Here is a 288,358-nt window from a genome sequence, read left to right as displayed (position 1 = left end):
AATTTAGTCGTTCTCGATCCCACGATCTCGTAACAGCGCGTAGATTATTATTACACGGTTTATTCTTATGTTTGGTGTGATGTTAATTTTGTCCATACCATGTTTGTTTGTATTGCTACGACTAGCAGCGAGGTTACGAGTCACCTGAAGATCATCCTGGTATCTGGAATCTCAAGTCCCAGGCAAGTTGTGCCCTTGATCACTTCTTTTACCCACTCATGTTCTAATTAATCATAATGATCTGCATAGGTTAATTTGATGGGACCTAATAGGTTACCCTAGTTTGTCTATCTTTATGCCTTGTTTACCACTAAACTTTCTGGGTAGTACTTGCTAGTGCTATATGTGGATTTGGGCATTGAGATACATATTATTCATACTTTTGTTATCAGTTGCTATTTACTGTTCATGATAAGATCATTATGTTAATTGGAACATGGAGAACCACCCGGGAAAACAGTGCTACCACAAGGGTTTAATGGGACGCCCTTGGCCGATTAATTAGGAAAGCTAGTGGAAGACTACCTTACCCGAAAGGGGCAAGGGCAGTAGGGGAGTGGTCAGTGTAGGGAGGCCCTCGGGAGGATTTTGCTGCGATGGCGGTCCTGCAAGGGATTCCTGCATTGGAGCTTCCTATAAACTGTAGCGGGTTTTCTGAAGCTAGTGGAACTTTGTAAAGGCCTCGTAGTGTTACCCTGCCTCGCCTCCTCGGTAGAGGTGTATGGGAAGTCGCGATCCCTTGGCAGATGGGTAACATGACTTGTGGGTAAAGATGCGCAACCTCTGCAGAGTGTAAAACTGGTATACTAGCCGTGCTCACGGTCATGAGCGGCTCGGACACTCACATGATTAATCTATGGAACTTAAATTCAATTTGTCATATGCATTGCATCGCAGGTGATGTTGTTACTTCTGTTCTACTATTTAATTGGGTTGGTATTTACTTATACTTAGTAATGGCTAATAAAATTTTGACCAACTTTAAAAGCAATGCTCAGCTTCAGCCATCCTCTTTGGTAAGCCTGACACTTCACATGAGCTCCCACCTTTGGCGAGTTCATACACATTATTCCCCACAACTTGTTGAGCGATGAACGTATGTGAGCTCACTCTTGCTGTCTCACACCCCCACAGGTCAAGAACAGGTACCGCAGGATGAGGCGCTTGGAGGATGCTGCGATGTGTTCGTGAGAGGTCTAGGCCGTCGTCTCCCAGTCAACTTTGGGTTGCTGGATCGTTTCCTCATATGATGTAATTATTTAATTATTTTGTATAGAACTCCTGTTATATAGTAAAGATGTGACATTCGATCCTGTGCCACTATGCATCATATGTGTGAGACTTGGTCCCAGCACACCTGGTGTTTATGTTCGCGCCCGGGCTTTGGACCCCTAAAACCCGGGTGTGACACCTTCCTTTTCTGGCTTCGGGCCTCCCGAAGAGAGACAGTCTCCTGATTGTGGTCCAGCGGTTGAAGGGCTGCAGTGCCAGTTGCTGAAGCTTTCTTCGGCGCCATAACGAAGGTTTATGATCGCCGAAGGAGTTCAGAAAACTCAGACTGTGGAAGTGAGTTCACCGGAGGTGGGCGCCAATGTTGGGGACTTGTTCTCAAATGCTATGAGTTAAGAACAAGGCAACATAGAAAATGTTAATCGTTAAAGTCCTTCGTCTTTCGAAGCATTATTTCCCTTAGGATATAATGATTTTTGGACGAAGGTTATGAAAGGGCGTACCTTCATAAATTCATTATACAGTGACGAAGGATAAAATGTAGGGAATACAAAAGACAACATAAACAATTATATATTATCATGTATAAACAGAAATATCGTTGAATTATAAATGTACCTTCAACTTGAAAGAGATGATAGTACAAGCGTGACGCAAAAAGTGAATGCCAAATCAGCGTGAACAGTACGGGAGCACTGTTCATCTATTTATAGGCACGGGACACAACCCATACAAAATTACATTCATGCCCTTTACACTTGATAATAATTCTATAGTAATCTATCGGGGTCTAAATAGCCTTTTCATCTTTAAGTCGGTTTCACTTTTTGCTGCCACGCCGAAGCTTTCCTGCTCACACCTTCGGCGCTGTATCAACCTTCGTATTATTCTGGTCTACTGTGATGCCGACTTGAGACCGAAGATACCTGTTCACACATTATACTCCAGAAATACTGTTAAATCCTGTTTTTGAGGACCTTCGGAAGCCGAAGGTCCCCAACAGACCCCCAAAAAAAAAGGGAAAAGGAAAGGACAAAGCACACATACATAAAGACAACGTATACGACCCAAGTGACGACAAAACGACCTTGTAGTCCATCCCTTCCAAACCATCACGTCGATTGCAAGCAAGAAAATGACCTGTAAACTCACATAGGCACAAACTTTCCAATCCTTTCCTATAAAATGGGGGAGGAGCCAATAGCTGTTGGAGACTGCAAGGGTCAGGAATCTCATGTTGTGTAGGGGCATCAGGTATACCTAAACCTAAGCCTTTTTTAATTTGGCTGCGTATATATATGGGGTGTCACTTGCATTGTTGCATGACTAGGACCTCACTAGTCGCTAGACTACACGACGTGCTGTTGATTCCAGGTGCCAGCTCCCATTTGGTGGATGAGCATTCGCATTCCCCAATGGGGGGAGTGGAAGAGACAGGGGATCCGAATCCGATACACTGTTCATTAGCGCGTGCATGATCAAGTTGTTTGGAGCACAGGAGCGACGACAAAATTAGTGTGCTCACCAAACGAGCAGACATTACTGTAGCCACCTCTCTAACCCCCAGCCCAGCAGGCCCGTTACGTTATTAGCCACCGTACCGCTTGGAATTGCAATGGCAGCGGCTTCCCAAAATGCGTTGCCAGACACACAAACTATTCGATAAAAACTGTATTCAATTCAGATCCAATCATGTGCCCTATTTCAGCCAAACACGCACAAAAATAATTCTATGGGGTATTCCATACTGAAAACTCATATCAGGGCTGAAAAACACTGCCCACTCTAACTAGCTCAAAATTCGAATTCACGTCTATAACCAATAGTTAAACTCTTGGGCACTGTCGAAACCTAATCCAACAACAAGATGCGGAAGGGCGAAGCAATAGGAGGCAACGGTTACCAACTAGATTAGCAGCAACCTTTTCCCCAGCCATGAAAGCCTTGGCCGTCGTCTACAGGTAGTCATAGATATACACGTCGTGCATACACCACAAGCAACGGAATCAACCCAGACCGAGCGAGGGGGCAGAAATTTCATAGGAACTATGTCAGCAGCTCTTCAGCTGTGGCGGGAGAAACTTTTGCTGAAGAAGCAGTACAGGAAGCTAAAGCCAAAGAGAAGCGCAAGAGAAGGCCTAGTGTTCGGATTTCTGGTGCTGAGTGGGTCGTGTAATGGGCTGTGGGCCGAATTGGTGTGAGTCGTGTGCCATTTAGACTGCTGTAATAAACAGGAGTATAAACCTGCAGTTTGTTGCTATGCGCCACAGGAGGTGAATAACAAATAATTCCTCCTCACCTGTGCTTCTTCCTTGCGGTGCTGGTTGTCGTCGCCACTGGGAAGGCGAGCGCCTGACATTTGGTATCAGAGACACCGGTTTTGGGCGGACGGCGCCACCGTACTTCACCAGAAGCGCTCGGATGGCGGGTGCTCCAGATCCGGGCATCGCGGCGGCCTTGGAAGCACAATCCAAGTCTCTCGACGCGCAGTCGCGGACCTTGGCGACGCAATCCAAGTTACTCCAACAACTTTGTGACCGGCTTGAGTCCCAGGATCATCGCTGGAGCAACTTGGAGAAGGTGGTCAGTGCAAATGCGGACAACATCGCAGTGTTGCAGGCTAAGTTGGAAGACGGGGAGATTGAAGCCTTCCGCCACGAGGTGGGCGACCAGGTCGTATCGCAAGTCGCGGCTGTGGAGGCGGCGGCTCAGGAGCGTATCGGGGCCATCGCGGCCAATGCGACTACGCGGATGGCGGCGTTGGAAAACGTCAATTCGGTCTACGAATCTTGGCGGCCACGGATCGAAGGATATATTGAGTCGCTCCAAACTTCCGTCGATTCGGTTCGTTCCGACCTCCATCGATTGACGGATGCGCTCGAACATGGCGGCCACGGCGCGCCTCACAACCAGAGGTCGGAGGAGGAGCGACCGCCTACGCCATGGAATTTTCCCAATGGTCCGATCGGACACGGCGCTACACATCGGCCTCGGGAGTATGGTGGTGGAGCTCAGTTCTCCCCAAACCATCTCCCGAACAATGGTATGAATCCACCTCCCACTCCTCATCATGAGCAGTATCCGGATTATCAGTTTTGGGAGCACTATCCTTCTGGGGCTAAGGTACATGGGGGTCGCTTCCAGGATATGATTCACCCGAGAACCTTAGGCAATCTTCCTAAAATCCAGTTTCCATCGTTTGATGGTGAGAATCCCAAATTGTGGCAGAAACGTTGTGAGGACTATTTTCATATGTATTCAGTAGATCCGAGTTTATGGATTCAGGTAGCCTATATGCAGTTCACGGGTCCGGCTGCCCGTTGGGTGCAGTCGGTAGAGTCTCAGTTAGTTTCACTGGCCTGGGATCAGTTCGCTCGCATGGTGCGCGAACGATTTGGCAAGAATCATCATCAGATGTTGCTTAGACAGTTATTCCATATTCGCCAAAATGCATCTGTGGCCTCTTATGTTGAGGAATTTCACCAGTTGGTAGATCAGCTTAATGCTTATCAAACCATGCCGGATCCACTTTATTATACGATGAAATTTGTTGATGGTCTTCGTGATGATATTAAGGCAGTGGTTATGTTGCAACGACCCCCCGACGTGGATACTGTTGCTGTTCTTGCTCAATTGCAGGAGGAAGCTGGAGCTTTGGTGAAGAAGAGGGAATCTCGGTGGCCGGATTCTAAAAATTATACTAAGAATTTTGGGGCTTCAGTTTCGACAGCTAGAGATATCAAGAGCAGTTCTGCAGCAGGGGAGGACAAGGCTGCTACAGGCACATCGTCTGATGATCGGCTCACATCATTATATGCTTATCGCAAGGCGAAGGGTTTATGCTACAAGTGTGGGGCACCATTTGCTCGAGGTCACAAGTGTGCTGACTCGGTTCAGTTGCACTTAGTTGAGGAGATGTGGAAGATGGTGCAGCTGCCAGAGGAAGATTCAGTGGAGGATACAGCTGATGCGGAAACAGAACTTAATGTCTTGCACCTGTCGCAGGCAGCGGTCACTGGTCTGGAGGTTCCCCGTACGATGAAATTTGTGGGACATATATCTGGCTTGGATGTTTTAGTTCTGTTGGACTCAGGGAGCTCACACTCTTTCGTCAGCACTACTGTAGCTCAGTCCTTGCCAAATGTGACCACAATCAGTAAGCCTTTCCAAGTCCAAGTCGCAAATGGATCTCAATTACAGTGTACGCAACAGGTGGTGGGTGCATGCTGGTCTATTAGTGGTGTTTCATTTTCATCCACATTGAAGGTGTTGCCCTTGCCAACTTATGATATCATTATTGGTATGGATTGGCTAGAAGCTCATAGTCCCATGTGGATCCATTGGGCACATAAATGGCTGTGCATTCCTCTTCGAAATTCTACTGTGATGTTGCGAGGAATCCAAGCTTCGGTCATGCAGACTGCCCTAATTCAAGTCTGTAGTATTCAAGACCTGTCGGATAAGGAGCAGTCAATCCTTAAAGGACTTCCTGATGATATTCAGCAGCTTCTGCATCAGTATTCGACAGTGTTTGAGGTGCCTCAGGGAATGCCACCTGTTCGGGATTGTGATCACAAGGTGCCCTTGCTTCCAGGGGCTCGACCTGTCCAGATGCGGCCATACCGATATGCTCCTGCCCTCAAGACTGAGATTGAACAACAAGTCAATGATATGTTGAAGACAGGAATTATTCAGCCAAGTTAGAGTGAATTTGCTTCTTCGGTCATTCTAGTTAAAAAGAAAGACAACACGTATCGATTTTGTGTTGATTATCGCCACTTGAATGCCCTGACAGTCAAAACTAAATTTCCAGTGCCAATCATCGATGAATTTCTGGATGAGTTGTCAGGAGCTGCTTGGTTTACTACTTTGGATCTTAGAGCTGGATTTCATCAGATTCGCATGAATCCACAGGATCAGCACAAGACGGCATTTCAAACTCATCATGGCCACTATGAGTTTCGAGTAATGCCTTTTGGACTTTCTGGGGCCCCAGCGACTTTCCAAAGCGCCATGAATTCTGCGTTGGCCCCACTTTTGAGGAAAGGTGTGCTTGTCTTCTTCGATGATATATTGGTTTACAGCCATACTTGGGCCGAGCACTTGCATAGTTTACAGCAAGTACTTCATATTTTGCATCAGCAACGTTGGTATGTCAAACTCTCTAAATGCACGTTTGCCAAGCAACAAATAGCATATTTGGGGCATGTGATCAGCCAGAAGGGCGTAGCTACAGATCCTACCAAAGTTGAAGCTGTGGCGTCTTGGCCTGTTCCTTTGAATGTCAAGGATCTCAGGGGATTTCTTGGGCTTGCCGGCTATTACCGCAAATTTGTCCGGAATTTTGGAATTATTGCAAAGCCACTTACGGAATTACTGAAGAAAGGAGTGTTGTTTGTATGGACTAGTGTGCATGATGAGGCTTTTTCTGCTCTCAAGCAATCTCTTGTATCAGCCCCGGTGTTAGCTCTTCCTGATTTTTCAAAGCAGTTTGCTATTGAAACAGACGCTTCGAGTTCGGGCATTGGTGCAGTTTTATTACAGAATGGCCATCCTCTTGCATATGTGAGTAAAGCACTTGGGACTCGGAATCGAGGTTTGTCAACTTATGAAAAGGAGTATTTGGCAATATTGATGGCTGTGGATAAGTGGCGTCACTATATACAGCATGCTGAATTTCTTATATATTCGGACCATCGCAGTCTATCTCATTTGACAGAGCAGCGTTTGAGCACGCCTTGGCAACACCGGGTATTCACTAAGCTGCTCGGTTTACAGTATCGTATTGTATATAAAAAAGGGGTAGACAATGGGGCTGCTGATGCTTTGTCACGCCGACCAGCGTATGAAAGTGAATCCTCGCTGTTCAGTATTTCATCAGGAACACCACAATGGTTAACTCAAGTAGTGGAAGGATACTCCAGTGATGTACATGCGCAACAGTTGTTGTCTGAACTGTCAGTAACTGGGCATTCTCAGGGTAATTTTACCTTGTCTCACGACATTTTGAGGTACAAGGGTCGAGTCTGGCTGGGGGCTAATGAGACCATGCAACTCCAGGTGATTAGAGCCTTACATGACAGTCCAATGGGCGGACATTCGGGTTTTCCAGTGACATATCGCCGTATCAAACAGTTGTTTGCCTGGGCTGGAATGAAAACTCAAATCAGGTCTTATGTCCTGAATTGTGCAGTCTGCCAACAAGCTAAGCCGGACAGGAATCGCTACCCTGGGCTTTTGCAGCCTTTGCCGGTACCTGAACATGCTTGGCAGATTGTCAGTATGGATTTTATAGAGGGTCTTCCTCGCTCTGGTAGTGCTAATACTGTGCTGGTGGTGGTTGATTTGTTCTCCAAATATGCCCATTTTATTTCCTTGTCGCATCCATTCACTGCTCTTAAGGTGGCTCAATTATTTGTGGATTCAGTTTATCGGCTCCATGGACTACCACATTCCATTGTTTCGGACAGGGATCGGATTTTTACTAGTAAACTTTGGCAAGAGCTGTTTCGGTTGGCTGGTACTACTCTACGGATGAGTTCATCTTACCACCCTCAAACGGATGGGCACACTGAACGCGTTAATCAATGTTTGGAGACCTTCCTTCGGAGTTTTGTCCATGCTTGCCCGTCAAAATGGATTCAGTGGCTGTCCTTGGCTGAATATTGGTATAACACAGCATTTCATTCTTCCCTGGGCAGATCTCCCTTTGAGGTGCTTTATGGACGTCAACCGCGTCATTTGGGTCTGTCCTTGGCTGATGCTTCAGTTCAAACTGATTTGCAGACATGGCTTTCTCAACGAGAGCTGATGGTTAGTCTTGTCAGGCAACACCTTTTGCGGGCTCAACAGCGTATGAAATCGCAGGCTGATAAGCGCCGATCGGAGCGGGAATTTCAAGTGGGTGATAAGGTTTATCTTAAACTACAGCCGTATGTCCAGTCTTCTGTGGCTACAAGGGCTAATCATAAGCTGAGTTTTAAATATTTTGGACCTTATACAATATTGGGAAAAGTTGGCAAGGTTGCTTACAAGCTCCAGTTACCTCCGTCCGCCACTGTTCATCCTGTGGTACATGTTTCGCAGCTTAAAGGGTCTGTTGGGAATCAACAAGTGAGTGCAATGTTGCCTGATTTGACTGACAGTACTCAAATTCCATTCCGAGCTTTGGACCGTCGAGTCATTCATCATGGTTCGTCTTCGATTCAACAAGTGCTTATCCAGTGGTCCGATGGTGATGAGGTCTTGTCGACTTGGGAAGATGAAGAGGCTTTGCGGACACGATTTCCAGATGCGCCCGCTTGGGGGCAAGCGGGCTTTCAATGGCGGGGGAATGTCAGCAGCTCTTCAGCTGTGGCGGGAGAAACTTTTGCTGAAGAAGCAGTACAGGAAGCTAAAGCCAAAGAGAAGCGCAAGAGAAGGCCTAGTGTTCGGATTTCTGGTGCTGAGTGGGTCGTGTAATGGGCTGTGGGCCGAATTGGTGTGAGTCGTGTGCCATTTAGACTGCTGTAATAAACAGGAGTATAAACCTGCAGTTTGTTGCTATGCGCCACAGGAGGTGAATAACAAATAATTCCTCCTCACCTGTGCTTCTTCCTTGCGGTGCTGGTTGTCGTCGCCACTGGGAAGGCGAGCGCCTGACAAACTAGCGGGGACTACACATCAGATTTACTCACATCTTACCCGCTTCCCAGTTGCTTTGCGCCATTCTGCGACCGCTCGGTGAAGCGGAATGGAACAAGGAGGCAAAATGAGCAGAAATTAGCCACGAGGCTAGGTGTTTCGGTGCTAAACTCGAGAGTGAAGAAGGGATAACCAACTATGGAGCTGTTCGGCTGGCCTGCGCGTGAGACGACGACACTACCGAAGCTCTCATGCGGCTGACCGAGAGGGTGACCTCTACGCGGCTAACCAACCACACACATGACCATCTGCAGAAGGCTCTATAAAAGAGCACAGATTAAGAAACCACCTAGTATATTCTTTCAACACTTTGGAAGAAGTAATATATATATATATATATATATCTCTTGGAATAACAAACAAATGCTAGTAACAAAGAAGAATGTATATTCAAGTGAGCTGTGGCCTTGTCCTAACTTCAACAACAAGCTGTGAGACCGTGCATAAATCTCAACTCGGGTACCATGCTCAAATGGCTCATTTTCAATGAATCTCTCCAATATACATATTTTACCTGGCGCCCCCTCTGCCCTCCAGCAGTCCGGCGCCACACCCTCCTTTCCGGGTATCTTAATCTCAACCTGAACAACATCATATACGATCTAAAATGGCTTGTCTTTTTTTTCAAATGGTCTGAAGAAGAATTATTTGGTCATGCGGGTGATAAGTATATCTCACAATATTGGATGAAACATTCATTCATGCAATCCCCTAGCATCTGATTTGTACAAGGATATCTCCTTAGCTGGATATATAAGGTTGAGGGGGTACCCAAACAAAAATGTTAGACCCCTCTAGATCACAAAGACACCTTGATCTCCTACCTTCAGCAATCACTTGTAAACTCTCAAACTCAGAGCAATACAATCTTCAGAACCCCATAGGACATAGGGTATTACGCCTTGTGGCGGCCTGAACCTGTATAATTCGATGTGTTCTGTCGTGCAGTGCACGAACCATCGAGCTGTGATCAACATCACAGTCCTCCCAAAAGCACTACGTGGTACGCCCCGTAGTGCACCGTCGCTACCAAACACCGACATTGGCTACTTGGCCGCAGTCTTGGCTTTGCACGCATCCCTCTTGCAAAAGTTTTTTGGTCCTTTGAGGGGAGGTCCACCCACAATCGACCTAGTCAGTGCTAAGTGGGAGGTCGTCGAGCTACTAACGGCTAGTCCAAGTGTGACCTGACCACCCTCCGGTAGGGTTTCATCCCGCGAGTGATCCCGCGAGTGATCCCTCTGGGGGCTCGGTTTCCTCGGGGCATCACATTAAGGGGATGGTGGCCACCCCATCAGCTGGGTTACCACATGGGAGTGTGAGGTATGACCTTGGACACAATTTTGAGCAAATGACCTTGTTGGCTTGCGGCTCGTGGGGAGCTTGCTTGAGTCACCCCTTGCTCTACGTGAAGGGTTGGTTGGAACTGTTTACCTGGTGGATCAGGAGACCATAATCTTCCGACACTTCTCATGGTGCTCTCGACGCTCTTTCTTCGTGCCACTTGAGTCACCGCCGTTGCGCATGGTTTTTCCCTTGTGAAAAATGGCCGTGTTGCATCTTCCCCGTTAGCAAACTAGGTGGCGATGTCAAGGAGGTCGATGGTGGTTTTTGGTCGACCGCGACCGAGCTCGTGCACGAGCGCCTCATTTGTGGTGTCGTAGGTGAAGGCACTCACGATGTCGGCATCGGTGACATCAGGAAGCTCGTTCCTTTTCTAGGAAAATCTTCGAATGTAGTCTCATAGACTCTCCCCGTTGTTCTAGATGCAACCTATGTCCCAAGCGCTTCCAGGGCATTTATACAAGCCCTAGAAATTGTCAATGAAAGCCTTCTTGAGCTTGGCCCAGTTGTGGATGGTGTTGCTCGGCAGGTTCTTAAGCCACGCTCTTGCCCTTAGCGAGGTGGATGGGCAAGAACTGGATGATCAAGGGGTCATCTTTGATTCCCACCTTGTGGCAGGCCAGGCGGTAATTTTCCAGCAAATGTTGGGATTGCTTGTCCCATCATATTTGGTAATTTTCCAGCAAATGTTGGGATTGCTTGTCCCATCATATTTGGTGAGGTTGGCGGGTGCATGCACCCTGGCAAGAAATTGTGCCTTGCGTATCACGCAAATGAAGGCACATGGTCTTGGCCTGTTTGGGCTAGGGCTCCACTCGGGCCTCCTTTCGAGCACGCGCAATTGCTCTACTTTGTCCCGCTCTCGACGTCGAGTGTTGAGGATGTTGTGGGCATCGTGGATCCACCGAGGCAGGTTTTCACAGGGACATAAGACTTCGTGGAGTGGGAGGGGTTGCGCCTCCCTGCTCCACGTTGATGTGGAATGATTGCTGAGATCGTCCGTGCTGGTGGCTACTTGCTGGTCAATCTCAGCCTACTGCACGATGCCTCTCTCCATGAGGTTGTGAAGGTTTTGGTACATTATCCTTGCCTCCGGCTCAATTGGCTCAGAGATGGACATAGCATCATGGTTGTTATAGCCATAATCTGCCCGGGGTTGAGGAAGTACTGGGCCCCGTCACTTCCTTGGGCTATTTGGTCATATACCTGTCATGCCCGAGGCTTTTCGGTCTCGAGGTGGTGATGCTCCATGTCGTTGTAGACTCTGTCGAGCCTGCGTATGAGGGCGTCGAGCTACTCTTGCTGCTGTTAGTTTCCTCACGAGCGAGGATCCATGCCTGACACTGACGCTAGTACTGCTCTTGTTGGTTGGGGGCTTCTTCGTCCCCCACACCGTCTTTGTCTCATGGCAACATTGCCATGACACAAATTCACCCAACTGTCTTAGAGGCATCGTCGTCGGGCTCCGATGTCGATCCATGGCTTGAATCGTCTTCGAGGAGATCGAGGACAGAAGTTGGTTGGTGACCGAGGGTGTGATTCCCCCTGCCTTTTGCTTGATGGCAGTGACATGTTTCTTGAGGCGTCGTTTGAGGGCGATAGCATGCCTCTTGAGGCGCCGCTTGTCTTCCTTGGTTTTGATGGCCACGGGGCATGTGTGCCTCCCGTACTTGCCGTGATTGCATGTCAGGGGCGGTTCCCTAGAGCGCCGCCATGGATGGTAGCGGTGGGTTCCCATGTAGTTGGGTCACCACATTGGTGAATGTGTAAAGTCGAGAGTGCCGCCATGGATGGTGGCAGTGGTGAGGAAGTCGAGAGAGCCGAACGTGATGCGGCTTCCTAGAGCGAAGCTCTCGCCGCCGGTGAATGCTGAAGTGCGAGCCATAGGAGTGGAAGATGTCACTTGGCACGCTAACAGTCCACTACATGGTGTGCCAACTGTCGTGGTTTCGGAAACCGAGGGACAATAGATTTGTATACTCTTTTTTCTTGTAACAAAAGAATTTTTTAAAGAGGTAGTCATTGCATAGCTCTGGTAACAAAAGGATTTTTTAACGAATGGGCCGCGTGTACAACATTGCTCCGTACATGAAATTTCATCCTGGAGGTAATCTTAGTTTCAATTTATTCAGACTTGTTCTTTTTGAGTTTCAGAACCACTGTTCTCATCTCACAAGTGGCAACCTTTTTCTGTATTATGGTACATTTTCCTAACCTGAATCATATTTTGGGTTGATTTGCAGGTGTTGATATGCTTATGAAAGCCGCTGGGAAAGACCACTACATTGTTCAGTATCCTTCTATTATTGTTTTTGCACTGTAATTCATTATCTTGCTGCTTGTGGACTTACTGGAACACCATTTTTATTATGCAAGTTGGTGGTGTGGCCTAAAGGCATGGCATACAAACAGCCATCCCTATGATGCCTTTGCAGCTTTTTCTCCTCTATCTCTTGGTGATTGACCTACTGATGATTACATTTGTTTACTATCCCATTATGTGGTTGTAGATCGTGCATCTGCTTATAATTCTTGATTGCTCCTTGACTTGACTATGGATAAATACCATGCTTGGGTAAATGCAGACTTCCTCTTGGAGAAGTGCCTTGTCGGATCCCTTGATTCCAAAGCGTAGATATGGGGGCTCAGGCCGCATGCCATTTTATCACTTGATGCAACAGTTTGTAGGAACCTCAGTCGACGAATTAAAGAATCTAAATGTTCTACTGTATCAGTATCACAACCAAAATAAAATGATCAAATTCTGTTTGAAAAAAGAAAGCGGAATTGTTATGAAGATGAGAAAATCCAGTCCAATACTGGTATGTCATTACAGTGTGAGGCGAATTGCAACCCCTGATGGAATACATGCTACGACCACTACATAGTCAAAGATGAACGCATGTCTATAAAGAAAACGGGTGGTTCTTTATATATGCCTGTGTTATAATTCTTTCCGAGCACTGTAATATGCATATATGTTGATTTTTAATTTTTTTTTCCACAACTGAGAAGTTTCATTTAACTATCATGTTCAACACGCAAAAAGGACTACCAGCTTCAATTTTGAGAAGTGGAGATGGTTTGTTTGGAAGGCCAGTGGTCTCGTCGAGTCATCAGGTTCGAAGCAGTCTCTTTATTTGTAGTGTAAAACTTCATTATATCCTTATCTCAGACCTTATGTTTGTGGGAGCTTTTGGTATTGCTTTTGCTCTTATTCTAAATCATTTTTGTGAAGTTTTGTTATTTTTATATTCATGTAGTTTCTTGAAACTTTTCTTAACTTGTTTTGAAATTAAACATAAATTTAAAATTGCTTGCTACAAAAGTAGCGGAAATTAGATGGCAGAAGAGGTAATTGGGCCGAATGAGTGGCAATAAGTAGCGAACAAGTTAGATGGCAGAAGAGGTAATTGGGCCGAATGAGTGGCAAAATATTCATTCTCCTTCCTAGTTAACCACTTCATTCAATTTCTATTGTGGTACTTTGAGTTTTGGACAATCGATATAATTTCTTAAAACAAACTAAAGTTCAAGGCCTATTTAGTTTTTAGGGACTAATTTTTAGTCTCTCTATTTTAGTTACTTTTAGTCTCTAAATTGTGAAGCACAAAGACTAAAATCAGTTACTTTTAGTCTCTTTGTTTGGCAATGTACGAACAAAAAGAGACTCTAGAAACCAAACAAGCTCTTAGTCACTTAGGAGCTAAAGATCCAAACAAGAAGACCTAAAAGTAACTAAATTAATACTTAGGTGGGGTTTGTTTTGTAGGGATTAATTTTTAGTCCCTCTATTTTATTATATTTTAGTCTCTAAATTGTCAAATACGGAATTTTAGTTTCTGTATTTGTCAATTTAATGACTAAAATGGAGAGACTAAAAATTAGTCTCTATAAACCAAACATCTCTTTAGTCACTTTTGTTTTAACTCCTGAGATCCAAACACCGCCTCACAAGGTAAAGGCAAAATGGTCATTAGCGAAACAACCTTGATATAAATTTGTTTTAGAGGTGGCGTCTTTTCTTTTGAACTTGCTAAATACAATTCATTTGAGACATGTTAATATTACATCGATGAAACAACGTACGTGTCTTGTATCGCATATACTAGATTACAACCGAGGGGGCCCGTATAATTGCAGTTCAGTGAATTTGATATGAATACGATGTGTACGTTCGTATTCCACCAACCTTTGTTGATGATTTACAATTCTATTTTGGTCACACAAAATGCACAAATCTCTTAATGGAAATTTAACTTGACCATCAAGGACTGAAAATACTTAATATTATAGTTCCCAATTTGCCAAACAATTCCATGTTAATAGATGTGATCTCGCATCCATGATCACCTCAAGGGACACATGGGACTATAATATGCATCAATATGTGTTGTAAAGTATCTAGTTGGTCCACACGGTGGTTTGAATAGAGCCACAACGAGATATTGGATGCTCATATTCAAAATTTAAGGTAATAATGCATTAAAGTCAACCCTTTTGCGCATATGATGTATATCAAATCCGGTGATTTGGGGATTTAATTTTTGTGACCAATATAATTGATAATAATTTTCTCATCATCCTAATGTAGAATGATTAAGCAATGCTCTAAGTCTTGATTTCATCAAGAGAGAAAATTATTTATACGCAACATTTGATACAGGATTTATGTTGTACAATACACTTTAGATGGTATCGAAAAAATTGTCACAAGTATTAAGTTTTCATATCCATATATCGAGTGCTGATTCACATCATTACTCCAAGTAATGGATTTCAACATGGAAACCACATAGGATATCATGAAAACACACAAGGATATTCGCAAGATTCGGATATGAGATGTATTAACGAATAATGTTGAAATACCCTTAGGGAGAGCATAATCTTCTTTACTTGTGTAAGTGGTGCGATGTCCACATGTCCAAATTTCTTCACCACTAAATCCCAAATGATTCTATTATGAGTAAGCAAAAACGTATATAGAATATGAATGACAATAGTAGAGAAGACTTACAATTTCCAGGAAGTGGAGACACAAGAGGTCTCACATGTTGAATTAAGATTTAAATTTTCTCCCACTGGACTTGCAATTCTCCAATGATTTGGGGATAATTCATCCAAAATATTTGAGCAATTGACATGGAGTAAACAATTATTTGTCACATCAACAGTCATTATCTCAATTAGTTACTACCTCTTTAGATCCATTATGTTTCTGCATGTCATATGACAAGTGAAACTATAATACTGTCGAGAACTTAGAAGTTCTTAATAAATGAATGTGCAAGAACTCATTTATTGTTGAGACACTTATTGTGACAGCCCTCCCAAGTTATCAGGCCCACATGCACCAATCTTTGCCTTAATGGCCTCAGATGGTTGTGCACGTGTACCGGGTAACTTAACAAGGCTATCTAGTTCACCAACTGAAACTCATCATCCCAAGGATCTCCCACATAACAGGTATATTACAGTAATCACATTTGATACACACACATTGGAGATAGAGCGGAAGACTTTTACAAAGTACACTTTACATTCCAGAACTCAAGTTTTACATGGTAGAAAGAGATGTATTTATTACAAGCCTTGATAGTACTCGAAGTGCATAACTTAACTACAATATTTGGCAAGGTAAAGCCTTTCCATAAGAGATACACATAAGTAATCTAAGCTTCAAGACCTCCACATGAAGTAACTAATTAAGCCAAAGACATCAGAATCTTTCCTGCAACAACATAGGGAATAAAACTCTGAGTAGACAATTACTCAGCAAGACTTATCTGACTTAGAAAAGGACTCTCAAGGGCATGCTAGTATTGGGACTCAAGGAAAAGCTCATCAATTATCAAGGACTCCTTTTTGCAGAAAAGCAGGCTTACTAATAATGGATCCTTAAGCCAAGTTTTACTTCACAAGTTAGGTTATTACCTAAATCTTCTAGCCTAAATCTAGCATTTGCCTAATCTAGACCATTCACTTGACCTACACTAGGTTGTTTTTAATCAAAACTTTATTATACTTGTTAACTACGCTACAGGTCGAAGATCTAGTCTTCACAACCGAGAAGTAACAGCGATCTGAATCGATTAATACCTACTCCCTCCGTTTCTTTTTAGTTGTCGCTGGATAGTTCAATTTTGCACTATCCAGTGACAACTAAAAAGAAACAGAGGGAGTAGCTAGGATCTCCAACCACATGACATATGCTTCCCTTAACTCTTTTGCACATGTCTACCATTCCCACAGGTCCTCCACCACATGAACAGGTCCATGCCACCCAAGAGCACGGTACTCCACCATCCAGCCATGTGCCAGGTGGATACACACCACTCTCGCCATCTCTCCACTCCCAGTGCGTGATTGTCTTTTCACGTATGGAATAACCGGGTTTAGGCTTACCTATGACGAGGTATGTGGCTAGATAAAAGGTCCTAGATCAGCAGGTCAACAATCGGTACGATCCTTAATTGACACAGATGGACGACTTTCCTGCTCAGCGTCTGATCTTATTTTTAAACTATTTCAAAACTTTGGCACCTGGCAGAGGGGTCATGCCTGGATAATGAACTCATCAACGTCTTGATGCCCTCATTATCCCAGATTCATTTTTCTCTTGTAAAAACATGAGTCATAGATCAAAAACATTTTTCTTAATCTACCAGCGTGACTAAGCATCACTAGCTTTTATTAAACCGGTAACAAGGTATGGTAATCAAGCTTTCAAGGATGGTAATGCATCAAGAGTTTAATCAATCAACTCCTATCACCTAATGCAACATATAAGTCATCAAATTTTGTAAACACAAGAAGGTGGTAAATGCACCGGGGCTTGCCTTATTGCAGGAGAAGATCTCAAAGCCCTTCTACTCTGGTAAGCAGTTAGATGAAACTCCACCACTGGATCAGCAGACACTGAAGTGAACTCCTTCTTCAAACGTCACTTCTTCTAGGTGTTCTACAAGTCAATTACATATAGATGAATGCTTGCTATGGTATGGAAATGCATTTCATAAAGAATGTAACAAACAACACATCCTGAGTACACTTTTCTGCAAAGTGCACAAAACTAGCCAAAACACTAGCGGGTTACCAAGGGCACTACAAGACATCTTCAATTACAAATCTTCAAGGAACTAATCCATCTTAGACTTAATCCAAAACTCAAAATTTTTTAAGCAACTTCATTTCCTAATTACCCAAGGGTAAAATCATCTTCCTTTTTGGGCAACAATTTGTTTGCCGAGCAAATCACTTCTAAACAACTTCAAACTTGGACCAAGTGCTCAACTGGTCAATACAAGGTTGCCCAAAAAATTTTATAATTTTTGGAACACAACTTTTATTTCTAAAAAAACAAATAGTCCTTCTAAGAGCATATGTCCCTGAAATTTGGTATATGCTGTAAAAACCCTAAATCCATTTCTAATAGGAGGTATATGATTTTACGCACCTTGATCAGGGAACCACGAGGAGACCGGTCGATGGAGAACTGTGACGCGACGACGTTCTCTGGCGGCGAGCCCTCCGTTCCAATAACCGTGGAAAAGTTTGGCCGCGGTGAGGAGAATCGGTCGGCATGGTGTAATACCTACTTTGTAAAAAAAAATCAAAAAGGAGAAATGAAATCCATGTATATATGTATGTGTGTTATCTCTACTTGTCATTTCATGTGGACACCTCACTTATACAAACGAATAAGTACTAAAAGGCACTCAAACAAATTATGCATCATGCTGGTATTTTATTTTGTGACAACATAGAATAATGTGAAAAGAAATATATTAATACCCAAATGGGAATTTAAGATCTAAAAGAAATTCTAGGATTTGGAAGGAGAGAAAGAAAGATTATGCAATACAAAATGATCTCATTAAATAAATTCATCACATGAGGATGTGACCAATTTGCAGGGTCAATATGAGTTTAAATTTGCACTTAATTTTGAATTCTAAATTTGGATTCAAAATAGTTGAGAATAAAGGAAAAACAGAAAATAAAAATTTTAAAAAAGAAAAAGATAAAACTGCTGCATGGCCTTATCTAGACCAATTCGGCCCAATAGACTTTTCTCCCAGGCGCTGGCCCATCTAGTGCCCTGCGCGGTCCGCGCACCACTGACAACGTGGGCCCTCTGGCCAGGACACCCGACGGCGCGTGCATTAGACGCATTGGATCACTGGTGAGTGGACCCTAGTAGTCAGGCCAAGCCTTCTTCTTCCCCCAACCAATTACCGCCATCCGCGCGCTGGTGGTCAAAATCCGCTCGGCTGCGCGAGCAACTGAATCGCGCCAGGATCAGACTTTGAAAAAAAAAACACCAGAGACCCTCGCCCACGCGGCCAACAGACGGATGAGGCCCGCCTGTCATCCTTGATTCTCCCTCACAACGGCTTTCCGTGAACTCGGGCGAGCTCGGCCGGGGATTACGGCAACCACCGTGGCTCTTTCACCACGATCTCAACCACGCGCAGTATTAAGCCTTCCCTCCAGCGCCTACCCTTTTCCCTGATCTCGCGCTCTGGTCTTTTCCTCTCAACCCCACCGTAGCGCCGGACGTGGAGCTCGCCGAGGTACAGTGGAGGACACCGCCATCGTCGAACCGGGCATATGCTTTCGGTAGGGTCTCACCCTTGGGTGTGGGGGATTCGACTCGTTCTCTGGGAGTCGCCCGTGGTCTCACCCTACACGATTGGATCGCGGAGCACCGACGATTGCTCGTCGTCAAGTGACATCGCTGCTACGCCGCTGGTTGCGCGGTCACCTCATTTCTTCTGCCTGTTAGCCGGTAAGAACCCATATCCATCATTTGCCATGGCATGCACTAGGTGTTTCCCCCATACCTGCATCGAATCGAGCTGCGATGACTCCGGGTGGCTGTACGCCGGCGATGGTCGCCGCCGTGCTCTGCTCGCCTCAGTGCGACTCGGGTGGGGGAATTGGGATGGATGCGGGGTCAGCCATCGGATCCGAAATGAAGGCTCCAGATTAGAAGAGAGATACCCCTTCGTCGTATTGAATCTAGCGCGTTGAAAGGAAATCGTGTGGCCGAGAGGGAGTGAAGGGCATCGTGCGCCGTGGACCGCGGATCTGGGATCCAACGGTTGTCAGCATAGCAGTGTACATAACCGGGTCCGGGTTAATCTGGACGCGTGGTTTCTAATCGGACGGCCGATATTAAGCGATACCCTTTCGCTCTGGCGTTTTGCTTAAGAGACCCTAGGTTCCTTTGAAATAGAACCCGCCGTCCACTTGCACTGTGCTCTGGGTCTCTGGATTCTTACCCCAAGCCCCCTGTGCTTCACAGATATTGAGGCCCAGTCCAGTGCTGTTTTAAAGTGATTAAATGAATTAGAAATTAGATTTTTAATATAAAAATAAACCCTAGAACTTGTATAATTCATAGAATATTCATATGGGCTCCAAAATAATCCATTCCACTTTCTAAATTTTTTTAATTTTATTCTTTATCACCTAGAGCCTCTGTTTTATCATGAAAACAGTAAGAAATTTAATTCCCCACTTAATCCATTTTAAATACATAAAACCTTTGAAAATCCATAACTTAAAATATATAACTCCAAAAATTATAATTTCTGTTCCTAGAATTTTATTTTAATGTGTAGTTTATTACTATGTATTTTGTTTATATGTTTGGTGTAATGTTAATTTCTCTATATGCACTGTGCTTGGTTGTATTGTGACGAGTAGAAGAGCCCGTGACTGAGGATCCTGGTGAGCAGCAGGTTGAAGTAGCTGAGCAGGAGCTCATTGAAGGCAAGTTGTGCCCTTGACCACTTTTTACCCAATAATGTTCTTTAATATCACTTATCCATGCATAGGTTAATTTTGATGGGACCCAATAGGTCACCCTAGATTGTTTATCTCATTACCTTGTTTACCCCTGAATCACTTGGGTAGTTTGCTATTGCTTTACATGGTTTTGGGATAATCATTTATTATATCTATGTTCCAATTCTTTTGTTATTCTATTTATGTTCATGTTATGATCATTAATGTTAATTGGAACATAGAGCTTAACTTGAGAACCACGTGCCACCACAAGGGTTTAATGGGACGCCCTTGGCTGACTAATTAGGAAAGCTAGTGGAAGACTACCTTACCCGAAAGGGGCAAGGGCAGTAGGGGAGTGGTCAGTGTAGGGAGGTCCCTGGTTGATTTTGCTGCGATGGCGGTCAGCCAGGAACCCTGCATTGGAACTTCCTATAAACTGTAGCGGGTTTTCGGAAGCTAGTGGAACTTTGTAAAGGCCTCGTAGTGTTGCCCTGCCGCGCTTCCTAGGTAGAGTTGTATGGGATTCGCGACCCCTTGGCAGATGGGTAGCATGACTTGTGGGTAAAGGGTACAACCTCTGCAGAGTGTAAAACTGGTATACTAGCCGAGCTCACGGTCATGAGCAGCTCAGGACTCTCTGATGTTTAAATTATGGAACTTAAATTCAATTTTGTCATTTGCATTGCATGGGTTTATTATTAATTTTGTTCTATTACTTTATTTAAGGTTTGGGTATTTACTTACATCTAGTAATTGCTAATAAAAGTTTGACCAACATTAAAAGCAATGCTCAGCTTTAACCATTCTCTTTGATAAGCCTTACACTCCATGAGCTCCCACCTTTGGTGAGTTCATGTCACATTATTCCCCACAACTTGTTGAGCGATGATCATGTGTGAGCTCACCCTTGCTGTCTCACACCCCCCCCACAGGAGAAGAGCAGGTGGTTCAGGAGGAGCCACAAAGCGAGGAGTTTGATCTGATCTAGGTGGCGTTTCTCAGTTGACATTGGCGCCGACGATCCTTAGTTCGTTTTACTTTTATCTTTTATTTTGTAATAAGTCTTCCGCTATGTAATAAATACTCTGATTATTGTGACATTTATCTCTATACACTCTGTTCTTATATATGTTGTCTTCTTGGCGCATGTATGAGATGCACCTGGCTTTGTTCCTTAAAGCCGGGTGTGACAGAAGTGGTATCAGAGGAAATGTTGACTGTAGGACGAAACCTAGATAGAAATGGACAAAACCCTTACCTACTTACCTTCTTCTGATTCATTCTATACTTACCTTACTATGATTCTCTCTATACTTATCTTGATCCTATCTCAACTTCTACTGCTCTACTCTGATTAATCTTATCTTTTCTACTCTGAGACAAGATGGATTTCACACCTGGGAATCCTACATTTGTGATCTTTTTAAGAGATAGGAGACCTACGACAAAAACTAAAACTATTTTCTCTATTTTTTTAAAAAAATGTTGGTTGATTGTTCTGATGATAAATGCTTGATTTGCTTCTTTGATTGATTGAAACATTATAGTTGGGCATCTTAGCATGTACCACTATAAGGTAATGAATTAGCCTTAGTAGGCAACACACTTAGCAAATGAATCCCCCAAAGTAACATAATTCGTAATCACCTGCCTTGTCTACAATCCTTTCTTTCGTACCCTATGTTTCTAACGCAGATGGGCTACCCCTATAATGTTAGAAGAGAGCAGTATAGACGTGATCCTTGGTATGTCAAGGTTAAGAAAGGCAAAGGCAGTATATACACCGTGCTAAAGGAACCATAGAACTCACCAGTTCCAAAGGAGAAAGATTCGAAGTTGAGGTTGCAGTAACTACCACCATCAGAGTAGCGACATTCTTAGTAGATGGGAAGTTTGTTGGTGTCAACATCCGTGTGGTTAGAGATTTTTCGGATGTCTTCCCAGAAGAGTTACCAGGGATGCCACCATATAGGGAAGTTGAGTTTGTCATTGATCCCTTACCTGGGACTACCCCTACTTTCAAACGGCCATACAGGAGGTCTGTAGAAGAACTAAAGGAACTTAAGAAGCAATTAACGGAATTACAAGAGGCTGGGTACATTCGTTCGAGTTCTTCAACTTGGGGAGCACCGGTTCTGTTTGTACAGAAGAAAGATGGATCACAAAGGATGTGTGTGGATTATAGATCTCTTAACGATGTCACTGTGAAGAACAAGTACCCGTTACCCCGCATTGAGGATTTATTTGATCGGATGAGAGATGCTAGGGTATTCTCGAAGATTGATCTCCGACCGGGTTACCAACAAATGAAGATTAGGTCATCGGATATCCCCAAGACGGATTTCTCGACCCGAGATGGTTTATATGAGTTCACTGTTATGTAATTTGGACTAACTAATGCACCAGCCTATTTTATGGATCTGAAGGATAAGGTGTTCATGATCTTGTTAGATTCGTCGTGGTTTTGATCGACGATATTTTTATTTATTCCAAGAGTGATAGTGATCATGAGGAACATCTGAGATTGGTGCTACAGAAGCTACAAGATAATCAACTCTACGCCAAGTACAGTAAATGCGAGTTCTGGATTGACGAGGTGTCATTCCTTGGACATATCATTTCTAATGGAGGGATATCAGTGGATCCTGCTAAAGTCAAGGAGATAGTGGTGTGGAGCATACCCACTACAGTTACGGAGATTCGGAGTTTCTTGGGGCTTGTAGGATACTATCGAAGATTTATTGAAGGATTTTCTAAGATTGCTAAGCCTATGACTTCACTTTTGGAGAAAGGAAGAGAATTTAAATGGGACGAGAAGTGCCAAGACAGCTTTGATCTATTGAAGAAGAGGTTGATGTCGCCACCAGTATTGGTTATGCCAGACCTACAGAAAGGATTTGATATTTATTGTGATGCATGTGGCCAAGGCTTAGGATGTGTGATCATGCAAGAGGGACATGTGATTGCCTATGCTTCTCGTCAGTTACGGAAACATGAATTGAACTACCCCACGCATGACTTGGAATTGGCAGCCGTTGTGCATGCGCTTAAGATTTGGAGACATTATATCATGGGGACCAAGTGTCAAGTATATACGGATCATAAGAGTCTGAAGTATATATTCACTCAGAAGGATCTCAACCTTAGGCAACGCCGTTGGTTGGAGCTTATTAAGAATTATGGTTTGGAGATTCACTATCACCCGAGCAAGGCAAATTTGGTTACAGGTGCCTTGAGTCGAAAGGAGCATGTTCATTCAGCTGTTGTTGCCCAGCTACCCGATGAGATTGTGAGGATTTTAGGAGACTTAACCTGGGAATAGTTGCTCACACTGAAGGAGTTATTATTGATGTGGAATCTACCTTAGAGCAAGAAATCCGCAGAAGGACAGATTGGTGATGCTAACATATAAGAGATTAGGGATCTGATTACTGAAGGTCGAGGTTCGGAATTCACGGAAGATGAGCAAGGCACTGTGTGGTTCAAGGACATGATATGTGTTCCTGGTATTGAAAGCCTTCGTAAGACTATACTGAAGGAAGCCCATGACTTGGATTATTCTATTCATCCTGGTAGTACTAAGATGTATCAGGATTTGAAGCGGAAGTATTGGTGGTATGGATTGAAAAGAGATGTGGCTGCACATGTGGCTATGTGCGATGTATGTCAAAGAGTTAAGGCTGAACACCAGAGGCCAGCTGGACTACTGAATCCACTGAAGATACCCGAGTGGAAATGGGAAGAGATTGGTATGGATTTTATTACTGGATTGCCTCGCACCCAGAAAGGATATGATGCTATATGGGTGATTGTGGATAGATTGACTAAAGTGGCTCATTTCATTCTGGTTAAGACTACTTATAAGGGATCTCAATTGGTAGAGTTATATATGGCTCGGATTGTGTGTTTGCATGGAGTACCAAAGAAGATCGTGTCTGATCGGGGTTCACAGTTTACCTCAAGATTTTGGAGAAGCTTTCATGAGAACATGAGCACGAAGTTGAATTTTAGTACGGCTTATCACCCTCAGACTGATGGACAGACTGAAAGGACTAACCAAGTATTGGAAGATATGTTGAGAGCATGTGCCCTTCAGCATGGGGGAGGTTGGGACAAGAGTCTACCTTATGCTGAGTCCTCATATAATAATAGTTACCAGGCCAGTCTGAAGATGTCACCTTTTGAAGCTTTATATGGGAGAAAGTGCATGACTCCTCTATACTGGGATCAGACTGGAGAAAGACAGTTCTTTGGGCCTGAATTGATTCAAGAAGCAGAAGAACAAGTCCGTATAATTCGAGAGAATTTGAGGGTGGCTCAAACCAGGCAAAAGAGCTACGCTGATAATAGAAGAAGACCACTGGAATTTGAAGAAGGAGATTATGTGTACCTCAAGGTGTCACCACTTCGTGGAATGAGGAGATTCAAAGTTAAGGGCAAATTGTCCCCTCGCTATATTGGACCATTCTTGATCTTTAGGCGAGTTGGGGAGATGGCATACCAACTCGAGTTACCTGCTACTCTATTGGATGTGCATAATGTGTTCCACGTATCCCAACTGAAGAAGTGTCTCCGTGTCCCTGAGGAACAGTTACCCATGGAAGAGCTCAGTGTTCAAGATGATCTGACTTAAGCTGAGTATCCTACCAAGATTCTGGACACTTTTACTCGAGTTACAAGGAATAAAGTGATAAAGATGTGCAGAGTGCAATGGAGTCACCACCGTGAAGATGAAGCAACTTGGGAAAGAGAAGAAGAGCTTCACATAGATTTTCCTCATCTTTTCCCTAGACCTTCTTAAATCTCGAGGACGAGATTATTTTTAAGGGGGTAGGATTTGTAATACCTACTTTGTAAAAAAAATCAAAAAGGAGAAATGAAATCCATGTATATATGTATGTGTGTTATCTCTACTTGTCATTTCATGTGGACACCTCACTTATACAAACGAATAAGTACTAAAAGGCACTCAAACAAATTATGCATCATGCTGGTATTTTATTTTGTGTGCATTTTGTGACAACATAGAATAATGTGAAAAAAAATATATTAATACCCAAATGGGAATTTAAGATCTAAAAGAAATTCTAGGATTTGGAAGGAGAGAAAGAAAGATTATGCAATACAAAATGATCTCATTAAATAAATTCATCACATGAGGATGTGACCAATTTGCAGGGTCAATATGAGTTTAAATTTGCACTTAATTTTGAATTCTAAATTTGGATTCAAAATAGTTGAGAATAAAGGAAAAACAGAAAATAAAAATTTTAAAAAAGAAAAAGATAAAACTGCTGCATGGCCTTATCTAGACCAATTCGGCCCAATAGACTTTTCTCCCAGGCGCTGGCCCATCTAGTGCCCTGCGCGGTCCGCGCACCACTGACAACGTGGGCCCTCTGGCCAGGACACCCGACGGCGCGTGCATTAGACGCATTGGATCACTGGTGAGTGGACCCTAGTAGTCAGGCCAAGCCTTCTTCTTCCCCCAACCAATTACCGCCATCCGCGCGCTGGTGGTCAAAATCCGCTCGGCTGCGCGAGCAACTGAATCGCGCCAGGATCAGACTTTGAAAAAAAAAACACCAGAGACCCTCGCCCACGCGGCCAACAGACGGATGAGGCCCGCCTGTCATCCTTGATTCTCCCTCACAACGGCTTTCCGTGAACTCGGGCGAGCTCGGCCGGGGATTACGGCAACCACCGTGGCTCTTTCACCACGATCTCAACCACGCGCAGTATTAAGCCTTCCCTCCAGCGCCTACCCTTTTCCCTGATCTCGCGCTCTGGTCTTTTCCTCTCAACCCCACCGTAGCGCCGGACGTGGAGCTCGCCGAGGTACAGTGGAGGACACCGCCATCGTCGAACCGGGCATATGCTTTCGGTAGGGTCTCACCCTTGGGTGTGGGGGATTCGACTCGTTCTCTGGGAGTCGCCCGTGGTCTCACCCTACACGATTGGATCGCGGAGCACCGGCGATTGCTCGTCGTCAAGTGACATCGCTGCTACGCCGCTGGTTGCGCGATCACCTCATTTCTTCTGCCTGTTAGCCGGTAAGAACCCATATCCATCATTTGCCATGGCATGCGCTAGGTGTTTCCCCCATACCTGCATCGAATCGAGCTGCGGTGACTCCGGGTGGCTGTACGCCGGCGATGGTCGCCGCCGTGCTCTGCTCGCCTCAGTGCGACTCGGGTGGGGGAATTGGGATGGATGCGGGGTCAGCCATCGGATCCGAAATGAAGGCTCCAGATTAGAAGAGAGATACCCCTTCGTCGTATTGAATCTAGCGCGTTGAAAGGAAATCGTGTGGCCGAGAGGGAGTGAAGGGCATCGTGCGCCGTGGACCGCGGATCTGGGATCCAACGGTTGTCAGCATAGCAGTGTACATAACCGGGTCCGGGTTAATCTGGACGCGTGATTTCTAATCGGACGGCCGATATTAAGCGATACCCTTTCGCTCTGGCGTTTTGCTGAAGAGACCCTAGGTTCCTTTGAAATAGAACCCGCCGTCCACTTGCACTGTGCTCTGGGTCTCTGGATTCTTACCCCAAGCCCCCTGTGCTTCACAGATATTGAGGCCCAGTCCAGTGCTGTTTTAAAGTGATTAAATGAATTAGAAATTAGATTTTTAATATAAAAATAAACCCTAGAACTTGTATAATTCATAGAATATTCATATGGGCTCCAAAATAATCCATTCCACTTTCTAAATTTTTTTAATTTTATTCTTTATCACCTAGAGCCTCTGTTTTATCATGAAAACAGTAAGAAATTTAATTCCCCACTTAATCCATTTTAAATACATAAAACCTTTGAAAATCCATAACTTAAAATATATAACTCCAAAAATTATAATTTCTGTTCCTAGAATTTTATTTTAATGTGTAGTTTATTACTATGTATTTTGTTTATATGTTTGGTGTAATGTTAATTTCTCTATATGCACTGTGCTTGGTTGTATTGTGACGAGTAGAAGAGCCCGTGACTGAGGATCCTGGTGAGCAGCAGGTTGAAGTAGCTGAGCAGGAGCTCATTGAAGGCAAGTTGTGCCCTTGACCACTTTTTACCCAATAATGTTCTTTAATATCACTTATCCATGCATAGGTTAATTTTGATGGGACCCAATAGGTCACCCTAGATTGTTTATCCCATTACCTTGTTTACCCCTGAATCACTTGGGTAGTTTGCTATTGCTTTACATGGTTTTGGGATAATCATTTATTATATCTATGTTCCAATTCTTTTGTTATTCTATTTATGTTCATGTTATGATCATTAATGTTAATTGGAACATAGAGCTTAACTTGAGAACCACGTGCCACCACAAGGGTTTAATGGGACGCCCTTGGCTGACTAATTAGGAAAGCTAGTGGAAGACTACCTTACCCGAAAGGGGCAAGAGCAGTAGGGGAGTGGTCAGTGTAGGGAGGTCCCTGGTTGATTTTGCTGCGATGGCGGTCAGCCAGGAACCCTGCATTGGAACTTCCTATAAACTGTAGCGGGTTTTCGGAAGCTAGTGGAACTTTGTAAAGGCCTCGTAGTGTTGCCCTGCCGCGCTTCCTAGGTAGAGGTGTATGGGATTCGCGACCCCTTGGCAGATGGGTAGCATGACTTGTGGGTAAAGGGTACAACCTCTGCAGAGTGTAAAACTGGTATACTAGCCGAGCTCACGGTCATGAGCAGCTCAGGACTCTCTGATGTTTAAATTATGGAACTTAAATTCAATTTTGTCATTTGCATTGCATGGGTTTATTATTAATTTTGTTCTATTACTTTATTTAAGGTTTGGGTATTTACTTACATCTAGTAATTGCTAATAAAAGTTTGACCAACATTAAAAGCAATGCTCAGCTTTAACCATTCTCTTTGATAAGCCTTACACTCCATGAGCTCCCACCTTTGGTGAGTTCATGTCACATTATTCTCCACAACTTGTTGAGCGATGATCATGTGTGAGCTCACCCTTGCTGTCTCACACCCCCCCACAGGAGAAGAGCAGGTGGTTCAGGAGGAGCCACAAAGCGAGGAGTTTGATCTGATCTAGGTGGCGTTTCTCAGTTGACATTGGCGCCGACGATCCTTAGTTCGTTTTACTTTTATCTTTTATTTTGTAATAAGTCTTCCGCTATGTAATAAATACTCTGATTATTGTGACATTTATCTCTATACACTCTGTTGTTATATATGTTGTCTTCTTGGCGCATGTATGAGATGCACCTGGCTTTGTTCCTTAAAGCCGGGTGTGACACATGGTCACCACTATTGTCAATACCACGGTGACGCCGTGATGACGGCCTGGCGCGGTCGAGCGGTGAGTCGATGGCGCGACATAACAAGTGAAGCACACAACGATGCGAGATTGGACGCGGGATCGATGGCCGACGACCAACGACAAGTATGCAGCGACACACACCACAGACCAGGAAGAGCCAGAGATGACGTGCGTGAACCTCAGGGGATTCGCGGCGTGGACCACACACCAGGGCGAGGTCCGAGAATGCCGACGAAATTCTGGATGTCGAGAACGGTGGATCAGGGACGAGCGCCGGGGAGCTCACACGTGTGGCTGACGGGAAGCTGAAACGAGCGCGTGTGATGAAGCTCGGCGCCAAGCTGCTGTTGTTCTGGCGTCGAGAGGCGAGGTGATGGAGAGCCGACATTAGGGTTGGATGAACTATGGAACCCAGTTTACCTTGGACGTGTAAACAAGGATGCTAAATCACCTGTCGGCTGGGCTAAGGATTACATGAAAACGGGGCTAGTGCACTGTTGGCCATGATAACAGGATAGAGCAAGGAGGCTCTGCTACTGTTGTCCTTATCACGACGCATGTGTTGAGTCCAAATATTTCATGCACATGGACACACAGCCCCAGCACCCAAGTACACGCAGGATCAAGCCACCGTGAGGTAAAAGCTAAAGGGGCGCTGGTGTTTTGATAGGAAGCACACAACAGGTGAGTCATCTGTGTGGATAGACTTTAAATCTCTTTAGCTTCAGGTATTTGAGTACTCAATACTTATCCTACCCACAAATGCCAATGCCCATCCACTTACTCCCTTCGACCAGAAACAACAAGGCACAACAGTGGTAAAATCATTTTTTAGAAATCCACTTCGCACTGCACTAACTGAACCTATTGCCCACTGTCCAAACTGCATCCCATCTGTTACCCTCTTGGGACTCACAGTTTCTAACCTCTTGGATCTCACAGTTTCTAACAGCAACAGGGAAACCAAACTTAAGGAGAATTGTTCATAAACCCACCCTCTAACACTTTACTACAGAGGTCTTAACTTAAAACTCCTTAGATCAGACAGAAGAGAACTCCAATGCCTGACAAAAGAAACACTAAATCTGGTTTCAGCTACTGAACTGAATCAAAACACCCTCCTCCATTCTGCTCCACTGACAGAGGAATTTTGGGGTATTTTACTCCCTTCTCCATGTAGAACCACACCACCTTCACCACACAAAACTTATACAATAGCATATGTTCTTCCTCTTTGTTATTAATAACTTAGTCAAAAACTCCACAGATTTGCCACCCAAGGACCCCAAAGTGGAGTAAACTCACTACAATTCAAATTTAGCTAACTGAAACAAAAATTCAGTCAGCGCAAGCTGACAATCCATTTTTGGGCTGTTTTTACTCTACTTTCCATGCATCACCAAGCCAAACCTACTTAAGGAGATTTGTTCACCAATATATGGTATTCAATTATTCTATAGAAACCACAGTCCAAAACCTCCAATATTAGTCACAAGAAGGCTCCAAAGTTGAGAAAACTCACTAAAATTCAGTTTTAGTAAGCTGCACTGTCTGAAATCCAAATCTGTCAGCTCCACTTTGGACCACTTTTTCACCTAGTTCCAAGCAGTTTCAAGGGCATGTCCCTCACTATGGATTACTCCGCCAACATTGGTATCCAGGTTTGCTACAGAAAATACAGCCTAAAAGCACATGGATTAACCACCGAGGAGCTCCAAACTTGACACTTTTCACTGAAATTCAGGCTCAATCAGCCATAGACTAAGTCTGAAATTAAACCTGCCAGTCTCACTTTGGACCACTTCTTCACACAGTTGGATGCGGTTTTAGGGCTAGTACACTTAATACAAGTTGTTCTCCTACAATTATTCTACAAGTTTGTTGTATCAACTTTTTACCAAAAGTCTACAGATTAAAAGATACAGGGGTCCAAAAACAACTAAATGAAACTGTTTTCAGCCAAATCCAAACTGAAACTAATCTGAACTTTTACAAATTACTCCAAATTTCTCTACACAACATGGAAATCTCTAAATATCAAAGTTGTTCAACTTTCCAAAATATACAACTTTGATATATGGACCTCTAGAAAATTCTCTCTAGATTCAAAACTCCACTTTTGGGCTAGTTTAAGGTTTCAATTGAGATTGCTTTTCTCCAACAATCTCACAACTTTGGGTTCATCACTTCAGAGTAGAGTTACTCCTTAACCTAAGATCCAACTTTGGAGTATAGAGCTCATGTCCAAAATGACACTGGTTTAGGGTGGTGCGCTTAAATTTGATTGCAAACAAGGTTTTTAATCTTCTCTGACTCCCAACAACACACCACACCACATTTGAGTTGAATTTTTGACCTAGTAAAATGCATTCTAGAGATATCAAGCAAGATGGTGCGGATGCATATGATGTTATGCCAAAGTTTTAGTTCTCGTAACACCAGGGTGAATCTTGATTTTGGATTACCATTCATAGGCTATGAAGATGCTACTACTATTTTGAATGATGCAAGGATCATATCAAAATATAGTCTCTGTGATGTAATATTAGGTAATCACAAAAAATGATGCACTATTTTTTGCTGTTTATTGATTTTGCATCTTTTATGGTACAATTTTCTATATTTCTTTGTGCAATGGATATTTGCCTCTTGTTGCATTCACATTTACCAAATGAGCTCATTGGATTATAAGAATTATATCCATTAGAACTCTCGTTATTCTCAACATTCCTTGCACACGATGACTCTTAGGGATAAACTTGTATCGAATTTTGGTACTAATGATGATGATTCAAAAGAGATTTATCATGCTTTTCAAGCAAGGTCAATGTATGAATGGGTCCAGAATAATATTGGTAATTTGCAAAACTTCAACTCAGGAAAAATATTTTGAACAATAAATGTGTAGTTTACCATAGTTTTTAAAACTAGAGACATACATGCATGATTCAACTTATAATTGAAACCTTCTGAGTTCTTTGTGTTGTTCATAGCGCTCTTTTAAGAGTAAGCCACAATACACATAAGTTAATTTCCAATAGATATTCATGCAGTCATGCTCAAATTCTTTGGGGAAATAGAACCTCAATATAGAGAAAATTGCCTTATTTCACTTGACTAGGAGCGGAGGATTCCCGTCTAGGATTCACTCATTGCTACCAATAGTCAATTTGATGCAAAATTGCTAACCATGGTCTTTGTAATATGCCTTCAGATAATCAGGAAGGAGTGCCGTGTGCCAATTGTTGGCAATGGGCACTAAATTTCTATCTTCGTAGCACATACGGTCACTAGAACATGTCAAGGAACTGTTGTGGAGTAGTCAGTAGTCACATATATAACAGAATGGTATTCAGGTACAAAATATAGAGGAACATGCTAATTGAAGAACAACAGTAACATGAGCATGGGCAAATCTAGTGCAAAATTTGAGCCCAGCAGCCCAATCGTTTAAGATTTGGCTAGATTTGGAATTACTTATACCAAACTTAGCACCAAGCTACCGACATGTCTGAGACCTGCAAAATCATGAAAATTTCAACCGGGTTGACAGTGGAGTTCAGGGGATATCTCAACAGCAACCTTGCAGAACAAAACCATGCAATTCAAAATTTCCTGGAACAAAATTGGAAACCTTATCTCAATCATTAAGCTATGGCTTTGGTTAGATTAGAAGTGTAGTGAGAGTAATATGTGAAAAATCAATCGAAAGACAGAAGCTTCAATTGTCTACTTCCCCCATACATGTCAGCTTGATGGTGTCGGAAGAGAGGTGCATCAATAAACACCAAATCGACTCCATCAATAATTGCACGGAGATAGTTCACTTCTATCATGCAAGTCATTATCATTTGAAAATAAACAAAAGCCAAAATCGACTCCATCGGAAAGCCTGCAAAGAACTTCTGCTCAGAGATCATGGAAATCTAATGATGTGATAGTCTAGGATGCTTGGAACAATATATACTACTCTACTAACCAGCATGCACATGTAAATATAACCAATATAAAATCCCGACCATGCACACTGTTATGTACACTACATATTTAAATTAAAACTCTGATGGGAGTTCCGGCGACGGGCGGTCGTCGATGGGGTCTGCGAGGGGACTCGTGCACTCGTGGCTTGGCCCGCCGGTGCATACCACGTGCCACCTGACACCTGCTGTGACGTCGGTGTTGCACGTCGTGCATGCGCCAGAAGAGGAGCAGCCTTCACCGGGGGATGTGGTACAATAATCGAAATCGAAAAGAACTGTCTTTTCTGTATACTTTCCCCGTTCTATTGCTACCGTGGGTCTTATGCAATCGATCGGATCATATAGATATCCCTTCAACACAACATAGGTCATCGAAAGGATCTCGGACGACTCACCAAAGCACGAAAGCCAGTTAGAAAATGGATTCCTATTTGAAGAGTGCCTAACCGCATGGATAAGCTCACATTAACCCGTCAATTTTGGATCCAATTCGGGATTTTTCTTGGGAAGTTTCGGGAAGAAATTGGAATAATATCGATTCATACAGAGGAAAAAGTTCTCTATTGATGCAAACGTTGTACCTAGAGGATAGGGATAGAGGAAGAGGCTCCTGGCGCTGCTACTGAGGCCCCTAGGGTGGTTGATGGCGTCCCCAGTGGCGTCCCCGATGGCGCCGCTGTCCCTGCTGGCCCTATGGGTGATGATGGGATTGAAGTGGCGGCCGTCTTGGGGGCACGGTCCCGCCTCAGAGATCCGCCTTTGTCCTACTCTCGGAGGAGGAGCCGGGTGGTGGCTGCGGCCACCCCACCGTGGGCCCCTGCCGAACAGTTCATCAACCGCATCACGTCGAAGGTGGGATCGCTCCTTCCTGTGCCAAAAATTTCAAGAAGAAGATCCAAGACCGCCCAGGCAAGCCATGCCCCTCGCCGGAGTCGCAGGGTTGCTGGCCTGCCTGTTGAGCCTGGGAAAGTTGATGCTTCAGGCTGCAGGACCTGTTGCGTGCGCTTGGTTCTGACGCTGTGGAGGTCAAAATCACCATGAAAGATCAAGATCGGTATGCCAGTCTCTTCCCCCAATAGCTCTCGGTCGTCCAAATCACTGCTCTGGCTGCATTGTTTGGTTGGCCCGCGCCTGAGACGTCAGTGGAGGCTGGTGGGCAGATGGTTTGTGTTATGTGACTACGCTGAGGCTCCTATCGGTCGTCTCTTACTTGTTGCAATGGATCCAAATCATCTGATTTTCTGGAATGTGCGCGGTCTGAATTCCGCGGCTCGGCAAGATGGTGTTCGACTAATGATGAACTCTGTCAGTGCTGATGTGATTTGTGTCCAAGAAACAAAAATGGTGGAGTGTTCCCGGGGTTTCATTCTCAAACTGCTAGGGGCCGACTTTGATAATAACTACATTTATGTGCCTTCAGTTGGTGCTAGTGGTGGGATAATTATTGCTTGGAGATCTAAACTTGGTGTGGTTGGTGCTAGTCGTGTTGATGCGCACTGTGCTTCGGTCCAGTTTTGCCCATCTGATGGTGAACCCTGGTGGCTGACTTGTGTCTATGGGCCTCAGGGGAATGACAATAAGGTGGCCTTCTTGCAGGAACTTCGTGATGTCTGTGCTCAGTGTGCTGGTCCCTGGGTGGTGGGGGGTAGCAGCGACAGGGAGTCTTCTATTGATCTTGAGGCCCTTGGGATCCAACACCATCTTCTGGATCACCTTGTCAGCTCATGTTCGGAAGAAGAAGTTTGGGATACCATCAAGCTGATGCCCTCTGACAAAGTGCCGGGGCCCGATGGCTTCACGGGAAGATTTTATAAGGTGTGTTGGCTAATCATTAAGAAGGACATCATGGCGGCTGTTGCAGCAGTTTGGAGGAAGGACTTTCGGAATTTTCGGGCTCTTAATTCAGCCTTCGTTATCCTCCTTCCCAAGGTTGAGAACCCGTATAATGCCAAGGAGTTTAGGCCTATAAGCCTCATTCATAGTTTTGCCAAACTGATTACGAAGATCCTTGCAAACCGGTTGGGAGGTCAACTTGATAGTATGGTGTCCGAGAACCAAAGTGCTTTCATCAAGGGAAGATTTATTCAAGACAACTTCATGTTGGTCCAACAAACAGCCCGCTTCCTTCATTCTCAGAATCAGCCAACAATTATGCTGAAACTGGACATATCAAAGCCGTTTGATTCAGTATCATGGCCCTTCTTGTTGGAAGTCTTGCAGAGTCTGGGGTTTGGTGCTGGATGGTGTGACATTGTGAGTGGGCTGCTTGCCACATCCTCCTCTCAGATTCTCCTTAATGGTATTCCAGGGGACTTCATTCCGCACAAAAGAGGGCTGCGGCAGGGAGACCCCCTCTCCCCTATGTTATTCATTTTGGTGATGGCCGTTCTAAACCTCATGGTGGGGCGTGCTGTTGAAGCTGGGCTGTTGCAGCCCCTGTCAACTCGTTCCTTTCTGCATAGAGTCTCTCTTTACACGGATGATGTTGCGCTTTTCATCAAACCTACTGCGGATGACCTTGTTCTAGTGGGAGATATACTCAGGCTGTTTGGTGAAGCTTCCAATCTCCAAACAAATATTCAGAAAAGTAGTATTATCCCTATCAGGTGCTCACAGTCGGAGGTAGCCACTGTTCAGGATCATCTGCCTTGCAAGCTGGAGGAATTCCCTTTCAAATATTTGGGGCTGCCGCTGTCCTTAAAAAGGCTCAATAAAGCGCAATTATAGCCCTTCATTGACCGCTTGGCGAACTCTCTCCCGGGTTGGAAGGCTGATCTTATGACTAAGGCAGGAAGAGCGGTCCAGGTTCAATTTGTGTTGACAGCTACTGTTGTCTATCATGCTATGGCTCTAGATCTCCCTCCTTGGGCCCTCAAGGCCATGGATAAAATCAGGAGAAATTTTCTTTGGCGTGGCGGAAGCGAAACTAATGGAGGTCATTGTCTGATTGCTTGGCCTAAAGTCACTAGACCTAAGGAGCTGGGCGGCCTCGGCATCTCTAATTTACAGTCTTTGAATTGGGCTCTTCGTGTTAGATGGCTTTGGCTTCAAAAGACTAGTCCAGACAAGGCTTGGGCTTCTTTTCAACTCCAGTTTTCAGATCAGGTGAAGTCTCTCTTCGATCTTGCCTTAGTCTCTGAAGTTGGAGATGGCAGCAACACCTTGTTTTGGTGTGACAGATGGCTGTTAGGGCAGCGCCTGGTTGATCTGGCCCCCCACCTATGTGCTATGGTTCCTAAGAGAGTAGCTAACAAGAGAACGGTCGTTGAGGGTTTAACTGATATGGCTTGGGTTCACGATCTTCGTGGTACGGTCACTGCTGTGGTCATCGCTGAGTTCATTAACTTAGCGGAAGCTGTTTCAGAGGTGTTGTTGTTGCCTGATACCCTTGATAAGCATATCTGGAGATTCTCAAGCTCGGGCCAGTATTCAGCAAAGTCTGCTTATGAGATGATCTTCATGGGCTCAATCACTTTCGAGCATTGCGATCTTATTTGGAAAAGTTGGGCGCCTCCAAAGTGTCGATTCTTCTTATGGCTGGTTGCCCACAAATGTTGCTGGACGGCCGACCGGTTGGCTAGGTGCAACCTCGACCATCCCGACGCTTGTGTCCTTTGTGACCAGGAGGAGGAGACGATCAACCATCTGCTGCTGTCTTGCGTTTTCGCTCGACAATTCTGGTTTATCCTTCTCCAAAGGATTGGGCTTGCTGGTGTGGCACCGCAACCGGGTGAAGAGGACTTCATGGCATGGTGGAAAGGCATCTCCACTCCCTTGGGGGGATCTTCTCAAGCTAGCCTTAATTCCATAGTGATCTTGGGGGCGTGGTGTCTTTGGAAGCATCGGAATGATTGTGTTTTCAATGGGATGAGTCCAAATCTTTCTGCTGCCTTAGCCATGGTTGGACATGATATTATGCTTTGGAAGCTGGCTGGTGCCAATGGTCTGTCGCTGCCAGATGTTGCTACCTAAGTGATATTGTGTTTCATGTGTGATTGTGTGTTTGGGGCTGTTATGTTTGTCTATGTTTCTCTCCTCTTGTTATCCCCTGTAATTCTTGTGTGGCCTCTTGGCTATGACTTTTGTGTTTTTGCTTCTTCTATTAATATAAAAAATACGCAATTCTCTTGCGTATTCGAGAAAAAAAACCCATTTAGTCCATTAAAAATAGAAAATGTTTATATCTGTTATTGAACCCGTTAACCCATTAGCCCATTTATATATAAACTAAAAACACTACTCCCCCCTCACAGGGGCGGACCCACAGGGGGTCTGGGTGGGCCCTGGCACACCCTAAGCCAGGCCCACCGGGGATTCCCGTTCACCTGTTTCTAGCGGCTGGCAAGTAGAGACCTAGCTACTGCTGGTGAAGTGGCGAGCGCGCGTTGCGCCTGCGCGCGGCTGTCTGCCAGCGCCCAGTCGTCAAACTGCCTGACGTATGTGCCTGTTCGGCTGTTCCTGGGGTGCTGCCTGATGACCATTTTTGTTGCGGTGTAGGCTAGATAAGTTGTATTATTGTAATCTTTATGTTTAATGTATGCAATTTTCATGCTTATTTGTTTAGTGTCAAACTTTATATCTATATATTAAATTGTTTACCAAATTTACTATGAAATTATATGTACATTAGATAAAATTCTATATAAATTTTTTGTTGTGCCACACCCTATGTAAAAATACTAAGTCCGCCACTGCCCCCTCACTTCCCCACACTCCTTTGAAGGACGGAGCCATAAATTTTTTTAGGATGGACTGAACTAAATGCTATAGTATATGTGGTCCTTCATGCGTTATCTTGTATACATTTTAATTTTTAGGGGGTTTCAGTGGGCTCCATGGGCTCAGGAGCGATGGGAGGCTTGAGCCCCGCCCGCGCCACCGCTACCTTCGTCACGGCTCCTCAGCCTCTCCCCTCCTACGGTTGCACGTCGCCGCCACCAAACCGTCGTCGTTTTCCATGCCATGGACCCGGTTTTTTGCCCCGCAGTAGAGGATCTCGTGCGGGTTTAGCGGTTTTCGGCTCGACCTCTGCTCCCGACAGTAGCATTGCCACCCCCACCTGCCCGCTGGTTTCTCGCCCCCAATTTGCTAAGCCGCCATTTCTCACCGGAAATCGGTGCCCCTTCCAGAAACTGGATTTATAAGCTAGTTATTGTCTAGATTTATGTTTAAATACTTTTGGTTGTGTGATGTTTAAGGTTTCAAAATATTTGTAATGTCAAAATTTTATTTGTATTGTGGCCTACTTATTTTTTGGATAGTAAAGTGTTGTTATATGTTAGTGTTAATATTGAGTTGTTACATGTTATTTGTTAGATGCCAGGGTTTAGGGTCGTTAACATTTTTGGATACTAAAGTGTTGTTAGATGTTAATGTTGTTTGCAGTTATATGTTACATGTTTACTGATAGATGTGAAAGGAACACGTAAGCCTAAGAGGGGGTGAATTAGGACTTTTAAAAACTTCATTCTAAATTAGGCCACAAATAAACCCCTAGAACAAAACCTATGCAAATGTGTAAACTATATTGTTATGTCTACCACAAAACTAGTTTTGCAACTTAAGTTCCAATCCTATATTATAAACTAAGAATAGTAAAGATTGTAACTTAAGCAATCAATGTAAACACGGAAGATAAAGAGCAAAGGTAGAGATGCAAACTCCCATGGATGACGCTAGTATTTTTACCGAGGTATCCAAAACCACGCAATGTCCTGACTTATCCTCGTTGGTGCCCCTACACAAAGAGTAGCCCACGCGAAGGCCAAGCACCACGAACAAGGAACTTCGTAGAGAGCCACAAGCATTCTCCATGCGCAAGTGGTGCTCCGCTTCTAGCTCCTCTCGGACGCTCCCCACCCTCTTCACTATCGAGCTTTCGGCTAAAATGCCACATGCCTCGTTTCCTCCGGTACATGGTGGCAGTCATATCACAAACACGATTGAGACAGTCTCGTAAGACTCTCGTCCCACTTAGTTCAAATACAATGGCTCGCGCAAGAACCGAGGGGTTTTGTGGGTTTTTACAAATTCACTCAACTAACTAGGATTCACCTAGAGCAAACACAACAGCGGTCAAACTAACCTAAACACTTTGCAAAGCATCTACGCTAATCAATGAATGATCTATTAAGCACTTGGGTGTTTGAGCACTTGGAGATGTGTATAAACTTCCTTGGTATTTTGCTTGGACTTACACTCCTTCAAATGGTTAGCTAGGGGGATTCATAGAGATCCCCCTCGACTCTAGTCATTGGAAAAAGTTGCAAACATGTTGTCTTCGTGTGCACCGGACCGTCCAGTCCGGTCTCCTCGTCAGCTAGCCGTTGCACCTTGCTAGTACTATAGACAGTCTGGTGCGCCACCCGCACAGTCCGGTGCCAGGCACGTCATGTGACCATTGACAACTAGCGGTTTGACCACGGTTCAGTGCACCACTGGACGACCCGGTGCGCCAGCAGCCCGAGAGCCATTTGCAGAGCTCTTTGTATCTTATATCTTCTTTTCTTGAGCTCTTTTGATCTTATGTCTTGGACTTGTGCTGAGTATTTATAGGTCTTCTTAGAGTCTTTTAGGTCTTCTTGGAGTCTTTTAGGTCTTCTTATGAGGTGTTGCATCCTCAGGGCATAAGTCAAATGCACTTCACATCATGTGAACTTCAAAACACAAACACTTGAAAAACATTAGTTTACTAGTTACATTGTTCATCATACACCAAATTCCCTTAATCAAATGGCTCGGGTTCTATTTTCCTTACAATCTCCTACTTTTGGTATTAGAAGTAGGGCACTGAGATCGTGCTGGGGTGAGTGCGACTGCTGGACAGTGGAGCCCAGTGGGCAGTGACTCGGGCGGAACGGTGCGTGTGGCAGAACGCCAGCGCGCGGGTGGTGGCTGAAAGGGGCCTCCGGTGTAGCCAGGCCCACTGGTAAGTTGGGACAGGGCAGGTGAGGGTGTGGGTGTGGCACGGGGTTGTTCTAACGAGGCGAGATCCGCCGGTCAGCGACCCAGAGAGAAGGGGAGAGGGGGTGGCGCGGGGAGACCGCCGAGCGAGGCCTGGGTGTCAGTGGCGCGGTGGGGGAAAGGGGAGGGGCTCTCAGTGAGACTGACGGGGCCCTCGCGCTAGGCCCGTCGTCCACCTCTTGCGTGGGCGGTGTCCAGGTCGTCGCCGGAGGCTCGCCGGCGTGGCCGCGGAAGCGGGCGCGGGTGACGGAGGCTCGACCGCTCGGCCTGGCGGGCGCGGTCTGAGAGAAGAGAAGAGGAGTAACACCTGATTTTGTGGATGAGAGGAAAGAAATTTTATACCTCCAAATTGAGGGTGTTACAATTTTTCTAAAACCACTCAAGTAACTAGGATTCAGCTAGAGCAAATGCAATAGCGGTCTAACTAACGTAAGCACTTCACAAGGCACCTACGCTAATCACCGAGTGATTCTATTAAGCACTTGGGTGTTTAAGCACTTGGAGATGTGTATAAACTTCCTTGGTATGTTGCTTGGGCTCCCACTCCTTCAAATGGACGACTATGGAGTTTATATAAGGATCCCCTAAATTCTAGCCATTGGAAAAAGTTGTAGACTTGTTGTCTGTGTATGACTAGATCGTCCGGGCTAACCTCCAGGTCAGCTAGCCATTGCACCTTGCTGGTACTGTAGACTGTCCGGTGTGCCACCCGCACAGTCCGGTTCCCACCACATCATGTGATCGTTGGCAACTAGACGTTGGACCACAGTCTAGTGCGCTAGCAGCCCGAGAGCCATTTTTGAGCTCTCTGCGTAACCGGTCCGGTGCACACCAATGCGCTAGCTGGCAGCCCATTTTTTGTATCTTGTATATTCGTTTCTTAAGCTATTTTGGTCTTGTGTCTTGGACTTGTGCCGAGTATTTATAGGTATTCTTGGAGTCATTTAGGTCTTGTTTTGAGGTGTTGCATCCTCAGGGCCTAAGTCCAATCCACTTTGCATCATGTGAACTTCAAAATACAAACACTTGGGAAACATTAGTTGACTAGTTATGTTGTTCATCAAACACCAAAATCCCTTAATCAAATGGGTCGGGGTCTATTTTTCTTCACAAGATGCTTTATGTTATTATTGTTAGTAAATATGTTAAGATGTTTTATGTTAACATGTCATTTAGTTAGATGTTAGATGTTATTATTATATTATTGTTTGATGATATTTGCCACTTTTGTCGCAGACATGTCTTACCTAGTGTGGGAGCTTGGAGAGAATGTCCATTAGAGATTGGATGGAAAGAGGAAGATCCAATGCACCTCCAACATTGGATGAAGACTCTCTTCATAGTGATACTCTTGTTCCTAACACAATGTTTACATCACTTGGACGTGAATAGCATGACACATGATGTTCAGGAATGGGTCGATACAATAGTTGGTGATACCCACCTTGTTAATCGAAAGACAAGACTTGGTCCATCTGAAAGAAAAGGAAAAAGGTCAAATTCATAGATGAAATCGAAGATGATGAAGAGGTTGGGAGTAAAGAGAGCACAATCGACCCTAGTGCTGGTCATGGTGGAGACGATGACGATGGTAGCAATCGGGATGGTAGAGATGATGTTGGAACATGTGGTGGATGGAGTGGTGCAGGAGGAATTGGAATGGGAGATTGGATATTCATTGGAGAGAGCCAGTTCACCCATGCCACACTAGATTTAGATCATGGTGCACCTCATTCACAACGGGAGACAAGAAGCGGTCGATGTCGATCAGTTTCCATTCCTGTTGATGATGGAAGCCACATCTCAGTCAACTCCAATTATAACTATCTGGCTTGATAGGACCAAAACCTCAACCCTTATGCATGACATGGACCTCCAGGCGAAGTACAACCAACATATATGTATGGGTATGGACAACCACTCCCTCGACCACCATACTCAAATTTGTCAAATATGTATCCAGCAGGACTCGAGGACATATATTCAACCATATTTTGTATTACTATATGGATCCATATGCTTCTATAGGTGGCTAGGTATGTTACTTTTGTTTTGTCATAAACTATTTTTTTGTCATTCATGTTTTCTCGCTAATTTTATTTTATATCTTTGTATGGGACTATGTATATAGAATGGGCACAGACCAGGATCCTTCCAACATACAAGAATGTTATGACCCGAGCCGAATATGTGAGTATTATGAAATGTGTGGACCTATGTGTCGTGGGAGAAATCTAAACGAACTTGTATTTAAGTATTACGAAGTCCGATTGTTGTTTGTTGAATGAGAGTTGGAGTTTGCAGTCATATATTTATGTTGTATGTCATTTTGGTGAATAAATGTTGTGTTGGTCAATTATTATTTAATGTGCACTGTAAATTGAGAAAATTTGTAAATAAATCATGTCAAACTTTTCCATTTTTAGCAAAAACATCAAACATCGGTTTAGAATGGCGGTTTACCACCCATTTCTCCTGGTTTACCCATTTTTAATTTTTTTGAATTCAAAATAGCAAACTGGTCGGTTTTGATGGGTTTTCGTCAAAAAATGGTTTGGTGAATTCTAATAGTGACACAAAGACGTAAACAACATTAAGTGTGAATATGAGCATAGTGCTACATAAACCACCCGATCTCAAACTCCCATGAGGCCATTCTAAGTGGTAGTTCCAACACACTATCTCCAATGTTGCCACGTCAATAAGAGTAAGATGAAATGAAGGGATGAAATATGCTCTCTCAATAAAGGTTTCATGACACAATTTCATAGGCCAACATGTGACTTAAATGCTACATCTAAATAACCAATAGGAATAGATAAAAAAGACGAAGATAAACAAATTGCTTTCAATGGTTGTTTCACGCGTTTTCCAATAACTTGAAAACATATTGGCATTGTTTCATGGTGATGAAATTAGTTTCACCTATTTTATAATAAATATAGTGCCATGTCCCTGGTCAAAAGATAAATATAGTGCCATGTCATGAAAAATTGTATGTGGCATACTAATTGATATCATGAAATCTATATGAAACTATCATTGAGAATGGCCTTAACACCTTGTGTGTCTTGCCAATCGCCGTGTTGCCTTTGATCATCGCCAAAAATCCAAGGTACATATTTTTTCCCTATTTTTGATGTATTCTGTTTAGCAATTAAAGAAATAATGTTCGCAATTAGAGGATCTTCAATAATTCAAAAATATAAATTAATAGCTAAAAAGTTAGGAGAACATGCAAGCCTAGCATACTAGTTAGATTAACATGATTTAAACTCATGTTTTAATCTAAAAATTGTATATTCACTTAACAATCCAAAAAACTGGATTGGAAACCTTTTCTGAGTCAACTATGGCTAATTTTGCTGACACGCTGAGGCCGATATTTTTTTATTTCTAGATTACTAGGTGGCAAGCCAATGTGACTCTACGACTATAGTCCATGATAGTGCTCTAGATTGCTCTAGCATGACTGAGAAAAATATCTTGGAAGAAGGTCCGAGGAGATTCAAGGAAGTCAATGATATCTCTATGGGAGCAGTTCTTATGCCTAAGGGAAATATTTCTGAAGAATTTCAAAGGAGATTCTAGGAAGGCAAAGATATCTCTATGGGAGCAATTTTTCATGTTCTTGTTGATCATCTGCTAGATGTGCTCTTGAACATAACATATGTGAAGACATTGTTGGATCATCTAAATGGTACATATGGTGCACTAGATGCAGACATTGAGTTGTACATTATGAAGAGATTTGATGATGATAAGATAATTAGTGGTCGATCTATATTCGAGCAAGCTCATGAGGTTCAAGTTCAACACGTGGAAAGGGAACTTCAACTCTTTAATTATGTCATACCTAACGAGTTTGTGGTTGGATGCATACAAAGTCACCTCCTTCATGAAGGTGCTTCAACACAACTCTCAAACACAAGAGACAAAAAATATATGTTGAAAATCTGATAGCATCTCTTGATGTTGAGGATAATACTCGGGTCAAGAACAATGATGATAAGGGTAACAAGGGACATTCTAGCACCAACATGATGCAAAAAAACTCACATGGCAAGAGTAAAGTAAAAATGTCTTTCAATGCCAAATCAATAACTACCTTAAAGAAGAACAAAACACAGTTGCCTTGCTTCACTTGTGGAGAGCTTGGCTGCTTTTTTAAGAAGTGTCAGAATCGGCTAGACCACAAAAGAAAAAGAAGAATTCCATCCTCATGACTATTAGCAATGTGATGATGGTTATAGTAATCTTCATTTTGTACTTGTAGTCTTTCAATCTCCAACTTGCATGTGTTGATATATGTGCTAATATTCATGTGTGTGCCGACATCTCTATATTTTCTTCTTGCCTAGGGCTCCAAGGTTCCTCCATCCTAATGGGGAATGGGCCACATGCTTCTTTTCATGGAGTTGACACACTAAATCTAAAATTTACTTTGGGAAAGATCATGTAGCTAAAAAACATATAGTTGAAGAACATGCAACATGTCCTTACTATATGCAAGAACCTTGTTTGCGCCTCTCTTCTTTTGAGAGATAGGTTTAAGTAGTATTAGAGTCCAGTAACGTAGTAGTGTCAAAGCATGGAGAATTTGTTGGTAAAGGCTATGACTGTGGATGCTTTGTTGCAATTTTCTTTAACATTTTTTTGAAATAAGTCGACGAACCATATTTGTGGCATGGTTAATGATAATGTGATTGTTTTACATTACCATTTTTGTCATGTTAACTTCGGTTTAGTGTCATCGTTATCTAGCTTGAGTTTAATTGTAGATTTCACTATTTCCATAGGTTCTAAGTGCCATAGTTGTGTGTAGTCAAACAAACTTCGAAAGCCTGACAAGGCAACCGAGGAGGGAAACTTGACATCTCTAGAACTCATACATCCTGATCTATGCGAGATGAATGGTGTGTTGACAAAAAGGTGGAAAGAGACATTTAATGACCTTAAATGATGATGCGACTAGTTTTTTCTATGTTTACTTGTTTAAATCTAAGGAATGAAACACTATACTACTTTAAAATATATAAATCCAAAGTTGAGAATCAACTAGAGAGAATGATTGAGCATCTAAGGTTGAATCATGGTGGTGCGTGTTTTTCTAGATTATTTGATGAATTATATGAGGACAATGTTATTATTCATGAGAAGAAACCTCCCTATTCACCTAAGAGAAAATTGTATGTTGATTGACTTGTTGGACAACATGCTAGGCATTCTTGGTTTATGTAAGGCATGGTGGGGGAGGATTTACTGACAATGAGTCATGTCCTAAATAGAGTTCCAAACACAAATAAAGAGACAACCCTATATGAGGATTGAGTTGGGAGAAAATCATCACTTTCATACTTGCACGGGTGGGGATGTTTGACAAAAGCCATCATACCAATTTCTAAGAAGCACAATCTTAGACCAAATAATATGAACTGTGTCTTTCTAGGATATGATCACTAGAGCATTCCCTATCTTTCTAAGGTATGCTCACTAGATCAACGCCTACAAGCTTTTAGTAGTAAAATCTAAAGTTCCTGGTATGCATGTTGATACACTTATGGAATGTCATGAAGCTATGTTTTGAGAACATATTTTTTATGAAAGATATGCATATCACTACATGATTTTTTTTCTTGATATGGATCCTAATTTTACTATGTCTATCAAGTCCCTTATTGAGTCATTTGAGCATCCACATGAGGAAGTCCTTGAGAAGGACGATAAAAAAGCTCAAGTGATGAGCAAGAGATAAAGGATTGCAAAAACCTTTTGGTGATAATTTTATTTTGTACCTTGTGGAAAATACTCCCTTTTCTATTGTATAGGCATATGCATCTCCAAATGTTGATTATTGGGGATAAACTATCCATAATGGGATGGACTTGATTCTTTCTAAGGAGACTTGAGAACTAACTGGGTTACCCTATGGTTGTAAACCTATGGGCTATAAGTGGTGTTCACGAAGGAGCATAGATATAATGGTATTTATTGACAAGTATAAGGTTGAGTTTCTGGCTAAGAGTTATACCCAATAGGAAGTCGAGAATTTCTTTGATACTTATTCACCTGTCACTAGAATGACCACAATATGAGTGATACTTTCTCTAGTTGCCTCTTATGTGAAAGTATCTAGGCCCTCTGTAGTTTTGGTGATTAATGGAAACACAAAATTATTGCGACTAACATGTGTTTTGTATAGAGAAATTGAAGTTAGATCACAATGATGGAGATTGTTTGGGTAATCTATGGTTTTCATGCCAATAATTATGGTTTTATTTTAGTTTTGAAAGGATGGAAGACAAGGTTAAGCATGGACTATAGCACTAAGTGTCATTTGGAGTTGAGAGACACAAAATAGTTTAGGACTTTGTTTTTCCTTTAACCATACTATAAAGGGGTTATAAACTAGTAACTTGACCAAGACAAGTCTAATGAGCTTAGTGTGGTGCATACTAGATTTATTTAGCTCTAGATGGCTTGGGAAGGGCTCAAAAGAAATTAGTATCAAAACCCTTTTACAAAATTTCCAAAGTTGAATAAGTTAGATGGTTTTCGAGGCATAAGACCCTAAGTTTCAGGGTTGTTAGACCAATGGTGGCAGGTCCAATACCTCCACATTTGTAGCTTGAGAGAACCTCATCGTTGGGCCATATGAACAGTAGAGCATTAGACCATATAGTGCACCTGTTTGAGATAAGGTTCCTTCTATAGGGTTATTGGACCCTTGAACTTTAGTAGCATCGAACCATTGAGTTGGGTCTGACTGCCTCTGTTAAGTGACCAAAGAGGGCTTCATGGGCGTTAGACCATACACTCTCAACAGTAGTTCAAACGACTAATTATACATATATAGGAAGTACACAATTACCATTGTGTCTCATTCGACCATGCAAACTGGTCTGACCTTTGAGTGTCGGATGGTCTAATAATCACAAAAATTACCATGAGTTATTGTAATAGCTAGTTGGCTTGTTAGGGGGCTATAAATACCACACTAACCAACCCATGCTAGTGTTCTTGTCCAATTTAATAGCTAAAGTGTAACACCCTGAATTTGGTGTATAAAATTTCTTTCTAATTACCTACCAAATTCAGGTGTTACTTTTCTCTCTCTCTAGTTCCTCTCTCTCTTTTTCTTTTGGGTAGATTTAGCTTAATTAGTGAGGGATTAATTATTTTATTTTGTCAAAACAATGTGAGTCATGAAATGTTGCATCTTGCTGAGCTCCAAATATTCTTTGAATTGTTGCACATGTTTGATTTAGTTTGAATTTAAAACTTGATTTGAATTTGAATTGAAAACCCTAGGGAAAATAAAATAGAAAAGCATTTGAAATTCCAGGAAAAAGGGGAAAAACCAATTCGGCCCAAGCCAGCCCGCGCTGACAGGCGGCCCCCACCTATCAGCCTATCCCGCGCACGCGCCCCCTCTCTCTCTTTCACTGCTCTGTGGGGCTGGCCTGTTGGCACCAATCCCCTCGAGCACGCACTCGTCCTCTCTCTCTGCCCCATGGACTCCACCCGTTAGGTCCCTCGTCCCTAACCTCCCGCCCGGGCACTCCCGCCATGGACGCACCCACGTCCGCGCATTTTCCGGCCACCTTTGCACGCCTTCGACCCCTTTAGAGCCCCCACCCCGCTCGCCCACTTACCCCTGCTCATTTGCGCCCTCAGCCGAGCACCCTCGCCCTCTCTCTCGCCATGCGTGTGTGTCCAGGTAGCTCCGCCGCTGCTCACCGAAGCCCGTCGTCCATTCTATGGCCGCCGTCGAGCCCGCGTCGCGCTCCTTGCCTCGGTGAGTTTTGCCTCACCGTTAGCAACTCGAGACACCTCTCGGTTCGCCCCCAGCCCCTCTGGTTTGCCCGGTCCACACTCACTGGAGTCTTCCCCATGCAGCTGGAGTCCGCCGCCGTCGACCCAAGGCTTCACCGCGTCCCCGTCGTCGCCCAAGCGCTCCTGAGTTCGCACTCGAGGTGAGCAACCTTCCCATGCCTTTATTTCGCCTAGTTCTGCCCCAGTGTCAGCGTAATTCCTTGCCGGAGTTGATCCGCGCCACCGTTAGGCCGCCTCGCCGTGTCCTGCGCCCTCTAGTGCCCCCATGCTGGTATTGCGCCAGGACTGAGTCTGCCAGATCGCCCTAAGCGCGCCCGAGCCTTTCCCTAAACCTCTAGAGCCCTGTCGTGGCCGTCCCCCTCGTCTCCGGCGAAACCTCGCCGCGAGGTCGAGTGGCACCACCGCACCCAAGACCGGTCACCTGTCGTTGGATCTCGAACGTCCATCCGAGATCTAGAGGTCTGGGTTTAATTAGAACAGATCTAATTGTGACCATCCGATTCGCACATGACGCTCGGATTCGCGCCCTCACCCGCGCCCCTGTCGCTGGGCCCGACCTATCAACCCTACCTTAGGTCACTGACACCCCGAGCCCACCTATCAGCGCTCGCTGCGCCCGTCCCCGTGCGCTCGTCTGTGGGACCTAATTTGGGCCGTTGATCGAAGATCAGACGGTCAGTTTAGTCCCGTACCCCTTCGCATGGCGGTTTTGCTTAAGAGACCCTCGAGTTTCCGAGGATCAACCCGTCATCCTGAGTTTTAGCGCGCAGACCCCTGGCTTTTAAAATAATCACATAATTGGGCTTAGTTTCATATTTTAAACTTCAAAACTTGTTTATTTCATATGTTTTTCATATGAACTCCAAATTTAGTGGTTCAAATTGCAAAATGTTCATAGAAATATCCTCTATCCAAATAAATTATAATCATCCACAATTTGTGCACTTTAATTTTATGCCTAGACTAAAGGTTAAGTTTAAGTAATAATGTATTTGTTTAATAAAATAAATAAAAAGGAAATGCTAATGGTACTTAGATGTTTAATTTTGTGAGATTAATAAAATGTTGTGTATGAATTGATCCCTGGTATAATTTTGTGTCTCACTAATTAGTGACACTAAACTAAATAGTCCATAATACCTAGGGAATCACTGATCTCTAATTATATTAAACCCTAGCATTTAAGTCTACCCTATATGTTCTTAGTGTTTTATCAAACTTGTGTTCACTTGATTGTACATGTTTGGTGTGCTGTTCATTTGTACTTTTCCAAATGTATTGAATGTATGATCGCTTTATTTAGACAACGAGCAGCCCATGGTTCCTGAGTGTGTTGTCGAAGATCTTCCTGAGCAACAACCTAGTGAAGGCAAGTGTCCTTTGACCCATTATGTCCTACATACTTTATAATTCATCGTCCCGCTTTACATTATTGAAACTTACGGATTGACTAGTCTGTATTTACCTTATCCTTGTTTACCTTTTGGGTTATTATGGTTAGCTTCATGCTATTGCTTTACTCTAATCAATGCACATGATGTGAACATTTATGATACGATGATGTTATCCCGATGATGATCTTGTGATACTTTAGGGGACTCAGGCCATTTTCTTGAGTACCTCTCTGTAAATACCTGTTTGGGGAACCACGAGGGTGGAATGGTACACCCTTAGCTGATTAATTAGAGGAACCATAGGTGTAGTTGGTTCGCCGTAGGGCCATCAATGGGGTTCAGGCACAATACTTGCTCTGCCGAGGCTGGTTGCTGAGGTTCTTGATTTGATTTTGTTAGTCACCCTTCCTTTGGGGAGAGGTACTGTGTTTATCAAACTAGAGAAACCTAACGGGCGGCTATGACCTCTGGGAAATCTTTGTAAAGGCTACGTAGTGATACCCTGCCAGGCCACCTAGGTAGTGGTCAATGGAGATTGGCTCTTTCCAGGCAGAATGGGAATCACGGCATGTGGGTAAAGTGTGCGACCTATGGAGAGTGTTAGAAACTGGTATATCAGCTGTGCTCATGGTTATGAGCGACCTTGGGATCCTCTTTGATTAGAAGAACTTTGGATACTTTTGTGATGATGATTAATGATGATGGTATAATTATGATTTCTGGTATTTCCTCTTGGAGGGAGTACATTTGGGTAATAACTAGGTTTTTTACTAAAACTTGACTCTACTAATAGTAATAAATACTTAACCAACTAAAATCAACTACTTAACCTTAACTCCACATACAGCTAGTCCACTTTAGCCAAACGGGACATTTGCTGAGTACGTTGATGTGTACTCACCCTTGCTTTACAAACCACCCCACCCCAGGTTGTCCCCACTGTACTCAGTGCTCAAAAGGAGATGCTGGCAACATAGAGGATTTTGAGGAGTTTCAGAACTATGATGAGTTCTAGTTTATCTTAGTGGCAAACCCCCAGTCAGCTGCCTGTGAAGGCCTTATCTTCTACGTTTCGTATTTCCGCACTTTGATGTTAATGACTATGTTATAGACTCTATGGATGTCTTGGACATCTTGTTGTAATAAATTACCTTTTCGCTATTTACTTTGAGCAATGTGAGATGATGTCCAATTATGTAATCGTTGTGTACGTGAGTTTCTAATCCTGGCACGTACATGGTTCGCATTCGGTTTGCCTTCCAAAACCAGGTGTGACATAAAGCAACCCTTTAATTCAGTCTATTGAAGGACTTCTAAGTTGAAATTTTCTTAGTTAGCTACCTCATTAGCATATAATAGAGTTATTAGTCTACACCCATTGATCATATTGACCTTGGAAGAGTCAAGTGAGAGTTTCTACATATCACTCTTTAGTAATTGACATCATCTAGATGGTTTGTTGGTGATCAACATTGTTGTGATTACCCAAAGAGCTTATGAGTGACCTAGCTTGAGATTTGTACATGGTTGTGAACGGTTCACCATGCTAGAGCAGTAAAGAACTAGCTCATATAGAGCACTTGGTCTTTTTGCAGACATAAGGAGTGACACCCTTGCACGAGTGCTCCATTGAGGATTAGCGAAGAGCGCCTATTCTCTGATACCTCGGTAAAATATCGATGAGTCTTCTAACCCTTGCTTTCCTATACACATTTAGATTTCAAAATTTTACTTCAAGCATTTACATTCTTAGATTGTCATGCTAATATAAGGTACTAAATTAGGGTGTAAAAATCTTTGCCACACATTAGGCGCTCAAGTGAAGTAGGGACAACAATTAGGATTTGATTTATGAAATAATTTTTAGAGAAACCTAATTCAGCCCCTCTTGAGAATCATGATCCTTTCAGTATGGTCTTCTCATTCATGAAATCGACATGGATGCATCTTTTCTTAATGGAGAGTTGGATGAGGAGATCTATATGGATAGACCTGATGGGTTTGTAGTAAAAGGTGAAGAGCGCTCACAAAACTCACAAGTAGTCACACACATAAGTTCACAAACATCCAGTTATGCCGAGTGCCCTGTTGTGCCGAGAGGTGGACACTCGGTAAATCAATCTTTGCCGAGTGTCTTCCGATGCCAAGTGTATTTCTATGTTGAGTGTTTGGCTCTCGACAAACACCATATTTACCGAGTGCGATATTTTGCCGAGGATGGCACTCGATAAACCGTATCTTTGTCGAGTGCCCGATAATTTGCTCTCGGCAAACGACGAAGCACTCGACAAAAAACGCATCTCTGGTAGTGAGCACATGGACTAAGATAAGGCCATCTCCAAATGGACTAGATAAGACATATGCCATGTCTAGCTCAACAAAAGTGAATATTAAACATAACTTCTTCAAAAGTCCAATTTTTACACATTGCTCAAAGTTAAAATAAAAGAAATATGTTAGATAAAATATAAGTGAGATCACAACGTCGTAAGATTCGTGAGACGCCAGCTAGATGTGTTTTCACTATCTCGCTCTTTTCTACGTAATTTGAATGTACATAAATTTATCTCAATCCATATAGATTGAAGTGGATTGTGGTAGAAATTAAACTAAGTTCCATTTTAATCTTTTTTAAAGTTTGCTTAAAATACATTTGGACGAACGTTAAACTAGGTTTCTCTCTAATTCATTTTAAAAATGACTAACATGGATCATACTAGCTGCAAGTCTGTCACACATGGAATGTCTGACTACTAGGTTAAAATATTAAATATAGTCTAATTACAAAATTAATTATATTAATAAGAACTAAACGGTAAGATAAGTCTATTAAGCATAATTAGCCTATGATTCGCTCATATGATGTTACAATAAAGATTTTGTAATCATGGATTATTTAGGCTTAGTAAATTTGTCTCCTTGTTTAGTATTCGTCTATGTAACTAGTTTTGTAATTAGACTATATTTAATAGTTATAATTGTCATGAAAGAGTTAGACCGTCTCAAGCAATGTCCCTAAAGAAATATTCTCTAACATTTACAAAATCTAAAAGTTTATGTCTTCTATATTCTCACTCACTACAACACCATCCTTTATATCTCACTATTTATGTCAACCTATATTTTTTTCAACCACATTGTTTGTTACAAAATTTTTTATCGTTTACAGATTGGAAACCCTGTATTAGTGACATATGACCACATGCATTGTAATACACAACATGATAATCAAAGACGAAATGGGGATGACAACAAACCGAAACTTTGACAACCTTGGCCTTCTTGTTGACACAAGCAACGACAACACACATAAACGTGATACATTGACTATGTGACAAGAACACTTACTTTTGGCTTCAGCGCGACCTCATCGAGCACAACTAAGCTCAGCTTGATTTAGGGGCATTATACTAGACTCCTTGTTCGTTTCCATTACACATTGTTCAATTAGTGACCAAGGTATAAGTGTTGTCATCAATGAGGTCAAGTTATAGTTGCGTTAGTCATGTTAGAAATTTAGTCATTTTTAGTTTTAATTTAATCTAGAAAAAATAGAGTGATATCTGTGATGACATGTATGGCATGTGTGTATAACCACCGTCATAAGCAGTAAACAACAACAAAACATGCACAAATACGAAGAACGGAATGTACCCTGCAGAGGGATTGATGCTCAAGGCATCAGTGACTCCGTTCACACGAGACATCTCGTGTTTTTGTTCGATATAGCCATACTAAGTCAATGCATGAAGATGTGCGTCGTGCAGTCCCTCAAACAGTCGCAATGAAGATGACAAACAACAGGATGTAGACGGAGCAGCTAGACGAATAGCAGCGCCGGGACGAAGACGTGGACGAACAGATCAGCGAGTAGTCGCGAAGACGCTCTTCAAAAATCAGATCGCCCGCACACCCGTGGAAGTGCATCTCTGCGGACGTCGATTTCAGAGGCCTGCTCTCCCACTCTCTCTATGCTCGCAGAAGATGGGATGGGGATGTGCTGTTTGCAATTCGCACAAGATGAGAGATAGGAAGTTACATTCTTATAGCAGCCAGGAGGAAAGAGAACGACCAGGAGGAAAGAGAACGTAATGTTGAAAACTGATGACTGTTATCAGCCTAAAGACTGGAAATGGACGGAAACCGATGACCATTACCAATGTAAAGACTGGAAATGGACGGATGGATTTTATACCAGGTAGAACGTACAACCGCATGGAATATTCGGACCAAAGGTCTGATCTACCACGATCACGATCACGACCATGGCCACGAGCCCGGCCCAGCCCGGCCCAGCGATGCGCGCGTGTGGCACGCCCTTCATCCTTAATTAACTTCTCAATAGATGCACCAACAGTCCACCTATTTAAGTTCATTGACTGTTCCATGAACTTCCAGTATGGTACTAACCAATTTGTGCATCGTAGCATTGTAGTGGGCCATTGCATTTAATTCATCATTGAATAAGTATTAAAATGGGCCAAGCCCATATTTATCCAACAATTCCCAACAAATGCTAAGTCACACAAAAATGCTCTCAACATCCATCTAGAGCATAGACTACACTTAACCACAACTCTGTAATGGACTATGCCTTGAATTGATAGTTTCATGTGGAATGAGTTTCATCTAAACTATTTACCACTACTAGATTGCCAAACACATCCCTCTGGTTGGAGCATATAAGTCAAACTCCTAGCCTTTTATGGGTATCTAGGACCACCCAGATCTCAAAAACTGTGACTAGCAGTTAACCTATATAGGTATGTTCCTCAAAAGATGATCTGTAGGACATCTTTGCTTCACAGAACCACTTGGAACATATTAAGGTGCCTACCTTACAATAAGGAAAGATATGCATTTGAAATGAGCCTTATTAAGGGTCTTTTCTCTCAGTCTACCACTAGCTTGTTTTACCATTCTAATTCACAGGATCTTCGATCACATAGTACCACTATGATAAACTTTAGGTGGGTCCCAGGCCCATCTCACTCGACGCAATATCTATTACACTACGTGATAGCCCGTTAGTGAATTGATGTGATAGGTTTTTCATATGGACATAATCCAACCCTATTACTCTTGAGTTTCTCAATTTCCTGACAGACTTCAAATGCACCTTTATATGCATTGTAGACTTCATGTTGTCTTTAGAACTATTTATCTTAATTATCACAGTTCATGGAAATAGCCGACACAGGTTTTTCAACCACCGGTAAATCCATAAGGAGTTCATGAAGCCACTTCGCTTCAACTGAAATGGTGTCTAATGTTGTGAGTTCTATTTCCATAGTTGACATTGTTAAGATGATATGCTTGCAAGACTTCCATGAAACAACGCCACCTCCAAGTGAAAACACATATTCACTTGTGGCATATATCTCATCAGCATCAGATATCCAGTTTGCATCACAATAACCCAATAGTACTGTTAGACACCTGGTATAATGGATGCCTAAACTCATAGTATCTTTTAGATAGCGCAAAACTCTCTCAAGAGCACACCAATGATCATCTCCCGGATTTGAAACAAATCGGCTAAGTTTGGGAATATTTCAATTGATTCCTTGCTATTCTCCAATTTTTCTTCAATAATTTATTAGGATCATAAGGCGTAGGAGCAGGTTCACAATTGCTAAAACCAAAGCGACTCAAAACCTTTTCCACATAATGGGATTGCACAACTGTGATCCCACCATTGCCTTCTTTCAATAGCTTAATGTTAAGAACAACATTGTGGCGGAACCGCCCGAATTATTCCAACTTAAGTGCCTAAGTCCCGCCTTAGAGGCTAGACCACACTTAAATGGGAATAACCCGTCAATCCCTCGGATCTAGTCCGACACGGCCACTGACAGGATCAAGTACCACAATCTCACTCGAAGGTGAGTCACAGAGCAAATACAATAAAGCCTAAAACCACACATGCCAGAATATTAACTTATTACATCACCATCATCATCATCATCGGAGTTTTTGCAAAAGTAACCATCAGTGTTCGAAATGCAGCGGAAAATAAACTAACGGTAAATAAATAGAGGGATGGGGAAGCCTGTCCCATCACTCCTCATGCTCCTCCTCAGCCGAGGCAGGGTCCCACTCGACAGTCCAACCCGGTGGCAAGGTGGACGGCCAAGTTAGTCCAGCAACCATTTCCTCCAGAGAACCTGTAAAAAATTATGCCACAAGCAAGGCTGAGTATACTAATACTCAGCTAGAATTACCCGGTGTGAGGAGTCTACTCCTCTACCTCTAGACATGCAGCTGTTTGGTTGTGGGGTTTGGTTGCCAAAAGCACTAGCTGAGTTTCTAAATCAAGATTTTAACTTAGTCAAAGTTAAGTGTGACTCTCTTAAGGCTAAAAGTGGACTATCTACTCATACATGGTAGCAAGCATTATTAGCAATCCACATCTTATCTCAACTCATCATACTTCCACTTATTACTCAATGCAGTACAATGGATCAAGCAGTCTCATTAGCTGCGAGAAGCAGACGATTCGAATCGAGTTTTTATCCTTGCAAGGTAAACCTAAACACACGACATGCAGGGGCACTCCGTCCCCACACACATCAACCGTCCCCATCGATTCCCCGTCAGCAGAGAGGGGCTCACCGCCTTGGCGTACAATGCCTCACTGACCCCGACTGGCCGTCGTGCAGTGACCGCACTTGTACCCACCATAACCGGAATGGGAGACCTCGTCTCAGGTCGCGTGAGGAGGGCAATCTGCTGCCAGGTTCAATCAGGTACTAGGCTTACCGATTTACCATATTTCTCGGCATGTGCTTAGTACGTTCAAACGCTTGACACAGGTATCCGCACGTTAATCCTTATTCCATTTTCCCATCTCGTAACAACCAATCCCCATGGATTGTTGTCCACCAACTAGTATCGTGACAGTGTGAAAGTGGGTACAATCAATTTCCTGATCTCGCGCGAGTGCTAGAAAAATCACTCGTCTTCTACCGAGATCCTAATTAAGTAAAGCAACTACTCGACCTGTCATACTAGTATTCATCTCAAAGGATTCCTGAGATCATGCAACTAGGGTTTCAAACAATTCCTATACCTAAGTGCACAATCAATCCTACAATCATTAAGTGAAGTAAAATAGCATAAATAACAGGTTATGCATAAAACCGGGGCTTGCCTTCCAAAGCAGTGGCAGGCAGGTCCTCTGGTGCAGGCTCGGGTGCTGGAATCTGGGGCTACCTCCTGAGCAGCTCCTTGCTCCGGCACGAGGATGTACTCTCCGTCAGCAAGATTATAGTCTATCGAAATGCAATGAACATGTATGTCATGATTATGCAAGATTTAAGAACATTAAGCTAAAGAAACTAAGTCAAGAATTAACTGCGGGTTCCCTGGTTAAGTGGGGCTTCTAATGGTATGTATATACATAGACTTATTACCTTTTAGGTTTAGGTTTTCTTTTAGGATAACATAGTGGATTTGCATTGTCTTTATAGATTTCAGTGGACCATGTTTACAAAGGTTTTTGGATGTCATTAATTTCCATTATTCATTTTCCTTTCTTTAATTTCTATTTAGGGTTTCTAGTGTAGGTTTGAACTACGACAGTGTTTTAATAATTTCCAAAAATTCTGTAAAAATTACAGTGGGTTGTCACTTGCTATTCTAGCTTGTTTTAAGAATTTGAGGCTTAAAGTACAAAAGCTAGGCTTTAAACAAAAATAACAATAGTTAGGCAAAATGGCCACTTTACACTACATCTCTAAGTTAGGGGTAGGTTCTGTCCTAAAGGTTATTTTTGCTGGCATCCCATAGTAATAATAGGTCTCTGTGCTAAAAATCACAGAAAACTAAGGGGTGGTTATTTAGTTATGATTTTCTCAAATTTAAGGTCAAAAAGGCTCTTTCTACTACATTATCATTTGAAAAATGTCAAACAGCAGATTTCATATTTTTCCCAAACTCTCCTTAATAAAACATTAGTTATCCCAAGGGTGGGGGTGTTTTTACCTTGGGGTTATTTTTATAGAGTTTTTCAAAGTTTTACTTGTTTTATTAAAACAAAAGGGATCCCACTTATTTTATACTAAAACAGGGCATGATATATTTTTCCAGTGAACTACATTAAATAAGTATCCTAATAAAAATAGAGGTACTCTCTGGTTCTTTGGTTAAAGTACTTTTTTTATTTTTCTTACCCTTAAGCATATTAGGAAATAAGGGGTAGAAACTAACTTAATGGAGTGGACAGAGAGGTTTAATATTTTTATTTGTTTTAGTAGGCAGATACAAACTTCTCAAAATTTTGCTAACCCTGGTCAAACAATATTCCTATTTTTCCTTCTAATATTGAGTTTTGAGTAGTTTTCTTATTTAATTCAAAACTTCAAAAAGAAATACAGAAACCTTGGGTTTTATTATTTTTATCTGATAGTTCATAATTTCCAGAATCTAGCAAAATTGGTTTGAACATTTTTGGATGATTTTTCTTCAAGTTATGCATTTATTTAGCTATCTGTTATAACAAAAGAAAATAAATTCGAAAATGGAAAAGAAAACAGGTTTACGCTGAGGCCCCTGGGGTTTTTCTCTTTCTTTTCTCACAAAACAGCCCTCGGTCCACTATTGGCTTGGGTCACTGACATTGCGCAAAGCCCCCTGGACTTAACTGAAATCTAACCCGAGCTCCCTGACCGGCTTAAACAGTGCCCGCGGTATAGATTACGGCGGTGGGGCTTACCGGCGGCAGTAGAGCTCCGGCGGGGTGGTCAGTGATGTCCGGGAGGTCGCGACGGTCACGTCGGTGTGCGGGTCGGCGTCGGAGGTGGTCGGAGCTACCCTGGCCACGAGCAAAGGCGGCGGGGGTCGTCGGCGGCTCCTGCTCCGGCCAAACCACGGCGGTATAGTTCAATTAAGGGGCACGAGGAGCTTCACGGGGTGCCATAGAGGCCATGCGCGCAACGAATTGGAAAACGGTGCAGGGGCTTACCCGGTCCACGTGCGCCGGCGGGTTCTTGAACTCCGGTGAGCACGATTGAGCTATTCCGGTGACGCGGGTCCACTGGTCAAGCTTGAGCAAGTCTCACGGCCTCACCAGGAAGCTATCTGGGTGCTAGGATCGAACGGAGGAGGACGGGAGAGGGGCTGGCCACGGTGGTTGCTCTCGGGCGGCACTGGCGGGTCGCGGGGAGGTCGTCGGAGCTAATGGCTAGCTCGGGTAAGTCCGGCGAGGTACGGAGGAGGCAGCGGGGAAGGCAGCCAAGCACTGGGGCGGGCTTTATAGCCGTGGCGCGGGCGTGGTCACGGGCGGCCGCGGGCGCGCGGGGGTTCGCGCACGGGCGTGCTCTGAGCGCGCCCCCGGATGTCAGCTCGCGTCGAACACGTGGAAGCTTGCTTCTGCCATGGTTCAACGGCGGATTAGAGCGCCATAGCGTGCGTATCTTGGCAAAGTCACTGTGTACGGTCGCTTCTCTGCTCCAAATCCTACCTTTTTGCTGTGAGTTCCAAGTCGAGATATGGTCGGGGTAGGGAGATAGAGAGGGGAGAAGTTTGCTGTGTCAGCTAGGTCCGAACCGAGACAAAAGTGGTGTCAAGTCGTGTCTAGCGTCCTAGGGTAGGTGTCATCTCTTTCCAGGGTGTTCTAGGGTTAATTTGGCGCCATTTTGTCAATTGGGTCGAAGGGTTTTGAACATTGGATTAAGGTGAACATGTGGAGTCTTTGTGCAAGGGTTAGTTTTTGTACTTAGGCAAAAACTGAATTCTCCCTTGTGCTGAACCTTAGGTGAACTTTTTAGGGCTTTTCTGAAAACTTCTTGGGGGTACTTCCTTACTATTAATTGTAGGTTATGAAGTATATTACAACTTTTATATTTGGCCCAAACCATGATCATAAGGTTTACATGATCTTTTGATCATAGCTTCAATTAGGGTTCCTATTGCCCATGGGGGGTTTGCTTTAGGGTTTTGGGAAAATCCCACTTAGAGGTGCATGACAAGCTAGGGCATGACCTCCAAGATAGTTTGCACTTGATTAGGACCTTGAATTCAAAGTTTGAGGTACTTGGCCCATACAAATTTCCATGTAATAATGGGTTGAAAGGGGTAACCCTGGGGTGGACACCCTGAGTAACACCTGGGGTGTTACAGCCCTCCCCCCTTAAAGGAATCTCGTCCCGAGATTTCAGGTAGAGTCCCTTGGAGGGATGCTTGAAGGTGTGCTGGTGTTGTTTTCCCTTTGTACTTAAGTTTCTCTGATTAACTGCTCTTCGAATGTCATCCTCTTTGCAACTTCAGAAGGAAGCCCTTCTTAAGTTAAATCCAAAACTTAGACTATCCTTGTTATCTAAGTTTTTCTTATAATTGAATTCAAAGGGCAGGTGGGGGTGGGGTTTCGGGACTACATACCGACTCCTTTGGGCAGAAAGTCGGGGAAGCGAGAGCGTAGAAAATCCCCAGTCTCCCATGTAGCTTCTTCTGCTGAATGGTGACTCCACTGAACTTTATACATTATGATCGACCTTGCCCAAGTTGACCTCTCCTTTTGATCTAATACCTTGACGGGGTACTCTTGGTAGGACAAGTCTGGTTCTATCTCAATATCTGGTTCCGGTAGTACTTCAGTGGGTAGACGAACGCATTTCCGCAGCTGAGATACATGGAACACATTGTGAACTGCTGACATGTGGGGTGGCAATTCCAATTGGTAAGCTACGGGTCCACAACTTGCCTTGATCTCATAGGGTCCAATGTAGCGAGGAGCTAACTTGCCCTTGATCCCGAATCTCTGAACACCCTTGGTGGGTGATACCTTAAGATAGACATGATCTCCCACCTCAAACTGTAGAGGCTTCCGCCTCTTATCATGATAGCTCTTTTGCCTAGCCTGAGCAGCTTCCAAGTCCTTGGTAATAACTCTGACTTTTGCCTCTGCCTCGAGCACCAAGTCTGGCCCAAAAATTTCCCTTTCTCCAGCTTGAGACCAATTTAGTGGGGTCCTACACCTCCTCCCATACAATGCCTCAAAAGGTGTCATCTTCAGACTGGACTGATAACTGTTATTGTAAGAGAACTCTGCCAAAGATAGACACTTGTCCCAATCCTTTCCATAATGTAGTGCACATGCTCGCAACATGTCTTCCAAAATCTGATTTACCCTTTCTGTCTGGCCATCCGTTTGAGGGTGATATGCTGAGCTTCGGATTACTTGGGTCCCAAGTGATTCTTGCAGTTTCTCCCAAAAGCGGGCCACGAATACTGCTCCTCTGTCAGATATAATGGTCTTTGGAATACCATGCAATCTTACTATCTTATCAACATAAATTTCAGCGTACTTCTCTGTCTTGTGGGTGGTGTGCACTGGCAAGAAATGAGCAGTCTTGGTCAACCTGTCCACGATAACCCAAATAGAATCATGGTGCCTGGAGGTATTGGGTAATCCCACTATGAAGTCCATGCAAATGTCCTCCCATTTCCAAGATGGTATGGGAAGGGGTTGCAAAGGGCCTGCTGCCTTCAAGTGGCTGGCTTTAATTCTCTGGCAGGTGTCACATTCGGATATGTACTTGGCAATTTCTCTTTTCATTCTAGTCCACCAATATAGAGATCTGAGATCATGATACATCTTGTTGCTACCAGGGTGCATGGAGAATTTTGAAAGGTGAGCTTCATCCAGTATTTGCTTTCTGAGCTCAGGGTCCTTGGGAACAACTAATCGATCTCCAAACCATAGAATTCCCTTGCTGTCCTGTCGGAAACACTTGTATTTTTCTGCCTTTTGCTTGATCATATCCTTGATAACCTGAACACCCTTATCCTCAACCTGTGCCCTGACTATCTGCTCTTGCAATGTGGGCTCCACCGAGATATAGCTTAGGTCACCCGAAGAAACAACTTCCAGGTTCAGTCTGCACAATTCATCACACAGGGTGGTAACTCCCACATCCATGCTCATACAATTGCACTGGGCCTTTCTGCTCAAGGCATCTGCCACAACATTGGCCTTACCAGGGTGGTAATGCACCTCCAAATCATAGTCCTTGATCAACTCTAACCATCTCCTTTGCCTCATGTTCAGATCTGCCTGAGTGAAGATGTATTTGAGACTCTTGTGATCGGTGTAGATGTTACAGTGAGCTCCCATCAAGTAGTGTCTCCATAATTTAAGAGCATGAACCATAGCTGCCAATTCTAGATCATGGGTAGGGTAGTTCTGCTCATGGGGCCTGAGTGCTCGGGAAGCATAAGCAATCACTCTGTTCTCTTGCATCAAGACACACCCCAACCCGGTACCGGAAGCATCACAATAAACTTCAAATGGCTTGGTGTTATCAGGTTGGGCCAGCACTGGGGCTGTCGTCAAATGCTGCCTCAAGGTATGAAAGGCATCTTCACACTTTTGGCTCCACTCAAATTTGACTCCCTTCTTCAACAGTTCAGTCATTGGTTTGGCAATTCTGGAGAAATCCGGAATAAATCGTCGATAATACCCTGCCAATCCCAGAAAACTCCGAATCTGCCTCACTGTAGTTGGGGGTTTCCAATCCATTACCTCTTGTACCTTCTCAGGATCAACTGATATCCCATCCTGAGAAATTGTGTGACCCAAGAATTTAATCTCCTTCAGCCAGAACTCACATTTAGACAACTTAGCATAAAGATGATGATCGCGCAGGCGTTGAAGCACGATGTGCAGGTGCTCAGTATGTTCATCTTCATTCTTGGAATAGACCAGAATATCATCAATGAAAACGACCACGAACTTATCCAATTCTGGCATAAACACGGAGTTCATTAGGTACATAAAATAAGCCGGGGCATTGGTCAGCCCGAAAGACATCACCAAAAACTCGTACAACCCATATCTGGTAGAGAAAGCTGTCTTGGGAATGTCACTGGCACGGATCTTGATCTGATGGTAACCTGAGCGAAGGTCTAACTTGGAGAATACCTTGGCTCCTACCAACTGATCGAACAGAACATCAATGCGGGGCAGCGGGTATTTGTTCTTGATAGTCACCGCATTGAGAGGGCGGTAGTCAACACACATCCTCAAACTCTCATCCTTTTTCTTCACAAATAATGCTGGACATCCCCATGGTGAGGTGCTTGGACGAATAAACCCCTTGTCCAACAATTCTTGCAATTGCTTCTTCAATTCCGCCAATTCCGCGGGAGGCATCCTATAGGGTCTCTTGGAGATAGGAGCAGTCCCGGGTTGCAATTCGATGGCGAACTCAATATCTCGGTCAGGTGGCATCCCTGGCAACTCATCTGGGAAAACATCTGGGTAGTCACAGACCACTGGGATCTTCTCCACCGGGGATTCTACCATAACAAAGGCACAAGATCGGGTACAACCCTGGTCGGGTAAATACAAAACAGTCTCGCCATAAGCAGGGGAATGGATTTCAATGGCTCTGGCTACAATGTCCAAGACTGCCTGATGCCTGGTCAACCAGTCAGTTCCCAAAATAATATCCACGCTATCCAATCCTAAGATGAGAAGGGTGGTTCTAATCACCAAACTACCAAATTTTATAGGCACTTGCCTGTTGATTTGATAAGTGGCAACTTTGCCTCCGGGTGTTGAAATTGTAATGCCCCCATCGGTATGGTGAAAGGGCAACTGGCATTTGGCACTAAACTTGGCACTGATAAAACTATGTGAAGCACCGGAATCAAAAAGAACAATAGCGGGAAAATTTAAAACTGTAAAGATACCAGTCATGACGGGTGCTCCCTCTGGAATATCAGCCATGGTGGTGAAGTTCAGCCTGCCCTGCCTCACTTGCACCTTCTGCCTCTTGCCTTGGTTCTGATTGACATTCTGCCCCTGCCTCTGCTGGTTCCTGGGGCAATTCTTGGCATAATGCCCAGTGTTGCCACACGTGAAGCATCTGTTGTCATTTGCCTGGCGGTACTGCTGCTGCTGATTGCCCCTCTGAGCTGGAAATTGGGTGTAGTTGGGTGCCTGCTGCTGCTGCTGAGGTCGGATCACCCATCGCCCTTGCTGCTGCTGGGGTCCCCTGCCCTGGGTGTCGGACACAATCCTGAAGCGCAGTGGCTGAGCTGAGGGCCCTGCCACAGGGGTCTTCCTCTTCTTCTCTGCCTGTCTAGCTGTAATGCAGTCCTCCTGGGAGATAGCCATGTTGACCAACTCATTGTAACTGTTGGCCCTGACGGTGTTAAGACGATCACGGAGCTTAGTGCTGAGCCCCCTCCTGAACCTATCCCTCTTCTTCTCATCTGTATCTGCATGATATCCCGCATACTGGCACAAATCATTAAAAGCCTGGGCATACTGCAACACTGTCCTGTTGCCCTGAGTGAGTGCCAAAAACTCATTGAGCTTCCTGTCCATGATCCCGGCTGGTATATGGTGTCCTCTAAAAGCTGCCTTGAACTCCCTCCACTCCACCTCTCGGTCCTCTGGCTGCATAGCAAGAAAATGATCCCACCAAGTCCTTGCAGGTCCGCGAAGCTGCTGGGTGGCGAACCTGACTTTGGTGACCTCTGAGCAAGCTCCATGGAGCAGTGGGAATTTGGATTCCACCACCCGCAACCATACATCTGCATCAAGTGGGTCCTCCGCCCTGGTGAACAATGGAGGCTGGGTGCTAAGGAATTCCTGGTATGTAGCCGCCGCGGGGTGACGCTGATGGTCTCCACCACCATAATGCTGAGGTGGTGGCTGACGCTGAGCCAGCTGCCTCAGGATCTCATTCTGCTGAGCCATGAGCTCCTACAGAGTGGGAGGTGGTGGCGGCGGTGGAGGAACACGCTCGTTCTGGCCACGACGCTGCCTCCCGGCCATCTGAAAAACCACATACATACTTAACACCACAGTTCCAAGTTCAAGATTTTATCACGAAGAAAAAGTTAGAGCAATATGAGAGACTCCGACTTCAACAAAAGGGATTTTAAAGAGGCACAAATTCTTCCTTCCAAATTTAAACTGATAATAGCATCCATCAAACAAGCTCCCAAGAGAGTTTAGCACGATTACATCAAATTGTTCCAAAATGACTCAACTCTATCTAGCCTAGTACCCCAAGGGTGCAAAAGCTAAGCTAGCTGCGAGGAGTCCGACTATCCAACTTCTAAGCCTATCCTGAACACCTAGTGAGCGAAAGAAGCAACACTCGACTCGGGGGAAGGTGGTCTTCCCGAGCCAGCAGTGTCCACACTGGAGGCAGGCTCATCTCCTCCCTCGATGTCGACGTCCTCGTTGGCCTCTTGGTCCTGGATCTCCTGGTGATGCATGTCCAGGTGCTCGTTAGCCTCAGCGAGCTGCTGCTGAGTGTTAAGGAGCTGATCCTCCAGAACCTCGATGGTGTTCTCCCGGGTGCCTACCAGCTCCTCCAACTCCTGAATGTTAGTGGATAGCTGCTCCACCTGCAAGTCCTTCTCCACCATTTCTTGAGACAAGTCAACCACAAGTTCCTCTCTGTTGTCCAATGTAATCTTTGTTGCCTCCAGCAGTGCCATCAGGTGGGACATCGCCTCACCACGCATCACCTGCAGACGGTACAGAGCATCCATGCACCGTACGGTCAAGTGTGCGGTCTGTCCTGGGTAGATGGCCCAGATATCCTTGGCATGCTCCACCCGATCCTTCCACATTGGGTCGTCCTCCCTCTCAGCGGGGAACAAGCCAATGGGGTGGGTGGCCAGCTCCAAAGGATGGAATCCGCAGAAGGTAGTCAATCCATGCAGAGCGATCGCCTCTGTTGGGGACCTTCGGCATCCGAAGGTCCTCAAAAACAGGATTTAACAGTATTTCTGGAGTACAATGTGTGAGCAGGTATCCTCGGACAAGTCGGCGTTGCTGTAAACCGGAATAATACGAAGGTTGATACAGAGCCGAAGGTGTGAGCAGGAAAGCTTCGGCGTGACAGCAAAGAGTGGAACCGACTTAAAGATGAAAAGGCTATTCAGACCTCGGTAGACTACTATAGAATTATTATCAAATGTAAAGGGCATGAATGTAATTTTGTAAGGGCTGTGTCCCGTGCCTATAAATAGGTGAACAGTATCCCTGTACTGTTCACGCTGACTTGGCATTCGCTTTTTGCGTCACACTTGTATTGTCATTTCCTTCCGATTGAAGGTACACTTGTGATTCAATAATATTTTTATTTATGCTCAATAATAAATGATTGTTCATGTTTTCTTTTATATTATTTATATTTTATCACCTTCGTCATTGTCTGATGAGTTTATGAAGGTATGTCCTTCATAACCTTCGTCCGCGAGTCATTACATCCTAAGGGAAATAATGCTCCGGAGGACGAAGGACATTAACGATTAACATTTTCTATGTTGCCTTGTTCTTAACTCTTGAAGTGCTTGAGAACAAGTCCCCAACATTGGCGCCCACCTCCGGTGAACTCACTTCCATTTCTTGAGCTTTTCAACATCTTCGGCAAGCATCACCTTCGTCATGCCGCCGAAGAAGGCTTCAGCACCAGGGGCTGGCACGCTGCAGCCGCTGGACCCCAATCAAGACGTCCTTTCTCTTAGAGAGGCACGAAGCCAGAAGAGGAAGGCTACCAGTCCAACACCTCCGGAGGATGATCTAGATCAGGAGATTCAAAATCTGGAAATCCTTCAGCAGCAGGTTCAACGCAAGAAGGAAAAGATGGCCAAGGTAGCTGAACTGCAGAGGCAGATAGACGAAGCCTCTGAAGAAGTTCGTCATCTTGCTCAGGACGAGCAACACCGAAGGCCTCAGCATCAAGACCTTCATCAGGAGGGTTTTCCCAACGAAGATGATTGGTATGACAATTTCCATCATGGGAATTTTGTTTTTGATGATGCTTCTCCTCTGTCCGCTGAGCTGCAGGCTACACCTTGGCCCCCGTCCTACAAGCCGCCTCAGCTCCCTGTATTCGATGGCCACTCAGACCCGAAGCAGTTTTTGATGAGCTACGAAGCAACAGTGTCTTCGTATGGTGGCAATGCTTCAGTCATGGCCAAATCTTTCGTTATGGCTGTCAGAAGTGTTGCTCAAACCTGGTATTCCTCCCTTCGACCAGGAACGATCACTTCATGGCAGAAGCTGAAGGATTTGTTGTTAACCAGCTTTCAAGGATTTCAGACGAAGCCAGTCACTGCTCAGGCTCTGTTCCAGTGCACTCAGGACCACGAAGAATACCTTCAGGCATATGTCCGAAGGTTCTTGCGTCTGAGGGCACAGGCACCAACGGTGCCCAATGAAATTGTCATCGAGGCCATGATCAAGGGGCTTCGGCCAGGTCCGTCAGCTCAGTACTTCGCCAGGAAGCCTCCTCAAACTTTGGAGAAGCTTCTCCAGAAAATGGATGAATACATTCGGGCCGACAATGATTTTCGCCAAAGAAGGGAGGAGGCTTTCAGGTTTTCTGAAATGACCAGGGGCTTCGGAGGGAGGTTTTACCCGAGGCATGTGAGATCAATTCACAATTCTACACAAAATGATGACAGAGGAAACCAACAGCAAAGGCCACAATGCTCCTCACAGGCTTCTGGACAACAGCAAAGCTCCTTCCGGCCACCAGCTCCAAGAGGCAGAGGCGCCAGGGGCTTCGGAGGAAGATTTAGCGATCAGCCGAGAAGAATCTTTTGCTTATTCTGCGGTGAGAACAAAGGCCATACTACCAGGATGTGCCATGTTACTATACAGAAGCAAAAGGAAATAGCTGAAGCAGTAGCACAACAAGCCCAGCCGAAGCAGGTCATGCATACAGCTTCGTATCATTCGCCCTACATCCCAGAATATGTGGGCAACCATCCTGCAGTCTCTGCCGCTTCGGCAAGTCAGCCTCAAGCTTCCTGGCAACAGCCTCCGCCTCCACCTCCGTTGCAACAAGGCCAGCAGCCAGAAGGGAGCCAATATGCTCCGCATCAAAGGGACTTCAGAGAACAGTCCGAAGCTCGCACGGTCAACAGCACTGTGCCAGAATCAAAGCACATCTATTGACAAATATCCTACCTTAATAGCAATCTTTTTCATTCAGTTTTATTTTCTGTAATAAAGGACATTGTTTAGGTTTCATGTAATTAGTTTCGTTGATTCCTACAAGAAAAATATATTTTCTTCACAGGTTTGTGATAATAAAAAGGACCTTCGGACTATCGAAAATTCTTCGAAGCAACAAAAAGTCGTTCTAAGGAACGCAGAGTAAGTTTGACGAAGTCACAAAAAGTCGTTCCGAAGGGAGCGCAGTGTAAGTTTTCTGCTCCAAAGTCGTTCCAAAAGGAATGCAGAGCATACAGCGAAAAGTCAACGCTGATACCGCCTAAGTAAAAGGCGAAGAAGCTCCAAAGACGTTCCTAAGGGAATGCAGAGCTTACAGCGAAAAGTCAACGCTGATACCGCCTAAGTAAAAGGCGAAGAAGCTCCAAAGACGTTCCTAAGGGAATGCAGAGCTTACAGCGAAAAGTCAACGCTGATTCCGCTGAAGTAAAAGGCGAAGAAGCTCCTAAGGGAGGCTTATAGCGAAAAGTCAATGCTGATTCACAAAAAGATTGTGTTTTATCGCGCAAATATGCGTGTATCTTCGGAATATCACCTTACATAGCATAGCATCATCACATCATCTTTGCATAACATAAGCATCATACATCATACTGCATGTGGCATAAGGAAATATGATATCAATCTTCGGAAAAACGCTTTGAAAAAGGGGCAAATCATGCCAAGTAACAAGGAGAAACAATATTGATCTCTGAAGTATAGCCTTGAAGAATGTTTCTACGAAGCTTCAAAACTTTCCAGGATACTTCGGATATTGTTGTGATAAATGGTAATTCTTCTTCACGAAGCATGAAAAGAAGGGAAGGTGTTTTTTCGCCAAAGACTCAAAAAAGGTACGTATGTAAAGTTTCATGCATCGTAAAGAATTGAACCATAAAGAAAAATAAAACAAATATGTTACATACAGGATTACAAGATATTACACATGTTACATTTAAAATGTTTTTACAATAGCATCTAGTCTTCCCTAAGTACCACTTCTGCAGCTTCGTTCAACAGTCGATCAACAACTTCATCCATAATAGCTTCAGCCATCTTTTTAATCTCATCGTCACCCTTAGGCCGTGCACCCGGAGATACTTCAGTAGGATCTGAGGAAGGACAGGACACGGCTACTTTGCTATTACAAATCGCAAACAAATCTTAAAGCCTAAGATTACAACACGATAAAAACTATTATTTAATACCTAATTGACCTTCGGCCTCTGCGCTCTTTTCAGCAGCCTCAGCTACTTCTCTAGCATCGTGGATGCCCTTTTCACTTCTTCGAATAATTTCTCCGGCCATTTCTCGGCCACCATTATCCCAGATATCAGTAAAAAACTTTCCACCAATTATGCTAGCTTCGGCCGAAGGATCTCTTGTATCTTCAAAGGACAAGGCAGCTTCGGACTGTGCTAAAATTTTTACATGTTCGCAGCCCTTCTTCTCTAAGATGGTGGCAATCCCTCTGGCGCCAGAGAAGGCACATATATCTCCTCGGCTATTTAAAATTTCTTCGAAGGCTTCAGCTTCGTGGTCAATCCATTCAATGACACCTTCGGGATTGCCTCTCGAAAAATTTTCCTCACTTGAGAATGCGCCGACCTTGGCGAAGCTAGCCTTTAATTTCTTAACACAATCTATAGATTTGTTGTAGCATCTCTTTTTGGATGAACGAAGCTCTTCAACAGTCACTTCTAGGTGATCTGCCCATTGATCGCTGAGTTCACGCTTTGTTTCTTCCAGTATGCGTTCTTCCTTGGCTCTGGCCAGTTGTTTCCGAAGGTCTTCAATTTCGCGTTTCTGAGCTTCAGCTTGACTTTTAAAAGCAGCTTCGTCTTCCTTTATTTTATTTATCAATGAGTTTAATATTTTATCTTTTTCGAGACCTTCGTTCCTCAGTTCAATTACTTCGGAACGAAGGTTGCTCAGGGCTATAGTACACCCTTCGTCTTCAGCATCTTTCTGTGCCCTGAGGGCATTGCTAAGTATCAAGCCCTGCAAAAAGACATATGTGTGCGTCAATAGGTTTTGTCAAACGAAAAATTTTTTGGACTCAAAAAAAAAATAATACAAAAATTTTATTTGTCGCACCTTTAAACTATTGTAAGCCAGGCTGTCGGCCAGATCGTTCTTCGACAGCACCGAAAGTTCGTCTTCTAAAGTTGGGAATCCGAAGCTTCTGCTCATCTCCCGACAGACAGAAATTTCCTTGCTGTCGGGGAGACAATACAAGAAGTCTTCTTCTCCACTGCCATTAAATATTAACGCCCCCTTTGGATAATTCAGTTTTTGGGCATAGTGCTGGGCCTCTTGTTCTTCTTTTTCTGATAATTTTTTCCCCGAAGCATGACGAAAAACATAATCACGAATTTTGGGGGATGCTTCGGGGGCAACAACACTGGTTTTTTCAACAAAAGTTGGATTTGTTATTTTTTCTTCCTCACTTTTCAAGGGTTTCACCTTTGCGGGCTCTGAGGGCCCAGCTTCGGCTTCAGCCCCTTGCTCTGGAACTTTAGAACCAGAAGTTTCAACTGTTGTTTCAGGAGTAACAGCAGCCTTCTTCGGAGGTATGCTCGAAGATTTGATCGTTTCTAGTACATCTAGCACATTAGCCATTCTCTTTCTCTTCGGAGTTACGGCTGGCACTTTTTCATTTTTTGCTGTCTCAGTGATTGCTGTAGGACTCAAAACTTCTGATGTTTTGGAGCCCTCAGTTGCTTCTTTTACCTCTTCCATTTTTTCTGTGAATGGCACCTCGACCTTCTCTTTCGTTTCCGGTAACAAAATCTTTGATTGCTCCAATTTTGTCTTTGTTGGCACTTCGGCCGTTTCTGCGACTTCTGGTAGAAAAGTTGGCTCGGCTGGTTTTTCAGCTTCGGTGGCCGAAGGAGTTTCTCCGGTAAACTCAGGCACCGAAGCTGGTTCAATATAGCGCGGCCGATGCGTAAGAACCTTTATCTTCTTCCTTTTCGGTTCTGGCTCGCTAGGAGCAGCTGCAGTTTCTTCCTTTGCAGAGGTTGTGTTTTTTCTCTTCTGCCTTCGAGTGGGATAGCAATAGTCAGGGTAGACAAACCCGATAGCATCAAATACCCGATTCAGCCTCTTCTTTTTTCGGCCTCCGAAGGCTGCTGACATTGCAGTATCTTCGGCCTTCGAGTAGGTCCCAAGCAGCTCATCACTTAAATTGTCAATGCTTTTCAACCACTCATCATCTGGCTCAATAAATTTATCCCCAAACTTAAAAGTGTACTTAAACCTGATAAGTCCACCTTCGTCGGCCTCTTTAATGGTTTCTTGTGGCATTTCCCATTTCTCCGCAAGCGGCCACACCCTGAAGGCGATATGCTCTTGTACTAAGTCCCTTGTTCCTATAAAAGAACAGACAATGCCGAAGGCTCTCTGGCATTCTTCGGCGGCTTCATTCATTTCAACCTTCGGCCTCCGAAGGCCGAAGCTTTGCCAAATAGGGCGCATAAATATGCCTTTGATGTCTTCTCGTGCTTTCAGATCATTTTTTACATAGAACCATTCTGTCATCCAGCCGCTGGGCCATCTCTTCCGAAAAGTTGGCACGGGGCAGCTTGACCCAGACCGAGAAACAAAATTGTAGCAGCCAAAGTTATTGTGATATTGTTCCTTACCCCAAGGTATTGTCTCGTATGATAATTCGTGCATATTGCAGAAACCTTTTGCATCAGGCTTCAGACCTTGGCTTCGCACGGTCCACACGAAGATGTTCAGCCTTATAATTGCCTCGGGGGTAAGTTGGTGAAGGTAGACTTCGAAAATCTTCAACACCTCCACGACGAAGCTGCTCAAGGGCAATCGCAGCCCAGCCTTCAAAAAGCTTCGGAACACTACGACTTCATTCTCTTCGGGGTGTGGACAAGTCTTCTCCCCTTCGTCGGCCCTCACAACGGACAGATCCCGGAAATACCTTCCTCTCATGTTAACAAGATGATTCTCTTTGATAGTTGATTTACCATAAACTGAATGGCTTGGTCGCCAGGGGCGATCTTCAGAGTCTTCGCCACCGCTGTCCACATCATAACTTTCACTGTCACCAGTATCTTCAGACAGACCTTCCAGAATCTCCTTGGTGATTTTTTCTGTGTTGGTCTTCGACATCGCTATAAGAAACCCCAAGTTCTTCTCTTCATCAAGACTCAGCTTCATCTCAGCAGCAGCCTTCTTAGCAGCTTCAGACATCTTCGGAAATACTAAAAAACTGTTTTCAAATCCGAAGCTTCAAAGCTAAAAGCTTAGCAAATCACAGTGCACAAGAGCTGAAAATTGAGTAAGCGGGAGTGGTTGGCCAGAAAGCGTGCTAAATGAGTTTGCGGTATGGCCGTATTTATACGCTCGGTGCGTTGAAAATTCAAAGACCCCGCTTGTCAGTGAATGTTGCTATTCTAGCAAAGGGAAGGTGTTTTTTCGGACCTTCGGCGTAAAGCCTTCGTCCAGGTCGCAATCTGAATTCGTTATTATAAACAAATTAATATTGCGAGGGGCTACTGTTGGGGACCTTCGGCATCCGAAGGTCTTCAAAAACAGGATTTAACAGTATTTCTGGAGTACAATGTGTGAGCAGGTATCCTCGGACAAGTCGGCGTTGCTGTAAACCGGAATAATACGAAGGTTGATACAGAGCCGAAGGTGTGAGCAGGAAAGCTTCGGCGTGACAGCAAAGAGTGGAACCGACTTAAAGATGAAAAGGCTATTCAGACCTCGGTAGACTACTATAGAATTATTATCAAATGTAAAGGGCATGAATGTAATTTTGTAAGGGCTGTGTCCCGTGCCTATAAATAGGTGAACAGTATCCCTGTACTGTTCACGCTGACTTGGCATTCGCTTTTTGCGTCACACTTGTATTGTCATTTCCTTCCGATTGAAGGTACACTTGTGATTCAATAATATTTTTATTTATGCTCAATAATAAATGATTGTTCATGTTTTCTTTTTATATTATTTATATTTTATCACCTTCGTCATTGTCTGATGAGTTTATGAAGGTATGTCCTTCATAACCTTCGTCCGCGAGTCATTACATCCTAAGGGAAATAATGCTCCGGAGGACGAAGGACATTAACGATTAACATTTTCTATGTTGCCTTGTTCTTAACTCTTGAAGTGCTTGAGAACAAGTCCCCAACAGCCTCGATCGTGTCCTCTGCTCGGTATCCGAAAGACTCGGAGTCCAAAGAGCGCCATCCTGGCTGCAGGGGATGAGGCTCCAAGGTCATCCTCACCCTACAGCGAGGCACTCGGTGCTTCTCGAACTGCTGCACCGCGTACTGAGGGGGTGTCGCATACCCGGCCCCCTGAAGTACCTCCCACAAAATGCGGGGAAAGCCCTCTCGTGCAAGTCCGTCAGTGTGGGTCAGTGCATTTCCGTCATCGGAGGATCCGTGGGAAGTCATCTGTGTACGGTTAAGCGTAAGCAAAAGAAAAAGAATTATAAAAAGAACAAGGGAAAAATAAAACTCAACCCTTCTCTAGTTAAGTGGAAAAGGCACTGGGGACCTAGTTAGTTGTTATCTTGTTTTTAAGTCCTTTACTCAATTATCCATTTGCTTAATTATGAATGCATGCATGCTCGTCCTGAACGGCCTCACAACAAGACAAAAGGAATAGGGAAGAACTCCCATCCTGTAAAAGTGGCCTGTAGGGCCTAGTTACTTAGCCACCTAGCTACCCTTCTATTACCCTAAGGCTTCACGTCCTAGGTCTATCCTGCTCGCCCTACTATCTATCCAACATTGTTTCTATCAAGTTTTACTTTGGAAAAAGGATGGTATTCATGTTTTATTGATTCCTCTGTGGTGGTACAAGCTCCGATACCAGCTGTGGCAGAACCGCCCAAATTATTCCAACTTAAGTGCCTAAGTCCCGCCTTAGAGGCTAGACCACACTTAAATGGGAATAACCCGTCAATCCCTCGGATCTAGTCCGACACGGCCACTGACAGGATCAAGTACCACAATCTCACTCGAAGGTGAGTCACAGAGCAAATACAATAAAGCCTAAAACCACACATGCCAGAATATTAACTTATTACATCACCATCATCATCATCATCGGAGTTTTTGCAAAAGTAACCATCAGTGTTCGAAATGCAGCGGAAAATAAACTAACGGTAAATAAATAGAGGGATGGGGAAGCCTGTCCCATCACTCCTCATGCTCCTCCTCAGCCGAGGCAGGGTCCACTCGACAGTCCAACCCGGTGGCAAGGTGGACGGCCAAGTTAGTCCAGCAACCATTTCCTCCAGAGAACCTGTAAAAAATTATGCCACAAGCAAGGCTGAGTATACTAATACTCAGCTAGACTTACCCGGTGTGAGGAGTCTACTCCTCTACCTCTAGACATGCAGCTGTTTGGCTGTTGGGTTTGGTTGCCAAAAGCACTAGCTGAGTTTCTAAATCAAGATTTTAACTTAGTCAAAGTTAAGTGTGACTCTCTTAAGGCTAAAAGTGGACTATCTACTCATACATGGTAGCAAGCATTATTAGCAATCCACATCTTATCTCAACTCATCATACTTCCACTTATTACTCAATGCAGTACAATGGATCAAGCAGTCTCATTAGCTGCGAGAAGCAGACGATTCGAATCGAGTTTTTATCCTTGCAAGGTAAACCTAAACACACGACATGCAGGGGCACTCCGTCCCCACACACATCAACCGTCCCCATCGATTCCCCGTCAGCAGAGAGGGGCTCACCGCCTTGGCGTACAATGCCTCACTGACCCCGACTGGCCGTCGTGCAGTGACCGCACTTGTACCCACCATAACCGGAATGGGAGACCTCGTCTCAGGTCGCGTGAGGAGGGCAATCTGCTGCCAGGTTCAATCAGGTACTAGGCTTACCGATTTACCATATTTCTCGGCATGTGCTTAGTACGTTCAAACGCTTGACACAGGTATCCGCACGTTAATCCTTATTCCATTTCCCATCTCGTAACAACCAATCCCCATGGATTGTTGTCCACCAACTAGTATCGTGACAGTGTGAAAGTGGGTACAATCAATTTCCTGATCTCGCGCGAGTGCTAGAAAAATCACTCGTCTTCTACCGAGATCCTAATTAAGTAAAGCAACTACTCGACCTGTCATACTAGTATTCATCTCAAAGGATTCCTGAGATCATGCAACTAGGGTTTCAAACAATTCCTATACCTAAGTGCACAATCAATCCTACAATCATTAAGTGAAGTAAAATAGCATAAATAACAGGTTATGCATAAAACCGGGGCTTGCCTTCCAAAGCAGTGGCAGGCAGGTCCTCTGGTGCAGGCTCGGGTGCTGGAATCTGGGGCTACCTCCTGAGCAGCTCCTTGCTCCGGCACGAGGATGTACTCTCCGTCAGCAAGATTACAGTCTATCGAAATGCAATGAACATGTATGTCATGATTATGCAAGATATAAGAACATTAAGCTAAAGAAACTAAGTCAAGAATTAACTGCGGGTTCCCTGGTTAAGTGGGGCTTCTAATGGTATGTATATACATAGACTTATTACCTTTTAGGTTTAGGTTTTCTTTTAGGATAACATAGTGGATTTGCATTGTCTTTATAGATTTCAGTGGACCATGTTTACAAAGGTTTTTGGATGTCATTAATTTCCATTATTCATTTTCCTTTCTTTAATTTCTATTTAGGGTTTCTAGTGTAGGTTTGAACTACGACAGTGTTTTAATAATTTCCAAAAATTCTGTAAAAATTACAGTGGGTTGTCACTTGCTATTCTAGCTTGTTTTAAGAATTTGAGGCTTAAAGTACAAAAGCTAGGCTTTAAACAAAAATAACAATAGTTAGGCAAAATGGCCACTTTACACTACATCTCTAAGTTAGGGGTAGGTTCTGTCCTAAAGGTTATTTTTGCTGGCATCCCATAGTAATAATAGGCCTCTGTGCTAAAAATCACAGAAAACTAAGGGGTGGTTATTTAGTTATGATTTTCTCAAATTTAAGGTCAAAAAGGCTCTTTCTACTACATTATTATTTGAAAAATGTCAAACAGCAGATTTCATATTTTTCCCAAACTCTCCTTAATAAAACATTAGTTATCCCAAGGGTGGGGGTGTTTTTACCTTGGGGTTATTTTTATAGAGTTTTTCTAAGTTTTACTTGTTTTATTAAAACAAAAGGGATCCCACTTATTTTATACTAAAACAGGGCATGATATATTTTTCCAGTGAACTACATTAAATAAGTATCCTAATAAAAATAGAGGTACTCTCTGGTTCTTTGGTTAAAGTACATTTTCTATTTTTCTTACCCTTAAGCATATTAGGAAATAAGGGGTAGAAACTAACTTAATGGAGTGGACAGAGAGGTTTAATATTTTTATTTGTTTTAGTAGGCAGATACAAACTTCTCAAAATTTTGCTAACCCTGGTCAAACAATATTCCTATTTTTCCTTCTAATATTGAGTTTTGAGTAGTTTTCTTATTTAATTCAAAACTTCAGAAAGAAATACAGAAACCATGGGTTTTATTATTTTTATCTGATAGTTCATAATTTCCAGAATCTAGCAAAATTGGTTGAACATTTTTGGATGATTTTTCTTCAAGTTATGCATTTATTTAGCTATCTATTATAACAAAAGAAAATAAATTCGAAAATGGAAAAGAAAACAGGTTTACGCTGAGGCCCCTGGGGTTTTTCTCTTTCTTTTCTCACAAAACAGCCCTCGGTCCACTATTGGCTTGGGTCACTGACATTGCGCAAAGCCCCCTGGACTTAACTGAAATCTAACCCGAGCTCCCTGACCAGCTTAAACAGTGCCCGCGGCATAGATTACGGCGGTGGGGCTTACCGGCGGCAGTAGAGCTCCGGCGGGGTGGTCAGTGATGTCCGGGAGGTTGCGACGGTCACGTCGGTGTGCGGGTCGGCGTCGGAGGTGGTCGGAGCTACCCTGGCCACGAGCACAGGCGGCGGGGGTCGTCGGTGGCTCCTGCTCCGGCCAAACCACGGTGGTATAGTTCAATTAAGGGGCACGATGAGCTTCACGGGGTGCCATAGAGGCCATGCGCGCAACGAATTGGAAAACGGTGCAGGGGCTTACCCGGTCCACGTGCGCCGGCGGGTTCTTGAACTCCGGTGAGCACGATTGAGCTATTCCGGTGACACGGGTCCACTGGTCAAGCTTGAGCAAGTCTCACGGCGTCACCAGGAAGCTATCTGGGTGCTGGGATCGAACGGAGGAGGACGGGAGAGGGGCTGGCCACGGTGGTTGCTCTCGGGCGGCACTGGCGGGTCGCGGGGAGGTCGCCGGAGCTAATGGCTGGCTCGGGTAAGTCCGGCGAGGTACGGAGGAGGCAGCGGGGAAGGCAGCCAAGCACTGGGGCGGGCTTTATAGCCGTGGCGCGGGCGTGGTCACGGGCGGCCGCGGGCGCGCGGGGGTTCGCGCACGGGCGTGCTCTGAGCGCGCCCCCGGATGTCAGCTCGCGTCGAACACGTGGAAGCTTGCTTCTGCCATGGTTCAACGGCGGATTAGAGCGCCATAGCGTGCGTATCTTGGCAAAGTCACTGTGTACGGTCGCTTCTCTGCTCCAAATCCTACCTTTTTGCTGTGAGTTCCAAGTCGAGATATGGTCGGGGTAGGGAGATAGAGAGGGGAGAAGTTTGTTGTGGCAGCTAGGTCCGAACCGAGACAAAAGTGGTGTCAAGTCGTGTCTAGCGTCCTAGGGTAGGTGTCATCTCTTTCCAGGGTGTTCTAGGGTTAATTTGGCGCCATTTTGTCAATTGGGTCAAAGGGTTTTGAACATTGGATTAAGGTGAACATGTGGAGTCTTTGTGCAAGGGTTAGTTTTTGTACTTAGGCAAAAACTGAATTCTCCCTTGTGCTGAACCTTAGGTGAACTTTTTAGGGCTTTTCTGAAAACTTCTTGGGGGTACTTCCTTACTATTAATTGTAGGTTATGAAGTATATTACAACTTTTATATTTGGCCCAAACCATGATCATAAGGTTTACATGATCTTTTGATCATAGCTTCAATTAGGGTTCCTATTGCCCATGGGGGGTTTGCTTTAGGGTTTTGGGAAAATCCCACTTAGAGGTGCATGACAAGCTAGGGCATGACCTCCAAGATAGTTTGCACTTGATTAGGACCTTGAATTCAAAGTTTGAGGTACTTGGCCCATACAAATTTCCATGTAATAATGGGTTGAAAGGGGTAACCCTGGGGTGGACACCCTGAGTAACACCTGGGGTGTTACAAACATCTACTTCTCCCAAATCTTTCATTTCAAAATTATTTGACAAAAAATGTTTTGTTTCTTTAATCACATCAAGACTAGTCCCCAAGATTAGAATGTCATCAACATATAACATACAATTACTCCCTCGCCCCCACCATACTGATAATATACACATTTATCTGCTTTGTTCACAACGAAGCCGGCAGAAATCAAAGTCTTATCAAACTTTTTATGCCACTGCTTAGGTGCTTGTTTTAGGCCATATAATGATTTCAATAATTTATACACCATGCCTTCTTGACCATTTGCTACAAACCTGACTTGCTGCTTCATGTAGATTTCCTCATCTAGCCCTCCATTTAGGAAAGTTGTCTTAACATTCATTTGATGGACAAGAAGACCATGAGAGGCGACCAAGGAAACTAGCACATGGAGAGCCACAGGTGAGTAAATATCAAAGAAATCCTCACCTTCCTTCTATGAATAGCCTTTGATTACATGTCTCGCCTTGTACCTTTCAATAGTACCATCAGGCCTAAGCTTTTTTCTTGAACACCCATTTACTTCCAATGGGCTTACACCCATAAGGACGCTCAACGACATCCCAAGTTCCATTAGACAAAATAGAATCCATCTCACTCTGTATTGCTTGGTTCCAAAAGTCAGCATCAGGAGAGGAATATGCATCTTCGATGGTACTTGGTGTGTCATCATGAGATACACAATGTAGTCATCACCAAAGGACTTTGTAGTCCTTGGTCTCTTACTCTTTAGATTTGCTACATTGTCATCTTCTATGGGATTTTGCACATGGGATTCCTCAGTGTGTTCTACCAAAATGAATTTCTCATGGGATATCGTTGGTTCGTTACTAGACGCATCATGTGTAATTTTCATAGGAAATTCGTTCTAAAAAAATGTAGCATATCTGGACTCTATAATTGTACCTACCAACATGTCCGATGCTCATGAGTTTATAATTAAGAACCTATACCCAACACTGTGGAAAGCATACCTAAGGAAAATACAATCAAAAGTTTTCGGTCCTAATTTGCGCTTCTTGTTAATTGGCACATTCACTTTAGCCAAACAACCCTAGGTGCGCAAATAGGAGACATTTAATTTCTTCTTTTTCCATTCCTCGAATGGTGTGATTTTTTGTTCTTTGTGAGAACTTTATTCAGAACATGACAAGCAGTCAAGATTGCCTCACCCCCACTGTTCCTTAGTTAGTCTCGAAGTCTCTAACATGGCGTTAACCAAATCAGTTAGAGTATGGTTCTTTCTTTCAGAAACCCCATTGGATTGTAGTGAGTTTGGCGGTGTCCTCTCATGAATAATACCATATTCCACACAAAAAATAGAAAAAATCACTCGAAAAATATTCTCCACCACGATCAGACCTTAACCGTTTCATTGTCCTCTCAAGTTGATTTTCAGCTTCTGCTTTGTAGGTCTTAAAATAATGGAAAGCTTCATATTTTGATTTTAAAAGATACACATAGAAAAATCTAGTAGAATCATCGATAAAAGTAATAAAATATCGCTTGCCACCTTTAGTCAATATTACGTTCATCTCACATAAATCGAAATGTATTAAGTCTAGTGATGCCAAATTCCTCGCCTCCGCAACCTTATGAGGCTTTCGAGATTGCTTAGATTGCAAACACAATTGGAACTTAGAACCTTTGACTAAATCCAATTTTGGGATTAAATTTAAATTTACTAGCCGCGAGACACAACCAAAATTGATATGATAAAGTCATGAATGCCAAATATTTGACTCATTCGAAACAACATTGTTCATAGACTTATTACATGTGTCATGCAAAAATAAACGGAACAAGTCTTCGTTGTCATAGTCTTTTCCAACAAATGTTCCATACTTAGACAATATACATTTATTAGACTCAAAAACAATTTTGTAGCCATCTCGATACAATTGAGAGCCACTAACTAGATTATTTTTGATGGAGAGGACATGATGCACGTTCTTCAACATCACCATCTTTCCCGAACTAAACTTCAGAATGACTGTACCAACACTAAGAACACGAGCATGCGATCCATTCTCTGTCAGCAAGGCTCCAATCCCTTTGCACTGATAAGAATAAAATAAAGAAACATCAGCACACACATTAATATTAGCACCAGTGTTAGCCAATCACTCAGGTGAATGACACACTGAAATAACCATAGGTAAATAATTACCATACCCCGATGTTTCTTCTCCAGACTCGCTAATAACCATGTTTGATGTTTTCTTCTCTTGAGTTGGTTTTTTATCTTGCTTAAACTTGCGGTCTGAACAAGCGCTTAACTAATGATCGGTACTCTCGGAAACAAAGCAGCCAACTTCTTTGTTCTTCTTTTTGAACGCGGTTGTCTACTTGGGTTCATGGAGTTCTATTGCTTGTTCTTCTTTTTATTATTACAGAATGTATTAGAATTCTTCTTTTGTACCATATTAGCACTAGAAGTCTCAACTCCTTTTTCCACGAGTGACTTTTGGTCTCGCGCTTTCCTCAACATCAAGAGTATCAATAAGTTCAGCCACACTAAACTCTTGTCTCTTGTGTTTTAGAGTGGTAGCAAAATCTGTCCAAGAAGGTGGCAACTTAGCGATAATACCGCCGGCCACGAACTTGTCAGACAAGACACATGGAAATTATTTGAGTTCCTTAGCTGGTACATGTATTTCATGAGCTTGTTCAACTACAGGACGATTATCCACCATCTTATAGTCAAACAACTGCTCCATGATGTACAGCTCGCTACCGGCATCAAAAACACCGAATTTCTCATCTAATGCATCCCATAATTGTTTTGCAGATGTGCACGTAATATAAAGATCAACATACTTGTTAGCAAGAGCGCTAATCATGATGCCTCGAAACAGGTTATCGGCAACATCGAACACTCTCTCCTCTTTAGGAGTGAACTGTTCGTGTTTCCCCTGTGAGGCGTGACAGCAGTTCATTGCTGTTAACCACAATATCATCTTACTATGCCATCTCATATAAAATGTCCCATCAAATGGTTCACTTGGTTTTAATACGGCAGCAAAACCACTAATAGAAAAATGCCTAATATTAGATTTTTGGATTGTTAGAAATTTAGACATTTTCAATTTTAATTTAATCCAAAAAACAGAGTGATATATGTGATGACATGTATGTGCATATGTGTATAACTACTCGTATAAGCAGTAAACAACAATGAAACATGCACAAATACGAAGAATGGAATGTACCATGCGGAGGAACCAATGATCAAGGAATCAATTGTTATAAATGAATGCGACACAAATAGGATCAATCACAGAGAAGACACGGGTTTAACGTGGAAAACCCCTCTAAAGTGAAGGGGAAAAAACCACGGGCACCGGCCGGCAACTTCTCACTATTTTCGGGTGGTTACAGATCGCAGGAGATTTACAATTGAGATAGATATCTCCTGCGGCTTACAAAGATATTTATAGAGGTGAAACCCTAAAACGATCCGTACCGCGGGGGGCTCCGCCCCCCGCACCCCTAGGCGTCCCTGGGCTGTGGGAAGGCTAGTTGGCCTCGCTGCGCTCCGGCCCAAGCCTCCCCGCGACGGGCCTCCACTTCGCTCGCCAACTTGGCCGCCTTCTTCAGAATTTGGATCACAAACTCAACAAACTCCACCTTGAGACAAATTCCTTGTAGCATCATAATAGCAACCTCCACCTTAAACAAATGCATCATCATCTTGCCGGCGCCAACATCCACTAAGGGCTAATTTATAATACCAACTAAGTTTGAGCTATGCTCAATAGCAACAGAAACATGCTTCGTCATCATATCAGCTAGATTATTATCAGTACTGATCTTGCATACCTTCACCAACCCTTTTTCAATGATATCACGAATGAAGTGATAACGAATATCAATATGTTTGGATTTCTCAGTAATCATCTGATCTTTGGTGAGATGAATGGCACTCTGGCTATCACAATAGATGGTAATGCAAGACTTAATTCCACATAGCTCTGAATATATACCTTTCAACCATAAGGCTTCCTTAGTAACTTCTGCAATTGCCATATACTCAGCTTCTGTGGTAGACAAAGCAACAATATCCTGTAAACGAGCTTTCCAACTCACAGCACAATCTCCAATAGTAAAGACATAACCTGAAAGAGATCTCCTCCTATCTAAATCACCACCATAATCTGAATCAACATAGCCTATCGGACCATCTCCAGATTTACCAAAACATAAACAAGCACTAGAAGAACCACGTAGATATCTGAAAATCCACTGAACAGCTTTCCAATGCTCTTTACCAGGATTAGACATGTATCTAGCAACAACGCTCATAGCATGAGACAAATCAGGACGAGAACAAACCATAGCATACATGAGTGACCCAACAGCACTAGAGTATGGAAGTTTTGACATATATTCAAGCTCAGCATCAGTTTCAGCACACTATTTAGCAGACAATTTAAAATGAGGAGCCAACGGAGTACTCACAGGTTTAGTATTTTGCATGTTGAAACGACGAAGGACCTTCTCAATATAATTCTTCTGGCTCAAGTACAGCAGTCCAGACTTCCTATCCCTAACTATCTCTATGCCAAGGATTTTCTTTGCAGCATCCAGATCCTTCATATCAAATTCGCTACTAAGTTGTGCTTTTAAAGCAGTGATTTCCTTCATGCTCTTGGCAGCAATCAACATATCATCAACATATAGCAGCAAATATGTAGGTGATCCATTAACAAATTTTAGATAAACACAACTATCATATTGAGACCTCTAAAAGCCCTTAGAAAGCATAAATGAATCAAACCTCTTATACCATTGTCTGGGAGATTGTTTCAGACCATATAAGGACTTCTTCAACCTGCACACATAGTCTTCTTTTCCAGGAACAATGAACCCCTCTGGCTGGTCCATATAAATGTCCTCCTCCAAATCACCATGTAAGAAAGCAGTTTTCACATCTAACTGTTCAAGCTCATAGTCATGTACAGCAACAAGACTAAGAAAGGTACGAATTGAACTATGCTTGACAACAGGAGAATAGACATCAGAGTAATCAATTCCTAGAATCTGACTAAAACCTTTTGCAACTAGCCTTGCTTTAAAGCGCGGAGGCTCTTTTGGAGTCATACCTTCTTTTCTTTTGAAGATCCATTTGCACTTAATTGCCTTTTTACAAGAAGGCAGCCGAGCTAGTTCCCAAGTGCCATTCTTATCAAGAGACTCCATTTCTTCATGCATAGCACCCATCCACTTTTCACTATCAGTACACAATATAGCTTCTGAATAATTCAATGGTTCCTGAACATTATCAACTTCTTCAGCAACAGCCAAAGCAAAAGCAACATTGCACTCTTGAATCAGTCTTTGGGGCCGAACTATCTGCCTCCTAGTTCGGCCTTCAGCAAGAGACTGGGGATGAGACCCCACAACAGGTGATGAAATTTCAGAAACAGAATTTTCAGCAGGTTCAGCAGATGGTGGAGCATGATCATCAACATCCCCCCCCCCGTGCTCCACCTGCACACTGATAGACTCAGAATTCTGGTTAGTAGCACTGGTAGATACAACCGAAGGGAACATAGCAGATTCATTGAACACAACGTTTCTACTAAAAAATGCCTTCTGTGTATCAGGATTCCACAATTTATATGCTTTAACACCAGATCCATAACCCAAGAAAACACACTTAATTGCTCTAGGCTCAAGTTTACCATTATCAACATGTGCATATGCAGTACAACCAAACACTCTCAACTGAGAATAATCATAGGGGGAACCAGACCAAACCTAAATTGGAGTTTTCTTATCGATAGCAGTGGATGGTGAACAATTGATCAAATGACAAGCAGTGGAAGCGGCCTCAGCCCAAAACTTTCGGCTCAAACCTGAGTTGGACAACATACACCGAGCCTTGGAGATTATTGTTCTATTCATATGCTCTGCCACACCGTTCTGCTGAGGCGTATATGGTATAGTGTGGTGCCTCACAATGCCCTCCTTCCTGCAGAAAGAGTTAAAATCACCAGAACAAAACTCCATACCATTGTCAGTTCTCAGAACCTTCAGCTTCCTCTCAGTATGCTTCTCAACCATAGTCTTCCAAACCTTGAAAGACTCAAAGGTATCTGATTTTTGCTTAAGAAAATAAGGCCAAACTCTGCGTGAATTATCATCAATGATAGTCAACATGTAACGAGCACCACCATGTGAAGGTATACGTGACGGCCCCCACAAATCAGCATGAACATAATCAAGAATATTTTCGGTATTATGAACAGCAGAACTGAATTTTACCCTTTTATGCTTACCGAAAACACAGTGCTCACAGAAATCAAGAGTATCAGCATGGCAACCATCAAGAAGGCCTCTCTTGCTCAATTCTGCCAAACCAGGTGCACTCATATGGCCAAGGCGCATATGCCAAATTTTAGTAGTCTTAGAATTAGATGCAACAACAGCATTAGCAGATCTAGAACTACCTCGAAGCACATATAAGTTTTCAGCTTTCAAATCACCTTTAATAACCACAAGAGAGCCTTTTGTTACCTTTATGACACCGTCACCGGCGGTATACTTGTAGCCCTTTGTGTCCAGAGTACTCAGAGAGATGAGGTTCCTGGACATGGATGGAACATGCCGTACTTCAGTCAATGCACGTACAATCCCATCGAACATCTTGATCTGCACGGTGCCCATGCCAACAACAGTGCAAGGGGAATTATCACCCATCCGAAGAGTACCTCCGATCTGCACAGCTTCATAGGTACTTGTCGGGGACCATAATTAGGGGTACCCTCAAGGCTCCTAAATCTCAGCTGGTAACCCCCATCAGCACAAAGCTGCAAAGGCCTGATGGGTGCGATAAAGTCAAGGATCGGTCCATTCAAGGGACGCGATCGTGCCTCGTCCAAGCCCAGCCTCGGGCAAGGGCAGCCGACCCCGGAGGATCTACGTCTCGCTCGAAGACCCCCTCCAGCAACAGGCACACCTTCGGCTCGCCCGAGGCCCAGTCTTCACCAAGAAGCAACCTTGGCCAAGTCGCCACGCCAACCGACCAAATCGCAGAGGCATTTAATGCAAAGGTGGCCTGACACCTTTATCGTGACGCGCGCCCTCCGGTTGACAGAGCCGAAGTGACCATAGTCACTTCGCCGCTCCACTGACCGGCCTGACAAGAGGACAGCACCGCCTCCGCTGCTCTGACTGCTGTGCCACTCGACAGAGTGAGGCTGACAGCAGCCAAGTCCGGCCTCAGGCGCCATAGGAAACTCCGCTTCGCCCGACCCCAGGGCTCGGACTCGGGCTCAGCCCCAGAAGACGACGAACTCCGCTCCGCCCGACCCCAGGGCTCGGACTCGGGCTCAGCCCCGGAAGACGACGAACTCCGCTCCGCCCGACCCCAGGGCTCGGACTCGGGCTCAGCCCCGGAAGACGATGAACTCCGCTTCGCCCGACCCCAGGGCTCGGACTCGGGCTCAGCCCCGGAAGACGACGAACTCCGCTTCGCCCGACCCCAGGGCTCGGACTCGGGCTCAGCCCCGGAAGACGACGAACTCCGCTTCGCCCGACCCCAGGGCTCGGACTCGGGCTCAGCCCCGGAAGACGATGAACTCCGCTTCGCCCGACCCCAAGGCTCGGACTCGGGCTCAGCCCCGGAAGACGACGAACTCCGCTTCGCCCGACCCCAGGGCTCGGACTCGGGCTCAGCCCCGGAAGACGACGAACTCTGCTTCGCCCGACCCCAGGGCTCGGACTCAGCCCTGGCCTCAGCCGACGGTCTCCACTTCGCCCGACCCAGGGGCTCGGACTCGACCTCGGCCTCGGAAGACAGACTCGACCTCGACCTCGGAGGAGCCTCCACCTCGCCCAACCCAGGGCACGGACCGACCACGTCAACAGGAGGCACCATCATTAACTTACCCCAAGCTGACTCAGGCTACGGGGAACAAGACCGGCGTCCCATCTGGCTCGCTCCGCCAAACAAGTAATGATGGCGCCCCGCACGCTCTATGACGACGGCGGCTCTTAGCCCCCTTACGGAAGCAAGAGGACGTCAGCAAGGACTCGACAGCCCCGACAGCTGTCCTTCCGCCAGGCTCCAGCGCTCCTCCGACGGCCACGACACCACACGAACCGGGTGCCAAAACCTCTCCGGCTGCCACGATGGCATGTACTTAGGGCGCTAGCTCTCCTCCGCTAGACACGTTAGCACGCTGCTACACCCCCCATTGTACACCTGGATCCTTTCCTTGCGCCTATAAAAGGAAGGACCAGGGCCCTCTTACAGAGGGTTGGCCGCATGGGGAAGGACGGGACGACGCTCGCGTGAGGCCGCTCGCTCCCTCCCGCGTGGATGCTTGTAACCCCCTACTGCAAGCGCACCCGACCTGGGCGCGGGACAAACACGAAGGCCGCGGGATTTCACCTCTCACGCCTGCCTCCCTCCGGCTTCTTCCCCCCTTCGCGCTCCATCTCGCGCCGACCCATCTGGGCTGGGGCACGCGGCGACAATTTACTCGTCGGTCCAGGGACCCCCGGGTTTCGAAACGCCGACAGTTGGCGCGCCAGGTAGGGGCCTGCTGCGTGTTGACGAACAGCTTCCCGTCAAGCTCCAGATGGGCAGTCTCCAGCAACCTTTCCAGCCCGGGACGGTACTCCGTTTCGGGAGTCTTGAGTTCATGTCCCTCGATGGCAGCTACGACATGATACTCCTTCCCCCGCCGCATGACAGCGACAATGGCGGCCGGCAGCCCGCCCGCCGGCGGCGGAATCAACAACGTCTTCCCCGCGCGGTGGAAGAACAACATTCGAGCTCGCCTCGTCCCCTCCCCCGCCGACGAAGGAGGAGGCGGGGCAACCAAGGCCAAGCAGGAGGCGGCACCTCGTCGGCTGTCGAGCGAGTCGACGGCGCCGGCGCCCCAACGGGGGGCACGTCGAGCGTCGACCTCGCGTCCGAGACGAAGACGAGCGCCGTCTCCCTGCAACACGCCAATCCCAAGCAAACGGACGACGCCAGCACGCTCGCGAAGGACTTGCTGGGCGTCACCCTCGTACCTGAGACGACGGTGCAGTCATCCCCTGACGTGACTTTGTCACCGCCCGTCGACCAAGAGGTACCAGCCGATTCCCATCTCACGCCTTTTGGATCCAGCCTCAACCCACCAAGCGACTTCGCTTTGGTGGACGCTCTCCTAGAGGCGAGTCCAAACCCTCTGGGGTATCGTATGCGGTCACCTTGGGACCGGCTGACGGCCGTCTCGACCTACGGGCCCTCGGGGTCCGAGGAAGATGACGAGCCCGACTTCTGTTGGGATTTCTCCGGACTTGGTAACCCCAGTGCCATGCGGGACTTTATGACCGCGTGCGACTACTGCCTTTCTGACTGTTCCCACGGTAGCCGCAGCCTCGGCGACGAGGACTGCGGCCCAAGTCGTGAATGTTTCCACGTCGATCTAGGGGGTCCCAACGAAGGCAACCATCTTGGTATGCCGGAGAACGGAGATCTCCCTAGGCCTGTGCCTCGCGTTGACATCCTTCGGGAGCTAGCTGTGGTCCCCGTCCCGGCGGGGGGTCATGACCCACAGCTCGAGCAAATCCGCGAGATGCAGGCCAGGCTCGACGAGGGGGCAGGAACACTTGAGCCGATCCACCGGGACATCGGGCAGGAATGGGCGGGCCAACCTCCGGCCGGAGAAGTGCGTCATCTACCCCCAGGGTATCCAGCACCGCATTGCCGACGATGTCAGGGTAAGGCCGCCACCGACTTCTAGTGGAGTCGGCCAGAACCTGGCTGCAGCAGCAATGCTTCTCCGCGCGATGCCGGAGCCATCAACCACCGAGGGGCGGCGTATCCAGGGGGAGCTCAAGAATCTCCTGGAGGACGCCGCAGTCCGACGGGCCGAAAGCTCCGCCTCCCGAAGGCACGGGCAACCCTCGGAACATCGCGCCGCGACTTCCCGATTCATGCGGGAAGCCTCGGTCCACACCGGGCGCACGCGCAACACGGCGCCTGCGGCCCTGGATCGCCTCGGCAACGAGCACCATCACCGCAACCGTCGGGCCCACCTCTACGAGAGAATGTGCCGAGGCTACCACCCCAGGCGTGGGGGATGCTACGACAGCGGGGAGGATTGGAGTCCCTCGCCCAAACCACCTGGTCCGCAGGCTTTCAGCCGCGCCATACGACGGGCTCCGTTCCCGACCCGGTTCCGAACCCCGACTACTATCGCAAAGTACTCGGGGGAGACGAGACCGGAACTATGGCTCGCGGACTACCGGCTGGCCTGCCAACTGGGTGGAATGGACGATGACAACCTCATCATCCGCAACCTCCCCCTGTTCGTTTCCGACACCGCTCGCGCCTGGCTAGAACACCTGCCTCCAGGGCAGATCTCCAACTGGGACGACCTGGTCCAAGCCTTCGCCGGCAATTTCCAGGGCACGTACGTGCGCCCTGGAAACTCCTGGGATCTCCGAAGCTGCCGACAGCAGCCGGGAGAGTCTCTCCAGGACTACATCCAACGATTCTCGAAGCAGCGCACCGAGCTGCCCAACATCACCGATTCAGATGTCATCGGCGCGTTCCTCGCCGGCACCACCTGCCGTGACCTGGTGAGCAAGCTAGGTCGCAAGACCCCCACCAGGGCGAGCGAGCTGATGGACATCGCCACCAGGTTCGCCTTTGGCCAAGAGGCGGTTGAGGCCATCTTCCGGAAGGACAAGCAGCCCCAGAGCTGCCCACCGGAAGATGTCCCCGAGGCGTCAACTCAGTGCGGCGCCAAGAAGAAAGGCAAGAAGAAGTCGCAAGCGAAACGCGACGCCGCCGACGTGGACCTTGTCGCCGCCGCCGAGTACAAGAACCCTCGGAAACCTCCCGGAGGTGCCAACCTCTTCGACAAGATGCTCAAGGAGTCGTGCCCCTATCATCAGGGGCCCGTCAAGCACACCCTTGAGGAGTGCGCCATGCTTCGGCGCCACTTTCACAAGGCCGGGCCACCCGCGGAGGGTGGCAGGGCTCGCGACGACGATAAGAAGGAAGATCACCACGCAGAAGAGTTCCCCGAGGTCCGCGACTGCTTCATGATCTACGGTGGGCAAGTGGCGAACGCCTCGGCTCGGCACCGCAAGCAAGAGCGTCAGGAGGTCTGTTCGGTAAAGGTGGCGGCGCTAGTCTACCTAGACTAGTCCGACAAGCCCATCACCTTCGACCAAGACGACCACCCCGACCGCGTGCCGAGCCCGGGGAAATACCCGCTCGTTGTCGACCCTGTCATCGGCGACGTTAGGCTCACCAAGGTCCTCATGGACGGAGGCAGCAGCCTCAACATCATCTACGCCAAGACCCTCGGACTCCTGCGGGTCGATCTGTCCTCAGTCCGGGCGGGCGCTGCGCCTTTCCACGGGATAATCCCTGGGAAACGCGTCCAGCCCCTCGGACAACTCGATCTACCCATCTGCTTTGGGATGCCCTCCAACTTCTGAAGGGAGACCCTCACGTTCGAGGTGGTCGGGTTCCGATGAACCTACCACGCAGTATTGGGGAGGCCGTGCTATGCTAAGTTCATGGCCGTCCCCAACTACACCTACCTCAAGCTCAAGATGTCGGGCCCCAACGGGGTCATCACCGTCGGCCCCACGTACCGACACGCGTACGAACACGACGTGGAGTGCGTGGAGTACGCTGAGGCCCTCGCCGAATCCGAGGCCCTCATCGCCGACCTGGAGAGCCTCTCTAAGGAGGCACTAGACGTGAAGCGCCACGCCGGCAACTTCCAGCCGGCAGAGACGGTTAAATCCGTCCCTCTCGACCCCAGCAGCGACGCCTCTAAGCAGATCCGGATCGGCTCCGAGCTCAATCCCAAATAGGAAGCAGTGCTCGTCGACTTTCTCCGCGCAAACGCCGACATTTTCGCGTGGAGTCCCTCGGACATGCCCGGCATACCGAGGGATGTCGCCGAGCACTCGCTGGATATCTGAGCTGGAGCTCGACCCGTGAAGCAGCCTCTGCGCCGATTCGACAAAGAAAAGCGCAGAACCATAGGCGAGGAGATCCACAAGCTAATGGCGGAAGGGTTCATCAAAGAGGTATTCCATCCCGAATGGCTTGCCAACCTTGTGCTTGTGAGAAAGAAAGGAGGGAAATGGCGGATGTGTGTAGACTACACTGGTCTAAACAAAGCATGTCCGAAAGTTCCCTACCCTCTGCCTCGCATCGATCAAATCGTGGATTCCACTGCTAGGTGCGAAACCCTGTCTTTCCTCGATGCCTACTCGGGGTATCACAAGATCAGGATGAAAGAGTCCGACCAGCTCGCGACCTCTTTCATCACACCCTTTGGCATGTACTGCTATGTTACCATGCCGTTCGGCTTGAGGAATGCGGGTGCGACGTACCAACGGTGCATGAACCATGTGTTCGGCGAACACATTGGCCGAACGGTCGAGGCCTACATCGATGACATCGTAGTCAAGACGAGGAAAGCCTCCGACCTCCTTTCCGACCTTGAAGTGACATTCCGATGTCTCAAGGCGAAAGGCGTGAAGCTCAATCCCGAAAAGTGTGTCTTCGGGGTTCCCCGAGGCATGCTCTTGGGGTTCATCGTCTTCGAGCGGGACATCGAGGCCAACCCGAAGAAGATCGCGGCCATCACCAGCATGGGGCCCATCAAGGACTTGAAAGGCGTACAGAGAGTCACGGGATGTCTTGCGGCCCTGAGCCGCTTCATCTCGCGCCTCGGCAAAAGAGGCCTGCCTCTGTACCGCCTCTTAAGGAAGGCCGAGTGCTTCACTTGGACCCCTGAGGCCGAGGAAGCCCTCGGGAACCTGAAGGCGCTCCTCACGAACGTGCCCATCTTGGTGCCCCCCGCTGCCGGAGAAGCCCTCTTAATCTACGTCGCCGCGACCACTCAGGTGGTTAGCGCCGCGATCGTAGTTGAGAGACGAGAAGAGGGGCATGCATTGCCCGTCCAAAGGTCAGTCTACTTCATCAGCGAGGTACTGTCCGAGACCAAGATCCGCTACCCACAAATTCAGAAGCTGCTGTACGCGGTGATCCTAACGCGGCGGAAACTACGACACTACTTCGAGTCTCATCCGGTAACTGTGGTGTCATCCTTCCCCCTGTGGGAGATCATCCAGTGCCGAGAGGCCTCGGGTAGAATTGCAAAGTGGGCGGTGGAAATCATGGGCGAGACGATCTCGTTCGCCCCTCGGAAGGCCATCAAGTCCCAGGTCTTGGCGGACTTTGTGGCTGAATGGGTCGACACCCAGCTCCCAACAGCTCCGATCCAACCGAAACTCTGGACCATGTTCTTCGACGGGTCGCTGATGAAGACAGGAGCAGGCACAGGCCTGCTCTTCATCTCGCCCCTTGGGAAGCACCTACGCTACGTGCTACGCCTCCACTTCCCGGCGTCCAACAATGTGGCTGAGTACGAGGCTCTGGTCAACGGGTTGCGCATCGCCATCGAGCTGGGGGTCCGACGCCTCGACGCTCGTGGTGACTCGCAGCTCGTCATCGACCAAGTCATGAAGAACTCCCATTACCGCGACCCGAAGATGGAAGCCTACTGCGATGAGGTTCAGCGCCTGGAAGACAAGTTCTACGGGCTCGAGCTCAACCACATCGCCCGGCGCTACAACGAGACTGCGAATGAGCTGGCTAAAATAGCCTCGGGGCGAACAACGGTTCCCCCGGACGTCTTCTCCCGAGACCTGCATCAACCCTCCGTCAAGACCGACGACACGCCCAAGCCTGAGAAGGCCTCGGCACAGCCCGAGGCACCCTCAGCTCAGTCCGAGGTACCCTCGGCTCGGCCTGAGGCACCCTCGGCTCAACCCGAGGCACCCTTGGTTCGGCCCGAGATACCCTCGGCCCCCGAGGGTGAGGCACTGCGCATCGAGGAGGAGCGGAGCGGGGTCACGCCTAATCGAAACTAGCAGACCCCGTACCTGCAATATCTCCACCGAGGAGAGCTACCCCTCGACCGAGCCGAAGCTCGGCGGTTGGCGCGGCGCGCCATGTCGTTCGTCTTGCTGGGAGATGGGAAGGAGCTCTACCACCGCAGCCCCTCGGGCATCCTCCAGCGATGCATTTCCATCGCCGAAGGCTAGGAGCTCCTACAAGAGATACACTCGGGGGCTTGTGGCCATCATGCAGCACCTCGAGCCCTTGTTGGAAACGCCTTCGGACAAGGTTTCTACTGGCCGACGGTGGTGGCCGACGCCACTAGAATTGTCCGCACCTGCGAAGGGTGTCAGTTCTACGCAAGGCAGACCCACCTGCCTGCTCAGGCCCTGCAGACCATACCCATCACCTGGCCGTTTGCTGTGTGGGTTCTGGACCTAGTCGGACCCTTGCAGAAGGCACCTAGGGGCTACACGCACCTGTTGGTCGCCATCGACAAATTCTCCAAGTGGATCGAGGTCCGACCCCTAAACAGCATCAGGTCCGAACAGGCGGTGGCGTTCTTCACCAACATCATCCATCGCTTTGGGGTCCCGAACTCCATCATCACCGACAACGACACCCAGTTCACCGGCAGAAAGTTCCTGGACTTCTGCGAGGATCACCACATCCGGGTAGACTGGGCCGTCGTGGCTCACCCCATGACGAATGGGCAAGTAGAGCGTGCCAACGACATGATTCTACAAGGACTCAAGCCTCAGATCTACAACGACCTCAACAAGTTCGGCAAGCGGTGGATGAAGGAACTCCCCTCAGTGGTCTGGAGTCTTAGGACGACGTCGAGCCGGGCCACGGGGTTCACACCGTTCTTTCTAGTCTATGGGGCCGAGGCCATCTTGCCCACAGACTTAGAATACGGTTCCCCGAGGACGAGGGTCTGCGCCGACCAAAGCAATCAAGCTAATCGAGAAGACTCACTGGACCAGCTAGAAGAGGCTCGGGACATGGCCTTACTACACTCGGCACGGTATCAGCAGTCCCTGCGACGCTACCACGCCCGAGGGGTTCGGTCTCGAGACCTCCAGGTGGGCGACCTGGTGCTTCGGCTGCGACAAGACGCCCGAGGGTGGCACAAGCTCATGCCTCCCTGGGAAGGGTCGTTCGTTATTGCCAAAGTTCTGAAGCCCGGGATGTACAAGCTGGCCAACAGTCAAGGCGAGGTCTACAGCAACGCTTGGAACATCCAACAGCTACGTCGCTTCTACCCTTAAGATGCTTTCAAGTTGTTCGTATGCCTCGTTCCCACGCAAAGTTTAGTCATCAAGGAAGGGTCAGCCTTGCCTCGGCAAAGCCCGATCCTCCCTCAGGGGCTAAAAGGGGGGAACCCCCTCTGCGCCAAAATTTTCCTCGGAAAAAGATCTTTTCTGCCAGAATGCCTTTCGTGCTCTTCAACTACTTCGAAATTGGATCCTGAAAACGACGGAGTACACGTAAGCAGCCAAGGCTGACCGAGCCGAGGGACTCCTACGCCTCCGGGATACGGATACCTCACTCATCACCTTCTGCGATAAGTAACTCGCGCTTGGATAGGTGATTCCACGGACCGAACAAGTCTTCACGCTCGAAAGCTCCTCTGCCGAAACGATTTTTCGGGCCTTCTTGACTGCGTCGGTGACAGAACCCTGTGGACGAGTAAGAGTGCGCGTAAGCGGCAAGGCCGACCGAGCCGAGGGATTCCTACGCCTCCGGGATACAGATACCTCACTCATCACCTTCCGTGAAATGTAACTCTCGCTCGCACAAACAATTCTGTTACCGACAAATAAGTCCAGATACTCGAAACAAGGGGAAAAGAAACGCAGCTTTACAACACGACGATGGTGTGTTTGGGCCTCGGCGGCCGCAGAAAACATACACACACTACAAGATACTCCGATCCTGCAGGCTCGGATCTTGACAGTTGAAGGGAGCAGCAGCACCCTCGGCGTCAACTACGCCTTCGGCGAGGTCCGACCTAGCCTCGGACGGCGACGCGGTCGGAGGATCTCCACTCTGAAGGACGACATCAGCACCACGCCCGGGCCATCGCCGCCAGGGTCTTCTCCACGAATCCGGCTCGAGCAGACGGCTCGGCCGGCCACCCCGAGGCCTCGGCCAGCTGTCCCCCGAAGACATCAGCCCGGCCCGTGGCCTCGGCAAATCAACTCCGGCGTCGGTCCCGCCAGCGGACGACCCGGCCAGGCTCCGACCGACCAAATCTTCTTTTCGAAGCCAACTCTGCCTCTGTTCGAGCTGACACCGCTACCTCCGGCTTCAGCTCATCGAAGAGCGGCCGAGGGGTTCCATTAACTAAGCAAGAGAAGCCTCGGACAGCAAGGTCGACCGAGCCGAGGGACTCCTACGCCTCCGGGATACGGATACCTCACTCGTCACCTTCGCACGAGGCGACTCACGCTTGGTGAAGCGGTTCAGAAAACCAACAGGCGAGTCTTAGTGCTCGAAAATGAGGAAAAAACACGGCTCCGTGCCAAAAATACATACATGTTCAGGCCCCGACAACCACAATTAACAAGACACCGGCACTCAAGTTGCCATTACAAACGGAACCCCGGTTCCACCTCCGCAGGTACGAACAACCCCACACGATTGGGGGCCTACGGAGCAACAAAAGGCCGACGGATGGCTCGCCGTCGCCCGCTCCAGCAGCAGCGACAACGACCCCCGCTCCGGGTGGCCGAACTGCAGCAGCGATGGCCTCAAGGCAAACGTCGCTGCAACCTTGCCCTCGCCCACGCCGACGCTCGAGGGGCGAGGACAAGTACAAAGAGCCGGAGGCCCGGAGCGCGGATGGTGGCGGTGATCCCGTCGGCGACGAGGACTTCTCGAGCCGCCTCCACCTCGGCACCGACGACAGGAGCCGTCAGCCCACCGGCAGATCCCCACTCGGATCCTCCCGGACGAGCGGAGCACCGACCTCCACGCGGAGGTGCCGTACCGGAGCAAAGGCAGGACAGCCCCAGAACACGAACGCCGCCCTAGCAGCGCGCGACGTCTTGGGCGGTCCTCCCGTGCGCGCGGCGCGACAACCGCCCTTGCGGCGGGAGGGGGCACCGGGAGCCAAGCCGGCGAGCCCAACGTGCTGAAGCTGGCGACGCCCGCCATCGACCAGCCCCGCGTTGTCGAAGTCTGCCCCTCTCGCAGGGCCATTGAGCGCCCTCTCCCTTGAATGCCGAAGGAGAGGCTGACCCACGAACCCGCGCGGGAGGTATAGCTCCGGCTCAGCCCAGCCTCCGCCCCAGCAAGGATGATGAACATCCTTGAAGCTGAGGGCGGGACCAAGATCGCAGCCTGGCTTGCTTCTCCCCACCCAGGGGCTGGTGGTCACCGTCTTGGGTGACCACCGGCGAGGGGATGCAGCCGGGCTGCCTGATGAAAATCCTTGAAGCCAAACGATGGCTGAAAGGTACCAACTTCCGCGAAGTTGCGTTCCTCCAACAACAAGGCGGAAGGATTGCGGGTGTTCCCCATCCGGGGGCTCAGAAGGTGGAAAGACATGATGCATAAGGGAGCGCGAAGACATGGTCGTCTTTCAAGGAGGTCACCCTCCTTTTAAAGGCGACTCTCCCTACTTGCGTCCCCAGCCATCGCGAGCTGAGTCTTCTCCAACACGCTCCAAGGTCCTCCCCCTACGGCGCGGGGGATGGGTCCCACGCGTCATGCAGGCTGGCCCAGAGCAGAAGAAGCCAAACCGCCGCGCGCGGTGCATGCAACTGCCCAGCGGTTACGAGCATTCCTCCACTTTCGCCCAGACTGGCGGGTGAAAGGGCGGGCAGCCATGCAGGCGGCATGCAACCGCGCCAAGTGGGCGCACCCCTCCGACTTCCAACGCACCCAGCATGGAGGCCCAGGCCCCCACGTCATGCAACCGGCGCGCCGGTTGCTACGTGCGAGCAACTGCACCGCCACTCGCACCACTACTGCGCCTCCTCGACTGCGGAACTAGTACCGTGACTCGAGGCAACCCTGCGTATGACCCAACAGTGCCAGCCAGGCGCATCGATCACGGGCCAGTCAGCCGCGGGAGAAGGCGCGACGGTCGATGCGGCCAAAAATGGGCCGGCAGTAATGGCGGTGGCAGGCGGGCAGAAGCAGCGGTCACGTCGTCAGCCAAGCTCACGTCACCTCGTGGGACAGCGAGAGAACCCTCTCTCACGGCGTGAAGACGACGCGCCCGTGTTCCGTTCCTCGAACGGCCCGCGCACGCGCAACGGCTGCCCCGCGAACCACTCGCCCCGTCGCATTAACTCCGCGGCGGGACAGGCGGCGCCTCAGGCAGGAGAAGCGAGCGACGCTTCGCCTTCGCCATAATGACCGCGTCAAAAAAGGTATGCCACGTCATTCGATTTCGTATCCTTTTCCTCTTTCTCTCTCTTACAACAGGGACCGGGAAAGGGGGATACCCCGAAAAGGATCCTTCTCCGTGAAGGAAACAGGCCCCGAGCCTCCCTACTGATCAGAGGTTCAAAGGCTGGCCCCTCGGAGGGGTTCAATAGCCGCCTCAGAGCGCTTGGGTTCCGCGCCCACTACTGGTCAGAGGTTCGAAGGTCGGCCCCTCGGAAGGGTTCAACGGCCGCCTCAGGCCACTCGGGCTCCGCGCCCACTACTGATCAGGGGTTCGTAGGCTGGCCCTCGAAGGGTTCACAGCCGCCTCAGACACAGAGCGAGGGATGACCCTAGGTACGTTCGATACATAATCAAGGCTCGGGCTACGCTCCCGAGGTACCCTAGGACATTTCCGAGACCAACGGGAACGATCTTGTAACGGAATCCCATTAGAGGGAGGCATCGAGCCCTCGGACCCCATCGAAAGGGGACCGGGTCTGGCAGATCACCCGCAGGTACTTTTGGAGCGCGCCTCCGGGCCTCTAGCCGACCCCTAACAAATGGGGCACGGGCGTCCACTCGGATTACCCGTCAGCAGCTCGCTGGAAACACCATGTTCGGCGCCCTCCAAGGGCAACATGGCGCTTTCCCCCCTCCTCCTTGCGGAAAGGCGACGCAGGGGCGTATGTAAAAAAGTCGAGTCTGTCCCTGACCGTCCTCTCGCCCTGTGCAGAGGCTCGGGGGCTACTCTCACAAACCCGGCTCCGGCCAAACCGTTGACAGCGTCAACATACTAGCCCGAGAACTTGGGACCCGACCGTGCACCCGGGCTACGGCCAGCTCGCATGAGGGAACAACCAGACCAGCCGAAGTGTTGCGAAACGCACTAAGACCTCGAAGGAGTCAAACCACTCCTCCGAGGCCTCGGGGGCTACACCCGACGGGTGTGCTCGCACGCACCCACCAGAACAAAACGCAATCAAGAAAGGCTGGTCCCCTTGCAAAAAAATGCGACAAAAGCCTCCAAGCGAGTATTAACACTCCCTTCGAGGCTCGGGGGCTACTGTCGGGGACCATAATTAGGGGTACCCTCAAGGCTCCTAAATCTCAGCTGGTAACCCCCATCAGCACAAAGCTGCAAAGGCCTGATGGGTGCGATAAAGTCAAGGATCGGTCCATTCAAGGGACGCGATCGCGCCTCGTCCGAGCCCAGCCTCGGGGAAGGGCAGCCGACCCCGGAGGATCTACGTCTCGCCCGAAGACCCCCTCCAGCAACGGGCACACCTTCGGCTCGCCCGAGGCCCAGTCTTCGCCAAGAAGCAACCTTGGCCAAGTCACCACGCCAACCGACCAAATCGCAGAGGCATTTAATGCAAAGGTGGCCTGACACCTTTATCCTGACGCGCGCCCTCCGGTTGACAGAGCCGAAGTGACCATAGTCACTTCGCCGCTCCACTGACCGGCCTGACAAGAGGACAGTGCCACCTGCGCTGCTCTGACTGCTGTGCCACTCGACAGAGTGAGGCTGACAACAGCCAAGTCCGGCCTCAGGCGCCATAGGAAACTCCGCTTCGCCCGACCCCAGGGCTCAGACTCGGGCTCAGCCCCAGAAGACGACGAACTCCGCTCCGCCCGACCCTAGGGCTCAGACTCGGGCTCAGCCCCGGAAGACGACGAACTCCGCTCCACCCGACCCCAGGGCTCGGACTCGGGCTCAGCCCCGGAAGACGACGAACTCCGCTTTGCCCGACCCCAGGGCTCGGACTCGGGCTCAGCCCCGGAAGACGACGAACTCCGCTTCGCCCGACCCCAGGGCTCGGACTCGGGCTCAGCCCCGGAAGACGACGAACTCCGCTTCGCCCGACCCCAGGGCTCGGACTCGAGCTCAGCCCCGGAAGACGACAAACTCCGCATCGCCCGACCCTAGGGCTCGGACTCGGGCTCAGCCCCGGAAGACGACGAACTCCGCTTCGCCCGACCCCAGGGCTCGGACTCAGCCTTGGCCTCAGCCGACGGTCTCCACTTCGCCCGACCCAGGGGCTCGAACTCGGCCTCGGAAGACAGACTCGACCGCGACCTCGGAGGAGCCTCCACCTCGCCCAACCCAGGGCACGGACCGACCACATCAACAGGAGGCGCCATCATTACCCTACCCCAAGCTGACTCAGGCTACGGGGAACAAGACCGGTGTCCCATCTGGCTCGCTCCGCCAAACAAGTAATGATGGCGCCCCGCACGCTCTATGACGACGGCGGCTCTCAGCCCCCTTACGGAAGCAAGAGGACGTCAGCAAGGACTCGACAACCCCGACAGCTGTCCTTCCGCCAGGCTCCAGCGCTCCTCCGACGGCCACGACACCACACGAATCGGGTGCCAAAACCTCTCCGGCTGCCACGATGGCATGTACTTAGGGCGCTAGCTCTCCTCCGCTAGACACGTTAGCACGCTGCTACACCCCCCATTGTACACCTGGATCCTTTCCTTGCGCCTATAAAAGGAAGGACCAGGGCCCTCTTACAGAGGGTTGGCCGCGCGGGGAAGGACGGGACGGCGCTCGCGTGAGGCCGCTCGCTCCCTCCCGCGTGGACGCTTGTAACCCCCTACTGCAAGCGCACCCGACCTGGGCGCGGGACAAACACGAAGGCCGCGGGATTTCACCTCTCACGCCTGCCTCCCTCCGGCTTCTTCCCCCCTTCGCGCTCCATCTCGCGCTGGCCCATCTGGGCTGGGGCACGCGGCGACAATTTACTCGTCGGTCCAGGGACCCCCGGGTTTCGAAACGCCGACAGTACTAAACAGAGATTTTTTAGTGCAAACATGATACGAGCAAGCAGAATCGAGAATCCATTGGGCATCATCAGCAGCACAACCAGCAAAGGCAATAAGAACATCACCATTATCAGAATTATTTTCGGATGCAACAGAGACAGTACCTCCAGTCTTACCCTTCTCCTTGTTCCTCTTCTCCTTGTTCTGCAGTTTGTAACAGTTCTCAATTACATGGTTCGTCTTCTTGCAGTATTTGCAAAATAATTCATCGGATGGCCCCCTTGACTTGGAGTGACCCCTCTGGTTCTTCCCCTTTCCTTTGCCACCTGAGTTGGACTTTTTCTGATCAGTGCGACCACGGACATACAAAGCTTCTCCACTCGAGCCAGCAGCATCTTCCGAGTTAACCATCTGTCTCATCTTTTCTTTCGCAGTCAAAGCTTCATACACTTCAGCCACGGTTAGAGTATCACGACTGTATAGGATGGTATCTCGAAAATTGCTAAACGATGCAGGGAGGGAACACAGGAGAAGAAGAGCTAGGTCTTCATCATCAAACTTTACCTCCATAGACGTCAGATCGGCCACGATCTCCTTAAACATCGATATGTGCGTCAGAACGGAACCTCCTTCCTGCAACTTGTGGGAGAACAACTTCATTTTGACATGCATCTTGCTGGTCAGATCCTTTGACATACAGATCGACTCCAGCTTCAACCAGAGAGCAGCGACAGTTTTCTCCGCCAGAACCTCCTGCAGAATATTGTTAGACAGATGAAGGTGAATATGTGCGAGCGCCTTACGATCCTTGCGCCTCTCCTCATCAGTCCACGTCCTGGCATCCTTGTTGCCAAATCCATCTAGGGCATCATCCAGGTCGCGATCAGATTGCGAGAGAATTGCCCGCATCTTCACCTGCCACAGCGAGAAACACGTGTCGAGATCCAGCAGCGGAAGATCGTACTTCATTGTCGTCGACATCCATGCGCCGGCAGGAAACCCTAGCACACCGATCACCAAACAACCAAAGCTTTGATACCACTTGTTATAAATGAATGCGACACAAATAGGATCAATCACAGAGAAGACACGGATTTAACGTGGAAAACCCCTCCAAAGTGAAGGGGAAAAAACCACGGGTGCCGGCCGGCAACTTCTCACTATTTTCTGGTGGTTACAGATCGCAGGAGATTTACAATTGAGATAGATATCTCCTGCGGCTTACAAAGATATTTATAGAGGTGAAACCCTAAAATGATTCGTACCACGGGGAGCTCCGCCCCCCGCACCCCCCAGGCGTCCCTGGGCCGCGGGAAGGCTAGTTGGCCTCGCTGCGCTCCGGCCCAAGCCTCCCCGCGACGGGCCTCCGCTTCGCTCGCCAACTTGGCCGCTTCTTCAGAATTTGGATCACAAACTCAAAAAACTCCACCTTGAGACAAATTCCTTGTAGCATCATAATAGCAACCTCCACCTTAAACAAATGCATCATCATCTTGCCGGCGCCAACAACCACTAAGGGCTAATTTATAATACCAACTATAGCTCAAACTTAGCAACAGAAACATGCTTCGCCATCATATCAGCTGGATTATTATCAGTACTGATCTTGCATACCTTCACCAACCCTTTTTCAATGATATCACGAATGAAGTGATAACGAATATCAATATGTTTGGATTTCTCAGTAATCATCTGATCTTTGGTGAGATGAATGGCACTCTGGCTATCACAATAGATGGTAATGCAAGACTTAATTCCACATAGCTCCGGCCCAAGCCTCCCGGCGACGGGCCTCCGCTTCGCTCGCCAACTTGGCCGCCTTCTTCAGAATTTGGATCACAAACTCAACATCAGTGGTTCCATTCACACGAGACATCTCGTGTGTTTGTTCGATGTAGCCGTACTAAGTCGATGCAGGAAGTTGTACGTCGTTGAGTCCCTCGAATGGTCGCCGGGAAGAAGAACAGCAGCACGCGTCGCAGGGATGACAACGAACAATAGGATGTAGACGAAGCAACTAGACGAACAGCGGCGCCAAGATGAAGACGTGGACGAACAGATCACGCGTGCAATCGCGAAGACGCTCCCCAAAAATTGGATCGCCCACACACTCGTACAAGTGTATCTCTGTGGACGGCGATTTCAAAGGTCTGCTCTACTACTCTCTCTGTACTCACAGAAGATGTGTTGTTTGCAATTCACGCAAGATGAGAGACAGGAAGCGTCATTCTTATAGAATCCATGAGGAAACAGAACGGCCAGGAGGCGAGGAAACAGTCGGCTGGAAACGGACGGAGACGATCATTACCAACTTAAAGACTGGAAATTGACGGATAGATTTTATACCAGGCAAAACGTACAACACGTGGAAGATTTGGACCAAAGGTCCAATATACCACGGCCCCGGCCCGACTGTGGTGCGAGCACGCGTGTGGCACACCCTTCATGCTATATCAAATTATCGATAGATGCACCAACAGTCCACCTATTTAAGTTCATTGATTGTTCCATAAACTTCCAATACAGTACTAATCAATTTGTGCACCGTAGCATTGTAGTGGGCCTTTGCATTTAATTCATCATTGAATAAGTATTAAAATGGACCAAACCCAACAAGTCCACTTGTGTACATTTATGTGTTGCAAAATAAATGTGTACTCAAAAGTTGCCAAGAGCCACACCTTGGTTTACGTTGTACCCCCAATATGAGAAAACCAATTGCATTTGCATAGAAAGTCATGTTGCACCACGCAAAGACATGGCATACAATTAACACGTCCATTATCACAACGACATCACACAGATGAATTATGCATCGCTCTCATAACAGACAGGGTGCATATGTGCAGTGAAGAGGTTGTTTGTTATAATGCAAGCAATTTGATGAACTACTACACGAACATAAATCAAACAACAAACTCCTAGCTAACTAAACAGAAGAAAGCATAAAATTGTTTGCATCTTGAAACTCCATGGAGACCTCATCTAATTAATGTTGGACATGTCGGCTTGAATCTTGGTCAGCATCTGTTGTTGCAGCCTTTTGTATTATCCACGTTGAGTAGGACTGCAAGTGGACAGGTGAACTGATAGGAGGCTTGAATCTTAATTTTTCCTTGCATGCATCTCGACTAGTGGTCGCTTCGATGTTGTGTTGTCAAGGCAGGGGAGACTTCGGGGTCTAGATCTCGATCGTGTTTGATCCTATCGCTACAGCTTCAATGGTCCGCACTTGCTGACCAAGAATCCGGTCCATTCACATGGGTTCATCCTTCAGAACTGTCCAATAATGCAAAAGAATGAAGGGGCGCTTCTCCGTATAGCTGCAAACCTAGAAATTGCCAAAGGTGTCCACAACACAAATCAAAAAGACATAATGCATGAACACTTTTGGCACATATATCAGTAACAAATGTAAGAGCACGGAAATAGGATAAAAAAGCGAAGTACCTTATCAACATCGGACAACACAATATGGTTCTCGTGGAGGACATTTGCTATGTATCTCAAAAAAGCGAGCCATGTATTTTTATGGTGTCTTAGAGCATCTCCAAGAGATTAGTCAAATGGTTCAGCAAGCCAAATTTTGGCTACTCAATAACAAAATAACTCTCCAACAGACTAGCCATCCAACTTGCAAGCTATCCGGCTCTTCAAATTGGCTCCCTCTCTAGCCAAATTTGGCTAGCCGCTGACTAGCCAAACTAAATAAAGAGTCTGTTGGAGTGAGATGCTACATATAGAATGTAATCTTTATGAAGAGGCAAATAGAGTGTCATATAGAGAGTTGAAAATGGAGTATCTCTTGAAGATGCTCTTATCTATTCATAAAATTCTTAGAGGTTGTTTGATTTATATGGACTAATTTTTAGTCCATCTATTTTATTTTATTTTAGTCTCTAAATTGTCAAATACATAAACTAATCGTATTTGACAATTTAGAGTTTTTGTTTCTGTATTTGACAATTTATAGAATAAAATGGATAGACTAAAAATTAGTCCCTAGAAAACAAACACCCATTTAATTGACTTTTTGGGCATGTTGTGCCTCGATGATCCTATTGTAGAATCCTTATCGTTTTTTTCTAGTGTTGACAATAGAATCATAGCTTATTGCTAGCCAGCAATGTGACAGTTTCACATCCTCCTCAGCATAGAAATTTGCTAGTCTTGTTCTCGCCATCGGCCTTTTTGCAACTTGGATAGCGAACTGTGGTCCTTCCACAAAATCTCATTGCTAAGATGAAACATTTTGTGGCTGTCCATTATGCTGGTTTGAGGATTGACCAAGGAAACCTCCATACCATGGCAACAAATTAGACCACCTAGAGTCCATCGTGTAGTTGTACATGTTTCTCACAGTTTGTACCAGTGCAAACAACAATAATAAACAAAGTGTCGTGTACCCAAGGCGATGCCATAAACCTCTCTCTAGCCCATTTGCCAAGCAAGTCCGCAAGGCTGGACGAACGATCAAGTCCCCGCCGATCAAGCCTGCGAGGCGGGACGTACTACCAAGTCTACGCCGAGCAAGTCTGCGAACTTGAATGTTATGTCACTTGAGTCCCTGTACTTCCATTAGTGTGCTCTAACGTGGCACGACATCTCATCATTATATTTTTAATGAGTGGTATACATGTTACAAAGGTACTTTATCTTATATATCTTAGCATCATTGACAATCTTTCCACAAATTTTATACTCGTGCATGTGTGTAAGTTTGAATCTAAATCATTCAAGCACACATGTAAGGGAAATTGTCACTACTAAATAAAGTTTTATGGTGCTTATTCATATCATAATAACAAATCTTAAAAGTTGGATAAGTGATATAAAATCCAAATCAAGTTAAAATTTACACTATTGTGAAGTGCTACCTTCGATTATGCTTAGTTTTCATTTATTTGTAGAATTATCATCAATACCAAGAAGGGAGAGATTGAAATGTCCTTGCTTTTAAGTTTAGATACACAAGATTTAGTCCACATGTACACTAAGGTGAGTAACTCTAGCCATGTAGATATGATGTTGGAAGATAAAGATAAAGATGTACCTTTGTAACATATAAACTCGATGTTGAGTGTCATGCCACACTAGAGCAAACTAATGAAAGTCTGGGTGACTTAAGTGACATAGCATTCAAGTTCGAGGACCCAAGTGACACAACATGCCAAGTTGGGGACCTCAAGTGGCTCCGTCCTGGCATGCCACGTCGGCATCCGGACCCGGCTTTGGATAGTTTTGCATGGACTGAAAAAGTTTGAGGACCTGTTTGCCCGATTTTTTGAGTTCAAGGGTGTCACACCCGGGTTTCGGGGCACCAAGACCCGGGCGCGAACATAATCACCAGGTGTGCTGGGACCAAGTCTCACACATATGATGATTCATGGCACAGGATCGAATGTCACATCTTTACTACATAACAGGAGTTCTATACAAAATAAATAAATAATTACATTATAAGGAGACAACGGTCCAGCAACCCAAAGTTGACTGGGAGACGACGGCCTAGACCTCTCACGAACTCGTCACAGCATCCTCCATGCGCCTCATCCTGTGGTACCTGTTCTTGACCTGTAGGGGGGTGTGAGACAGCAAGAGTGAGCTCACATACGTTCATCGCTCAACAAGTTGTGGGGAATAATGTGCATGAACTCGCCAAAGGTGGGAGCTCACGTGAAGTGTAAGGCTTACCAAAGAGGATGGTTAGAGCTTAGCATTGCTTTTAAAGTTGGTCAAAATTTTATTAGCAATTACTAAGTATAAGTAAATACCAACCCAATTAAGTAGTAGAACAGAAGTAACAACATCACCTGCGATGCAATGCATATGACAAATTGAATTTAAGTTCCATAAATTAATCATGTGAGCGTCCGAGCTGCTCATGACCGTGAGCACGGCTAGTATACCAGTTTTACACTCTGCAGAGGTTGCGCATCTTTGCCCACAAGTCATGTTACCCATCTGCCAAGGGATCGCGACTTCCCATACACCTCTACCGAGGAGGCGAGGCAGGGTAACACTACGAGGCCTTTACAAAGTTCCACTAGCTTCAGAAAACCCGCTACAGTTTATAGGAAGCTCCAATGCAGGGTTCTTGCCTGACCGCCATCGCAGCAAAATCAACCAAGGACCTCCCTACACTGACCACTCCCCTACTGCCCTTGCCCCGTTCGGGTAAGGTAGTCCTCCACTAGCTTTCCTAATTAATCAGCCAAGGGCGTCCATAAACCCTTGTGGTAGCACTGTTTCCCGGGTGGTTCTCCATGTTCCAATTAACATAATGATCTTATCATGAACAGTAAATAACAACTGATAATAAAAGTATAATCATGAATAAAATGTATCTCCATACCCATAACCACATAAAGCAATAGCAGGTACTACCCAAAAAGTGTGGTGGTAATCAAGGTATAAAGATAATCAAACTGGGGTAACCTATTGGGTCCCATCAAAATTAACCTATGCAGATCATTATGATTAATCAGAACATGGCTGGGTAAAAAGAAGTGATCAAGGGCACAACTTGCCTAGGACTTGAGATTCCAGGTACCAGGATGATCTTCAGATGACTCGTGTCCTCACTCCTAAACGTAGCAATACAGACATACATGGCATAGGCAAAATTAACATTACACCAAACATATATGCAAAATACATATTAATAATCTACATATTGAAATAAGATCACAGGAATAGGGATTATTAATTTTGGAGTTATAGATTTTTAGTTATGAATTTTCAAAGGTTTATGTGTTTAAAATGGATTAAGTGAGAGATTAAATTTATAATTGTTTTCATGACAAAACAGAGGCTCTAAGTGGTAGAGAATAAAATTACAAAATTTTAGAAAGTGGAATGGATTAATTTGGACTAAAAATGGATTTTCTATGATTTAAACAAGTTCTAGCATTTATTTTTACACTGAAAATCCATTCCAAATTTAATTTCTCTGTTGTTTTAACTATCTGGACTGTGTACCAAAACTGAGAATCGCATGGGGCTCAGCGCAAGATTTACTAGACCCAGTGCACAGCAACTATGGACGGCGGGTTGATTTGTGTTTTTGTCAGGGGCTCATTGGAAAAATGCCAAGGCTGTGTAACTTGGATGCGCCTGGGCCATCCATCCAAGGATCTAGGGCCCAGATTAAACAGCGAACCGGTATGCATTGTCAACCGTCCGATCGACCACCGACGACCAAGATTTAAAATACCCTGATCAGTCACCGAGCCGCACGATCTAGATCTAATGGCGCACACCACATCACCCTACTAATCTAATCTCCACCACACAATCCAAATCGGACGGTGAGCGTACCTTCTTCCCCCCACACAGGCCCGGCGGCGGTGCAGAGGCCCCAAACGGTGGCGCCATTGACGGCCGACAGCCCCACCCGCGCACAGTCGCAAGAACTCCGATCCCGACGATGCTACGCGTAGAGGAGATCAAGGCGAACCTAGAGGAGTACTTCTCACCAGCAATGATGTAGTGGGTATCTCGACCCACGGTGAGGTGCGGTTTTTCCAAAGTGCGTGACGATGGCGAGCAGTCCAACCTTAGCGCAGGAGCCACGGCCACCCTCGCTGCACCACAACGAAGCTCACGGACCCAGCTCCAGGACCCCGACAATGGTAAACTTGCCAAACCCCGATGGCGACCAACTCCACCTCACGATTCGGTTCCTGATTTGCTTTGGGGCTAGATACAGTTTGGAGGAGAGATGGGGCAAACGCGCCCCAATTTATACACCGCCAGTCGGGACACAACTTCCTGGCAAAATCCACGGGATTCACGCGGAGTCCGATCTGGTGGGGGAAAACAGAACCTGCCGGTTCTAGCGCCGTTTGTTGCGGAGCCTACGCCACGCGAGGGAGATGGAGATGACCGGTAGGGCCCACGCATCAGTCGGTCGGCGTGGATTTTGGTTTCTGTTGAGCAGAGCCGACCAACGCGGAAGGTGGAGGATTGGTCTGGCAAACGGGCCCGTGCGCTAGTGGGAGGAAGAATAGGTGCGCGCGGTGGAGGCATTCCTGGGCCGAGGAGAGGGAAAGGGGAAGTGGGCCGCAGTGGAGGAATCGGCCCAGCAGTCGTTTTCCCATTTTTCCTTCCTTTTTCTTTTACTTTCCCTATTCTTTTCTCTTTAAATTTCAAATTTAAATCCCAATTTGAATTTATATGTGTGACTTTCATACCTAGATCAACTGTACAATACCTATATGAACCTCATTGAATTAATTATTATATTTATTTTATATGTACTGTATCTTTCTTATTTTTCTCTATTTTCTAGAATTTCTTTTAGATGTTAAATTCCACTTTGGACTTTTATATATTTCTTTTCACATGATTTTTTTATGTTATGTCACAAAAATGCACACAAAATAAAATCCAGCATGATGCATAAATTAATGGTATATATTCTTTTATTAATTATTTGTTTTTAAAGATGGTGTTCACATGTGATGATGAACATTGATAACACATATAAAGTACTATAATTTCTCTTTTTATACATTTCTCACAAAGTGGGTATTACAAATCCTACCCCCCTTAAAAATAATCTCGTCCTCGAGATTTGTAAGGAAAAAGGATGTATACTCATATTGTTCTCGGAACATATGTGAAAGGGAATTAGGCTTACACCTAGTTCCTAAATAATTTTGGTGGTTGAATTGCCCAACACAAATAATTGGACTAACTAGTTTGCCCAAGTGTGTAGATTATACAGGTGTAAAAGGTTCACACTCAGCCAATAAAAAGACCAAGTTTTGGATTCAATAAAGGAGCAAAGGGGCAACCGAAGGCACCCCTGGTCTGGCGCACCGGACTGTCCGGTGTGCCACCGGACAGTGAACAGTACCTGTCCGGTGCACCAGGGAACTCAGACTCAAACTCGCCACCTTCGGGAAAGTCCAGGGCCGGCGCGCTATAATTCACCGGACTGTCCGGTGTACACCGGACAGTGTCCGGTGCTCCAACGGAACGCGGCCTCAGGAACTCGGCAGCCTCGGGATTTCACGAAGACTGCTCCGCTAAAATTCACCGGACTGTCCGGTGTACACCGGACTGTCCGGTGTGCCAGCGGAGCAACGGTCATCTGCGCGCAACGGTCGACTCTGCAAAGTGTACAGTTGAATTCAGAGTGTCAGAGCAGAAGTCAGAGGGGCACCGGACTGTCCGGTGCTGCACCGGACTGTCCGGTGCCACATGAGGACAAAGCCTCCAACGGTCGACCAGCTCCAATCTCAACGGCTAGGATGACGTGGCTGGCGCACCGGACATGTCCGGTGTGCACCGGACTGTCCGGTGCGCCCATCGCCAGCAGCTTCTCCAACGGCTACAAAATTGGATGGTGGCTATAAATACCACCCCAACCGGCCACTTCAAGGTGTGGGAGTCCAAGCAACATTCCAAGTCATCTAGTTGACATACTCAAGCCCTCCCAACCACCTATATTCATTGATCCATCCTATACACAAGATTTAGTCCACTACAACCAACACAAGTGCCACAAAAGAGAGAGCAAGCATTGAGAGCTACTCAATTGAGTTTAGCCCTAGCGCCTTGTGAGATTCATTGAGAGATAGTGTGTGCTACATCTTTGTGTTCATTTGCGCGTGGAGTTTTTGACTCCCATTCGAACTTCCTCCAAAGTGTTGGAGGCTTGTAAAAGCTAGCAAGAGACACCAAAGATTGTGGTGGTCCTTGTGGGATCGAAAGTAATCCTTGAGAAGAAGAAGAGCTCGCCGATCCTTGTGTGATCGGGAGAGAGGGAAAGGGTTGAAAAAGACCCGTCCTTAAGTGGACTCCTCAACGGGGACTAGGCCTTCGAGGGCCGAACCTCGGTAAAACAAATCACCCGTGTTCATTGTGCTTTTGCTTGTGATTTGTTTGCTTTCCCTTACTCTAAGTTCTCTTGCACTATTCTTTGCTCATATCATTTGGTGTTGCTTCAAGTTAAAATCTCATTTAAGTGAAGCAACACTCCGCAAGAAAAGAACTTGAGTTAGTGCTCTTTTTCATCTAAGCCTTCTTGCTTTGTTATCATAGAATTATTAGTTGTATTGATTTATCACTTCCGCATTATTTGAAAGCTATACTCTTTACTAGCAAGAACTTAGTTTTTATACTCCGCTAATTGTTCATCTTGTTCTAACCACTAATCAAAGGATCTAGTTGGGGGATAAAGTTTTAATTTTCAGGTTTCGCCTATCCACCCCCCCCTCTAGGCGACTTTCAATTGGTATCAGAGCTAGGCACTTCATCTTGAGTCTAACAACTCGAAGTGATGGCTCGTAGAAGATCCCAAAAGAACAAGAAGACCCAGGAGAACCCAACTCGGAAGGAGGTAACTCTTGAGATTTTATTTGATGATTGTTCTAACTATGATTCATGGTCATCTAGTGTGATAAATGCTTTTAGAACCATAGATCCTCGATTAGAACAAATTATAGACAAGAGTATTTTTCCCTCTAATTTCAATGGAAAAATTAATTCCGAGGAGGATCAAAGATGTTATCGCTTAAACTATCTAGCTTTTGACATCTTAACTAATTCTCTTAGCAAAAAAGATTATCATGCCTTCATATCAAACTATGACGAATCCGTCCATGATGCGCATGATATTTGGACTAGAATTAGAAGCAAATTTGATGAGTCCAAACATGATAGTTCATTGTGTGTCTCTACTTCCTTTAGTATTTGTGATGCTAACCCTTGCAAGGAAGAAGAAGAGAATGAACGATGGAGACCAAACGATGAATCCACCTCTCCAAAAGGTTTGTCTTCCCATTTCGATTCCCACATGTGTTGTGTGGCTAATGCAAATGATAGCGGAAGCACAAATGAGGATGAGGAGGAAGAAAGAAGCTTTGTGCATCTCTACGCTCGCCTAAGCCAAGAAGATAAGGCGGTCATGCTCAAACTTCTAGAGAGAGCGAGAGAGCAAAGCGAAGCTCGTCAAAGGCTAGAAGATATTCTCTCCATAAAGATGCAACACTTTGACGAGTTGACTAAAGAACATGAGGAGCTAAAGTGCTCTCATGTTGATTTGGTCCAAAGGTATGAAACTATTTCAATTGAGCAAGATAACACTTCACATTGTATCGCTCAATTTGTAAATAGGAATACCTTGCTCAAGGACCAAGTAGAAAAGCTAAAAGTTGAAAATCTAGCTTTTCAAGATAAATATGATATGCTTCTATGCTCTCATGAAAATCTTAGAGATGATCATATCATATTAAACATTGCTCATGAGGTTGTGATAGAAAATTTAAAATCCCAACAACCTCACTCATGCACATGTATTCAAATTGACACTATATTACCATGTGCTAATGCTTGTTGTTCGTCGACAAGCAAATCGTCTTTTGAGCTAGAACTTGCAGGAACAAATGATGATACATATCAAAAGCTCAAGGAAGAAAATGAGAGGCTAAAAATGAGCTTGACACAACTAAAAGGGAAGTGCATTGATCAACCTTCTCAAGATAACCGTGATCACATGGTGAAGAAGCTTGAGACGGGAACAACCGTGGCATGCACTACATCCCTTGAAGAAAATGTCAAGGATTTGAGGATTGCCAAGAGGAAGAAACAAAAGAAGAAATTCAACACCTCCTCCAAAAGCCTCAACCACGCCTCCACAAAAGGTAACATCCAAGGTAATGATCAAGCCACACTTCACATTAAGAGGTGTAGTGAATGCTTCAAAGAGGGGCACTTGATTAGGTCATGTCCCTACATTAAAAAAGGCTTGATTATTAACAAGGATGATAGATTTTGTTTTAAATGCTCCAAGAAGGGACACTTGCTTAGATCTTGTCCCCATTTGAAACAAAGAGGCATAGGGTTAGAAAAGAAAATTTTTACTAACCATGTAGCAAGCAATAAACAAGGAAAGAAGAAATCTTCAAAATTTGGAAAACGCCTATGCTACACATGCCGAAAGAAGGGACATCAATGCAAAGATTGTCCCATTGGTAAAAATCTCACTCCTAACTTGTCATTTGATTCATATATAACTAGGCAACCCAAGATTGCAACTTGTGCTAGAAAGGTAACAAGTTTACCAAGCGCTAGCACAAAGGACACTTGGGTTCCTAGATCTTTGTTTACTAACCTTAACGGACCCATCAAGCGATGGGTACCAAAATGTGCTTGACAAGATTTGTAGGAGAAGGAGATGATATGATGCCTAGGGGTGCTTGAGAGAGTCCATTCAATTCTTATAAACTCAAGCTATCAATCTTCAATGATCTATATCCGTTATTGACCCAAGGTTATTTTTCAAATTACTATGTCTTAAAATCATATCATCTCGAGGAAGATATTATATGTTGTAGGAAGTGAAGAGATATCATGTGCAAAAATCAAGGCCTACAACATGGAGGAAAGCCAAAGGATGGTAACATTTATATTCTTAAGTGCAATTATCTTAATTTGTCATGTGTCTTGTGTAGTCACATAGAAATAGAAAGCACTTAAGGATGTTTTAAAATTATGTCATCATTCTTTGAAGAAATTCCTCTCATATGGTAGATTGTGTATTTATCAAATTCTATATTATGACAATCTACATGCTTTAAATTATTGCAAGTTCTCATGGCATGTTTCTACATTAATTATTCTATTATTGCCATGTTCTAGATATAGAGAGATACTTCATGTTCTTAAAAGAATAAGGTGTCATGTAAGGAATTCAAATACTTAGGACACTTATAAAAGGAAAATTCTCTCTATAGCTAGAAAAGTGAGACTAATGTTTTTATCTAAGTAATTTAAGTAGTCTCACTTGTAGAGATAAATTTCTCTATGGAAATGCGTAATCCATCATGACAAGGAAAATCAATCCAATAATTTATGTTGTATCTCTTATTGCTTAATTGGATATGATTCTTCTACATTTATCGCTCTCCATGTAATGAATTAGATTTATTCCCTTAAGTCTCAAGAATTTAACCATGCTTGTTTTATGAGTTTAAAACTAGGCATACTTCATGGAATAATCTAGTTCATATTATAAAGTTTCCATGCTTTAGTAATTCACCTTTTCATTCCCTATCAAAATGATTACTAAATGGAAACTAGTGCTTGTGTTGCTAACGTATCTCTTGAGCTTACTTATAAATATGCATAGAAGGGAAAGTACACAAGCCTCATGGGTTGATCTTCACCCAAAAGAAGAAAGGTAAAAGCAAAGGTATGGGAACTCATCTTCTTAATTAAGTTTAGTTCCCATCTCAATGGGTATCTAATCTAAATTATCATATTCTACCCTTGTGAGGAATAGATTCGCTATTGGACCGAAATTAACTAAGTGTGCATTCAAATATCATTTTCTTAATGCTCATGTCCATTAGAATCTATTTAATGCCTTTGCGATATTTATATATATGTTATCATATTGATTTGCTTCCAAGTGATGATTAACTAACTTCAATATGATAAAGTAAAATCTCCAATGATTATTAAAATGCTTAAAAGGTGCTCACTCATTTTTCTCAAATGAAATGCACTAATGTTAAGGATTTTACTTCATGTCTGTGTGACTTATGGATGATAAATTGTTCATATTTATTTTCAAAAAAAAATCATCATTCATCATATACTCCCTTGCGCTATTGACATCTCTCTTGAGTATTTTCAATAAGTTTGGAAGGAAAAAGAGACAACTACAAAGGGAGGACACTCAAATGAAAAAGGAAGAACATCAAGGACAACAACACCTACTTGGACAATAAGGTTTTCACAACAATCAATGGTGTGGTTGTAAGCATTCTAAATCCTTTTTCATTATGAGGTTACCAGGCTTAAGTTATTTGTTGCAAAATTTATGAGCCTTGATCAAAATGTATAATGCTTCCCCCTTTATGTCCTTAAAAATGAATGCATCAAAATCATTTCTTTAAATTACTTGATGCATATCTTTAGGGGGAGTCCATTATTATATTTTGATTATGTTGAGACTATTGCTTTATCTTAGTAATTTCATATAGTCTCTTACATGAGAATAATGTTTCTCATATAGTATGCTACTTCACATCAATCAAACTTGTTAAAGTAATATCGCTTTTATCAAGGTTTGTTGCTTTCATTTCTAAAAGTAGCATGCTTATTGGATTCTCCTATTTTTAAGCTTGATTGAAAATTTAATGCCTTTGTTGTTTTCTTGATCGCATATTGGTTGATCATTGAACAACTTCAATTATCACTTATGCTTCTTAGTGCCTCATGTAATTTGAATTTGATTTCAATTGGTATGCACTAAGGAAAAAGGAGAATTCATGATTCATTTATGCAACTTGTGATCCATTTGATATATGCTAACAATAACTTGAAAAAGATCACTAGTTATAGAACTCTCTCTTGTGCAAAGTATTTCCACATATTGTCATTAAGTATAGGTCTTAAGCAACCAAGACTAAAGACAAAGCACAATGAAGAGAGCGTCTCTATGTGAAGGTACAAAAGGGTAAAACCACTTCCTTTCATTCAAACTTGTACCTAAATCTTCCTTTTTCTATACTCTCTTTACATATCTTGTTTAAAAGGAACAGAAAGCATGTCCATGCATATCCCTGCTTCATATCTAGTTTAACTTCTCAAAAATTCATTCATGCTTTAATGCATCTTTGTTGAAACTAGATGAAGTGATTTAATTGTCAAAGAGCTTAAAGCTTAACCTTGTAACGAGGATAGGCTGCCTTTGTTCCAAAGGTGGATGGTCCTTAAGCCTCTTTGAAATCCTTAAGGGAAAATGCTTGAAATGTTTACAACATGTTTTCATAAGTGCATAAACTGTCATGAGCATCACACTTATAATATGACACAATGCACTTCACATTCTGTATGATATAGATATGTTCTCATCAACCTAATTATGTGCAATTGGCATTTAAGGCCATAATATGTGTTCCTCTCCATGCACATACTTAGGGGGAGCAATCTATGTTATATAGAATTATGATCATGCTTAATTTGACATATCTCTTGATCATATCTCTTTCATTTTGGTACAAATGCATATATCCTATTATTCCCGTACCATGACTACGACTAATATGTTTCCAAGTATATTACTATACTAAGTCGTAGATTGAAAGGGAAATGGAGTCTTCGGCGAAAACAAAGGCTTCCACTCCGTAAATCATACTTCGCCATCACTCCAAGCAACTCTCTATTCTTTGGGGGAGAAATGAGCATCAAAGAAAAGGACTTCGTCTTTGGAGAGAGTAAGAGCCCAAAGCTAAAAGACTGGACTTCGCCTTTGGTATAATCTTAACTCATTTATTTATGCCCAAAGGGGAAGATAGCACTTCGAGGGCTCTAATGATTCCGTTTTTGGCGATTCATGCCAAAAAGGGGGAGAAATGAGCCCAAAGCAAAAGGACCGCACCACCACCACCAAATTCAAAAACTTAGTGCTTTCCAAAAGTATTTATCATTTGGTATCCTATTGTGTTCAAAAAGGGGGAGAAAGTAGTATTTCAAAAATGGTATATCAAAACCCTCTTGAACACTAAGAGGTGGATCTCTTTTAGGGGGAGTTTTGTTAAGTCAAAAGAAAAGCATTTGAAACAGGGGGAGAAAATTTCAAATCTTGAAAATGCTTTACAAACTCTTATTCATTTACCTTTGACTATTTGCAAAAACAAAACTTGTGGTGCAAACGTGGTCCAAAATGTTACATAAGAAAAAAACATTCCATGCATATCTTGTAAGTAGTTATATTGGCTCAATTCCAAGCAACCTTTACACTTACGTTATGCAAACTAGTTCAATTATGCACATCTCTGTTTGCTTTGGTTTGTGTTGGCATCAATCACCAAAAAGGGGGAGATTGAAAGGGAATTAGGCTTACACCTAGTTCCTAAATAATTTTGGTGGTTGAATTGCCCAACACAAATAATTGGACTAACTAGTTTGCCCAAGTGTGTAGATTATACAGGTGTAAAAGGTTCACACTCAGCCAATAAAAAGACCAAGTTTTGGATTCAATAAAGGAGCAAAGGGGCAACCGAAGGCACCCCTGGTCTGGCGCACCGGACTGTCCGGTGTGCCACCGGACAGTGAACAGTACCTGTCCGGTGCACCAGGGAACTCAGACTCAAACTCGCCACCTTCGGGAAAGTCCAGGGCCGGCGCGCTATAATTCACCGGACTGTCCGGTGTACACCGGACAGTGTCCGGTGCTCCAACGGAACGCGGCCTCAGGAACTCGGCAGCCTCGGGATTTCACGAAGACTGCTCCGCTAAAATTCACCGGACTGTCCGGTGTACACCGGACTGTCCGGTGTGCCAGCGGAGCAACGGTCATCTGCGCGCAACGGTCGACTCTGCAAAGTGTACAGTTGAATTCAGAGTGTCAGAGCAGAAGTCAGAGGGGCACCGGACTGTCCGGTGCTGCACCGGACTGTCCGGTGCCACATGAGGACAAAGCCTCCAACGGTCGACCAGCTCCAATCTCAACGGCTAGGATGACGTGGCTGGTGCACCGGACATGTCCGGTGTGCACCGGACTGTCCGGTGCGCCCATCGCCAGCAGCTTCTCCAACGGCTACAAAATTGGATGGTGGCTATAAATACCACCCCAACCGGCCACTTCAAGGTGTGGGAGTCCAAGCAACATTCCAAGTCATCTAGTTGACATACTCAAGCCCTCCCAACCACCTATATTCATTGATCCATCCTATACACAAGATTTAGTCCACTACAACCAACACAAGTGCCACAAAAGAGAGAGCAAGCATTGAGAGCTACTCAATTGAGTTTAGCCCTAGCGCCTTGTGAGATTCATTGAGAGATAGTGTGTGCTACATCTTTGTGTTCATTTGCGCGTGGAGTTTTTGACTCCCATTCGAACTTCCTCCAAAGTGTTGGAGGCTTGTAAAAGCTAGCAAGAGACACCAAAGATTGTGGTGGTCCTTGTGGGATCGAAAGTAATCCTTGAGAAGAAGAAGAGCTCGCCGATCCTTGTGTGATCGGGAGAGAGGGAAAGGGTTGAAAAAGACCCGTCCTTAAGTGGACTCCTCAACGGGGACTAGGCCTTCGAGGGCCGAACCTCGGTAAAACAAATCACCCGTGTTCATTGTGCTTTTGCTTGTGATTTGTTTGCTTTCCCTTACTCTAAGTTCTCTTGCACTATTCTTTGCTCATATCATTTGGTGTTGCTTCAAGTTAAAATCTCATTTAAGTGAAGCAACACTCCGCAAGAAAAGAACTTGAGTTAGTGCTCTTTTTCATCTAAGCCTTCTTGCTTTGTTATCATAGAATTATTAGTTGTATTGATTTATCACTTCCGCATTATTTGAAAGCTATACTCTTTACTAGCAAGAACTTAGTTTTTATACTCCGCTAATTGTTCATCTTGTTCTAACCACTAATCAAAGGATCTAGTTGGGGGATAAAGTTTTAATTTTCAGGTTTCGCCTATCCACCCCCCCCCCCTCTAGGCGACTTTCAATATGCACAAACAAAGAAATCTCGGCATGATGCATAACGCATTAGCAAAACATAGGGTCAATAGACCTTATTATTATTATTATTACTAAAATAGTAAAATACTACTACTAGCTAGATTAATATGTAGGCCTTTACAAATAGTAAAATATATCTATATTTATGCTTCTTTCTATATATATGCTCTACTCTTGTTGTTCGTTGACTTCTTCACCGACTACTTCATCTTCAACTAGCTCTTCTTCTTGAATTTCATGTTCACCTGGTTCAGCTTCTACTTCTGCATGATGGGCTTGTCCCCGGTTGACAGATAGGGGCTGACTCTTTCCTGCCGAAGCCTGGCCTTGTTTCATTGGAGTTGGTGTAGTGTAGGCAGCCCTGTTGGGACAGTAGTTGGCGTAGTGTCCCGGTTGTCCACACTTGAAGCATGCCCTATTGGTGGATGTGTTAGGAGCAGCAGGTCCTGCTGGGGTGCTTGCTTGCGGAGGAGCAGTTGGTGCCCGTTGAGTTTGTTGCCCGGAACTGCCACTAGCTGGTGTACTTGGAGTGGTAGTATAACGAGGACGGGAACTACTTCCAGCTTGCCCTTGGTTATCAGCCCTTCTTTTCTCTCCAAATATACTCCTCTTGTTTTCTACAGCAATAGCTTTGTCAAGTAGCCTTTGGAAGGATGGGAATGTGTGTGATACCAGTTGATATTGCAAGGGTCCAATCAAACCGTCCAGAAAAAGCTCCTGCTTTTGCTCATCATCCTCAACATCCCTAGGAGCATATCGAGATAACTGGATGAATTTGTCCCTATATTCACTCACGGACATACTTCCTTGCTTAAGGGATAGAAACTCCTTTCTCTTAATCTTCATGAGCCCAGCAGGAATGTGGTAATTCCTGAATTGAGTGGAAAATTCTGCCTAGGTAATTGTGTCGACAGCAGCATGAGCAGCGCAGTACGCATCCCACCAATCCGCAGCGGGACCAGCAAGACGACCTGATGCGTAGAGTACTTTCTCTCTGTCCGAGCACTGAGCTATGTTGAGCATCTTTTCTACAGACTTTAGCCAGTCATCCGCTTGCAGCGGATCCGCGGAGTTGGAGAAGGTTGGTGGTTTGTGGCTCATGAATTCCCGGTGCTTGTCCCAGGGTGGAACTGGTGGTGGTGGGGGAGGCAATGGTACTTGTTGCTGTTGCGCCCTTCTCTCTTGATGTATCTCCTCCCGCTCTTGGCGCATCTCCCGACGTACATCCTCTCTTTCCTGGCGCATTTCCTGGCGTTCTTGCTGCATCTGAGTGCGCATATCTGCCATAGTGTCCGCCATTTGCTGCATCATCCTCATCTAAGCTGCAATCAGTGGGTCAACTCCGCCTGGTGGAGGATTAGGAGGATTCATCTCTGCTGGTTGTGGCTGGGGTTGTCTATATATCCGCCGAGTGTGTCGATTAGGAGGTAAATCAATTCCACCACCCCGCCTGGTATTGACCATCTGAGTTAGATACATATGGTAAGATAGTTTTGCAAGGGAATCATTTGGTAGGCGGAATGAATGAGCTAGTAGTTGGTTATGTACTGAAGATTCTTTGGTAGGGCTTGACCAGATATTTTATGTTAAGACTAGGGTAACTAGTTGTATGAAGTGAATGTCCAAAGGTAAGATAGAATCTGTTAAGATGAGATAGATACGAAATACTAGATATATATTTCTTTAGGGGGATAATCTAGATTGTCTAGTTATCTTATCAACATTTTTTTACTATATGTATATATAGATGTAATTGTGGACATTACTCCACAACCCATCACACTCAATCAAAGATTCAAATCAGACAAGTATCATAAGAACAAACATTCAAGTGCATAGATAACTATAAAAATAGTTTTGTTTTTTTTTCCTAAGATTAGGTCTCCTATTCCTAAAGGTCGCTTTAGGTACCAGATTTCAAAGTGTGAAATCCACATTTGTCTTTAGAATGAAAAGGTAAGAATAATCAGAGTAAAGCGGAAATAGATGAGAAAAGATTAAGATAAGTTTAGAAAAGAATCAGAGTAGCAAAGGTAAGTAGATAATGGTTGTCCAGTTCTATCTAGGTTTCGTCCTACAGTCAACATTCCTCTGATACCACTTCTGTCACACCCGGGTTTCGGGGCACCAAGACCCGGGCGCGAACATAATCACCAGGTGTGCTGGGACCAAGTCTCACACATATGATGATTCATGGCACAGGATCGAATGTCACATCTTTACTACATAACAGGAGTTGTATACAAAATAAATAAATAATTACATTATAAGGAGACAACGGTCCAGCAACCCAAAGTTGACTGGGAGACGACGGCCTAGACCTCTCACGAACTCGTCACAGCATCCTCCATGTGCCTCATCCTGTGGTACCTGTTCTTGACCTGTAGGGGGGTGTGAGACAGGAAGGGTGAGCTCACATACGTTCATCGCTCAACAAGTTGTGGGGAATAATGTGCATGAACTCGCCAAAGGTGGGAGCTCACGTGAAGTGTAAGGCTTACCAAAGAGGATGGTTAGAGCTTAGCATTGCTTTTAAAGTTGGTCAAAATTTTATTAGCAATTACTAAGTATAAGTAAATACCAACCCAATTAAGTAGTAGAACAGAAGTAACAACATCACCTGCGATGCAATGCATATGACAAATTGAATTTAAGTTCCATAAATTAATCATGTGAGTGTCCGAGCTGCTCATGACCGTGAGCACGGCTAGTATACCAGTTTTACACTCTTCAGAGGTTGCGCATCTTTACCCACAAGTCATGTTACCCATCTGCCAAGGGATCGCGACTTCCCATACACCTCTACCGAGGAGGCGAGGCAGGGTAACACTACGAGGCCTTTACAAAGTTCCACTAGCTTCAGAAAACCCGCTACAGTTTATAGGAAGCTCCAATGCAGGGTTCTTGCCTGACCGCCATCGCAGCAAAATCAACCAAGGACCTCCCTACACTGACCACTCCCCTACTGCTCTTGCCCCTTTCGGGTAAGGTAGTCCTCCACTAGCTTTCCTAATTAATCAGCCAAGGGCGTCCATAAACCCTTGTGGTAGCACTGTTTTCCCGGGTGGTTCTCCATGTTCCAATTAACATAATGATCTTATCATGAACAGTAAATAACAACTGATAATAAAAGTATAATCATGAATAAAATGTATCTCCATACCCATAACCACATAAAGCAATAGCAGGTACTACCCAAAAAGTGTGGTGGTAATCAAGGTATAAAGATAATCAAACTGGGGTAACCTATTGGGTCCCATCAAAATTAACCTATGCAGATCATTATGATTAATCAGAACATGGCTGGGTAAAAAGAAGTGATCAAGGGCACAACTTGCCTGGGACTTGAGATTCCAGGTACCAGGATGATCTTCAGATGACTCGTGTCCTCACTCCTAAACGTAGCAATACAGACATACATGGCATAGGCAAAATTAACATTACACCAAACATATATGCAAAATACATATTAATAATCTACATATTGAAATAAGATCACAGGAATAGGGATTATTAATTTTGGAGTTATAGATTTTTAGTTATGAATTTTCAAAGGTTTATGTGTTTAAAATGGATTAAGTGAGAGATTAAATTTATAATTGTTTTCATGACAAAACAGAGGCTCTAAGTGGTAGAGAATAAAATTACAAAATTTTAGAAAGTGGAATGGATTAATTTGGACTAAAAATGGATTTTCTATGATTTAAACAAGTTCTAGCATTTATTTTTACACTGAAAATCCATTCCAAATTTAATTTCTCTGTTGTTTTAACTATCTGGACTGTGTACCAAAACTGAGAATCGCATGGGGCTCAGCGCAAGATTTACTAGACCCAGTGCACAACAACTATGGACGGCGGGTTGATTTGTGTTTTTGTCAGGGGCTCATTGGAAAAATGCCAAGGCTGTGTAACTTGGATGCGCTTGGGCCATCCATCCAAGGATCTAGGGCCCAGATTAAACAGCGAACCAGTATGCATTGTCAACCGTCCGATCGACCACTGACGACCAAGATTTAAAATAGCCTGATCAGCCACCGAGCCGCACGATCTAGATCTAATGGCGCACACCACATCACCCTACTAATCTAATCTCCACCACACAATCCAAATCGGACGGTGAGCGTACCTTCTTCCCCCCACACAGGCCCGGCGGCGGTGCAGAGGCCCCAAACGGTGGCGCCATTGACGGCCGACAGCCCCACCCGCGCACAGTCGCAAGAACTCCGATCCCGACGATGCTACGCGTAGAGGAGATCAAGGCGAACCTAGAGGAGTACTTCTCACCAGCAATGATGTAGTGGGGATCTCGACCCACGGTGAGGTGCGGTTTTTCCAAAGTGCGTGACGACGGCGAGCAGTCCAACCTTAGCGCAGGAGCCACGGCCACCCTCGCTGCACCACAACGAAGCTCACGGACCCAGCTCCAGGACCCCGACAATGGTAAACTTGCCAAACCCCGATGGCGACCAACTCCACCTCACGATTCGGTTCCTGATTTGCTTTGGGGCTAGATACAGTTTGGAGGAGAGATGGGGCAAACGCACCCCAATTTATACACCGCCAGTCGGGACACAACTTCCTGGCAAAATCCACGGGATTCACGCGGAGTCCGATCTGGTGGGGGAAAACAGAACCCGCCGGTTCTAGCGCCGTTTGTTGCGGAGCCTACGCCACGCGAGGGAGATGGAGATGACCGGTAGGGCCCACGCATCAGTCGGTCGGCGTGGATTTTGGTTTCTGTTGAGCAGAGCCGACCAACGCGGAAGGTGGAGGATTGGTCTGGCAAACGGGCCCGTGCGCTAGTGGGAGGAAGAATAGGTGCGCGCGGTGGAGGCATTCCTGGGCCGAGGAGAGGGAAAGGGGAAGTGGGCCGCAGTGGAGGAATCGGCCCAGCAGTCATTTTCCCATTTTTCCTTCCTTTTTCTTTTACTTTCCCTATTCTTTTCTCTTTAAATTTCAAATTTAAATCCCAATTTGAATTTATATGTGTGACTTTCATACCTAGATCAACTGTACAATACCTATATGAACCTCATTGAATTAATTATTATATTTATTTTATATGTACTGTATCTTTCTTATTTTTCTCTATTTTCTAGAATTTCTTTTAGATGTTAAATTCCACTTTGGACTTTTATATATTTCTTTTCACATGATTTTTTTTATGTTATGTCACAAAAATGCACACAAAATAAAATCCAGCATGATGCATAAATTAATGGTATATATTCTTTTATTAATTATTTGTTTTTAAAGATGGTGTTCACATGTGATGATGAACATTGATAACACATATAAAGTACTATAATTTCTCTTTTTATACATTTCTCACAAAGTGGGTATTACAAAGGGATAAGTGACATAATGTACCAAGTTCATGGACTGCTAGTGTACTTTACTCATAATAAAAACATAAAGAGACATCCTTAGCACACGAAATATATGGTAGTGGGCGAGTGGACCCATTTATATGAGACCCTGGAGACATTCTTGGGGCCTATTCGGATCCTAGGAGCTAAGGTTGTCTTCGGTGGATCGTATAAAATATGGGACGTGACACTGTATATGACAGTATTTGATATTTTTGCAGAGTGGAGATTGAAATAAAGGATGAGATAAGGATAAGATAGAGGAGCTGTCAACACTACCGGAATTTAGCTCTTTGCCGAGTGTCATATTCTTTGCCGAGTATTTTATTTCGGGCACTCGGCAAAGAGCACTTTGCCGAGTGCCACGCAAAAAACCCTCGGTAAAAGAAAACACTCGGCGAAGAAGCTCTTTGCCGAGTGTTTAATTTTTGACACTCGGCAAAAAGTTTCTTTGCCGAGTGTCTTTTTTTGACACTCGGCAAAGGGCTCTTTGCCGAGTGTCACAAATACAACACTCGGCAAAGAGCTCTTTGCCGAGTGTTTTTTCTCCAACACTAGGCAAAGACAATTTAAAAATCACATTTTAAAGTAGTAAATTAATTCAAATGAAAAAGTTTTCAACTACAAATTTGTATAACTCATCATGATGTACAATTTATATATTGAACATTTCTTCATATGACAAAATAAAAATAAATTTGTTCATAAAACCTATATCTCTCTCGTAGTTTATGAAACTACGAGAGAGACGTATAGAATTTGTGCATATTGTTAGAACCATCATCTGAGATAAAGAAATTATAAAACAACCAAAATAAACTTTATAGATCTTGAGAAGTTATAAAAGTTTATAGTTGACAACTTTTTCATTTGAAGTCATATTGTCAACGAAATCTACGTCTGAATTTAAAAAATTTAAAATTTGAATTTTGAAAACGACTTCGAAAGGAAAAACCACCAACATGAAAGTTGTAGGTATTGAAGAGTTATGAAACTTTGTAGTTGACAATGTTTTAGTTTGAAATCATCTTGTTATGCAAAACTATGTTTGAATTTTGAAATTTGAAATTTTCAAACTGTCTCGGATGGAAAAACCACCAAAATAAAAGTTGTAGGTCTTGAAATGTAATGAAACTTTGTAGTTGACAATTTTTTGATTTGAAATCATCTTATCATTGAAAATTTCGTGTGAAGTTTTTAAATTTAAAATTCAAATTTTATAAACGATCTCGGATGTAGAAACTATTAAAATAAAACTTTTAGATCTCAAAAAGTTATGCAACTTTATAGTTGGTCACATTTTCAAATGAACTCATTTAGTGCCTTAAATAATCAAATTACTCTTGATTTGTTATAGTACATGGGGAATGGAAACGTAATATAAACATAATTGGTGTAGTAGTGTAGTGGTATAGGAGGGTATGCGCGAGAGAGAGGTTGCGAGTTCGAATCTCACCATTTACAAAACATATAAGTTTGATTCAAAATAATAGTGAAAAATGATAGGGCAACGGGTAAGGTAATAGGGGTAGGGTTGGAGAATTGTTCCTAGAATTTAAAAAATGTTTTGCTGTCTTTTTTTAATTTTTTCGATTCTTAATTTGCCGAGTGTTATTCTTTGCCGAGTGCTTTTTGACACTCGGTAAAGTCTTTGCCGAGTGTCCGAAAAAAAGCACTCGGCAAAGAACCCTTTGCCGATGAAATCTTTACCGAGTGTTCTTTGCCGAGTGTTACACTCGGCAAAGCCTTTGCCGAGTGTAAAATAGCCTTTGCCGAGTGTTGGGGGCCTTCGGCTTCCGAAGGTCCTCAAAAACAGGATTTAACAGTATTTCTGGAGTATAATGTGTGAACAGGTATCTTCGGACACAAGTCGGCATCACAGTAGACCAGAATAATACGAAGGTTGATACAGCGCCGAAGGTGTGAGCAGGAAAGCTTCGGCGTGGCAACAAAAAGCGAAAGCGACTTAAAGATGAAAAGGCTATTTAGACCTCGATAGATTACTATAGAATCATTATCAAGTGTAAAGGGCATGAATGTAATTTTGTATGGGTTGTGCCCCGTGCCTATAAATAGGTGAACAGTACCCCCGTACTGTTCACACTGACTTGGCATTCACTTTTGCGTCACGCTTGTACTTTCATTTCCTTCAAGTTGAAGGTACATCTGTAATCCAATGTTATTTCTGTTTATATATAATAATAATATACAATTATCTATGTTATCCTTTATATTCCTTACAATCCATTCTTCGTCGCTATATAATGTATTTATGAAGGTACGCCCTTCATAACCTTCGTCCGAAAACCATTATATCCTAAGGGGAATAATGCTTCGTAGGACGAAGGATTTAACCGATTAACATTTTCTATGTTGCCTTGTTCTTATAGCATTTGAGAACAAGTCCCCAACATTGGCGCCCACCTCCGGTGAACTCACTTCCACTCTTTGAGTTTTTTGAACACCTTCGGCGATCATAAACCTTCGTTATGGCGCCGAAGAAAGCTTCAGCGACTGGGGCTGCAGCTCTGCAACCGCTGGACCATAATCAGGAAACAGTCTCCCTTCGGGAGGCCCGAAGCCAGAAAAGAAAGGCTGTTAGCCCGACACCACCAGAGGACGAGATAGATCAAGAAATCAGAGATATGGAGATGCTTCATCAACAAGTGCAGAGGAAGAAAGAAAAGATGGCCAGGCTAGCTGAACTGCAGAGGCAGATAGACGAAGCCTCTGAAGAAGTTCGTCATCTTGCCCAGGATGAGCAACACCGAAGGCCTCACCACCAAGACCTTCATCAGGAGGGTTTTCCCAACGAAGATGACTGGTATGACAATTTCCATCACGGGAATTTTGTTTTTGATGATGCCTCTCCTCTGTCCGCTGAGCTGCAGGCTACACCTTGGCCTCCATCCTACAAGCCGCCTCAGCTTCCCGTATTCGATGGCCATTCAGACCCGAAGCAGTTTTTGATGAGCTACGAAGCAACAGTATCTTCGTATGGTGGCAATGCTGCAGTCATGGCCAAATCTTTTGTTATGGCTGTCAGGAGTGTTGCTCAAACCTGGTATTCCTCCCTTCGACCAGGAACGATCACTTCATGGCAGAAGCTGAAGGACTTGTTGTTAACTAGCTTCCAAGGGTTTCAGACGAAGCCGGTTACTGCTCAAGCTCTGTTCCAGTGCACCCAAGATCACGAAGAATACCTTCAGGCGTATGTCTGGAGGTTCTTGCGTTTGAGGGCACAGGCACCAAGGGTACCCAATGAAATTGTCATTGAGGCCATGATCAAGGGGCTTCGTCCAGGACCGTCAGCTCAGTACTTCGCTAGGAAGCCTCCTCAAACTTTGGAGAAGCTGCTCCAGAAGATGGACGAGTACATTCGGGCCGATAATGATTTTCGCCAAAGAAGGGAGGAGGCTTTCAGGTTTTCTGAAATGACCAGGGGCTTCGGAGGAAGGTTCTATCCGAGGCACGTTAGATCAATTCATAACTCTACCCAAAATGATGATCGAGGGAGCCAACAGCAAAGGCCACAGTATTCCTCACAGGCTTCGGGGCAACAGCAAGGCTCCTTCCGACCACCAGCTCCAAGAGGCAGAGGCGCCAGGGGCTTCGGCGGAAGATTTGGAGATCAACCAAGAAGAATCTTTTGCTTGTTTTGCGGTGAGAACAAAGGCCATACCACCAGGATGTGCCATGTTACAATCCAGAAGCAAAAGGAAATAGCCGAAGCCGCAGCACAACAAGCTCAGCCGAAGCAGGTCATGCATACAGCTTCGTATCATTCGCCCTACATCCCAGAATATGTGGGCAACCACCCTGCAGTTTCTGTTGCTTCGGCGAGTCAACCTCAAGCTTCCTGGCAACAGCCTCCGCCTCCACCTCCGCTGCAACAAGGCCAGCAGCCAGAAGGGAGCCAGTATGCTCCACACCAAAGGGACTTCAGAGAGCAGTCCGAAGCTCGTACAGTTAACAGCACTGTGCCAGAGTCAAAGCACATCTATTGACAAATATCCTACCTTAATAGCAATCTTTTTCATTCAGTTTTATTTTCTGTAATAAAGGACATTGTTTAGGTTTCATGTAAATAGTTTCGTTGATTCCCACAAGGAAAATATATTTTCTTCACAGGCTTAAATTGTTGAAGTTTAAAGACTTGTGATAACAAAGAGGATCTTCGAACTATCGAAAATTCTTCGAAGCAACAAAAAGTCGTTCTAAGGAACGCAGAGTAAGTTTGCCGAAGTCACAAAAAAGTCGTTCCAAAGGGAGCGCAGTGTAAGTTTTCTGCTCCAAAGTCGTTCCAAAGGGAATGCAGAGCATACAGCGAAAAGTCAACGCTGATACCGCCTAAGTAAAAGGCGAAGCGCGAAAAGTCAACGCGAATACCGCTGAAAGTAAAAGGCGAAGAAGCTCCTAAGGGAGGCTTACAGCGAAAAATAAACGCTGATTCCGCTGAAGTAAAAGGCGAAGAAGCTCCTAAGGGAGGCTTATAGTAAAAAGACAATGCTGATTCAAAAAATTATGTGTTTTGTCGCAGGAATGTGTGCATCTTCGGAATAAACACCATCTTGCACAGCATAACATCATCGCGTCATTTCACATAGCATAAGCATCATACATCATGTTGCATATGGCACAAGAAGGGGACATGACATCGATCTTCGGAAGAATGTTTTGAAAGGGGAAAATCATGCTAAGTAGCTTCGGAGAACATTTTCACGAAGCTTGGATATTATTCATCAGAGCACCACGAATATTGTTGTGACAAATGGAAATTATTCTTCACGAAGCATGAAAAGAAGGGAAGGTGTTTTTTCGTCAAAGACTCAAAAACGGTACGTATGTAAAATTTCATGCATCGTAAAGAATTAAATGATAAAAGCAGGTATATTACAATCAGGGCTACAAGTTGTCACACATATTACATTTCAGAAGTTTAATTTACAATAGTATTTAATCTTCTCTCATAATAACTTCTGCAGCCTCATTCAGGAGCCGATTGACGACTTCGTCCATAATGGCTTCAGCCATCTTTTTAATTTCGTCGTCTCCTTTCGGCTGAGGGCCCGGAGACGCTTTGGCAGGATCTGAAGTAGAACAGGATACGGCTACATTGCTATTACAAATGGCAAACGAAGCTTAAAACCAAAAATTACAACACAATAAAAACTATTAGTTAATACCTAATTGCCCTTCGGGCTCTGCGCTCTTCTCAGCAGTCTCAGCTACTTCTCTAGCGTCGTGGATGCCCTTTTCACTTTTTCGAATGATTTCTCGGGCCATCTCTCGGCCACCATTATCCCAGATATCGGTGAAAAATTTTCCACCAGCCATGCTAGCTTCGGCCGAAGGATCCCTTGCATCTTCGAAGGGTAGAGCATCTTCGGATTGCGCTAGAATCTTTACGTGTTCGCAGCCCTTTTTCTCTAAAATTGTGGCAATCCCTCTGGCACCCGAGAAAGCACATATATCTCCACGGCTATTTAAAATTTCCTTGAAGGCCTCAGCTTCGTGGTCGATCCATTCGATGGAACCCTCGGGATTGCCTCTTGTAAAGTTCTCTTCGCTTGAGAATGCGCCGACTTTGGCGAAGCTAGCTTTTAACTTCTTAACACACTCTATAGATTTGTTATAGCATCTCTTCTTGGACGAACGAAGCTCTTCAACAGTTCCTTCTAAGTGATCTGCCCATTGGTCGCTGAGTTCTCGCTTTGTTTCCTCAAGTATGCGTTCTTCCTTGGCTCTGGCCAGTTGTTTCCGAAGATCTTCAATTTCGCGCTTCTGAGCTTCAGCTTGACCTTTAAAAGCAGCTTCGTCTTCCTTTATTTTATTTATCAATGAGTGTAATATTTTATCTTTTTCGAGACCTTCGTTCCTCAGTTCGATTACTTCGGAACGAAGGTTGCTCAGGGCTATAGCACACCCTTCGTCTTCAGCATCCTTCTGTGCCCTGAGGGCATTGCTAAGTATCAGGCCCTGCAAAGAGAAATATGTGTGTGTCAATAGATTTAAACAAACGAAAAATTTTGGTCTTAACAAAAATACAAGGATCTCATTTGTCGTACCTTTAAGCTATTATAGGCCAGGCTGTCGGCCAGATCGTTCTTCGACAGCACCAAGAGCCCGTCTTCTAAAGTTGGGAATCCGAAGCTCTTGCTCATCTCCCGACAGACAGAAATCTCCTTGCTGTCAGGGAGACAATACAAAAAGTCTTCTTCTCCACTGCCATTGAATATTAACGCCCCTTTGGATACTTCAGTTTTTGGGCGTAGCGCTGGGCCTCTTGCTCTTCTTTTTCTGATAGTTTTTTCCCCGAAGCATGACGAATAATATAATCACGAACTTTGGAGGATGCTTCGGGGGCAATGACGCTGATTTCTTCAGCAAAAGTTGGCTTTGTTATTTTTTCTTCCTCAGTTTCCAAGGATTTTATTTTCGCGGGCTCTGAGGACCCAGCTTCGGCTTCAGTTTCTTGCTCTGGAGCTTTAGTATCAGAAATTTCAGTTGTTGTTTCAGGAATGGCAGCAGCCTTCTTCGGAGGTGTGCTTGAAGATTTGATTGTTTCCAGTACATCTAGCACATTAGCCATTCTCTTTCTTTTCGGAGTCACTGCTGGCACTTTTTGATTTTTTACTGTCTCAACATTTGCTGCAGGACTCGCAACTTCAGATGTTTTTTCTACAGTTGGTTTTTTCACTTTTTCCATTTTTTCTGTGGATAGCGCTTCGGCCATTTCTTCGGTTTTTGGTAGCAAAATCTTCGGTTCTTCCAATTCTATCCTCGTTGGCGCTTCGGCCATTTCTGCAACTTCTGGCAGCAAGGTTGGTTTGGTTGGCTTTTTAGCCTCGGTGGCCGAAGAAGTTTCTCCGGTAAACTCAGGCACCGAAGCTGGTTCAATATAGCGCGGCCGATGTGTGAGGACCTTTATCTTCTTTCTTTTCGGTTCTGGCTCGCTAGGAGCAGTTGCAGCTTCTTCTTTTGCAGAGGTTGTGTTTTTTCTCTTCTGCCTTCGAATGGGATAGCAATAGTCAGGGTAGACAAACCCGATTGCATCAAATACCCGATTCAGCCTCTTCTTTTTTCGGCCTCCGAAGGCTGCTGACATTGCAGTATCTTCGGCCTTCGAATAAGCCCCAAGCAGTTCATCACTTAAATTTTCAATACTCTTTAACCAGTCATCATCTGGCTCAACGAATTTATCTCCGAACTTAAAAGTGTACTTCAGCCTGATAAGTCCACCTTCGTCGGCCTCCTTTATGGTTTCCTGCGGCATTTCCCATTTCTCCGCGAGCGGCCATACCCTGAAGGCAATGTGCTCTTGTACTAAATCTCTAGTTCCAATAAAAGAACAGATAACGCCGAAGGCTCTTTGGCATTTTTCGGCAGCTTCATTCATTTCAACCTTCGGCCTCCGAAGGCCGAAGCTTTGCCAAATAGGGCGCATAATTACACCCTTGATATCTTCTCGTGCTGACAGGTCATTCTTCACATAAAACCATTCTGTCATCCAGTCTCCGGGTCATCTCTTCCGAAAAGTTGGCACGGGACAGCTTGACCCGGACCGAGAAACGAAACTGTAGCAGCCAAAATTATTGTGATACTGTTCCTTACCCCAAGGTTTTGTTTCGTATGATAATTCGTGTATATTGCAGAAGCTTTTTGCATCAGGCTTCAGACCTTGGCTTCTCACGGCCCACACGAAGATATTCAGCCTTATGATTGCCTCGGGGGTAAGTTGATGAAGATAGACTTCGAAGATCTTCAGCACCTCCACGACGAAGCTGCTCAAGGGAAATCGCAGTCCAGCTTTCAAAAAGCTTCGGTACACTACGACTTCATTCTCTTCAGGGTGTGGACAAGTTTTTTCCCCTTCGTCGGCCCTCACAATGGACAAATCCCGGAAATATCTTCCTCTCATGTTGACCAGATGATTCTCTTTGATAGTTGATTTACCATAAACTGAATGGCTTGGTCGCCAGGGACGATCTTCGGAGTCTTCACCACCACTGTCCACATCATAACTGTCACTGTCACCAGTATCTTCAGACAAACCTTCCAGAATCTCCTTAGTGATTTTTTCTGTATTGGTCTTTGACATCGCTATAAGAAACCCCAAGTTTTTCTCTTCGTCGAGGCTCAGCTTCATCTCAGCAGCAGCCTTCTTATCTTCAGACATCTTCGGAGACACTAAAAAACTATTTTCAAAGCCTAAGCTTCAAAACTAAAAGCTTAGCAAATCTTAGTGCACAAGAGCTAAAAATTGAGTGAGCGGGAGCAGATGGCCAGAGAGCGTGTCAAATGAGTTTGCGGTATGACCGTATTTATACGCCAAATGCGTTGAAAATTGACAGACCCCGCTTGTCAGTGAATGTTGCTATTCTAGCAAAGGGAAGGTGTTTTTTCGGACCTTCGGCGTAAAGCCTTCGTCCATGTCGCAATCTAAATTTATTATTTTAAACAAATTAATATTGCGAGGGGCTACTGTTGGGGGCCTTCGGCTTCCGAAGGTCCTCAAAAACAGGATTTAACAGTATTTCTGGAGTATAATGTGTGAACAGGTATCTTCGGACACAAGTCGGCATCACAGTAGACCAGAATAATACGAAGGTTGATACAGCGCCGAAGGTGTGAGCAGGAAAGCTTCGGCGTGGCAACAAAAAGCGAAACCGACTTAAAGATGAAAAGGCTATTTAGACCTCGATAGATTACTATAGAATCATTATCAAGTGTAAAGGGCATGAATGTAATTTTGTATGGGTTGTGCCCCGTGCCTATAAATAGGTGAACAGTACCCCCGTACTGTTCACGCTGACTTGGCATTCACTTTTGCGTCACGCTTGTACTTTCATTTCCTTCAAGTTGAAGGTACATCTGTAATCCAATGTTATTTCTGTTTATATATAATAATAATATACAATTATCTATGTTATCCTTTATATTCCTTACAATCCATTCTTCGTCGCTATATAATGTATTTATGAAGGTACGCACTTCATAACCTTCGTCCGAAAACCATTATATCCTAAGGGGAGTAATGCTTCGTAGGACGAAGGATTTAACCGATTAACATTTTCTATGTTGCCTTGTTCTTATAGCATTTGAGAACAAGTCTCCAACACCGAGTGTCTTAGACACTCGGCAAAGAACGCGATTCCGGTAGTGCAAAGACTAAAGCAAGTATAGTCACTTTAGGAATTAAAACTCCAAAACTGAAAGAGTTAAAAGTGAAAAAAATCATTTTAGTCATTTTTTATCTCTAAAGGAAGAGCTCAAATTTAGTCACTTTTAACTTCAGATCCAATCAGACCCTCACAGCTTTTGGTTGACGCGCTGGATGGGAGGAGAGCCAGTCAGGCAGCTCAATCCAGTGCGTGACTTACGCATACCTATATATTAGCGCGTTGATCGATCTCTCACGTTTGCGCTTTGATTTAAACACGTGAGTTCTCCGAAGTGGAACCGGATGCTATAGCTAAACGCAGGACAGAGCCAGGCCTCAACGCAAACCAAACAAACCAGTAAGAGAAAGCGACCAACACCGACGCTGTCCGCCGTTCCTTTGGTACCTTTCCCTCTGTCGCCGCGTTCGTCGACCTGTCGTTGGTCAACACTCCCCACTCAACTCAAGCTTCGTTTTAGTTTTAGGGTCTCTTGATCCCAGATTCCCAGTATATTTATATGCTAAGGACTAGATGTAGCTTAATTTCAAAAATGACTATATAGACGGCGACGCGACTAATTAGTGAAATGGATATATTAGTTTTAATTAGGTCTTGATCAGCTCGCTCATATAGCAGCGTGTAAGCTAATCATGATCTAACTAGGACTAATAGACTTGTTTCGTCAATTAGTCACAGCTTATGTAGTTAATTTTAAAATTGATTCAAGTTTGATCTGTCTAAATAGTATGCATCTAAAGATAGTGCTAATACCTAATCCACCTGTTGGCACTGATATGGTCGCCAAACACTAGGGTGCACCGCATGTCGGTGCTGCGTTGGCGCAGACGGTCTGCGACCTTGCTACAAGGGCGACTCCTTCCCTGTGTCGCTCCGGACGGTCCGCGCTCTGAGCCAGTCGGTTCACAATGGCACAATGTCTTCCTCCTCGCATGAACCTAGATCTCATCCCCAGGAGGAGAGATCCTAGGGTGCTCTGAAGGTCGGTAGGCCTCCCAAGGCGTCTCCAGACGGCGTAGAGTCGTCTAGTGATTAAGAAATCAGCTCGAGCAATAGACCTAAAAACATTCAGCCTCCTAGCAGATTACTAGGTTTGTTAGAGTGAGATTCAAGGGTCGTAATGGGGTCGGTAGGCCATCCAAGACGGATCTAACCGATGTACAGTCGAATAGGGGCGTGTAAGTGGATATGGGGAAAGCTACGACTAAAACTATGTTACATCTACTTATAGGACAGGAATGATAAATGGTTGATAATCAAAGTAATAGTTTGATTCGATTGGAATGTATTCGGGATTCTTAATCGGATGTACCCCTTCATATATAGGGAGAAGTCTAAATCTGTTTCTAGACGATAGCCAACAGATTTCACGTGATTAGATGGATAATCACGCACACGAGATAAAGATGATCGTCTGAGTCAATCTAATCAGTGGGGCACAGACCTTCCGCCACTTTTGATTTTCGACACCACCACAAACGTCATTTCCTCCTCTCCTTTTGCATGCGCTTCTAAAACCCTAGGCAGTGCAAGTTGCAACTGATGACCGCCGTATCTACATATATTGTCCGGTTGCTTTTAGAGTCAAAGTCGATATGGTAAGACAGATGCTCTTGCTTTAGAATTCAGAAAGTGTGCAGAAAGGCACTGCTGGAAAGAGAGGCCAACGATTGGTGGCATCTTCAACCTTGGACATGGACGGTTGCGACTTCTTCGGCACCTACTTTTCCACGGCAGCCAAGAAAAGCTCATGCACTTTCTCCAACTATTGTTTTTTTTCTGTCATTGGATTGGATTATTTATTAATGTAAATGAACTACTGCTACTACTAGTTGCATTGGAAGTCCATTTTGACACATCATTCATTCATTCATGCTGGTCTTCTCAAAAGCGGTGGGTGCCCATGCCTTGATTTTAACCAATCTTAGCTATATATCGTGCGTTGCCACGAGGCCGTTGGCGGGGACGGATGGAGCGGCGCCTAGACTATAAATATAGTTATTGTTTATTTCTAAACACTAAAGTACGTTTAGTTTGGTGGTTAGCCTCAAATTTCTAGAGCAATGGACGTGGGTTCGAGTGCTTGCTCTGCACTATTTTTTGCGCGCTGCGTGAATGCTAGGCGTGAGGAGGGTGAAGTCGTGGTAGCATCAGGTGCCTACATTAGATTCTTAATAGAGTAGTATAGATATGTACTGAATGAATGATTTACTAATATTAGGTGTTTTCTGTGAAAATAAATTGATTCCTATAAAATTTCTATATGATTCCTGCGAAATTTCTGCGTTCCAAAGGAGGTCTCAATAACATTTCTCCAAATTATTTTATTTTTGTGATGTACACCCTACCTCTTAAAAATACAATTCTAGATGCATTTTTTGTTAAACTGCTTATTAAGATTTAATCAAATGTATAGGTAGAAATACTATTTTTCATGATATTAAATAAGTTATTATGAAAGTATATCTCATGATAAATTCAATGCTATCTATTTAATACGATAAATATTAGTATTATTATACAAATTTAGTCAAACTTGATATACTTTACATAATTCCTGTGAAGAGTATTGAGTGGCCTTTTTTTGAATTTTAACCGTAAAAGGGTGTGTGCTTAAAAAAGAAGTAAATTATATATGTGTTCAGACATATGGATAAAACCAAGGGCCAATTCCCTGTATGCCATTGGAAAATATACTCGTTCCTTGTGTGCCACTGGTCTCACATGTCATAGACACCAAAAAATATACCTATATGCCACTCAGTGGTACACGAGGAATGAGTATAAAATCTGATGGCATACCAGGAATTTTTCCTAAAACCAATGGTTGTGAGCATGGACTTATTGGTGCACGGTTGTTAGGCATGTGAGCATGTGGTTGATATACGTCCACGATGTTCAAGTGTGACGAGTGGTTGTAAAGGAGATGGTTGGCTTTGATTGAGTTTGTAGATTAACCATTGTGTGGTACAATATGTCTCTGATCTTGACTTGTTATGCGAAGATGTGGAGCTCAAAACGATCGGTGCAAAGATGGAGGTCAAGCAGGGCACATGCTAATGGACTAGAAGTAGTGAAGGATGGACGTCGAAGCTTAGACTGAGGGATTAGAGAATTCGGAGCAATGGCCATGGTGACTGACATCTGACAACATCGACGAGTGCAAGAGAATATGGGGGTAGAACATATTGATGAAATCAAGCGAAGATGCTAGACAACTTGGTGATCGTATTGTTAAGGACTAATGGTGACACGCGACGAGATCATGGAGGGAGCATATCGGATACACTAATCACAAGGGATTTAGTGGTTTGGGCTTCAAAACCACTAGGTGTATGTTTTCTCATGTTTGGCCTCAAAAGTCGATTGAAATTCAAGTGGGAACAGGAGGAGATACCTAGCGTCATCATGAAGCATGTTGAAAGGGAAATATGCTTTTAGCCATTTATGTATTAGTTTTGGTGGTTGATGACCAACACAACGTTGTAATCTAACTAGTTTGCTAAAGTATATGGTTGCAGGTTTATAAGAATGAAATTGAAGTATTCAATGCAAACAATAGCTTTCATATGATTGGATAAGTTCTAAATGCCCATTGGAATGTATTTGAGCACCTTAGAGGAATTGAAAAGTTCAGACTTTTAATAAAGTGTTTTGGAGTTAAGTTTGAGCTAGGATTGGAATCTAAGTTGGATGAATCAAAAAGATGCAGAATTATAACTTAGACTAGTTGGATAGACTCTAGATATGTTTGAAAGTCATAGAAATGCTCATGAAGACACCTAAATGAAGACAAAGGAGAGAAGCGAACCAAGTCAAGTGTGCGTCGGACCAGTCCGGTGTGCGCCAGACTAGTCTAGTGGGTCACCGGACCGGTTACATAGATAAGCATTTTTCCTAGGCTTGTGTGGTTGGTGCATCGAGCCAGTCTAATGGTGCACCAGACCACTTATGTAGATTGGATGTTTTGAAGAGCTAAAGACTCTAGCACAACGGACCTGTCAAAGTTCAACGGTCGACTTAAGGATGCAACGACTAGCTGACATGGCTGCACACGTGGCAGGGTTCAGTGGTGCACCAGGCCGGCTCGGTGCCACTGACAAGACAGTCTGCTGTCAGAACGGTCAATATGAACAACAATATGATAGTGGTCAGGTGGTGCACTAGACCTGTATTGTAGGTTGTCCGGTGCACACGCAGAAAGTGTAGTAATTAGGGTTTGTGCCCAACGACTATTTGGGTAGTTGGGGGCTACAAATATACCCCAACTGACTCATTCAATAGACAAGAGATGAGCATCCGTTCCTACATTCAATAGCAACACTCTCAAAGTGATCATGTCTCCCAAGTGCCTAAATAGTGGATTGTGCGTTGTGATAGCCATAGTGCCTTGTGAGAGAGCAAGTAGAGAGAGTGTGTGTGTTGTGATCTTATGCTTGGAATTTTGAAGCTAGCGAGAGGCTTCGATGTGTGAAGTACCTCACGGAGACTTAGGTCTCTTAGTTGAGAAAAACAAGAGGACTCACGCTTGATCTTTGGAATCACTTGAGAGGGTTGAAAGAGATCCAGTTCCTTGGGACACCTCAACAGAGACATATGTTTCACTTAGAAACCGAACTCTGGTGAACAAATCGTTGTGTCTTTTGTGTGTGTTTGTTTGTGATTTTTCCCTCGTCCTCTCTAAATTATCTTGCGTCAATTTCCATTCTAATCATCTTGTATTGCCCCAAGTTCATCCCTCATCCATTTGAGCAACACGATTGCAAGAAGAACTTATCTCTTTACTCCGATTATGTCGCTCACTCTTCTAGCCGACTAATTTGGGATCAAGTTTTGTTTTAAGTGATTAATGTTTAGGTTTCGCCTACTCACCCCTCCTCTAGGTGACTATCACTTGTGGTGAGGCAAAGCAAAGTCATGATGAGCTCATAGTCACCAAATGCATAATGAAAGGATCAAGATGCCCAAGAGGAGTGGTGAGTTTGGCTAATCTAAAGTTTCTAGCAAAAATTAAATTCTATGAAATATCCCACTTCAGCCCTAGTGTCTATTATTGTTTTCATCTTACACATAGAAGTTTTGCACCCTAGTTACTGAAAGTCGTCTAGAGGGGGGTGAATAGGCAAATCTGAAATTTATAAACTTTAAGCACAACTACAAGCCGGGTTAGCGTTAGAAATAAAACCGAGTCCGAAAGAGAGGGTGAAAACAAATCAACCAAAGAAATAGAGCGAATGACGCGGTGATTTGTTTTACCGAGGTTCGGTTCTTGCAAACCTACTCCCCGTTGAGGTGGTCACAAAGACCGGGTCTCTTTCAACCATTTCCCTCTCTCAAACGGTCACCTAGACCGAGTGAGCTTTTCTTCTCAATCAATTGGGTCACTTAGACCCCACAAGGACCACCACAACTTGGTGTCTCTTGCTTTGATTACAAAGGTGTTGATAACAAGAAGGGGAAAGAAGAAAAGCGATCCAAGCGACAAGAACTCAAGTGAACACAAAAATCTCTCTCTCACTAGTCACTAAGTGTTTGGAGTGATTTTGGATTTGGGAGATGATTTGATCTCTTGTTGTGTCTTGGAGTGAAGTCTAGAGCTCTTGTATTGAATGCAAATGGCTGAAAACTTGGATGCCTTGAATGGTGGTGGTTGGGGGTATTTATAGCCCCAACCACCAAACCAACCGTTGGGGTTGGGCTGCTGTCGATGGGCGCACCGGATAGTCCGGTGCGCCACCGGACACTGTCCAGTGTGCCAGCCATGTCACCCAACCATTAGGGTTCTAACGGTTTCGACCGTTGGAGCCCTAACATCTTGGTGCACCGGACAGTCCGGTGCCGCACCGGACAGGCACTGTTCACTGTCCGGTGCGCCTCTGGCGCCTACTCTGACTTCTGCCGCGAACTGTAGCTTTGTCAGGGCACTGTGCAGTCGACTGTTGCGCTGATAGTCGTTGCTCCGCTTGGTGCACCGGACAGTCCGGTGGCACACCAGACAGTCTGGTGAATTATAGCAGAGTGTGCTTGGAGAAACCCGAAGGTGAAGAGTTTGAGGTCGATCCACCCAAGTGCACCGGACACTGTCTCGTGGTGCACCGGACAGTCCGGTGCGGCAGACCAGGGTTCTCTTCGGTTTCTTTTGCTCCTTTCTTTTGAACCCTAACTCGGATCTTTTTATTGGTTTGTGTTGAACCTTTGGCTCCTGTAGATCATATAATCTAGAGCAAACTAGTTAGTCCAATTATTTGTGTTGGGCAATTCAACCACCAAAATCATTTAGGAAAAGGTTTAACCCTATTTCCCTTTCAGTTCCCAATCCTATTATAGCATGATAATTCTAGTAATATAAATGCAAGAAAGTAATTGCACAAAAATGAATGTTCAAAGTAAAGAGAGGATTAGGAACTGAAAATGCGGCTAGCCCTTTGTGGGTTTTGGTGAATTGAATGACAACAATATTAATGGTGATCGTGGAGCGATGGAGATCTGGTGAAGAAGTCCTTGGACTCATACGAAAGGCTTCCTCGATTATCGGGAGTAGTGAAGGAAGATGGTGCCACGACTGCAACCAAGAGGATCTTGGGTACCCATGTATCGTAAGGACACTTGAACTCTACACATATGACCTAGTCATTCATGAGAGTAGATTTTTAGTGGGCTATGTGTTTGGTCGGTTACATAGGGAAAGCCTTTCTCAACCACAAAGTCCTCTTCCAGATTGCTCCTACATTAGCACAAATGAATTGTTCCATATTGTTTTTCCATTGAGTATAACTACAAAGGCTAGGCAAAAAGCAACATCAAGGAAGAGGAAGGAGGCAAGTTTAGCTAGAACCTAGAAAGGTAGAAAGAAGAGAACCGATACTGCTTGATTCACCTATGACAACAATTGATAGGACAATACTTTTGCGTTGTGTATTGTCCTGTGATGCTTGAATCATCTGTTATGTAATGTCCTATGATGTTTGAACTAGACATTAGCTTTTTTGTAGGTCAGGACCTTTTCAGTAGCCCTTTAAGACTATTATTGGATCACCCTAACACTATTTCTGTGTTGCTTATGTGACTAACTATTTCTATGATGCTTGTTTGGGAGTACTTTTTATTTGGACCTTGTGTTCATTTTGACCTACAGTTTATGATATGATGTTTGATCAGTCTTATAAAGCTATGTATATGTGAATCACTCTATACTTTAGATACAAACATTCACATAAGGACATCAAAACTTCTGGTACCCAAAATCATATATACATGTTTAGATAAGGAAATCTAGGAATTTAGTATAAATTTCAGAAACAGAAAATCAGATAGATAATTCAGATAAGGACATCTAGGATTCAGTATTAACTACAAATAAACAAATTCAGATAAAACATCTTTATTTCATATACATAATTCAGATACACAAGTTCATATACTAAAACTTAGATTTGAGACACATTTCATAAACATGAGGTGCCCAATTATGTACCACATGGTACACATTGCACACTATATGCAAACACACAAAAGCAACAATGATTAGTAACTGGACTATTTCCTTTCCTAATCCGACTAAAACAGACATCTGCAACTCTTGTTCACAATTCTTCGATCCAATTTTCTTCTCTGTTTCACCCTCCAAACTTTCATGTTTCTTCTGTATCTTATTAATCATGTCCAAGTAGTTTTCCTTACATCGCCAGAAGGTGCATCTAGAGCCATTTTTTGTTAGTGAACCAAACAAAATACAAATTAGTTTAAATGCCGGTTAAAACGGCCAAGGAAATTAATTTCAATCTCAACATTATTTGTAGAAAATCCTCCCTTGATTTCCATGATCCTATTTACGAATCTTGAGCTACAGTACAATGTAGAGACCGCATTCGGGACACAAGACAAGAGGAATGGTTGGATTACCCTGCCGCTTGGATGTTACCGACCACTTCGAGTCGCCTTCCATGGCGCAGGTGATAAGGAGCTCGTGACTTCCACGCCGAGAACAAAGGCAGTGTTGGTGAGAATTACTGGAGCGGCAAGGGACGCGACGACAACAGAGGTCTTCACCTACGCCAATGGCTACGAACTAAACTGGTTGTGCCTAAAATACAATTCAGTAGCGGGTAATAGACCCATTTGACCTTAATTGAAATATGAACAATGGATAAATCCTTAAGAGGCATACTTTAAAAGTTTATGAACTGGATTGGCATAGCTATACAAGTTTAAGGACTAGAAGTGCATTTTACTATTTACAATATGAGATATGTACCCTTAAAAAGGTTCAGTCGAGCCTCACGCCGCCTAAAGAAGCTAATTCTTTTATACTTGTGAAAATAATGATTTGGCCTAAGCACGTATAAAGTAATGATTTGGCCTAAAAGCGTGTATGAATTAGTTTATCGAAAACAAAATAAAAACGGTAACTCCAAAAATGTAAATGAAATTAGTATTTCGAAAACAACAGAAACAAAAGTTTGGTATAAAAAATTCACCAATAACGGTCAAGATTTAAAATACGATAGGTAAACATACCAAAAATAGAATATCTCAATATAACGAGTTCACAATATAACAAGATCACAATTATCAAAAGTTGAAAATACAACAAGTTCACAAAGATCACAAGTTCATAAAAATCACAAGTTGACAATTCATAAGTCGACAAGTTCGCATTGTAATACTCAAATTGTAAGAAAGTGTAAAAGGAGAAAGAGTTTTCCCTTACATATATGTGTTACCTATATTCATCATTTCATGTGAAAATTACATTTAAACAAATAAATAAGTGACAAAAGACACTCATAAATAACCTATGCATCATGCTGGATTTTGTTTGTGTGCATTTGGTGACAACACAAAATAATTTGAAGAAGAAATATATTAAATTCCCGAGATAGAATTTGGGAAAATAAAAAGGAGATCATAGAATTTTTTTAAAAAAGGAAACAATATTATGGGAGTAAAATGAGTATAAAAAATATATATAATATATTATCTCTGCAGTAGGTTTTAAGGTGTACATTGGACTCAAATATGAAACTCCTAAAAAGATCCAAATTCAAATTTTGAATTCAAAATAAAAAGAAGACAAATAGAGAAAAATGTAATTGTAAAAGAAAATCAGTACTGTGCGCTGTTGGGCCAACTACACGCAATTCGGCCCACCAGGAGAACCCCTCACGCGCGACCCAACTTCAGGAGACTGGCGCCGACCAGTGGGCCCGTGCTATCATTCACTCACGCGCGGCACCAACTCCACCCCGCGGCGCCGATGACGCGTGGGCCCGAAACCCCGACAGCTCACATCTCTCTCATGCTCGCGCAGTACGCCCAGGTCCGCCGCCGCGTTTGCCGGAGGATCTCCGCCACGTTCGGCCTCGCCGTTGCACCGTTTTGACCCGCGCGACTATAACTCTGACTCGCCAGGGCTACAAAAGGAACCGAGACCTCATGCTCCTCCCTCGTCCACCGCTGTCCAGACACCTCCCAAGAAGAACACCGGAGTCCCCCGCCGCTGTCATCAAATCGCGTCACCGCTACTTCCCTACCCAGATAGCCCAGTCCCGGTCGTTCGTGGGGTGGCGCTTATTGTGTTAGGGAAGGAATCCTGGTGTGCGTGGTCTCGTGCTGTCGGGAATTTCTCACCGTCGATATTGGTCCGCCGCGGGCCGCACCTCCTCCGTGGCCAGGGCACAACACCGCGCAAGAGCCGGTATGAGTTCCTTTCCTGTGATCGCTGAGTCCTTCTCGGGTTGTGCGCCTCTGTTGGGCATTTAGAGCTCGGGTGCGGTGTTTGGGCAATGCCGACCGTGGCGCCGTCGCGGCTGCTCTAGCGCCGCCGTGCGCGAAGCGCTCAGGGGGGAGGCGCGGTCGCCGGGTCTCTGCGAACCGTTGATATCCATAGCGACGGTCTAGATTAGATGATGGCGTACCGATTGGGGGAAGGGTGGTGGATCGTCCGATCGGGATCGGATGGTGATCATTCCTCTGGGCTTCATTAACTCCTGACCGTCGATCGGAGAACCAAGGGCTTCGGGTGGGGCACGTGGTCAGATGACCGATCGCCGTTGATCCTGCCACGGGTGGATAGGATGGCGCGGAATACGTCAGCGTAGCAGATTTAATCTAGCGCGTTCAAGTCTAATCCAGCGGCCAGGATTGTAAGATACCCTTTTGGTTGGCACAAATTGTAGATAAGTCCCTATAGTTTATAGAAATCAACCCGCCATCCGCCTGGAGCTGTGCGCTGTGCCTTAGAAATCTTACCCCGAGACCCCTGCACTTTTCAGTAAATGAGACCTAGTCCAGAGCTGACTTAAAATTGAATAAATGAATTGAAAATAGATTTTTAGTATGAAAACAATTACTAGAACTTGATAAATTCATAGAAAATCCATTTTTAGTCCAAATTGACCCATTCCACTTTCTAAATTTTTGTAATTTTATTATCTAACACTTAGAGCCTCTGTTTTGTCATGAAAACAGTAAGAAATTTAATTCCTCACTTAATCTATTTTAAACACATAAAACCTTTGACAATCCATAACTTGAAATCTATAACTCCAAAAATTATGATTCCTGTCCCTAGAATTTTATTTTAATGTGTAGATTATTACTGTGTATTTTGTTTATATGTTTGGTGTAATGTTAATTTCTCTATATGCACTGTGCTTGTTTGTATTGTGGCGAGTAGAAGAGCACATGACTGAGGATCCTGGTGAGCAGCAGGTTGAAGTAGCTGAGCAGGAGCTCATTGAAGGCAAGTTGTGCCCTTGATCACTTCTGTTACCCAATAATATTCGTTATTATCACTATTCAATGCATAGGTTTAATTTTGATGGGACCCAATAGGTCTCCCTAGATTGTTTATCTCATTACCTTGTTTACCCCTGAATCACTTGGGTAGTTTGCTATTGCTTTACATGGATTTGGGATAATTATTTATCATATCTATGTTCCAGTTATTTTGTTATTCTATTTATGTTCATGTCAAGATCATTAATGTTAATTGGAACATAGAGCTTAACTTGAGAAACACGTGCCACCACAAGGGTTTATGGACGCCCTTGGCTGATTAATTAGGAAAGCTAGTGGAGGACTACCTTACCCGAAAGGGGCAAGGGCAGTAGGGAAGTGGTCAGTGTAGGGAGGTCCTTGGTTGATTTTGCTGCGATGGCGGTCAGTCAAGAACCCTGCATTGGAGCTTCCTATAAACTGTAGCGGGTTTTCTGAAGCTAGTGGAACTTTGTAAAGGCCTCGTAGTGTTACCCTGCCTCGCCTCCTCAGTAGAGGTGTATGGGAAGTCACGATCCCTTGGCAGATGGGTAACATGACTTGTGGGTAAAGGGTACCACCTCTGCAGAGTGTAAAACTGGTATACTAGCCGAGCTCACGGTCATGAGCAGCTCAGGACTCTCTGATGATTAAATTATGGAACTAAATTCAATTTGTCATATGCATTGCATCGCAGGTGATGTTGTTACTTTTGTTCTACTACTTAATTGGGTTGGTATTTACTTATACTCAGTAATTGCTAATAAAATTTTGACCAACTTTAAAAGCAATGCTCAGCTCTAACCATCCTCTTTGGTAAGCCTTACACTTCACGTGAGCTCCCACCTTTGGCGAGTTCATGCACATTATTCCCCACAACTTGTTGAGCGATGAACGTATGTGAGCTCACTCTTCCTGTCTCACACCCCCCCCCCCACAGGTCAAGAACAAGTACCGCAGGATGAGGCGCATGGAGGATGCTGTGGCGAGTTCGTGAGAGGTCTAGGTCGTCGTCTCCCAGTCAACTTTGGGTTGCTGGACCGTTGTCTCCTTATATGTAATTATTTATTTTGTATAGAACTCCTATTATATAGTAAAGTTGTGACATTCGATCTTGTGTCATGATTCATCATATGTGTGAGACTTGGTCCCAGCACACCTGGTGATTATGTTCGCGCCCGGGCTTTGGACCCCTAAAATCCGGGTGTGACAGAAGTGGTATCAGAGGAATGTTGACTGTAGGACGAAACCTAGATAGAACTAGATAACCATTATGTACTTACCTTTGCTACTCTGATTCTTTTCTAAACTTTTCTTAATCTTTTCTCATCTATTTCCGCTTTACTCTGATTATTCTTACCTTTTCTCTCTAAAGACAAATGTGGATTTCACACTTTGAAATCCTGTGCATAAAGTGACTTTAAGAATAGGAGACCTACTCTTAGGAACAAAAACAAAACTATTTTTATAGGTATTTATATGGTTGAGTGCTTGTTCTTATGATACTTGTTTGATTTGAATCTTTGATTGAGTATGATGAGTTGTGGAGTAATGTCCACAATTACATCTGCATATACATATAAAAAATGCTCATCAAAATAACTAGACAAACTAGATTATCTCTCATTAATGTATCTAGCCTAACAATATCCATTTCATCTTAAAAGATTTTATCCTACACTCATAGATCCATCTTATGTGAAAAGATCCTAACTTATCCTAATTGAAATATATCTTATCTTAAAAGATTTTCTCTTATCTTAATAGATTCATCTCATCTTAAAAGATTCTATCCTATCTTATCTTGTCATATCCTAACTACTTTGCTTATCTCGTACTAAGTGTAACAACTATGATCTATTCTAAAATAAGTAGATCTTAACTAGTCTAATCTAGTTATATCCAATCTGTCTATCCCCACCTAACATCAAACAAGATTTTGACCTACATCATGTAGTCTATCTCATCCATATCTATCTTAACCATATTCCCCAACCCCGATGATATACACTAACCTCGAATCAATGAGACCAAGACCAGAGAAGAGAAGATCGACCTCGTCAAGGAAGGAGAGAAGTCAAACTCAACCTTCGGATGCATTACCACCCAGCACGGAGTTCTTCCTCACCATAAACTTTCTTACCTCTGGCTATTCTTGCCCTAACCTATCCATCTCTTATATTCTACATAATAGGTAGCTGATACCTATGCTCTACTAATCACCCATTATTGACTAAAAAAATGAGACTCTAGATTTTTGGAACCAATTTTAGAAAAAAACGAACTACAAACCAATCCTTCTATATCCCTTTTTTCTTACAAATCTCGAGGACGAGATTATTTTTAAGGGGGTAGGATTTGTAATACTCAAATTGTAAGAAAGTGTAAAAGGAGAAAGAGTTTTCCCTTACATATATGTGTGTTACCTATATTCATCATTTCATGTGAAAATTACATTTAAACAAATAAATAAGTGACAAAAGACACTCATAAATAACCTATGCATCATGCTGGATTTTGTTTGTGTGCATTTGGTGACAACACAAAATAATTTGAAGAAGAAATATATTAAATTCCCGAGATAGAATTTGGGAAAATAAAAAGGAGATCATAGAATTTTTTAAAAAAGGAAACAATATTATGGGAGTAAAATGAGTATAAAAAAATATATAATATATTATCTCTGCAGTAGGTTTTAAGGTGTACATTGGACTCAAATATGAAACTCCTAAAAAGATCCAAATTCAAATTTTGAATTCAAAATAAAAAGAAGACAAATAGAGAAAAATGTAATTGTAAAAGAAAATCAGTACTGTGCGCTGTTGGGCCAACTACACGCAATTCGGCCCACCAGGAGAACCCCTCACGCGCGACCCAACTTCAGGAGACTGGCGCCGACCAGTGGGCCCGTGCTGTCATTCACTCACACGCGGCACCAACTCCACCTCGCGGCGCCGATGACGCGTGGGCCCGAAACCCCGACAGCTCACATCTCTCTCATGCTCGCGCAGTACGCCCAGGTCCGCCGCCGCGTTTGCCGGAGGATCTCCGCCACGTTCGGCCTCGCCGTTGCACCGTTTTGACCCGCGCGACTATAACTCCGACTCGCCAGGGCTACAAAAGGAACCGAGACCTCATGCTCCTCCCTCGTCCACCGCTGTCCAGACACCTCCCAAGAAGAACACCGGAGTCCCCCGCCGCTGTCATCAAATCGTGTCACCGCTACATCCCTACCCAGATAGCCCAGTCCCGGTCGTTCGTGGGGTGGCGCTTATTGCGTTAGGGAAGGAATCCTGGTGTGCTGGTCTCGTGCTGTCGGGAATTTCTCACCGTCGATATTGGTCCGCCGCGGGCCGCACCTCCTCCGTGGCTAGGGCACAACACCGCGCAAGAGCCGGTATGAGTTCCTTTCCTGTGATCGCTGAGTCCTTCTCGGGTTGTGCGTCTCTGTTGGGCATTTAGAGCTCGGGTGCGGTGTTTGGGCAATGCCGACCGTGGCGCCGTCGCGGCTGCTCTAGCGCCGCCGTGCGCGAAGCGCTCAGGGGGGAGGCGCGGTCGCCGGGTCTCTGCGAACCGTTGATATCCATAGCGACGGTCTAGATTAGATGATGGCGTACCGATTGGGGGAAGGGCGGTGGATCGTCCGATCGGGATCGGATGGTGATCATTCCTCTGGGCTTCATTAACTCCTGACCGTCGATCGGAGAACCAAGGGCTTCGGGTGGGGCACGTGGTCAGATGACCGATCGCCGTTGATCCTGCCACGGGTGGATAGGATGGCGCGGAATACGTCAGCGTAGCAGATTTAATCTAGCGCGTTCAAGTCTAATCCAGCGGCCAGGATTGTAAGATACCCTTTCGGCTGGCGAAAATTGTAGATAAGTCCCTGTAGTTTATAGAAATCAACCCATCATCCGCCTGGAGCTGTGCGCTGTGCCTTAGAAATCTTACCCCGAGACCCCTGCACTTTTCAGTAAATGAGACCTAGTCCAGAGCTGACTTAAAATTGAATAAATGAATTGAAAATAGATTTTTAGTATGAAACAATTACTAGAACTTGATAAATTCATAGAAAATCCATTTTTAGTCCAAATTGACCCATTCCACTTTCTAAAATTTTGTAATTTTATTATCTAACACTTAGAGCCTCTGTTTTGTCATGAAAACAGTAAGAAATTTAATTCCTCACTTAATCTATTTTAAACACATAAAACCTTTGAAAATCCGTAACTTAAAATCTATAACTCCAAAAATTATGATTCATGTTCCTAGAATTTTATTTTAATGTGTAGATTATTACTGTGTATTTTGTTTATATATTTGGTGTAATGTTAATTTCTCTATATGCACTGTGCTTGTTTGTATTGTGGCGAGTAGAAGAGCACGTGACTGAGGATCCTGGTGAGCAGCAGGTTGAAGTAGCTGAGCAGGAGCTCATTGAAGGCAAGTTGTGCCCTTGATCACTTCTGTTACCCAATAATATTCGTTATTATCACTATTCAATGCATAGGTTTAATTTTGATGGGACCTAATAGGTCTCCCTAGATTGTTTATCTCATTACCTTGTTTACCGCTGAATCACTTGGGTAGTTTGCTATTGCTTTACATGGATTTGGGATAATTATTTATCATATCTATGTTCCAGTTATTTTGTTATTCTATTTATGTTCATGTCAAGATCATTAATGTTAATTGGAACATAGAGCTTAACTTGAGAAACACGTGCCACCACAAGGGTTTATGGACGCCCTTGGCTGATTAATTAGGAAAGCTAGTGGAGGACTACCTTACCCGAAAGGGGCAAGGGAAGTAGGGGAGTGGTCAGTGTAGGGAGGTCCTTGGTTGATTTTGCTGCGATGGCGGTCAGTCAAGAACCCTGCATTGGAGCTTCCTATAAACTGTAGTGGGTTTTCTGAAGCTAGTGGAACTTTGTAAAGGCCTCGTAGTGTTACCCTGCCTCGCCTCCTCGGTAGAGGTGTATGGGAAGTCGCGATCCCTTGGCAGATGGTTAACATGACTTGTGGGTAAAGGGTACCACCTCTGCAGAGTGTAAAACTGGTATACTAGCCGAGCTCACGGTCATGAGCAGCTCAGGACTCTCTGATGATTAAATTATGGAACTAAATTCAATTTGTCATATGCATTGCATCGCAGGTGATGTTGTTACTTTTGTTGTACTACTTAATTGGGTTGGTATTTACTTATACTCAGTAATTGCTAATAAAATTTTGACCAACTTTAAAAGCAATGCTCAGCTCTAACCATCCTCTTTGGTAAGCCTTACACTTCACGTGAGCTCCCACCTTTGGCGAGTTCATGCACATTATTCCCCACAACTTGTTGAGCGATGAACGTATGTGAGCTCACTCTTGCTGTCTCACACCCCCCCACAGGTCAAGAACAAGTACCGCAGGATGAGGCGTATGGAGGATGTTGTGGCGAGTTCGTGAGAGGTCTAGGCCGTCGTCTCCCAGTCAACTTTGGGTTGCTGTACCGTTGTCTCCTTATATGTAATTATTTATTTTGTATAGAACTCCTATTATATAGTAAAGTTGTGACATTCGATCCTGTGCCATGATTCATCATATGTGTGAGACTTGGTCCCAGCACACCTGGTGATTATGTTCGCGCCCGGGCTTTGGACCCTAAAATCCGGGTGTGACACGCATACTCATATTTCACAAGCTGCGCAATCCACAATATAACAAGTTCACATTATAACAAGATCATAAGCTCACAAAATTCCAATAACAGAATCTGTTTCCAGTAAGAAAAAAACTGTTTTCGGAATTCTAGAAGATTTCGAAACCATTTTCATCCCTACTAGTATTTGTTATTAATTCCGGGAAAATTCGAGACCTAAATTCGGAAAACTCCCGCCAATTTCGGTGACCGAAGAAAAAACGGTCAGTAAAATGCCACATCGATCCTGATACAAAATTTCGATAACCAGTTTTGTTTCCGAAAAATTACAGTTGCCGGTGTCCGATCGAAAACGAATTTTGAAATCCTTCGGAATTTTGAGGTTGAGGGGGATGCCGGCGCCGCAACCGCGTCTCATTCACCCGCGTGTAAACGGATATGCAGATTGTTAGGACAAATTTAATATTTTTAAACAGATCAATGGAATTTTGACGTTAATATCTCCTTGTGTTATGAAGCACATTATTATAAATATGAGTAAATTTTTGTATAATGGTTTATATATTATTTGCTTACTACAACCAAAAAAGTGGATAAAATATATGTATTCGTACTCGGTTTGTATCCGAAATTTATATCTACTATTTTAAAAGGTATATGATAAATTTAAGGTTTTTTTCATGAATCTTTACAAGCTTAATACTAAAAAGAAAAATATAAATTTGTTTAGCAGATTCTATATTATATTAATTAAAAAACAAAAAAGTTAATATCCAAAATAATTATCCGTTTACAGCCCCTATATTCACCAGTAGAGTGGACCTTAGCCAAGATATTTTCATTAATCGGGTATCGGCGCGCGCAGGGTCGTGGTCATGGTCGTCGGTCAAATTTCGCCGCAAGCGCGCTCACACACGCCACGGCAGCACGGCTCGATCGTAGGTAAGGTACGTACTCCTACAAAAAAACAATCGCGACGTAGGAGTACTACTGCGGTGTGTGTATTTTTTTATATAAAAAAAAACACACGCCTCGGTGGTGGTGGCTATCCGGACAGGTGGCAACAGCACTCGTCCCTCGCTGCGGTTTTGCTCCGTCAGTACACGCGGCCAGAGGTCAACAACGTCGGTCGTCGGGGGGGGGGGACAGTGCCGTTCGTGTCGACATCTTGTCGTCATGCCTTGCCGCCACAACGTCGCTGCCTACCATTTCCCTCGTTTCCTTTTCCGTACGTACTGGCAACGCTCGTCGTTTTTTGCGGGCGTAACCGTAACGAAGCAAGCCAGCCAGAGCCAGCCACTGCAGTCGTCTCTCACTCAGGACAACGGACGGCGTGACAAAATTTTTGCCTCTGTCGTTGCCATGCCTGCCGGGGACTTTACTACTGGGTCTTTTTATATAACTAGTTACACACTTCCATATATCATCAGGTTAGTATGCTTTATTTTAATAAATAAAACATAGAATTATATAGAATTATATATGTTGTGTTAGTTAGATGGATGTGAACGTGAAAGGTTCGAATCCCACTCGAACCTCACTCGTACATATTTTTACCATATTTTTTGCATAAAAGAAAGGACTTTTGCATAAAGACGCAGGACGATTGTAGGAACGAAAAGTTATGTTTAATATAAAAGAGAAAAGAGAAATTTGAAATAGAATTTTTTAAAAAAAACATCCGGGCCAGGCCAAAGCTGTCGCACGAGCAAACCAGACGATAAAACCATCGGGGCCCATCGACCGCTGACTCACTGGCCGTCATCGAGTCTGCTTGATGGTATTAGCCAGTATCCCATGCGTTATGGTGGGAAACCAAGAAAATTAAGCCTAGGGAAAAACAAGTACAGAGAATATATCCTTTCATACTCTATCACGTAACTAGAGACACTAAAGTTTAGCCTGTGCCATATTATTAGATGTTTAAATACCTATTATGAGTATTAAATATAGTTTAATTATAAAACTAACCAAATTGGTAAAGACTACACAATGAGACAAAATTTTAAGCCTAACTAATCCATCATTAGCAAATGTTTACCGTAGTATCATTTGAGCGAACCACCAACTAATTAGACTTAATAAATTTGTACTATCCTTTAGTTGTGCAATTAGTTCTATAATTCAACTATATTTAATACTTCTAACTAAACATCTGATGTGACAAGGACTACATTTTTAGTACCTAGGGACTAAACGCACCTGAGTAGCCCGGCACAAACAGGATCCACTATGATGGACACCGGGCCTAGCCCGACACAAACAGGATCCGCTATGATGGACACCAAACATATGTTGGCTATCCGTCTGTCGTACCGTACATAGACGAAAGGTGTGGCACGATGGATTAGTCCAGACACGATTTATTTATTTTTCTAAGGAATTAAATTTATAGTTGCGTGCATAAATATCAACTATATCATAATAAACACATGTGTAGGTTTGATACATTGGCTAGCATGTACCGCAGAAAAAACTTATGAACTAGAGCATCACAATTTCTACACACCTAATATGCTATTTTTTGTCTATTTTAGATGCTAAAGCATGATGGGTCATGTGTGACCAATTGGATCCATCGTGCCACGGATGGCATATGACCTGAATAGGTTATCGCGTGCCATGTTTGGGCTAGCGTGATGGTCCATGGGTTGGCATGGCAATGGCTCGTTGACATAGGCGGTCCATGCCAGGTCAGCACGAGAGGCCTATTTAGACATGTATAATCTATCATGCAAAACAGTTGTGATAAGTTTAATATAGCCCTCATATTCTAGGAAGAAATGTTGGAATTTAGTTTGTAATAGAACACTAATTGTTGGGCCTCCACCAAATGTTTAAGTATTAAGATTTATTGTTCTTACCAACTGAAACAACAACAATGGTTGGGAAAACAATAAGATTAACATTGGAGAAATGAGGTATATAGATCTTTGCAAACGATTAAAAGAGTAGTTGAAAGGGAATTAGGCTTACACATAGTTCCTAAATAATTTTGGTGGTTGAATTGTCCAACACAAATCTTTGGACTAACTAGTTTGCTCTAGTGTATAAGTTATACAGGTGTCAAAGGTTCACACTTAGCCAATAAAAAGACCAAGTGTTGGGTTCAACAAAAATGCAAAGGAGCAACCGAAGGCTCCTCTGGTCTGGCGCACCGGACTGTCCGGTGTGGCACCGGACAGTGTCCGGTGCACCACCGGACATGTCCGGTGCACCACCGGACATGTCCGGTGCACCAGAGGACTCCGACTCGAACTCGCCACCTTCGGGAATTTCCAGAGGCACTCGCGCTATAATTCACCGGACTGTCCGGTGTGCACCGGACATGTCCGGTGCTCCATGGAAGGACGGCCTCAGGAACTCGCCAGCCTCGGGTTTTCACTCCAGCCGCTCCGCTATAATTCACCGGACTGTCCGGTGTACACCGGACTGTCCGGTGCATCTGCGGAGCAACGGCTACTTCAGGCGCCAACGGCTACCTGCAGCGCATTTATTGCGCGCCAGCGCGCGCAGAGGTCAGGCTTGCCCATGCTGGCGCACCGGACACTCTACAGTACATGTCCGGTGCGCCACCGGACATCAAGGCGGGCCCAGAAGTCAGAACTCCAACGGTCGATTTCCAACGGCACTGGTGACGTGGCGGGGGCACCGGACTGTCCGGTGTGCACCGGACTGTCCGGTGCGCCATCGAACAGACAGCTCTGCCAACGGTCAAGTTTGGTGGTTGGGGCTATAAATACCCCAACCATCCCACCATTCATTGTATCCAAGTTCTCTACTTCCCAACTACTACAAGAGCTCTAGCATTCAATTCTAGACACACCAAAGAGATCAAATCCTCTCCATATTCCACACAACGCCCTAGTGACTAGAGAGAGAGATTTGCTTGTGTTCTTTCGAGCTCTTGCGCTTGGATTGCTTTCTTCTTTCTTGATTCTTTCTTGTGATCAAACACTCACTTGTAATTGAGGCAAGAGGCACCAATTGTGTGGTGGCCCTTGCGGGAAGTTTGATTCCCAAGTAATTTGAGAAGAGAAGCTCACTCGGTTCGAGGGACCGATTGAGAGAGGGAAGGGTTGAAAGAGACCCGGCCTTTGTGGCCTCCTCAACGGGGAGTAGGTTTGCAAGAACCGAACCTCGGTAAAACAAATCCGCGTGTCACACTCTTCATTTGCTTGCGATTTGTTTTTGCTCCCTCTCTCGCGGACTCGTTTATATTTCTAACGCTAACCCGGCTTGTAGTTGTGATTATTTTGAGAATTTCAGTTTCGCCCTATTCACCCCCCCCTCTAGGCGACTTTCAATTGGTATCAAAGACCGGTGCTTCATTAGAGCCTAACCGCTCGAAGTGATGTCGGGAGATCACGCCAAGAAGGAGATGGAGACCGGCGAAAAGCCTACTACAAGCCACGAGAGCACTTCATCGGAAGAGTCCCGCACCAAGAGGAAGGAGAAGAAGAAGAGCTCCTCCAACAAAGGGAAGGAGAAGAAATCTTCTTCGCACCACAAAGAGAAGAAGGAGAGATCTTCCTCCCACAAGCCACATCGGAGAGGGGACAAGCACAAAAGGATGAGGAAAGTGGTCTACTACGAGACCGACACTTCATCAACATCGACCTCCGACTCCGATGCGCCCTCCGTAACTTCTAAACGCCAAGAGCGTAAGAAGTTTAGTAAGATCCCCCTACATTACCCTCGCATTTCTAAAAATGCACCTTTACTTTCCGTCCCGTTAGGCAAACCACCAACTTTTGATGGTGAAGATTATGCTAGGTGGAGTGATTTAATGTGATTTCATCTAACCTCACTCCACAAAAGTATATGGGATGTTGTTGAGTTTGGTGCACAGGTACCATCCGTAGGGGACAAAAATTATGATGAGGATGAGGTGGCCCAAATCGAGCACTTCAACTCTCAAGCAACAACAATACTCCTCGCCTCTTTAAGCAGAGAGGAGTATAACAAAGTTCAAGGGTTGAAGAGCGCCAAGGAGGTTTGGGATGTGCTCAAAACCGCGCACGAAGGAGATGAGCTCACCAAGATCACCAAGCGGGAAACGATCGAGGGGGAGCTCGGTCGGTTCCGGCTTCGCAAAGGGGAGGAGCCACAACACATGTACAACCGGCTCAAGACTTTGGTGAACCAAGTGCGCAACCTCGGGAGCGTCAAGTGGGACGACCACGAAATGGTTAAGGTTATTCTAAGATCTCTCATTTTCCTTAACCCCACTCAAGTTCAATTAATTCGTGGTAATCCTAGATATACTAAAATGACCCCCGAGGAAGTTATCGGGAATTTTGTAAGTTTTGAGTGCATGATCGAAGGCTCGAGGAAGATCAACGAGCTTGATGATTCCACCACATCCGAAGCTCAACCTGTCGCATTCAAGGCGACGGAGGAAAAGAAGGAGGAGGCTACACCAAGTCGACAACCAATCGACGCCTCCAAGCTTGACAATGAGGAGATGGCGCTCGTCATCAAGAGCTTCCGCCAAATCCTCAAACAAAGGAGGGGGAAAGACTACAAGTCCCGCTCCAAGAAGGTTTGCTACAAATGTGGTAAGCCCGGTCATTTTATTGCTAAATGTCCTATATCAAGTGACAGTGACCGAGGCGACGACAAGAAGGGGAGAAGAAAGGAGAAAAAGAAGTACTACAAGAAGAAGGGCGGCGATGCCCATGTTTGTCGGGAGTGGGATTCCGACGAAAGCTCAAATGACTCCTCCGACGACGAGGACGCCGCCAACATCGCCGTCACCAAGGGACTTCTTTTCCCCAACGTCGGCCACAAGTGCCTCATGGCAAAGGACGGCAAACGGAAGAAGGTTAAATCTAACTCCTCCACTAAATATGAGTCTTCTAGTGATGATAATGATAGTGATGAGGAGGATAATTTGCGTGTTCTCTTTGCCAATCTTAACATGGAGCAAAAAGAAAAATTAAATGAATTGATTAGTGCTATTCATGAAAAGGATGACCTTTTGGACTCCCAAGAGGATTGTCTAATTAAAGAAAACAAGAAACATGTTAAGGTTAAAAAGGCTTATGCTCTAGAAGTAGAAAAATGTGAAAAAATATCTAGTGAGCTAAGCACTTGTCGTGAGATGATTGACAACCTTAGGAATGAAAATGCTAGTTTAAATGCTAAGGTTGATTCTCATATTTGCATTGTTTCAACTTCCAATCCTAAAGATAATATTGATGATTTGCTTGCTAGGATTGAAGAATTGAATATTTCTCTTGCTAGCCTTAGAGTAGAAAATGATAATTTGATTGCTAAGGCTAAAGATTTTGATGTTTGCAATGTCACTATTTCCGATCTTAGAGATAAAAATGATATATTACGTGCTAAGATTGTTGAACTTAATTCTTGCAAACCGTCTACATCTACTATTGAGCATGTGTCTATTTGTGATAGATGTAGAAATATTGATGTTAATGCTATTCATGATCACATGTCTTTAATTAAACAACAAAACGATCATATAGCAAAACTAGATGCTAAAATTGCCGAGCACAACTTAGAAAATGAGAAATTTAAATTTGCTCGTAGCATGCTTATAATGGGAGACGCCCTGGCGTTAAGGATGGCATTGGCTTCCAAAGAGGAGACAATGACAAACTTAATGTCCCTCCTAAGAACTTGTCTAACTTTGTTAAGGGCAAGGCTCCCATGCCTCAGGATAACGAGGGCTACATTTTGTACCCTGCCGGCTATCCTGAGAGCAAAATTAGGAAAATTCATTCTAGGAAGTCTCACTCTGGCCCTAATCATGCTTTTATGTATAAGGGTGAGACATCTAGCTCTAGGCAACCAACCCGTGCCAAGTTGCCTAGAAAGAAAACTCCTAATGCATCAAATGATAATACCATTTCATTTAAAACTTTTGATGCTTCTTATGTGCTTACTAACAAATCCGGCAAGGTAGTTGCCAAGTTTGTTGGGGGCAAACACAAGGGTTCCAAGACTTGTGTTTGGGTACCCAAAGTTCTTGTGTCTAATGCCAAAGGACCCAAAACCGTTTGGGTACCTAAAGTCAAGAACTAAAATTGTTTTGTAGGTTTATGCATCCGGGGGCTCAAGTTGGATACTCGATAGCGGATGCACAAACCACATGACTGGGGAGAAGAAGATGTTCTCCTCATATGAGAAAAACCAAGATCCCCAACGAGCTATCACATTCGGGGATGGAAATCAAGGTTTGGTCAAAGGATTGGGTAAAATTGCTATATCACCTGACCATACTATTTCCAATGTTTTTCTTGTAGATTCTTTAGATTACAATTTGCTTTCCGTATCCCAATTATGTCAAATGGGCTACAACTGTCTATTTACTGATGTAGGTGTCACCGTCTTTAGAAGAAGTGATGATTCAATAGCATTTAAGGGTGTGTTGGAGGGTCAGCTATACTTGGTGGATTTTGATAAAGCTGAACTCGACACATGCTTAATTGCTAAGACTAACATGGGTTGGCTCTGGCACCGCCGACTAGCCCATGTTGGGATGAAGAATCTTCATAAGCTTCTAAAGGGAGAACACATTTTAGGATTAACAAATGTTCATTTTGAGAAAGACAGGATTTGTAGCGCATGTCAAGTCGGGAAGCAAGTTGGAACCCATCATCCACACAAGAACATCATGACGACCGACAGGCCGCTTGAGCTACTCCACATGGATCTATTCGGCCCGATTGCTTACATAAGCATCGGCGGGAGTAAGTATTGTCTTGTAATAGTGGATGATTATTCTCGCTTCACTTGGGTGTTCTTTTTGCAGGAAAAATCTCAAACCCAAGAGACCTTAAAGGGATTCTTGAGACGGGCTCAAAATGAGTTCGGCTTAAGGATCAAGAAAATAAGAAGCGACAACGGGACGGAGTTCAAGAACTCTCAAATTGAAGGCTTCCTTGAGGAGGAGGGCATCAAGCATGAGTTCTCTTCTCCCTACACCCCACAACAAAATGGTGTAGTGGAGAGGAAGAATCGAACTCTATTGGACATGGCAAGAACCATGCTTGATGAGTACAAGACTTCGGATTGGTTTTGGGCCGAGGCGGTCAACACCGCTTGCTACGCCATCAACCGGTTGTATCTACACCGAATCCTCAAGAAGACATCCTATGAACTCCTAACCGGTAAAAAGCCCAATATTTCTTATTTTAGAGTCTTTGGTAGCAAATGTTTTATTCTTGTCAAAAGGGGTAGAAAATCTAAATTTGCTCCTAAGACTGTAGAAGGTTTTTTACTTGGTTATGACTCAAACACAAGGGCATATAGAGTCTTTAACAAGTCCACTGGACTAGTTGAAGTCTCTTGTGACGTTGTGTTTGATGAGACTAACGGCTCTCAAGTAGAGCAAGTTGATCTTGATGAGATAGGTGAAGAACAGGCTCCATGCGTAGCGCTAAGGAACATGTCCATTGGGGATGTGTGTCCTAAGGAATCCGAAGAGCCTCCACATGCACAAGATCAACCATCCTCCTCCACGCTAGCATCTCCACCAACTCAAAATGAGGATGAAGCTCAAGTTGATGAAGTAAAAGATCAAGCAAATGAGCCACCTCAAGATGACGGCAATGATCAAGGGGGAGATGCAAATGATCAAAACAAGGAGGATGAAGAGCATAGGCCGCCACACCCAAGAGTCCACCAAGCAATCCAACGAGATCACCCCGTCGACACCATCCTCGGCGACATTCATAAGGGGGTAACTACTAGATCTCGTATTGCACATTTTTGTGAACATTACTCGTTTGTTTCCTCTATTGAGCCACACAGGGTAGAGGAAGCACTACAAGATTCGGATTGGGTGGTGGCAATGCAAGAGGAGCTCAACAATTTCACTAGAAATGAGGTATGGCATTTAGTTCCACGTCCTAATCAAAATGTTGTAGGAACCAAATGGGTTTTCCGCAACAAGCAAGATGAGCATGGTGTGGTGACAAGGAACAAAGCATGACTTGTGGCCAAGGGATACTCCCAAGTCGAAGGTTTGGATTTCGGTGAAACCTATGCACCCGTAGCTAGGCTTGAGTCAATTCGCATATTATTAGCCTATGCTACTTACCATGGCTTTAAGATTTATCAAATGGACGTGAAAAGTGCCTTCCTCAATGGACCAATCAAAGAAGAGGTCTATGTTGAGCAACCTCCCGGCTTTGAAGACAGTAAGTATCCTAACCATGTCTATAAGCTCTCTAAGGCGCTTTATGGGCTCAAGCAAGCCCCAAGAGCATGGTATGAATGCCTTAGAGATTTCCTTATTGCTAATGGCTTCAAAGTCGGCAAGGCCGATCCTACACTCTTTACTAAAACTCTTAAAAATGACTTGTTTGTATGCCAAATCTATGTTGATGATATTATATTTGGGTCTACTAACGAGTCTACATGTGAAGAGTTTAGTAGGATTATGACACAGAAATTTGAGATGTCTATGATGGGGGAGTTGAAGTATTTCTTAGGATTCCAAGTGAAGCAACTCCAAGAGGGCACCTTCATTAGCCAAACGAAGTACACTCAAGACATTCTAAACAAGTTTGGAATGAAGGATGCCAAGCCCATCAAGACACCCATGGGAACCAACGGGCATCTCGACCTCGACACGGGAGGTAAGTCCGTGGATCAAAAGGTATACCGGTCGATGATTGGTTCATTGCTTTATTTATGTGCATCTTGACCGGACATTATGCTTTCCGTTTGCATGTGTGCAAGATTCCAAGCCGACCCTAAGGAATCACACCTTACGGCCGTAAAACGAATCTTGAGATATTTGGCTTATACACCTAAGTTTGGGCTTTGGTACCCTCGGGGATCCACTTTTGATTTAATTGGTTATTCGGATGCCGATTGGGCGGGATGTAAGATTAACAGGAAGAGCACATCGGGGACTTGCCAGTTCTTGGGAAGATCCTTGGTGTCATGGGCTTCAAAGAAGCAAAATTCGGTCGCTCTTTCAACCGCCGAAGCTGAGTACATTGCCGCAGGCCATTGTTGCGCGCAATTGCTTTGGATGAGGCAAACCCTGCGGGACTACGGTTACAAATTAACCAAAGTCCCTTTGCTATGTGATAATGAGAGTGCAATTAAAATGGCCGACAATCCCGTCGAGCATAGCCGCACTAAGCACATAGCCATTCGGTATCATTTTCTTAGGGATCACCAACAAAAGGGGGATATCGAGATTTCATACATTAACACTAAAGATCAATTAGCCGATATCTTTACCAAGCCTCTTGATGAACAAACTTTTACCAAACTTAGGCATGAGCTCAATATTCTTGATTCTAGAAATTTCTTTTGCTAGTTTGCACACATAGCACACAAGTATACCTTTGATCATATCTCTTTCGTATATGCTATGACTAATGTGTTTTCAAGAGCATTTCAAACCAAGTCATAGGTATATTGAAAAGGAATTGGAGTCTTCGGCGAAGACAAAGGCTTCCACTCCACTCCACTACTCTTCCTTCGCCGTCACTCCGAGCATCTCTCCAACTTTGGTATACTCTTCACTCATTTATTTTATGACCAAAGGAGGAGAAAATACTTCGAGGGCTCTAATAATTCCGTTTTTGGCGATTCATGCCAAAGGGGGAGAGAGTATGAGCCCAAAGCAAAAGGACCGCACCACCACCAATTTCAAAAACTTAGTGTTTTCCAAGAGTATTTACCAATTGGTATCCTATTGTGTTCAAAAGGGGGAGAAAGTAGTATTTAAAAAATGATATATCAAAACCCTCTTGAACACTAAGAGGAGGATCTCCTTTAGGGGGAGTTTCTGTTTAAGTCAAAGGAAAAGCATTTGAAACGGGGGGGAGAAAATTTCAAATCTTGAAAATGCTTTGCAAAATCCTATTCATTTACCTTTGACCATTTGCAAAAGAACTTTGAAAAGGATTTACAAAAGAGTTTGCAAAAACAAAACATGTGGTGCAAGTGTGGTCCAAAATGTTAAATAAGAAAGAAACAATCCATGCATATCTTGTAAGTAGTTACATTGGCTCAATTCCAAGCAACCTTTACACTTACATTATGCAAACTAGTTCAATTATGCACTTCTATATTTGCTTTGGTTTGTGTTGGCATCAATCACCAAAAAGGGGGAGATTGAAAGGGAATTAGGCTTACACCTAGTTCCTAAATAATTTTGGTGGTTGAATTGCCCAACACAAATCTTTGGACTAACTAGTTTGCTCTAGTGTATAAGTTATACAGGTGTCAAAGGTTCACACTTAGCCAATAAAAAGACCAAGTGTTGGGTTCAACAAAAATGCAAAGGAGCAACCGAAGGCTCCTCTGGTCTGGCGCACCGGACTGTCCGGTGTGGCACCGGACATGTCCGGTGCACCAGAGGACTCCGACTCGAACTCGCCACCTTCGGGAATTTCCAGAGGCACTCGCGCTATAATTCACCGGACTGTCCGGTGTGCACCGGACATGTCCGGTGCTCCATGGAAGGACGGCCTCAGGAACTCGCCAGCCTCGGGTTTTCACTCCAGCCGCTCCGCTATAATTCACCGGACTGTCCGGTGTACACCGGACTGTCCGGTGCATCTGCGGAGCAACGGCTACTCCAGGCGCCAACGGCTACCTGCAGCGCATTTATTGCGCGCCAGCGCGCGCAGAGGTCAGGCTCGCCCATGTTGGCGCACCGGACACTCTACAGTACATGTCCGGTGCGCCACCGGACATCAAGGCGGGCCCAGAAGTCAGAACTCCAACGGTCGATTTCCAACGGCACTGGTGACGTGGCGGGGGCACCGGACTGTCCGGTGTGCACCGGACTGTCCGGTGCGCCATCGAACAGACAGCTCTGCCAACGGTCAAGTTTGGTGGTTGGGGCTATAAATACCCCAACCATCCCACCATTCATTGTATCCAAGTTCTCTACTTCCCAACTACTACAAGAGCTCTAGCATTCAATTCTAGACACACCAAAGAGATCAAATCCTCTCCATATTCAACACAACGCCCTAGTGACTAGAGAGAGAGATTTGCTTGTGTTCTTTCGAGCTCTTGCGCTTGGATTGCTTTCTTCTTTCTTGATTCTTTCTTGTGATCAAACACTCACTTGTAATTGAGGCAAGAGGCACCAATTGTGTGGTGGCCCTTGCGGGAAGTTTGATTCCCAAGTAATTTGAGAAGAGAAGCTCACTCGGTCCGAGGGACCGATTGAGAGAGGGAAGGGTTGAAAGAGACCCGGCCTTTGTGGCCTCCTCAATGGGGAGTAGGTTTGCAAGAACCGAACCTCGGTAAAACAAATCCGCGTGTCACACTCTTCATTTGCTTGCGATTTGTTTTTGCTCCCTCTCTCGCGGACTCGTTTATATTTCTAACGCTAACCCGGCTTGTAGTTGTGATTATTTTGAGAATTTCAGTTTCGCCCTATTCACCCCCCCCCCTCTAGGCGACTTTCAGTAGTGTCTATCAACCACAATGATTCTGCTTGATGCCAAAGGATGGCACTTGCAAGGCCAATATGGATAGGACGTGCGACTCAAGAATCATTTTCATTATCAGTGTCTCAGGAAGGATATACCTCTAGCTACTACTAATACACCCTCAAGGAATTTAATGTTGGAGACTGACTTCCACGCCTATACCGATGGGATCACTTCTCCTAGTGCCCCATGGCCTAGGGACTTCCCTTAGCCCTATCCACATATAACGGTATCCTCTAAACTAAGTCTTTAATATGACACACTATTGTCTGCAAGCATAAGCCTCTAAGGCCCTTGCGTCATAGTAGGGCACTTGAAAGTATAAGCCCCACAGGCCCCTTGCGCCCTAGGGCACCTAACGATATATGCCCCCTTGGGACTCTCATGCCCTAGGGCACCTAAGCTATATGACTAAAAGAAAATTGTGTTATATTTCATTTCTACATTGATTTTGGTGTTTGATGACCAACACAATATTGTGATCTAACTAGTTTGCTAAGTGTGTCATTGCAGGTTCATAAGAGTCAGATTGAGGCATTCAACGCAACATTTAGCTCAAACCGAGGGTTAGAAGGGCATATTTTGGATAAGTTATTATCAATTTCTATGTCTGGATAAGTTCTAAATGTCGTTAGAAATGTTTTTAGCGCCTTAGAGGGTTTGAGAAATCAGATTTTGGAAAAGGTGCTTTTGGTGCTAAGTTTAAGCTAGATTGGAAATCTAAGTTGGAGATTACAAGAATTTAAGAAACTATGACTTAGACTAGTTGGACTGACTCTAGATATGTTTGTCTAAGTCATGTAAAAGCTCTCAACAACAAACAATTTGGACTTCAACTCAGTAGGTGTATGGTGCACTAGACTAGTCTGGTGGTGCACGAAGTACACAAAGAAGGCAAATCATGGCTTTAGTAGCCTGGTGCACTAGACCACTTATGTAGAACAATATGTTCTTAAAGAGTTAAAGTCCTTGGCACACCAGATCAGTCTAGTGTGCACCAGACCCAGTGAGTGTAACGGCTAGTTCCTGCTCCAACGGCTACATTGAAAGTCGTTTAGAGGGGGGTGAATAGGCGAAACCTGAAAATTATAAACTTTAAACACGCACTTCACCCCGGGTTAGGGTTAGAAATAAATAATAGTGAATTCAGAGTGCGGAAGATAGTTCTTCTTGCTATGAGTTGCTCAATCAATGCGGATAACTTTGGGAGCTAACTCAAAATAATGTGAGCAAGAGAACTTTTAGTGAGAGGGGAGAGGGAAGAAACAAATCGAATGATGAAGATCAACACAAATGGACACGTCGATTTGTTTTCCGAGCTTTGGTTCCAAAGAACCTACTCCCCGTTGAGGAGGCCACAAAGGTCAGGTGTCACACCCGGATTTCGGGGGCACCAAGACCCGGGCGCGAACATAATCACCAGGTGTGCTGGGACCAAGTCTCACACATATGATGAATCATGGCACAGGATCGAATGTCACATCTTTACTATATAATCGGAGTTTTATGCAAAATAAATAAATAATTACATTATAAGGAGACAACGGTCCAGCAACCCAAAGTTGACTGGGAGACGACGACCTAGACCTCTCACGAACACATCGCAGCATCCTCCATGCGCCTCATCCTGTGGTACCTGTTCTTGACCTGTGGGGGGTGTGAGACAGCAAGAGTGAGCTCACATACGTTCATCGCTCAACAAGTTGTGGGGAATAATGTGCATGAACTCGCCAAAGATGGGAGCTCACATGAAGTGTAAGGCTTACCAAAGATGATGGTTAGAGCTGAGCATTGCTTTTAAAGTTGGTCAAAATTTTATTAGCAGTTACTAAGTATAAGTAAATACCAACCCAATTAAATAGTAGAATAGAAGTAACAACATCACCTGCGATGCAATGCATATGACAAATTGAATTTAGTTCCATAAGTTAATCATGTGAGGGTCCGAGCTGCTCATGACCGTGAGCACGGCTAGTATACCAGTTTTACACTCTGCAGAGGTTGCGCATCTTTACCCACAAGTCATGTTACCCATCTGCCAAGGGATCGCGACTTCCCATACACCTCTACCGAGGAGGCGAGGCAGGGTAACACTACGAGGCCTTTACAAAGTTCCACTAGCTTCAGAAAACCCGCTACAGTTTATAGGAAGCTCCAATGCAGGAATCCCTTGCATGACCGCCATCGCAGCAAAATCATCCCGAGGGCCTCCCTACACTGACCACTCCCCTACTGCCCTTGCCCCTTTCGGGTAAGGTAGTCCTCCACTAGCTTTCCTAATTAATCAGCCAAGGGCGTCCCATTATACCCTTGTGGTAGCACTGTTTTCCCGGGTGGTCGCTCCATGTTCCAATTAACATAATGATCTTATCATAAACAGTGATAATAAACAGATAATAAAAGTGTGATCATGAATAATGTATATCTCTATACCCAAATCCACATATAGCACTAGCAAGTACTACCCAAAAAGTTCAGTGGTGAACAAGGTATAAAGATAGTCAAACTAGGGTAACCTATTAGGTCCCATCAAAATTAACCTATGCAGATCATTATGATTAATTAGAACATGAGTGGGTAAAAGAAGTGATCAAGGGCACAACTTGCCTGGGACTTGAGATTCCAGGTACCAGGTTGATCTTCAGATGACTCGTGACCTCACTGCTAGTCGTAGCAATAAAAACAAACATTGTATAGGCAAAATTAACATCATACCAAACATGAGAAAACTGCGTAATAATAATCTACGCGTTGCTATGAGACTAACGCAACTTGAACGGATCAAATCGGAGTTAAAACGGAGGAGTTATGATTTTCTGAAGATTCTATGTGTTTTGTATAAGATTAAATGGGATATAAATTTTAATGTGATTTTCATGTCAAAACAGTGGTACTAGATGATAGACAATAATATTACAAAATTATAGGAATTGGAGCGGATTAATTTGGACTTAGTATGAATTAAATATGATTTATGCAAGTTTCTCGAATTAGTTTTGTACTAAAAATCAATTTCTAAATGATTTTCTCTGTTTTATAATCAGTCTGGACTGCGCCTCAATTTCTAATAAAGACAGGGCCCCCAGCGCAAAAGTCCCAAGACATAGTGAATAGCCGTGAAGGATGGCGGGTTCTATTTCTAAAAGCCTAGGGTTGCTTATGCTAAAGTGCTAGGGCGTAGGGGTATGTGCCAATCTAAGTCGTTGGATCAACAGCCGACGATGGAGATTAGATCATATTTTATAACGAAACGGTACACACAGAGAGCCCTCGGATCGTGAATCAACGGTTCGGACTCAAAGGCGCCTAGAACAACTCGCACCCGCCCGATCCGGATCTAATGCTCTAGATCGACTCAGCTGAACCGGTGACAGGGGCTAATCCTAGTCGTCCCTGCTACATCCGAGGGCCATCCAAGCGTCTCCCTCCAGATCTAATATCTACCGTCCAAACTCGGATGGACGGCAGAGAGGTCGTCTTCACCCTTCGTCGTTCCCAGGTGGCGGCGGCACCTCCTCCACACGACACAACCCTCCGGGGAACAAGCCACCCATGGATTCCCCGCATAGACACTGCTATATACCGGGTTTAATCGACGGTCTGCCCATCGTGAACTCGATAGTCGACGCCCCATCCCGAGTAATCAGGGCAAGACTCCCACCCGAGACACCAGAGGGAGATGCGACGACGCCCTCACACCGATGAACAATTAAGCTCCGAACACTACCGATTAACGAGTTCTACTGGGTTATAGAGGATGCACTGATGAAGGCAGACAAGATTGAGGATACCTCAATGGCGGTCGAAGTAGTGGCAGAGACGGTCATGGTGAGCAGCGGATTGGCGACACTGCTGATCTTCGGTGAGGAATTAGGGGCGAACCAGCCAGTTCATGTGCCCCCGGAAGTCATGCCCAGGCGAGGGAGGGACGAGCTGGGAAGGTCGACGGTGAGCTACAAGCAGGGCGCAATCCGGAGAAGCTTTTGGCCGTGGGATTCACAGGGCGGAAGAGCGCTGGGTCTGGGGAGGATGAGGAGACCGCGACGCCCGATTTATAACCTAGCAGCGAAGACCGAGCACGGGTACGAGGAACGAGATTCCCGGCGAGTGACCCGGAACCGAATCCGAGCGGGCGAGCTCCGATTTTTTTGTTGCGCAGATGGCGGCGGCGATTTCGTTGCAGCGGACTCGGGGAAGGGGACGAGTCCGACAGGTCGGGCCCATGTGCCAGTGAGCGTGGAGGCTGGTCGGGCGGGCCCGCGTGGCAGGCGGAAGGTGCTGTTGGGCTGCGCAGTGAAGGATCCGTAGGTGGGCCGAAATGTGGGGATTCCAGCCCAGGTAGGTTTTATTCTTTTTCTTTTAGGTTCTGATTTATTTCATGATTATTTGAATCCAAATTTTGAACTTGAATATGAGTTTCAGCTTTGGGTTAATTATACAAATTCAAAATCTAGTCTTGGAATAATATATTTTTAATTACTTATTTTATCCACACAATACTTTATTTTCTTTTCCCTTCTAAATTCTAGAATTTCTTTCAAAATTTAAATTCCCATTTGGGTATCAATGTAATTCTTCTCTCATTATTTTATGTTGTCACAAAATGCATACACACAAAAATAATATCCAGCATGATGCAAAATTTTAATGGCATATATATTCTTTTATTAATTATTTGCTTTTGAATATGGTGTTCACATGGAATGATACATAAAGGTTAAACCCACACAAGGAGAAATTGTTTCTCTATTGGTATGATTTCTAGCAAATTACAAAGTGGGTGTTACAAATCCTACCCCCCTTAAAAATAATCTCGTCCTCGAGATTTGTAAGAAAAAGGATTATACCAAGATTGGTTTGTAATTGAGACTGTAGTTTCTAATAGATTCAAAAATTAAAAGTCTCTCTTTTTTTAAATACCATTTAGGAAGTACTTAGAAATGCATGGGTATCTTCTATGTTTAGATACACAATTAGGTAAGAAGATAGGTGGTCAGAGTGAGGTTAGCTGATGGTAAGAAGAACTTGGTAAGGGAAGACTCCATCCAAGGTGGTAAATTTTGAACTATCTCGAGATCTGATTTGACTCCTATTCTTCCATGTCGAGGTTGATCTCCTCCTTCTTGGTCTTTGGTGTCTCCATCCGGGTTTAGGACAAGAGGCTAAGATAGATCTGTTATGTAGGTCAAGTTGTTGGGTATGGTCGAGTTGATCTAGGTCACCAATTTAGGCTTAAGTAAATTTGGAGTAAGGTCTAATATATTTCACCAGTATTAACTAACCTATTTAAGTAATCCACATTCGATTAGCTTAGCTTAAGGTTAGCCTTTGTTAGGTTAGATTAATCTATCACATTAGATCAGATCTAGGTTAGATTGGTATTACTATTTGGGCTTATATCAGATCAAATAAATTTGGATTAGATCATGGTTGTTACACTAGTGTGGGATAAATATGTTATTTAGGGCAAGATGAATCCATAAGGATAAGGTAGAATCTTTTAAGATGAGATGGATCTATTAAACTAAGAGAGAATTTTTTTTAAGATAAAATGGATCTATTTGATATATTCTAGTGGGGAATATTCTTAGTTGATCTAGTTTATTTTATCAATATTTTTTTACTATATGTATATACAGATGCAATTGTGGACGTTACTCCACAACTCATCACACTCAATCAAAGAATCAAATCAGACAAGTATCATAAGAACAAACATTCAAGCATACCAATATCTACAAAAATAGTTTTGCTTTTGTTCCTAAGATTAGGTCTCCTATTTCTAAAGGTCACTTTAGGTACAGGATTTCAAAATGTGAAATCCACATTTGTCTTTAGAAGGAAAAGGTAAGAATAATCAGAGTATAGCGGAAATAGATAAGAATAGATTAAGAAAAGTCTGAAAAGAATCAGAGTAGCAAAGGTAAGTAGACAATGGTTGTCCGGTTCTATCTAGGTTTCGTCCTACAGTCAACATTCCTCTGATACCACTTCTGTCACACCCGGATTTCGGGGGCACCAAGACCCGGGCGCGAACATAATCACCAGGTGTGCTGGGACCAAGTCTCACACATATGATGAATCATGGCACAGGATCGAATGTCACATCTTTACTATATAATCGGAGTTTTATGCAAAATAAATAAATAATTACATTATAAGGAGACAACGGTCTAGCAACCCAAAGTTGACTGGGAGACGACGACCTAGACCTCTCACGAACACATCGCAGCATCCTCCATGCGCCTCATCCTGTGGTACCTGTTCTTGACCTGTGGGGTGTGAGACAGCAAGAGTGAGCTCACATACGTTCATCGCTCAACAAGTTGTGGGGAATAATGTGCATGAACTCGCCAAAGATGGGAGCTCACGTGAAGTGTAAGGCTTACCAAAGATGATGGTTAGAGCTGAGCATTGCTTTTAAAGTTGGTCAAAATTTTATTAGCAGTTACTAAGTATAAGTAAATACCAACCCAATTAAATAGTAGAATAGAAGTAACAACATCACCTGCGATGCAATGCATATGACAAATTGAATTTAGTTCCATAAGTTAATCATGTGAGGGTCCGAGCTGCTCATGACCGTGAGCACGGCTAGTATACCAGTTTTACACTCTGCAGAGGTTGCGCATCTTTACCCACAAGTCATGTTACCCATCTGCCAAGGGATCGCGACTTCCCATACACCTCTACCGAGGAGGCGAGGCAGGGTAACACTACGAGGCCTTTACAAAGTTCCACTAGCTTCAGAAAACCCGCTACAGTTTATAGGAAGCTCCAATGCAGGAATCCCTTGCATGACCGCCATCGCAGCAAAATCATCCCGAGGGCCTCCCTACACTGACCACTCCCCTACTGCCCTTGCCCCTTTCGGGTAAGGTAGTCCTCCACTAGCTTTCCTAATTAATCAGCCAAGGGCGTCCCATTATACCCTTGTGGTAGCACTGTTTTCCCGGGTGGTCGCTCCATGTTCCAATTAACATAATGATCTTATCATAAACAGTGATAATAAACAGATAATAAAAGTGTGATCATGAATAATGTATATCTCTATACCCAAATCCACATATAGCACTAGCAAGTACTACCCAAAAAGTTCAGTGGTGAACAAGGTATAAAGATAGTCAAACTAGGGTAACCTATTAGGTCCCATCAAAATTAACCTATGCAGATCATTATGATTAATTAGAACATGAGTGGGTAAAAGAAGTGATCAAGGGCACAACTTGCCTGGGACTTGAGATTCTAGGTACCAGGTTGATCTTCAGATGACTCGTGACCTCACTGCTAGTCGTAGCAATACAAACAAACATTGTATAGGCAAAATTAACATCATACCAAACATGAGAAAACTGCGTAATAATAATCTACGCGTTGCTATGAGACTAACGCAACTTGAACGGATCAAATCGGAGTTAAAACGGAGGAGTTATGATTTTCTGAAGATTCTATGTGTTTTGTATAAGATTAAATGGGATATAAATTTTAATGTGATTTTCATGTCAAAACAGTGGTACTAGATGATAGACAATAATATTACAAAATTATAGGAATTGGAGCGGATTAATTTGGACTTAGTATGAATTAAATATGATTTATGCAAGTTTCTCGAATTAGTTTTGTACTAAAAATCAATTTCTAAATGATTTTCTCTGTTTTATAATCAGTCTGGACTGCGCCTCAATTTCTAATAAAGACAGGGCCCCCAGCGCAAAAGTCCCAAGACACAGTGAATAGCCGTGAAGGATGGCGGGTTCTATTTCTAAAAGCCTAGGGTTGCTTATGCTAAAGTGCTAGGGCGTAGGGGTATGTGCCAATCTAAGTCGTTGGATCAACAACCGACGATGGAGATTAGATCATATCTTATAACGAAACGGTACACATAGAGAGCCCTCGGATCGTGAATCAACGGTTCGGACTCAAAGGCGCCTAGAACAACTCACACCCGCCCGATCCGGATCTAATGCTCTAGATCGACTCAGCTGAACCGGTGACAGGGGCTAATCCTAGCCGTCCCTGCTACATCCGAGGGCCATCCAAGCGTCTCCCTCCAGATCTAATATCTACCGTCCAAACTCGGATGGACGGCAGAGAGGTCGTCTTCACCCTTCGTCGTTCCCAGGTGGCGGCGGCACCTCCTCCGCACGACACAACCCGCCGGGGAACACGCCACCCATGGATTCCCCGCATAGACACTGCTATATACCGGGTTTAATCGACGGTCTGCCCATCGTGAACTTGATAGTCGACGCCCCATCCCGAGTAATCAGGGCAAGACTCCCGCCCGAGACACCAGAGGGAGATGCGGCGATGCCCTCACACCGATGAACAATTAAGCTCCAAACACTACCGATTAACGAGTTCTACTGGGTTATAGAGGATGCACTGATGAAGGCAGACAAGATTGAGGATACCTCAATGGCGGTCGAAGTAGTGGCAGAGACGGTCATGGTGAGCAGCGGATTGGCGACACTGCTGATCTTCGGTGAGGAATTAGGGGCGAACCAGCCAGTTCACGTGCCCCCGGAAGTCATGCCCAGGCGAGGGAGGGACGAGCTGGGAAGGTCGACGGTGAGCTACAAGCAGGGCGCAATCCGGAGAAGCTTTTGGCCGTGGGATTCACAGGGCGGAAGAGCGCTGGGTCTGGGGAGGATGAGGAGACCGCGACGCCCGATTTATAACCTAGCAGCGAAGACCGAGCACGGGTACGAGGAACGAGATTCCCGGCGAGTGACCCGGAACCGAATCCGAGCGGGCGAGCTCCGATTTTTTTGTTGCGCAGATGGCGGCGGCGATTTCGTTGCAGCGGACTCGGGGAAGGGGACGAGTCCGACAGGTCGGGCCCATGTGCCAGTGAGCGTGGAGGCTGGTCGGGCGGGCCCGCGTGGCAGGCGGAAGGTGCTGTTGGGCTGCGCAGTGAAGGATCCGTAGGTGGGCCGAAATGTGGGGATTCCAGCCCAGGTAGGTTTTATTCTTTTTCTTTTAGGTTCTGATTTATTTCATGATTATTTGAATCCAAATTTTGAACTTGAATATGAGTTTCAGCTTTGGGTTAATTATACAAATTCAAAATCTAGTCTTGGAATAATATATTTTTAATTACTTATTTTATCCACACAATACTTTATTTTCTTTTCCCTTCTAAATTCTAGAATTTCTTTCAAAATTTAAATTCCCATTTGGGTATCAATGTAATTCTTCTCTCATTATTTTATGTTGTCACAAAATGCATACACACAAAAATAATATCCAGCATGATGCAAAATTTTAATGGCATATATATTCTTTTATTAATTATTTGCTTTTGAATATGGTGTTCACATGGAATGATACATAAAGGTTAAACCCACACAAGGAGAAATTGTTTCTCTATTGGTATGATTTCTAGCAAATTACAAAGTGGGTGTTACATCAGGTCTTTTTCAACCCTTCCCCTCTCTCAATCGATCACCTAGACTAGTTGAGTGCTTCTTCTTAATCTCAAGGGTCACAAAGACCCCGCAAGGATAAACACACACTTAGGTGTCTCTTGTTAGCTTTACAAATACTTAGAAAGTTTAGAGAGAGATGAAGAAAGCAACCAAGCAACAAGAGCAACAAATGAAACACAAATCGCCCTCTCTCAAGTCACTAAACACTTTTGATCACTTGACTTGATTATGGCACTTGGAGAGGATTGGAGGCTTTGAATGTGTCTTTGGAATGTATTCTTTGCTCTTGTACTGAGTGTAGATAGTGGAAAGCTTGGATGACTTGAATGGTGGTAGTTGGGGGGTATTTATAGCCCCAATCACTATTCTAGTCGTTGGCGGTTCTGTCTGTCAACGGGCACACCGGACAGTTCGGTGCACACCGGACTTACGCTGTTCATTGTCCGGTGCGTGCCACGTCAACTGACTATTGGGGTTTGGAGCTGTTGACCACTGAAATCGCCTGTCCTTGTGGTGCATCAAACAGTCCGGTGGCACACCAGACAGTCCTGTGCGACCTGACATCGCAGACTGTCTCTGACTTTCTGACGTTCTGAACCCGTAGCAGTCGTGTGGCAGTCGACCGTTGGCGAAGATGACCGTTGCTTGTGCGCTCACCGGACAGTCTGGTGACACACCGGATAGTTTGGTGATTTTTAGCCGAGGAGCTCTGTGTTTTCCCGAGAGCGGCCAATTCGCTGGGCATGCCAGCCTGGGCACTGGACACTGTCCGGTGCGCCGCAGGCTGGTGCAAATATGTTTTGCTCCATACTTATAGAATTGCCCCAAGGGTCATTTTCCTTATATATGTATGTGAACTTTATGCACCTGAGAAAAGATCAACTAGGCAAACTAGTTAGTCCATTAGGTTTGTGATGGTCGTCAAACACCAAAATCGATTATAGGAAATGGTTAAGGCCATTTCCCTTTCAATCTCCCCCTTTTTGGTGATTGATGCCAACACAAACCAAAGCAAATACAAAGTGTAGAAATGTAGCTAGTTTGCATTTGACAGATGTGCATAAGTTACTTTGAAATGAAAGTAGTTCTAAGCAAATATGATTGTTTTGATATAGTTAACATTTTGGACCACATTTGCACCAATTAGCTTGTTTTTGCAAATCTTTTGGAAAAGTCTTTTCAAATTCTTTTGCAATTAGCCAATGGTATAAGAATATGATTTTGAAAGCAGTTTTAAGTTTTGAAAGATTCTCCCCCTTTTTCAAATGTTTTTCCTTTGGCTAAATAAAAGCTCCCCCCTAAAAAAGTTCTCCCCTTAGCTATCAAGAGGGTTTTTGCAAATGCAATTTTTGTAAAAAGTTTTCAGAAAATAGGGTGGTGGTGCGATCCTTTTGCTTTGGCCTATTAATTTCTCTCCCTTTGGCATTAAGCGCCAAAAAAAAGAAAACTAGAGGCCTCTTACAAGAAAGATAGGAATGCAAATACATGAGGAGGGCAAAGGGGTATACAATACTTATGAAGTTGCAGTGGAAGCCTTGCCTTTGCCTAGTACTACATTTCCCTTTCAATCTAAGACTAAGTAGAAATACTCTTGGAAGCACATTAGTCTTAGCTTTGGCACAAGAAAAATAAGAAATATGCATTTGTACCAAATGAAAGAGATATGACATGATCAAAGTTATAAAATGAGCAATGTGTGCAAGATTTCAATCAAAGTTTCGAGAGTCTAAGATATTTAGTTCATTTCTAAGCTTGCTAAAAGTCTTTTCATCTAGTGGCTTAGTGAAGATATCGACTAATTGGTTATAGATGCTAACATAGGTAATTTCGATATCCCCTTTGGTTGGTGATCTCTCAGAAAGTGATACTGGATATCCCCTTTTGTTGGTGATCTAAACCATCGGTTTTGATGGTGTGTTAGGTCTGGTGCGATTTGTTTGGTGGATTTAATTGAGGTTATGGTTGTGGGTGATTTGGATTGGGTGGGCTTTGCAAATTTAAACTGGTGGATTATATAGTGGTATAAATTAAGAGGGCTAGGTGATTTAACGATAGTAATAGAGTAAAGATGGATCAAAATGGAAAGAGTTATGCTAATTGCTGATACACAAATGAGAGGCACCTATTGCAAGTTTATACAAAGATGAAACAACGTCTCGCAATATAAAAATTCACTTCACTATTTCATAGAGTAACATGTTAATTAAATGTTGCAACGAGTGACTAATGAAAGTTAGTAAAATATGTAAAGATGAAACAAATCAATAGCAACGGAGGTTCTACACCGTTTTCATGACCTCATAAACTAAGTTGACATGGTTTCATCACCATGCAACTAATTTTATTCCCATAAAAGTTATTACTCTTAAATGTTATATCATGTTGTCTAAAAAATATAATATGACATATTGTTAAATGTGTATGATAACCGTGAAACTACTGTTAATAGTAGCCTAAGAGTATGTATAATAGGTGTCTTGAGCTGTGCTTTCGAATGTGTCTATGGGATTACCTGTTTGTTTACCCCCATGGATTATATAATCTGGATTATTTTTGGAGGATTATATAATCTGGATTATATAATCTGGATTATATAATCTGAGTAGTCCTGTTTGTTTACCCAGATTATTTGAGTTGTTAATAGGATTCTTTTGTATGAGGAAGACAAGAATGCCCTCTATATTTGTACTAGGTTGAAACTCATATATATATAAAAAATAATTCAATTGACATTGGCAAATATTGCATTAGCAATATTATCACGGAAGGCATTCATGTCACCTTCTTCATCCCCAAATTGACTAGTACTAGGCGCAAAAACGATTCGGTGGATTATAATGGCAATGGTGGGTAATTTCTAGGAAACTTGAAAGGGTAGTGGGGAAGTGGGAAAAAATAATCTGAAATAAGCACCTCCTCACTTGCTTATGGATTATCATAATCCAAGGGGTTAGATTATATAATCTGGGCAAATAAGCTGGACTGTTTGTTTGCCTCTTAGGATTATTTAATCCAGATTATATAATCTGGGGGTAAACAAACAGACCCTAAATGTAAAAAAACTTAAGACATGTATCTTGACGAAAGCACGTTGTCCTCGTTCTATGCTCGAGAAAGGAGACTAGTTAATTGATCAATTTAATTTATAAAATATGTTGATTGGTGTAATGAATATAGTAAAACACAGATTTTAGACATGTCCATTGTATTATATTTTATTTTAGTCGTGTGTTATATTTGAAATACCGTACAACAGTGCCAAAAAATTGCCAGAAAATATTAGTTATTTCACAGGCTCAACATCACCTGATCTATAAAGACGCCTTACGTGTCAATGCCTCGATGTCACGTGTTCACTTGAGACGGTCTCGGGGCGGTTAGACACAGCGGCATTCACCCATCCGCTCGCGGCGGCAGGGACGCGTCTGTTCCCTTCTGTCTAGCACTAAAAAAAGTGTCGTCATTTGCCAGTAATTCCCCTCCCAACAACCAGAAGATCCCAAGGAAACCTCGTACTTGGCGCTGTGCCCTCTCCTTCCTGTCGTCATCGTGTCACGGTCGGTCGTTTGTTACAAAAATCTCCCCCAATCCAAGTAACGCGATTAAATCCCTAATGAATCTACGAGCTGAAATCACGAGGCCCTGCCGCCTCCGCCGCCTATATGAGACCACCTACGTAGCTGGCTGCGTCTGCGCGCGAGCTCCTCCCCTGTACCCCTACCTCTCCACCCCCTCCTCGTGCCGTCCACGCACCACCGGCGCGCCGCGCTGCCATGGCCATGAGGCCACGCGCCGCGCTCGCCCTCTCCCTGGCAGCCGGCGTCCCGCTGGTCCTCCTCCTCCTCCTCCTCGCGCCCGGCGCGCGCGCCGACGACGGCAGCGGCGGGTGCGGGGCGGCGGGCGGCGGCGAGGCGGCGCCGGGCGACCGCGCGCGGGCCAGGGCGCTGAAGATCGCGGCCTTCTTCTCCATCCTCGTGTGCGGGGCGCTGGGCTGCTGCCTGCCCGTGCTGGGGCGGCGCGTGCCGGCGCTGCGCCCCGACAGGGACGTGTTCTTCCTCATCAAGGCGTTCGCGGCGGGGGTCATCCTGGCCACGGGGTTCATCCACATCCTCCCCGACGCGTTCGAGAAGCTCACGTCCGATTGCCTCTCCGGCGGGCCGTGGCAGGACTTCCCCTTCGCGGGGCTCGGCGCCATGGTCGGCGCCATCGGCACGCTCGTCGTCGACACCGTCGCCACGGGCTACTTCACGCGCGTCCACTTCAAGGACAGCGCCGCCGCCGCCGTGGGCGCCGCCGCCGTCGGCGACGAGGAGAAGCAGCAGCAGCAGGCGGCGTCGGCGCCGCACGTCGACGACGGAGCAGACGGCGACGGCCACGGCCACGGCGGGCACGTGCACATGCACACGCACGCGACGCACGGGCACTCGCACGGCGCCTCGGCGCTCGTGGCCGCCGTCGGCGGCGCCGAGGGCGACAAGGAGCACGCGCTGCGCCACCGTGTCATCGCTCAGGTAACCGACCGACGATCCCTGTTGAGTATTCACAGCTGTTGTTATAACCGTGTGCAGTTATCATTCACCACACCACCGTCGTTATAAATAAAATGGCATGCATTTATCATGCGTTTTTGTTTTCTTTTTTTGGTTTCGTACGTAGGTTCTTGAGCTTGGGATTGTGGTGCACTCGGTGATCATCGGCATCTCCCTCGGCGCGTCTCAAGACCCCAGCACCATCAAGCCTCTTGTGGTCGCCCTCAGCTTCCACCAAATGTTCGAGGGCATGGGTCTAGGCGGCTGCATCGTTCAGGTAATCATCATACAGTCCATTGTCCTAAGATATACAGTCCATTAATCGGTCTGCTCTACTACGTACCTTGATTTGTCTAAGATGACCGCACTAATAAGCTCCTGTTCCAAACAAATTAAATTAGTTAGGAGGTTTAAAAACGAACAGCTAATGAACTAGCTAGTAATAGTAATTGGAGGTCTAAAACTAGCAGTCTAAAGCGAAGTATGATTTGATTTGGTATCCTTAACCTGACGACCGTCAGTCAGGCTGCTTTTGTGCCGCTACTTTTTTTTCTGTTAGATTAGAAGAAAGTACCAAAGCACTGCACTTCGGGTGGTTCGGAGACATGCGCTGCACAAAAGCTAGGAGACATCAGACATGGATGCCCATTCCTTTCTTTCGTGAATCTACTCTACTTAAAACTTTTTCCGTGTCCACTCCACGCACGCGCAGGCCAAGTTCAAGCTGCGGTCGATCGTGACGATGGTGCTCTTCTTCTGCCTGACTACGCCGGTGGGCATCGTGGTGGGCGTCGGGATCTCGTCGGTGTACGACGAGGACAGCCCCACGGCGCTGGTCGTGGAGGGCGTGCTCAACTCGGTGGCGGCGGGGATCCTGGTGTACATGGCGCTGGTGGACCTGCTCGCCGAGGACTTCATGAACCCCAGGGTACAGAGCCGGGGCAAGCTGCAGCTCGGCATCAACGCCTCCATGCTCGTCGGCGCCGGCCTCATGTCCATGCTGGCCAAGTGGGCCTAGTTTACTAGCCACTTTTTTGCTCTGTGCCCTCTCGATTCCAGTTTTTTTAGTTGAGTTGCTGTAAAAATACTACTGTTATGGAGAAACGAACGAATACAACAACTCTTTTTTCTGAAACCCATCGCGACATGGATGGTTGCTTGCGGATGCGGAGATTTTTTTTCCTTCTCCCGATCAATGTCGACACACTGTCGCCACCCTTTGTTTTTTTGTTTGCTTGGGAAAAAAAAGAGTACTTCGAAGTAATGATAATGATCCTCATGATATGGACTATAGAACACGTGTCCTTGAAGGCAAAATTAATAAACACTACATAGGAGGCGTAGTAGTCGTTTCATGCACATTTGACAATTTGACATTGTGACAGGTCAACTTTTTTATGGAGTGGCATAGTATTTAAGAGGGTTGAATTTCACCGGTACGAAAACCATGTCAGGCCATTTCCAAAGTTTTCGAAGCCGTGTGAAACCTCCATTAAAAATAATTTGCTTCGTCTTCACATATTTTACTACTTTCTATTGGGCATCGAGTTGCGTCATTATTTAACTAGTACGTTAGTCTATAAAATACTGAGATGAAATTTGGTAACAAGAATCGTTTATGTATTTTATGTTAGTCTATAAAATAGTGAGGTGAATCTTTCACACAGACGACGTAGGTACCACTCTTTTTTCTTTCTTCTGGATAATGGAAGATATAAATATCACTTTACACAACTATTAAAGTCGCCATGGTGGCTTTCCTTCAAAAAGACTTTTTTTTTTTACCTTTGGGATCTGAATCTCGTCAAGGAGTGTCGACACCCTCTAGAGTGGTTTTCATGGCTTCAGCCTTCACGCACATGACTAGCGGCCTGGCGCGCCCAACTTCGCACGGAACGCTCAACTTTCGTCCAAGAAAACGGCAGGTCCTGAGAGCGAGAGATCGGGAGTGGAATGGAATATATAACGGACTTTTAGATACATATATGCCGTCGTATGTGTGTATGTATATTATGAACTGTATGTTTGAGCTGTTTTATTCTCTTGACTTAGACGGAGGACCTGTACTTTTAACCAGCAACCGTTCATCATCACCCCATTAGTTATTAGTGCACAGATGCCGCCGGCGCCGAAATGCCTCTCGCTGAGCTGCCGAATTCATCGCCCCCAGACAATAAGATTCCACTTTCTATCTATTAAGGCGAGTTCAGAAGCCACAAAAACCAAGAGAGAATACGAAGGGAATTCTAACCCCTCTAATTCTCTACAATTTTGTGTCTTCCAAACTAACCCTTGCAGTGTATTTGTAACAGCTCCAGATTACAGCTCCGTTTATAATATAAATTTAAATAGTTTTTTTTTTAAAAAAAGTTAATTGAAACTATGGACGAAATGATTTATCTTAATATCTCGTATGTTCATAACCGCAGAGCGTGTTGTTTTTGTCCGCATGCATACTTGTGCCTGCCCCGTGGCAACTCGTGACCGCAACCGAAAGGCGAAAGGGACCGTATATCGTAGAGCTCAGATTTGAACGGACGTTTCATTTCACGCTGGCATTTCATTTCATTACCCGGCTTAATTTTTTTAGATTAGATAGAAAGGTAGGTTGCCCCTGCTTTATTTCTTCACAAAAATGAAGTGTTCCACCTATTACATCATTTGGAGGTTTTAGCTTATTCTAAGCACGCTCGCAGATTTAATCATCGACAACACCTCATAGAAAGGCGTAAAAATGTTTTCCACCCATCCTGCTAACTATTGCTTTTTTTCCACACAACCCGCCAGCTAAGGCGATTCAAATCTCGCAAATTTCTCGGTCAAAGCTTCCCAGCTTGACATCTCTCTCTCTCTCTCCACATAATGCACTCCGGTTCCTGCGCGCCCTTTTCTCCAAAATACTAGTGCACAAATCGACCTCCTTCGAGGCACTTGTCTTGAAGATCGGCTTCCAGCAGAGTGCACACCAGGCCAACTTTTTCCCTGAAAATTGAAAATGTATTTTGTTTCGCGTTTTCCATAAGACCCAAAGAATTGCTGCACAAATCGCATTCTGTAATTCATATTTCTTAGAACTCGATCAGAGATAAGCAATTGACTCAAGTTACAACCTACATTCCAACCAAAAAGATTATTCAGTTATGTCCACAAACAAATTAGCTACATAGCAGTCAAACATTAAGTGACAAATTGATTCGTTTCCTGTACATAACAAACAACATGTATCTAGTAAATGTTTCCTTTTATTCAAGTTATCTCTAGTGAGCAGTTTATTGTTTGATAATAGCCATAAGAACACATGTATCCTTGGGGAACTGTTAAAAAATATATGGGTTAGTCATTTTATATTCCAAATTAACAATCTGGATCCAAGTGGTATCTAAAAATCCATGCTGCCAAAAGGCATAAGTTTAAACTTCTAAGATCAGGAATGGCCACACCACCGAGCTCTTTTTTTCCGGGGCAACAATTGCCAGTTAGCAAGATGATATTTTTTTTCTTATCCTCAGTGGATCCCCAAAAGAAGTAACCTATATGCGAATTGATCATATCAATAGCCCATTTAGGGAATTTGATGATAGACATCAAATAATTCGGAATACTTGCCAGACATGCTTTTAACATAATAAGTCCCCGCGGAAAAGAGGAGTCTGCCTTTCTAGCTGGCCACCCTCCTAATAACTTTTTATCAACTACATGTTTTTCCTCTTGTAAGTCTAAACCAATAGAAAGAAGATCACTTTTGTCATAGTTAATCTTCATACCTGACATCTTTTCAAATAATACTAACGGCCATTTAAGATTCATGGCTTTCTCTAAATTGTTTTTCAAGAAAAGAAGAGTATCATCCCCATACTGTAAACCGATAATACCTCCCTCACGAACTCTAGGAAGCAAACCCTCAATTAATTAGGCTTTTGAGATTTTACATGGCTTAATTTTCAATTTTCAGAGTACATGCAATGCACAAGCTGACGACGGTGATGCAAAGGGGAAAAAAGCTAACGACGAGCTAACCACGTCACTGACTCGTAAGTTAATAACTAATGGGTGGTCCGTGCTTTGCTACAGTTATTATATATTATATAAATATGTATTGAAATATTTATTTAAATATAATTGTTTATTTCTTATTGTAAGGTGTTGGCGGCCTTCTTCTACGCCGAAGGTCCTCTAAGCAAAAACACCTTCGGCAGGACGATATGCAAGCAGGCATAACATGAAGGAATATGCCTAAGCTACAACCCAGAGAGCTTCGGCATAATAACGCGCCTTAAGACGAAGGGCGACACCGACTTAAAGAGGAAAAGACCGTTCAGTCCCTGATAATTTGTATCATGTTTATAATTTGTTATCGAGGACATAAATGTAATTTCGACCGGGCTGCGTCCCGTGCCTATAAATAGGTGAACAGTAACCTCGTACTGTTCACGCTGACTTGTATTCACTCGCACGTCACGCCTGGATTTTTGCCTTCTGTCAAGTTGAAGGTATAAATATAATTCAATATTGTTCATGTTTATTCATGATGATATAATAAAGATATATTGATAATATCATATGATCATTCATGTTATTTTCCATGTAGCATATGCTTCTACTTTCATTATTATATACTGAGACGATGAAGGTACGTCCTTCATAACCTTCGTCCAAGGACTATTATATCCTAAGGGAGATAAAGCTTCGAAGGACGAAGGTCTTTAACTATTAACATTTTGTGTTGCCTTGTTCTTAACTCATAGCATTTGAGAACAAGTCCCCAACATTGGCGCCCACCTCCGGTTAACTCACTTCCACTGTTGAGCTCATGGCTTCGTTCAACAACCAAGTCGTGGCATCTTCGGCTACGAAGCTGGTGCTCCCAATCACGGGTGGTTCAAGTTCAGAGCCAGCTAACAAGAAGCAGAAGAAAGAAGCGCAGAGAAGAGTGCAGCATGTTGGGGAGCAAGGACCCTTCGTCAGGTCTAAATGGTCCCTGTCGGAGAGGAAATCTCCGGCAGGGTGGCGGAGTGCACCCGCCCTAAATCCTAATATGAGGAGGGGCCTAGGCGTTTTGCTTGTTAGTTGGAAACTGGGAGGAAACACAAGAACACACAAGGATTTAGAGTGGTTCGGGTCGCCGGAGCGTAACACCCTACTCCACTGTGTGATGTATTGCTTGAGAGCTTGTATGAACTTGTGAGTGTCTGAGTGAGCCTAAGATTGGATCTGTCTTGTAACATCGCATACCTCCCCTTTTATAGCTGAAGGGGGCATGCACAAAGGTCCTGAGTCCCGACATGTGGGCCCAGGGACATATAACACTTGGGGCTACAAACGTTTGCTGCTGGAGCGATCTTCTTGTGCCCTGACATCCGAGATCTGTGTATCCTTGGCGTGCAGGGGAAGCTTCTTGTAGAAGGGATGATGAGTACAGGGCGCCGCTCGGCACAGGCGCACTGTTTGCCAAAAGACAGGTCAAGCGCGCTGTCTGCTGGATGACCCTAACGCCGTCTGCCAGCAGATTGGACAGGACGCATTAAATGCTGAGAGGGCACGTCGCCCGTCAGCGTGGTGGCAGGCGGCGCATCCTCTCCGCAATAAATGCAGAGGCTGCGCGGCGTTATAGGGCCTTACGTCAGGCCCAGCCCATTGGCTTATGTCACGGGCCACGGGCCACGCGGCAGCAGCGGGTCTCTGCCTGAGCGGGGAGCGCAGGGTAGGGCCAGGACGCGTGTTAGCACCGGACCCTTACTCAAGCCGGGGTCCTCCCCGTCCCGGGACCTTGCTAAGGCCCGAGCCTTACTTGGAGGGACCTGGGGCTTACCCGAGGGACCCGACATGCCTTCTTGGGAGCTCCGGACTTGTACGCACAGGGGTCCGGTGTCCTACTGTGGAGGTCCAGACCCAATGATGCATCATGGGATGTATTACCTTTCCTTGCCACGTGGTGCCTTTAGACCTACCCATGCGGTGGGGACGGGTGCCGTTCTCCGCGTGACCTGGAGACGTCGTACATGTACATCGCCTTCATACTGTAGAAGAGGGTACCCCTGATTCAGGGTACCGACAGTGACCCTGGGCCCGCCTCAGGGGAGGATGCGAGCCTGCAGGTGGGGCCAAAGCTTGATTAGCGGTTGGTCTGCTGCTCCTGCGCACCTGTTGACGCAATTACTGCCGGCCCGCCTATGGTGATGCCGACTGCCACGCCTATTCCCACAGTTGACTGGCCCATGATTTTCGTACTTAATGCCACCGCTGGGCCATGCGCGGGCTGCCTCGAGTCGCCGCACTGGTTCTGAAAACTTATCTTTTCAGTCTTTCGTGACGGCCCCGAGAAGACATGGCATTGGCGCGAGCGGCGGTGCGATTTTTCCGCACCCGGTAACCGGTGCGCCGATTGTATGACATGTGGGCCTAGGCCCCCATGTTGGACCGCCGGTTGCAGCGAAGCTGAGGGGGCGCACAACCGCGAGGCGGTTGTACGCTTCTTGCGTGGCGGCTCGCCTTTTCGACCGCTGATTTCGGCGAAGATGAGGGGGCGTTTAACCGCGGGGCGGTTGCATGCTCCTTGTGCGGCGGTTCGCCTTCCTGACCGCTGGTTGCTCCGAAAATGATGGGGCGCATAACTGCGGGGCAGTTGCACACTCCTTGGTGGTTCGCCTTCTTCGTGCTTCGGGTCAGTCTATATGATGTGTGGGGCCTGGCCCCCGTGTCATAGGGCGGTAACCCTGGTGCACGTCGAGGGAAACTTTGCCCGTGACGCTTCGGGGCGCGAGTGGGGAGGTCTGCCTTTAAAAAGGGATCGATCTCCCAGGCAGTAGCCATGCCTTGCTCCTCTCGCATTCATTGCACCCTTCCGCCCTCTGGGCGTCCAGATGGGGTACGCCGGTGTTCTCTGGTGGGATCCGCGTCAGGGTCGCCCCCTCCGGCGATCTCACCGCCGGAGAGCTCGCGCTCATGGTGGTGTTGCCGATCTTGTCTTCTTCTTGCTGCTGTTAGAGGAGCGCAACCCCGTGGGGGTTGGCGCTCTTCCGCCATCGCTCGACTTCAAGGATTTTCATCATGCATCCCGGCTGCAACCCCCCGCTAGAGGGATGACCACCAGCCTTGTGGTGGAGAGAAGCGAGCCGGGCTGCGGCCTCCCCCCTGCCCTCAGCTTCAAGGATGTTCATCATCCGTGCTGGGGAGGAGGGCGAGCCGAGTTGGGGTCCCGCCTTCCGCATGGGCTAGTGGCCCGCTTCTTCCTCCAGCATTCGGGGGAGAAGGGCGTTCACCAGCCTTGCGGAGGAGGCGAACTTCGGGTACGCAGGAACAGCCGACTGCGGGTGCTGCCGGCCGCCGCGTGCCCGGTTCCCCGGCTTGGATGGCCTCGGCGCCGCCTCCGACGCTGTCTCCTGCTGTTTGGTTGGGGCGTGGCTGCCCGTCCACCGCACGGGCGACGGTCATGCCGTGCGCAGGTTCGCCACATCCATGGCTTCTCCCGCGCCGGCGGCCGCACCGGGGGGCGGTACAAGACGTCGTACGCCGCGGGGGCGGCGTCCGCGTTCTTGGATGGTCTTGTCCTCACTCCCGCAGTGAGGACGAGAGCGAGGACCTCTTTGAGCGCGCTGGGGCGGCCACCATTATCTGGTACGACACTGGTGCGCAGGTGGCCGCTGTCGTCGGTGCTGAGGTGGTCGCCGCCGCTGGTGAGGCTGCCCGTTGCAGAGGTGGTTGCCTCCGCTGGCGAGACCATCAGTGCCACCTGCCGCCGAGCCTTCCGACTCTTTGGCTTTAATGGCCTCGTTGTCGCCCCCCGTAGGAAGACAGGGGCGAGGACCTTTTCGCAATGGCGCACGTGTTGAGGTGATTGCCATTGCTGGCGAATCGTTGGTGCAGAGGTGGCCGCCGCCGTTGGTGCTGAGGTGGTCGCCTCCGCTGGCGAGTCGCTCGGAGCTAGCTATCCCGCGGCCCTACTGGTGTGGAGGTAGTTCATACCTGCAGAGTAGAGATGGAACTAGGGCTCCACTTGAAAACAGATGTAATACTTTCGCTTTTTGTAAGGTACTCAAGAGCACTATTTAAACAGTATTAGCACTTATCTATTTTCAACTTGTTTCTGCTGTGTGCGATACTGTTGACTCCTCCCTGGTACCTGGCCCCCCGCCTGGGTTGCAGGCTTGATTTGTTGAGGTTGGATACCAGCTTATCTGAAAAGGTTGTCAATAATTCTCGGGAGGCAGCCTCGCCGAGGTCTGGATCTGTACACAACTTCAGCTAAGGAGCATTAGTAGTACACCCATAGGGTCCCCTGTCTGACATTAGTCATCCTTTGATACATGCTTGGGACTCGCAGGTTTCAGTCTGGGTGGCCAAGTTGTGTGTCCGGAGCGCCTTGGGTCGCGGCTCTAGATACTAGGACACTTGTCGCAGAGTGGTGGAGCGTGCAGGCCCACGGTACGGGACCAGGCTGAGCGGCTAAACGGGCTCCAGACCACCCTAGGAGACTAATGTCCATTCTCTAGCTCCGGTCCCGAGGTTGTCGGACCCGCAGGACTTATAGCCCCAAATACTAGGTACCCATCACGGAGTGGTGGAGTGTGTAGGCTTTCGGGTACGGAACCAGGCTAAGTGGCCACACAGGCTCCGGACCACCCCATGGAATGGGGTCCCGTTCTCTGGGGCCGGCTCCCAAGCTGTCGGACCTCCCAACTTTCGTATTGGGGGCCCTAAGCTGCAAGCCTGGCTGCTCAATTTGGATGTCGTCATGTTAGTACAGATGGGATCCGTACGGGTGGGTTAGATAAAAAGTATTATCTGGAAAAAAATACTGCAAGGTAAGACCATGGAGCAGCGAGATGGAACTATCATAGAGGCTCAACTGAGGGGGTTGTTTTTCTTTATAACTCATCATGCATGGGTGTAGACCAACAGACTGGGTTTTTGGGGATGGACCCCACCAGGTTGGCATACACATATGCGCTACCTGGTTACAAAAGGGAAACTAAATCGACCCCTCAGACTTGCTCTATGGATAGAACTTACAGAGATGTTCCAGCATCGGGGTGAGGGACTCCTTCAGTCGTAGCCAGATGGTTGCCCTCGGGTCGGTGCATTCCTGTTACCTTGAAGGGTCCTTCCCAGCTGGGGGAGAGTTGCGGAGCCCTTCTTGGTTTAGTACTTGCCATAGGGCTAGGTCCCGACCCTGGGTCCCCATCTGCATTTGACACGGGAGCCCTCGCCTTTGGTTGTGGCCGTTCTTGTATGTACCTGTCGGCAGCCTGGACCTGTGGGGAATCTAGAAGGGTTTCCGGAGGAAGGCAAGCTTCAGCTCCGTAGACTGGGGAACACGGGGTCCCTCTGGGGTCCGTCTAGTCGTTTCCACTGGAGTAGGAGCCTCTAGCGAAGACATCCTTCAGGTCCCCCCTCGGGTGACTGATACCCGAGGTCCCGTTCAGCCGTGGCCACCTCGCTGTCGTCCACCTTTTCTTTGCCAGGTCGGCGACGGGGTGGGGAGCCATCTTTGGAAGATTGCTCGCTCCGCTCACTGACGCGTTTCGCGAGGTCAATGATCTCGCGACACTCCGCGGCGCTGTGGCGACCGTTGGGGTGTACAGGGCATGAGCCGCTATTACTCCTCTGCGGCCATGGGCGTTTATTGCGGTCGCCCTGGCCTCCGGTCGCGACTGCGACCACTAGAGCGGTGGACCGCGACTTCTGGTAGTCGCAGTCCCTCTTCTCTTTCTTCTTTCCATCCCAGGGGACGGCACCCGAGCCACCCGACTGGGCAGCTCCGGTTTGTGGGGCCGAGTGCCATGCACGGCCCTCGGTGGCTCTAGCGCACTTATCGGCCAGAGCGAAGAGTGTCATGCACGGCCTTTGAGAGCTTATAAACATGGTTAGGGTACTCACTATCTTCAAACCCGGAAGGTTGCTCAACATAGACCTCTTCCTTGATAGGTCCATTGAGGAAGGCACTCTTCATGTCCATTTGATAGATCTTGAAGCCATGGTAAGTAGCATAGGCAAGTAATATACGAATTGACTCAAGCCTAGCTACGGGTGCATAGGTTTCATCAAAATCCAAACCTTCAACTTGTGAATAATCTTTGGCCACAAGTCGGGCTTTGTTCCTTGTCACCACACCATGCTCATCTTGCTTGTTGCGGAATACCCACTTGGTACCTACAACATTTTAATTCGGACGTGGAACCAAATGCCATACCTCATTTCTTGTGAAGTTGTTGAGCTCCTCTTGCATTGCCACCATCTAGTCCAGATCTCTTAGTGCATCCTCTATCTTTTATGGCTCAATAGAGGAAACAAAAGAGTAATGTTCACAGAAATGAGCAACTCGAGATCTAGTGGTTACCCCCTTATGAATGTCACCAAAGATGGAGTTGACGGGGTGATCTCGTTGAATTGCTTGGTGGACTCTTGGGTGTGGTGGTCTTTGATCCCTTATTTCTTGATCATCTTCCTTGTTTTGATCATCTTCATCTCCCCCTTGAACCATGTCCTCCTCTTGAGGTGGCTCATCCTCTTGATCTTCATCTTCATCATCTTAAGCCTGATCCTCGTCTTGAGTTGGTGGAGATGCTTGCATGGAAGATGATGGTTGATCTTGTGCTTGTGTGGGCTCTCCGAATTCCTTAGTACACACATCCCCAATGGACATGTTCCTTAGCGCGACGCACGAAACCTCTTCATCATCTAGTTCATAAAAATCAACTTGATCCACTTGGGAGCCATTAGTCTCATCAAACACAATGTCACAAGAAACCTCAACTAATCCAGTGGATTTGTTGAAGACTCTATATACCCTTGTGTTTGAGTCATACTATCGGGTACCGTAATTAGGGGTACCCCCAACACTTCTAAACACGGCTGGTAACCACCATCAGCGCAAGCTGTAGAGACTGATGGGCGCGATTCAGGTCAAGGCTTCGTCTACCCAAGGGGCGCGATCTCGCCTCGCCCGAGCCCAGCCTCGGGCGGGAACTGCAGTCCCGGACGAAGTTACGTCTTGCCCGAGGGCCTCCTCAGGCAGTGGGCGCACCCTCGGCACGCCCGAGGCCCAACTCGAGCAGGCTTCGTCAAGAAGCAACCTTGGCCAAATCGCCTCTCCAACCGACCGTATCGCAGGCGCATTCAATGCGAGGATCGCCTGACACCTTATCCTGACACACGAGCCTCAGTCGGCAAGGTCGAAGTGACCGCAGTCACTTCACCCTTTAGCTGACTGACCTGACAGGAAAACAACATCGCTCGCCCCGCTCCGACTGCTGTGCCACCCACCAGGGTGAGGCTGACAACAGCCAAGTTCAGCCTCGGGCGCAATAGGGAGCTTCGCCTCGCCCGAACTTAGGCCTCGGCCTCGGAAGGAGGTCTCCGCCTCGCCCGACCCTAGGGCTCGGCCTCAACCTCGGCCTCGGAAGGTGGTCTTCGCCTCGCCCGACCCCAGGGCTCGGCCTCAACCTCGGCTTCGGGAGGAATCACGTCCTCGCCCGACCCCAGGGCTCGGCCTCAACCTCGGCCTCGATTGTGAACAACTAACATATAGAATTTGCTATGTAAATTTATATTCTTGTTTTTAGCATTGAGACTATTAATCTTCACAAAAAGTAAACATTAAATTCATTCTATATCTTTTTAAATAATTCATATAAAATTTGGATGTCTATCCGAATACGGATTCGGATGTTTTTTCACCTTTTTTGTTGTAGGGAGAAAATAATGTACATAAAAAATTATACAAAAATTTATTTAAATACTTCATAATATTCTTAATAACATTGCCGAAAATTAACTTTAAATTCTATGTATATCTATGCTAAAATATTAGATTTGTGATACAAGTCGGATGTTTTAGGAACATCCCTAACGTTACCGCGTACACAGGGCTCAGGCACCTCTCTGCCAGACACGTTTGCGCATAGCTACACCCCCCATTGTACACCTGGACCCTCTCCTTGCATCTATAAAAGGGAGGTCCAGGGCCTTCATGCGGGAGAGGGAGGAGGGTCGCGCGGGAGAACGAGCTGACGAACAGGCTCACTCTCTCTCTCTCGCGAACACTTGTAACCCCTACTACGAGCGCATCCCCCTGGCGCAGGATAACATGAGCCACATTTTCCCCCTTGTGTTCCATCTCGCGCCAACCCATCTGGGCTGGGACATGCAGCGACAAATTTACTCGTTGGTCCAGGGACCCCCCGGGGTCGAAACGCCGACAGTTGGCGCGCTAGGTAGGGGCCTGCTGCGTGTTAACGAACAACTTCCCGTTGAGTTCCAGATGGGCAGTTTTCAGCAACCTCTTCAGCCCGGGATGGGCTCCGCTTCGGGAGTCTCGAGTTCATGCCCCTCGACGGCAGCTACGACATGGTACTCCTCCCCCCGCAGCGCGACAGCAACCACGACGGTCGTCAGCTCGCCCGGCGGCGGCGAACTCGACGACGTCTTCCCCCCGTGGCGGAAGAGCAGCATCCGGGTTCGTCCCGCCACCCTCCTCGCCGCAGGAGGAGGAGACGGGGCAACCGTGGCCAGGCAGGAGGCGGCACCTCGTCAGCTGTCGAGCGAGTCGACGACGCCGGCACCCCAGCGGGGGACATGTCGGGCGTTGTCGTTGGGCCTGAGACAATGACGGATGTCGATTCCCCGCAATGTGCCAACCCCGAGCGGACAGATGACGCCAGCACACTCGCGAAGGGCTTGCTGGGCTTTAGCCTTGTACCTGAGATAACAGTGCAGTCCGTCCCCGACGTGACTTCATCACTTTCCATCGATCAAGAGGTACCATCCGTTTTCCACCCAGTGCATTTTAGATTCAGCTTCGATCCACCAAGCCACCCCGCTTCGGTGAGTGCCTTCATAAAGGCATACCCTAACCTTCCGGGGTACCATATGTGGTCATCTTGGGACCAACTGACGACCGTCTCAACCTACGGGCCTCCGGGTTCCGAGGAAGAGGACGGTCCCGACTCCGGTTGGGATTTCTCCGGGCTCCGCGATCCTAGTGCCATGCGAGACCTCATGACCGCGTGTGACTACTGCCTCTCCGATTGCTCCTATGATGGCCACAGCCTTGACGACGAAGGTTGTGGCCCAAGTCGTGAATGTTTCCATGTCGATCAGGGGGTCATGACGAAGGCAACCAGCTCGGTATGCCGGAGGATGACGATCCCTCTGGGCCTACGCCTCGCGTTGACATCCTGCGGGAGCTAGCTGTGGTCCCAGTCCCTGCGGGGGGTCAGGACACATAGCTTGAGCAAATCTGCGAGATGCAGGCCAAGCTCGACGAGGAAGCAGGGCAACTTGTGCAGCTCCGGCAAAACATCGAGCAGGAGTGGGCTGGCTGAGCACTCGCCGGAGAAGTGCGTCATCAGGCCCGGGACGTCCAGCGCCGTATCATTGACGATGCCAGGGCAAGGCTGCCCCCGTCCTCCAGCGGGGTCGGCCAGAATCTGGCTGCGGCGGCAATACTACTCCGAGCAATGCCGGAGCCATCCACCACCGAGGGGCGACGTATCCAGGGAGAACTCAAGAATCTCCTGGAGGATGCCGCGGTCCGACGGGCCGAAAGCTCTGCCTCCCGAAGGCAAGGGTACCCCCCGGAGCATCATGCAACGACTTCTCAACTCATGCGGGAGGCCTCGGTCCACACCGGGCGCACACGGGACGAGACACCTGCAACCCCGGGTCGCCTCGGCAACGAGCACCACCGCCACGACCGTCGAGCCCGCCTTGACGAGAAGGTGCGCCGAGGCTACCACCCTAGGCGTGGGGGACGCTATGACAGTGACGAGGATCGGAGACCCTCGCCCGAACCACCGGGTCCGCAAGCCTTCAGCCGGGCCATACGACGGGCGCCGTTCCCGACCCGGTTCCGGGTCCCGACTACCATCACCAAGTACTTGGGGGAAACAAGGCTGGAGTTGTGGCTTACGGACTACCGGTTGGCCTGCCAGCTGGGAGGGACGGACGATGACAACCTCATCATCCGCAACCTCCCCCTGTTCCTCTCCGACGCTGCCCGGGCCTGGCTGGAGCATCTGCCTCCCGCGCAGATCTCCAGCTGGGACGACCTGGTCAAGGCTTTCGTTAGAAATTTCCAGGGCACGTACGTGCGCCCTGGGAACTCCTGGGATCTCCGAAGCTGCCGCCAGCAGCTAGGGGAATCCCTGCGAGAGTACATCCGACGGTTTTCGAAGCAGCGCACTGAGCTGCCCAACATCACCGACTCGGATGTCATCGGGGCGTTCCTCGCCGGCACCACTTGCTGCGACCTGGTGAGCAAACTGGGCCGCAAGACTCCCACAAAGGCGAGCGAGTTGATGGACATCGCCACCAAGTTCGCCTCTGGTCAGGAGGCGGTCGAAGCCATCTTCCGGAAGGACAAGCAGCCTCAGGGACGCCAGCAGGAAGATGTCCCCGAGGCATCCGCCCAGCGTGGCACGAAGAAGAAGGCCAAGAAGAAGTCGCAAGCGAAGCGCGACGCCGCTGACGCGGATCTCGTTGCCGCCGTCGAGAGAAGGAACCCACGAAAGCCTCCCGGAGGGGCCAACCTGTTCGACAAAATGCTCAAGGAGTCGTGCCCCTATCACCAGGGTCCCGTCAAGCATACCCTTGAGGAATGCGTCATGCTTCGGCGCTACTTCCATAAGGCCGGGCCAGCAGCGGGAGATGGCAAAGGCCAAGACAACGACAAGAAGGAGGGTGACAAGGTAGAGGAGTTCCCCGAGGTCCACGGCTGTTTCATGATCTACGGTGGGGAAGTGGCGAACGCCTCGGCTCGGCACCGCAAGCAGGAGCGCCGGGAGGTCTGCTCGGTAAAGGTGGTGGCACCAGTCTACCTAGACTAGTCCGACAAGCCCATCACCTTCGACCAAGGCGACCACCCCGACTGCGTGTCGAGCCCAGGAAAGTACTCGCTCGCTGTCGATCCCGTCATCGGCAACGTCAGTCTCACCAAGGTCCTCATGGACGGAGGCAGCAGCCTCAACATCATCTATGTCGAGACCCTCGGGCTCTTGGGGATTGATTTGTCCACGATCTGGGCTGGTGCGACGCCCTTTCACGGGATAATCCCCGGGAAGCGTGTCCTGCCCCTTGGACAACTCGATTTGCTTGTCTGCTTCGGAACTCCCTCCAACTTCCGCAAGGAAACCCTCACGTTCGAGGTGGTCGGGTTCCGAGGGACCTACCACGCGATGCTGGGGAGATCGTGCTACGCCAAGTTCATGGCTGTCCCCAACTACACCTACCTCAAGCTCAAGATGCCAGGCCCCAACGGGGTCATCACCGTCGGATCCACGTACCGACACGCATACGAATGCAACATGGAGTGCGTGGAGTATGCTGAGGTCCTCGCCGAGTCCGAGGCCCTCATTGCCGACCTGGAGTGCCTCTCCAAGGAGGTGCCTGATGCGAAGCGCCACGCCGGCAACTTCGGACCGGCTGAGGCGGTTAAATCCGTCCCTCTCGACCCCAGCAACGACGCCTGCAAGAAAGTCCGGATAGGCTCCGAGCTCGACCCCAAATAGGAAGCAGTGCTCATCGACTTTCTCCGCGCGAACGCCGAAGTTTTTGCGTGGAGTCCCTCGGACATGCCCGACATACCGAGGGATGTCGCCGAGCACTCACTGGACATCCGAGCTGGTGCCCGACCCGTGAAGCAGCCTCTGCGCCGTTTCGACGAAGAAAAGCGCAGAGCCATAGGTGAGGAGATCCACAAGCTCATGGCTGCAGGGGTCATCAAAGAGGTATTCCATCCTGAATGGTTAGCCAACCCTATGCTTGTGAAAAAGAAAGGTGGGAAGTGGAGGATGTGCGTAGACTACACTGGTCTAAACAAAGCATATCCGAAGGTTCCCTACCCTCTGCCTCGCATCGATCAAATTGTGGACTCCACTGCTGGGTGCGAAACCCTGTTATTCCTCGACGCCTATTCAGGTTATCACCAAATCAAGATGAAAGAGTCCGACCAGCTCGCGACTTCTTTCATCACACCTTTTGGCATGTATTGTTATACTACTATGCCATTTGGCTTGAGGAATGCAGGTGCAACATACCAAAGGTGCATGAACCACGTGTTCGGAGAGCACATCGGCCGAACGGTCGAGGCTTACGTCGATGACATAGTTGTCAAGACGAGGAAAGCCTCCGACCTCCTCTCTGACCTTGAAATGACATTCAAGTGTCTGAGAGCGAAGGGCGTGAAACTCAATCCCGAGGAGTGTCTTCGGAGTCCATCGAGGCATGCTCCTGGGTTTCATCGTCTCCGAGCGGGGCATCGAGGCCAACCCAGTGAAAATCGCGGCCATCACCAACATGGGGCCTATCAAAGATTTGAAAGGAGTACAAAGGGTCATGGGATGCCTTGCGGCTCTGAGCCGCTTCATCTTGCGCCTCGGCGAAAAAGGCCTACCCTTGTACCGCCTCTTAAGGAAAGCCGAGCGCTTCACTTGGACCCCCGAGGCCGAGGAAGCCCTCGGAAACTTAAAGGCGCTCCTTACAAACGCGCCCATCTTGGTGCCCCCTGTGGGGGACAGATATCCCCGGGTCCACTGGAAGGATAAAAGACCTCACGAAAGCCCAGGGGCCCAATAAATCGTAAGGTCATCCCTTCGTGGGCCTGGGGAGGAACGACCGGTGAAGAAGATTGACATAAGGCCGGATTGGTGCAAGCCCAGACGCCCCAATGACTTTGAGCAAGTAATCACAACAGTGACCCGATCTTCCCGCGCTGGAACCCTGGAACCAAGCGAGGATGGGTCGGCGGAACTATAGGAAGATAGGTTCAATTGGTTCACTATCATTTAGGCGCATACTGCTATCATATCTGCATGTAATGCCCCATGGTCGAGTATATAAGGCCTAGGGGGCACCCCTTCAGAACGATCGAACTCACTACTCAGCCATCTACCCCAACTCTCTACGTTCCTCGCACTAGAGAGCTCCCTTGTAACCCGCCACATAAAGCATTCTCACCAGGACGTAGGGTGTTACGCATCTCAAAGCGGCCCGAACCTGTACATCATTGTCCACTGTTCCTCGTGCACCCAGCACGAACCATCGAGCTACAGTCGGTAACACCGTCCTACTCCTAAAAAACACCTTGAGGGGCAACCCCGGGTGTGCGGTCGGACCCAAAACACTGACAGCTGGCGCGCCAAGTAGGGGGTGTGTCGCCGATCTAAGCTAGCTCAATGGCCATCACCTTCCAGCACAAGATCATCCTCCGCCCTGGATCCGTGTTCTGCTTCGGAACTATCTCATCTGTAGCGGATGAGGAAGGAACTCTACATCGCATCACAGATCCACCAAGGAGGAAGTCTCCTCCAACAACCTCCGAAAATATCGGGGTGAGGCAGGGAAAAGCGCAACCTCCAGCGCTCCGGAAAAAGATCGCCTTCAGCAAGCAAGAGGCCAAGGGCCCGCTAACCCGGAGAACTCCACTGTCTACCTCTCCGACGAAAGAATGGACACAAATCGCAAGGAAGAAAGAAACAAATAAAACCGGGAGGAAGCAAGTTGTTCTTTCTGTACCTCTGCCCTCAAAGGAGAACAGAAAGAAGATCGCCACGACAGCTGCGCCATTCTACCCTGACGTCCTCTTCATCGGGAGAGTGGAGTCGCCCCCTGTCTCCAACGATGAACCGACTGCGCCCGGAGAGGAACCTCCTTAGCGGGAATCCCGCCGACGAAGGAACCGATGCCGAAATATCCGGAGACATCACGAGGCCGGAGAGCGGGACCTGGAGCAGCCTGTATCACGAGACGAGGTCTCAGAGATAGGAGAAACTCCGGAGGAACGTGTCTTCAGGGAACGAAGGAATTCCCGACGGCGTGATCGCCGACGGGCTCAGGAACAAGCCTAGCAGGAGGCAAGGCAACGTCGGGAAAATCCACTCTTCGGGCGCAACCTGAACCCCGACTTCGCCCGAGCCATGAACATGCCGAGTGAAGTCGGAGGGGTGCTGGCTTGGATAGCTGATGGGCTCCCTCGGACTCCCGACGCCGAGGGCTATCGGCGGCTGTTCACTCAGGCAGCCAATCACCTTCTACCTCTCGCTCACCCGCCGAACGATCTACGACACGCCATCAACAGTCGCCGGGACGCGCGAAGCTCCATCAACGCCTCGCGTGAACGACGACACGAGAACGAGATCCGCCGCCGGGAAGAGTACGACAGGGACCACGGCATTCCAGCCCCGAGTCAGGCCGCCAGGACTGAGTTGGCAACGGCTTCGACTGGTGGTACCACCCGGGGACGGTTGAGGCACCACGACAACCACTCCCCTCCCCGGGTCAGACATCATCCCCGACGACAGGAAGACACGTGTGGAGTGTCTGCACTTACTCCACGCCTCAGGGCCATTCAATGGCCTCCTAACTTCAAGGTATCCAATGTCGACAAATATGAACCTAAGAAGGATCCAGGAGGCTGGCTGGCCGTCTACACCACTGCTGCTCGAGCTGCCGGGGCGACCGAGGACGTAATGACCGCATACTTACCCATTGTCCTCGGGCAAGACGCGCTGCAATGGCTGCGACATCTACCCCGACACTGCATCGACGACTGGAGCGACTTCAGTCGATGCTTCACCTCCAACTTTCAGTCCCTCTCCGACAAACATGCGCAACCATGGGACCTCAAATCCATCAAGCGCCGGGGGACGAAACTCTCCGGCCGTACCTCAAAAGGTTCCAGACCATGAGAAATCGTATCCCCGAGGTCGTGGAGGCGGCAGTGATCGAGGATTTCTACAGAGGATCCAACGACTCGGCCTTCGTCCACACCATATTACAGAAGGCGCCGACTACCTCCGAGCAACTGTTCCGGGAAGCCGACCTCTACATCACCGCCAACGAGCGAGCTCAGGACCTTATCGGAGGAGCGAAGCCTACACCAGCGGCACCACGATGCGATACAAACTAGCAACCCGACAAACGCTGGGAGAAGAGGCCTCGCGAAGAAGTTCACGCCGCCGGACCACCCGCCTCTCGCGCCCGAGGAGGACCTCGTGGAGGCGAACGCACGCTGGACGACATCCTCGACGCCCAGTGCCCGTACCACAAGGACATGCGCCACACCCTTCGGAACTACAGAGACTTCAAGCACTCCGTCGGGCACGGCCGACCGTTCCAACCTCTACCTCCTCCTCCGCCACGGGGAGGACCAGGAGAACCGCGACAACCCCAGCGACAGGAGGAGGGAGGAGGTGGAGCCTTCCCGCGCGTCGACAAAGAGGTCAACGTCATCTTCGGCGGACACGGATCGCAGGAGAACAGAAGACAACAAAAGCTCAACAATCGCCAAATACTGGTGGCGACCACCGGTCCTCCCGCTCCGTACCGATGGTCGGAGCACCCGATCACCTTCACTCGGGAAGATCAGTGGCTCAACTTCGACCACCCAGGCAAATACCCGCTCCTCGTCGATCCGGTGATCCGAGAGAGTAGGGTGAAGAAGGTATTAGTGGACGGGGGGAGCAGTATCAACGTCACCTTCCCCCGGACACTCCAAGGCTTGGGAGTTCACCTCAAAGAGCTCCACGAGTCAGATAATCCTTTCTTCGGCATCGTGCCGACTGAAGGAGAATACCCGCTGGGCCACATCTACATGCCGGTCACCTTCGGAACCCCGAAGAACTATAGAACCGAGTTCCTAAGGTTCGAAGTGGCAAACTTCGACTGCGGGTACAACGCCATCATCGGGAGGCCTGGATTGGCGAAATTCATGGCCATTCCACATTACACATACATGATATTGAAGATGCCAGTACCACAAGGGATCATAACTGTGTGCGCTGACTTCCAAGGCGCCGCAGAATGTTTCCGAGTGTCCATCCAGGCGGCCCTCACCACCAAACCGTCGGCGACTTCTTCTGTGCAAGCAAAATCTAAGCCTGAGGAAGACCTTGCAGTACCTGCAAATGAAGCTCAAGCCGCGACCTCTATGCGGCCGACTGAGGAAACCAAAAGGATCAACCTCGGGTTCGCTGATGAACGCAAGACCGCCATCATCAGCTCCAGCCTGAACGACAAATAGGAAAGCACGCTCGTCCAGTTCCTGAAAGATAACCGAGACGTATTCGCATGGCAACCTGCGGATATGCCGGGAGTCCCGAGAGAACTGGCCGAGCACAAACTGAAGGTCTACCCCCAAGCGAGGCCCATCCGACAAAAGTTACGTCGTTTTACGCCCGACAAAAGAGAGGCCATTCGCGCTGAGCTGGCTCGCTTGGTCGCGGCTGGATTTATTAGAGAGGTGTTACATCCCGAGTGGTTAGCCAATTTTGTTCTTGTACTCAAAAAGAATAAAGTGGATTGGCGCATGTGCGTCGACTATACGGATCTCAACAAACATTGTCCAAAGGATCCCTTCGGGCTCCCTAGGATAGATCAGGTGGTAGATTCCACCGCTGGATGTTCTGTGCTGTCTTTCTTGGACTACTACTCTGGGTATCACTAGATTAGCCTAGCGAAAGAAGATGAGGAAAAAACAACGTTCATCACTCCATTCAGTGCCTTCTGCTATACCTCCATGCCGTTCGGCCTCAAAAACGCGGGAGCGACTTATCAGAGAGCTATTCAAACATGCTTAGCCGATCACTGGGGCAAGCGTGTGGAAGCTTATGTGGATGATGTGGTAATCAAAACAGAAAATTCGGAAAATTTCATTGAAGATTTACAGCTGGTTTTCAACAGTCTACGGCGATATCGATGGAAGCTTAATCCCGAAAAATGTGTCTTCGGGGTACCAGCAGGAAAGTTACTCGGGTTTATTGTCAGCCACCGGGGAATTGAAGCTAATCCAGAAAAGATCGAAGCTATCATGAAGATGGAGGCACCGCGATCACAAAAGAAAGTTCAAAGACTTACCGGATGTATGGCAGCCCTGAGCAGATTCATATCCAGGCTGGGAGAAAAAGGCCTACCATTTTATAAGTTACTCAAAAAGGTGGACAAGTTTCAGTGGACCTCAGAAGCACAGGAAGCCCTAGACGCATTGAAAAAGTTCTTGACAACACCACCAGTGCTGAAACCGCCACGACGGGCCACGTCGACTCAACCAGCTGAAGATTTGCTGCTGTATATCTCTTGCACGACTCACGTGGTGAGCACCGCGTTGGTAGTCGAGCGAGCAGAAGAAGGACATGCCTACCTAGTGCAACATCCTATTTATTTCATCAGTGAAGTTCTGGGTCCCTCGAAGAAAAAATACCCTCAAGTTCAGAAGCTATTATATGCAGTACTTCTAACTGCACGCAAGCTACGTCACTACTTCGACAACCACAAAGTCATAATAGTCACTGGTTTTCCGATAGGGGATATTCTTCACAACAAAGAAGCCATTGGCAGAATAGCCAAGTGGGCCTGCGAGCTGGGATCTCATGACATTGAATTTCGACCTCGCACTGCCATCAAAACTCAAGCACTAGTTGATTTCGTATCAGAGTGAACTGAACAACAAGTACCAGATAATCCAGAAACTGCAGAAGTATGACAAATGTATTTTGATGGCTCGTTAAAGCTGCAGGGAGCAGGCGCGGGGATCCTCTTTACCGCACCTGGGGGCGAGCACCTCAGATATACCCTTCAGTTGTTATTTCCAGCCTCTAACAATGCAGCCAAATATGAAGCTCTGATTCATGGACTGAACATTGCTATATCACTGGGCATCAAGAGACTGATGGTATACGAAGATTCTCTGGTAGTCATAAGCCAGATAAACAAAGAATGGGATTGTTCGAGCGATTCAATGGGAAAATACTGCACTGTCGTCCGGAAACTAGAAGATAAATTTGAAGGTCTTGAATTTCACCATATAGAGAGAGATCGAAACACGACAGCTGATGTATTGTCCAAGCTAGGATCCAGTCGAATTCAGGTCCCACCTGGAGTCTTCGTTCAAGAAATACCACACCCAAGCATCTCACTAGGTCAGGCAAAAGAATGTAATACCCTGAGCCAGCTAGAGTCAAATTCTGATGACTGGAGGAAGCCGATCATCAGATATATAAAGAATGAAGAGGAACCAGATGACAAAAATGCAGCCGAGCGCATCGCTAGACAGTCAGCTCACTACACACTCATTGGGGAAACACTATACAGAAGGGGCGCATCGGGCGTCCTCATGAAATGCATTCTCTCATCTACTGGAAAGCAATTCTGGATGAGGTCCATGCTGGGCAATGTGGAATACATGCAGCATCCAAGACACTAGTCGAGAAAGTTTTCAGGTCGGGATTCTAGTGGCCAACAACAAAAAGTGATGCAGCCGAGTTAGTTCAGAGGTGCGAAGCCTGCCAGTACTTGTCAAAACAACAACATCTACCAGCGCAGCAACTGCAGACCATACCAGTAACTTGGCCATTCGCATGCTGGGGACTGGATATGATTGGAACTTTCAAGAAAGCTCAAGGAGGATACAATCATATACTGGTAGCAATCGACAAATTCACTAAATGGATAGAGTTCAAACCCATTGCTTCTTTAACTTCAGCTAAGGCCGTGGAATTCATACAAGACATAATATTCAGATTCGGAATACGAAATAGTATCATAACTAACCTAGGATCCAACTTCACAAGTTCAGAGTTCTTCGATTTCTGCGAACAAAAGAGCATTCAGATCAAATATGCTTCGGTGGCACACCCAAGAGCCAACGGGTAGGTTGAAAGAACTAACGGGATGATATTAGAGGCACTCAGGAAAAAAGTCTTCGATAAAAATGAAAAGTTCGCATGAAAGTGGATAAGGGAGTTTCCCTACGTCGTTTGGAGCCTAAGAACTCAACCTTGTCGAGCTCTGCATGGAAATACTCCTTTCTTCATGGTCTATGGTTCAGAGGCAGTACTACCTGCTGATCTCAAATTTGGGGCGCCAAGGTTGATCTTCGAAAACATAGCAGAAGCCAAGGCTACTAGGCTGGAGGATGTTGATGTACTCAAAGAAGAACGGCTGAACACGGTAATTCAATCAGCACGGTACCAACAAACTCTGAGGCGCTATCACGATAAGACCATGCGACGTCGATCCTTCGCAGTGGGAGATCTCGTCCTCCGCCGAATTCTAACGGGGGAGGGACGGCACAAGTTGTCACCTCTATGGGAAGGACCATTCATAGTAGTAGAAGTCACTCTGCCGGGATCATATCGTCTCACTCAGATGGACGGCACGGAAATTGGGAACTCATGGAACATAGAACACCTCAGGAAGTTTTACCCCTAGCTGTATTTCAAAAGCTATCGAGACGACAATGTACTCTGTAAACTGGGAAATATATCATCAATAAAAGGCCTCAAGAATACTCAAATTGTTCATGGTCGACCTGCATTCTTACTTAACTCGGGGTGACCACTATGCCCTGCTAACGGAGCAATCGGCTTAAGTTGGCAACGACTTAAGACGGTGCAACATGCTCGCGCTTACTTAACTCGGGGTGACCACTATGCCCTGCTAACGGAGCAATCAACTTAAGTCGGCAACGACTCAAGACGGTGCAACATGCTCGCGCTTACTTAACTCGGGGTGACCACTATGCCCTGCTAACGGAGCAATCGGCTTAAGTCGGCAACGACTTAAGACGGTACAACATGCTCGCGCTTACTTAACTCGGGGTGACCACTATGCCCTGCTAACGGAGCAATCGGCTTAAGTCGGCAACGACTTAAGACGGTGCAACATGCTCGCGCTTACATAACTCGAGGTGACCACTATGCCCTGCTAACGGAGCAATCGACTTAAGTCGGCAACGACTTAAGACGGTGCAACATGCTCGCGCTTGCTTAACTCGGGGTGACCACCATACCCTGCTAACAGGGCAATCGGCTTAAGTCGGCGATGACTTAAGATGGTGCAACATGCTCGCGCTTGCTTAACTCGGGGTGGCCACTAAACCACACTCACAGAGCGATCGGTTTGAGTTAATACTAACTTAAACTGGCGCATCACACTCGGCGCGCATACAGTTACTCATCTAGGGGCGGCTTCTATGTCCCATGAAGAAGTCTTGGAATCATCACGCAACATTTTACTTCTACAAATTTAGATACTGCTGAATTCTAAACAATAGGAGAATAATAGTAGCATTCAATATTAAGCAGGTGTCCTCTAACAAAATATCCGAGCACGATAACCGTGCGCTCAAAGCACGCAATGTTTTTCTATTTTGCAACATTCTTCTCAGGAGCAACCGAGGAAGAAGGACGACTTGAGGAATCAGGAGCAGCGTTCACATCAGCCCTTATGTTGTCGGGGACAACCACACTAGGTCTCCTCATCAAGATCTGCCCTGCGCGAATGGCTTTATCCATAGCTCTGTCGCGCTGGGCCCTCAGAGTAGCGGAAGTTTCTTCAGCAACCTTGACAGCCAACTGAGCGGTCTCTAGCTCCTGGGCGATGGACTTCTTGGAAGCACGCAGTTCCTTAATGACAGCATCTTTAGCCGATATCAACTGCTTGAGGCGAATCACGTCGTCCAAGGATTCCTGCAGCTTATAACGATGATTGTCCAACTCCTCCATGGTGAAGCGATGACTCCTCTCCAAGATGGTCAACGAGTTGCTAGAGTCACGATATAGCCCGTCGAGATTGTCACGAGAAGTAACAAGGGCACATTTTTCTTCCTGCAAACAAGAACCAGCTTCTTCAAACGTCAAGCAAGCAATAAGAACACGTCAAAACAAAGCCCAGATTCACAGGTCACCTTTTCAGAATCGAGCTGAGCGCGGAGAGTAGAGTTCATCATGTTAGCATCATTCAGAGCAGCAGAAACCTGGGCTAGCTCAGTCTGACTTTGGGAATACTTTTCCTCAAGATCAGAGCACCGCCGGACTAGCTCAGCCCGACTTTGAGAATGTTTTTCTTCAAGAACAGAATACTGGCGAGCCATATCTGGCGAGAGACAGTCAAGCAAAAGGGTCAAAGTAAGAAGCAGTTTAATAAAGTAGCCAAAAGGAAGTAGAAGAGCTCTAACCAACATTCACTGCCTCTAAGTCAGAAACACGCTGCTGAAGCAGCACCGGATTCCAACGCGCCAGAGTCAAAGCTCCTTCTGGAACAGAAGCACCCTGCAACTTCAGCTGACTAGCCATCCCGTCCACCAATGCCTGACATTAAGAACAGATGAGTGTAAAAACAGTAGTTTATCTAGTGTAAAAGTCAGACTAGGATAAACCATAATACCTAGAGGTTGGAGAAGAATGAGGGGACCCCCAAATCGTGAGAGATCAACTGATGGCTCGGCGATGGATCACCACCTGGAGCAACTTGCAATGAATCAGCAGGAACCAATTCTGTGTCATCAGCAGAACCCAAAACTTTGTCGTCAGGTACGCTGGCCTCTAAAGCGACTCCTTGACCAAAGGCTTGGGCTACCACCATGCAACCAGAGTGTGGAGGAGAAGACCCTATGTGAACATCCATGGAAGTGCAAGAGGGAGAACCCGCTCGGACACCCTCGGGGGCTGGGTCATAGTTTGCGCTACCCATTTGAGCCGGATCGTCTCCAGCAACACCCTCGGGGGCTGGGTTGCAGCTTGCGCTACCCATCCGAGCCGAATCATCCCCGGCAACACCCTCGGGGGCTGGGTGAGCGCCAACACCATCCTTGAGGACCGAGTTCTCTGCAGCAGCCACTTCTAAGGCTAAAGGTCCCTCAGTCACTTCCATGGGAGCGGGGCGATCCAAGTCAGCTTCCTGACCATCAAGACCACGCTCCAAGGTCGATGAGGCGCGTGACGCTGCCCGGGATGACCCCAACCCGGCGTCAAGCACATCAGCACAAACATCCATCGCGTCACCATCTGTCGGTTCTGATAACAGATCCTATGGAACCATATCTTCAAGAGTTTGATCAAAGTTCGCCAGAGATAATTCTTGTAGACCAATGAGGGCAGACAAAGCAGGAGAAGGAACGCCACTGCTTTCCCCACTGGCTATGTAACGCCGACTGTTCTTCCGAATCAGAGGGATCTCATCTTCTTCCTCCTCCTCATCTTCATCAGCAACACGGATAGAACACCCATTGGGGTTAGCGTCAGATGGGTCACACCCATTGGGATCAGCTTCAGTAAATTCAGGCACGGGCACTTCCTTAGCAGCAGGAGCCGAAGGACCAGCATCCCGATCCAAGCTAGACACTCGCCGAAGGCGTCTCTTTTTCTTTTTCTGCCCATCAGCAGGAGAAGCAGGCTGATTGGCTCGGCAAGGGCGTTTCGGACGAACACTGACAGGCCTCTGAATATCCAAGGCTTTACTAGCTTCTGGGAGAGGCGCCACCGCCAATGTTCTAGTAGGAGCGGCATCAGAAGAATCCTCGGCTAACATATCAAGCATAGCACTTATCTCTGCATCACCGGGATCCAAAGGCACCTCAAAGTGAACCTGCCGTTCATCATCAGGAATTTCTTCAAGCAAAGCATCTAAAGCACTAACTTCTTCGGCAGAGGGTCGCACTCTAAGGCCCAAACCGACATCACCAGCAGGAGGATTTGACCCGAAATGGGTAACGGCCTTGGAAGGAGGCAAGTTCCAGGCCGAGTAGGCAACAGGGGCACCAACATTTGATACCTTGCCTCTGAGTATCATTTCGAGCCGGCTCACCAAGTCCATAGCAGAAATTCTTCAATTGGTGACCCAGGTGGAGTCAGCTAGGCCTCGGTACAGATAGGCTGGGTATGCCCTGTCCTTATATGGCTGAATATTCTTGAAGACAAAGTCAGCAACCACAGCCTCTGCAGTCAGACCCCTCTCCTTCAACAATCCAACTTCAACTAGCAGAATTCCTGCCTCAGCCACATCCTGGTCTGTGGGGGATTCGGTCCATCTCGGAGTGCGAACATCTGGCTGTCTCCCTGACCGTGGAGGGAGAGAATTTATGTGATTCTCAACGATAAACCACTCCAAGCGCCATCCTTTAATGCTGTCCTTGAGGGGGATGTCGAGATAATCAGTCTTCCTTCCGCGGCGCATCTCCAAGCTCGTGCCCCCACCAGCTGATGCTGTCCTCCGGCCATCCTAGGCCGACAGTGATACAAATATTTCCACAGTCCAAAGTGTGGCAGGATGCCAAGAAAAGCCTCACATAAATGAACAAAGATGGAGATTTGCAGAATGGAATTAGGGTTCAGATGGGTCAGATTCAAGTGATAGAAATCAAGGAGACCACGGAAAAAGGGGGAAATAGGAAGAGCAAGACCACGGAGAAGAAAAGGAACATAAACAACGGATTCGTGGGTGTCCTCTGTTGGAACAGTGACCCCGTGGCAAATCCGCCAAGAACAGAGCTCCTTCGGAGGAAGAACTCCGATGGACACGAGATGGAGAAGATCAGACTCAGAAACAATAGACATATGGTTACCTGCGAAAAGCAACTGGCTGTTGGGATCGATGGGAGGAATGACAGCAACGGATGAACTTGATGCTTTCCGCTTGGGCGCCATCTCAATCTTGCTGGCGAGCGGAACGGAAGCAGTATCGCACGAGCGCAAGGAAGGCTTGGATGCAGAAAAGCAAGAACTAGGGCACGGAAAGCAGAGGCACGCAACAATGCAGTACATATAGGGTTTTCCCAGGCCAAATACCGTTTCCAAAAAGCGCCCAGTCATCACCCGGCGGTTATTCCTCAAACACTGGCGTGCCATGTCATCACTCGGCCGTTATTTCCAAAACGGCCGACGCGGCCCATTCTAACTCGGTTGTTACCTCTAAAACACCGACGTCATCACCAGTCACTCGACCATTACCTCTAAAACACCGACGTTGCCATCAGTCACTCGCTGGTTACCTCTATAACGCTGATATCGCCAGTAACCACTCGGTTGTTAATTCTAAAAACACCGATGTGGCCCTGCCATCATTCGGACACTACTTCAGAAGCGCCAATGTTGACAATAATAACTCGGCCGTTACCCCAAAAAGCGACAAGGTGATCCCGAATGACTCGGCCACTACCTCCGAGACACCAACATCCATGGAATCGTCAACTGACCGGGAGACAAAGTAATTAACACAGGAGGAGACGAAAATCATTCTTCATAAAAGGGAAGCTACAGAATTTACAAATCAACTCATTATGAGTTGATGACCTCCCTACTACTACATTACACTTCACTACTCTATACTACTAACTACTACTACATTATTTCATTATACTACTTCTAATCTATACTAACATTTACAAAACCAGTGGCATCTAGCCACTGGTCTTGTTGCTGCCCTTGCTGCTGCCCTTGCTGCCGCCGCCATTGCCGCCCTTGCTGCCGCCGTCACCACCCCTGCCGCTGTCACCGCCGCCATCACCGTCGCCTCCGTCGTCGCCGCCATCACCACCATCGCCGCCGCTGCCCTCCTCGGACGAGTCCAAGGAGTCCTCCTCGTCCGAGGAGTACTCCGACTCATCCGAGCCCTCGAGCCCAGCGCACTCGACGGCCCGGATATAGGTCCAGACCTCCGCGGCAAGCCCCTGGGAGTCGTCTGAATCATCAGACGACGCCGGGGGCGAGACGGGAGCCGGAGATCCCTCGAACTCGGAGGAAAACTCCTCCGAGTACTCTGAGTCGCCGAAGTCCTCCGAAGGAGGAGTCAGCTCACGCTTGCGCTTGTCACCAGAGCGAGGAGAAGAACCGCTACCTTTCTTACTCTTGCCCATGGTGGTAGTGGAGGGAAGAAGAGGAGAGTAAACAGCAGCAAGAGATGTGAAAAAACCGGAGAAGCAAAGGCACTATTTATAGAAGAAGAAGGCAACCGCTCACCTCCTACCACGGCCACTGAACAGTCGCAAAAATTCAATATGCATTTCAAACCGTCTGAAGACACGTCAGGCGGCTGACGCCGCTTCACGCAACACAACACCCATTGGGACTCCAGTCAAGTGCGCGGGCGATATGATTACACCCGCGGTCACATCAAATTACTACTCAGAAGCAGTTTGCTAAAACACTCAGCGTACCAAGTTGTCCCTTGCCTACACCCATTGGGGGGGACGCCCAGGAATTATCAGTATATTTTTCAAAACTGTCACATCCGTGCAGTGCATGCAATGAATACCTCAAGACAAAAGTGAGATATTGTTGGAACTTGCTCTCAACTGCAAGGAGGCCAACAAGGGTGAACAGTGGCGACAACAGGGTTACGTGCTAGGAGGCAATAGCTCTGTTGATCTAGCCTCTCACGGGCACTGTGCGGGGGTATTTATAGGTATCTGAGTGCCCAACGCCTTGTGTTAAGGACGCATGTGCCCTCAGACACCTAGTTTATCCCCAGAATATTCCCATAAACCAGGGTTACAAGCTGTAATTACAAGCATGCCTTTACAGATTAGGCCCGTAACACAAAGGCGGCCACGCAGGGCCCGTTACAGTGGGCTAGATCACACGTGGGCCTCAGAGCTGAATGAGGCCGCGCTGCGGGATGGCGTCGCCGCAGGCCTTCGTCTGGTGCCGAATGGAGCGAAGGGTGTCCCCGCCCGTTTCGTCTCTGTCAGACCAGCGACTGCAGCGAAGGCCTCGAGCGAAGGGTGGCGTCTTTGCCTTCGCCCCAACATTTGCCCTCCGAGGGACCAGTTCGACAAAGTCACCTGGTGCCGAAGACGTCGCTAGATGGCGGAGACGCTGCCCTCGCTCGAAGTGGTTCCGCGGGGGTTTTTGATGTGATCGTTGATGGACGGCGTACTGTTGGATTGCGGGTTTCCCGAAGCGTCGCGCCCTATCGGATTGCGGGTTTCCCGAAGAGCCGCGCCCTGCTTATAAAAGGGGGCGGGGGTCGGCGCTGTTTGAACTTTGCCTTCCGCGCTCCGTGAAAACCCTAGCCGCCCGCCGTCTTGCTGCTCCTCTTCTTCCGCTGCTCCTCTTGCTCGCCGGAGTTTTGGCGCGAGTGAAGCAGACCGCCCGCCGCCGCCGACGGTACGTAGCAATGCCGTCCTCTTCTTCTTCCGCTGCCGCTACGCCGCCGGCCGCCGCCTCGTCTGAGGAGACGTTGAGTAGCTTGATGGTGGAGGAGTTGCGCGCCGGCGACTCTGTTGATTTTGGTGTGTCGCGGATGACGTCAGCCCGCGTTGAAGATATGCAGCGGTTGGGCTACTTTGGCGGTGGAGTTGCTCGTGCTCCGGGGACGGAGGAAGTCCCCGAGCCGGAGGGTGAGTTGGTCGTTTTCGAGGCGTTCTTCGCCGCCGGTCTCCGCTTGCCTGCGCACTGGTTTGTTGGCGAAGTCCTGCGTAGATTCAACGTTCAAATACATCAGCTGACACCGAATGCCGTGGTGGCACTGTCAAAGTATGTCTGGGCGACGACTTCGTACGGCGGACAGCCGTCGGTTGAAGTTTTTGTGAAGTATTATTGTTTGCACTGGCAGAAGAGGATGATTGGGGACGAAGTTGCCCAGTTCGGGTCATGCACATTCACGCCGAAGACCGGCAAGACCACAATGCAAGTAGTGGAGTTGGTTCCGTGCGCCCGCAACAAGTGGGGCAATTGGAATGAATTTTGGTTTTACGTTGCTGAGGCTACTGTCGAAGGCCATGAAGGACTCCCCGTGTCTGAGATGTGCTCTCATTATTACTCTGCGTATCCGCTCTTTGAAGTGGCAGAGGAAGATGCAGACGAAGGGGCCCTTCGGTGCGCCGCCGGTCAGAGCAGTGGGCGTGATTTAGTTGAAGAGTTCGTGGCGTACGGGGTGTGGCCCTTGGCGCATGGCTGGGCGTTGGGCGAAGTGTGCCCTCGTCAGATGCCCTTTCACGGAGGAAGGGAGGCGCGAAGTCCTGCCTTCGCACTGAATATGCGAAACCGCGACCCGGCCGCCTTTGTGCGCGATGCGGAGGACGGGGCGGTGCGGCTCGTGGGGCGTTACGTGCCGAGGACAGAAGGCCAGCGCAGCTTTGATATCCGCGGGTCAAATGACCGTTTGAACAGGGTCTTCAAATTAAATCAATTGCCGTACGACGGCTATCCTGGTCAAGACGAAGCGGACCGCCGTGGGAAGAAACCGGCGGTGGAGACTGGAGACGACCCTGCGCCGGCGGCCGCTCCTTCCTCAAAAAAGAGAAAATTAGGTACTGCGATGGGAGGACTTGGGGTATCTGATAGTTTTGCTAGGGAGTTAATGAGGACGTGTGCGGCCCTGGGGGAAAGGATGTCTTCGCCCGAGCTCCGGGAGTCTTCGGCTCGGATGCTGAGGGTTACCGGGGGTTGCTGGCCTAGGAATGTTCCTATCCCCTGCGCGGCTGACGAGGACTGTTTTACATCTCGTATGGTTCGTCAGTGGAGAGTTTTTCCTTACAGGCGGAATATCGGTGCTGTTGTGTGGGCAGTGATGGACAAGGATCGCCAAGGGGCGGCGCAAAAACGCCAGGCAGCTGTCAGGCTGCATGAAGCTAGGCCGAAGCGGCAGCGGGGGGATGCGAAGGCTGCGGCCCCCAGCGGAGGCAAGCCGCCGCTGGCGGCGAAGGCGGGCGCCTCTGCACCTAGCAAGGCGCCGGAGGCAACGGCGGGCGCCGGAGGCTCCAAGTCAACGAAGGTGGTGCCGCCGGCCAGCGGAGTGGCGGAGGCTTCGAAGGCGGCCCGAGCGTTGCCGTTGTCGGGCAAACGTGTTGCCGACTTCGGCACCGATATTTCTGTGGACGACTATCTTGGTGGTAAGCCGTTGGCCTATTATTATTATTTTTTAATTCGTTGATGCGTTGCAGGGTCGGACGAGGGCCAGCTTGCTATAGTTGCGCCTGGCGCGGCGATCACGACGGCTGCCATAGTGCCGAGGGCGAGGGGCAAGGCTCTTGGCGCCGGAGGCGAGGTGTCAGCCCTCGCGGTGGTCAGGGACGAGGCGGGCGTCGCGACCCGCCGGCTGAAGGGAGTGACGGAGGCGCTGAGTCAGGCGACGGAGGCGCTGAGTCAGGTCCGCTGAGCTATACCCTCTCCCTCCCCCCTTTTTTTAAAAAGGCAACGGCCTTACGTGTGCTCTACAGGTGGCTGACTTCACCAGCCGTACTGCGTCGGGGGCCCTTACGGCAGCTTTGTCTGCCGAAGTCGAGAGACTTCGGACGCAACATGCTGACGCTGTCCGTGAAAAATCGGCCTCCGACAGCAAGTGCCGTAAACTGGCGGACAAGGTGGCCGCCCTGGAGAAGGAGAAGGCCGACCTCCGGCGCCAGCTGGCGGGGGAGAGGAGGGAGGCCAACGAAGCCATCGCCAAGGAGCAGGCTGCGCAGGCGGAGGCCAAGCTGGCGCGGGCGGAAGGCAATATTGCCAAGGAGCTCGCCGGACATCTGCAGGAGTGGCTCACCGCCCTGGAGAGCCGCGCGAAGGGGGCCGAGGCCGCGATGCGTGCGGAGGCCGAACGGACGCGCACACAGCTTATGGATACATATCGTGAGCTAGGTGCGCGGACCGGTGACTTCGAGGTGCCGGACCGAGAGCCCGGGCTTCGCTGTCTGGAATGGGTGCAGGAGGAGCTGCAGGAACTCCCCGCTGTCGTGGGGGGGGGTTTATGTCGTACGCCTCCCTGGTCACCTGCGAGGGGGCGGTGAACGCACTCTCCCGCGAAGGGTGCCGGCACTTCGAGGTCTTCGACCAGGCAGATGAAGATTTTGAGCGAGATGTCTATAAGGTCGAAGACCCCGTTGTGAAGGAATCCGCCGGGGCCCTCTACGACCGGATGTGGGGTCCGCACGGTCGTGAGGTGGTCAGGGAGCGGGCCGAGATTGCGAGGGCTCAGGTAATGTTGTTGTTTGTTTGGCGTTTGCTGTATGTGGGGTGTGCTTGTGTTTGCTCAATTTTGTGTGTTTTGTCTTAGGCGGCGCGCGGCGAGCGGGTGGACGACTTCGGGGCTCTGAACAGCGCGCTGCCAGACCCGGAGCCGACCCTTGCGGAGGCTGTGACTGGGGTTGCCCTGGAGCCAACCCCGGAGACCGCAGCGATCGCGACGGCTGCCCCCACATCCGCTGCGGTCGGCGAAGACCTGCCCCCGAAGGTGGCCGAAGGCGCCCCTGATGCCCCCGCAGCTGCTGTGCCGAGTGCTGAAGATCACGCGGCGGTGGCGGCGGAAACAACGGCGGAGGCAGCGGTGGAGCCAACGGCGGAGGCTCCCGCAGCGTCAGGGCCTTCGCAGGTGGCGTAGTGGGTGTTTAGGGTTGGGGAATTTTTGGATGTTGTGCTGAATTTTGGTTGCTGCGCAGGTTCAAGATTTTGGGCATGCGCACGCAACCGCTACTACTGAGTTTTTGGCGGCTTCGACCGCGGAAGGTGGGAATGAATATGGTGGGTCTGTATCTGAGTTTTTTGATTTTACTGACTCTGGGAGCTCGGTTGAGTGGACTGAGGAGTCGTCGGAGGAGGACTTGGATTATTTTGCGGCCTTGGACGTGGCTGAGGCGGAGGCTTCGCCACACGCCGCGGACGCGCCAGACGTGCCAGGTCCTAGCACCGGGCGCCGACGACGAAGGGCGGTTGCAAAGCGTAGGGTTAGTGCGGAGGAAGGGGCTCGGCTTCGCGTGAGTAGGGCTGGTCGGCAGGAGCTGTTGTCTTTGCCGGCCGCCGCGGGTACTGGGGAAGGGGAACTGCGAAGTCTTTTTGCGGGTGAGGAGCTTAGGATAATGTTATTTAATTATAGGGAGATGGGAATTATTCCTAAGGTTGAGCTGATGTAGAGTGTGGCGCCCTCGCTTGTATATGTGTAAAGGCTTGTAAGATGAAGTTGTGTGCCCTCGCGTGCCTGTGCCTGCGAGGGCATTGTGTACTTTGTCTGGTATGGTTGGCCATGCTGTGCTGGTGTGATTATAGTCGGTCTTAGCGCGGACGGTTTGATGCTGTCGTTTCTGCTTTTGTTGTACTAGTTCGGCTGCGCCCTTAGGCGGCTTCTGCGCGGAGTCTTTGCGATAGACTTCGGGTTTTCTCGCACTTGTTGTGCTGGTCCGGCTGCACCCTTAGGCGACTTCTGCGCGGATAGTCTTTGCGATAGACATCGGATTTTTTCGCACTTGTTGTGCTTAGTCCGGCTGCACCCTTAGGCGACTTCTGCGCGGATAGTCTTCGCGATAGACATCGGATTTTTTCGCACTTGTTGTGCTTAGTCCGGCTGCACCCTTAGGCGACTTCTGCGCGGATAGTCTTCACGATAGACATCGGGATTTTTTCGCACTTGTTGTGCTTAGTCCGGCTGCACCCTTAGGCGACTTCTTCGCGGATAGTCTTCGCGATAGACATCGGATTTTTTCGCACTTGTTGTGCTTAGTCCGGCTGCACCCTTAGGCGACTTCTGCGCGGATAGTCTTCGCGATAGACATCGGGATTTTTTCGCACTTGTTGTGCTTAGTCTGGCTGCACCCTTAGGCGACTTCTGCGCGGATAGTCTTCGCGATAGACATCGGATTTTTTCGCACTTGTTGTGCTTGGTCCGGCTGCACCCTTAGGCGACTTCTGCGCGGATAGTCTTCGCGATAGACATCGGATTTTTTCGCACTTGTTGTGCTTAGTCCGGCTGCACCCTTAGGCGACTTCTGCGCGGATTTGTCGCACGCGAGGGTGGCTAGCGCTTAGCCTCGCGGTGACCTCGGATTGGTCGAATGTCGAAGGCCGTCGTCGCGGTCTGTTTTCGACGCATGTTTTTGCGGGGGATTTTTCACACATATATTACATGGCTCCACCTCGTTAAAAACCTCACCCCCCGGGAGGAAAAGAGTGCAGGCCGGTACAAGATTGTTTTTGGCGAATTACAAGGGCGAAATCAGCCCCGATGAGTCAGACAAAAAATTTGCGGAGGTTGTCGATGTTCCAGGAGTGCTCCAGGTCCTCGCCGTTTGGCGTTGTGAGCCTGTAGGCGCTGGGGGATGCTTTTGTCTTGACTATGAAGGGGCCCTCCCACTTGGGCTCCAGCTTTCCCCTGGACTCCGTCCGAGCTGTTCGGACGAGTACGAGGTCCCCTTCGCTGAACTCCCTCGGGATGACTGCGTGGTCGCGCCATGCTTTGGTCTGGGCTTGGTATTTATTTAGGGCCTGTAGGGCGAAGACCCGGTCTCCGTCAATGAGATCTTTTGAAGTTGGCTCGTCCACGTCGGGGACGGCTGACAAAACTGTACGCGGGGACCCATGCTTTATTTCTTGCGGGGTCATGGCCTCCGATCCGTATAGAAGGCGGAAAGGAGTGAACCCAGTTGCCCTGCACTCAGTTGTGTTTAGCGCCCAGACTGCCTCAGGTAATAAATCGGTCCATCTGCCTTTTTTCATCGAGGAGCATCTTCTTGACAGCTGTGAAGATTTTCCCATTGGCGCGCTCCACGACCCCGTTGGACTGCGGATGATAGACTGAAGCAAAGGCAAGCTTGGTGCCGATGGAAAAACAAAAATCCTTGAAATCTTGGCTGTCAAACTGCTTGCCGTTGTCAACTGTTAGCTCGGACGGTACTCCGAAGCGGCAAACAATGTTTTGCCAGAAGAATTTCTGGGCAGTCTTTGATGTTATTGTAGAAACAGCCCTCGCTTCGATCCATTTGGTGAAGTATTCGACGGCTACGAAGGCGAACTTAAGGTTCCCCTGAGCGGTGGGCAGGGGCCCGACAATGTCCAGGCCCCAGCGCTGGAGAGGCCATGTATGGGCAATCAGCTTTGTATACTGCGAGGGGTTGCCTGACCGAGGAGAGAACTTCTGGCAGGCTTCGCAGGACCTTGAGACCCGATTTGCGGCGCAGATCATTGCGGGCCAGTAAAACCCTTGGCGGATCACCTTGGCAGCTAGGGCCCTTGGCCCTGCGTGCGAGCCGCACGTGCCACTGTGGACTTCACGTAGGATCTGCATGCCTTCGGTTTCGGTGACGCACTTAAGCATTGGCTGACTGACCCCTTTCTTGTAGAGCTGGCCCTCGATCAGTGCGAAGTCCCGGCTTCGATGTCTGAGGCGCTTGGCCTTGCTGACGTCGGTTGGATGATAGTACCCCTGTAGGAACAGGGTTATTGGTGCCCGCCAGTCTTCGGTCATGATTAGGTTGACTATGCGGTGGCCCTCGCTATCACTAGTTATTTGGAGCCCTTCGGGGCTCCGGACGGCAGGCGTGCCGATGGTGTGAAAGAACACGTCGGAGGGCAAGGGCTCGCCCCTGGCGGCAGCCTTGGCCAATGCGTCGGCCTCCTCGTTCTTGGCCCTATCCACATGCTGCAAGGTGAATCCCTTGACTGCCTCTCGAGACTTCGGATAGCCGCGAGGTATTGCATGAGCGCGGGGTCTTTTGCTGCATAGTCTTTCTCGATCTGGCCGGCAACTATCTTGGAGTCTGTCTTGATGATACATGTGGTGACTCCGAGGGCCCTTAGCTTGCGGAGGCCGAGGATAACCGCTTCATACTCTGCTATATTGTTTGTGCATCTGTCGGATTCCAGAGCGAAGTTGAGGCGTGCTGCATATCTGTGTTTGACTCCGGCTGGTGAGGTGACGACTGCAGCGACGCCTGCCCCCGCATGGCACCATGCGCCGTCGCAATGGATGGTCCAAACCTTCTCTGTGGACGGGTCCGGCTGTGTTATTGGCCCAGTCCAGTCGACGACGAAGTCTGCCAGGACTTGTGACTTGATGGCTGTCCTGGGCTCGAAGCTGATGTGGTAGCCGGAGAGTTCGGCTGCCCACTTGGCAATCCTTACCGATGCCTCCGAGTTTCTGAATAGTTCGCCGAGCCCCCTGTCTGAGGTGACTCGGACCTTGAATGCTTCAAAGTAATGGCACAGTTTGCGCGAGGACATAACAACTGCGTAGGCGATCTTCTCCAGCTCTGTCATGTTGCATTTGGACGGTGTCAGGACCTCGGAGACATAGTAAACATGGCACTGTCTGACTGCGCCCTCAACTGTCTGCTCCTGCACTAGTGCCGCGCTGACCGCGTGCGGCGAAGCCGCGACATAGAGCAATAGGGGGAGCGAGGAGTCGGGGCTTGTGAGGATGGCCAGCTCCGACAGGTACTGTTTTAGTGAGGCGAAGGCCGCTGCTTGCTCCGGTCCCCAGGCGAAGTCTTTCGCACCGCGGAGTGTTTTGAGGAAGGGGAGACTTCGCTCGGCAGACCTGGAGACGAATCTGTTGAGAGCGGCCAATCTGCCTGTCAGACGCTGGACGTCCCTGGCGGACTGCGGAGGCGACATGTCGACGATGGCCTGGATCTTGGTTGGGTTGGCCTCGATGCCGCGGTGTGACACCAGGTAGCCCAATATCTTGCCCTGGCGAACACCGAAGACGCACTTTTCTGGGTTTAGGCGGAGTCGTGCATCTCGCATGTTCGCGAATGTCTCGGCGAGGTCGGCGAGATGGTCCTCCTTATTCTTGCTGGCGACGACTATGTCGTCCACATATGTAAATATATTTCTGCCAACCTGCCCTTCGAGTACTGTTTTGGTGAGTCTGGAGAAGGTGGACCCGGCATTCTTGAGTCCCTCCGGCATCCTGATGAAACAATAAGTGCCGAAGGGTGTTATAAAGCTGGTGCTAGCCTTGTCTTCCTCCTTCATGTATATCTGGTGATAGCCGGAGAAGCAGTCGAGGAGTGACATGACCTCGCATCCGGCCGCGCTATCGACTATTTTGTCGATCCGCAGCAACGGGAAATTGTCCTTTGGGCAGGCCTTATTGAGACTGGTGAAGTCTATGCACATGCGCCATTTCCCGCTTTTTTTCTGCACCATTACGACATTGGAGAGCCACGTGGGGTAAGCCACTGGCTCGATGAATTTAGCCTCTAGGAGGCGATGCACCTCCGCCTTGGCGGCCTCTGTCTTTTCGTCGGACATTTTGCGGAGCCTTTGCTTTTTTGGTCGCACCGAAGGGTCAATTCCCAAGCTGTGCTCAATTATGGATCGGCTGACTCCGACCAGGTCTAGGGCGGACCAGGCGAAGACATCTTTATTCTTGGCCAGGCAGCAGAGAAGCTTCTCTTCTTCATGTGATGTAAGGTCTTCGCTGATAGTGACTGTCTGCTTGGGCGTGGCCTGATCAAGGGGGACAGTCTTGGTCCCGTCTTGGCTCTGCAGCTGTGCCTTGTCGTGCTGCTTATCGGTTGGGCTGGCGGGCGCAGGGACCTCGCGCTGGGTCGTGAGACGGTGTACGTTCCTCTGACCAGGCACGAAGTCCCGCTCTATGTTGCGCGCCGTCTGCTGGTTGTCGTAGATCGTGATAGCGCCTAGCGGACCTGGTATCTTCATACATAGGTACAGTCCGTGGATGGCAGCTTCGAACTTATTGATGGAGCCCCGGCCCATGATGGCGTTGTATGGATATACCATGTCGACAATATCGAAGGTTACTTGCTCACTTCGGGCATTGGGTGCTACACCGAAGGAGAGGGGCAACTCTATTTTGCCAACGGGAAAGGTGCCTTTGCCGCCGAAGCCATACAACGGGTTGTCCGAAGGCTTGAGCAGGCTGTGGCTTATACCCATGCGGTCGAAGGCATGGAGGAAGATGATGTCCGCCTGACTGCCGTTGTCGACTAGGACTTTGTGTAAGTCCCAGCCTGCCACGCTGCAATTGATGACCATAGCGTCGATGTGGGGGGCGCTGCGCAGGTCGACGTCTCGTGCGTCGAAGGTTAGCGGTATATGGGACCACTTCGTCTGCACGACTGGGCCAGTAACGGCGACATGGTTGATGCTGCGGTAGTGGTCCCGCTTCTGCCGCTTGGTGTCAAAATCAGTGCTGGACCCCCCTGTTATCATGTGAATGACTCCGCGATATGGTTGATCGGCGAAGTCTTCCTGCTTTGGGGCATGGGGAATGTTTTGATGTTGTTGATGTGGTGGTGGGGGTGGAGGAGGTACGATTTGTACTTCCTGATGGTGTTGGTAAGCGTGGTGCGGTGGATGCGGAGCGGGAGCGTGGATATATGGTGGAGGGGGTGGCTGGTAATTATGCGCGACAATTCTGGGATTGTCGGCTGGCTGCGCCCGCGCCATTCTGTCTCTGGTGGCCTTCGTTTCGGGGCAGTCTTTGGTTTGTTGGGCGCAGTCTTCGCCGTGGAAAAGGCAGTAGAACCGGCGCGGCGGCTGCGCGCGCCCTCGGCCCCTGCCACGAGTTCCGTTTCCGCGGCCCTGGGGGGGGGGGATATTCCTGGCGACGAGGGGGGTCAGCGGCAGGCTGCTGGTTGGCGATGTTGTGCACTTGCTGCTGACTGCGGCCATCTCGACCGGAGTCTGGCTGCGGAGTCCTCGTCCACGTGCGGCTGGACTGCGGGGCATCTTTGGGCTTCCGCTGTGACTCAACCTTGCGCTGGTGAAGCTCTTCGGATTTGGCATATTTTTCAAAGAGCTGATATAGCTCCTGGAGGTTCTTGGGTGGATCTCTGATACAGTGACTGTACAGGACGCCGGCCCGAAGGCCACTGATGGCGTAGTGGATAGCAATCTGATCATCGACGGAGGGCAGCTGTGACTTGAGTGTTAAGAATTTGCGGTAATACTCCCGCAGGGTCTCCTTTTCCAGCTGTTTGCAAAGCGAGAGCTCAGCCAAAGCGTTGGTGTCTGGACGGTACCCTTGGAAGTTGAGAAGGAACTTGTCCCTGAGACTTCTCCATGAATCAATGGACAGCGGAGGCAATCTGGTGAACCAGGTGAGTGCTGGGCCCTCTAGGGCGATGATGAAAGACTTCGCCATTGTGGCGCCGTCCCCTCCGGCGGATGCAACGGCTACCTGATAACTCATTATGTATTGCGCCGGGTCGGTGCTGCCGTTGTACTTGGGATATGCCCCTGCGCGGAAGTTGGCTGGCCAAGGCGTCACTTGCAGGTGTGGCGCCAGGGGACTTCGCTTGTTGAGGTAATTGACCCCTTGGAACGGCGCGCCATGCTGGAAGGTGTAGTCACGCTGGGGGAAACGCGGGTTCTCCGGCTGTGCTCGGTGTTGCAGGGGTGGTCCATGCTGCAGGCCGAGGTGGCCTTCGCGCGTGTCTTCTGGTTGTGCGCGCTGCTGGCTGGGTGGCTCTTGCTGCAGGCCCAGGTGGCCTTCGCGCTGCATCAGCGCGATCTCGCGCTCGAGGTCTTGGGCCTTCTGTTCCTCGTCGCGTATCATTTGCTGCACTTTGGCTAGTGCGGACACACGCTGGCGCTTGGCCTCCAGTATCTCTTTCTGCCTCTGGAGATTGCGGTTCTTGAGGCGCAGGGCACGCAGTTGTAGCTGTTCTTCTGTTGAGACGCCGAGGACCTCGCCGTCCTCGGTGTGGTCCGCGCCTTCCAGTGGGGCGAAGCCTGGGGGCGGCTGCGATTGTCCTTCAGGCCCGCAGGTGCGGAAGGTGTCGTCTTCGCAGTTGTGGGGAACATTGTCTTCAGTGGGCTCTTGGTGGGTGGATTGGGTGAGGACGAGGGCCTTGCCCTTTCTTGCGGCCAGCAGTGCTGCCTTCGCAGCCTCGTCAGCCTTCGGGTTAGCTCTCTTGGGTGCCATCGCGGGTGGTTTTGTTGTAGCACGAACGGTGGGCGCCAAATGTTGGAACTTGCTCTCAACTGCAAGGAGGCCAACAAGGGTGAACAGTGGCGACAACAGGGTTACGTGCTAGGAGGCAATAGCTCTGTTGATCTAGCCTCTCACGGGCACTGTGCGGGGGTATTTATAGGTATCTGAGTGCCCAGCGCCTTGTGTTAAGGACGCATGTGCCCTCAGACACCTAGTTTATCCCCAGAATATTCCCATAAAGCAGGGTTACAAGCTGTAATTACAAGCATGCCTTTACAGATTAGGCCCGTAACACAAAGGCGGCCACGCAGGGCCCGTTACAGTGGGCCAGATCACACGTGGGCCTCAGAGCTGAACGAGGGCGCGCTGCGGGATGGCGTCGCCGCAGGCCTTCGTCTGGTGCCGAATGGAGCGAAGGGTGTCCCCGCCCGTTTCGTCTCTGTCAGACCAGCGACTGCAGCGAAGGCCTCAAGCGAAGGGTGGCGTCTTTGCCTTCGCCCCAACAGATATCAGCAGGGATCAAAGTAAAGCCAAATATAGCCGGTGAAGTACAAGTCTGATCGACAGAAGCGACATGAAGACTAGCCAGGGGACGTCTATCGAACGTCCAATCAGTTGCAGATCAAATAAATTGCACTACCTAGCAAGATATGGGCAGATCATGAACTCGGCTTCAAAGACAAAATATATGCTGACCTCTAAAGCATAATATCAATAACATAATACTGACCTCTAAGTCATTCAACAAGAAGAGAGGGTGATCCTCAGAAAAAGGGCATGAAATGAAGATCTTCGAGTGGATTATTTTCAAAAATCCACTAGAAGCTCGGGGGCTACACCCATTGGGTGCACCTTTGGTGCACCCAATGAATCGTCATCTCAGATCAAGACAATGCTGACCTCTAAAGCATAGGGCAAGATCAAAACAAGGCTGACCTCCGACGAAGTACAAGTGGAAAATAAAAGTAGTTTTTGATAATACTCGAAGTGAAGACCTTCGAGTGGATTGTATGCAAAAATCCACTCGAAGCTCGGGGGCTACACCCATTGGGTGCACCTTTGGTGCACCCAATGAAGTTCAAAGTCCTACAGTGCAAAATGTTGACCTCCGAAGCGTGAGTCTGAGACAGAACATCAATTTTAGAGTGATAAAAGCAGAAGGAGACAGTAAGAAATCGTTTTTTACCAGATTACTGAGAAAGCACTTCCTGTTACAAACAAAGATTGCAAGCTGGACCTAGGATCTTTGGGCCGATTATTTCAAAATCAACCCAAAGATCGGGGGCTTGTGGGGGACAGATATCCCCCGGGTCCACTGGAAGGATAAAAGACCTCACGAAAGCCCCAGGGGCCCAATAAATCGTAAGGTCATCCCTTCGTGGGCCTGGGGAGGAACGACCGGTGAAGAAGATTGACATAAGGCCGGATTGGTGCAAGCCTAGACGACCCAATGACTTCGAGCAAGTAATCACAACAGTGACCCGATCTTCCCGCGCTGGAACCCCGTGCAACGGAACCAAGCGAGGATGGGTCGGCGGAACTATAGGAAGATAGGTTCAATTGGTTCACTATCATTTAGGCGCATACTGCTATCATATCTGCATGTAATGCCCCATGGTCGAGTATATAAGGCCTAGGGGGCACCCCTTCAGAACGATCGAACTCACTACTCAGCCATATACCCCAACTCTCTACGTTCCCCGCACTAGAGAGCTCCCTTGTAACCCGCCACATAAAGCATTCTCACCAGGACGTAGGGTGTTACGCATCTCAAAGCAGCCCGAACCTGTACATCATTGTCCACTGTTCCTCGTGCACCCAGCACGAACCATCGAGCTACAGTCGGTAACACCGTCCTACTCCTAAAAACACCTTGAGGGGCAACCCCGGGTGTGCGGTCGGACCCAAAACACCGACACCCCCCGCTGCGGGAGAAGCCCTCTTGATCTACATAGCCGCAACCACTCAAGTGGTCAGCGCCGCGATCATAGTCGAGAGACGAGAAGAAGGGCATGCACTGCTCGTCCAGAGGCTGGTTTACTTCATCAGTGAAGTGCTATCTGAGACCAAGATCCGCTACCCGCAAATTCAGAAGCTAATGTACGCAGTAATTCTGACGCGACGAAAATTGCGACACTACTTCGAGTCTCATCCGGTGACTGTGGTGTCATCCTTCCCCCTGGGGGAGATCATCCAGTGCCGAGAGGCCTCGGGTAGGATAGCAAAGTGGGCAGTGGAACTCATGGGCGAGACAATCTCATTCGCTCCTCGGAAGGCCATAAAGTCCCAAGTCTTGGCGGACTTCGTGGCTGAATGGGTCGACACCCAATTGCCAACAGCTCCGATCCAACCGGAACTTTGGACCATGTACTTCGATGGGTCACTGATGAAAACGGGAGCAGGTGCTGGCCTGCTCTTCATCTCACCCCTCGGGAAACATCTCCGCTACGTACTGCGCCTCCATTTCCCGCTGTCAAACAACGTGGCCGAGTACGAGGCTCTGGTTAATGGGTTGCGCATCGCCACCGAGCTAGGGGTTCGGTGCCTCGACGCTCGTGGCGACTCGTAGCTTGTCATCGACCAAGTCATGAAGAACTCCCACTGCCGCGACCGGAAGATGGAGGCCTACTGCGACGAAGTTTGACGCCTGGAAGACAAGTTCTACGGGCTGGAGCTCAACCACATCGCTCGTCGGTACAACGAGACTGCGGATGAGCTGGCGAAAATAGCCTCGGGGCGGACAATGGTTCCCCCTGACGTTTTCTCCAGAGACATACATCAACCCTCCGTCAAGATCGATGACACACCCGAGCTCGAGGAGGCCTCGGCCCAGCCCAAGGAAACCTCGACCCAGCCCGAGGTATCCTCGGCCGCCGAGGGTGAGGCCTTGCACATTGAGGGGGAGCAGAATGGGGTTGCGCCAAATCGAAACTGGCAGACCCCGTACCTGCAATATCTCCACCGAGGCCGAAGCTCGGCGACTGGCGCGGCGCGCCAAGTCTTTCGTCTTACTGGGTGATGAAAAGGAGCTCTACCACTGCAACCCCTCAGGCATCCTCCAACGATGCATATCTGTCGCCGAAGGATAGGAGTTGTTGCAAGAAATACACTCAGTGGCTTGCGGTCACCATGCAGCACCTCGAGCCCTCGTGGGAAACGCCTTCCGACAAGGTTTCTACTGGCCGACCGCGGTGGCCGACGCCACTAGGATTGTACGCTCTTGCCAAGGGTGTCAATTCTATGCGAGACAGATGCACCTGCCCGCTCAAGTCCTGCAGACAATACCCATCACCTGGCCATTTGCAGTATGGGGTCTGGACCTCGTCGGTCCCTTGCAGAAGGCACCCGGGGGCTTCTCGCACCTGCTGGTCGCCATCGACAAATTCTCCAAAGGGATCGAGGTCTGACCCCTAACCAGCATCAGGTCCGAGCAGGCGGTGGCGTTCTTCACAAACATCATCCATCGTTTCGGGGTCCCGAACTCCATCATCACCGACAATGGCACACAGTTCACTGGGAAGAAGTTCCTGGACTTCTGCGCGGACCACCACATCCGTGTGGACTGGGCCGCCGTAGCTCACCCCATGATGAATGGGCAGGTGGAGCGTGCCAACGGTATGATTCTGCAGGGACTTAAACCGAGGATCTACAACGACCTCAACAAGTTTGGCAAGCGGTGGATGAAGGAGCTACCCTCGGTGGTTTGGAGTCTGAGGATGACGCCGAGCCGGGCCACGGGTTTCTCGCCGTTCTTTCTAGTCTATGGGGCCGAGGCTATCTTACCCATAGACTTAGAATATGGTTCCCCGAGGACAAAGGCGTACGACGACCGAAGCAACCAGACCAGCCGAGAAGACTCACTGGACCAGCTCGAAGAGGCTCGGGATGTGGCCTTACTACACTCGGCGCGGTATCTGCAGTCTCTGCGACGCTACTATGCCCGAGGGGTTCGACCCCGAGGCTTCCAGGTGGGAGACTTGGTACTTCGGCTGCGGCAGGACGCCCGAGGGCGCCACAAGATTACTCCTCCCTGGGAAGGGCCGTTCATCATCGCCAAGATTTTGAAGCCCGGAACATACAAGCTGGCCAATGATCAAGGCGAGGTCTACAACAACGCTTGGAACATCCAACTGCTACGTCGCTTCTACCCTTAAGACGTTTCAAGTCGTTCATATACCCTATTTTTTCTTTACATACACAAATAAAGTCTAACCATCAAGGAAGGGTCAGCCTTGCCTCGGCAAAGCCTGACCCTCCCTCGGGGGCTAGAAGGGGGGAACCCCCTCTGCGTCAAAATTTTCCTCGAAAAAGTCTTTTGCCAAAACGTCTTTCGTACCGTTTCGACTGCTTCGATAGCGGGGTCCTAAAAACGACGAGAGTACACGTAAGCGGCAAGGCCGACCGATCCGAGGGACTCCTACGCCTCCGGGATACGGATACCTCACTCATCACCTTCTGCGAAAAGTAACTCACGCTCGAACGAGGGATTCTGCTACCGAACAAGTCCTAACGCTTGAAAAATTTTCTGCCAGAACGAATTTCGTGCCTTCACGACTATATCGATAACAGAATCCTGCAAACGAGTAAGAGTGCACGTAAGCGGCAAGGCCGACCGAGCCGAGGGACTCCTAAGCCTCCAGGATACGGATACCTCACTCATCACCTTCCGCGAAAAGTAACTCTCGCTCGGATAAGCGATTCTGCTACCGACGAACAAGTCCTGATACTCGAAACAAGAGGAAAGAAAATGCAACTTTATAATCCGGCGTTAAAATGTTTAGGCCCCAGCGACCGCAAAAAACATACGCATACTACAGACAAACTATTCCTGCAGGTTCAGACATCGGCAGAGGGAGCAGCAGCACCCTCGGCGTTGTTTCCACCCTCGGCGGAACTTGGCCCAGCCTCGGACGGCGATACAGGCGGAAGGATCTCCACCCCAAGGGAAGACGCCAGCACAGCGCTCGGGCCCCCACGGTCAGGTTCTCCACAAGGGTTCCGGCCAGAGCGGACGCCTTGGCTGGCCGCTCCGTAGCCTCAGCCAGCTGTCCCCCGAGGACCTCAGCCCGGCTCACGGTCTCGGCAGCATGACTCCGGGGTTGGTCCCGCTAGCGGACAACTTGGCCAAGCTCTAGCCGCCGCTGCCGCACCTCCTCGGCCAGGGAAGCCACATGCTCCCAGGCCGACGAAGCCTCTTTTCGAAGCTGACTCCGCCTTCTGTCCACGCCGACGCCGCTGCCTCCAGCTCCAGCTCATCGCAGAGCGGCCGAAGGTTCTATAACTGAGCAAGAGAAGCCTTGAGCGGCAAGGCCGACCAAGCCAAGGGACTCCTACGCCTCCGGGATACGGATACCTCACTCATAACCTTCCGCGCGAGGCAACTCACGCTCGGTTAAGCGGTTCAGCTAGCCGACAGGCGAGTCCTAGTGCTCGAAATGAGGGAGAAACAAGGTATTACACTCAAATACCCAGATGTTCAGGCCTCGACAGCCACAATGAACAAACACCCATGTTCAGGGTGCCATTACAAACGGGACTCCAGTTCCATTCCCGCGGGTATGAACAACCTCCAGACCAGAGGGCCTACGGGACAACAAACTCCGGGTGGCCCGCCGGCGACCACTGCACCAGCAGCGACAACGACCTCCATCTCGGACGGCAAGACAGCAGCAGCGATGGCCCCAGGGCAAACGCTACCGCTGGAAGGCCCTCGTTCACGTCCCCTCACAGGGGACGAGAACCAGCCATTAAAGCCAAAGAGCCGGAGACCCGGAGCGCAGGTGGCGCCGACGGTCTCATCGGCGGGGAAACCTCCTCTGGCTGCCACCACCTCAGCATCGAAGACAGCGGCCACCTACCCACCAACACCGCACCAGCGAGCGGCAGCCACCCCAAAGCGCGCCGGCAGATCCTCACTCCCGCTCTCGCCACAAGAACGAGAACGGGACCGTCCCAGAACACGAGTACCACCCTCGCGGCGTACGACGTGTTGACCCCCCGGTGCAGCCGGCGATCGTCGCCCGGGTGAAGGACGGACAGTTGCACCCTAGCCGGGCAGCAGCAGTTTGCCTTCCCCCACATGGCTGGAGGATGCCTCCTCCGCATAGCTGGAGGATGCCCCTCTCCCCCGGACGCTGGAGGAAGAAGCGGGTTGCCGGCCCACGCGGAGGTAGGCCCCAACTCACCCCGCCCTCCTCCCCAGCCCGGATGATGAAGATCCTTGAAGCTGAGGGCGGGGCAGAGGCCGCAGCCCGGCTTGCTTCTCCCCACCATCGAATCGGTGGTCATCATCTTGGATGACCATTGGTGAGGGAATGCAGCCGGGCTGCATGATGAAAATCCTTGAAGCCGAGCGATGGCTGAAGGGTGCCAACCCCCGCGAGGTCGCGCTCCTCCAACAGCAGCAAGACAAAGGCAACGCGGGTGCCCCCCATCCGGGAGCTCGGAAGGTGGAAGTGCGCGATGCATGAGGGGAGTGCGAAGACATGGCCACCGCCCGGGGGGATCGACCCCTTTTTAAAGGCGGCTCTTCCCACTCGCATCCTCAAGCGTCACAGGCAAAGTCTTCACTAACGTGCTCTGGGGTCCTCCCCCTACGACACGGGGGCTGGGTCCCACACGCCATGCAAGCTGACCAGAAACGGAAGAAGCCAAACCACTGCGCGCGAAGCAGGTAACCGCCCCACGGTTATAAGCGTTCCCCCATTCTCGCTGAAACCAGCAGGCGAAAGGGCAGACCGCCATGCAGGAGGCGTGCAACCGCACCATGGTTGCGCACCCTTTCGGCTTCATTGCATCCGGTGGGTCAGCGTGAAGGCCTTGGCCCACACGTCATGTAACCGGCGCGCTGATTACTACGTGCGAGAAGCCACACCGCCTCTTGCCCCAATGTCGCGCCTTCTCGACTGCGGAACCAGTGCCGCGACTCGAGGCAGCCCTGCGTATGACCCAACAGTGCCAATCGAGCACAACGATCACGGGCCAGTCAGCCGCGGGAGGAGGCGCGACGATTGATGTGGCCAAAAGTGGACCGACAGTAATGGCGGCAGCAGACGAGCGGAAGCAGCAGTCAAATCGCCTGCAGGCTCACGTCCCCTCCTGAAGTGGCACGGGAGCCTTCTCCCACGACATGAAGACGACGCGCCCGTGTTCCGTTCCTCGAATGACTCGCGCACGTGGCCGCCCCGCGAATCGCCCGTCCCCTCGCATTAACTCCTCGGCAGGGCAAGCGACACCTTTGGCAGGCAAAGCGAGCGTCGTTTCACCTCTGCCATGATGACCGCGTCAAAAAAGGTGTGTCACACCTTTTAAATTCATATCCTTTTCCTCTTCCCCTTTCTCTCTCTTGCTACAGGGACCGGGAAAGGGGATATTTCGAAAGGGATCCTTCTCCGCGAAGGAAGCGGGCCCCGAGCCCTCCTACTGATCAGGGGTTCGAAGGCTGGCCCCTCGGAAGGGTTCGACAGCTGCCCTAGAGCACTCGGGCTTCAAGCTCATTACTGATCAGGGGTTCGAAGGCTGGCCCCTCGGAAGGGTTTGACAGCCGCCCCAGAGCACTCGGGCTCCGCGCCCACTACTGATCAGGGGTTCGAAGGCTGGCCCCTCGGAAGGGTTCAACAGCCGCCCCAGAACACGCAGAGTGAGGGATGACTCTGGGTATGTCCGTTACATGGCCGAGGCTCGGGCTATGCTCCCGAGGTACCCTAGGACATTTCCGAGACCAGCAGGAGCGATTTTGTAACGGAATCCCACCAGAGGGAGGCATCGAGCCTTCGGACCCTATCGAACGGGTCCGGGTCCCGCAAATCACCTGCAGGTACTTTTGGAGCGCGCCTCTGGGCCACTAGCCGACCCTTATCGAACGGGGCACGGGCGTCCACTCGGATCACCCGTTAGCAACTCACTGGAGACACCATGTTCGGTGCCCTCCGAGGGCAACATGGCGCTTTCCCCCCTTCCTCCTTGCGGAAAGGCGACGAAGGGGCATATAATAAAAGTCGAGACAGACCTTGATCGTCCTCTCGCTCCATGCAGAGGCTCGGGGGCTGCTCTCGCAACCCGGCTACGGCCTAACCGTTGACAGCGTCAACAAACCAGCCTAAAAACTTGGAACCTGACCATGCACCCAGGCTACAATCAGGTCGCATGAGGGAACAACCAGGCCGGCCAAGGCATCACGAAAGGCATTAAGACCTCAGAGGAGTCAAACCACTCCTCCAAGGCCTCGGGGGCTACACCCGGTGGGTGCGCTCGCGCGCACCCACCGGAACAAAGTATAACCGAGAAAGACCGGTCCCCTCGCAGAAAAGTGCGGGAAAGCCTCCAAGCGAGTACCAACACCCCCTTTGAGGCTCGGGGGCTACTATCGGGTACCGTAATTAGGGGTACCCCCCAGCACTTCTAAACACGGCTGGTGTAACACCCTGAATTTGGGGGTATAAAATTTCTTTGCTCATATTCACAAATTCAGGTGTTACTTCCTTTTCTCATCCTTCCTAATTCTTTTCTCTCTCATTTCTATAGGAGCTAAGTGCTTATTTTACTTGTAACTATAGTTTATTATGTTAAACCCTAAGGGAGTATGATTTGTTGCATCATGTTGAACCCTAGATTTCACTTTTGTTTGGTGCATAATTCTCAAAAGGTCTAATTTGAATTTGGGGCTCATTTGAATTTGAATCAAATAGAATAAATAAAAGAAAAGGGAGAAACAATTCAGAATAAAAGAAAAAGGTAAAGCAGCCCAACCCAGCCGCCCCCTCGGCCTTTCGGCCCAGCCGGCCCATCTCTCGCGCGCGCGCCTCCCTCCCCTCCTCTCTCTGCGCAGCGGGCCCGGCCTGTCGGCGCGGTCGCCTTCCGCGCACCCGCCTCCCTCTCTCACTGCTCGTCCGGCCCCACCTGTCGGCGCCCGCTTTCCCCGCGCGCGCTCGCTCCCTCGCTCTCTCTCTGCTCGCGGGCCCGGGCTGTCAGCCCCGTCTTCCTCGCGTAACCGCCGCCCGAGCTGCTCGCGCCCGCCTTCCCCGCGCCCACGTCGCGCGTGGGACTCGCCCCCACCTCGCCCCTGGCCACTTGAGCCCCGAACCCCACTCGCCCTCACCCTCTCCCCCATTTGCGCTCCAGTAAACCCTCTTCCCCCCTCGCTGCGCGCACGCAGAGCACCGCCGCCATAACCCCGCCGTCCCGAGCTCGGTTTCTCGTCGCCGGTGGAGCTCCGCCGCGCCCTTAGCCCCGGTGAGCTCCGCTCTGGCGTCCGCAACCCGGAACGCGCCCCAATTCCCCCTTCCCCTCCCTAATTCTCTCTGCCCGCGCTCACCCGTCGTTCGCCGTGCAGCCGCCACCGTCGACCCGGGTCCCCGTCGCGTCTCCGTCGCCGCCGAGGAGTCCCCGGAGCCCGCCTTGAGGTAACGGACCTCTCCCGCCCCTATCGCCCTTTGTTTTGCTCTCTGTTGCTCTTGATTGCTCGCCGGAGTAGAATAGCCCCGCCGCCGAGCCGCCCCGCCGTGAACCGCCCCCCTCCGGTGCCTCTGCCCCGACCCAGACCCTACCGGAGAACTCCCCGCGCCCTTCCCGACCTCCCTGACCACTCGGATTGCCCCAGAGCCCCGCCAGTCGCCCGCGCCCCTCGTCTCCGGCGAGCCCTCCGCCGCGGGGACGAGCGCCGCCGCCCCAGCTAGCCGTAAGGGAAGCCCAGGCCGGCCACCCGATCCCCACCGTCCATCCCAGATCGGGCGGCCTCGTTTTGATCAGGCCAAACCCAATCCTGGCCATCCGCCGGAGATCCAGCGGCCCAGGCCCACTTCCCCCTCACCCCGTCTCCCTGCCAGTTGGGCCCCGCCTGTCAGTCCGCCCGCGCGCTCGCCCTGCCCGCCGGCCCCGCCTGTCAGCCCGCCCGCGCGCGCTCTGCCCGCTAGGCCCGCTTGTCAGCTCGCCCGCGCTCGCCCTGCCCGCCGGTCCCGCCTGTCAGCCCGCCCGCGCGCTCTGCCCGCCCGGTCCCGCCTGTCAGTCGCCCAGGCCGCCGCGCGCTCGCGCGCCCGCCCGCAGGATCTAATCCTGGCCGTTCGCTTTAGATCTGACGGCCGTAGGAGCCCGATACCCCTTCGCCCGCGCTTTTCTTAAAGAGCCCCCTGTTTTCTGGAAATTGCGCCCGCCGTCCCTGGTTTCTCGCAGTTAAGTCCCTGGCCCTTTTATTTAATTAAAAATAAGTCCTTAGGGTATAATTTTAACCCCTAAACTTGTAAAATTCATAACTTTGTCATATGAACTCCAAATTAGGTGCTTCAAATTGCAAAATGTTCATAATATTATTATCTATCTGTTTATGCAATGTTTCCCTGCTGTTTCCATGTATTAATTTATAGCTAATCACTAGGATAGGATTAAGACTATTGAAACCTTATTTAAGATAATTGGAAATGAGTAGACTTTAATAAAAGTTGGATTACTTAAGTTTGTAGACTCAAACACTTAAGTTGAGGAACTTAAACCAGATAATTATTTAATCCCACCACCAACTTAGACCTGATTAGTGGATAGTGAATCACTTTGTGTAATCCTCTACCCCCAGACCTAGGGAACTTTAGAGTGCCTATCCCTTTTCTGTGATGAACTTGTGACCCCTCTCTGCTGTATATGTTTGGTATATTGTTTTTGTCTGTTATTTTCCCAAGTGCATAGTGTGAATGATTGCTTTGCGTAGACAACGAGCAGTCTGTGTTTCCCGAGGCAGTTGCAGAGGAAGTCCCTGATCAGCAGTTTGGTGAAGGCAAGTGTCCTCTGTCCCACTATGTCCTATTCATTTATAACTTACTACCCCGCATTACTTACTTGAAACCTAAGGATTGACTAGCTTTACACTTTACTTTGTCCTTGATGACCTACTGGGTTATTATGGTTAGCACTTTGCTACTGCTTTAACATAATCAATGAACATGATGTGGCTATTTATGATACTGTTATCCTGTTGATGTTGATGACCTTGTGATACTCTAGGGGGCTCAGGCTGTTTCCTGAGTACCTCTCCGTAAGGACTGGTTCGTTGAGAGACCACCCGGGATAACAGTACAACCATGAGGGTGAAATGGGATGCCCTTAGCTGATTAATTAGATGAACTGGAGGTGTAGTTGCTTAGCCGTCGTGCCGTCAATGGGGTCCAGGCACAGTGCTTGCTCTGCCGAGGCTGAGTGCCGAGGTTCTTTCGTTTTGCTTTTTGTTAGTCACTCTCCTGCGGGGAGGGGTACTGTGTTTATCAAACTGGAGAAACCTAACGGGCAGCTATGATCTCTAGGGAATCTTTGTAAAAGCTACGTAGTGATGCCCTGCCGGACCACCTAGGTAGTGGTCAATGGGGATTAGCTCTCCCCGGGTAGAAAGGGAATCATGACTCATGGGTAAAGTGTGCAACCTCTGCAGAGGGTAGTGAAACTGGTATATCAGCCGTGCTCACGGTTAAGAGCAGCCTTGGGATCCTCTTTGATTAGAGATACAGATGGTTCGAGATACAAGGATTATGTTATGGTTTTGGTTCGACTATGATGATGATGTTCCTCGATGAGGAAATGGTTTACGGGTTGGTTAATGCTAAAATCTGGCTTCTACTAATGATTAATACTTGACCAACTAAAAGCAACTGCTTGAGCCTAACCCCACATAAAGCTAGTCCACCTCAGCCAAACGGGACATTTGCTGAGTACGTTGATGTGTACTCATCCTTGCTTTACCACAAAACACCAGGTTGTCCGCATTGTAATCACTGCTCAGGAGAAGGCGAAGCCGTGGAAGGAGACTTCCAGGAGTTTCAAGACTACGATGAGTTCTAGGTGTGGGTTGGCGGCAACCCCCAGTCAGCTGCCTGTGAAGGCCTTATCTTTACTGCGTTTCGTTTAGCACTTTGATTTACTTGTTAAGACAATGACTATGTGGATGTCTATGACTCTATGATGTAATAAGTACTCTTTTATGTTATTATTCGAGCATTGTGTGATGATGTTCATTTATGTAATCGCTGTGTACGTGAGTTCTGATCCTGGCACGTACATAGTTCGCATTCGGTTTGCCTTCCAAAACCGGGTGTGACATAAGTGGTATCAAAGCCCATGCTGACTGTAGGACCGCTGACCTAGAGTAGCACTGGCCGTACTAAGGACTATTGACCCTTCCCCTCACCTTGACATCTGATGTTACTTCAAAAAGTCGGTCACCTCGACCAACCCTATATTTTACTATCTATCTATACAATACCTTGTTAAAATTTTTTATCTTAGTCTGTCTTTGGCTTATTCACTTGTCATATTAGTTCTGTTCTTACTCTTGTGCTTACGGTGTCTTTTGTAGATGGCTCGTCTTAGACACACTGCACGTAAGTCGGTGATTCCTTTCCTGCCGTCTCGACTTGCGGAGCGTCCTCTGCACCGCACCGTGTCCGGACAGTCGAGTCACCTGGAGAGGCTGCACCACCGCCTGCGTGAGGAGCAGGAACGCCGGCGCCAGCACGGAGAGCAGCAGGGCTCTTCCTCCTCACCCCAGCAGGAGGTGGAGACCGTGAGGCCCCGTTCCTCTGTTGCTCAGCTGGAGGCGCCCCTTGTTCCACCGTGGGACGTCCCGGCTGTTGGAGGAGCTGTTGGAGGAGCTACTGGAGGAGACCCCGACGACGACGACTCAGACCACAGCACGGAGTCTTCTGAGCCGCAGGAGGCGGAAGGATGGGTCGCCCGACCCATCACCCGTGACGCCGCTCGCGGTTGTCACTTCCACGACGCACTCGACACCTTGCTGCGCCAGGCTTTCGACCGGCACACCTGGTCGATCGAGTATCGTTGTGTAGTCTACCAGCACAGTCGCGGGAGGTACCCGGACCGCTGGGAGGCTACCTGCCTAGTTCGTCGTCCGGAGGATGACCTCCGGGGTGCGGAGGCCGTTTCGGAGCACTATTCCATCTCCGAGAGGGACACTGCAGAGGCGGCTATGCAGGATGCAGCACGACGTGCACTCTCTCAGTACTGTTCTTTGTTCGGTGGCGTGGCCGACGGTCTTAACCTTCGGTACTACCCCCGCCGCCCTACTGGCAGCACAGAGAGTGTGGTTGTTTCACCTGTTGGTGAGGCTAACCCTAGGTTGAGCAGCACAGTCAACCTAGTCGCAGTGCTTAACACGGAGCTGGATCACTCTCTGGACGAGCTAAGCAGGGCTCGAACGGAGATTGCGGAGTTGCGTGCTGAGTTGGCAGAGCGCCATCACCAGGAGGGTGGTTCTCCCGCTCCTGTTGGGACTCAGCACCCATACCGCTCACCGCCACGTGGTCACCACACTTATGGTTCCCCTGTCTGTAAGACCAGGATAGATCTGGATCCTTAGGTCGTTAGCGTCGAAGTTTGTAATAATTCTTAAGTCAGATGTCTCAGTCTTAGGTAGCCAGTTTAGTTTGCTTATCAGTTGCTTCCATTTAGTTTGGTTTGCTTATCAGTCGCTTGCATGCTTGTTATGATGAACTTGTACTGGATTTGGATCTTTGTAATGACTGTAGCCAACATGTGGGTTTCCCCTGCAATTTGGCTTAGCTAGTAATATTAATGAAGTCAGTTGTTTAGTTGGGAAGCCATTTACTCTTACTTTCCTTACTTATCTGAGAAGCTGTGTTGAATCACGAATGAGGATCAGTGAAGCTCTTTGTTCACTCAATGTCATGAAGAATTCTGTATTCTCTTTTCTTATGCTGAAGGGTTGTAAGATCAATGCTGATGTACGAATGTCTTCCACAGATGTCTGACAACAGGCGCCGATGCAACAGGCGTGCTCAGCTGGAGCAGCATGACCAGCAGGAGGAAAATCAGAGGCAGCCTCCCCCACCACACCCGATGTCAGTGGAGCAGATGTTCTTGATGCAGACCCAGGCAGTGCAGGCCATTGGGCAGACTCTGGCAGCCATGCAGCATGCTCAACAGCAGCCCCAACCCCAGTTGCAAGTGCAGATGCCCCAGATGCCACGAGATAAGCGTGGTGAGTTCATGAGAGGGCACCCTCCTACCTTCGCCCATTCTGCTGACCCCATGGATGCAGAAGACTGGCTGCGCGCAGTGGAGAGGGAACTGCGCACCGCCCAATGCGACGACAGGGAGAAGGTTCTGTATGGTCCCCGCCAGCTGAGGGGAGCAGCCCAGTCCTGGTGGGAGTCCTACCTCACCACCCATGCTAACCCTGAAGCCATCACCTGGGAGGAATTCAGTGAGAGTTTCCGTCGGTACCATGTGCCAGAGGGACTGATGATCGTGAAGAAGGAGGAGTTTCTGGCTCTGAAGCAGGGACCCATGTCTGTTAGTGAGTACAGAGACAAGTTTCTGCAGCTGTCTCGTTATGCACCCGAGGATGTCAACACTGATGCCAAGAGGCAGTACAGATTCATGAGAGGTTTGGTGGATCCCCTGCATTACCAGCTGATGAATCACACCTTCCCCACCTTCCAGCACCTGATTGATAGGGCAGTCATGACTGAGAAGAAGCGTAAGGACATGGAAGATCGGAAGCGCAAGATGAGTGGACCCCAGTCCGGAGGCATCAGCCGTCCACGTTTCTCAGGCAGTTCATCTCAGCAAGGCAGACCTGGTCCCCACAGGGATATCAGAATCAGAATCAGCGTCCGCATCAGCAGCAGTTTCAGAGACAGTACCCGCAGCAGCAGCAGCAGTATCGTCAGCACAGCCAGCAGGGAGGTAATCAGTATCAGAAGCAGAACAACCAGGCACCTCGCCTACCTGCCCCAGCAGCGAATCAGAGCAACCAAGCAGCCCCAGCACAAGGAGGAGGCAGAGGATGTTTCCACTGTGGAGATCAAGGCCACTGGGCGATGCAGTGCCCAAAGAAGACGGCTCAGCAGCAGACCAACCCCAATGCTCCAGCAAGGCAAGGTGTACTGCAGCCGGCAGCAGGCAATCGTAACCAAGCGTACAACCGTGGAAAGGTGAACCACTTGGAGGCCGAAGCGATCCAGGATGCACCAGATGTGGCAGTAGGTATGTTCTCAGTCGAATCTCATCCCGCGAAAGTGCTATTTGATACTGGTGCAACTCATTCTTTTGTCACTGCAACATGGGTAGAATTGCATAACATCTCAGTAGAGGCAATGATGCCACCCATGAGGATTAATTCGGTTGGTGGCAAGGTGCAAACAGATAAAATATGTTCAAACATAATGGTGGAAATAAGGGGGATAGGATTCCCCAGTGACTTAATAGTGATAGACACCCCTGGGATAGATGTCATTCTAGGGATGAACTGGTTAATGAAGTATGAGGCAAATGTTAGTTGTGACAAGAGGACCATAACATTGAAGTCCCCGTCAGGAGAAGAGGTAGTGGCCGAGCTAAGGATGCCTAAGCCAGAAGAGGGAGTCTGTCACCAGATTTCAGTCGATAGTAAGGAGCCCAACCCGCTCGAGGCTATCAAGGTTGTGTCGGACTTTCCGGATGTGTTTCCCGAGGAACTAACGGGCATGCCACCCGAGAGAAAAGTTGAATTTGCCATAGAGCTTATCCCTGGTACCGCCCCCATTTCAAAGAGAGCCTATCGAGTGTCTGGACCAGAATTGGTGGAACTCAAGAAGCAGATAGATGAGATGCTAGAGAAGGGTTACATCAGGCCAAGCACCTCGCCTTGGGCCGCTCCAGTGTTGTTTGTAGAGAAGAAAGATGGTACCAAAAGGATGTGCATAGACTACAGAGCCTTGAATGAAGTCACTGTCAAGAACAAGTACCCCCTGCCAAGGATAGAAGATTTGTTCGACCAGCTCAGAGGTGCCAGCGTATTCTCGAAGATAGATCTAAGATCTGGTTACCATCAACTCAGAATCCGACCCTCGGACATACCGAAGACAGCATTCATCACCAAGTACGGGTTATATGAGTTCACAGTTATGTCCTTTGGATTGACAAATGCGCCAGCCTTCTTTATGTACCTGATGAACAGTGTGTTCATGGATTACCTGGACAAGTTTGTGGTAGTGTTCATCGATGATATCCTCATATACTCTCGAAGTGAGGAAGACCATGTGGAGCATTTGAAGATGGTGTTGCAAAGACTTCGAGAGCATCAGTTGTATGCCAAGCTGGGCAAGTGCGAGTTCTGGATTCATGAAGTCTTATTTCTGGGTCACATCATAAATCAAGATGGGTTAGCAGTGGATCCAAAGAAAGTAGCAGATATCCTGAACTGGAAAGCACCGAAGGATGTTCGTGGGATCAAGAGCTTCATTGGAATGGCTGGATACTATAGGCGTTTCATTGAAGGCTTCTCAAAGATTGCTAGACCAATGACAGCGTTGCTAGCGAAGAAAGTTGAGTTTAAGTGGACTCAAAAGTGTCAGGAAGCATTTGAAGAACTGAAGAATAGATTGACTACAGCTCCTGTGTTAGTCCTGCCTGATGTTCACAAGTCATTCTCAGTGTATTGCGACGCTTCGTACACCGGATTGGGATGTGTGCTGATGCAAGAAGGGAGAGTTGTAGCATACTCATCTCGACAGCTGAAGATCCATGAGAAGAATTACCCCACACATGACCTGGAATTGGCAGCAGTGGTTCATGCTTTGAAGACCTGGAGACATTACCTGTATGGGCAGAAGTGCGACATCTACACAGATCATAAGAGTCTGAAGTACATATTCACCCAGTCAGAGTTAAACATGAGGCAGCGAAGATGGTTGGAATTGATCAAAGACTATGAGTTGGAGATACATTACCATCCGGGCAAAGCCAATGTTGTTGCAGATGCTCTGAGCAGGAAAAGTCAAGTCAATATGTTGGCCTCGCACCCAATGCCGTATGAGTTAGCCAAGGAGTTTGACAGACTGAGCCTCGGTTTCCTGAATAGTACGCAAGGAGTGACAGTGGAACTAGAGCCCACCCTAGAGCGGGAGATCAAAGAAGGGCAGAAGGATGATGAAAACATCAACAAGATCCGGCAGCTGATCCTAGAAGGAAGAGGCAAAGACTTTCGAGAGGATGAAGAAGGGGTAATCTAGTTCAAGAACCGATTGTGTGTTCCCGACCTCAAACCTATTCGGGAACTGATCCTCAAGGAAGCTCATGAGACAGCCTACTCCATACACCCTGGAAGTGAGAAGATGTACCAGGATTTAAAAAGGAGGTTTTGGTGGTATGGTATGAAAAGGGAGATCGCAGAATATGTCGCCATCTGTGATAGCTGTCAGAGAACCAAAGCAGAGCATCAGAGACCCGCCGGACTGTTGCAGCCATTGCGGATTCCTCAGTGGAAGTGGGATGAGATCGGGATGGATTTTATAGTTGGCCTACCTCGTACCCGGGCCGGCTACGATTCCATCTGGGTGGTTGTGGACCGCTTAACAAAGGTGGCCCATTTCATACCTGTGAAGACAACATACACCGGAGCAACGTTAGCTGAGTTATACATGTCACGAATAGTCTGCCTTCATGGTGTGCCGAAGAAGATAGTGTCAGATCGAGGAACGCAGTTCACATCTCATTTTTGGCAGCAGCTGCAAGAAGCTTTGGGCACACATTTGAACTTCAGCTCAGCTTATCACCCGCAGACAGACGGTCAGACTGAAAGAACTAATCAAATCCTAGAAGATATGTTGAGAGCCTGTGCGTTGCAAGACAAGTCAGGATGGGACAAAAGGTTACCTTATGCAGAATTCTCCTACAACAATAGTTACCAGGCCAGCTTGAAGATGTCACCGTTTCAGGCACTCTATGGACGGAGTTGCAGGACTCCGCTGCACTGGGACCAGCCTGGAGAGAGACAGGTGTTTGGCCCCGACATCTTGCTTGAAGCCGAAGAGAATATCAAAATGGTTCGGGAGAACCTGAAGACAGCCCAATCAAGACAGCGAAGCTATGCGGACAGAAGGAGAAGGGAACTGAGTTTCGAAGTGGGAGATTACGTCTATCTGAAGGTGTCACCTATCAGGGGAGTCAGAAGGTTCGGAGTCAAAGGCAAGCTAGCACCCCGGTACGTCGGACCATATCAGATTCAAGCCAAGCGTGGAGAAGTGGCCTACCAGCTTGACCTACCAGAGAGCTTGTCAGCAGTGCACAATGTGTTCCATGTGTCGCAATTGAAGAAGTGTCTGCGAGTACCAGAAGAACAGTTACCAGTGGAGGGCTTGGAAGTCCAGGAGGATCTGACATATATAGAGAAGCCAACGCAGATTCTGGAGTTTGCAGACAGAGTCACCCGGAGGAATACCATCAGAATGTGCAAAGTCAGATGGGGTCACCACTCGGAGGATGAAGCAACCTGGGAACGAGAAGATGACCTGAAGGCCAAATACCCTGAACTCTTTGCTGACCAACCTTGAATCTCGGGGCGAGATTCTTTTAAGGGGGATAGGTTTGTAACACCCTGAATTTGGGGGTATAAAATTTCTTTGCTCATATTCACAAATTCAGGTGTTACTTCCTTTTCTCATCCTTCCTAATTCTTTTCTCTCTCATTTCTATAGGAGCTAAGTGCTTATTTTACTTGTAACTATAGTTTATTATGTTAAACCCTAAGGGAGTATGATTTGTTGCATCATGTTGAACCCTAGATTTCACTTTTGTTTGGTGCATAATTCTCAAAAGGTCTAATTTGAATTTGGGGCTCATTTGAATTTGAATCAAATAGAATAAATAAAAGAAAAGGGAGAAACAATTCAGAATAAAAGAAAAAGGTAAAGCAGCCCAACCCAGCCGCCCCCTCGGCCTTTCGGCCCAGCCGGCCCATCTCTCGCGCGCGCGCCTCCCTCCCCTCCTCTCTCTGCGCAGCGGGCCCGGCCTGTCGGCGCGGCCGCCTTCCGCGCACCCGCCTCCCTCTCTCACTGCTCGTCCGGCCCCACCTGTCGGCGCCCGCTTTCCCCGCGCGCGCTCGCTCCCTCGCTCTCTCTCTGCTCGCGGGCCCGGGCTGTCAGCCCCGTCTTCCTCACGTAACCGCCGCCCGAGCTGCTCGCGCCCGCCTTCCCCGCGCCCACGTCGCGCGTGGGACTCGCCCCCACCTCGCCCCTGGCCACTTGAGCCCCGAACCCCACTCGCCCTCACCCTCTCCCCCATTTGCGCTCCAGTAAACCCTCTTCCCCCCTCGCTGCGCGCACGCAGAGCACCGCCGCCATAACCCCGCCGTCCCGAGCTCGGTTTCTCGTCGCCGGTGGAGCTCCGCCGCGCCCTTAGCCCCGGTGAGCTCCGCTCTGGCGTCCGCAACCCGGAACGCGCCCCAATTCCCCCTTCCCCTCCCTAATTCTCTCTGCCCGCGCTCACCCGTCGTTCGCCGTGCAGCCGCCACCGTCGACCCGGGTCCCCGTCGCGTCTCCGTCGCCGCCGAGGAGTCCCCGGAGCCCGCCTTGAGGTAACGGACCTCTCCCGCCCCTATCGCCCTTTGTTTTGCTCTCTGTTGCTCTTGATTCCTCGCCGGAGTAGAATAGCCCCGCCGCCGAGCCGCCCCGCCGTGAACCGCCCCCCTCCGGTGCCTCTGCCCCGACCCAGACCCTACCGGAGAACTCCCCGCGCCCTTCCCGACCTCCCTGACCACTCGGATTGCCCCAGAGCCCCGCCAGTCGCCCGCGCCCCTTGTCTCCGGCGAGCCCTCCGCCGCGGGGACGAGCGCCGCCGCCCCAGCTAGCCGTAAGGGAAGCCCAGGCCGGCCACCCGATCCCCACCGTCCATCCCAGATCGGGCGGCCTCGTTTTGATCAGGCCAAACCCAATCCTGGCCATCCGCCGGAGATCCAGCGGCCCAGGCCCACTTCCCCCTCACCCCGTCTCCCTGCCAGTTGGGCCCCGCCTGTCAGTCCGCCCGCGCGCTCGCCCTGCCCGCCGGCCCCGCCTGTCAGCCCGCCCGCGCGCTCTGCCCGCTAGGCCTGCTTGTCAGCTCGCCCGCGCTCGCCCTGCCCGCCGGTCCCGCCTGTCAGCCCGCCCGCGCGCTCTGCCCGCCCGGTCCCGCCTGTCAGTCGCCCAGGCCACCGCGCGCTCGCGCGCCCGCCCGCAGGATCTAATCCTGGCCGTTCGCTTTAGATCTGACGGCCGTAGGAGCCCGATACCCCTTCGCCCGCGCTTTTCTTAAAGAGCCCCCCTGTTTTCTGGAAATTGCGCCCGCCGTCCCTGGTTTCTCGCAGTTAAGTCCCTGGCCCTTTTATTTAATTAAAAATAAGTCCTTAGGGTATAATTTTAACCCCTAAACTTGTAAAATTCATAACTTTGTCATATGAACTCCAAATTAGGTGCTTCAAATTGCAAAATGTTCATAATATTATTATCTATCTGTTTATGCAATGTTTCCCTGCTGTTTCCATGTATTAATTTATAGCTAATCACTAGGATAGGATTAAGACTATTGAAACCTTATTTAAGATAATTGGAAATGAGTAGACTTTAATAAAAGTTGGATTACTTAAGTTTGTAGACTCAAACACTTAAGTTGAGGAACTTAAACCAGATAATTATTTAATCCCACCACCAACTTAGACCTGATTAGTGGATAGTGAATCACTTTGTGTAATCCTCTACCCCCAGACCTAGGGAACTTTAGAGTGCCTATCCCTTTTCTGTGATGAACTTGTGACCCCTCTCTGCTGTATATGTTTGGTATATTGTTTTTGTCTGTTATTTTCCCAAGTGCATAGTGTGAATGATTGCTTTGCGTAGACAACGAGCAGTCTGTGTTTCCCGAGGCAGTTGCAGAGGAAGTCCCTGATCAGCAGTTTGGTGAAGGCAAGTGTCCTCTGTCCCACTATGTCCTATTCATTTATAACTTACTACCCCGCATTACTTACTTGAAACCTAAGGATTGACTAGCTTTACACTTTACTTTGTCCTTGATGACCTACTGGGTTATTATGGTTAGCACTTTGCTACTGCTTTAACATAATCAATGAACATGATGTGGCTATTTATGATACTGTTATCCTGTTGATGTTGATGACCTTGTGATACTCTAGGGGGCTCAGGCTGTTTCCTGAGTACCTCTCCGTAAGGACTGGTTCGTTGAGAGACCACCCGGGATAACAGTACAACCATGAGGGTGAAATGGGATGCCCTTAGCTGATTAATTAGATGAACTGGAGGTGTAGTTGCTTAGCCGTCGTGCCGTCAATGGGGTCCAGGCACAGTGCTTGCTCTGCCGAGGCTGAGTGCCGAGGTTCTTTCATTTTGCTTTTTGTTAGTCACTCTCCTGCGGGGAGGGGTACTGTGTTTATCAAACTGGAGAAACCTAACGGGCAGCTATGATCTCTAGGGAATCTTTGTAAAAGCTACGTAGTGATGCCCTGCCGGACCACCTAGGTAGTGGTCAATGGGGATTAGCTCTCCCCGGGTAGAAAGGGAATCATGACTCATGGGTAAAGTGTGCAACCTCTGCAGAGGGTAGTGAAACTGGTATATCAGCCGTGCTCACGGTTAAGAGCAGCCTTGGGATCCTCTTTGATTAGAGATACAGATGGTTCGAGATACAAGGATTATGTTATGGTTTTGGTTCGACTATGATGATGATGTTCCTCGATGAGGAAATGGTTTACGGGTTGGTTAATGCTAAAATCTGGCTTCTACTAATGATTAATACTTGACCAACTAAAAGCAACTGCTTGAGCCTAACCCCACATAAAGCTAGTCCACCTCAGCCAAACGGGACATTTGCTGAGTACGTTGATGTGTACTCATCCTTGCTTTACCACAAAACACCAGGTTGTCCGCATTGTAATCACTGCTCAGGAGAAGGCGAAGCCGTGGAAGGAGACTTCCAGGAGTTTCAAGACTACGATGAGTTCTAGGTGTGGGTTGGCGGCAACCCCCAGTCAGCTGCCTGTGAAGGCCTTATCTTTACTGCGTTTCGTTTAGCACTTTGATTTACTTGTTAAGACAATGACTATGTGGATGTCTATGACTCTATGATGTAATAAGTACTCTTTTATGTTATTATTCGAGCATTGTGTGATGATGTTCATTTATGTAATCGCTGTGTACGTGAGTTCTGATCCTGGCACGTACATAGTTCGCATTCGGTTTGCCTTCCAAAACCGGGTGTGACATAAGTGGTATCAAAGCCCATGCTGACTGTAGGACCGCTGACCTAGAGTAGCACTGGCCGTACTAAGGACTATTGACCCTTCCCCTCACCTTGACATCTGATGTTACTTCAAAAAGTCGGTCACCTCGACCAACCCTATATTTTACTATCTATCTATACAATACCTTGTTAAAATTTTTTATCTTAGTCTGTCTTTGGCTTATTCACTTGTCATATTAGTTCTGTTCTTACTCTTGTGCTTACGGTGTCTTTTGTAGATGGCTCGTCTTAGACACACTGCACGTAAGTCGGTGATTCCTTTCCTGCCGTCTCGACTTGCGGAGCGTCCTCTGCACCGCACCGTGTCCGGACAGTCGAGTCACCTGGAGAGGCTGCACCACCGCCTGCGTGAGGAGCAGGAACGCCGGCGCCAGCACGGAGAGCAGCAGGGCTCTTCCTCCTCACCCCAGCAGGAGGTGGAGACCGTGAGGCCCCGTTCCTCTGTTGCTCAGCTGGAGGCGCCCCTTGTTCCACCGTGGGACGTCCCGGCTGTTGGAGGAGCTGTTGGAGGAGCTACTGGAGGAGACCCCGACGACGACGACTCAGACCACAGCACGGAGTCTTCTGAGCCGCAGGAGGCGGAAGGATGGGTCGCCCGACCCATCACCCGTGACGCCGCTCGCGGTTGTCACTTCCACGACGCACTCGACACCTTGCTGCGCCAGGCTTTCGACCGGCACACCTGGTCGATCGAGTATCGTTGTGTAGTCTACCAGCACAGTCGCGGGAGGTACCCGGACCGCTGGGAGGCTACCTGCCTAGTTCGTCGTCCGGAGGATGACCTCCGGGGTGCGGAGGCCGTTTCGGAGCACTATTCCATCTCCGAGAGGGACACTGCAGAGGCGGCTATGCAGGATGCAGCACGACGTGCACTCTCTCAGTACTGTTCTTTGTTCGGTGGCGTGGCCGACGGTCTTAACCTTCGGTACTACCCCCGCCGCCCTACTGGCAGCACAGAGAGTGTGGTTGTTTCACCTGTTGGTGAGGCTAACCCTAGGTTGAGCAGCACAGTCAACCTAGTCGCAGTGCTTAACACGGAGCTGGATCACTCTCTGGACGAGCTAAGCAGGGCTCGAACGGAGATTGCGGAGTTGCGTGCTGAGTTGGCAGAGCGCCATCACCAGGAGGGTGGTTCTCCCGCTCCTGTTGGGACTCAGCACCCATACCGCTCACCGCCACGTGGTCACCACACTTATGGTTCCCCTGTCTGTAAGACCAGGATAGATCTGGATCCTTAGGTCGTTAGCGTCGAAGTTTGTAATAATTCTTAAGTCAGATGTCTCAGTCTTAGGTAGCCAGTTTAGTTTGCTTATCAGTTGCTTCCATTTAGTTTGGTTTGCTTATCAGTCGCTTGCATGCTTGTTATGATGAACTTGTACTGGATTTGGATCTTTGTAATGACTGTAGCCAACATGTGGGTTTCCCCTGCAATTTGGCTTAGCTAGTAATATTAATGAAGTCAGTTGTTTAGTTGGGAAGCCATTTACTCTTACTTTCCTTACTTATCTGAGAAGCTGTGTTGAATCACGAATGAGGATCAGTGAAGCTCTTTGTTCACTCAATGTCATGAAGAATTCTGTATTCTCTTTTCTTATGCTGAAGGGTTGTAAGATCAATGCTGATGTACGAATGTCTTCCACAGATGTCTGACAACAGGCGCCGATGCAACAGGCGTGCTCAGCTGGAGCAGCATGACCAGCAGGAGGAAAATCAGAGGCAGCCTCCCCCACCACACCCGATGTCAGTGGAGCAGATGTTCTTGATGCAGACCCAGGCAGTGCAGGCCATTGGGCAGACTCTGGCAGCCATGCAGCATGCTCAACAGCAGCCCCAACCCCAGTTGCAAGTGCAGATGCCCCAGATGCCACGAGATAAGCGTGGTGAGTTCATGAGAGGGCACCCTCCTACCTTCGCCCATTCTGCTGACCCCATGGATGCAGAAGACTGGCTGCGCGCAGTGGAGAGGGAACTGCGCACCGCCCAATGCGACGACAGGGAGAAGGTTCTGTATGGTCCCCGCCAGCTGAGGGGAGCAGCCCAGTCCTGGTGGGAGTCCTACCTCACCACCCATGCTAACCCTGAAGCCATCACCTGGGAGGAATTCAGTGAGAGTTTCCGTCGGGTGTGACAGCTGGTAACCACCATTAGCGCAAGCTGCAGAGACTGATGGGCGCAATTCAGGTCAAGGCTTCGTCTACCCAAGGGGTGCGATCTCCTCAGGCAGTCCCAGACGAAGTTACATCTCACCCGAGGGCCTCCTCAGGCAGTGGGCGCACCCTCGGCACGCCCGAGGCCCAACTCGAGCAGGCTTCGTCAAGAAGCAACCTTGGCCAAATCGCCTCTCCAACCGACCGTGTCGCAGGCGCATTCAATGCGAGGATCGCCTGACACCTAATCCTGACACACGAGCCTTAGTCGGCAAGGTCGAAGTGACCGCAGTCACTTCACCCTTTAGCTAACTGATCTGACAGGAAAACAGCGCCGCTCGCCCAGCTCCGACTCCTGTGCCACCCACCAGGGTGAGGCTGACAACAGCCAAGTTCAGCCTCGGGCGCAACAGGGAGCTCCGCCTCGCCCGACCTTAGGCCTTAGCCTCGGAAGGAGGTCTCCGCCTCGCCCGACCCCAGGGCTCGGCCTCAACCTCGGCCTCGGAAGGTGGTCTCCGCCTCGCCCGACCCCAGGGCTCAGCCTCAACCTCGGCCTCGGGAGGAATCGCGTCCTCGCCCGACCCCGGCCTCGGCCTCAGGAGAAGTCTCCGCCTCGCCCGACCTTGGGCTCGGACCGACCGCGCCACAGGGGATACATCATTACCCTACCCCTAGCTAGCTCAGGCTACGGGGAAACAAGACCGGCGTCCCATCTGGCTCGCCCCGGTAACAAGTAATGATGGCTCCCCGCATGCGTCCATGACGACGGTGGTTCTCAGCCCCCTACGGAAGCAAGGAGACGTCAGCAAGATCCCAGCAGCACCGACAGCTGTGCTTCTACAGGGCTCAGGCACTTCTCCGACAGCCATGTTACCGCGTACATAGGGCTCAGGCACCTCTCTGCCAGACACGTTAGCGCATAGCTACAATCCCCATTGTACACCTGGACCCTCTCCTTGCATCTATAAAAGGAAGGTCTAGGGCCTTCATGCGGGAGAGGGAGGAGGGTCACGCAGGAGAACGAGCTGACGGACAGGCTCACTCTCTCTCTCTCGCGAACGATTGTAACCCCTACTACGAGCGCATCCTGAAAGTCGCCTAGAGGGGGGTGAATAGGGCGAATCTGAAATTTATAAACTTAAGCACAACTACAAGCCAGGTTAGCGTTAGAAATATGAACGAGTCCGAGAGAGAGGGTGAAAAACAAATCGCGGGCAAATAAAGAGTGAGGCACGATGATTTGTTTTACCGAGGTTCGGTTCTTGAAAACCTACTCCCCGTTGAGGTGGTCACAAAGACCAGGTCTCTTTCAACCCTTTCCCTCTCTCAAATGGTCACTTAGACCGAGTGAGCTTCTCTTCTCAATCAAACGGAACACAAAGTTCCCGCAAGGACCACCACACAATTCGTGTCTCTTGCCTCGATTACAATTGAGTTTGATCACAAGAAAGAATGAGAAAGAAAAGAAGCAATCCAAGCGCAAGAGCTCAAATGAACACAAATGTCGCTCTCTCTAGTCACTATTTGATTTGGAGTGATTCAAGACTTGGGAGAGGATTTGATCTCTTTGGTTGTGTCTAGAATTGAATGCTATAGCTCTTGTTGGGTGGAAAACTTGGATGCAATTGAATGTGGGGTGGTTGTGGTATTTATAGCCCCAACCACCAAAAGTGGCCATTAGAAGGCTGCTGTCGCATGGCGCACCGGACAGTCCGGTGTGCCAGCCACGTCAGCCGGTCGTTGGGTTCTGACCGTTGGAGCTCTGACAGTTGGCGCCTCTGGGTTGCCCGGTGGTGCAGCGGGCAGGTCCTGTAGACTGTCCGGTGCGCCATCTGTCGTTGCTCTGACTCTAGCGCACACTGTAGCGCATTGAATGCATTTGCAGTCGACTGTTGGCGCGAAGTAGTCGTTGCTCCGTTGGCACACCGGACACTGTCTGGTGCCTCACCGGACAGTCCAGCGAATTATAGCGGAGCGGCCTCCCATTTTCCCGAAGGTGACAAGTTCAGCTTCAAGTTCCCTGGTGCACCGGACACTGTCCAGTGGCACACCGGACAGTCCGGTGCGCCAGACCAGGGTGCCTTTTGGGATGTCTTTAGCTCTCTTTATTTGAACCCATCTTTGGTCTTTTTATTGGCTTGTTGTGAACCTTTGGCACCTGTAAAACTTATAGACTAGAGCAAACTAGTTAGTCCAATTATTTGTGTTGGACAATTCAACCACCAAAATCAATTTAGGAAAAGGTGTAAGCCTATTTCCCTTTCAATCTCCCCCTTTTTGGTGATTGATGGCAGCACAAACCAAAGCAGAACTAGTTTGCATAATTGTAAGTGCAAAGGTTGCTTGGAATGAAACCAATATATTCTTATAAGATATGCATGGATTGTTTCTTTATATTTTTAATATTTTGGACCACGCTTGCACCACATGTTTTGTTTTTGCAAATCCTTTTGTAAATTCTTTTCAAAGTCTTTTTGCGAATAGTCAAAGGTAAATGAATAAGATTTTGAGAAGCATTTTCAAGATTTGAAATTTTCTCCCTCTATTTCAAATGCTTTTCCTTTGACTTAACAAAAACTCCCCCTCAATAAAATCCTCCTCTTAGTGTTCCAAAGAGGGTTTTAGATATTAGTTTTTGAAGAGGGTGACCCAATTTGAAATTCTATCAAAAATAAGATACTAATTGAAAAATTCTTCATTTCAAAATCTTTTCTTAACTCAAATTTTGAAAATTGGTGGTGTGTGTGCGGTCCTTTTGCTTTGGGCTAATACTTTCTCCCCCTTTGGCATGAATCGCCAAAAACGGATACTTGAGTGAAATATAAGCCCTTTTTAACTACTTTCTCCCCCTTTGGCGAACAAAATAATATGAGTGAAGATTATACCAAAGACGGAGAGCTGCTCGGAGCGACGGCGAAGGATGAGTAATTTGATGGAGTGGAGTGGAAGCCTTTGTCTTCGCCGAAGACTCCAATTCCCTTCCAATCTATGACTTAGGTTGAAATACACTTGAAAACACATTAGTCATAGCATATAAAAGAGATATGATCAAAGGTATATTAATGAGCTATGTGCAAAACATCAAAAGAAATTCCGAGAATCAAGAATATTTAGCTCATGCCTAGGTTTGTTAAAAGTTTGTTCATCTAATGGCTTGGTAAAGATATCGGCTAATTGTTCCTTGGTGTTAATATATGCAATCTCGATATCCCCCTTTTGTTGGTGATCCCTAAGAAAATGATACCGAATGACTATGTGTTTAGTGCGGCTATGCTCAATTGGATTATCCGCCATGCGGATTGCACTCTCATTATCACATAGAAGAGGAACTTTGGTTAATTTGTAACCATAGTCCCTAAGGGTTTGCCTCATCCAAAGTAATTGCGCGCAACAATGGCCTACGGCAATGTACTCGGCTTCGGCGGTAGAAAGAGCTACATAATTTTTTTTTCTTTGAAGCCCAAGACACCAGAGACCTTCCCAAGAACTGGCGAGTCCCCGATGTGCTCTTTCTATTAATTTTACACCCCGCACTATCAGCATCCGAATAACCAATTAAATCAAATGTGGATCCCCGAGGGTACCAAAGCCCAAACTTAGGAGTATGAACTAAATATCTCAAGATTCGTTTTACGGCCGTAAGGTGAGCTTCCTTAGGGTCGGCTTGGAATCTTGCACACATGCATACGGAAAGCATTATATCCGGTCGTGAAGCACATAAATAAAGTAAAGAACCTATCATCGACCGGTATACATTTTGATCGACGGATTTACCTCCCGTGTCGAGGTCAAGATGCCCATTGGTTCCCATGGGTGTCTTGATGGGCTTGGCATCCTTCATCCCAAACTTGTTTAGAATGTCTTGAATATACTTCATTTGGCTAATGAAGGTGCCCTCTTGGAGTTGCTTCACTTAAAATCCTAAGAAATACTTCAACTCCCCCATCATCGACATCTCGAATTTCTGTGTCATGATCCTACTAAATTCCTCACATGTAGATTCGTTAGTAGACCCAAATATAATATCATCAAGATAGATTTGGCATACAAACAAATCATTGTCAAGAGTTTTAGTGAATAGAGTAGGATCGGCCTTTTCGACTTTGAAGCCATTAGTGATAAGAAAATCTCTTAGGCATTCATACCATGCTCTTGGGGCTTGCTTGAGCCCATAAAGCGCCTTAGAGAGTTTATATACGTGATTAGGGTACTCACTATGTTCAAAGCCGGGAGGTTGCTCAACATAGACTTCTACCTTGATTGGTACATTGAGGAAGGCACTTTTCACGTCCATTTGATAAAGCTTAAAGCCATGGTAAGTAGCATAGGCAAGTAAAATGCGAATTGATTCTAGCCTAGCTACAGGTGCATAGGTTTCACCGAAATCCAAACCTTCTGAAAGGGAAATTGCCCCTGGGCCATTTCTAAGTGTTTTGGTGATTTAGTGTCCAACACAAGTGCTTAAGTGTCAATGTATGCAAGGTGGTGGACAAAGTGCAAATCAAGTCAAAAGGTATGTTTCTAGACTTAGTACATTGTTTTATGGACTAATGTATTGTGTCTAAGTGCTGGAAACAGGAAAAGAACAATTGGAAATGTCTTGGCTTGAGCAGCCAAGACTCTGCTCAGTCTGGGAGCACCGGACTGTCCGGTGGTGCACCGGACAGTGTCCGGTGCGCCAGGCTGGCTCGTGCGAACTCGCTGCTCTCAGGATTTCATCGGCGGCGTACGGCTTTAATTCACCGGACTGTCCGGTGAGCCAACGGTCGGTCGGGCCAACGGTCGGATGCGCGATCTGCGCAAGACACGTGGCCGAGCCAACGGTTGGGAGGGGGCACCGGACTGTCCGATGTACACCGGACAGTGTCCGGTGCGCCAACGGCTCTCAGGCGCCAACGGTCGTCTCCGCCGCAGAAGGAAAGAAATCCGCACCGGACAGTGTCCGGTGTGCACCGGATTGTCCGGTGCGCTAGGCGACAGAAGGCAAGAATTGCCTTCCCAGATTGCTCTCAACGGCTCCTAGCTGCCTTGGGGCTATAAAAGGGACCCCTAGGCACATGGAGGAGAATACCAAGCATTCCTTGAGCACTCTTGATCACTCACACTCCATTCTTGCGCACTTGTTCGACATTCTAGTGATTTGAGCTCCGTTCTAGTGTGCTAGTCTTTTGAGCTTAAGTCTGGGTCTTGTGTGTGCGTATTTGCTGTGATCTTTGTGTCTTGTGTGAGTTGCTAATCCCTCCCTTACTCCGTGCTTCTTTGTGAACATCTTTGTAAGGGCGAGAGACTCCAAGTTGTGGAGATTCCTCGCAAACGAGATTAAGAAAAGCAAAGCAAAACACCGTGGTATTCAAGTGGGTCTTTGGACCGCTTGAGAGGGGTTGATTGCAACCCTCGTCCGTTGGGACGCCACAACGTGGAGTAGGCAAGCGTTGGTCTTGGCCGAACCACGGGATAAACCACTGTGCCATCTCTGTGATTGATATCTTTGTGGTTATTGTGTTTTGTTGAAACTCCTCTCTAGCCACTTGGCGATTATTTTGCTAACGTCTAACCAAGTTTAAAGTTTTATAGGATCACCTATTCACCCCACCTCTAGGTGCTCTCAATTGGTATCAGAGCCGTTCTCTTCAAGAAGGGACTAATAGCCCGAAGAGATGGATCCTAAGGGAAAGGGGATGGTGGTCAACAACAACGAGAAGGAGTCTATCTTCAATGAGCCGAAAGATGACAAGCCTACGGACTCGGGCTCGAGCCACAAAAGAAAAGCCGGGAGGAAGAAGAAGACAAGGCGCATCAAGGAGATAGTCTACTACGACAGCGACGAATCTTCTTCTTCCCAAAAGGACGACGACGACTACGAGAAAAAGAAAACAGTCAATTCGAACTTTTCTTTTGATTACTCTCGTATTCCTCAAAGTACAAATGCTCATTTATTATCTATTCCACTTGGTAAACCTCCTCATTTTGATGGAGAGGGCTACGGATTTTGGAGTCACAAAATGCGTAGTCACTTGTTCTCTCTCCATCCTAGTATATGGGAGATTGTAGAGAGTGGAATGCACTTTGATAGTACGGATAGTCCCATGTTCATTAATGAGCAAATTCATAAAAATGCACAAGCTACTACTGTTCTTCTAGCTTCATTGTGCAGGGATGAATACCACAAAGTGAGCGGCTTGGATAACGCCAAGCAAATTTGGGACACCCTCAAGATCTCTCATGAGGGGAACGACGTCACAATGCTCACCAAGATGGAGTTGGTGGAGGGCGAACTCGGGAGATTCACGATGATAAGGGGAGAAGAGCCAACCCAAACGTACAACAGGCTCAAGACCCTTGTCAACAAGATAAGAAGCTATGGAATCACGCGATGGACGGACCACGACGTCGTCCGCCTAATGCTAAGGTCTTTTACTATCCTTGATCCTCATCTTGTGAACAATATTCGTGAGAATCCTAGGTACACCAAGATGACGCCCGAGGAGATACTTGGAAAGTTCGTAAGCGGGCGGATGATAATCAAGGAAGCTAGATACGTGGATGACGCATTGAATGGCCCAATCCAAGAGCCTCAAACTATTGCTCTCAAAGCAACGAGGAGCAAGGAGGCGCTACCTAGCAAGGTGGCGCAAATTGAGGCGGCCGGGCTAAATGATGAAGAAATGGCCCTCATCATCAAGCGTTTCAAGACGGCACTAAGGGGTCGCAAGGAGCATCCAAACAAGAACAAGACGAAGGGGAAGCGCTCATGCTTCAAGTGTGGTAAGATTGGTCACTTTATCGCTAATTGTCCCGATAATGATAGTGACCAGGAAAAGAAGAGTGGAAAGTGGGAAAAGAAGAAGAATTACAAGAAGGCAAAGGGCGAGGCACATATTGGAAAGGGGTGGGATTCGGATTGCTCCACGTCCGACTCCGACAACGAAGGACTCGCCGCCACCTCCTTCAACAAGTCATCCCTCTTTCCCAACGAGCATCACACTTGTCTCATGGCAAGGGAGAAGAAGGTAAGCACTCATGATACTAGTACTTATGCTTCTTCAAGTGAGGATGAGTCTAGTGATGATGATGAGATAGATTACTCATGCTTATTCAAGGGATTAGATAGATCTAAAATTGATAAGATTAATGAGTTGATTGATGCTTTAAATGACAAGAATATATTACTAGAAAAACAAGAGGATCTTTTATATGAGGAGCATGATAAATTTGTTAGTGCACAAACTTCTCTTGCTCTAGAAATTAAAAGGAATGAAATGCTCTCTTGTGAATTATCTACTTGTCATGAATCCATCTCTAATTTAAGAAGTGTTAATGATGATTTGAATGCTAAGTTAGAGATCATTAGTAAATCTAACTCTTGTGTAGAAAATGTTGTAACTTGCACTAGGTGTAAAGATATTAACATTGATGCTTGTAGTAAACACCTAGCTTGCATTTCTAAATTAAATGACGAGGTGGCTAGTCTTAATGCCCAACTTAAGACTAGCAAGAGTGATTTTGATAAACTAAAATTTGCTAGGGATGCCTACACGGTTGGTAGACACCCCTCAATTAAGGATGGGCTTGGCTTCAAGAGGGAAGCCAAGAACTTGACAAGCCATAAGGCTCCCATCTCTGCCAAGGAGAAAGGGAAGGCCCCTATGGCTAGTAGTACTAAAAAGAACCATGCTTTTATGTACAATGATAGAAGACAGTCTTATAGGAGTTGTAATGCTTATGATGCTTTTGACTCTCATGCCATGTTTGCTTCTAGTTCTTCCTATATGCATGGTAGAAATGTGTTTAGAAGAAATGTTGTTCATCATATGCCTAGGAGAAATGTTGTTAATGTTCCTAGGAAAGTTATTGAACCTTCTACAATATATCATGCTTGCAATGCCTCATTTGCCATTTGTAGAAAGAATAAGAAGGTGATTGCCAGGAAGTTAGGGGCAAAATGCAAGGGAGATAAAACTTGCATTTGGGTCCCTAAAACCATTGTGACTAGGAATGGCAATGGGTACGGGTATGGGTAAATAACCGCGGATAAATATCCATTGGATATGGGTATGGTGGAATTTGATATCCGCGGGTATGGTTATGGATATAATAAGGTATCCGCGGATATTTTTTTCGCGGGTATGGATATCCAGTATCCATACCCATTACCTAATGGATATCTAACATGTGGGCCACCCGGATTTATATATTATCATAAATTCTTATTTTTCAATTTTTATCCATAACATGTTGTTTGGTGCTGAAATTATCATTTAATGCTATTAGAATGATAATTATTTTGAAATGTAATAAAATTGTTGTTTGGTGTTTAATGCTAAAATTGTAGTGGGCGGGCGGGTAACGGGTATCCACTGGATAGCGGATACCCGGCGGGTACGGGTATGGATACAGATCCATACCCATGAACGTTTATGGGTACGGGTATGGGTTGAGTTTTGTCTCGTGGGTATGGATTCGCGAACTATATATCTGTGTACTACCCACCCGATTGCCATCCCTAATTGTGACTAACCTAGTAGGACCCAACAAGAGTTGGGTACCTAAAACCCAAGCCTAAATTTGCCTTGCAGGTTTATGCATCCGGGGGTTCAAGCTGGATCATCGACAGCGGATGCACAAACCATATGACGGGGGAGAAGAAGATGTTCACCTCCTACGTCAAAAACAAGGATCCCCAAGATTCAATCATATTCGGTGATGGGAATCAAGGAAAGGTGAAAGGTTTAGGCAAAATAGCAATATCAAACGAGCACACTATTTCTAATGTGTTTTTAGTTGAGTCTCTTGGATATAATTTGTTATCTGTTAGTCAATTATGTAATATGGGATATAATTGTCTATTCACTAATGTAGATGTGTCCGTCTTTAGAAGGTGTGATGGTTCACTAGCTTTTAAGGGTGTACTAGATGGCAAACTTTACTTAGTTGATTTTGCAAAAGAAGAGGTCGGTCTAGATGCATGCTTAATTGCTAAGACTAGCATGGGCTGGCTGTGGCATCGCCGCTTAGCACATGTGGGGATGAAGAACCTTCACAAGCTTCTAAAGGGAGAACACGTGATAGGTTTAACTAACGTGCAATTCGAAAAAGATAGACCTTGTGCAGCTTGTCAAGCAGGTAAACAAGTGGGAGGAGCACATCACAACAAGAATGTGATGACCACATCAAGACCCTTGGAGCTGCTACATATGGACCTCTTCGGACCCGTCGCCTATCTAAGCATTGGAGGAAGTAAGTATGGTTTAGTTATTGTTGATGACTTTTCCCGCTTCACTTGGGTATTCTTTTTGCAGGATAAGTCTGAAACCCAAGGGACCCTCAAGCGCTTTCTAAGGAGAGCTCAAAACGAGTTTGAGCTCAAGGTGAAGAAGATAAGGAGCGACAATGGGTCCGAGTTCAAGAACCTTCAAGTGGAGGAGTACCTTGAGGAGGAAGGGATCAAGCACAAGTTCTCCGCTCCCTACACACCACAGCAAAATGGTGTGGTAGAGAGGAAGAACATGACTCTAATCGATATGGCGAGGACGATGCTTGGAGAGTTCAAGACCCCCGAGCGCTTTTGGTCGGAAGCCGTAAACACGGCTTTCCACGCCATCAACCGGGTCTACCTTCACCGCCTCCTCAAGAAGACTTTGTATGAGCTACTAACCGGTAACAAACCCAATGTTTCGTATTTTCGAGTTTTTGGGAGTAAATGCTACATTCTAGTGAAGAAGGGTAGGAATTCCAAATTTGCTCCCAAAGCCGTAGAAGGGTTTTTATTAGGTTATGACTCAAATACAAAGATGTATAGAGTCTTCAACAAATCATCGGGTTTGGTTGAAGTCTCTAGCGACGTTGTATTTGATGAGACTAATGGCTCTCCAAGAGAGCAAGTTGTTAATGTTGATGATGTAGATGAAGAAGAAATTCCAACAGCCGCAATACGCACCATGGCGATTGGAGAGGTGCGGCCACAGGAACAAGATGAACAAGATCAACCTTCTTCCTCAACAATGGTGCATCCCCCAACTCAAGAAGATGAACAGGTTCATCAAAAGGAGGCGTATGATCAAGGGGGAGCACAAGATGATCAAGTAATGGAGAAAGAAGCACAACCGACACCTCCAACTCAAGTCCGAGCGATGATTCAAAGGGATCATCTCGTCGACCAGATTTTGGGTGACATAAGCAAGGGAGTAACTACTCGGTCTCGATTAGTTAATTTTTGTGAGCATTACTCCTTTGTCTCTTCTATTGAGCCTTTCAGGGTAGAGGAGGCCTTGCTAGATCCGGACTGGGTGTTGGCCATGCAAGAGGAGCTCAACAACTTCAAGAGGAATGAAGTTTGGACACTGGTGCCTCATCCTAAGCAAAATGTTGTGGGAACCAAGTGGGTATTCCGCAACAAACAAGACGAGCACAGAGTGGTGACGAGGAACAAGGCTCGACTTGTGGCAAAAGGTTATGCCCAAGTCACAGGTTTGGACTTTGAGGAGACTTTTGCTCCTATGGCTAGGCTAGAGTCCATTCGTATTTTGCTAGCATATGCCGCTCACCATTCTTTCAGGTTGTTCCAAATGGATGTGAAGAGCGCTTTCCTCAACGGGCCAATCAAGGAGGAAGTGTACGTAGAGCAACCCCCTGGCTTCGAGGACGAACGGTACCCCGACCACGTGTGTAAGCTCTCTAAGGCGCTCTATGGACTTAAGCAAGCCCCAAGAGCATGGTATGAATGCCTTAGAGACTTTCTAATTGCTAATGCTTTCAAGGTTGGGAAAGCCGATCCAACTCTGTTCACTAAGACTTGTGACGGTGATCTTTTTGTGTGCCAAATTTATGTCGATGACATAATATTTGGTTCTACTAAAAGTCTTGTGAAGAGTTTAGCGGGGTGATGACACAGAAATTCGAGATGTCGATGATGGGCGAGTTGAACTACTTCCTTGGGTTCCAAGTGAAGCAACTCAAGGACGGCACCTTCATCTCTCAAACGAAGTACACGCAAGACTTGTTGAAGCGGTTTGGGATGAAGGACGCCAAGCCCGCAAAGACTCCGATGGGGACCGACGGACACACCGACCTCAACAAAGGAGGTAAGTCCGTTGATCAAAAGGCATACCGGTCAATGATAGGGTCGTTACTTTACTTATGTGCTAGTAGACCGCATATTATGCTTAGCGTATGCATGTGTGCTAGATTTCAATCCGATCCTAAGGAGTGTCACTTAGTGGCGGTAAAGCGAATCCTTAGATATTTAGTTGCTACGCCTTGCTTCGGGCTCTGGTATCCAAAGGGGTCTACCTTTGACTTGATTGGATACTCAGATTCCGACTATGCTGGATGTAAGGTCGATAGGAAGAGTACATCGGGGACGTGCCAATTCTTAGGAAGGTCCCTGGTGTCATGGAATTCTAAGAAACAAACCTCTGTTGCCCTATCCACCGCTGAGGCCGAGTATGTTGCCGCAGGAAAGTGTTGCGCACAACTACTTTGGATGAGGCAAACCCTTAGGGACTTTGGCTACAATCTGAGCAAAGTCCCACTCCTATGTGATAATGAGAGTGCCATCCGCATGGCGGAAAATCCTGTTGAACACAGCCGCACAAAGCACATAGACATCCGACATCACTTTTTGAGAGACCACCAGCAAAAGGGAGATATCGAAGTGTTTCATGTTAGCACCGAGAACCAGCTAGCCGATATCTTTACCAAGCCTCTAGATGAGAAGACCTTTTGCAGGTTGCGTAGTGAGCTAAATGTCTTAGATTCGCGGAACTTGGATTGATTTATAGCATACATGTGTTTATGCCTTTGATCATGTTCCTTATGCATTTTGTTGCTTAGTTATGGTGCTCAAGTTGTACAAGCACTCCCTGGACCTCACAAGTCCGTTGCAAAGTGATGCACATATTTAGGGGGAGATATGTTACAACTTGACCCTTTGAGACTAACCATGTGCTTGAGTTTGCTGATTTAGTCTCGAAGAAGAATTGAAAGGGAAAAGGTGGACTTGGACCATGAAAGACTTCCACTGCACTCCGATGAAAGAGTAACTTCTTCCAAGTCCATCTTAGTACTCTTATTGCCTTTTTACTCTTATTTAAAGATTTTGGTGAGGCAATGGGGTTAAAGGGCCAAGATTGATCCTGTTTTGGTGCTTGATGCCAAAGGGGGAGAAAATAAGGCTAAAGCAATAAATGGATCAGCTACCACTTGAGAAATTTTGAAAATAGTAGAATAGAGCTTTTGGTTTGCCAAAACTCTTAGATTGTCTCTTTTGTCAAAAGTTGGCCTCTTGTGGGGAGAAGTGTTGATTATGGAAAAAGGGGGAGTTTTTGAAATCCTTGATCAGTTTCTTTTGGAATACCTCTCTTTATGTCTCTACAAGTGTGTTTGACTTAGAGATAGGAATTTGAGGTTGATTGGCAAAAACAAACCAAGTGGTGGCAAAGAATGATCCATATATGTCAAATTTGATTCAAAACAAATTTGAGTTCTTATTTGAATTGATTTTGCACTTGATCTACTTGCTTTATGTTGTGTTGGCATTAATCACCAAAAAAGGGGGAGATTGAAAGGGAAATGTGCCCCTGGGCCATTTCTAAGTGTTTTGGTGATTTAGTGTCCAACACAAGTGCTTAAGTGTCAATGTATGCAAGGTGGTGGACAAAGTGCAAATCAAGTCAAAAGGTATGTTTCTAGAATTAGTACATTGTTTTATGGACTAATGTATTGTGTCTAAGTGCTGGAAACAGGAAAAGAACAATTGGAAATGTCTTGGCTCGAGCAGCCAAGACTCTGCTCAGTCTGGGAGCACCGGACTGTCCGGTGGTGCACCGGACAGTGTCCGCTGCGCCAGGCTGGCTCGTGCGAACTCGCTACTCTCGGGATTCATCGGCGGCGTACGACTATAATTCACCGGACTGTCCGGTGTTCACCGGACTGTCCGGTGAGCCAACGGTCGGCCGGGCCAACGGTCAGATGCGCGATCTGCGCAAGACACGTGGCCGAGCCAACTGTCGGGAGGGGGCACCGGACTGTCCGGTGCGCCAACGGCTCTCAGGCGCCAACGGTCGGCTCCGCCGCAGAAGGAAAGAAATCCGCACCGGACAGTGTCCGGTGTGCACCGGATTGTCCGGTGCGCTAGGCGACAGAAGGCAAGAATTGCCTTCCCAGATTGCTCTCAACGGCTCCTAGCTGCCTTGGGGCTATAAAAGGGACCCCTAGGCGCATGGAGGAGAATACCAAGCATTCCTTGAGCACTCTTGATCACTCACACTCCATTCTTGCGCACTTGTTCGACATTCTAGTGATTTGAGCTCCGTTCAAGTGTGCTAGTCTTTTGAGCTTAAGTCTGGGTCTTGTGTGTGCGTATTTGCTATGATCTTTGTGTCTTGTGTGAGTTGCTAATCCCTCCCTTACTCCGTGCTTCTTTGTGAACATCTTTGTAAGGGCGAGAGACTCCAAGTTGTGGAGATTCCTCGCAAACGGGATTAAGAAAAGCAAAGCAAAACACCGTGGTATTCAAGTGGGTCTTTGGACCGCTTGAGAGGGGTTGATTGCAACCCTCGTCCGTTGGGACGCCACAACGTGGAGTAGGCAAGCGTTGGTCTTGGCCGAACCACGAGATAAACCATTGTGCCATCTCTGTGATTGATATCTTTGTGGTTATTGTGTTTTGTTGAAACTCCTCTCTAGCCACTTGGCGATTATTTTGCTAACGTCTAACCAAGTTTAAAGTTTTATAGGATCACCTATTCACCCCCCCTCTAGGTGCTCTCACCTTCGACTTGTGAATATCCCTTGGCTACAAGTCGGGCTTTGTTCCTTGTCACCACACCATGCTCATCTTGCTTGTTGCGGAAGACCCACTTGGTTCCTACAATATTTTGGTTAGGACGTGGAACTAAATGCCATACCTCATTCCTAGTGAAGTTGTTGAGCTCCTCTTGCATCGCCACCACCCAATCCGAATCTTGAAGTGCTTCCTCTATCCTGTCTGGCTCAATAGAGGAGACAAAAGAGTAGTGTTCACAAAAATGAGCAACACGAGATCGAGTGGTTACCCCCTTTTGAATGTCGCCGAGAATGGTGTTCACGGGGTGATCTCGTTGGATTGCTTGGTGGACTCTTGGTGTGGCGGCCTTGGAACTTGTTCATCTTCCTCATCTTGATCATGGGCATCTCCCCCTTGATCATTGCTCTCCTCTTGAGGAGGCTCAACTTCTTGATCTTCTCCTTCATCATTTTGAGCCTTATCCTCATCTTGAGTTGGTGGAGATGCTTGTGTGGAGGAAGATGGTTGATCTTGTGCATGTGGTGGCTCTTCGAATTCCTTAGGACACACATCCCCAATGGACATGTTTCTTAGTGCGACGCACGGAGCCTCTTCATCACCTATCTCATCAAGATCAACTTGCTCTACTTGAGAGTCGTTAGTCTCATCAAACACAATGTCACAAGAAACTTCAACTAGTCCAGAGGACTTGTTAAAGATTCTATATACCCTTGTGTTTGAATCATATCCCAGTAAAAAGCCTTCTACAGCCTTAGGAGCAAATTTAGATTTTCTACCTCTTTTAACAAGAATAAAGCATTTGCTACCAAAGACTCTAAAGTATGAAACATTGGGCTTTTTACCGGTTAGGAGTTCGTATGATGTCTTCTTGAGGATTCAATGTAGATATAACTGGTTGATGGAGTAGCAAGCGGTGTTGACTGCCTCGGCCCAAAACCGATCCGAAGTTTTGTACTCATCAAGCATGGTTCTTTCCATGTCCAATAGAGTTCTATTCTTCCTCTCCACTACACCATTTTGTTGTGGGGTGTAGGGAGAAGAGAACTCATGCTTGATGCCCTCCTCCTCAAGGAAGCCTTCGATTTGTGAGTTCTTGAACTCTGTCCCGTTATCGCTTCTAATCTTTTTGATCCTCAAGCCGAACTCATTTTGAGCCCGTCTCAAGAATCCCTTTAAGGTTTCTTGGGTATGAGATTTTTCCTGCAAAAAGAACACCCAAGTGAAGCGAGAATAGTCATCCACAATAACTAGACAGTACTGACTCCTGTCGATGCTTATGTAAGCAATCGGGTCGAATAGATCCATGTGTAGGAGCTCGAGTGGCCTGTCAGTCGTCACGCTGTTCTTGTGTGGATGATGAACACCAACTTGCTTCCCTGCCTGACATGCGCTACAAATCATGTCTTTCTCAAAATGAACATTTGTTAGTCCCAAAATGTGTTCTCCCTTTAGAAGCTTGTGAAGATTCTTCATTCCAACATGTGCTAGTCGGCGATGCTAGAGCCATCCCATGTTAGTCTTAGCAATTAAGCAAGTGTCAAGTTCAGCTCTATTAAAATCTACTAAGTATAGTTGACCCTCTAACACTCCCTTAAATGCTATTGAATCATCACTTCTTCTAAAGACAGTAACACCTGTATCCGTAAAAAGACAGTTGTAACCCATTTTACATAATTGTGAAACTGAAAGCAAGTTGTAATCTAAAGAATCTACAAGAAAAACATTGGAAATGGAGTGGTCAGGAGATATAGCAATTTTACCCAATCCTTTGACCAAACCTTGATTTCTATCCCCGAATGTGATAGCTCGTTGGGGATCTTGGTTTTTCTCATAAGAGGAGAACATCTTCTTCTCCCCTGTCATATGGTTTGTGCACCCGCTATCGATGATCCAACTTGAGCCCCCGGATGCATAAACCTACAAAACAAGTTTAGTTCTTGATTTTAGGTACCCAAACGGTTTTAGGTCCTTTGGCATTAGATACAAGAACTTTGGGTACCCAAACACAAGTCTTGGTGCCCTTGTGTTTGTCCCCAACATACTTGGCAACTACCTTGTCTGATTTGTTGGTTAGCACATAAGATGCATCAAAAGTTTTAAATGAAAGGTTATGATCATTTGATGCAACATGAGTTTTATTTTTAGGCAATCTAGCATGGGTTGATTGCCTAGAACTAGATGTCTCACCCTTATACATAAAAGCATAATTAGGGCCAGAGTGAGACTTCCTAGAGTGAATTCTCCTAAATTTGTGCTCGGGATAACCGGCAGGGTACAAAATGTAACCCTCGTTATCCTGAGGCATGGGAGCCTTGCCCTTTACAAAGTTACACAATCTCTTAGGAGGGGCATTAAGTTTGACATTGTCCCCCTTTTGGAAGCCAATGCCATCCTTGATGCCAGGGCGATCTTAGCATTAAGTTGGGCTATGTGATCATTTTGTTTCTTAATTAAGGCTAGGTGATCATGAATAGCATCAACATTAATGTCTCTACATCTAGTACAAATGGAAACATGCTCAACGGTAGATATAGAGGGTTTGCAAGATTTTAGTTCAACAATCTTAGCATGTAAAATGTCATTTTCGCTTCTAAGACTGGAAATGGAAGCATTGCAAACATCTAAGTCTTTAGCCTTAGCAATTAATTTTTCATTTTCAATCCTAAGGCTAGCAAGAGAAACATTCAATTCTTCAATCTTAGCAAGTAAACTAACATTATCATCTCTAAGATTGGAATTTGAATCATCACAAACATTTGAATCAACCTTAGGAATTAATCTAGCATTCTCATTTCTAAGGTTGACAATAATGTCATGGCAAGTGCTTAGCTCACTAGATAGTTTTTCACATTTTTCTACTTCTAGAGCGTAAGCATTTTTAACCTTAACATGCTTCTTGTTTTCCTTAATTAGGAAGTCCTCTTGGGAATCCAAGAGTTCATCCTTCTCATGAATAGCACTAATTAATTCATTTAATTTCCTTTTGTTGCATGTTTAGGTTGGCAAAAAGGGTACGTAAATTATCCTCCTCATCACTACAATTATTCTCATCACTAGAGGTTGCATATTTAGTGGAGGATTTTGATTTTACCTTCTTCCTTTTGCCGTCCTTGGCCATGAGGCACTTGTGGCCGACATTGGGGAAGAGGAGTCCCTTGGTGACGGCGATGTTGGCGGCGTCCTCGTCGTCGGAGGAGTCGGAGGAGCTCTCGTCGGAGTCCCACTCGCGACACACATGGGCATCGCCGCCCTTCTTCTTGTAGTATCTCTTCTCTTTCCCTTCTTGTCGTCGCCCCTGTCACTATCACTAGATAATGGACATTTAGCAATGAAATGACCGGGCTTACCACACTTGTAGCACACTTTCTTGGAGCGGGATTTGTAGTCCTTCCCCCTCCTTTGCTTGAGGATTTGGCGGAAGCTCTTGATGATGAGCGGCATTTCCTCATTGTCGAGCTTAGAGGCGTCGATGGGTTGTCTACTTGATGTAGACTCCTCCTTCTTCTCCTCCGTCGCCTTGAATGCGACCGGTTGTGCTTTGGGCGTGGAGGGGCCATCTAGCTCGATAATTTTCTTTGAGCCTTTGATCATCAACTCAAAGCTCACAAAGTTTCCTATCACTTCTTCGGGAGACATTAGTGTGTATCTAGGATTACCACGAATTAATTGAACTTGCGTAGGGTTAAGAAAAACAAGTGATCTAAGAATAACCTTGACCATTTCATGGTCATCCCATTTTGTGCCCTCGAGGTTGCGCACTTGGTTTACCAAGGTCTTGAGCCGGTTGTACATTGCTTGAGGGTCCTCCCCTTGGTTGAGTCGGAATCGACCGAGCTCCCCCTCGATCGTCTCCCGCTTGGTGATTTTAGTCACCTCATCTCCTTCGTGCGCGGTCTTGAGTACGTCCCAAATCTCCTTGGCACTCTTTAATCCTTGCACCTTGTTATACTCCTCTTGACTTAGAGAGGCGAGGAGTATAGTGGTGGCTTGAGAGTTGAAGTGTCGGATTTGGGCGACTTCGTTCGAATCATAGTCTTCATCCCCCGGTGATGGTACCTGTACTCCAATCTCAACAACATCCCAAATGCTAGTGTGGAGTGAGGTTAGATGATGCCTCATTTTATCACTCCACATATTATAATCTTCACCATCAAACATAGGTGGTTTGCCTAATGGGACGGAAAGTAAAGGAGTATGTTTGGAAATGCGAGGGTAACATAGGGGAATCTTACTAAACTTCTTGCGCTCATGGCGCTTAGAAGTTACGGACGGCGTGTCGGAGCCGGAGGTGGATGGCGACGAAGAGTCGGTCTCGTAGTAGACCAACTTTGTGGCGGAACTGCCCGAATTATTCCAACTTAAGTGCCTAAGTCCCGCCTTAGCGGCTAGACCACACTTAAATGGGAATAACCCGCCAATCCCTCGGATCTAGTCCGACACGGCCACTGACAGGATCAAGTACAACAATCTCACTCGATGGTGAGTCACAGAGCAAATACAATAAAGCATAAAACCATGCATTAAAGAGTATTAAATTATTACATCATCATCAGAGTTTTGCAAAAGTAGTCATCATTGTTCGAAGTGCAGCGGAATAAAACTAACGGTAAATAAATAGAGAGATGGGGAAGCCTGCCCCATCACTCCTCATGCTCCTCCTCAGCCGAGGCGGGGTCCCACTCGACAGTCCATCCCGGTGGCAAGATGGACGGCCAAGTCACTCCAGCAACCATGTCCTCCAAAGAACCTGTAAAATTATGCCACAAGCAAGGCTGAGTATACTAATACTCAGCTAGACTTACCCGGTGTGAGGAGTCTACTCCTCTACCTCTAGACATGCAGCTGTTTGGTTGTGGGGTTTGGTTGCCAAAAGCACTAGCTGAGTTTCTAAGTCAGTTTTAACTTGTCAATTTAAGTGTGACTCTCTTAAGGCTAAATGTGTACTATCTACTCATACATGGTAGCAAACATTATTAGCAATCAACATCTTATATCAACTCATCATGTTTTCACTTGTTACTCAATGCAGTACAATAGATCAAGCAGTCTCATTAGCTGCGAGAAGCAGACGATTCGAATCGAGTTTTTATCCTTGCAAGGTAAACCTAAACACACGACATGTAGGGGCACTCTGTCCCCACACACATCAACCGTCCCCATCGATTCCCTGGCAACAGATCAGGGCTCACCGCCTTGGCGTACAATGCCTCACTGACCCCGACTGTCGTCGTGCAGTGACCGCACTTGTACCCACCATAACCGGAATGGGAGACCACGTCTCAGGTCGCGTGAGGGGCAAAGTCTGCAGGCAGGTTCACTCAGGTACTAGGCTTACCGATTTACCATATTTCTCGGTATGTGTTTAGTACGTTCAAACGCTTGACACAGGTATCCGCACGTTAATCCTTATTCCATTTTCCCATCTCGTAGACAACCAATCCCCATGGATTGTTGTCTACAACTAGTATCGAAATAGTTTGAAAGTGGGTACAACCAATTCCTGATCTCGCGCGAGTGCTAGAAAAATCACTCGTCTTCTACCGAGATCCTAATTAAATAAAGAAACTACTCGACCTAGCATACTAGTATTCATCTCAAAAGGATTTCCTGAGATCATGCAACTAGGGTTTCAAACAACTCCTACACCTAAGTGCACATTCAATCCTACAATCATTAAGTATAGTAAAATAGCATAAATAACAGGTTATGCATAAAACCGGGGCTTGCCTTCCAAGGCTGTGGCAGGCAGATCCTCTGATGTAGGCTCGGGTGCTGGATCTAGGGCTACCTCCTGAGCAGCTCCTTGCTCCGGCACGAGGATGTACTCTCCGTCAGCGAGGTTACAGTCTATCGAAATGTAATGAACATGTACGTCATGATTATGCAGGATTTAATAATATTATGCTAAAGAAGAAAACTAAGTTGATGAGTAACTTAGGGTTTCTTGGTCATGCGGGGCTTTTAGTAGTTTATGCTTACCACTCTTAGGTTTAGGTTTTTGTTGAGGATAAACCTAGGGACTTGGTATTACCCTTATATACTTCAGTGGACAAGTTATAAAGAGTTTTTAGGATGACACTAATTTCCCATTATTCACTTTTCCCTTTTCTTTATTTCTACTTATGGTTTCTAGTGTAGGTTTGAACTACGACAGTGGTTTAATATTTTCCAAAAATTCTGTAAAAATTACAGTGGGTTGCCATTTGCTATTCTAGCCTGTTTTAAGAATTTGAGGCTTAAAATATAAAGGCTATGCTTTAGACAAAAATAACAAGAGTTGTGTAAAATGGGCCACTTTACACTACATCTCTTAATTAGGGATGAGTTTTGCCCTAAGGATTATTTTTGTTGGCATCTAATAGTAATAATAGGCTCCTGTGCCAAAAATCACAGAAAGCTAAGAGATGGTCATTTAGTTATGATTTTTTAAAAGTTAAATGCCAAAAAGGCACTTTTACTACATTGTTATTTGAAAAATGTCAAACAGCAGATTTCATATTTTTCCTAAGTTCTTATTAACAAAACATTAATTCTCCCAAGGGTTGGAGTGTTTTCATCTTGGGGTTATTTTTGTAGGGTTTTTCTAAATTTTCCTTGTTTTATTAAAATAAAAGGTAACCTACTTATTTTATACTAAACCAGGGTATGATAGATTTTTCCAGTGAACTACATTGAATAAATACCCTAACAAAAATAGGGGTGCCCTCTGGTTCATTATTTAAATCATCTTTTCTATTTTTCTTAACCTTAAGCATATTGTAAAATAAGTGGTAAAAACTAACTTAATGGGGTGGACAGAGAGGTTTAACATTTTTAATTAGGTTAGTAGGTGGACATAAACTTCTCCAAAATTTTCTAACCCTAGTCAAATAGTACAGCTATTTTTCTTCTTATTATTGAGCTTTTGGCCAAAACAACAATTAAATCAGAACCTTAAAGTTTTCTGTAGTACATAGGGGGTTTTATATTTTTCTTAAGTAGGTTACATTATTTAGAGTCTGACAAAATTGGTTTGACCAAATTTGGATGAACTAAACAGAAGTTATGGATTTTCAAAGTTTCTGTTCAAATTTAAAATCAGGTTTAATAAGGTTTTCTGAAAAAGCAGTTTACACCGAGGTCCCCAGGGTCTTTCCTAATTAATCTTCGCAGTTCTACCCTTGCGCCACTATTCCTCTATGTGACTGACCATGCGCAAAACCCCCTGACTTTCTCTTCCTCTCCCCTGTGGTCCCTCCCAAGTGTAAACAGTATCCGCAGAGAAGAAAGGGGTGGCGCGGCTTACCGGCGGCGAGATAGGTCCAGCGAGGGGCGGGGTTGGCTCGGGGAGGTTCTGACGGTCACAACGACGTACGGCTCGACGGCGGGGATGGCCGGAATCGCTCGGTCCTCGTGCACAGGCGGGTGTTCTCGTCGTCGGCGGGTGTGTCGGCCAAACCACGGCGACCTAGTCCAATCCAACGGCACGGTGAGCTTCCTGGGGTGATGTAGAGGCTATCTGTGCATTGAATCGAAAAATGGCGCAGTGATTTACCCGGTCCACGCACTCCGGTGGGGAGATGAACTCCGGCGACCGTGGACTGGCCTCTCCGGCGAAGCAGGCTTCGATTCCTCGCTCGGGGAGCTTCACTGGGGTGTGCACACTCGTCTCTAAGGATCGGACGGGGTTGGGAGAGGCTGGGCTGGCCGGTCTACGGCGGCAGGGGCTCGGGTGGCCGCGGACACGTCGCGCACGGGCAAACGACGGCGAGTTTAGCTCTGGTGAGGTTTGAGCTTGCGCGGAAGAGTGTGGTCGACGCCTGGGGGGCTTTATAGGCGCGGGCGCGGGCCATGGCGTCGGCTGGCCGTTTGGCGCGACGCGGGGCACGAGGGGGCGCGCGCGGGCGTGCTCTGGCGAGCTCAGAGCGCGTCGAACACGTGGCTCGTTGCTTCTGCCCCTGTTCTTCCCTCTGCTGAGCGGCCAAAACGTACGAATCTTGCCCTATCGCCTGTGGGAGATCTCTTCCCTGCACCTAGAGCTACCTAGTTCATGTGAGTTCCAAGAGTAGATGCGGTCGGGTTAGAGAGATATGGGGGTGGGAAGTCGGCTGTGTCAGACATGTCCAAACCGAGACAAAAATGGTGCCAAGTCGTGTCAAACGCCCTAGGGTAGGTGTCACCTCTTTCCAGGGCATTCTAGGGTTAATTTGGCGCCACTTTGTCAATTGGGTCGAAGTGTTTTGAATTTTGGATTAGGGTGAACATGTGGGATCTTTGTTCAAAGGTTAGTTTTTAGACTTAGGCAAATTCTGAATTTTCTCTTGTGCTCAACCTTTGGTGAACTTTTTGGGGTTTTTCTGAAATCTTTTTGGGTTTACTTTCTTACTATCATTTGTAAGTTATTAAGTGTACTACAACTTTTTTGGCCCAAGCCATGATCATAAGGTTTACATGACCATTTGATCATACTTACATCTAGGGTTCCTATTGTCCAAAAGGGGTTTGCTTTAGGGTTTTGGGAAAATCTCCCCTTAGATGTGTATGACAAGCTAGGGCATGATATCCAAGATGGGTGGCACTTGCTTAGGACCTTGAATTCCAAGTTTGATGTACTTTGCCCAAACCAAACCACATGTGATAATAGGTTAAATGGGGTAGTCCTGGGTGGACACCGTGAGTAACACCTTGGGTGTTACAGCCCTCCCCCCTTAAAGGAATCTTGTCCCGAGATTTCAGGTAGAGTTCCTTGGAGGGGTGCTTGAAGGTGTGTTGGTGTGCTACTCTTTCTTTATACCCAAGTTTCTCTTGTTAACTGCTCTTCGAATGTCATTCTCTTTGCAACTTCAGAAGGAAGCCCTTTTTACGTTAAATCCACAACTTAGACTATCCTTGTTATCTAAGTTTTTCTTATAATTGTATTCAAAGGGCAGGTGGGGGTGGGGTTTTTGGGTTACATACCGACTCCTTTGGGCAGAAAGTCGGGAAAGCGAGAGCGTAGAAAATCCTCCGTCTCCCATGTAGCTTCTTCTACTGAATGGTGACTCCACTGAACTTTATACATTCTGACTGACCTTGCCCGTGTTGATCTCTCCTTCTGATCTAATACCTTGACGGGGTACTCTTGATCGGACAAGTCTTGTTCTATCTCAATGTCTGGTTCTGGCAACACTTCAGTGGGTAGGCGAACACATTTCCGCAGCTGAGATACATGGAACACATTGTGAACTGCTGACATGCGAGGTGGCAATTTCAATTGATAGGCTACGGGTCCACAACTTGCTTTCATTTCATAGGGTCCAATGTAGCGAGGAGCTAACTTGCCCTTGATCCCGAATCTCTGGACACCCTTGGTGGGTGATACCTTAAGATAAACATGATCTCCCACCTCAAACTGTAGAGGCTTCCGCCTCTTGTCGTGATAGCTCTTTTGCCTGGCCTTAGCAGCTTCTAAGTTCTTTGTAATAACCCTGACCTTTTCCTCTGCCTCAAGCACCAAGTCTGGCCCAAATATTTCCCTTTCTCCTGCTTGAGACCAATTCAGCGGGGTTCTGCATCTTCTCCCATATAAAGCTTCAAAAGGTGCCATCTTTAGACTAGACTGATAGCTGTTATTGTAAGAAAACTCTGCCAAATAAAGACACTTGTCCCAATCCTTTCCGTAGTGTAGTGCACATGCCCTTAACATATCTTCCAAAATCTGATTTACCCTCTCCGTCTGGCCATCCGTTTGGGGATGGTATGCTGAGCTTCGTATTACTTGGGTCCCAAGTGATTCTTGCAGCTGCTCCTAAAAGCGTGCCACAAACAGTGCTCCTCTGTCAGATATAATGGTCTTTGGAATACCATGCAATCGCACTATTTGATCAACATAAATTTCTGCATACTTCTCTGTCTTGTGGGTGGTATGCACTGGCAAGAAATTAGCAGTCTTGGTCAACCTGTCCACAATAAACCAAATGGAATCATGGTGCCTAGAGGTATTGGGCAATCCCACTATAAAGTCCATGCAAATGTCCTCCCATTTCCAAGATGGTATGGGGAGGGGTTGTAAAGGGCCTGCTGCCTTCAAGTGACTAGCTTTTATCCTCTGGCAAGTGTCACACTCGGATATGTACTTGGCAATTTCCCTCTTCATTCTGGTCCACCAATATAAAGATCTGAGATCATGGTACATCTTGTTACTACCAGGGTGCATGGAGAATTTTGAAAGATGAGCTTCATCCAGTATCTTCTTCCTGAGCTCAGGGTCCTTGGGAACAACCAATCGATCTCCAAACCATAGGATTCCCTTGCTGTCCTGACGGAAGCACTTGTATTTTTCTGCCTTCAGCTTGATCATGTCTTTGATAACCTGAACACCCTTATCCTCAATTTGTGCCCTGACTATTTGCTCTTGCAATGCGGGCTCTACCGAGATATAACTTAAGGCACATGAAGAAACAACTTCCAGGTTCAACTTGCACAACTCATCACACAGGGTGGTGACTTTTGCATCCATGTTCATACAATTGCACTGGGCCTTTCTGCTCAAGGCATCTGCCACAACATTGGCTTTACCAAGATGGTAATGCACCTCTAAATCATAATCCTTGATTAACTCCAACCATCTCCTCTGTCTCATGTTCAGATCTGCCTGAGTGAAGATGTATTTGAGACTCTTGTGATCAGTGTAGATGTTACAGTGATCTCCCATCAAGTAGTGTCTCCATATCTTAAGAGCATGAACCACAGCCGCTAACTCCAGATCATGTGTAGGGTAGTTCTGCTCATGGGGTCTGAGTGCTCGGGAAGCATAAGCAATGACTCTGTTCTCTTGCATCAAGACACAACCCAAACCTGTACTAGAAGCATCACAATAAACTTCAAATGGCTTGGTGTTGTCAGGTTGAGCCAGCACTGGGGCTGTTGTCAAAGTCTGCCACAAAGTGTGAAAGGCATCCTCGCACTTTTGACTCCAATCATACTTGACTCCCTTCTTCAACAGTTCAATCATTGGTTTGGCAATTCTGGAGAAATCCGAAATAAAACGTCGATAATACCCTGCCAATCCCAGAAAACTCCGAATTTGCCTCACTGTAGTCGGGGGTTTCCAATCCATCACCTCTTGTACCTTCTCAGGATCAACTGATATCCCATCCTGAGAAATTGTGTGACCCAAGAATTTGATCTCCTTCAGCCAGAATTCACATTTAGACAACTTAGCATACAACTGGTGGTCACGTAGTCTCTGAAGCACAGTATGCAAATGTTTGGTGTGCTCGGCTTCATTCTTGGAATAAACCAAAATATCATCAATGAAAACGACCACGAATTTATCCAACTATGGCATAAATACTGAGTTCATCAGGTACATGAAATAAGCCAGGGCATTGGTCAGCCCAAAAGACATCACCAAAAACTCATAAAGCCCATATCTGGTAGAGAAAGCCGTCTTGGGAATATCACTGGTTCGGATCTTGATTTGATGGTAACCTGAGCGAAGGTCTATCTTGGAGAATACCTTGGCTCCTACCAACTGATCGAACAGAACATCAATGCGGGGCAGTGGGTATTTGTTCTTGATAGTCACCGCATTGAGAGGGCGGTAGTCAACACACATTCTCAAACTCTCATCTTTTTTCTTCACGAACAAAGCAGGACATCCCCATGGTGAAGTACTTGGGCGAATGAACCCCTTGTCCAACAACTCCTGCAGTTGCTTTTTCAGTTCTGCCAATTCTGCGGGAGGCATCCTATAGGGTCTCTTAGAAATAGGAGCTGTCCCGGGTTGCAACTCAATGGCGAACTCGATGTCTCGGTCTGGTGGCATTCCCGGCAATTCATCCGGAAAAACATCTGGGTAGTCACAGACTACTGGGATCTTTTCCACTGGGGATTCTATCATAACGAAGGCACAAGAACGAGTGCATCCCTAGTCGGGTAGATATAAGGTGATCTCGCCATCCAAAGGAGAGTGGATTTCTATGGCCCTGGCTGCGACATCAATCACCGCGTGGTGTCGTGATAACCAATCAGTCCCTAGGATGATATCCACACTATCCAATCCCATTATCAAGAGAGTGGTTTTGAAAATGAAACTACCCAGCTTAATTGGTACGTGTCTATTGATCTGATAGGTGGCAACCCTGCCTCCTGGTGTTGAGATTGTAATGCCCCCATTGGTGTGGTGAAAAGGCAATTGACACTAGGCACTAAATTTGGTACTGATAAAACTGTGTGATGCACCAGAATCAAAAAGAACAATAGCAGGATAATTTAAAACTGTAAAGATACCAGTCAAGACGGGTGCTCCCTCTGGAATATCAGCCATGGTGGTGAAGTTTAGCCTGCCCTGCCTCACTTGCACCTTCTGTCTCTTGCCTTGATTCTGATTAACATTCTGCCCTTGCCTCTGCTGGTTCCTGGGGCAATTCTTGGCATAGTGTCCGGTGTTGCCGCAAGTGAAACACCTGTTGTCATTCCCCTGGCGATACGGCTGCTGCTGCTGATTGTTCCTCTGAGCTGGAAACTGGGTGCGGTTGGGTGCCTGCTGCTGCTGCTGTGGTCGGATCACCCATCTCCCTTGCTGCTGCTGGGGTCCCCTGTTCTGTGTGTCGGACACAATCCTGAAGCGCTGTGGCTGAGCTGAGGGTCCTGCCACATGGGTCTTCCTCTTCTTTTCTGCCTGTCGGGCTGTGATGCAATCCTCCTGGGAGATAGCCATGTTGACCAACTCATTGTAACTGTTGGCCCTGACAGTGTTGAGACGGTCACAGAGCTTAGTGCTGAGCCCCCTCCTGAACCTGTCTCGCTTCTTCTCATATGTATCTGCATGATACCCAGCATACTGGCACAAGTCATTAAAAGCCTGGGCATACTGCAACACTGTCATGTTGCCCTGAGTGAGTGCCAGAAACTCGTTGAGCTTTCGGTCCATAATCCCGGCTGGTATGTGGTGTCCCCGGAAAGCTGCCTTGAACTCCCTCCATTCCACCTCTCGATCCTCTGGCTGCATGGCAAGAAAATGGTCCCACCAAGTCCTTGCGGGTCCGCGAAGCTGCTGGGTGGCGAACCTGACTTTGGAGACCTCTGAACAAGCCCCATGGAGTAGCGGGAATTTGGATTCCACTACTCTCAACCACACATCTGCATCAAGTGGGTCCTCCGCCCTGGTGAACAATGGTGGCTGGGTGTTGAGGAACTCCTGGTAGGTAGCTGCCGCGGGGTGACGCTGATGGTCTCCACCACCATAATGCTGAGGGGGTGGCTGACGCTGAGCTAGCTGTCTCAAGATCTCATTCTGCTGAGCCATTAGCTCCTGCAGAGTGGGAGGCGGTGGCGGCGGTGGAGGAACGCGCTCATTCTGGCCACGACACTGCCTCCCGGCCATCTGAAAAACCACATATATACTTAACACCATATCTCCAAGTTCAAGGTTTAATCGCGGCGAAAAGAGTCAAAAGCAAAATGATAGATTCCAACTTAAACAAAAAGGATTTCAAAAGGCATAAATTTTTCCTTCCAAACTTAAAACTGATAACATCCGTCAGCCATGCTTCCAAAAGAGTTTAATGCAATTACATCAAGGATCCCAAAAAGACTCAACTCTATCTAGCCTAGTACCCCAAGGGTGCAAAAGCTAAGCTAGCTGCGAGGAGTCCTACCATCACCGACGTCTAACTCTATCCCGGACACCTAGTGAGCGAATGAGGCAACACTCGACTCAGGGGAAGGTGGTCTCCCTGAGCCAGCAGTGTCCAAACTAGAGGCAGGCTCATCTCCTCCCTCGATGTCGACGTCCTCGTTGGCCTCAATATCCTGGATCTCCTGGTGATGCATATCCAAGTGCTCGTTAGCCTCAGCAAGCTGCTGCTGAGTGTTAATGAGCTGATCCTCGAGAACCTCGATGGTGTTCTCCCTGGTGCCCACTAATTCCTCCAACTCTTGGATATCAGTGGATAGCTGTTCCACCTGCAAGTCCTTTTCCACCATTTCAGTGGACAAATCAACCACGAGCTCCTCTCTGTTGTCCAAAGTGATCTTTGTTGCCTCCAATAGTGCCATCAGATGGGACATCGCCTCACCGCGCATCACTTGCAGACGGTACAGAGCATTCATGCACCGTACGGTCAAGTGCACAGTCTGTCCCGGGTAGATGGCCCAGATATCCTTGGCATGCTCCACCCGATCCTTCCACATTGGGTCGTCCTCCCTTTCGGCGGGGAACAAGCCAATGGGGTGGGTAGACAGCTCCAAAGGATGGAATCCGCAGAAAGTGGTAAACCCGTGCAGAGCGATCGCTTCGATTGTGTCCTCAGCTCGGTATCCAAAAGACTCAGAGTCCAATGAGCGCCAGCCTGGCTGCAGGGGATGAGGCTCCAAGGTCATCCTCACCCTACAGCGGGGCACTCGGTGCTTCTCGAACTGCTGCACCGCGTACTGAGGGGGTGTCGTGTATCTGGCCCCCTGAAGTACCTCCCACAAAATGTGGGGAAAGCCCTCACGTGCAAGCCTGTCAGTGTGGGACCGCCGACGAGTGAATGTCGCCGCGTGCCCCAGTCCACATGGGTCGAGCGCGAGGCCGAGCGCGAAGGGGGGAAAGTGAGGCAGCCGGAGACCGGCGTGAGAGAGGTGGGAATCCTGCGGCCTTCGTGTTCGTCCCGCGCTCAGGTCGGGTGCGCTTGCAGTAGGTGGTTACAAGCGTCCACGCGGGAGAGGGAGCAAGCGGCCTCACGCGAGCGCCTGTATCGTCCTCGTCCCCGCGCGGCCAACCCTCTCTAAGAGGGCCCTGGTCCTTCCTTTTATAGGCGTAAGGAGAGGATCCAGGTGTACAATGGGGGGTGTAGCAGAGTGCTACGTGTCTAGCGGAGGAGAGCTAGCGCCCTAAGTACATGATGTCGTGGCAGCCGGAGAGATTTTGGCACCCAGCCGGTGTGATGTCGTGGTCGTCGGAGGAGTGCTGGAGCCTGGCGGAGGGACAGCTGTCGGAGCTGTTGAGTCCTTGCTGACGTCCTCTTGCTTCCGTAAGGGGGCTAAGAGCTGCCGTCGTCACAGAGTATGCGGGGCGCCATCATTGCCTATCTGGCGGAGCGAGCCAGATGGGACGCCGGTCTTGTTCCCTGTGGCCTGAGTCAGCTCGGGGTAGGGTGATGATGGCGCCTCCTGTTGACGTGGCTGGTCTGCGCCCTAGGTTGGGCGATGTGGAAGTTCCTCCGAAGCCGAGGTTGAGTCCGAGCCCTTGGGTCGGGCGAGGCGGAGGCTGTCGGCGTGCATTTCCGTCATCTGAGGATCCGTGGGAAGTCATCTGTGTATGGTTAAGCGTAAGTAAAAGAAAAAGAATTATAAAAAGAACAAGAAAATAAGACTTAGCCTTTCTCTAGTTACATAAAATGGTACTGGGGAACTTAGTTGGTCATAATTTAAGTCCTTACTAATTTTCCATTTGTTTAATTAAAGAATGCATGCATGCTCGTCCTGAACGACCTAAAACAAGGTAAAGGGAATAGGGAAGAACTCCCATCCTGTAAAAGTGGCATGTAGGGCCTACTCACTTAGCCACCTAACTACCCTTCTATCATCCTAAGGCTTCACGTCCTAGGTCTACCCTGATCGTCCTACGATCTATCCAACATTGTTTCTATCAAGTTTTACTTCGGAAAAGGATGGTATTTATATTTTATTGATTCCTCTGTGGTGGTACAAGCTCCGATACCAGCTGTGGCGGAACTGCCCGAATTATTCCAACTTAAGTGCCTAAGTCCCGCCTTAGCGGCTAGACCACACTTAAATGGGAATAACCCGCCAATCCCTCAGATCTAGTCCGACACGGCCACTGACAGGATCAAGTACCACAATCTCACTCGCTGTGGAATAAAACCATGGATTAAAGCACTCCTCATTGTTTGAAGTGCAGCGGAATAAAACTAACGGTAAATAAACAGAGAGATGGGGAAGCCTGCCCCATCACTCCTCATGCTCCTCCTCAGCCGAGGCGGGGTCCCACTCGACAGTCCATCCCGGTGGCAAGATGGATGGCCAAGTCACTCCAGCAACCATGTCCTCCAAAGAACCTGTAAAATTATGCCACAACCAAGGCTAAGTATACTAATACTCAGCTAGACTTACCCGGTGTGAGGAATCTACTCCTCTACCTCTAGACATGCAGCTGTTTGGCTATGGGGTTTGGTTGCCAAAAGCTCTAGCTGAGTTTCTAAGTCAGTTTTAACTTGTCAATTTAAGTGTGACACTCTTAAGGCTAAATGTGTACTACCTACTCATACATGGTAGCAAACATTATTAGCAATCAACATCTTATATCAACTCATCATGTTTTCACTTGCTACTCAATGCAGTACAATGGATCAAGCAGTCTCATTAGCTGCGAGAAGCAGACGATTCGAATCAAGTTTTTATCCTTGCAAGGTAAACCTAAACACACGACATGTAGGGGCACTCCATCCCCACACACATCAACCGTCCCCATCGATTCCCTGGCAACAGATCAGGGCTCACCGCCTTGGCGTACAATGCCTCACTGACCCCGACTGCCGTCGTGCAGTGACCGCACTTGTACCCACCATAACCGGAATGGGAGACCACGTCTCAGGTCGCGTGAGGGGCAAAGTCTGCGGGCAGGTTCACTCAGGTACTAGGCTTACCGATTTACCATATTTCTTGGTATGTGTTTAGTACGTTCAAACGCTTGACACAGGTATCCACACGTTAATCCTTATTCCATTTTCCCATCTCGTAGACAACCAATCCCCATGGATTGTTGTCTACAACTAGTATCGGAATAGTTTGAAAGTGCGTACAACCAATTCCTGATCTCGCGCGAGTGCTAGAAAAATCACTCGTCTTCTACCGAGATCCTAATTAAATAAAGCAACTACTCGACCTAGCATACTAGTATTCATCTCAAAAGGATTTCCTGAGATCATGCAACTAGGGTTTCAAACAACTCCTACACCTAAGTGCACATTCAATCCTACAATCATTAAGTATAGTAAAATAGCATAAATAACAGGTTATGCATAAAACCGGGGCTTGCCTTCCAAGGCTGTGGCAGGCAGATCCTCTGATGTAGGCTCGGGTGCTGGATCTGGGGCTACCTCCTGAGCAGCTCCTTGCTCCGGCACGAGGATGTACTCTCCGTCAGCGAGGTTACAGTCTATCGAAATGTAATGAACATGTATGTCATGATTATGCAGGATTTAATAATATTATGCTAAAGAAGAAAACTAAGTTGATGAGTAACTTAGGGTTTCTTGGTCATGCGGGGCTTTTAGTAGTTTATGCTTACCACTCTTAGGTTTAGGTTTTTGTTGAGGATAAACCTAGGGACTTGGTATTACCCTTATATACTTCAGTGGACAAGTTATAAAGAGTTTTTAGGATGACACTAATTTCCCATTATTCACTTTTCCCTTTTCTTTATTTCTACTTATGGTTTCTAGTGTAGGTTTGAACTACGACAGTGGTTTAATATTTTCCAAAAATTTTATAAAAATTACAGTGGGTTGACATTTGCTATTCTAGCCAGTTTTAAGAATTTGAGGCTTAAAATATAAAGGCTATGCTTTAGACAAAAATAACAAGAGTTGTGTAAAATGGGCCACTTTACACTACATCTCTTAATTAGGGATGAGTTTTGCCCTAAGGATTATTTTTGTTGGCATCTAACAGTAATAATAGGCTCCTGTGCCAAAAATCACAGAAAGCTAAGGGATGGTCATTTAGTTATGATTTTTTAAAGTTAAATGCCAAAAAGGCACTTTCTACTATATTGTTATTTGAAAAATGTCAAACAGCAGATTTCATATTTTTCCTAAGTTCTTATTAACAAAACATTAATTCTGCCAAGGGTTGGAGTGTTTTCACCTTGGGGTTATTTTTGTAGGGTTTTTCTAAGTTTTCCTTGTTTTATTAAAATAAAAGGTATCCTACTTATTTTATACTAAACCAGGGTATGATAGATTTTTCCAGTGAACTACATTGAATAAGTACCCTAACAAAAATAGGGGTGCCCTCTGGTTCATTATTTAAATCACCTTTTCTATTTTTCTTAACCTTAAGCATCTTGTAAAATAAGTGGTAAAAACTAACTTAATGGGGTGGACAGAGAGGTTTAACATTTTTAATTAGATCAGTAGGTGGACATAAACTTCTCCAAATTTTTCTAACCCTAGTCAAATAGTACAACTATTTTTCTTCTTATTATTGAGCTTTTGGCCAAAACAACAACTAAATCAGAACCTTAAAGTTTTATGTAGTACATAGGGGGTTTTATATTTTTCTTAAGTAGGTTACATTATTTAGAGTCTGACAAAATTGGTTTGACCAAATTTGGATGAACTAAACAGAAGTTATGGATTTTCAAAGTTTCTGTTCAAATTTAAAATCAGGTTTAATAAGGTTTTCTGAAAAAGCAGTTTACACCGAGGTCCCCAGGGTCTTTCCTAATTAATCTTCGCAGTTCTACCCTTGCGCCACTATTCCTCTGTGTGACTAACCATGCGCAAAACCCCCTGACTTTCTCTTCCTCTCCCCCGCGGTCCCTCCCAAGTGTAAACAGTATCCGCAGAGAAGAAAGGGGTGGCGCGGCTTACCGGCGGCGAGATAGGTCCTGCGAGGGGCGGGGTTGGCTCGGGGAGGTTCTGACGGTCACAACGACGTATGGCTCGACGGCGGGGATGGTCGGAATCGCTCGGTCCTTGTGCGCAGGCGGGTGTTCTCGTCGGCGGCGGGTGTGCCGGCCAAACCACGGCGACCTAGTCCAATCCAACGGCACGGTGAGCTTCCTGGGGTGATGTAGAGGCTATCTGTGCATTGAATCGAAAAATGGCGCAGTGATTTACCCGGTCCACGCACTCCGGCGGGGTGATGAACTCCGGCGACCGTGGACTGGCCTCTCCGGCAAAGCAGGCTTCGATTCCTCGCTCGGGGAGCTTCACTGGGGTGTGCACACTCGTCTCTAAGGATCGGACGGGGTTGGGAGAGGCTGGGCTGGCCGGTCTACGGCAGCAGGGGCTCGGGTGGCCGAAGACACGTCGCGCACGGGCAAACGATGGCGAGTTTAGCTCCGGTGAGGTTTGAGCGTGCGCGGAAGAGTGTGGTCGACGCCTGGGGGGCTTTATAGTCGCGGGCGCGGGCCATGGCGTCAGCTGGCTGTTTGGCGCGACGCGGGGCACGCGGGGGCGCGCGCGGGCGTGCTCTGGCGAGCTCAGAGCGCGTCGAACACGTGGCTCGTTGCTTCTGCCCGTGTTCTTCCCTCTGCTGAGCGGCCAAAACGTACGAATCTTGCCCTATCGCCTGTGGGAAATCTCTTCCCTGCACCTAGAGCTACCTAGTTCATGTGAGTTCCAAGAGTAGATGCGGTCGGGTTAGAGAGATATGGGGGTGGGAAGTCGGCTGTGTCAGACATGTCCAAACCGAGACAAAAAATGGTGCCAAGTCGTGTCAAACGCCCTAGGGTAGGTGTCACCTCTTTCCAGGGCATTCTAGGGTTAATTTGGCGCCACTTTGTCAATTGGGTCGAAGTGTTTTGAATTTTGGATTAGGGTGAACATGTGGGATCTTTGTTCAAAGGTTAGTTTTTAGACTTAGGCAAATTCTGAATTTTCTCTTGTGCTCAACCTTTGGTGAACTTTTTGGGGTTTTTCTGAAATCTTTTTGGGTTTACTTTCTTACTATCATTTGTAAGTTATTAAGTGTACTACAACTTTTCTATTTGGCCCAAGCCATGATCATAAGGTTTACATGACCTTTTGATCATACTTACATCTAGGGTTCCTATTGTCCAAAAGGGGTTTGCTTTAGGGTTTTGGGAAAATCTCCCCTTAGATGTGTATGACAAGCTAGGGCATGATATCCAAGATGGGTGGCACTTGCTTAGGACCTTGAATTCCAAGTTTGATGTACTTTGCCCAAACCAAACCACATGTGATAATAGGTTAAATGGGGTAGTCCTGGGTGGACACCCTGAGTAACACCTGGGGTGTTACAACCTTCCTCATCTTCTTCTTTTTGTCACCGCTCTGACGCGACTTGTCGTGTGAAGAGGATCCCTTCACCTTGTTGGCGGACTCCCCGGATGGAGCCTTCCCATGGCTTGTGGCGGGCTTCTCGCCGGTCCCGATCTCCCTCTTGGCGGATGCTCCCGACATCACTTCGAGCGGTTAGGCTCTAATGAAGCACCGGGCTCTGATACCAATTGAAAGTCGCCTAGAGGGGGGGTGAATAGGGCGAATCTGAAATTTATAAACTTAAGCACAACTACAAGCCGGGTTAGCGTTAGAAATATGAACGAGTCCGAGAGAGAGGGTGAAAAACAAATCGCGGGCAAATAAAGAGTGAGGCACGATGATTTGTTTTACCGAGGTTCGGTTCTTGCAAACCTACTCCCCGTTGAGGTGGTCACAAAGACCGGGTCTCTTTCAACCCTTTCCCTCTCTCAAACGGTCACTTAGACCGAGTGAGCTTCTCTTCTCAATCAAACGGAACACAAAGTTCCCGCAAGGACCACCACACAATTGGTGTCTCTTGCCTCGGTTACAATTGAGTTTGATCACAAGAAAGAATGAGAAAGAAAAGAAGCAATCCAAGCGCAAGAGCTCAAATGAACACAAATGTCGCTCTCTCTAGTCACTATTTGATTTGGAGTGATTCCGGACTTGGGAGAGGATTTGATCTCTTTGGTTGTGTCTAGAATTGAATGTTATAGCTCTTGTAATGTGTTGAAGGTGGAAAACTTGGATGCAATTGAATGTGGGGTGGTTGTGGTATTTATAGCCCCAACCACCAAAAGTGGTCGTTGGAAGGCTGCTGTCGCATGGTCCGGTGCGCCAGCCACGTCAGTCGGCCATTGGGTTCTGACCGTTGGAGCTCTGACAGGTGGGGCCTCTGGGCTGTCCGGTGGTGCACCGGATAGGTCCTGTAGACTGTCCGATGCGCCGTCTGTCGCTGCTCTGACTCTGGCGCGCACTGTAGCGCATTGAATGCGTTTGCATTCGACCGTTAGCGCGAAGTAGTCGTTGCTCCGTTGGCACAAGGGACAGTCCGGTGTGGCACCGGACAGTCCGATGAATTATAGCGGAGCGGCCTCCCATTTTCCCGAAGGTGGCAAGTTCAGTTTCAGGTTCCCTGGTGCACCGGACAGTCCGGTGCGCCAGACCAGGGTGCCTTTTGGGATGTCTTTAGCTCTCTTTATTTGAACCCATCTTTGGTCTTTTTATTGGCTTGTTGTGAACCTTTGGTACCTGTAAAACTTATAGACTAGAGCAAACTAGTTAGTCCAATTATTTGTGTTGGGCAATTCAACCACCAAAATCAATTTAGGAAAAGGTGTAAGCCTATTTCCCTTTCACATCCCCCTGGCGCAGGATAACACGAGCCGCGTTTTCCCCCTTGTGTTCCATCTCGCGCCAATCCATCTGGGCTGGGACACGCAGCGACAAATTTACTCGTCGGTCCAGGGACCCCCCGGGGTCGAAACACCGACACATACCCTAGTAAAAAGCCTTCTACAGCCTTAGGAGCAAATTTAGAACTTCTACCTCTTTTAATTAGAATAAAGCACTTACTCCCAAAGACTCTAAAATATGAAACATTGGGCTTTTTACTGGTGAGGAGTTCATAAGATGTCTTCTTGAGAATTCGTTGAAGGTAGAGCCGGTTGATGGAGTAGCAAGCGGTGTTGATTGCTTCCACCCAAAACCGGTCCGGAGTCTTGTATTCATCAAGCATGGTCCTTGCCATGTGTCACACCCGGATTTTAGGGGTCCAAAACCCGGGCGTAAACATAATCACCAGGTGTGCTGGGACCAAGTCTCACACATATGATGAATCATGGCACAGGATCGAATGTCACATCTTTACTATTTAACAGGAGTTCTATACAAAATAAATAAGTAATTACATTATAAGGAGACAACGGTCCAGCAACCCAAAGTTGACTGGGAGACGACGGCCTAGATCTCTCACGAACTCATCGCAGCATCCTCCATGCGCCTCATCCTGCGGTACCTGTTCTTGACCTGTGGGGGGGTGTGAGACAGCAAGAGTGAGCTCACATACGTTCATCGCTCAACAAGTTGTGGGGAATAATGTGCATGAACTCGCCAAAGGTGGGAGCTCACGTGAAGTGTAAGGCTTACCAAAGAGAATGGTTAGAGCTGAGCATTGCTTTTAAGGTTGGTCAAAATTTTATTAGCAGTTACTATATATAAGTAAATACCAACCCAATTAAGTAGTAGAACAAAGTAACAACATCACCTGCAATGCAATGCATATGACAAATTGAATTTAAGTTCCATAATTTAATCATCAGAGAGTCCTGAGCTGCTCATGACCGTGAGCTCGGCTAGTATACCAGTTTTACACTCTGCAGAGGTTGTACCCTTTACCCACAAGTCATGTTACCCATCTGCCAAGGGATCGCGACTTCCCATACACCTCTACCGAGGAGGCGAGGCAGGGTAACACTACGAGGCCTTTACAAAGTTCCACTAGCTTCAGAAAACCCGCTACAGTTTATAGGAAGCTCCAATGCAGGAATCCCTTGCAGGACCGCCATCGCAGCAAAATCCTCCCGAGGGCCTCCCTACACTGACCACTCCCCTACTGCCCTTGCCCCTTTCGGGTAAGGTAGTCCTCCACTAGCTTTCCTAATTAATCAGCCAAGGGCGTCCATAAACCCTTGTGGTGGCACGTGTTTCTCAAGTTAAGCTCTATGTTCCAATTAACATTTAATGATCTTGTCATGAACATAAATAAAATAACAACATAATTGGAACATAGATATAATGAAATATTAACCCAAAACCATATAAAGCAGTAGCAAAACTACCCAAGTGATTCAGGGGTAAACAAGGTATTCAGGATAAACAAACTAGGGTGACCTATTGGGTCCCATCAAAATTAACCTATGTAGATCATTATGATTAATCAGAACATGAGTAGGTAAAAAGAAGTGATCAAGGGCACAACTTGCCTGGCACTTGAGATTCCAGTTACCAGGATGATCTTCAGGTGACACGTGTCCTCACGCTAGTCGTAGCAATACAGACAAACATGATATAGACAAAATTAACATCACACCAAACATAAGAATATACTGCATAATAATGATCTACGCGACGTTACGAGATCGTAGAAACAAGAACCACTAAATTCGGAGTTACGGTTACCAAGTTATGAATTTCCAAAGTTATTTAGCACTTAGTAAGGGATTAACTCATGTGAACAATTTTATTCCAAGTTACATGGCTAAACAGTGTTACTAGTTGGTAGACAATATTGAAACAAAATTAATGTCACTGTAATGAACTAAAAAGGATTTAATATGACTTTTCTATGAATTTATTGAGTTTCTAGGTTTATTTATGTACTAAAAAGTATTTACTATATTATTTTTACTATTTTCTTGGTTCACTGGACCGGTCGTCAAAAGTAGAGGAACGCAGGGGTTAACGCGCAAAATTTCCCAAGACCCATATTCACCCCGCGTGGACGGCGGGTTGAATAAATGAAACCCTAGGGTCTCATAAGAAAAATGCCAACGACGAAGGGGTAAGGAGCAACCAGAGCCGCCCGATTGTGTTTCCACGGCCCAGATTAGAACCAATCTTACCCGAACCGGTACGCCACAGCGGCCGTTGGATTGGAGATCCACGGATCACATTACTCCAACAACCAAACGCGATCCAAGCCGCACGCTCACCTAGATCTAACGGTCTTGCGCATACCATCCTTTCATCTAACCGAAGCCGTTGATCCCAAGATCAACGCCCCGGTGCTGTCTTCTTCCTGGGCACAGCAGCACGGTGGTGCCACACCTGCGGCGACGTGCCCGACGCCCCCCTCCTCGGCGCACACACACAGACAGCGCCTAGAGTCCCCAACGAAGAATTCTAGTCGCAACGCAGTCGAGGGTAAAGCGATTTGCGGGTATCTTACCGGCAGATTATGCCGCGGACGAGGTTGGCAACGCAGCGAGGTGGTCCGCCGCAAGACACGAACTCTGACGAGCGATCGATGGTTCCCCCAGCCACGATTTTCTTCACGGGAACCAGGCAGAGCGCGCGGACGAAGATGGCCGCCAATAGAGCCCCACGACGGCGGCAATAGGGGCGGCAGAGACCCAGCCCACGCAGTACGGCGGAACCAATGGCGAAACCCATCACCGGCGACGAATTCATTGTTCCCCGGCTGGCAAATTCGTATGGTGAGGTCGCAGACACCGCCCACGTTTCGAGGCGAAGCACCCTAGCACGAATCTGGACCTCGAACGATAGCGCGGATGAGGATTCCACGTCGGCGGTAGCAGCCCAGGTTTCGCTACCTCGCTGCGGCAGTGGCACGGGCACTGGGCGCTTCGGTCGCGACCCCCGCAGATGAGGCAGGGAACTACTGCTTAACTACCCAGGCCAGGGAGGACGCCGTTCAACAACCTGAGCGATCCCGTCGGAGGCAGACCCGCGAGCGCACGGACTCTGGTTTCCCCGCGCCAGTCCACCATTAGCGGCAAGGTAGTTGGGCGAGAGGCTGACGATTCGGGCCGGTGTGGCAGGGACAAGGGAGCGCGGGGAAGATGTATCCAACTGGGTGGTCCACGCGACAGTGCTGCGCGATGAAGAGCTGGTGCGGCATGGCAATGACTGGTAAGTGGGCCCCGCCCGACGGCGACCCAAACGCGCACACGAGAGAGGACAGGGCTGGCGGCTAGGGTTTTTAAGGGGTAGGCGCGGTACGGCGCAACACAGGAAAAAGGAGCGGGCCGTGGGGGGGAAAGAGAAGAGGCTGGTGGGCCGGGCAAGGGAGAATTCGGCCCATGCGCAGGTTGCTATTCCTTTTCTCTTTTTATTTTCAAATCTAACACTTGAATTCAGATTTCTCCACAAGATTTTGTGCTCAAATTAATCATTCAATTTGAATATATCAATGTGGGGTCAATTTATTTATTTATGGATTTATTTTGGTGTTTCATAATATCTCTTTCTTCTTTTCTATAATAATCCCAAATTCAAATCTAGGGTTTAATCTAAATCTTCTACTCATTATAATATATTAATTTTTTTATCCATGTTACTATTGTTTTAAATGCACAAACAAACAAAAATCCAATATGACACAATAGCTTATTTGTGTCTTATTAAGGATTTATTCATTTTTATACAGGAGTAGTCTCATGTGATGATAAATAGAGATGCACACAAATATATAAAGGGAAACATTTGCAACTTTTATTCTTCCTTACAATTTGGGTATTACAAATCCTACCCCCTTAAAATTAATCTCGTCCTCGAGATTAGTAAGAAAGGGGATCCAAAAGAATTGGTTTGTAATTCCGCTTTTAGTCTATAGTTGGTTCAAAAATCCGGAGTCTCATTTTTTTTATAGTCAATAGGGGTTGATTAGGAGAGCCTAGGTATCTAGTTACCTATTATATAGGGTATAAGCTGGACAGGTTGAGGTAAGAAAGATTATGACAGGGAAAAGACTTCACCAGCAATGTTTAAGTCTTGATTCATCTCGAGATTCACTTTGACTGTTTTATCCTTCCTTGTCGAGGTCGATCTTCTCTTCTCTGGTCTTGGTCTCATTGATTCGAGGTTAGTGTATATCATCAGGGTTGGGGAATATGGTTAAGATAGATATGGATGAGATAGACTACATGATGTAGGTCAAAATCTTGTTTGATGTTAGGTGGGGATAGACAGATTGGATATAACTAGATTAGACTAGTTAAGATCTACTTATTTTAGAATAGATCATAGTTGTTACACTTAGTACGAGATAAGCAAAGTAGTTAGGATATGACAAGATAAGATAGGATAAAATATTTTAAGATGAGATGAATCTATTAAGATAAGAGAAAATCTTTTAAGATAAGATATATTTTAATTAGGATAAGTTAGGATCTTTTCACATAAGATGGATCTATGAGTGTAGGATAAAATCTTTTAGGATGAGATGGATATTGTTAGGCTAGATACTTTAATGAGGGATAACCTAGTTTATCTAGTTATTTTTTTATAAGCATTTTTTTCTATATGTATATGCAGATATAATTGTGGATATTACTCCACAACTCATCACACTCAATCAAAGATCCAAATCAGACAAGTATCATAAGAACAAACACTCAAGCGTTTAGATACCTATAAAAATAATTTTGTTTTTGTTCCTAAGATTAGGTCTTCTAGTCCTAAAGTCACTTTAGGTTAAGGATTTCAAAGTGTGAAATCCACATTTGTCTTTAGAAATGAAAAGGTAAGAGTAATTAGAGTGAAGCGGAAATAGATGAGAAAAGATTAAGAGAAGTTTAGAAAGAAATCAGAGTAGCAGAGGTAAGTAGACAATGGTTGTCCAGTTCTATCTAGGTTTCGTCCTACAGTCAACATTCCTCTGATACCACTTCTGTCACACCCGGATTTTAGGGGTCCAAAACCCGGGCGTAAACATAATCACCAGGTGTGCTGGGACCAAGTCTCACACATATGATGAATCATGGCACAGGATCGAATGTCACATCTTTACTATTTAACAGGAGTTCTATACAAAATAAATAAGTAATTACATTATAAGGAGACAACGGTCCAGCAACCCAAAGTTGACTGGGAGACGACGGCCTAGATCTCTCACGAACTCATCGCAGCATCCTCCATGCGCCTCATCCTGCGGTACCTGTTCTTGACCTGTGGGGGGGTGTGAGACAGCAAGAGTGAGCTCACATACGTTCATCGCTCAACAAGTTGTGGGGAATAATGTGCATGAACTCGCCAAAGGTGGGAGCTCACGTGAAGTGTAAGGCTTACCAAAGAGAATGGTTAGAGCTGAGCATTGCTTTTAAGGTTGGTCAAAATTTTATTAGCAGTTACTATATATAAGTAAATACCAACCCAATTAAGTAGTAGAACAAAGTAACAACATCACCTGCAATGCAATGCATATGACAAATTGAATTTAAGTTCCATAATTTAATCATCAGAGAGTCCTGAGCTGCTCATGACCGTGAGCTCGGCTAGTATACCAGTTTTACACTCTGCAGAGGTTGTACCCTTTACCCACAAGTCATGTTACCCATCTGCCAAGGGATCGCGACTTCCCATACACCTCTACCGAGGAGGCGAGGCAGGGTAACACTACGAGGCCTTTACAAAGTTCCACTAGCTTCAGAAAACCCGCTACAGTTTATAGGAAGCTCCAATGCAGGAATCCCTTGCAGGACCGCCATCGCAGCAAAATCCTCCCGAGGGCCTCCCTACACTGACCACTCCCCTACTGCCCTTGCCCCTTTCGGGTAAGGTAGTCCTCCACTAGCTTTCCTAATTAATCAGCCAAGGGCGTCCATAAACCCTTGTGGTGGCACGTGTTTCTCAAGTTAAGCTCTATGTTCCAATTAACATTTAATGATCTTGTCATGAACATAAATAAAATAACAACATAATTGGAACATAGATATAATGAAATATTAACCCAAAACCATATAAAACAGTAGCAAAACTACCCAAGTGATTCAGGGGTAAACAAGGTATTCAGGATAAACAAACTAGGCTGACCTATTGGGTCCCATCAAAATTAACCTATGCAGATCATTATGATTAATCAGAACATGAGTAGGTAAAAAGAAGTGATCAAGGGCACAACTTGCCTGGCACTTGAGATTCCAGTTACCAGGATGATCTTCAGGTGACACGTGTCCTCACGCTAGTCGTAGCAATACAGACAAACATGATATAGACAAAATTAACATCACACCAAACATAAGAATATACTACATAATAATGATCTACGCGACGTTACGAGATCGTAGAAACAAGAACCACTAAATTCGGAGTTACGGTTACCAAGTTATGAATTTCCAAAGTTATTTAGCACTTAGTAAGGGATTAACTCATGTGAACAATTTTATTCCAAGTTACATGGCTAAACAGTGTTACTAGTTGGTAGACAATATTGAAACAAAATTAATGTCACTGTAATGAACTAAAAAGGATTTAATATGACTTTTCTATGAATTTATTGAGTTTCTAGGTTTATTTATGTACTAAAAAGTATTTACTATATTATTTTTACTATTTTCTTGGTTCACTGGACCGGTCGTCAAAAGTAGAGGAACGCAGGGGTTAACGCGCAAAATTTCCCAAGACCCATATTCACCCCGCGTGGACGGCGGGTTGAATAAATGAAACCCTAGGGTCTCATAAGAAAAATGCCAACGACGAAGGGGTAAGGAGCAACCAGAGCCGCCCGATTGTGTTTCCACGGCCCAGATTAGAACCAATCTTACCCGAACCGGTACGCCACAGCGGCCGTTGGATTGGAGATCCACGGATCACATTACTCCAACAACCAAACGCGATCCAAGCCGCACGCTCACCTAGATCTAACGGTCTTGCGCATACCATCCTTTCATCTAACCGAAGCCGTTGATCCCAAGATCAACGCCCCGGTGCTGTCTTCTTCCTGGGCACAGCAGCACGGCGGTGCCACACCTGCGGCGACGTGCCCGACGCCCCCCTCCTCGGCGCACACACACAGACAGCGCCTAGAGTCCCCAACGAAGAATTCTAGTCGCAACGCAGTCGAGGGTAAAGCGATTTGCGGGTATCTTACCGGCAGATTGTGCCGCGGACGAGGTTGGCAACGCAGCGAGGTGGTCCGCCGCAAGACACGAACTCTGACGAGCGATCGATGGTTCCCCCAGCCACGATTTTCTTCACGGGAACCAGGCAGAGCGCGCGGACGAAGATGGCCGCCAATAGAGCCCCACGACGGCGGCAATAGGGGCGGCAGAGACCCAGCCCACGCAGTACGGCGGAACCAATGGCGAAACCCATCACCGGCGACGAATTCATTGTTCCCCGGCTGGCAAATTCGTATGGTGAGGTCGCAGACACCGCCCACGTTTCGAGGCGAAGCACCCTAGCACGAATCTGGACCTCGAACGATAGCGCGGATGAGGATTCCACGTCGGCGGTAGCAGCCCAGGTTTCGCTACCTCGCTGCGGCAGTGGCACGGGCACTGGGCGCTTCGGTCGCGACCCCCGCAGATGAGGCAGGGAACTACTGCTTAACTACCCAGGCCAGGGAGGACGCCGTTCAACAACCTGAGCGATCCCGTCGGAGGCGGACCCGCGAGCGCACGGACTCTGGTTTCCCCGCGCCAGTCCACCATTAGCGGCAAGGTAGTTGGGCGAGAGGCTGACGATTCGGGCCAGTGTGGCAGGGACAAGGGAGCGCGGGGAAGATGTATCCAACTGGGTGGTCCACGCGACAGTGCTGCGCGATGAAGAGCTGGTGCGGCATGGCAATGACTGGTAAGTGGGCCCCGCCCGACGGCGACCCAAACGCGCACACGAGAGAGGACAGGGCTAGCGGCTAGGGTTTTTAAGGGGTAGGCGCGGTACGGCGCAACACAGGAAAAAGGAGCGGGCCGTGGGGGGAAAGAGAAGAGGCTGGTGGGCCGGGCAAGGGAGAATTCGGCCCATGCGCAGGTTGCTATTCCTTTTCTCTTTTTATTTTCAAATCTAACACTTGAATTCAGATTTCTCCACAAGATTTTGTGCTCAAATTAATCATTCAATTTGAATATATCAATGTGGGGTCAATTTATTTATTTATGGATTTATTTTGGTGTTTCATAATATCTCTTTCTTCTTTTCTATAATAATCCCAAATTCAAATCTAGGGTTTAATCTAAATCTTCTACTCATTATAATATATTAATTTTTTTATCCATGTTACTATTGTTTTAAATGCACAAACAAACAAAAATCCAATATGACACAATAGCTTATTTGTGTCTTATTAAGGATTTATTCATTTTTATACAGGAGTAGTCTCATGTGATGATAAATAGAGATGCACACAAATATATAAAGGGAAACATTTGCAACTTTTATTCTTCCTTACAATTTGGATATTACACCATGTCCAGTAGAGTTCTATTCTTCCTCTCCACTACACCATTTTGTTGAGGTGTGTAGGGAGAATAGAACTCATGCTTGATGCCATCCTCCTCAAGAAATCCTTCAATTTGAGAGTTCTTGAACTCCGTCCCATTGTCGCTTCTTATCTTTTTTATCCTTAATCCGAACTCATTTTGAGTCCGTCTTAAGAATCACTTTAGGGTCTCTTGGGTTTGAGATTTTTTGTGCAAAAAGAATACCCAAGTGAAGCGAGAATAATCATCCATAATAATTGGACAGTACTTACTCCCGCCGATGCTTATGTAAACGATCGGGCCGAATAGGTCCATGTGGAGTAGCTCGAGCGGCCTGTCAGTCGTCATTATGTTCTTGTGTGGATGATGGACTCCAACCTGCTTTCCTGCTTGGCATGCGCTACAAATCCCGTCTTTCTCAGAATGAACATTTGTTAGTCCTAAAATGTGCTCTCCCTTTAGAAGCTTATGAAGATTCTTCATCCCAACATGGGTAAGTCGGCGATGCCAGAGCCAACCCATGTTAGTCTTAGCAATTAAGCAAGTGTCAAGTTCAGCTTTGTTATCATTAAAATCAACTAAATATAGCTGACCATCTAACACTCCCTTAAATGCTATTGAATCATCATTTCTTCTAAAGACAGTAACACCTACATCAGTAAATAAACAGTTGTAGCCCATTTTGCATAATTGAGATACGAAAAGCAAATTGTAATATAAAGAATCTACGAGAAAAACATTGGAAATAGAATGGTCAGCAGATATAGCTATTTTACCCAGACCTTTGACCAAACCTTGATTTCCATCCCCGAATGTGATAGCTCGTTGGGGATCTTCATTTTTCTCATAGGAGGAGAACATCCTTTTCTCCCGTGTCATGTGGTTTGTGCATCCATAATCGATTATCCAATTTGAACCACCGGATGCATAAACCTACAAAACAATTTAGGTCTTATTCTTAGGTACCCAAACAGCCTTGGTTCCTTTGACGTTAGAAACAAGCACCTTGGGTACCCAAACACAAGTCCTGGGACTCTTGTGTTTGCCCCCAACATATTTGGCAACTATTTTTCCTGATTTGTTAGTTAAAACATAGGAAGCATCAAAAGTCTTAAATGAAATATTATGCTCATTTGATGCAGCAGGAATTTTCTTTCTAGGCATTTTAACATGAGTGGTATGCCTAGAGCTAGAAACCTCATTTTTGTACATAAAAGCATGGTGAGAAACAGAATGAGGTTTCCTAGCATGAATCTTCCTAATCTTATGTTCGGGATAGTTTGCAGGATATAAAATGTAGCCCTCACTATCCTGAACCATGGGAGCCTTGCCCTTAACAAAGTTAGACAATTTTTAGGGGCATTAAGCTTGACATTGGATTGGCTCCCTTGTTGGAACCCAATGCCAAGCAAATTTAAATTTTTCATTTTTAGTTCATGCTCGGCAATTTTAGCAGTTAATTTAGCTATGTGATCATTTTGTTGTTTAATCATGGCAAGGTGATCATCCATAGCTTCAATGTTAACATCTCTACATCTAGTATAAATAGTAGTATGTTCGACAGTAGATGTAGAGGGTTTGCAAGCACTTAATTCTTCTATCTTAGCATTTAAAATGGCATTTTCATCTCTAAGACAGGAAATAGACTCATTGCAAACATTCAACTTTTCAATCTTAGAAACTAGAGTAGCATTCTCAGTTCTAAGACTTGAAATTGAATCATGACAAATGCTAAGCTCCTTAGATAAGTTTTCACATTTTTCTACTTCCTGAGCATAAGAATTTTTCAATTTAACAAATTTTTTGTTCTCTTTAACGAGGAAGTACTCTTGGCTTTCCAAGAGTTCATCCTTCTCGTTAATGGTTTCTATTAATTCATTTATTTTTTTCTTTTGGTCCATGGTAAGGTTGGCAAAGAGAAATTAAATCATCTTCATTGTCGCTAGAGCTACCCTCATCACTAGATGTTGTATATTTGGGGGTGGCTCTAGAGTGTACCTTCTTATTTTTGTCGTCCTTAGCCATGAGACACTTGTGGCCGACGTTGGGGAAGAGGAGACCTTTGTTGATGGTGATGTTGGCGACGTCCTCGTCGGAGGAGGAGTCGATAGAGCTCTCGTCGGACTCCCATTCCCGGCATATGTGCGCATCGCCGATCTTCTTCTTGTAGTATCTCTTCTTCTGCTTCTTCTTGTAGTATCTCTTCTTCTCCTTCTTCTTCCCTTTCTTGTCTTCTTCCCTGTCACTTTCACTAGAAATTGGGCATTTAGCAATAAAGTGACCGGACTTACCACATCTGTAACACACCCTTTTGGAGCGGGGCTTGTAGTCCTTCCCCCTCCTTTGCTTGAGGATTTGGCGGAGGCTCTTGATGATGAGCGCCATTTCCTCGTTGTTGAGCTTGGAGGCGTCGATTGGAAGCCTACTTGATGTAGACTCCTTCTTCTCTTCTTCCATTGCTTTGAATGCAACGGGTTGCACCTCGGGTGTGGAGGTGGCGCCTTGCTCCAAGTTGACAATGTGTTTGGAGTCTTTGATCATTAGTTCAAAGCTCACAAACTTGCCAATAACCTCCTCGGGAGACATTAGTTTATATCTAGGATCCCCACATATTAATTGAACTTGGGTAGGATTGCAAAATATGAGGGATCTAAGAATAACCTTGATCATCTCATGGTCATCCTATTTGGTGCTCCCGAGGTTGTGCACTTGGTTCACCATGGTCTTGAGCCAGATGTACATGGCTTGTGGCTCTTCTCCTTTGTTGAGGACGAATCGACCGAGTTCTCCCTCGATCGTTTCGTGCTTGGTGATCTTGGTCACCTCGTCCCCTTCGTGCGCGGTTTTGAGGACGTCCCAAATTTCTTTGGCGTTCTTTAACCCTTGCACCTTGTTATACTCCTCTCGACACAAGGAGGCGAGGAGTATAGACGTGACTTGGGAGTTAAAGTGCCTAATTTGGGCGGCCTCAACCGAGTCGTAGTCTTTGTCCCCCACCTTTGGTACCTACGCTCCAAATTCAACAATATCCCAAATACTTTCGTGGAGTGAGGTTAGATGGTGCCTCATTTTATCACTCCACATACAATAATCTTCACCATCAAAATATGGTGGTTTGCCTAGGGGTACGGAAAGTAATGGAGCGCGCTTTGAAATATGGGGATAGCGTAGGGGCATCTTACTATACTTCTTTCGCTCATGGCGCTTAGAAGTAGTGGAAGATTCGGAGCTTGATGTGGAGGGTGACGAAGAGTCGGTCTCGTAGTAGACCACCTTATTCACCCTCTTCTTCTTGTCACCTCTCCGATGCGACTTGATGGAAGAAGAGGATTCCTCCTTATGTTTGTTGCCGGACTCCCTTGAGAGAGTCCTCCCCGACCTTGCGGCCTTTTCGCCGGTCATGATCTCCCTCTTGGCGTGATCTCCAGACATCACTTCGAGTTGGTTAGACTCTTAATGAAGCACTAGCTTTGATACCAATTGAAAGTCGCCTAGAGGGGGGTGAATAGATGAAACCTGAAATTTATAAACTTAAACACACACTAAGGTCAGGGGTTAGCATTAGAATTAAATTCAAGTCCAAAAGAATATCTCTCTTGTTAGGGGTTGCTCAAAGATTGCGGATGATGTATGGGAGCCAACTCAAATTCACACTAGCAAGGAAACATTAGAGAGGGGAAAACAAATCAAACAAGAATCAAGCCGAGTGAACACGATGATTTGTTTTACCGAGGTTCGGTTCCAAAGAACCTAGTCCCCGTTGAGGAGGTCACAAAGACCGAGTCTATTTCAACCATTTCCCTCTCTCAAATGATCACTTAGACCAAGTGAGCCTTTTCCTTAATCTCTCATGTCACTTAGACCCCGCAAGAACCACCACACACTTAGGTGTCTCTAGCTTCGATTACAAGTCACTTGAGAAATAGAAGGGAAAAGGAAAAGGCCAAACCAAGCGACAAGAGCAACAAAGAACACAAGTGATCCTCTCGCAAGCCCTAATGCACTAGAGTTGATTTTGGGGCTTTGAGTGGATTGATTGCTTTGATTATGTCTTCGAGTGTTGAGTTTTGCTCTTGCAACAAATGAGAACTCAGAAATGCTTGGATGGGAGTGAATGAGGTGGTTGGGGGTATTTCTAGCCTCCCAGCCACTTCTAGCCGTTGGCTGAATTCTACTGGCGATGGGCGCACAGGACAGTCCGGTGCGCCACCGGACAGTCAGTATGCTCTATCCGGTGCACGCCACATTAGCGCAACTGTTAGGGTTCTGAGCTGGTCGACCGTCGGAACCTTTGTCGTCTTGCTGCATCGGATAGTCCGGTGGCGCACCGGACAGTACGGCGCCCTCTGACTTCTGCGCTCTGACTTCTGCATTTGTACTGTTCACCGCAGAGCCCTTTTTTAGTCGACTGTTGGCGCCGGATAGTCGTTGCTCTGCTGGCTCACCGGACAGTCCGGTGAATTATAGCGGAGTGCGCCCCTAGAATTCCCGAGAGTGGCTGGTTCAGAGGTTCCTTGCCTGGCGCACCAGACAGTGTCCGGTGCACCATTTTCTAGCACACTCAACTCCTTTTGCTCCAATTAAATTGTGTCCCGGACTTGATTTCTTTCTTGGTTTATGTTGAACCTTATGCACATGTAATACATGAATTCTCAACAAACTAGTTAGTCCATGTGTTTGTGTTGGTCGTCAACCACCAAAATTAATTATAGGAAATGGTTAAACCTATTTCCCTTTCAATAATTTACTAATATTAGGTGTTTTTCTGTAAAAATATACTGATTCCTATAAAATTTCTATATGATTCCTGCGAAATTTATGCGTTCCAAAGGAGGCCTCAATAACATTTCTCTAAATTATTTTATTTTTGTGATGTACACCCTCCCTCTTAAAAAATACAATTATGGATGCATTTTTTTGTTAAACTACTTATTAAGATTTAATCAATTGTATAGGTAGAAATACTATTTTTCATGATATTAAATAAGTTATTATGAAAGTATATTTCATGATAAATTCAATGGTATCTATTTAATACGATAAATATTAGTATTATTATACAAATTTAGTCAAACTTGATATACTTTACATAATTCCTATGAAAAGTATTGAGTGGCCTTTAAATTTTAACCGTAAAATGGGTGTGTGCTTAAAAAAGAAGTAAATTATATATGTGTTCAGACATATGGATAAAACCAATGGTTGTGAGCATGGACTTCTTGGTGCACGGTTGATAGTCATGTGAGCACGTGGTTGATATACGTCCATGGTGTTCAAGTGTGACGAGTGGTTGTAAAGGAGATGGTTGGATTTGATTGAGTTTGTAGATTAACCATTGTGTGGTACAATATGTCTATGATCTTGACTTGTGATGCGAAGATGTGGAGCTCAAAAGGATCGGTGCGAAGATGGAGGTCAAGCAGGGCCCGTGCTAATGGACTAGAAGTAGTGAAGGATGGACGTCGAAGCTTGGACTGAGGGATTAGAGAATTCGAAGCAATGTCCATGGTGACTGACATCTAAGAACATCGACAAGTGCAAGAAAATATGGGGGTAGAACATATTGATGAAGTCAAGCGAAGATGCTAGACAACTTGGTGATCGTATTGTTAAGGACTAGTGGTGACACACGACGAGATCATGGAGGGAGCATATCGAATACACTACTCACAAGGGATTTAGTGGTTTGGGCTTCAAAACCACTAGGTGTATGTTTTCTCATGTTTGGGCCTCAAAAGTTGATTGCAATTCAAGTGGGAACAGGAGGAGATACCTAGCATCATCATGAAGCATGTTGAAAGGGAAATATGCTTTTAGCCATTTATGTATTAGTTTTGGTGGTTGATGACCAACACAACGTTGTAATCTAACTAGTTTGCCAAAGTATATGGTTGCAGGTTCATAAAAATGAAATTGAAGTATTCAATGCAAACAATAGCTTTCATATGATTGGATAAGTTCTAAATGCCCATTGGAATGTATTTGAGCACCTTAGAGGAATTGAAAAGTTTAGACTTTTAAAAAATGTTTTGGAGTTAAGTTTGAGCTAGGATTGGAATCTAAGTTGGATGAATCAAAAAGATGCAGAATTATAACTTAGACTAGTTGGATAGACTCTAGATATGTTTGTCTAAGTCATAAAAATTCTCATGAAGACACCTAAATGAAGACAAAGGAGAGAAGCGGACCAAGTCAAGTGTGTGTCAGACTAGTTCGATGTGCGCCAGACTAGTCTAGTGGGTCACCAGACCGGTTACATAGATAAGCATTTTTCCTAGGCTTGTGTGGTTGGTGCATTGGGCCAGTTCGATGGTGCACCGGACCACTTATGTAGATTGGATGTTTTGAAGAGCTAAAGACTCTAGCACACTGGACCTGTCAAAGTTCAATGGTCGGCTTAAGGATGCAACGACTAGCTGACATGGCTGCACACGTGGCAGGGTTCAGTGGTGCACCAGGGCGGCTCGGTGCCACTGACAAGACAGTCTGCTGTCAGAACGGTCAATATGAATAGCAATATGATAGTGGTCAGGTGGTGCACTAGACCTGTACTGTAGGTTGTCCGGTGCACACGCAGAAAGTGCAGTAATTAGGGTTTGTAACCAACGACTATTTGGGTGGTTGGGGCTACAAATACACCCCAACCGACTCATTCAATAGACAAGAGATGAGCATTCCTTCCTACATTCAATAACAACACTCTTAATGCGATCATGTCTCCCAAGTGCCTAAATAGTGGATTGTGTGTTGTGATAGCCATAGTGCCTTGTGAGAGAGCAAGTAGAGAGAGAGTGTGTGTTGTGATCTTGTGATTGGAATTTTGAAGCTAGCGAGAGGCTTCGATGTGTGAAGTACCTCACAGAGACTTAGGTCTCTTTGTCGAGAAAAACGAGAGGACTCAAGCTTGATCTATGGAATCACTTGAGAGGGTTGAAAGAGACACAGTCCCTTGGGACACCTCAACAGAGACATAGGTTTCTGAAAGGGAAATAGGCTTACACCTTTTCCTAATTGATTTTGGTGGTTGAATTGCCCAACACAAATAATTGACTAACTAGTTTGCTCTAGATTATAAGTTTTACAGGTGCCAAAGGTTCACAACAAACCAATAAAAAGACCAAGAAAAGGGTTCAAAAAGTATGGAGCAAAGCAACCGAAGGCTGCCCTGGTCTGGCGCACCGGACTGTCCGGTGTGCCACCGGACAGTGTCCGGTGCACCAGGGAGTTCAACTCTGAACTTGCCACCTTCGGGAATTCGGAAGGCCGCTCCGCTATAATTCACCGGACTGTCCGGTGTAGCACCGGACTGTTCGGTGCACCAAGCGGAGCAACGGCTCCAAGCGATAACGGTCGTCTTCAACGGAACAGTAAAAGTGTACAGTGCGCGCCTGCGCGCACAGAAGTCAGAGCAGCGCCAGAAGGCGCACCGGATAGTGAATAGTGATTGTCTGGTGCACCACCAAACTGTCCGGTGGCC

At 47.0% G+C, this 288,358-nt stretch overlaps 1 protein-coding gene and 1 pseudogene across 1 annotated transcript; one reads left to right on the top strand and one right to left on the bottom strand.

Moving 5' to 3' along the window:
• Positions 1-171,770: 171,770 nt before the first annotated feature.
• Positions 171,771-173,871, top strand: LOC100281849 (ZIP zinc/iron transport family protein). Its single transcript, NM_001154769.3, has 3 exons — positions 171,771-172,589; positions 172,735-172,884; positions 173,320-173,871. The coding sequence occupies exons 1-3, from the start codon at positions 171,852-171,854 to the stop codon at positions 173,623-173,625; spliced, it is 1,194 nt and encodes a 397-aa protein (NP_001148241.1). The 5' UTR covers positions 171,771-171,851; the 3' UTR covers positions 173,626-173,871.
• Positions 173,872-284,912: 111,041 nt separating this feature from the next.
• LOC109941035 (uncharacterized) lies at positions 284,913-285,527 on the bottom strand (annotated as a pseudogene).
• Between the last annotated feature and the right edge of the window lie 2,831 nt (positions 285,528-288,358).

The sequence above is a fragment of the Zea mays genome, chromosome 7 (assembly GCF_902167145.1).
Source record: "Zea mays cultivar B73 chromosome 7, Zm-B73-REFERENCE-NAM-5.0, whole genome shotgun sequence".
In the NCBI taxonomy this organism is placed as follows: Eukaryota; Viridiplantae; Streptophyta; class Magnoliopsida; order Poales; family Poaceae; genus Zea; species Zea mays.
This window is presented reverse-complemented; position numbering and strand designations above follow the sequence as displayed.

Bases quoted from the DNA above. Each gene is read 5' to 3' on its own strand.
- LOC100281849 (NM_001154769.3), top strand. From the start codon at position 171,852: ATGGCCATGAGGCCACGCGCCGCGCTCGCCCTCTCCCTGGCAGCCGGC. The intron at 172,590-172,734 runs GTAACCGACCGA...TTTCGTACGTAG, and splicing joins GCCACCGTGTCATCGCTCAG to GTTCTTGAGCTTGGGATTGT. The intron at 172,885-173,319 runs GTAATCATCATA...ACGCACGCGCAG, and splicing joins TAGGCGGCTGCATCGTTCAG to GCCAAGTTCAAGCTGCGGTC.